General features: G+C 42.3%; 1 protein-coding gene across 4 annotated transcripts; it reads left to right on the top strand.

The window, feature by feature from the left end:
* Positions 1-49654: 49654 nt before the first annotated feature.
* Positions 49655-286892, top strand: sugct (succinyl-CoA:glutarate-CoA transferase). Of its 4 annotated transcripts, none has more exons than XM_084147019.1 (14): positions 49655-49823; positions 56106-56154; positions 56333-56406; positions 58236-58321; positions 66199-66249; positions 74510-74630; positions 80178-80269; positions 85365-85508; positions 102501-102596; positions 118366-118437; positions 118636-118733; positions 120084-120186; positions 213831-213894; positions 286062-286892. In XM_084147019.1, the coding sequence occupies exons 1-14, from the start codon at positions 49688-49690 to the stop codon at positions 286187-286189; spliced, it is 1314 nt and encodes a 437-aa protein (XP_084003145.1). In that variant the 5' UTR covers positions 49655-49687; the 3' UTR covers positions 286190-286892. The 4 variants fall into 4 exon arrangements, with proteins under 4 accessions (XP_084003145.1, XP_084003144.1, XP_084003146.1 ...); XM_084147018.1 differs by lacking the exon at positions 286062-286892 and adding an exon at positions 251811-252958; XM_084147020.1 differs by lacking the exons at positions 213831-213894; positions 286062-286892 and adding an exon at positions 184208-184443.
* Positions 286893-288358: the final 1466 nt, after the last annotated feature.

The following is a 288358-nucleotide window of genomic DNA, read 5'->3' as shown; positions in this document are numbered from 1 at the left end:
AAAAAAAAAAAAAAAGGTGTAAAGTGGTTTTCCCACTGGCTATAGGGTGAATGCACCAATTTGTAAGTCGCTCTGGATAAGAGCGTCTGCTAAATGACGTAAATGTGCCCTTGAGCAAGGCACTTAACCCTAATTGCTCCTGTAAGTCGCTCTGGATAAGAGCGTCTGCTAAATGACTAAAATGTAAAATGTAAATGTAAATATCATAGTTCTGATGACTTCACTATTATTCTACAAAGTAGGAAATAGTAAAAATAAAGAAAAACCCTTGCATGAGTATGTGTGTCCAAAGTTTTGACTGGTACTGTATATATATTTAAAGTCATTCAAGTATAAATTACCAAAGTTACCATTACCATATATTGCCATAAATTACTGAAAATTCCAGTAACTTTAGTAAATTACCTGTAGCTTTGCAACCCTAATCCTCATGCTGATAGCTAGCTGCCTGAGCAAAATAGGTTTGATCCTGGCCCCCTGTTTACTTTTCTGGGGGGTGGACATGTTGGTACAGACTGGTATTAGGTCTGTTGTCATCTTTTTTCTTTATGTTGGTCATTGTTCATGTTGACTTTGAACATAATATCTGGACATTCAGTCAGGATTTTGATTTTATGTAAGCAACTAATGTGGATGAGAGATGAGGACATCTGATTGAGAAATGACAAATGCATGAGGACTTTACATCTTGACATACAGTGAGGGAAAAAAGTATTTGATCCCCTGCTGATTTTGTACGTTTGCCCACTGACAAAGAAATAATCTATAATTTTAATGGTAGGTTTATTTGAACAATGAGAGACAGAATAACAACAACAAATTCCAGAAAAACGCATTTAAAAAATGTTATGAATTGATTAGAATTTTAATGAGGGAAATAAGTATTTGACCCCTCTGCAAAACATGACTTAGTACTTGGTGGCAAAACCCTTGTTGGCAATCACAGAGGTCAGACGTTTCTTGTAGTTGGCCACCAGGTTTGCACACATCTCAGGAGGGATTTTGTCCCACTCCTCTTTGCAGATCTTCTCCAAGTCATTAAGGTTTAGAGGCTGACGTTTGGCAACTCGAATCTTCAGCTCCCTCCACAGAGTTTCTATGGGATTAAGGTCTGGAGACTGGGTAGGCTACTCCAGGACCTTAATGTGCTTCTTTTTGAGCCACTCCTTTGTTGCCTTGGCCATGTGTTTTGGGTCATTGTCATGCTGGAATACCCATCCACGACCCATTTTCAATGCCCTGGCTGAGGGAAGGAGGTTCTCACCCACGATTTGACGGTACATGGCCCCGTCCATCGTCCCTTTGATGCGGTGAAGTTTTTCTGTCCCCTTAGCAGAAAAACACCCCCAAAGCATAATGTTTCCACCTCCATGTTTGACGGTGGGGATGGTGTTCTTGGGGTCATAGGCAGCATTCCTCCTCCTCCAAACACGGCGAGTTGAGTTGATGCCGAAGAGCTCCATTTTGGTCTCATATGACCACAACACATTCACCCAGTTCTCCTCTGAATCATTCAGATGTTCATTGGCAAACTTCAGACAGACATGTATATGTGCTTTCTTGAGCAGGGGGACCATGCAGGCGCTGCAGGATTTCAGTCCTTCACGGCGTAGTGTGTTACCAATTGTTTTCTTGGTGACTATGGTCCCAGCTGCCTTGAGATCATTGACAAGATTCCTCACCGTTCTCATGATCATTGCAACTCCACGAGGTGAGATCTTGCATGGAGCCCCAGGCCGAGAGAGATTGACAGGTCTTTTGTGTTTCTTCCATTTGCGAATAATCGCACCAACAGTTGTCACCTTCTCACCAAGCTGCTTGGCGATGGTCTTGTAGCCCATTCCAGCCTTGTGTAGGTCTACAATCTTGTCCCTGACATCCTTGGAGAGCTCTTTGGTCTTGGCCATGGTGGAGAGTTTGGAATCTGATTGATTGATTGCTTCTGTGGACAGGTGTCTTTTATACAGGTAACAAGCTGAGATTAGGAGCACTCCCTTTAAGAGTGTGCTCCTAATCTCAACTCGTTACCTGTATAAAAGACACCTGGGAGCCAGAAATCCTTCTGATTGAGAGGGGGTCAAATACTTATTTCCCTCATTAAAATGCAAATCAATTTATAACATTTTTGACATGCGTTTTTCTGGATTTTTTTGTTGTTATTCTATCTCTCAAATACTTTTTTCCCTCACTGTATACTCTAACCAGAGAGAAAGATGATATGGAGAGAGCAAGATGGAAAGAGAGAGAGGAAAACAACTGTAGAATTGCTCAGTTCCCTGTGAAACCTCTGAAGTAGGCTACACATCAATTTGTGAGGATGCGGGTTGGTTGGTTGTCAGTACGCATCATCCAGACTGTACAGCTACAGAACAATAGGCAATTAGAAAGCTCCTGTGGAACCAGAAAGAGAGAGAGAGAAGCTGGTGGATTAACGTCTTTATGAGAGACTCAGAGCTCTGGATGACTATTTATAGGGTGGGGAAGTCGCAGAGTTAAGATTGAAACTGTATATGATTCAGTTAAAAATAATGCTTCAAATTGTTCTCCCTCCCTCATCCTTTTTCAATCCTTAGAACAGTGTTGTTGTTATTATGGTGGCTGCTATTGTACATTATGTGATTTAAAAAAAGAAAAACAATTAAACAAACAAAAAGGGATCAACTCCTCCAGTATCGCTACTGGTTTTTAGAAAATGTAATATTAATCTTTTAGTCTAATTTCCTCCAATTACGTCTTAGGGTTTGTCCCATTGGCAGCCTAATGGCCTAAGTCTGTGCTCTTCATTCATCCATGCCTAGATGACAGAGTCCTTTGTAACTCAGTTGTTAGAGAATGGGGAACACCCATATGTAAAATGTATGCACGCATGACTGTAAGTCGCTTTGGATAAAAGCGTCTGCTAAATGGCATATATTATTATATTATAAGAGGGAAAAAGCCATCGACCATATCTGTCACTTCCTAGTATCCCCTACTACAATGGATTGTCTGTAGATGACCTTGGCCCTGGCCTGAGTGACACAATGCAATCTGACAGACGTCTGCACCGGTCGGAGACGCAAGCTGCCGCTGGCTGATCTTTGTCAGTTCACACACAGAGAAAATATACAACACATCCATCATCACCACAACTGACCAGTCTTTTCAGCTGCATCCCAAATGGCACCATGATCCCTATATTGCGCTTATTTTAGCCAGGGCCAATAGTGCTCTTGTCAAAAGCAGTGCACTATAGGAGTAGGGAGCCATTTGGGACGCATATGTCTTCTCACCTGAATCACCCCTCCCCTCCCCTCTCTCCCCAGTTTGTCCCTTCCAGCATTCCTTTAATGAAAATAAAAAGTCAGCCCTCCACTCCTTTACCGCCCCACCCAAACTCCTCTCCCAATTGAATCCCAGTCCAATCTCCCCTAGATGAGGCAGAGATAAGATCCAAGGTGACCCTGCTCTGAATCATCCTGCTGGCACAGTTGTATAATTGGAGACACATTGTGACATGGGCTGCATCCAAAAAGCCACCTATTCCCTAGATAGGGTATTACTTTTGACCAGAGCCCTCAACTATGGAGATTGGGTTTATTCCAGGTAAAAAGCCCCAGCTCACCTCTGAGTGGTGGTCCGGCGGAGCTCTGCTCTCAAATGGATATTTGTGAATGAGAGGTGTTAAGGAGGGAGCCTTCCCTCAGTTAGAGAGCGTTATGGAGAGCCTCAAATCAGGTTACAGGCTATACTAGCCTCTGTGGATGGAAGTTGATGTACTTATCTACCATATCACCGGACGTTCTACCTTGTCTCAGACCTGCTGTTTTCAACTCTCTCTCTCTACCGCACCTGCTATTTCAACCTCTAAATGCCCGGCTATGAAAAGCCAAGTGACATTTACTCCTGATTTACTGACCTGTTGCAACCTCTACAACCACTGTGATTATTATTTGACCCTGCTGGTCTTTTGTGAACGTTTGAACATCTTGGAGAAAAATCTGTCCTTAATGGCCATGTACTGTTATAATCTCCACCCGGCACAGCCAGAAAGGGATGCCACCCCTCAGAGCCTGGTTCCTCTCTAGGTTTCTTCCTTTCTAGGGAGTTTTTCCTAGCCACCGTGCTTCTACATCTGCATTGCTTGCTGTTTGGGGTTTTAGGCTGGGTTTCTGTATAGCACTTTGTGACATCTGCTGATGTAAAAAGGGCTTTATGAATACATTTGATTGATTGATTCCCTATATACACTGAAACAAATAACGTTTCTTAAATGGTTCTTCCTCAGCTCTTGCAGGTTGATTTTTCTGTTTGTTTCAATATCTATGTTTTTGCATGTAAATTGTTTGATTAATTAATCTTATGCTACTCCAACATAAATAACATATATTTTTCTAAACTATTCCAATCTGTTACTTGGACTTATTGCACGCGTTACTGAAATGGTTGTTCCAGTTTAGATGTTTAAACACACTGGCTGGATTCGATTAGGAATTACACATCACTTTGCAAGCCAGCATAATGTGACTTGCAGGCCTGATGCGACCTGGAAACTATGAGTTTCAGGCAACTGTGTTAGAGTAAAACTAGGCCCTTAAAAGAAGGCCTTAAGGAAAATGTATTGTATTGTCTTAAAGAATTACATTTGAATGACAACATATTCACTTAGGATCTCACTTAGTGAAGGCCACAGGACTGAAAATGAAGGAATGCAACAACCATGTCTCAGTCATTAGCAAACACAGTCATGGGTGGTACTGGTAACTGTGCGGCAGGTAGCCTAGCAGTTAAGAGCATTGGGCCAGTAACCAAAAGGTCGCTGGTTTGAATCCTAGAGCCGGCAAGGTGGGAAAATATGCTGTTCTGCCCTTGAACAAAGCAGTTAAACTGAAACAACTGCTCTATGGATGTCGATTAATGCAGCCCCCTGCCCCTCTCTGATTCAGAACAGTTGGGTTAAATGTGGAAGACACATTTCAGTAGAATGCATTCAGTTGTGTATCCCCTAACTGTCACGATCGTTGGTTAGAGAGGACCAAGGCGCAGCGTGCGATACGAACATGACTTTATTTAATTAAAGTACTCAATACAAAAACAACAAACAATGACGAATCGTGAAGTCCTCAGTTACAATGACTGATACGGAACAAAAACCCACAAACACAAGGTGAAAACAGACAGTATAAATATGGCTCCCAATCAGAGACAACGAGCCAAACAGCTGACACTCGTTACCTCTGATTGGGAGTCACTCATCCAAACAAAGAAATACAACCACATAGAACAACCCAACCAAACAGAACACAACGAAACGAACACACCCTGGCTCAACATACAAAGTCCCGGAGCCAGAGCGTGACACTAACTCTAATATTCACTTGAAAGGCAGCCTGGGAAATGTGCAAATAAGACTTAAAACCCTACAGCAAGGCCACAATTCTGGTCCTATAGGGCTGAAACATTTCTGGATTTGGAAAAAAAACATCCCGTTTATGGTTAATCAGAGAGACTAAAATGGTTCCCCTACGGCATCGCTCTCAAGAACCTTATTTTTAAGAGTGTAGGGAATTGACTGACCAGGTGAATCCAGGTGAAAGCTATGATCCCTTATTGATGTCGCTTGTTAAATCCGCTTCAATCAGTGTAGATGAAGGGGAGGAGACAGGTTAAATAAGGATTTTTCAGCCTTTAGACAATTGAGACATGGATTGTGTATGTGTGCCATTCTTAAAAAGATTTAAGTGCCTTTGAACAGGGTATGGTAGCAGGTGCCAGTCACAGCGGTTTGTGTCAAGAACTGCAAAGCTGCTGGGTTTTTCACGCTCATCAGTTTCCCATGTGTATCAAGAATGGTCCACCACCCAAAGGACATCCAGCCAACTTAACACAACTGTGGGAATCATTGGACCATCCCTGTGGAACACTTGACACTTTGTAGAGTCCATGACCCGATGAATTTAGGCTTTTTTGAGGGCATCTCAATATTAGGAAGGTGTTTATGTTTTGTACACTCAGTGTAGATATACTGTAGTTATAGAAGTAACTTGTACTCACAGGTCCTTTGTCCTCTAGCTACCCCACCCATTGGTCTTTCAATGTTACATAACTGTGATTACATCATTATCCCAGCAGCATAACACACACACACACACACCCCACCAGCTCCATACATTAGCCTATCTAATAACATTTTGGGCAATCCACAACAACGATGTTATGTTTCTGCATAAATCACATTCTGATACAGTACACCTGGTTCAAGTTTCTAGCAATTTACAGGGGAACAAGTCAGTTTTTATACCTTTTGAAGCCCCTCTGTTACATACGTTTGTAATCTCTCCCTTCCTGGATTTGGTAATAATTGACATTCCTCCCGGCTGTGTTTGTTTTGGGTACAAAGCCCTGTGCGCTGCATCCCAAATGACACCCTACAAAGCAGAGCCCCATGGGTCCTGGTCAAAAGTAGTGCACTATATAGGGAATAAAGGTGCCATTTGGGATCACCCCTAACCATCGGCTTAGCTCAAACTGGAAAACCTCAGTTAGGCTGATTACCTCTGGGTGGTGTGTGTGTATGTGTGTGACTGTGTGCATGACTCTGTGTGTGGGTATATAACCTGGTCTCAGGGGTAGACGTAACATAGTAAACTAAAATCCGGCATACTCAAATTAGTATGATACTTTTGGTATGGTATGTATTAATTTGTGGATGTCCATCAACCATTTTGTATGATATGTTACAAAATAAAATTCATATATGTTACGAATTGCAATTCGTACAATATGTTACAGAGGGGTTAAGGTTAGGAGTTAGGTTAAAGGGTTAAGGTTAGGGTTAGGGTTAGGGTTAGTTAACATGCTAAGTAGTTGCAAAGTAGCTAAACGATAGTAAGTAGTTGCAAAGTTGCTAATTAGCGCAAACGCTAAAGTTGTCCGTGAGTAACCTTCTGTCTTATGTAACTATATCAAACATAACAAATCATATTAAATTTGAGTGTCCCAGATTTTTGTTTACATTGTTCCTTCTAGACTAATCAAATTGTATTTGTCACATGCTTTGTAAACAACAGGTGTAGACTAACAGTGAAATGCTTACTTACAGGCCCTTCCCAACAATGCAGAGAGAAAAACATTCAGGCCATAACTCAAACTGTGGAAAAAAGTCAAGGTTGTGTTATTATAGAAAAAATTATAACACGAGGAATAAATACACAATGACTAACAATAACGTGGCTATATACACGGAGTACCAGTACTGAGTTGATGTGCAGGGGAACAAGGTAATTGAGATAGATATATACAGTGCCTTCAGAAAGTATTCATACTCCTTGATTTTTCCCACATTTTGTTGTGTTACAGCCTGAATTCAAAATGAGTGAAATATGTTTTTTTTCTCACCCATCTACACACAATACCCCATGACAAAGTGAAAATGTGTTGAAAATGAAATACAGAAATATCAAATTTACATACAGTACCAGTCAAAAGTTTGGACACACCTACTCATTCAAGGGTTTTTCTTAATTTGTACTATTTTCTACATTGTAGAATAATAGTGAAGACATCAATAAATATAGTAACCAAAAAAGTGTTAAACAAATCCAAATATATTTTATATTTGAAATTCTTCAAATAGCCACCCTTTGCCTTGATGACAGCTTTGCAAACTCTTGATATTCTCTCAACCAGCTTAATCTGGAATGCTTTTCCAACAGTCTTGAAAGAGTTCCCACATATGCTGAGCACTTGATGGCTGCTTTTCCTTCATTCTACCGTCCGACTCATCCCAAACCATCTCAATTGGGTTGAGGTCGGGGGATGTGAAGGTCAGGTCATCTGATGCAGCACTCCATCACTCTCCTTCTTGGTAAAATAGCCCTTACACAATCTGGAGATGTGTTGGGTCATTGTCCTGTTGGAACCAAAAATCTCAAATTTGGACTCCAGACCAAAGGACACATTTCCACCGGTCTCTAATGTCCATTGATCGTGTTTCTTGGCCCAAGCAGGTCTCTTCTTATTATTGGTGTCCTTTAGTAGTGGTTTATTTGCAACACTTCAACCATGAAGGCCTGATTCACACAGTCCCCTCTGAACAGTTGATGTTGAGATATGTCTGTGACTTGAACTCTATGAAGCATTTTATTGGGCTACAATTTCTGAGGCTGGTAACTCTAATGAACTTATCATCTGCAGCAGAGGTAACTCTGGGTCTTCCATTCCTGTGCCAGTCCTCATGAGAGCCAGTTTCATCATAGTGCTTGATGGTTTTTGCGACTGCACTTGAAGAAACTTTTGACTGTAAGTGTAAGTATTCACACCCCTGAGTCAATACTTTGTAGAAGCACCTTTGGCAGTGATTACAGCTGTGAGTCTTTCTGGGCAAGTCTCTAAGAGCTTTTCACCCCTGGATTGTGCGACATTTGCCCATTACCCTTTTAAGAAATCTTCAAGTTCTGTCAAATTGGTTGTTGACAATTGCTAGACAACCATTTTCAGGTCTTGCCATAGATTTTGAAGTAGATTGATGTCAAATCTGTAACTCGGCCAACATTCACTGTCTTCTTGGTAAGCAACTCCAGCGTAGATTTGGCCTTGTGTTTTAGGTTATAGTGCTGCTGAAAGGTGAATTCATCTCCTAGTGTCTGGTGCAAAGCAGACTGAACCAGATTGTCCTGTGCTTAGCTTGATTCCGTAAATTTTTTATCCTGAAAAACTACCCAGTCCTTAACGATTACAAGCATACACATAACACAATGCAGCCACCACTATGCTTGAAAATATGGAGAGTGGTACTCAGTAATGTGTTGTATTGGATTTTGCCCAACACTTTTTAAATCAGGACATAAAGTTAATTGCTTTGCCACATCTTTTGCAGTATTACTTTAGTGCCTTGTTGCAAACAGGATGCATGTTTTTGAATATTTGTATTCTGTACAGGCTTCCTTATTTTCCCTCTGTCAATTAGGTTAGTATTATGAAGTAACTACAATGTTGTTGATCCATCCTCAGTGTTCTCCTATCACAGCCATTAAACTCTGTAACCGTTATAAAGTCACCATTGGCCTCATGGTGAAATCCCTGAGTGGTTTCCTTACTCTACGCTACGGCAACTGAGTTAGGAAGGATGCCTGTATCTTTGCAGTGACTAGGTGTATTGATACACCATCCAAAGTTTTATTATTAACTTCACCATATTTTTAACCATATACCAATCGGTGCCCTTCTTTGAGTGGCATTGGAAAACCTCCCAGTTTTTTTTGGTTTAATCAGTGTTTGAAATCCACTGCTCGACTTAGGGACCTAGCTGTAATTGTATGTGTGGGGTACAGAGATGAGGTAGTCATTCAAAAATCATGTTAAAACATTATTATTACACACAGTGAGTCCATGCAACTTGTGACCTGTTAAGCAAAGTTTTACTCCTGAAAATATTTAGGCTTGCCATAACAAAAGTGTTGAATACTTATTGACCAAAGACATTTCAGCTTTTAATTAATAAAAATAAATAAATTATATATATATATATATATATATATATATATATATATATATATATATATATATATATATATATATATATATACAGTGAGCACCATAATTCATTGGACAGTGTATTTTTTGTTTCTGTACTCTAGCACTTTGAGTTTGAAAGGATACAATGACAATGAGGGCGAAGTGCAGACAGTCAGCTTTAATTTGAGGGTATTTTCATACATATCGGATGAACCATTTAGAAATGACAGCACCTTTTGTACATGGTCCCCCTTTTTAAGGTACTACAAGTATTTGTTAAATTGGCTTCACAGATGTGTGTCGTTAGGCAGGTGTATTCACTTGTGTCGTTAGTGAATGCAGGAGAGCTGTTGATGAATAGTATTGATTCTAGACTTTGCTATTGCCTTTGGAGGTTGTTGTTGGGGTGTGACAACATGAGGAAGACAGCAGTGTCGATGCAAATGAACCTGGCCGTCATAAGGCTCAGAAATGAAAATCAATCAATCAGGAACATTGCAAAAACCCTGGCCATGCCCAAGTCAACAGTTTGGTTCATCATTAACAAGAAGAAAACAACCGGTGAACTCAATTATGTCAAAAGACCCGGTAGACCGAGGAAGACCACTGTAGTGGATGACCGGAGAATACTCTCTATGGTGAAGAAAACCCCCCTGACAACAGCCCAACAGATCAAAAACACTCTCCTGGATGCAGGTGTAGATGTGTCAAAGTCTACCATACGTAGAAGACTACACCAGCAGGACTACAGAGGGTACACTACAAGATGCAAACCACTGATAAGCCTGAAGAACAGAAAGGCGAGATTACAGTTTGCTAAAAAGCACCTAAAAGAGTCCCAAGAGTTCTGGAAAAAAGTACTGTGGACAGATGAGACAAAGACTAACATGTACCAGAGTGACGGAAAGAGGAAAGTGTGGAGAAAAAAAAGAAATGCCCATGATCCAAAGCATACCACCTCATCCGTGAAACATGGAGGAGGGGGTGTTATGGCTTGGGCCTGTATGGCTGCCAGTGGAACAGGCTCACTTGTCTTCATCGATGATGTGACTGCAGACAGAAGTAGAACAATGAATTCGGAAGTCTACAGAAATATTTTATCTTCTCAGATCAAACCAAATGCCTCCAAACTCATTGGACGGCACTTCATCATGCAACAAGACAATGACCCTAAACATACTGCTAGAGCAACGAAGGGGTTTTTGATGGCCAAAAAGTGGGAAATAAGTATTTGACCACCTCTCAATCAGAAAGATTTCTGGCTCCCAGGTGTCTTTTATACAGGTAAAGAGCTGAGATTAGGAGCACACTCTTAAATGGAGTGCTCCTGATCTCAGCTTGTTACCTGTATAAAAGACACCTGTCCACAGAAGCAATCAATCAATCAGATTCCAAACTCTCCACCATGGCCAAGACCAAAGAGCTCTCCAAGGATGTCAGGGACAAGATTGTAGCCCTGCACAAGGCTGGAATGGGCTACAAGACCATCGCCAAGCAGCTTGGTGAGAAGGTGACAACAGTTGGTGCGATTATTGCAAATGGAAGAAACACAAAATAACTGTCAATCTCCCTCGGCCTTGGCCTCCATGCAAGATCTCACCTCGTGGAGTTGCAATGATCATGAGAACGGTGAGGAATCAGCCCAGAACTACCCGGGAGGATCTTGTCAATGATCTCAAGGCAGTTGGGACCATAGTCACCAAGAAAATAATTGGTAACACACTACGCCGTGAAGAACTGAAATCCTGCAGCGCCCGCAAGGTCCCCCTGCTCAAGAAAGCACATATACAGGGCCGTCTGAAGTTTGCCAATGAACATCTGAATGATTCAGAGGAGAACTGGGTGAAAGTGTTGTGGTCAGATGAGACCAAAATCGAGCTCTTTGGCATCAACTCAACTCGCCGTGTTTGGTGTAGGAGGAATGCTGCCTATGACCCCAAGAACACCATCCCCACCGGCAAACATGGAGGTGGAAACATTATACTTTGGAGGTGTTTTTCTGCTAAGGGGACAGGACAACTTCACCGCATCAAAGGGACAATGGACGGGGCCATGTACTGTCAAATCTTGGGTGAGAACCTCCTTCCCTCAGCCAGGGCATTGAAAATGGGTCGTGGATGGGTATTCCAGCATGACAATGACCCAAAACACACGGCCAAGGCAACAAAGGAGTGGCTCAAGAAGAAGCATATTAAGGTCCTGGAGTGGCCTAGCCAGTCTCCAGACCTTAATTCCATAGAAAATCTGTGGAGGGAGCTGAAGGTTCGAGTTACCAAACGTCAGCCTCGCAACCTTAATGACTTGGAGAAGATCTGCAAAGAGGAGTGGAACAAAATCCCTCCTGAGATGTGTGCAAACCTGGTGGCCAACTACAAGAAATGTCTGACCTCTGTGATTGCCAACAAGGGTTTTGCCACCAAGTACTAAGTCATTGTCACGAATTCCGCCGAGACCGCTCCTCCTCCTTGTTCGGGCAGGCTTCGGCATTCGTCGTCCCCGGAGTACTAGCTGCTACCGCTTGATGTTCTCTATGTTTGTTTGGTTTTGTCTTATTGGTGCACCTGTTTCGTATTATGTATTGATTAGGTCACCTATACGTTTCCTTTGGTTTTGTTTGCAGTTGTGTGTTGTTGAACGCCTGTCCGTTGGTGTATGTTTATTGTTTTCTAGTGTTTAGTGTTTTACGCACCGTTTGCGTAATCGCTCGCCTCCTGTGTGTTGAGGCCTGTTATTTTGTATTTGTCTTTGTGACAATTAAAGTCGGTTCGACTAAGCTTCTGTGTCCTGCGCCTGACTCCAACACCGCATCCACATCAGCCCTTGACAGAACAACACACCACAATATGGAGTCAGCAGGAGCAGCGGCGGCGACCGAGTCGCTGGAGGATCGGGTCAGCTGCCAGGACGCCAGGATCCAGCAACTCGGCTCCGCCATGCAGGAGGTTATGAACACCCTGCTCCGATGGGAAAGGGGAGGCATACCCACACCTCCTCCTACATTACCACCACCATCGGCCAGCCCCACCAGACAAGATCCGGAATCCAGTGGGATTCGGCTCTTGCTCCCGAGGGCGTATGATGGCACCGCAGCCGGATGTCAGGGGTTCCTCCTTCAGGTGGAACTCTACCTGGCCACCATACACCCGGCGCCCTCGGGATACGAGAGCCTTTCCGCCCTCATCTCCTGTCTCTCCGGCAAGGCGTTGGAGTGGGCCAACGCCGAATGGAGGGGAATAGACGCCGCCACCATCAGCTACGCGGAGTTCTCCCGCCGCTTCAGGGCTGTTTTCGATCACCCTCCTGAGGGTAAAGCGGCGGGGGAGCGTCTGTTCCACCTCCGACAGGGGAAGAGGAGCGCACAGGAGTTCGCCCTGGATTTCCTGACTCTAGCGGCGGATGCGGGGTGGAATGAGAGGGCCCTCGTCGACCACTATCGGTGTAGCCTGCGTGAGGACGTTTGTCGAGAGCTGGCCTGCAGGGACACCAACCTATCCTTCGACCAACTAGTGGACATGTCCATTCGTCTGGATACCCTGCTGGCCACCCGCGGACGTCCCGAGTTGGGGCCGTCCATTCCATCCCCCAGCACCTCCGAGCCGAGCCCTATGGAGCTCGGGGGTGCTGGCGCTAGAGAGAGAAGGAGAGAGAACCCGAGGGGGGCCGTCCCCTGCACCAGCTGTGGCCGTGGAGGACACACTGCGGCTAGGTGCTGGGGAGGGTCTCCAGGGAATCGGGGCAACAGGTCGCGCACTGGGGAGTCATTTCAGGTGAGTAGGCGCCCCACTCACCCAGAGCTCTCTGTTGTTCACTTGTGTATACCTGTGGTATTTCCTCAGGTTGCATCTCATTCACAGCATAAGGCGCTAGTCGATTCAGGTGCAGCTGGGAATTTTATTGATCAGAAATTTTGTTCTAAGTTATGGATTCCCCTCCTGCCCGTTGATGCACCCTTTCCTGTCCATGCCCTAGATAGCCGCCCATTGGGATCTGGGTTGATTAGGGAGGTCACAGCGCCACTAAAGATGAAGACGCAGGGGGGTCATGAGGAGATTATTCAGTTGTACCTAATTGACTCCCCTGCGTATCCCGTGGTGCTGGGGCTTCCTTGGTTAATCACCCATGACCCCACCATTTCGTGGCAACAGAGGGCTCTCAAGGAATGGTCTGGCCAGTGTGTTGGGCGATGTTTAGGTGTTTCCGTTGGGGCGACCACGGTGGAGAGTCCGAACCAAGTGCCCGCAATGCACATTCCCCCTGAGTATGAGGATTTGGCACTCGTGTTCAGCAAGACGAGGGCGACGCGATTGCCACCTCATAGACAGGGAGATTGTGCGATAAACCTCCAGACAGGTGCGGCACTCCCGCGGAGCCATGTGTATCCTCTGTCTCAAGAGGAGACGGCGGCTATGGAGACATACATAGCTGAGTCCCTGAGACAGGGATACATACGGCCCTCCACTTCCCCTGCGTCCTCAAGTTTCTTTTTTGTGAAGAAGAAGGATGGAGGGTTGCGCCCGTGTATTGATTACCGTAGTCTCAATCAGATCACTGTGAAATACAGTTACCCTCTTCCTCTGATTGCGAGTATGACTGAATCATTACGCGGAGCGCGTTTCTTCACAAAACTGGATCTCAGGAGCGCTTATAACTTGGTGCGCATTAGGGAGGGAGATGAATGGAAGACGGCATTTAGTATCACCTCAGGTCATTATGAGTATCTTGTCATGCCATACGGGTTAATGAATGCTCCTTCAGTCTTCCAATCATTTGTGGACGAGATCTTCCGGGACCTGCATGGGCAGGGAGTGGTAGTGTACATTGACGACATCCTAGTGTACTCTGCTACACGAGCCGAGCATGTAGCCCTGGTGCGCCGAGTGTTGGGGAGGCTGTTGGAGCATGACTTGTATGTCAAGGCAGAGAAATGTCTGTTTTTCCAGGAGTCCATCTCCTAAGGCTGCAATTATTTGGTTGTAATTTTGGGTAGAGCAGACATTTCCATATGTTTTTGTTAGCTGCATGTGCGACATAACTCCACCAGTCCTACCGATGATATCATTTACGAAGATTATACCTTTTTTAAACATTCTGTCAAAAAATAAAGGTTTTTTGTCAATTAGTATATTTTAATTTAACCACAATATTTGTTGCATTATTTGTTCTGTCGTTTCTGGAGGACTAAATTGAAATTGCAACCAACTTTCTATGGCTTGTTTTAGAAATAGTGACATTTGGGAGATTATTTCCTTTTCAAATAACTGAAAGTGAGAGATTGTAATCTGAATAAAGGGAAAAAGGCCTTTCTTGAACAGTGGGTGAGACAATCTTACTAATTTGCTTGAGAACCAGTTCGGATTTAAGTATAACTTTTGGATGACTGAAGATTTTAGTGATAGGTCTAATGCTTTAATATTTAATCATTTCTGTCCTCCGAATTCATATTCATTATATAAATATGCTCTTTTAATTTTGTCTGGCTTGCCGTTCCAAATAAAATTGAATATTTTTTTCTCATATATTTTAAAAAACTGTTTGCTAGGCGTAGGCAAAACCATAAGCAAATAGGTAAACTGGGATAATACTAAAGAGTTAATCAGGGTGATTTTTCCACAAATTGACAGGTATTTTCCTTTCCATGGTAGTAAGATCTTATCTATTTTTGCTAACTTTCTATTAAAATTTATTGAAGTGAGATCATTTATTTCCTTTGGGATATGTATTCCGAGTATATCCACATCACCATCAGACTATTTTATTGGTAAACTACATGGTAATGTAAAAATTGTATTTTTTAGTGATCCAATACGTAATATAGTACATTTGTCATAATTTGGTTTTAATCCAGAGAGGTTAGAAAATGTATCTAGATCCTCTATGAGGCTGTGGAGGGATTCTAGTTGTGGATCTAAAAGAAAACATGAATCATCTGCGTACAATGACACCTTTGTTTTTAAGCCCTGTATTTCTAATCCCCTGATATTATTATTGGATCTGATTTTAATAGCTAACATCTCGATGGCCACAATAAATAGATATGCCGATAGTGGACAACCTTGTTTCACTCCTCTTGATAGTTTAAAACTTTCTGAGAAATAGCCATTATTTACTATTTTACACATAGGGTTACTATACATGATTTTGACCCATTTTATAAGAGATTCTCCAAAATTGAAATGCTCCAGGCATTTATATATAAATTCCAGTCGAACTTTATCAAATGCCTTTTCGAAGTCTGCTATGAATAGCAGGCCTGGTTTCCCATATTTTCCATAGTGTTCTATTGTTTCCAATACTTGCCTTATATTATCTCCAATGTATCTTCCATGTAAAAAACCTGTCTGATTAGAATGAATAATATCCGACAATACCTTTTTAATTCTATGCGCTATACATTTTGCTAGGATTTTTGCATCACAACACTGAAGTGTAAGGGGCCTCCAATTTTGTAAATGGACTGGATCTTTATATTTTCCACTTGTATCCTGTTTCAGTAATAATGAGATCAGACCTTCTTCTTGAGTGTCAGATAATCTACCATTTACATAGGAGTGGTTAAAACATGCTAATAACGGTCCTCTTAGTATATCAAAAAAGGTTTGGTATACCTCGATTGGTATGCCATCCAACCCTGGAGTTTTCCCCGACTTAAAGTCTTTAATTGCATCCAGAAGTTCCTCCTCTGTAATTTCACCTTCACATGAGTCTTTCTGTGTGGCTGTTAATTTGACATTATCAATAGAAAAAAAATCTCTACAATTAGCTTCAGTTAGAGGAGATGGAGGCGACTGAAAAGAAAACATATGCTTAAAATACTTTGTTTCTTCCTTCAAAATATCATTAGGTGAATTATGGGTGACTCCGTCAATTGTAACTAGTTTCATTAAGTTCTTTTTGGTAGCATTCCTATGTTGAAGATTAAAAAAGAATTTTGTGCATTTTTCCCCATATTCCATCCAGTTTGCTTTATTTTTATAATATATTACACTTGATCTTTCTTGAATAAGTTTTTCCATTTCTTTTTGTTTTTCCTCTAATTTATTCTGAGCCTCTATGTTACAGTTTTTATTGCCATCTATCTGTTCTGTTAGACTTTCTATTTCCTTTCTTAGTATAAACTCTTTTGACCTAAATTGCTTTTGTTTTCGAGATGAGTACTGAATTGCATGGCCTCTAAAGGCACATTTAAAGGTGTCCCATACAATAAGGGGATTCGCTGTACCTATGTTATGTTGGAAAAAGTCAGTTATAAATTCCTTTGTTCTAATTATAAATAAATTATCATCTAATAGGCTTTGATTAAATTTCCAATATCCTCGCCCACGTGGAAATTCAGTCAGAGTAATGTATATGCCTATATTATATGATGGTCCGACCGCATTCTGTCCCCTATCAACACTTTTTTTACTTTTGGTGCCAACGAGAATGAGATAAGAAAGAAGTCAAGACGACTAGCTTGATTCAGTCTCCGCCATGTATATCTCACTAGATCAGAATATTTAAGCCTCCATATATCTACTAGTTCTAATGTATCCATGACATTCACAATTTCCTTAAGAGCATGTGGGTGATTGTTTGTGGTGTGATTTCCTTTTCGGTCCATTGAGCTATTTAAAACAGTATTATAATCCCCCACCATAATAATATTGTCTTGAGTTGCTTGCAGGCTTGATAATTTATTATATATATTGTCAAAGAATTGTGGATCATCATTATTTGGTCCGTAAAGGTTAATGAGCCATATCTGTTTATGGTCCAATACCATATTTAAAATAATCCATCTACCTTGCGTATCTATTTGGACAATTTGCACATTTGGATCGAAATTACTATTAATTAATATCATCACCCCTTTTGAATTTCTTTGCCCATGGGAGAAGTATATTTCCCCCCCCCATTCTTTTTTCCACGCTACTTCATCTCGAATTGTTGAATGAGTTTCCTGTATACAATAGATATTATATTCCTTCTCTTTGAGCCATGTAAATATTGTTCTTCTTTTGTTATTATCAGCTAAGCCATTACAATTATAACTGGCTATACTTATTTCACCATACACCATAATGAGATACAAGTTTCAAGTCTATTTATCATTATATATGTTTGTAAATTTATCAATAAAAAATAGCGTAATGATTGAGTGTCCATATAGCTGTACCGTGATATTTGCATTGCTACGGAGTAACCCTTCAATTGTTCTCCACTAATTCCCCCGCTAAAGCCCCTCCCCATCCCAAGTTGAGCCGTCATCCCAGTGATCAGCATCCCACCCACGTCCCTCCGTATCCCTAAGGCCCCGAGAGGCCAGGACCCATCCATCGATAACAGCACACAGTGCCACCCACAAAACAGAAGCAGGTTAACCGCCAAAAGCATTTCCAATGCTTTTACCTCTATATATATATATATATCTATATAACTATTATTATTATTTTTATTATGCATATCCTATTTTCCATCATTATCAATTAATATGCGTAATAATGTCGGCAGTTCACGCATAGGATTCTAACATATAACCAGGATTGCCATTGTATTACATTTAATTCATTGACAAGCAATTATTATCCTAGCAAATAATTCCCGCGGTCCATCCCATACCCCCCCCCCCCAACATCCCCACCCCCCCCACAACAGATGCCAGACCAGCACACACGCACATACTCACATACTCCAACACACTCAACCCCCCTCCTCCACAATCCACCATAAAATCCGATACTCAACGGCTGTTATATCCCAGAGCCCAACTCGAGAAATAACTTGATCTACGAGTGCACATACAGTTAAAGCTGATTGAGAAAGCATGCAGATTGAGCAGAAATTGATAACAATGTGAGATTTGATTAATCTACTTAATCTATGTCAAGTCCTAGGTGATGGAGATCAGATCCACCCTCTTCACCTGAGACACAAACACTCTGATCCCCTGTTGTAACCATTTTCCCAAGCATCTCCATGCGGTCAGACCTTTGATTGTTTTGTGCCACCTGGGCCACAATGATAAACCCCCTCTCTGATTGTCCGAGTGTGACCCCCTCCCCATGGGTTACTGCAGCCAGTGTTGCCAGCACTGCCACTACCTGGGTGGGCGTACCCCACCGGAATCCCCACCGGCTAGGTAAAAGGTCGTCAAGGTTCTCATTAGCAGCTTTGAGAATTTCCTTGTATATTTTGCTCTCCCATCAGGGGGCTCTGGCTTTGTAGGACCAACCCTGCCAGGCAGGCTCAGAATCTTGAGGGGGCGGTGCTGCTCAAGTAGGTCTCTGACCGCATTTATTTCTCTGTTTAGGCTGCATATTCACAGCAGGTCCATAAAATAGATGGGAACTTCTCTTTGGTGTATGGGTCGCTCAGGTGGGTGTCCAGGTTATAGGGTTAGGGATCTTTCCATCATGATAGGACAATGAATAATTAGATTAGATGTATACTATATTTAAAAATGTATATCCCTCATCTACACAAAATTGAAAGCTCTCTCTCTCACTACCCCTGTTCATAGACCCCCGGTCGGCTCTGGGATATGCAACCATTTCCCCTCTCACTCACTTAACGCCGTACCTTTTCAAATACAAAAATGCACACCACATGGTTGACTGCGGAAGAAATGGGCCGAGCGTGCAAACGCACCCGCATCCACATCTGCTGCAAGGGGGAAAGGACGCCAGAGAGAACACAGGACCAACCACAACAACCATCCGCCAAAACAACAATCTCCCGCCAAAAAATCCATGTTCTAATTATTTGTATATAAAGATGTATTATTCTGCTTGTTATATCGTTTTATCCATTTATAAAATACTATACTTACTATAAATGTTATTTAATATTACAATCCCTATCATTGCTAGTATCAGGTGCTCCAATATTTGACTCCTCTATTACAACTTTTAGAATAGCCATGGAGTAGTCTTTGTGTCTCTGAACATTTGGTTGTCAATATATAATTTATCCACCACTAGTGCAACACGTTTCCCTTTTAATCTGTTTTCCTTGAAGATTGGATACAGAACTTTGCGCCTTTCTACAATCTCCTTCGGGAACTGATCATTCATGCCTATTTTCGTGCCAGCAAGTCTTTTTCCCAGGCTTTTCACCATAGCTTTGTCCTTAAAAAAAGCAAATTTGGCAATGATTGGGCGCTCATATTTCTGTCCTCTTTTTCCGAAACGATGTACACGTTCTAGTTGGATTTTATCGACAGCCTCGAGTGGGATTTGTAGCGCTGTATGCAGGAAGTCCTTCATAATATTCTCTGTTATTTCTCCCTCCTTTTCCTGAATACCCGTAAGTACTAGATTTTCCCTCATCGATCTAGTTTGGATGTCTAGTAAGGCTTCTCTCAGAAGATTGTTCTCCTTTTTTAATTCCCTAACGTCCGTTTCCATTTTAGAGACTGTCACTTTTATTTCTTTGGTTTCTTTCTCCATTACCAAAGCTTTTTCGTCACTCATTTGAAGACTCGCTTTCAACTCTTTTACGTCTTTACTGACCAATTCTAATATGCCCAATTTGTCATTTATCGACTTCAACAGGTCGCTTTCCACACTTACCATACCCAGTGGTGAAAAGCATATATCATCTGTATCTGTCGATGAGTCGCGTTTTCTTTTGGGGATCGGCTCTCCACGCTTGTCTTCAGTCATGTTTGGGTGTTGCTTGTTGTAGTAATATTTGTCGATATATTTCTCTAGCCTTATGATCTTATTTATGTTATTATCCAGATTGAATTATATTAACTGCGAATATATGAAATGCTAATATTTAGTCTAACTTACTGATTTTGAATATTATGTTTTTATCTTGAGGTGTTTTGTGCCGATTTCTATTCAATACGCCATCTTGTTTTCCACCGGAGTCATCCTACGCGCCCTGCTCCACGTCCTCCTGGCCGCTACCGCTTGATGTTCTCTATGTTTGTTTGGTTTTGTCTTGTTGGTGCACCTGTTTCGTATTATGTATTGATTAGGTCACCTATACGTTTCTTTGGTTTTGTTTGCAGTTGTGTGTTGTTGAACGCCTGTCCGTTGGTGTATGTTTATTGTTTTCTAGTGTTTAGTGTTTTACGCACCGTTTGCATAATCGCTCGCCTCCTGTGTGTTGAGGCCCGTTATTTTGTATTTGTCTTTGTGACAATTAAAGTCGGTTCGACTAAGCTTCTGTGTCCTGCGCCTGACTCCAACACCGCATCCACATCAGCCCTTGACAGTCATGTTTTGCAGAGGGGTCAAATACTTATTTCCCTCATTAAAATGCAAATCAATTTATAACATTTTTGACATGGTTTTTCTGGATTTTTGTTGTTGTTATTCTGTCTCTCACTGTTCAAATAAACCTACCATTAAAATTATAGACTGATCATTTCTTTGTCAGTGGGCAAACGTACAAAATCAGCAGGGGATCAAATACTTTTTTCCCTATTAAATTCAGGCCATAACATAACAAAATGTGGAAAAAGTCAAGGGGTGTGACTACTTTGAAGGCACGGTACATAAAAGGTAGGGATAAAGTGACTAGGCAACAGGATAATAATAAACAGTAGTAGCATCGTATGTGGTGAGTCAAAAGAGTTCAATCGGTCAAAAAGGGTCAATGCAGATAGTCAAATACAGTAGTTAACCAATAGCTACCCAGACTATTTAGCAGTCCTATGACTTGGGGGTAGAAGCTGTTCAGGGTCCTGTTGGTTCCATACTTGTTGCATCGGTACCGCTTGCTGTGCAGTAGCAGAGAGAACAGTCCATGACGTGGGTGGCTGGAGTCTTTGACCATTTTTAGGGCCGTCCTCTGTGACCGCCTGGTATAGAGGTCATGGATGGCAGGGAGCTCGGCCCCAGTGATGTACTGGCCTGCACGCACTACCCTCTGTAGGACCTTGCGGTCTGATGCTAAGCAGTTGCCATACCAAGCGGTGATGCAGCCAGTCAATATGATCTCAATGGTGCAGCTGTAGACACTGAGGATCTGAGGGCCCATGCCAAATCTTTTCAGCCTCCTGATGGGGAAGAGGTGTTGTCGTGCCTTCTTCACGGCTGTGTTGGTGTGTGTGGACCATGATAATTCCTTAGTGATGTGGACAGAGAGAAACTTAAATCTCTCGACCTGCTCCACTACAGCCCCGACGATGTGGATGGTGGCTTGCTCTGCCCGCTGTTTCCTGTAGTCCACGATCAGCTCCTTTGTCTTGTTGACGTTGAGGGAGAGGTTGTGGTCCTGACACCACACTGCCAGGTCTCTGACCTCCTACCTGTAGGCTGTCTCATCGTTGTCGGTGATTAGGCCTACCACCATCAGGTAGTCTGCAAACATATTGATGGTGTTGGAGTCTTGTGCAGACACGCGGTCATGTGTGAACAGGGAGTAAGCATGCAACCGAGGGGCCACCGTCTTAAGGGTCAGTGTGGCGAATGTGTTGTTGCCTACCCTCACCACCTGGGATCCGAAGCACTGCCGCAACACGTAATATTTTACTGTGAAAGAACCGGGTATGCAGCAAAACTTGGAGATAACCCCGTCAGTGAGGGTAATGCGCCCTTGGCATTTGAAAGCATATTTCGGTACACTTCCAGAAGGACTTATTTGCAGTCTGTCGTTCCTGTCTGTAGGTGTGGCATTCATGCGCCAATATATTTTTTTCTAAGGATAATGAATACTGAGTGAGGATAGCAGTGCAAGATCTTTTTAAGCAGAATATAAATATTATATAAACATTGGATTTCTGTGGTCAAAATGTCAAAATCATTATCAGACGTTTTCCGCTGGTAGGCCTACCCTTGTGTCTCTCCTCACTAGGGAAAGCATGCTCACTGATGTCAATACCAAAGCTGATAATTGTGACTTGATTGAATTGGAATGATGTGAATAATGATGGTGAGAGCCCAGTATAGCCTAACCCTTTAATCATAGGCTATTTGTTACTTTGTGTCTCTAAAATCACAACGTTTCCATTTCTATAGTCATGTGACAAAGTATTTTTTAATTGAAATGTTGGCTTTTTACTAGATCCATTTTTTCCCACATGAAATGTTCTATTTTCATAACTGATAAAAACTGGTTAGCCTATAGCTAATATTCTGCCCATATGAACACATTTATTTTAGGCCATATAAAGAACAGCTATGCATGACTTAATGAAAAGCAGCATACAGACATTGTTTCACATTCTTTAATAAAAGACTCAAACAGAAACAGGCAATAGGCTATAGAGCTGGCTTCACAGTTTCCCCGGCAAATAGGCCAACAAGGAAGCTCAACATATCTCGACGACGTTGAGTGCGCGAGGGGGTCTGTGTGCTGCGTAGTACCTTACACAAAAAGTATTGCTCGACAAAAACACAATTAAGCTTATAATCCCAGGGTCCTTAGTTTAGTGATGAGCTTTGAGGGCACTATGGTGTTGAAAGCTGAGCTGTAGTCAATGAACAGCATTATCAATTCATTTAGCGTCTGCTAAATGACTAAAATGTAAATGTATATACGTAAATGTATATACGGGGGTATCGGTACAGAGTCAATGTGCGGGGGCACAGGTTAGTCGAGGTAATTGAGGTAATATGTACATGTGGGTAGAGTTCCTTTTGTCCAGGTTGGAAAGGGCATTGTGGAGCGCAATAGAGATTGCATCACCTGTGGAAGCAGTATGCGAATTGGAGTGGGTCCAGGGTGTCTGGGATGATGATGATGATGTTGACGTGAGTCATTCAAAGCATTTCATGGCTACAGATGTGAGTGCTATGGGGCGATAGTCATTTAGACAGGGACTATGGGACTTGGGCAATGGGACTATGGTGGTCTGCTTGAAACATGTAGGCATTACATACTGTGTCAGGGAGAGGTTGAAAATGTCAGTCTATGAGATCAGGCTGGTGTGTGTGACTACTTCTGGGTGGGGGTAAGATGATCCAAGAGCAGCACTGAGCAGAGGCAGAACAGAAAAAACAACCAACCCACTCAACCAAAGTTTGCTTTTATTTTCACTAAAAGGAAATATATGTATCTAACCAACAGGACATTATTTGTTTGGCAGATTTTCCTGTGACAGAGAAACCTAGTATGCTCCTGTGCCGGTGTACATCCTACGGTAGTATACAGATGTGTACAGTATCATATATGTTTGTACAATATATGTACGTACTGATATATGTATCTCTGTATCCTGTACTGAAGGCAGGTTATACAGTATATTATGATGAGTGGTTCCTCCACATTAAATACTGTGCTCCTCTCCAAATAGCTTATTTTAAATCTCTCTAAAAACCCAGCAGAGCCTCTCTCTCCCCCTCTCTCTATTTCTTTCTCTTTGTCTGTCAGTCTCTCTCCCCCTTCCCCACTCTCCATTACTAACCAATCCTGACTGCTCTATAAGTTAAAAGTCTACAGGTCTGAGAGGGACACTTCATACAAACAAGGGTCATTTGTCAAACGAAAGACATTAAAGACCAAAAGACCCAGGTATTAAAGATAGAACAACCGCCAAGCGAGAGAAGGAACGAATAACTGAATTATCTGCTATGCGATCACCACAGCACTAGAGAAATGCACAGCCTGCAGCTATACAGAGTCTGCGTCCAAAATGTCACCCTTATTCCCTATATTGTGCACTACTTTGGATAGGGCTCTGGTCAAAAGTAGTACACTATGTAGTTAATAGGGTGCTATTTTGGGACAACCCAGAGCCCCTCCCCCACCCCCATTGAGGATTGTACAGCCCTGTCCTGGTTCCCTACCCAGTGAACATGGTGAAGTTCATGTCGTCTGGCTCCCTGAGGGTTGTTTTGCCATTACAGGGCATGATGGTCTAGGCCCTAGTACATGATCCTCTACTTCACAGCACATTGGTTCAGTCTCAGATTTTTCAGCTACAGCCATTTTTGTTTTATCCTATAGAGCTAGTCTAGTGGGAAGGGATGGTTTTACTTTTAACAATGAAGAAGCACTTTTATCAACTTCCAAGAGCTGCTGAGTTTCCTCTTCACTACTAGACTAGCAGGGAAACTATGTATGGACGATCTCCTATCCTTTCTGATAGTGTTGTTGTTGTTATTCTGAACATGGAACTCTCTCACCCTAGTCTAGGACATCTGAGGGGTGGTACACTGAACAGAAATATAAAATCAACATGTAAAGTGTTGGTCCCATGTTTCATGAGCTGAAATGAAAGATCCCAGAAATGTTCCATACGGACAAAAAACTTATTTCTCTCAGATTTTGACTACAAATTTGTTTACATCCCTGTTAGTGTGCATTTCTCCTTTGCCAATATAATGTATTATTTATTTATGTATATACATACATACAGTACCAGTCAAAAGTTTGGACACCTACTCATTCAAGGGTTTTTCTTTATTTTTACTATTTTCTACATTTTAGAATAATAGTGAAGACATCAAAACTATGAAATAACACATATGGAATCATGTAGTAACCAAAAAAGTGTTAAACAAATCAGAATATATTCTATATTTGAGATTCTTCAAATAGCCACCCTTTGCCTTGATGACAGCTTTGCACACTCTTGGCATTCTCTCAACCAGCTTCACCTGGAATGCTTTTCCAACAATCTTGAAGGAATTCCCACATATGCTGAGAACTTGTTGGCTGCTTTTTCTTCACTCTGCGGTCGAACTCATCCCAAACCATCTCAATTGGGTTGAGGTTGGGGGATTGTGGAGGCCAGGTCATCTGATGCAGCACTCCATCACTCTCCTTATTGGTCAAATAGCCCTTACACAGCCTGGAGGTGTTTTGGGTCATTGTCCTGTTGAAAAACAAACGATAGTCCCACTAAGCGCAAACCAGATGGGATGGCGTATCGCTAAGTGTGCTTTGAATTCTAAATAAATCAGTGTCACCAGCAAAGCACCCCCACACCTCCTCCTCCATGCTTCATGGTCGGAACCACACATGCAGAGATCATCCGTTCACCTACTCTGCGTCTCACAAAAACACGGCCGTTTGAACCAAAAATCACAAATCTGGACTCATCAGACCAAATGACAGATGTCCACTGGTCTAATGTCCATTGCTCGTGTTTCTTGGCCTAAGCAAGTCTCTTCTTATTATTCGTGTCCTTTAGTAGAGGTTTCTTTGCAGCAATTCGACCATGAAGGCCTGATTCACGCAGTCTCCTCTGAACAGTTAATGTTGAGATGTGTCTGTTACTTGAACTCTGTGAAGCATTTATTTGGGCTGCAATCTGAGGTGCAGTTAACTCTAATGAACTTATCCTCTGCAGCAGAGGTAACTCTGGGTCTTTCTTTCCTGTGGAGGTCCTCATGAGAGCCAGTTTCATCATAGCGTATGATGGTTTTTGCAACTGCACTTGAAGAAACTTTCAAAATTCTTGAAATGTTCTGGATGTCTTATAGTAATGATGGACTGTTGTTTCTCTTTGCTTATTTGAGCCATAACATGGACTTGGTCTTTTACCAAATATAATCATCTTCTGTATACCACCCCTACCTTGTCACAACACAACTGATTGTCTCAAACGCATTAAGAAGGAAATAAATTCCACAAATTAACTTTTAACAAGGCACACCTGTTCATTGAAATGCATTCCAGGTGACTACCTTATTAAGCTGGTTGAGAGAATGCCAAGAGTATGCAAAGCTGTCATCAAGGCAAAAGGTAGCTACTTTGAAAAATCTCAAATATATTTTTATTTGTTTAACACTTTTTAGGTTACTACTTGTTTCCATGTGTTATTTCATAGTTTTGATGTCTTCACTATTATTATACAATGTAGAAAATAGTAAAAAATCAAGAAAAACCCTTGAATGAGTAGGTGTGTTCTAACTTTTGACTGGTACTGTATATATATTTATTTTTTTACCAGAGGAAGCGTGTCTCCTACTGGCCCTGCAACACCACTTCCAGAAGCATCTGGTCTCCCATCCAGGGACAGAGCCTGCTTAGCTTCAGACGCAAGCCAGCAATGGGATGCAGGGTGGTATGCTGCTGGCTAAAATCATTCAGGTGTGGCATATCAAGAAGCTTATTAAACAGCATGATCATTACACAGGTGCACCTTGTGCTGGGGACAAAAAAAGGCCATCATAAAATATGCAGCTTTGTCACACAACACAATGTCATAGATGTCTCAAGTTGAGGGAGCGTGCAATTGGCATGCTGACTGCAGGAATGTCCACCAGAGTTGTTGCCAGATAAATTCATGTTAATTTCTTTACCATAAGCCCACGTTGTTTTAGAGAATTGGCAGTACGTCCAACCAGCCACACAACGTGTAAACATGCCAGCCCAGGACCTCCACATCCGGCTACCTGAATGTGTGTGCCCTCAGGCCTGGAGGGAAGCAAAAGTCATTCCACAACCTAAGAATAGTAAAGCCCCCTTTACTGGCTCAAATAGCTGACCAATCAGCCTGTTACCAACCCTTAGTAAACTTTTGTAAAAAATGGTGTTTGACCAGGTAAAAAGCTATTTTACAGTAAAAAAATGTACCACAGACTTTCAGCACGCTTATAGGGAAGGACATTCAACAAGCACAGCACTTACACAAATGACTGATGATTGGCTGAGAGAAATGTATGATAAAAAGATTGTGTGGGCTGTTTTGATAGACTTCAGTGAGGCTTTTGACATTATTGATCATAGTCTGCTGCTTGTGTTATGGCTTTACACCCCCTGCTATATTGTGGATAAAGAGCTACCTGTCTAACAGAACACAGAGGGTGTTCTTTAATGGAAGACTCTCCAACATAATCCAAGTAGAATCAGGAATTCCCCAGGGAAGCTGTCTAGGCCCCTTACTTTTTTCAATCTTTACTAATGAAATGACACTGGCCTTGAGTAAAGCCAGTGTATGTGAATGACTCAACACTATACACGTCAGCTACTACAGCGACTGAAATGACTGCAATACATAAAGAGCTGCAGTTAGTTTGAAATATTTAGGACTAACTTATTCCTTGCCACCCATTCTGAAACTAAAACCATTGTATTTGGGACAAATCATTCACTAAACCCTAAACCTCAACTAAATCTTGTAATGAATAATGTGGAAATTGAGCAAATTGAGGTGACTAAACTGCTTGGAGTAACCCTGGATTGTAAACTGTCATGGTCAAAACATATTGATACAACTGTAGCTAAAATGGGGAGAGGACTGTCCATAATAAAGCGCTGCTCTGCCTTCTTGACAGCACTAACAGGGTAGGTCCTACAGGCCCTAGTTTTGTCGCACCTGGACTACTGTTCAATCGTGTGGTCAGATGCCACAAAGAGGGTCTTAGGAAAATTGCAATTGGCTCAAAACAGGGCAGCACGGCTGGCCCTTGGATGAACACAGAGAGCTAACATTAATAATATGCATGTCAATCTCTCCTGGCTCAAAGTGGAGGAGAGATTGACTTCATCACAACTTGTATTGAGAGGTATTGACATGTTGCATGCACAGAGCTGTCTGTTTGAACTACTGGCACACAACTCGGAAACCCAAGCATACCCCACAAGAAATGCCACCAGAGGTCTCTTCACAGTCCCCAAGTCCAGAACAGACTATGGGAGGCGCACAGTACTACATAGAGCCATGACTACATGGAACTCTATTCCACATCAAGTAACTCATGCAAGCATTAAAATTTGATTTTTTTATTTATTATTAAAATACACCTTATGGAGCAGCGGGGACTGTGAAGAGACACAAACACAGGTACATGCATACACACACGTACACATGGATTTTGTGTTGTAGATATGTGGTAGTAGACTAGTGGCCTGAGGGCACATACTTAATGTTTTGTGAATGTATAGTAATGTTAAAAAACATTTAAAACTGCCTTAATTTTGCTGGACCCCAGGAAGAGTAGCTGCTGCCTTGCCAATACAAATATAAATCTGTGCACTCGTCGTCCTCACCAGGATCTTGACCTGGCTGCAGCCCGGCATCGTAAATGACTTCAGTGGGCAAATGCTCACCTTCGATGGCCACGGTCATGCTGGCGAAGTGTGCTCTTCACGGATGAATCCCGGTTTCAACTGTACCGAGCAGATGGCATTGTGTGGGCGAGCGGATTGCTGATGTAAACGTTGGGGCTGTGCATTATCATGCTGAAACATGAGGTGATGGTGGCGGATGAATGGCACGACAATGGGCCTCAGGATCTCGTCACGGTATCTCTGTGCATTCAAATTGACGTCGATAAAATGCAATTGTGTTCGTTGTCCGTAGCTTATGCCTGCCCATTCCATAACCCCAACGCCACCATGGGGCACTCTGACGAGATCCGGAGGCCCATTGTCGTGCCATTCATCCACAACCATCACCTCATGTTTCAGCATGATAATGCACAGTACCATGTCGCAAGGATCTGTACACAATTCCTGGAAGCTGAAAATGTCTCAGTTCTTCCATGGCCTGCATACTCACCAGACATGTCACCTATTGAGCATGTTTGAGTCCACAACCCTACCTTTTTTTTTAAGGTATCTGTGACCAACAGATGCATATCTGTAATCCCAGTCATGTGAAATCCATAGATTAGGGCCTGATTTCCTTATATGAACTGTAACTCAGTAAAATCTTTGAAACTGTTGTGTTTATATTTTTCTAGGGTGCCATTTGGGATGCAGACACCCTTGACATTTGGAGAAGGGCATCAGAAGAGGGCACTCATCCATGGCTTTCAAATTTGACCTTCTCAAATAACCCTACTGGCGTGAATGTTTTAAAAATAAAAACCTGTTGAAAATTGGGATTGTCTCTTTTTCCTTCTGTTAAACGTGTGAAGACCTTGTTGTCCTGAGGGTGGTAAATCATTGAAAGTTTGCAGCCTGAATCTACAGAATAAAAAGTCATTTTTTAATATAAAGTCAAAGTTAGATTCATGTCCACCTTGCTGATTTACAACCTCAGAATTTCCTGATGCCCTTTTGAGTGACTTAATACATGTAGTCATTTATCGCATGGAATGCATGGCTCAAGTTGTCACACACACACACACCTAGTCATTTATCAACATCATACTAAAAGTTGTCACAGTCACATTGCATATAGTACAAACTGGGTTTCTGAAAGTCACCCTGACCCATCAAACAAGTCCTAACTTGTGAACACATACAGCACCACACACACACACATACACCGTCCACACACACACACTTCCCGTTTGTGCTCTCTAGTGACGTTCGGTACGTGCACTCAAAAAAATGCTGGGTTGTTTGGATGACCCAAGTGTTGGGTTGCAGGTATTGGGTCACTTAGTTGTTGTCTTTTTCTTTAAAAAGAGCAAGGTTGGGTTGTTGAGGCTGGGTTATGGATACTGGGTTATTGATATGACCCAGCAGGTCAGCTCAGAAGACTGGAGGCGGGGCTTAGTAGGGGCGTGTTTTAAAAAAAAATCCACAGACGATACAATCGCCATCACACTGCACACTGCCCTATCCTATCTGGACAAGAGGAATACCTATGTAAGAATGCTGTTCATTGACTATAGCGCAGCATTCAACACCATAGTACCCTCCAAGCTCATCATTAAGCTTGAGGCCATGGGTCTGAACCCCGCCCTGTGCAACTGGGTCCTGGACTTCCTGACGGGCCACCCCCAGGTGGTGAAGGTAGGAAACAACATCTCCACTTCGCTGATCCTCAACACTGGGGCCCCACAAGGGTGGTGCTTAGCCCCCTCCTGTACTCCCTGTTCACCCATGACTGCGTGGCCAAGCACGCCTCCAACTCAATCATCAAGTTTGCAGACGACACAACAGCAGTAGGCTTGATTACCAACAATGACGAGACCGCCTACAGGGAGGAGGTGAGGGCTCTGGGAGTGTGGTGCCAGGAAAATAACCTCTCACTCAACGTCAACAAAACAAAGGAGATGATCGTGGACTTCAGGAAACAGCAGAGGGTGCACCCCCCCTATCCACATCGACGGGACCACAGTGGAGAAGATGGAAAGCTTCAAGTTCCTTGGCGTACACATCACTGACAAACTGAAATGGTCCACCCACGCAGACAGTGTGGTGAAGAAGGCGCAACAGAGCTTTTTCAACCTCAGGAGGCTGAAGAAATTTGGCTTGGCACCTACAACCCTCACAAACTTTTACAGATGCACAATTGAGAGCATCCTGTCGGGCTGTATCGCCGCCTGGTACGGCAGCTGCATCGCCCGCAACTGCAGGGCTCTCCAGAGGGTGGTGCGGTCTGCCGAACGCATTACCGGGGGCAAACTACCTGCCCTCCAAGACACCTACAGCACCCGATGTCACAGGAAGGCCAAAAAGATCATCAAGGACGTCAACCACCCGAGCCACCGCCTGTTCACCCCGCTATCATCCAGAAGGCCAGGTCAGTATAGGTGCATCAAAGCTGGGACAGAGAGAATGAAAAACAGCTTCTATCTCAAGGTCATCAGACTGTTAAATAGCCATCACTAGCACATTAGAGGCTGCTGCTGCCTATTGAAATCACTGGCCACTTTAAGAAATGGAACACAAGTCTCTTTAATAATGTTTACATATCTTGCACTACTCATCTCAAATGTATATACTGTATTCAATTCTATAATATTCCACTGTATCTTAGTCCATGCCGCTCTGTCATTGCTTGTCCATATATGTATATATTCTTAAATTCCATTCTTTACTAGATTTGTGTGTAATGGGTATATGTTGTGAAATTGTTAGATATTACTTGTTAGATATTACTGCACTGTCGGAGCTAGAAGCACAAGCATTACGCTACACCTGCAATAACATCTGCTAAACATGTGTATGTGACAAATAACATTTGATTTGCTTTGATTTGATATGCAAATAAATTCTTAATATTATATTAGAATATTTAATGTTCTAAAATATTCAAGGAAAATTGACATTTGCAGTGTACAAACTTAAAGGTCCTGAACAGTCAATCTGAAAAGTACTTTTTCTCGTGGCTAACTACCAGGAAGTTTGAAAAGACAGACTGAGTGGGCGGGGAGCTTATATTCATGAGCTCACCTTGACTGAGAGCGCTTTGAAACTCCTATGTCAAGCAACTTGGATGCAGCGTTGCAGTAAAATCATCAAGCAAATTTGGTGATAGACAAAGCAACACAAACAGTGAAATTGCATCAATGATATATATATATTTTTATATACATCTGCCGTTTGGATTGTAACTTGTGATGCAGTTCACAGTAGCACTGACGGATGTGTTGACCTGACAACTGCATCGTAGTTTTGAACAACCCTTCCTCCCCTTCTGTTCCATGCTGGCTGAAGATCAAGCTAGCTAGTAACTAGCTAACACAAGACACAGATGAAAGAGTAAACGTATTATATTTGCTGACACCCTACAGTCAAATTTTGGCACCAGTAGAGTAGCTACGTATCTAGCTATATAAACCATGCACCACTGCAAACACGCCTTCTCCGATGTTAGTTACAATGTGGTACTTATGTAAATTAGGTAAGAGAATATCATGTTACCATCGGTGTATTAAAATGAAAGTTAAGGTGATGTCACCTTAATAATGAATCCAAGTGTTTGACATGGGGGAGGGGACCAGGAACTATATGATCAAACTTTACCAGTGTAGAAGTAACAGTCATTCTTCATACTTTGGGCATCATACTTTACATTTTAGTCATTTAGCAGACGCTCTTATCCAAAGCGACTTACAGGAGCAATTAGGGTTAAGTGCCTTGCTCAAGGGCACATCGACAGATTTTTCACCTAGTCGGCTTGGGGATTAGAACCAGCGACCTTTCAGTTACTGGCACAACGCTCTTAACCACTAAGCTACCTGCCGCCCAGAAATATCATCAAATTTAATGAAAAACATGATTTTGACTGTTCATGACCTTTAACCTGATGTACAGGAATGACATTTACTCTCACAGATGGCCAAAAATAACTAGCCCCTAATAAGCCAGCCCTCCTGAAAATAACCTAAGGATTACATTTAAAAAATACCCAGCTGCTGGGTCAATCCAGCATGAAACCCAACTAATAGTTAAATTAACCCACGTTTGGGTAAGCCAAACCAACATGTTGGGTTATTCAAACAACCCAACTGCCTGGGTCAAAATAACCCAGTGTGTGTTCTCTCCAATATTTACCCAGCACTGGGTTACTAGATAACACAAATTGTTTTTTTATTAACGCATCATATTTTAGTCCGGCACCATAGCCAGTGTAATTGGGCATCAGGAGTACAGAGCGCAGCCGTCAATGATACATCCGTCGTGTCCTTCACGACCCTCAGAGCGGATAGCCATCACCACCCATACACACAGAGCGGAGAGCCAGCATCACACACACGGAGTGGAGAGCCAACCATGCGGATAGGGCTGTTGTGACATTCGCCGTTTGTCTCAGACACATTCATCCGACAGGACAGAGAGGATAACACACACACACACAGAGGAAGACAAACAAATACAAAAAGAGGAAGACACACACACAAATGTTTAATTCAGCCGCCTACTGTTTAAGCTCCCTATGTTGAGTATACATTTTTTGCCATTTTAAGAAATAGTAACTCACATAGGCTTATAACATTTGTGACATCCAAGGGACATTGAAATCAACATGAAAAATACTACCATATTACCTACAGTAGTCTTAATAGCTCTGCTGTGAATTGGACAGACAATGGAGCACTTAGGACTCAGGGGTGCAATTCTTAAAACCCTTTCCTGCAGTCAAATTACCTAGTGGCCTCATGGTTGGAATGTGAATCTTTTTCGTAATGAATAAAAATACAAACTCTGAAAATGTTGTGCTTCTATGTCAAACAGTTTTGTTATATTTCAGTCTTCTGTGATGTATATAAAGTGAAAAATTGGGATGCACTCAAAATTGAATACATTTCAACTATATCTGACATGGTACAGGTGTCTTTTTTCCCCAGCCCATAACCATGTGTGTGAGGTGTATACTTTTGTTTCAAAGTAGACTACCAAGAAACATTGTGACCCTGATTCAGCCCACTGCAGTAGGTTAAAGGGATAGTTCACTCAAATGGCAAAATAACATTGTTTCCTTACCCTGTAAGCAGTCTATGGACAAGGTATGACAGCAATCCACCAATGTGTCATTGTGTAATTTGGGTGAACTATCTCTTTAACGCTGCAATCCTCTATTCCGATCCCACTTCGTCATCTCTGAGCGCGCACACACACACACACACACACACACACACACACACACACACACACACACACACACACACACACACACTTCGTCATCTCTGAGCAGCAAGAGTTGATGATGAGCGTCTAGAAACACTTGAACCATGTGACACTCCACTCTTGTGAGAAACGTCCCCGACCGACAGCTTGACAGAATCACTCTAAATATTTAAGGATCAAGGATAGATGCTCTTAAACCTCCTGTGGGTTTACACGCACCACCGCCCACAACACACACGCCTGCATCAACTCCAACTGTGCCAAATGGCATCCTATTCCCTATTTAGTACACTAAATTTGACCAGGATGCATAGGGCTCTATGCTAGGGAATAGGGTGCCATTTGGGATGAAAGCACTGCACACAGACCGGCAGCACAATTTGAAGGGAAATTATGCAAAGCAAGACACTCACCCAAAGGTCCCCAATCAGGGATGGCTCTAACTGATTTTTGGTACCCTGCTATGTGAAATCGTGTGTGGCATGCATGCACACAGTGATGCGACCCAAATGGTACCTTATTCCTCATATAGTGTACGACTTTTGATCAGAACCCTCCACTACATAGGGGATAGGGAGCCATTTGGGACACAACCAGTACCTGTGTTATACCACCAGGAGCATCAGACAGAAATACCAATTATTTCTAGCCCCCCTTTCTTGAGAGCCAAAACCCCTTGAGAACCAATCATATTCAAATTCACCCATCATGTACGCTTCATAAAGATGGAAAGGTAGCCCGAGTGAGAATGCAAGAATGCAGTCCGTCGGTGTGTGAGATATGAGAATTGAGGATCTCGATCCATCTCTCTTCCCAACATCCCAACTCTTAGGGGAAATCCTACTGTTCCACTGAAGAAGCCCAAACTTCCTCCCTGCCTGCATTGGATTGTGTTGTCAGATTTGTCAAAATAAACTTTCCACTCACCAGTCCCCAGACATAATTTGAAAATTCTTTAAATAATATTTTTTTGCAAAAGCGTTTTGTCTAGGATTCGATTTCAAACAATGAACAAAAGTTGCTCTTTCTTCTGTCTGAAGATGGGACATTGTGTGGTGCTGTTCTGGGTACTGAGAGGAAGACTCCGTAGGGGGGCAATGAAGAGAAAAGAGGCATCTGTGAGACTTGAGAAAAGAAATTAGCAGTTGGTCTTTCGCAAATTGGATTCCCTCATTTTCGATTTCCAATATACACAAATGTACAAAACATTAGGAACAGGTGAATCCAGGTGAAAGCTATGATCCCTTATTGATCCGATTTCTTCAATCCACTTCAATCAGTGTAGATGAAGGGGAGGAGACAGGTTAAAGAAGTATTTTTAAACTTTGAGACAATTGAGACATGAATTGTGTGTGTGCCATTCAGAGGGTGAATGGGCAAAACCAAATACTTAAGTGCACTCTTAGAAAAAAAGGTGCTATCTAGAACCTTAAATGGTTTGTCGGCTGTCCCCATAGGAGAACCCTTTGAAGAACCCTTTTTGGTTCCAGGTTGAACCCTTTTGGTTCCAGGTAGAGGGTTCTACCTGGAACCAAAAAGGATTCTACTTGGAACAAAAAAGGGTTATCCTATGGGGACATCCGAAGAACCCTTTTGGAACCCTTTTTTCTAAGAGTGTGCCTTTGAACGGGGTATTGTAGTAGGTGCAGGCGCACCTTTTTGAGTATGTTAAGAACTGCAACGCTGCTGGGGTTTTCAAGCTCAATTTCACGTGTGTATCAATAATGGTCCACTACCCAAATGACATCCAGCCAACTTGACACAACTGTGGGAAGCAATGGAGTCAACATGGACCATCATCCCTGTGGAACGCTTTTGACACCTTGTAGAGTCCATGCCCCAACGAATTGAGGCTGTTCTGAGGGCAAAAGGGGTTGAAACTCAATATTAGGAAGGTTTTCCTAATGTTTTGTACGCTCAGTGTAAACATATGCATGCACACACATTCTACCCCCTAATCGTTTTTACACAGTGTGCACTAATCAAAAACATTAGGATTTTCTCGCATACATTTTTTAAAACACAAACATGCACACTACCCAAGTCTTTCCAGTCCCCTCCAGCCAAGAAACCTATTTGTGTAACCCATGCCATTACATTACTTGCAGGAGCAGAGCAATCAAAACCACTTTCATTGGCATTTCAAAAGGAATTTCTGAACATTGTTCAAACTGTGGTCTAACGTCAATACGTCACTCAATCCACTTACACCTTGTTCTGGTGAGAGATCATATTGGCTGTGTCCCTACATAGTGCACTACTTTTGACCAGGGCCAATGTGTTAGTCTACAGACGTTTTACAGTAAAACATTTGAATGTCGCTTTCTCAATTCTTCTTTCCTTGATTCCTCTAGTCCTCTTCTCCTTCACAAAATGGAGGAAAAAAGTCACAAGGGAGGGAGATTGTATCTTTTCGTCCAATACGATTTGAGGCGAGGGGAGAGGAAAGATTAATTGAGAAAGAGCCAATGACTCCTTCAGTTAATCATTCCATGTGGAAGTGGCTCCCCCTGCTGTGAGTGTTATGCATCTGGGCTAGGGCTGCAAAGCTACAGATAATTTATCAAAATCTTCTGTAATTTTGGTAGTATACAGGTAATCTATGGTAATTTATACTTCAATAACGTTTAAAAAATGTATTCATATATATAGTATACATTTTTTTTATATAGCTTTGCCCATGTGTTTCTAGTGGATAGACCATATGGTCCAAGAGAAAATAGACTGATGAAAAAAAGCATCTAAATCAACAATGTCCTTAATTTCAATTAACTGCAACTCTGTCAACTATGGACCTTTTTCACAACTGCCACCAGTTTGGCAACAAAACATTTACAACAAAGATATGACATAGTAAGATAAATAAAAGTGTAAAATATATATATATATATATATATATATATATATATATATATATATATATAAGGATATTTCATGCTGAAATCCTCATATTAAAACCAATGGTATTCACCAAGTTGATGGTTTGTATTTAGAATAATGTTTGACAGCTTTGTCATTCAATGTTTTTTTAGCTTAAATATTATTTGATATATTTTACATGTGATAAGGCCACAGAGGGCCAAAGATAATTACAGACACCTGTGACAATCTGAAGTACCCAAAAAGGCCACTTGAAGTATTTGTATTATTATTATTTTTTACTTGAAAGTTACCAAAATTCAGGTAGTTTACTGGTAAACTTAGAAAGTTACCAGTAATATACTCTCCCTTTGCAACCCTAATTTGGGCCCCTTGACTGTCCCAATCAACAGGCAAACAAACAAGCTCTGTACAAAGCATTATAGTCAAGGGTTTATTGTACACAAGTATATTTAATAAATAGTCCATATATAGTGAGCTTTATAAGTTAATTTATAAATGTGTAGGAGTTACTAAATATAAAGTGAATTCACTTCACTTGTTGAATGTGCTCTTGTGAAAATCACCATCTTGTCCTTCCTGTGAATTCCTAAAAGGAGGAAAACAGAAATGTTTCAATTTAACAAAAGTGTAGAACAGATTTTGATACAAACTCTGCTGACCACTGTTTGGTAAACACAGGAATGAGGCTGTTGAAAGGATTCTACATACCTAATTTGTTTGTCATGTTGAAAAGTAAAAAGAATGTAGAATTTGCCATTTATTAATGTGTTATTCAATGCATTTCTATAGGATATAGTAGTAAAGGACAGATTCAATATTTTATCAAATCATTTTTAACTAATTATTTTTTGATACCTACAAGGGTCCTAAAAATAAAAAAAATCTAATAGCTAAATGATCCATGGTATGACCATCTTAAAACAACTCCATGTGGTAGTTTAGTAGATCCCCCCCCAACAGCTTAGACTTTTAGTGGTTAATGTTACTATAAAAGGCATTCAGAGGAGAACAGTGCCTCTTTATTCATGTAATCTCATGTCTATTCCAAACCCCAGCTGTACCACACCACCACCCAGATGACAGCCATAGAGGTATGTACTTTCACTTAACAGACGAGACAATGCTTATTTGTTCTTATTTGTTCTTTCAAAATATGTACCTGAAAGTAACCCGTCATGTATCAAATCGTTTCATTGTTGGGGGTAAAAATGCATATGCAGCACCAATTAATACTGACTGAGGAAAATGAAGCACATAGGGCCCAGACTGCTAGTAGGCAACCAAGTAATAATTTAATCTCTTTTTGGATGGCCTTAAAGCCACAGTCTAATTGTTTTCAGTAGTTTAACAATGATCATCTACCCCCTTTTTCCTGTAGGTCCGGTAAGCACAGTTATGCTGCAGTATTTGAGAACACTGACTGAGGATACAACAGAGCTGAAGCCCCAGCTTGCTACTAGTTTAGCCAATCAGCAGTCGAATGGATCATGTCGAGATATGTCCTTGCCTAAGGGTATCCAGCTTCCACTGAAGGACCGGCAAGACCTGGAGCGCAGGCTGAGGCGGGACACTGACCTCCATGAGAAACGTGTAAGTGCACACAAGCTTTTAACATTATACTTATTGGAAGTATACTGTACATGTTATCCCAGAGTGTGGTTCAGAGGTTAGTGAGTGGGTTTGATGATCCCACTATCTATCGCTTTCCCTGCTGTGGTTCCCCCTCATGTCTCCTAATTTCTTTACAAAATGTTGCAATAAAGGTATAAAATATGGAGGGGGAAGGGAAATATGTTAACTTATGTTGTGATGTCATGTCTAATATTTCTCACTTTTGTAGGTAAGGTTTCTTGCCATAAAAGGTGCAGAGGACATAAGAAAACAGTGTGGCGCATGCTACCAGGCATCATCTCAAATGACCTCGCCATGGCCACAACCTGGACTGGGTTAGGGGAGAAGGTCTGTTTCAAGAACCTGCTTCTGAAGACCATTCTTCACAATACATTTTGATTTGCTTACCAGGCTACTAATTAAACAAGTCATTAATTAATCTGGTTTCCTCTACATTTGATTCATTCATAAATTGGTGTGTAAGACATTGTGCAATTCAAATGTAACTCTGTTCTTTCCTTAAGAGCAATTTGGAGGAACCCTTTAACCCGGGATGTCACGGATGAGGGTGTTCAGATTCACGTTACCCATTACCTGAAAGGGTAATGTCCATTCTGGAGTCATGTTTCCAGAATGTATGTTTTTCTCATAATTATTCTGGACTTAAAATACACTTCAGACATTCATAATTCTACAGTACTTAACAGAATTTAAAAATCATTGTGTTTATTAATTTCAATTGTTTTACTTATTTTAAGATGGTATTCTTTGAATTTGTAACATTAGTCTGAAGTCTTAAAATATTTTCTATTAATCCCTTTTACTCTACTCTTTTTTCGAGTTGTTTTGATCAAAATACATAGCAAATTGACTTCAAGTGAGATCCAAGTGAGACTAGACCAAGTGAATATGTTATCATTCAAAAAGAGTTGTGTGAAATTGGACATATGATGGGTGTGGTTTTGGTTCTAACTCATGTTTATGAGTTTCAGGCCCCTGTATTAGGGTAAAACTAGTCCCTCAAATATATATTTTATGATAACATATTACCTTAAGATGAATGAATCAACCACAGCCACGGTAGGTGGACAATCATGTTAATTTGCATTCTGAGTAAGCTATCCCTTTAAAGATGGTATAGTATGTTTGGGCAAATGCTTTGGGGGCCAATGTGGAGCCGATGAGCAAAGGCGTACTGGTCCAATGTTGGCAGCCTATAGGGCCAATATTTTAGCCTGCATTGGGCCCACATCATTCCAACGTGGACATGTTTGCTGGGATATTTTATGGAAAAGAGATGTATGTTTCTGAACGATGCCATCATGCTGCATTGTTAACACTGAGGGAGTTCATTTTGCATGGCCCTGTGCCCCGGGTGGGTGGAGATTTCAATTTAGGACTAATGGTCTAAAATGTGCAAACCCCACCCACCCGGTACACCAGGCAATACAAAATGAACTCGGCCAATATCACAGAGCAGTGAGGATTACTGTTCGATTTGAGCAGGGTGCGACTCTATCACCGGCATCGCCTGGTCACATGATGGGCCATAGCCTGGTGCAACCAGGGCTAGCTTAAAACCCTGTAGTCGATGCCAATGCCCCAATGGAATCTAATTAGCATAATAAAACAATCCCCATCAAAATCTGTCTGTTTAAGCTAGAGATATCTGTCCGCAGCCACCAATGGCGGCCTTCCGCATCTGCGGTGGAAGGTGGCCGAGCTACAGCGGTGTTAGTCAGACCATGAGACATCCCCAAAAATCGGTTTTCTCACGAAAACGTCTGTAGCATTTGAACGGTTCTCAGTTTGTAGCAGGAGTGTGGTTTATTGATAAGAAAGATGTACCTGGGGGATCCGTTTGATGTTTCAAAGATTGTGAAGAAAGCATTGGGTACTGTGGAGTCCGTAAGGGTGACCAGAAGTGGAATTATTTAGATTTTCTGTGTGTCAGAACTGTAAAAGAAGCATGCATGCAATTTTCGGAGCAGGGCACCAGTTAAGGGAGTGATTTCTGGGGTCTTCATCTCTTGGGAAGTTGAGTTTGAGACGATAGAGAGACATTCCTGGAGTAGTTGGTGTTTTGTCGGTTGTCTCGTATGGTCAATGGAAGAAAGGAGGATAGTCCGTCTGTGCTACTGTTTTTTGATGAGGAGTCTCTCTTTACACGTGTCAAGATGGGTTCTGTGAATTATCCTGTGAGAGCATTTGTTCCCAGGGTATTGCAATGTACCAAATGCAAAGGGTGTGTCGAGTGTTTGTAGGAAACTGGATTTGAGTGATCATTTTGCTAAAATAGAAAAGGACAATGAATGTTGGAATTGTGGTGGGGAACATGCACATGAGTGCTCTTTGGCATTTATTGCTATGTGATAAACTGCACTTCCGGAGTGGATAAGAATTCTAGAAAGATTGATATCATCATATCTGCAGCTGAACGCTTCTTGGGATTGAAGGATGTCACAGGCGAGGAGCTGCACGGAATACTGGCTGGAGCAGTTCCGTCCTCTCAGGTCCTGTGTAGGGCTCTGAGTGAATTTGAATGACTAAGGATTACTTTTTAGTTTTGTATGATGCTTTTCAGACATTTGAGGTGGTTAAACGTTTTAGGTTGTAGTCCACCCTAAAACCCCACCGAAGAAGAATAATTCAGGTGATGAAGGACTGGAGACAGCAGCAGACAGGTTGGGGACTAACATACTTTCAGTTTAAGATAAATGTTAGTTGCTGAAGTGAAACTTTACATTCCTTCATCTTAAGCTTTTCTGTTTGTAAAGTTATGTAATGAAACCTGAGTGAACCGTTTACCCTGCCTCACTGAGCCTCTGTACCCTGAGACTCCTCCTAGCTCTGGTCCATGGCAGTGGCCTCTCCCCAGGCTCTGCCAAACAGGCCCTAATGTAAACAAATGACGCCTGAGCTTAAAGCAGGAAGAACTGTGGAGGGGGATGTCAAGATCTTGGCCACTATGGTTGCTGCGGAACCAGGAGTCCTTCAGATGAGTGGCAGACCGGTTTTGTGTGTCCAATTGGTCCCTACACAACATCACCATCGAAGTTTGTAAAAAAAATGTAATGGCCCCAGCCTTATGAGTTCCCTGAGAGGTCAAGAGCATTTGCCTCGAACACATATTTCCCTGGAGTCATTGGAGCCATGCATGGCACACACATCCCCATAACGGTACCAACACTTAACAGAAATTCATACAGGAAGGGCCATGGTAGTCTTCACCTTCAGGCAGTTTGTGATGAAAACAATGTGCCTCTTGGACATATACACTAGCTGGCCAGGGTCAGTGCATGATGCAAGAATTTACAGAAACTGCAGTCTTTACATCCACCTCAAACAAAATCACATACACACACAGTTTCACATCCTGGGTGATTCTGCATACACTCTGAAAACATATCTCCTCACGCCATACCAAAATAATGGGCATCTAACCACACAACAGAAGAAATACAACACAATCCACAGTTCCACCCAGGTCATTATTGAGAAGGCTAAGATACCTGCCCATGAGGAGACTCTTGTTATTGGAGCTGCATGTGTTCTGCACAATTACATCCTGAAGGAGAAGACATGGATAAGGATGAATGGGGGTCAGAGCAAGCTCTCCCTGTTGCACCAGAGAGAAGCGCACAGGCAAATAGTTTTTACCTGGGCTTTGCCCCTTTCATATTTATTTTGGTCCTGACTAAACTCCCCAGTCCCTGCCAGTGACAAGCATACCCATAACATGATGCTGCCCCAAACCAAAAGTTGTTCAATTTGGCCAGAAAGTTACATTCTTTGCAACATTATTATTACTAGCAGTAATACTTAAGGGCCTTGTTGCAAACAGGATGGATGATTAGGATGTCTTTTTTATTTTCTTTTTTGCACAGACTTCCTTGTTTTCACTCTGTCCCACAGGCCACTAATGTGGAGTGAATGTGATGTTGTTGATCTATGCACCATTTTCTCACAGCTCAGCTAATTAACTTTGTGGCCATTTTAAAATAGTATTCGGCATCATAGTGATATCCCTGAGCAGATTTCATTCTCTCCTTCAGCTCAGTTAGGAAGGATGGCCAGATCCTCGCAGTGCCAGGGTGATATGATACACCATCCACAGATTAATTACCATACTTAACCATACACAAAGGGATATTCAGTGTCTTGGAATTATTTTGTAACCTCTGATCTGTGCCCATCTAAAAATGTATCCGTGACATGTTTTTAATTAAAGCTCATTGGTGGCTCTGAGGTTAAATTATTGTTTGAAATTCACAATCCAACTGAGGGACCTTACAGAGACAGGGGAGGTTATTCTTAAATCATGAGAAGCACTACTTTTACAAACAGATGGACCCCATTCAATAAATTGTGATTATAGGCTCAACATTATAAGGTTCCACTATTGAATGTACATCCTACCCAAGTCCATCCTAATATTCAGGGTCTTCCCCCTGTAATTTTGATACCAATTTGCTCCTTTTAAATCTCCAGGCTTTCTCTCTGCAATTCTAGCATTGTCATTTGGCCTCTAAATTCTTCCAAATACTTATTAAACCACTTCGGAGGCTGCTGGGATTGCCTTTTTCAGAGGGTGGAGTGCCTAGAAAGTTGTATTTGCATTTATTAAGGATCCCCATTAGCTGCTGCCACTCTTCCTGGGGTCCAGCAACATTAAGGCAGTTATATACAATTAAAAATATTGTATGACATTTCATAACACTTTACCCAATACATTTAGTGTGTTCCCTCAGGCCACTACACCACTATCACATATTTACAATACAACATCCATGTGTACGTGTGTGTAGAGTGCGTGTCTTATCATGTGTATGTGTGCTTGTGTGTGTGTCTCTTCACGTTCCATAAGGTGTATTTTTATCTGTTTTTTAAATCTGATTCCACTGCTTGCATCAGTTACATGATGTGGAATAGAGTTCCATGTAGCCATGGCTCTATGTAGTACTGTGCGCCTCCCATAGTCTGTTCTTGACTTGGGGATTGTGAAGAGACCTTTGGTGGCATGTCTTGTGGGGTATGCATGGGTGTTCAAGCTGTGTGCTAGTAGTTTAAACAGACACCTTGGTTCATTCAGCATGTCAACACTTCTTACAAAAACAAGTAGTGATGAAGTCAATCTCTCCTCCACTTTGAGCCATGAGAGATTTACATTCATAGTAAAAGCCCAGAAGGTAGTGGTTGTGACTGCCCAGGAGATGGCCTAGGTGGTAGTTGTGACATCCCAGGAGGTAGTTGTGATAGCCAAGGTGATGGCCTAGGTGGTAGTTATGAAGGAGGTAGTTGTGACCACCTGGTGAAGTTGTGACAGCCCAGGAGGTAGTTGTGACATTCAAGGTGACGGCCTAGGTGGTAGTTTTGAAGGAGGTAGTTGTGACACTCAAGGTGACGGCCCAGGTGGTAGTTGTGACGGCCCAGGTGATGGCCTAGGTCAGTGGTAGTCAGTAATATTTCAGAGGGAGCCACTTTTGTCAAACAAAATCACTGGGCAAGCCGTCATATCCATCGGAGATACATGATATTTAAGATACTATTAACACGGACCATCAAGCTATTTGATTATCTGATTCTCTATTTTAGGACACTTGGGGGTATCAGAAACAAACATGTAAAATAATTTGATGAATCTTTTAGAATCTGACCATTATCTCAATAAAAGTTATAGCACAAGATATGGCAAATCAGCTAATGGCAAATTTCAGTCTAAAGGAAGTATGCTTTGGAGTGATTGAAATGCATCAGAAAGGTATTGGAAAGTTCAAGACAACATCAGGGATGATCATCAAACAATCTTATGTATGATCGTTTGTGGAGAATCAATTCATTTCCCTCAGTTATTCAGTGCTGATTCATCACTGTCCCTTCTAACGAGTCCTGCACAGCTTGTGTCGGAGGTGGAAACAGACACATACGTGTTCCTGAGAGTCTTCGCTATTAGGGATGGGATCAAATAAGTGTTTTTGAAATGCGCCAGAAGCACTAGAAACCGTTGCGACGGCCAGGAGGTAGTTGTGATGGCCCAGATGGTAGTTGTGACGGCCCAGGCCCAGGAGGAAGTTGTGACAGCCAAGGTGATGGCCTATTATTTAGAATTGGGCTGCCAGTCTAAATGCAGCTAGGACATTCATCTTCTTGTTTGTAAACTACCAGTGTAGTTTTAGACGTACAGCAGTGGAGGCTGCTGAGGGGAGGATGGCTCATAAAAATGGAAATCCTGTGTTTGATACCATTCCACCTATTCCACTCCAGCCATTACCACAAGCCCGTTCTCCCCATTTAAGGTGCCAACAACCTCCTGTGACGTACAGTATGTTTAGGATCATTGTCCTGCTGAAAAGTGAACCTCTTGCCGACTGAAGCAGGTTTTCCTCTAGGATTTTCCTATAATTGGCACACCTATCTGGCCCTCAATCCTGACAAGTTTCTCAGTCCCTGCCGATGAAAAGCATCCCCATAAGATGATGCTGCCACCACCATGTTTCACCATAATGAGCCGTGTTGGCTTTGCGCCACCCCATAGTGTTTTGCATTAAGGCCAAAAAATTCAATTTTGGTCTCATCAGACCAGAGAACCTTTTGCCACATCTTTGCTGTGTCGCCCACATGCCTTTTGGCTAAATCCAAATGGTTCTTTCAGCACTGGCTTTCTCCTCACCACTCTTCCATAAAGCCCAGCTTTGTGGACCTCCCAGGCAATAGTTGTCCCTTGGACAGTTTCTCCCATCTAGGCTGTGGAACTCTGTAGCTCCTTCAGAGTTACCATTGGCCTCTTGGTGGCTTCTCTGACCAATGACCTCCTTGCCCGGCCACTTAGTTCTGGTGGTCAGCCTTCTCTAGGCAAAGTCTTCATGATGTTGTTTGTTTGGATATGCTCTCTAACAAACTCTGGTGCCTTCTTCTTCTTCTTCTGTGGGGTTTTAGGGCCGACAACGTCCTGAAAAGTTGTATTGCTGCCCACTGTACTCAGAAAACAAAAGGGGGAAATCCAAAAAGGAAATGTGGAAAACTAAAACTAACGCCTGCTAACATCCAAAAATAACATCCAAAACAAAAAATTATCATCAATCAATCAACTTTACTCAGAACCCTACACAGATCCGGGGACCTGAGAGGACGCCACTGCTCCTGCCGGTACTTAATGCAGCCCTTAACCCATTACATCCCTCACTCCCAAGAATCGTTTAGCAACAAAGACAGAAATCCTTCCCGAGCTCTAATCCACTCCTGTAGTGCAGTTTATCACTGTAGCAATAAATGCCAAAAAGTCGAACAGCACCCACAGCACTGGACTGCAATGTCTCCATGGCAGCCGAAACCACTAGTGATTTATTTTGTTGAAGTGTCTGTCCTATATCTAGGAGATATAAGAAAGGTCAGGAAATATATTTGTTTTTTGGACACATATTTAACCCCTTTTTTTGTTGGCACAAAACTACCTCCACACTTCCATTCATTTTTTCAACCAGTACCAAGTTACCTTCAGACGAGTCCAGTAACAATTGTGCAAAACTGAGAACACCATCGTGTTCGTGAGAGTCTCCTCTTTCCATAGAATGGTCATATTAGTTAGCAGGCCAAACTGTTCGGAAGCTACAGACGTTTTCGTGAGAAGACCGATTTTCGGTATGTCTCCTGGTCTGACAAACAGGCTGTAGCTCTGCCACTTTCCACCGCAGATGCAGATGCGGAAGGCTGACATACAGTAGGCGGATGTGGTGGATTGAGACGCAGCCCATGCAACAAAAAAAAACATATCTCTAGCTTAAACTGACTGATTTTTTTGGTTTAAAAAATATATATATGTTAATCATGTGACAATAACTGCACACTGATGGACTCCATTCAACTAACTATGAGACTTCTGAAGGCAATTGAGCCTTGTTCACATTGGCAGTTTGAAGTGACTCAAACTTTATTTTTTGGCATATCAGATTCGAATCTGTTCTTTTTCCTGCAGTCTGAACAGCCAAAAAGCACATGGAATCGGATATTTCAAGCCACAGTTGGAAGTAGATACAAACATGATTCCTTGCCCTCAAGTGGTTTTTAGACTGTTATTTGGCATATCTTGTTGCTTGCTAGCTACTCTGTTGACAGTTTGACAAAAACATGTGGTAGCTAACTATCTTGTTAATTGTTTACAAACAAATTAATGAATGTGCTAGAAAGCTAAACAGCTACCTAGCTAGCTAGTTGACTGCTGTGGCTAGCCAAAAATGACATGTTTTGATAGTTGGATCATCCTTTGAGGCTTTAAAAGTGTTTTTATACTATGATTTTGAACATTCAAAGCAACTGGGAAATGTCTATGGCAAGCATTGTTGTCACCTTAGCTTGCAACATAACTTCTGAGTGATAGGAAGCAAGAGCACCACAACCATTCAGCCTACACCACTGCGCACACATCCGTCATTACTAGGACAACTAGCGCAGTCTCTGTCGTAGCTGGCCGCGACCGGGAGACCCATGGGGCGGCGCACAATTGGCCCAGCATCATCCAGGGTAGGGGAGGGAATGGCCGGCAGGGATGTAGCTCAGTTGGTAGAGCATGGCTTTCGCAACGCCAGGGTTGTGGGTTCGTTTCCCACGGGGGGCCAGTATGAAAAAATAAAAATAGTGTATGCACTCACTAACTGTAAGTCGCTCTGGATAAGAGCGTCTGCTAAATGACAAAAAAAAATGAGTCAACATTATTGAATATTTTGTGTAGATCAGTGACTAAAAAATTATATCCATTTTAATTCCAGTTTGTAAGTCAACAAAATGTGGAAAAGTCCAAGGGGGGTGGGGGGAATAGTGAATAACATCACCATTATATACTAAGTGGAGCTATTTCCTTTTTGGAAGAATTCAATTCATTAAACTGTCAATAATTGAAGCAGTGCAGAGCCTCTTACCTGCAAGTAATCATCACCACATGAACATGCAAATGTACAATTCTTACTTGGAAAAGAAGCCACAGTATTTAGTGTGTCAACAGCTGGATCACAGTTAGGATACTAGGGGGTAACTAGTCCCCTGGGGTAGCCCACATGATGTCACCAAATTATCTTCCCAACACTTTCCCTGGCTGCCATTGCTCTTGCTAAAAAGAAATGTCCTCTGTGTCATCACAACTTTTGGAGATATTTCAACAAAATAATTTTGTGGTAATTTTGTGCTAATTTTTTGAAATTTTGAAAAAGTTGTAGATACATTCCAATGAAGATAGATCTATAAATGTTTGTTTTGTTTTAATATACAAGTAGGAAAGACTTAAGATAAATAATCCACTTGTTTAGAGAGAAACTTTTAGATAATTTTTGAGTAAAGTAGTAATATGTTGGAAGAGTGTTGGGGGGATAGTTACCCCTTTATGGTTATGAATGGGGGTTAGTTACCCCTTTATGGTTATGAATGTGTTTCTACCTGTCGTTTAGACAATGACTGGCCCAGTAAGCGCTAGTTTATGCTAACTTGCTAGCTAGCAACTTCACTAGCAGTAAATGCTAGCCACCTAGCTAGTTAGCATAAGCTGCTTGGAGTGCTAGCTAGCAACCTTACTACCAGATCATCTGAGGTAAAATACATTTAAAAAATAATGTAACTTAATTGCAGTTGTAAACGTTTCCACTAGTGACTGATAGCTTTACAGTTAATGTTACTTTATAGCCTTTTAGCTATTTTACACAGCATTTTATGTCATATAGGTAGGTAGCTAGCTACATTTTTAAGAGAGAGCTTTTCAATTGGCATCTCTCCCCCTGTTTTCAGTCACAGGTGGGGACAGGATTAGGTGTGAGCAGTGCAGAAGGTGGGCTCATGAGTTGTCCTCCAATTTTACTGGGGATAGCTTATCTTATTGGTGACCTATGTACAAATTAGAATCGTGCAATAGCAGAGCAAAAGAGAGTTGCCACATCAATGTTACCCTGAATTAATTAGTTAAGTTATTGTTATAAAATGTTATATTTCAATGTTATTTAATGTTATTAGTTATATACCATTCCAATATTATATTCCAATGAATATGTTTTTAAATGAATTATAAACAACTATTGAAAACCTTTTGCTCCTGAATGTCATTTTAAAGACTGCTCGGATTTAAAATCTTGCATTATTCAAATAGTATTTAGAGCAATTGTACATAATGGCTGGTATAGAAAAATAACAACAAAGAAAGAACAAAGAAAATGAATGTGCATGTGAATTAAAAAGAGGGACTTTACATTGTTAGAAATAGCGTAATTCAAATCTGGTATGGGAATAAGAGAAAACATAATCAAGAGATATTCAATCCAAGCTAAATTTATTATATGCTAAATGTATGTATGATAAGTATGATGGTTCGTATACGGGCTCACTGAAATACCACGCAGGGCAGACAGAGAACTGATCCATTGTTCTAAGTTCTTCTTCAAATACTCTGACAGAGATAGTTCCCGCTCCCTGCTGGCCAATCAGAGTAGAGACTGAGCGTGGTTTAGACTTACTCAGCCTATCGTTGGCGCACAGGCTGGTCCCAGTCCCTTGGCGCTTCACTGTTGCACACTGTTGCCAGGCATAAGTTGTTATCATCACAACCTGTCCAGAGAGTTGGCACTTTTGCAGTACACATGTCCTTGAGCGCGGTTTAACAAAGAGGCAGTGTTCGTGTATGTGAGACATGTGAGACACAAGTTCTTATCTCCCCCTACTCCCTAACAGCTCCTCACATGAATCACAGCTTGTTATGTGAAACAATTTATATCAGTACAGTACAAACCTATTATGTTTAATAATTAATGCATTCTTTCTAAGCTAGGCATCACATCTAATTATAAGAAAATAGATCCCCACAACATCAAATCTCCTCATAGTGCGGATATTAATGGTGACATGTGCAACACCATTTCCCTCACATATTTTATTTAAATAATTAAAATAAGACAACTAGACTTAGCTCTTAAATTACTTACTAAATAATTTCTAAATAAAACAGATTAAATGGATTTTAACACACTTGTGTGAAACCCTATGCCATAATCTTGATTTGATTTGATTTGGCACGTCCGGTACTTTTAAAAAAACGCCCCTTTTCTAAAAACAACATTTCATGAAAGAACTAAAAAAGTGTAAACTGTAGCCATTTATTTCCCTTTATAGTTTATTCCCCTAAGCATGACCTTCATCCACATACCAATTTTTTTTCAAACGTTGCTTTTTTGTGTCAGCAATTAGACATTTTGTTCTTAGGGCGGGCTGGTTACCCCCTAGTACCCTATCCATGTGGGGGAAGTAGAACCAAGGCGTGGACCCTGTCACAGTCCTTTTCTTGCTGTCTGTGATTGTCTTATACCTACAGCACTAGACATCATCAAACATTACTGAATTAAGAAATTAGACAATAATTTAAAAAACGGTCTTTCCACCCCACCTCTTCAATATGAAATGGTATTGTGCTGGTACGAGTAGTGTATCCTGAACGCACCCAAGAGGAGGCAGGGCTATTCAATGCCTTCTGATAGGCTAGTGTAGGCGTACCACCCCCGACACTGACATTGCTCTAAATAAAGACTCCAAAAACATGTTGAGGACACCAACATGCTTCAAGTGCGGTGCATTTGTTCGACTCTTGGCAAGCGGGATTCAACCCTGTCTTTTTCGACAACATCAAAGTAGTCGCGCTAATCTCAGACGGCTGCTTTCCAGCACACAGCCAGGTATTTGAGCTGAAGTCTCGTTTTCTTGTTAACTTGCCTATAAGTATGATAGCGAATTAATGTGTCACTAAACTTCTCGGCGATAGTATGCTGCTATTCAGCAATTATCAAATGGTTGGATATCCTTATCAAAGTAGGGTCTAAACACCATGAGAAAAGATTTGACATTGTGTAGTGTACAAAAACTGGTCGGCCTTTCATTCAATGTTGATGACCTAGGACTATGTTCCTAATGTAGGGGCGTAATCATTACTCCAACGTTTTGCAACAACCTAGCGTTTCTATTGGACAGGTTTAGCAAATAGGGCGGGACCTACCTGAATCTGTCCAATAGAAAACTTTTCGGAGTAACGATTACACCCCAGGCTAAGAGTTTAAATTACCAACAAAACCGACGCGTGCGCAACTATGGGGCAAAACCAATTATGTATATAAACCCTGGATTGCTGATGCTATGTATTGGCCATTGACAAAATTATATGTATTCAATTATTTTTGTTGTTGTAGTGGGCACAGTAACATTAGTACCAAAAAAATAAAATACTTTAAGGATTAAAAAATATATATATTTGTATGTTTAGCTCACATATTATAATTTAAAAGTATGCATTAAGGTGTCTGTAATATAATAAATGTGTCAAATGAATGTAGACATTAATAAATGCATTTCTATAGCTTCCCAAATAATTTTTACAATTGAGGAGTACCAAGATGGCTGTGTGGGGGCTTCAATACAGAGCCCCCTGTCAGTGATCCAGAGTTTATAGACATATGAGTAGAGTCTATCTGCAGACCACGTTTACTACATGCCGTGCCCACTACCATTGAGTCTGCTAGCTAGCTAGGACACGGCACACAGTGTCCTTCGCCCCAGCTCGCCGAGCACTGCTTTCTCGCAGTTATTTTAATGGTGCTACACAGGAGTTTTGGTTGTTGAATTTTTGCATTGTAATTTCTGAAAATGTCCATAATATGGCGCAAACAGTGGAATGATAGAGTTTCACAGTATTACTTACCCGCCAGTGTTGTGATTGGCTGTGATATTCGCCTATTGATTTCTCCCGCCGGAGCGGCATCTGTTGTCAAACTGGGAAAGCTGTTCTGACTATGTCTGTGTTATCTAGTGGCTGGGCTGATGAGACCGTGGATTGTGCAGTCAGATGGAACAGAGTAAATATGCATTTTAACGTCATAGATTTAGCCGGTGGTAACTTGTGGAATAGACACCGGCTGGAACCAATCAGCATTCAAGATTAGACCCAACCGTTGTATAAATTAAAACAAAAAGTGATGCATTCAGTTTCTCCTATATACACTAACGGTCAAAAGTTTTAGAACACCTACTCATTTAAGGGTTTTTCTTTATTTTTACTATTTTCTACATTGTAGAATAATAGTGAAGACATCAAAACTATGAAATAACACATATGGAATCATATGGTCCTCTGTAGCTCAATTGGTAGAGCATGGCGCTTGTAACGCCAGGGTAGTGGGTTCGATCCCTGGGACCACCCATACGTAAAAATGTATGCACACATGACTGTAAGTCGCTTTGGATAATAGTGTCTGCTAAATGGCTTATTATTATTATATTATTATGTAGTAACCCAAAAAGTGTTAAACAAATCAAAATATATTTATATTTGAGATTCTTCAAATAGCCACCCTTTGCCTTGATGACAGCTTTGCACACTCTTGGCATTCTCTCAACCAGCTTCACCTGGAATGCTTTTCCAACAGTCTTGAAGGAGTTCCCACATATGCTGAGCACTTGTTGGCTGCTTTTCCTTCACTCTGTGGTCCGACTCATCCCAAACCATCTCAATTTGGTTGAGGTCGGGGGATTGTGGAGGCCAGGTCATCTGCTGCAGCACTCCATCACTATCCTTCTTGGTAAAATAGCCCTTACACAGCCTGGAGGTGTGTTGGGTCATTGTCCTGTTGAAAAACAAATGATAGTCCCACTAAGCCCAAACCAGATGGGATGGCGTATCGCTGCAGAATGCTGTGGTAGCCATGCTGGTTAAGTGTGCCTTGAATTCAAAATAAATCACAGACAGTGTCACCAGCAAAGCACCCCCGTACCATAACTCCTCCTCCTCCATGCTTTACGGTGGGGAATACACATGCAGAGATCATCCGTTCACCCACACCACGTCTCACAAAGACACGGCGGTTGGAACCAAAAATCTCAAATTTGTACTCCAGACCAAAGGACAAATTTCCACCGGTCTAATGTCCATTGCTCGTGTTTCTTGGACCAATCAAGTCTCTTCTTCTTATTGGTGTCCTTTAGTAGTGGTTTCTTTGCATCAAATCGACCATGAAGGCCTGATTCACACAGTCTCCTCAAAAAGTTATACAGCTGCACCATCGAGAGCATCCTGACTGGTTGCATCACCGCCTGGTATGGCAACTGCTCGGCCTCCGACCGCAAGGCACTACAGAGGGTAGTGCGTACGGCCCAGTACATCACTGGGGCCAAGCTTCCTGCCATCCAGGACCTCTATACCAGGCGGTGTCAGAGGAAGGCCCTCAAAATTGTCAAAGACTCCAGCCACCCTAGTCATAGACTGTTTGTTCTCTCTGCTACCGCACGGCAAGCGGTACCGGAGCGCCAAGTCTATGTCCAAAAGGCTTCTCAACAGCTTCTACCCCCAAGCCATAAGACTCCTGAACAGCTAATCATGGCTACCTGGACTATTTGCACCCCCACCCCATCTTTTTATGCTGCTGCTACTGTGTTAATTATTTATGCATAGTCACTTTAACTCTACCCACATGTACATATTACCTCACCCCGCACATTGACTCTGCACCTGTACCCCCCCTATATATAGCCTCCCTACTATTATTTTATTTTACTTCTGCTCTTTTTCTCTCAACACTGTTGTTGTTGTTTTATTTTACTTTTTTATTAAGAAATAAATGCATTGTTGGTTAAGGGCTGTAAGTAAGCATTTCACTGTAATGTCTACACCTGTTGTATTCGGCGCATGTGGCAAATAAAATTTGATTTGATTTTGATTTGAACAGTTGATGTTGAGATGTGTCTGTTACTTGAACTCTGTGAAGCATTTATTTGAGCTGCAATTTCTGAGGCTGGTAACTCTAATGAACTTATCCTCTGCGGCAGAGGTAACTCTGGGTCTTCCATTCCTGTGGCGGTCCTCATTAGATCTAGTTTCATCATAGTGCTTGATGGTGTTTGCGACTGCACTTGAAGAAACTTTCAAAGTTCTTGAAATGTTCTGTATTGACTGACCTTCATGTCTTAAAGTAATGATGTACTGTCGTTTCTCTTTGCTTATTTGAGCTGTTCTTGCCATAATATGGACTTGGTCTTTTACCAAATAGGGCTATCTTCTGTATACCCCCCTACCTTTTCACACTGATTGGCTCAAACGCATTAAGGAGGAAAGAAATTCCACAAATTTAATTTTTAAGAAGGCCCACCTGTTAATTTAAATGCATTCCAGGTGACTACCTCATGAAGCTGGTTGAGAGAATGCCAAGAGTGTGCAAAGCTGTCATCAAGGCAAAGGGTGGCTATTTGAAGAATCTCAAATATAAAATATATTTTGATTTGTTTAACACTTTTTTGGTTACTACATGATTTCCATATGAGTTATTCAATAGGTTTGATGTCTTCACTATTATTCTACAATGTAGAAAATAGTAAAAATTAAGAAACCCTTGATTGAGTAGGTGTTCTAGAACTTTTGACCTGTAGTGTATATTTTTTTACTAAACCCTGCCCGAGTGAAATTGAAAAAGCATGACCCTCCCCCATTTTCCTTAGAGTAATAATTGTGTACATTTCGACCGGGCCCTTACACTTCATGAAGGCCTTATAAAACCTGTCATAGACATCAACGTCCATTCATGACCACTTATGACATAGGCCTATTTTAGACCGTAGTTAAAGTGTTAATTCATTTCTCTACTTAGGCCTATATAGTTATAGCACCTAATCATACCTTACATTTACATTTTAGTCATTTAGCAGACGCTCTTATCCAGAGCGACTTACAGTTAGTGAGTACATACATTATTATATATATAAAATAATGTATATACAGTGAGGGGAAAAAGTATTTGATCCCCTGCTGATTTTGTATGTTTGACCACTGACAAAGACATGATCAATCTATAATTTTAATGGTAGGTTTATTTGAACAGTGAGAGACAGAATAACAACAAAAAAATCCTGAGAAACGCATATCAAAAATGTTATAAATTGATTTGCATTTTAATGAGGGAAATAAGTATTTGATCCCTCTGCAAAACATGACTTAGTACTTGGTGGCAAAACCCTTGTTGGCAATCACAGAGGTCAGACGTTTTTTGTAGTTGGCCACCAGGTTTGCACATATCTCAGGAAGGATTTTGTTCCACTCCTCTTTGCAGATCTTCTCCAAGTCATTAAGGTTTTGAGGCTGACGTTTGGCAACTCGAACCTTCAGCTCCCTCCACAGATTTTCCACAGATCCACAGGCTAGGCCACTCCAGGACCTTAATGTGCTTCTTCTTGAGCCACTCCTTTGTTGCCTTGGCAGTGTGTTTTGGGTCATTGTCATGCTGGAATACCCATCCACGACCCATTTTCAATGCCCTGGCTGAGGGAAGGAGGTTCTCACCCAAGATTTGACGGTACAAGGCCCCGTCCATCGTCCCTTTAATGCGGTGAAGTTGTCCTGTCCCCTTAGCAGAAAAACACCCCCAAATCATAATGTTTCCATCTCCATGTGTGACGGTGGGGATGGTGTTCTTGGGGTCATAGGCAGCATTGCTCCTCCTCCAAACATGGCGAGTTGAGTTGATGCCAAAGAGCTCGATTTTGGTCTCATCTGACCACAACACTTTCACCCAGTTCTCCTCTGAATCATTCAGATGTTCATTGGCAAACTTCACGGCGTAGTGTGTTACCAATTGTTTTCTTGGTGACTATGGTCCCACCTGCCTTGAGATCATTGACACGATCCTCCCGTGTAGTTCTGGGCTGATTCCTCACCGTTCTCATGATCATTGTACCTCCACGAGGTGAGATCTTGCATGGAGCCCCAGGCCGAGGGAGATTGACAGTTATTAATAATCGCACCAACTGTTGTCACCTCCTCACCAAGCTGCTTGGTGATGGTTTTGTAGCCCATTCCAGCCTTGTGTAGGTCTACAATCTTGTCCCTGACATCCTTAGAGAGCTCTTTGGTCTTGGCCTTGGAGAGTTTGGAATCTGATTGATTGATTGCTTCTGTGTACAGGGCTCTTTTATACAGGCAACAAGCTGAGATTAGGAGCACTCCCTTTAAGAGTGTGCTCCTAATCTCAGCTCGTTACCTGTATAAAAGACACCAGGGAGCCAGAAATCTTTCTGATTGAGAGAGGGTCAAATACTTATTTCCCTCATTAAAATCCAAATCAATTTATAACATTTTTTAAATGCGTTTTTCTGGATTTTTGTTGTTGTTATTCTTTCTCTCACGGTTCAAATAAACCTACCATTAAAATTATAGACTGATCATTTCTTTGTCAGTGGGCAAACGTACAAAATCAGCAGGGGATCAAATACTTTTTTCCCTCACTGTATATATATATATTTTTTCATACTGGCCCCCCATGGGCAACGAACCCACAACCCTGGCGTTGCAAACGCCATGCTCTACCAACTGAGCTACATCCCTGCCGGCCATTCCTTCCCCTACACTGGACGACGCTGGGCCAATTGTGCGCCGCCCCATGGGTCTCCCGGTCGCGGCCAGCTATGACAGAGCCTGGATCTCTAGTGGCACAGCTAGCACTTAATTCCAATGTGTACTTCCTACCTCACCCCTGCAATATACAATGTTGAGGGTTCTTGCACAAAATGCAGCTGTGCATTATCCAGGTGGTTAGTCAGTTGGTGACTTTACTGATGCCGTTGTTTGATCTCCGAGTGGCTATAGGGGAAGATTGAGGGGTCGACCTGGAAAATGTGGCTTCACTTCCTAAGGCCGGGATTCATCCGATCATGCTTGTAAACAATGCAGATTTTAAAGGCAATGTTATCGTGTTCGCTGAGATCGCATTCAAGGTAAACTGCAAATGTTGGCTGAATTGAAAATTATCTTTAAATGTCAAGTGCGCTATAGCCTGGTTTCAGATTGAATCCCGGCCTAAGTCTTAGGCCTACCTTGAAGTGCTTTATTGTCGTCAAGGCAAATAGCCCACCAACAGGCTCTAATGTTGCAAGTTATTATGCACCCGGTGCTATACTAGTCTAACCACTCTATTTGTCTGACACAGGAGAGAATGTTCGACCACTGGATGGCGTTAAAGTCCTAGACCTCACAAGGTATATTCACATAGCTTACTCTTTCTTTCCTCTTTCTATTATCCAATATCATTTATTTTTCTTCCCTTGTTATCTGTCAGCCTTGAGGTTAGAGAGGTGGTTGTCTTTGTGTGTGTGTGTGTGTGTGTGTGTGTGTGTGTGTGTGTGTGCATGATCTATTCTCTTTTTTTTTTTGCAGGGTCCTGGCTGGCCCATTTGCAACAATGATACTGGGAGACCTGGGTGCTGAGATTATCAAAGTCGAGAGACCAGGCAAGTGATGAGACAAATTCAGTGTTACATTCTGTAAGGGTTTGGAAAAATATTGACTGTTGCCGTGGAAAATGTAAACGTGCAGTTACAAAAGGGGGTCACTTGCAACTTTGACACTATCCTAGACTAGAGTATTTGTTGAAGTTTTTCTGTTGTCTGTGGCTCTGACAATCAGCAGCCACATGGTGTCACTGCTGTGTAAGACTAATGGGAACCTACTTCATGAAGGTTTGTGAATATTTTAAAGGCCCTGTTGGAATGCTCTTACATGTACAATGCATCCTTCCTCAAAGTAATCACTGATGTAACATAATTTGATAGGTGAAAGCAAGGCTTCCACTGCGTTGTTTTCACCAATCATGAGTAGCCCTTTATAATAACTCCAAGTAATAAAGCATTTATAATGGATTAGTAAATTGTTTATTCATAATTTCTTTATTTCTCCCACATTTGTAAATGTTAGTAACCTAGTTATTCACACATTTCTAAAGAACTTTTAAAGTATTTAATAATGATTCATAAGATGTTTAATAACATTACACAGTTACAGTCACTCACCCATCTAGATAACTCGAAACAGACTAACCAGATTGTGTGTCTTGAAGTCGCCTAGGCTAGCTAGTGCTAGCCAACTTCTTTCACCAATTAGCTTCAGCCAGCTGGTGTGCAACCATGGCAAAGTTGGTTTGACATTGGATAGCATATCTCTGGGGCTAGTTGGGGACCGTCAATTACACTATGTAAATGGGACAATATTTTGATATTTAATTTTTTAGTTGTCGCATTAAATGCTTTCAATATTTGTATATGAACTTTTACAATTTATAGAGGTTATAGAGGTTTTTAAGTCATTGAAATGTGTAGCTATTGACATTTTAAAAATATTGTCCCATGTACATTGTATCATTTAATGATGGTCCCTAACTAGAACCATAGGGATATCGAATGTCCAACCAAATTGACTGTGGGCATTACGATGGTGTCGCATGCAGCTGCACTCCAAATTTATGATTACTTGGGTGCTTCCAGATGTGGGCAGAATTAAAATAAACCCAACCCAAGAAAAACCGTACCCTTCATTCCGTAACATCTCACAAATCTCAGTTTTGGACGAGACTGACTTTATTACCAAAATTATCCTATTTACACTTTGTAGTACATTTTGACACTAGAATAAATGTTTCTGACTCTGATTTTGAAAACTAGAAGTTGCTTTTTAGGGGCAGTCGCTCTTTAACATCTTGTGTTGTGTGCATATTATTTTACCATTGAGGCTATTTTGAGACATTAAAGAGCATCAGGTACTGCTGGAATGTCTACCAATGGCATGTCCATCTTTTTGTGAAAAATTACACACAAAACATTTATAGTATAAATGGCCCACACTTTAGATGAGGCCACGCAAAAAGTTTATAAGGACCTATATTAAACATCTTATGAATGGAGTAATGATTAATAAATGATTAATAAACGATTTACTAATAAATCCATTAAATGCTTTATTATATGGAGTTATTATAAAGTGCTACCCAATCATGTTATGTCAGATCAGCGACAACCTAAAAGAAGGGTGGAAGGAAGGATGCATTTTAAGTTGGAGAAGGATTTGGAACTTTCCTCAACACGGGTAATGGTGACCATTGTCCAATGTTTCACTGGCATCTTAATAATGTAATGAAATGTAATTATAGTGAAATCCATCAGACCTGGGTTCAATTCAGTTTTGAAGCAATTATGTTGGTTCCATTGCACCAGGAAACCTCAATCAAGCGAAAGTATTTGAAATGATTAGAAATAGTATTTTTCTGAATAGTGATCATTTCTGGCAGGTGCTGGGGATGACACCAGATCATGGGGACCTCCGTTTGTTGGTGATGAGAGTGCTTATTTTCTCAGTGTCAACAGAAACAAGAAGGTACATACAGTGGGTATCAATTCATTTTATCAATGATTTTTTATGGATTTACACGATACACAATACTCCATAATATCACAGTGAAAAGACAATTCTACATATGTTAATAAATTAAATAACATATTGTTGTTGCAAACGTATTTGCCCCTTTTTTTCTTTTAGGCAAGCCTAAATCAGTTCAGGAGTAAAATGGAGGTCCCCAATGATTTGGCTTAACAAATCATATAAGTTACATGTACTCACTCTGTGTGAAATAATAGGGGTTCACATGTTTTAATCACTATCCCTTTCTCTGTCCCCCATACATACAACAAATGTAAGGTCCCTCAGTCAAGTATTGAACTTCAAGCACAGATTCAACTACAAAGACCAGGGAGCTTTTTGAAAGCCTCATAAAGAAGGGCAGTGATTGGTAGATGGGTAACAATAACAAATCAGACATTGAATATCTCTTTAAGTATGGTCAAGTTAATAATGATGATGTATTAAACCACCCAGACACAACAAAGATACAGTTGTCCTTCTGAACTGAGCTGCAGGACAGGAGGAAAACTGCTCATGGATGTCACCATGAGGCCATTGGTGACTTTAAAACAGCTAAAGTTCAATGGCTGTGAAGGGAGAACTGAGGATGGATCAACAACATTGTAATGATAGATAATGACCTAAATAACAGAGGGAAAAGAAGAATACAAATATACAGAATATAAATATTTAAAGGCACTAAAGTAATACTGCAAAGGAATCAACTTTTTTGCCTAAATGCTAAGCCTTATGTTTGAGGCAAATCCAACACAATTTTTTATTTACTTAACCTTTTATTTAACTAGGCAAGTCAATTAAGAACAAATTCTTACTTACAATGACGGCCTACCAAGAGGCAAAAGGCCTCCTGCGGGGACGGGGGATTAAAAATAGAGACAGACAACATAAAGATAGACCTAAGACAGCAACACAGCATGGTAGCAACATGGCAGCAGCACAATATGGTAGCAGCACAAACCTGGTACAAACATTGTTAGGCACACACAACAGCACGAAGGGCAAAAAGGTAGAGCCAACAATACATCACGAGAAGCAGCCACAAGTGTCTTTAAGAGTGTCCATGATTGAGTCTTTGAATGTAGAGCTGGAGATAAAACTGTCCAGTTTAAGTATTTTCTTTTCAGCTCGTTCCAGTCGCTAGCTGCAGCGAACTGAAAAGAGGAGCGACCGGGGGATGTGTGTGCTTTGGGGACCTTTAACAGAATTTGACAGGCAGAATGGATTGTTGTATGTGGGGGATGAGGGTTGCAGTAGGTATCTCCAATAGGGGGGAGTGAGGCCTAAGAGGTTTTTATAAATAAGCATCAACCAGTGGGTCTTGTGCCGGGTATACGGAGATGGCCAGTTTACAGAGGAGTATAGAGTGCAGTGATGTGTCCTATAAGAAGTATTGGAAGCAAATCTGATGGCCGAATGGTAAAGAACATCTAGCAACTCTAGAGCAGCCTTACCTGCCGATCTATAAATCTCCGTAATCTAGCATGGGTAGAATGGTCATCTGAATCAGGGTTAGTTTGGCAGCTGGGGTGAAAGAGGAGCGATTATGATAGAGGTAACCATGTCTAGATGTAACCTTAGCCTGCAGCTTGGATATGTGCTGATAGAAGGACAGTGTACCTTCTAGCCATACTCCCAAGTACTTGTATGAGGTGACTACCTCAAGCTCTAAACCCTCAGAGGTAGTAATCACACTGGTGGGGGTGTGATTAATGACCTTTGTTTTGGAGGTGTTCAGAACAAGGTTAAGGGCAGATAAAGCTTTGTTGTAGAGTGTTTAACACAAAACCGGGGAGGGGCCAGCTGAGTATAAGACTGTATCATCTGCATATAAATGGATGAGTGCGCTTCCTACTGCTTGAGCTATGTTGATGTAAATTGAGAAGAGCGTGGGGTCTAGGATTGAGCCTTTGGGTACTCCCTTGGTGACAGGTAGTGGCTGAGACCGCATATGTTCTGACTTTACACATTGCACACTCTGAGAGAGGTAGTTGGCAAACCAGGCCAAAGACCCCTTAGAGACACCAATACTCCTTAGTCAACCCACAAGAATGGAATGGTCTACCGTATCAAAAGCTTTGGCCAAGTCAATAAAAATAGCAGCACAACATTGCTTAGAATCAAGGGCAGTGGTGACATCATTTAGGACCTTTACATCACTGAGTAACTGTCTCATTATTTTCAAGCATGGTGGTGGCTGCATCATGGTATGGGTATGCTGAGGGGTTTTTCAGGATGGCGCTAAGCACAGGCAAAATCCTAGAGGAAAACCTGTCCATTCAGCAGGACAATAACCTACAACACAAGGCCAAATCTACACTGGAGTTGCTTACCAAGAAGACAGTGAATGTTCCTGAGTGGCCAAGTTACAGTTTTGACTGAAACCTGCTTGAAAATATATGGCAAGACTTGAAAATTGCTGTCTAGCCATGATCTAACACCTTGACAGAGCTTGAATAATTTTGAAAATAATAATGGACAAATATTGCACAATCCAGGTGTGCAAGGCTCTTAGAGACTTACCAAGAAGACTCACAGCTGTAATCACTGCCAAAGGTGTTTCTAACATGTCCAGTGAGCTCTAAAAGTGTTGGGACAGTGACCATTTTGTTGTTTTGGCTCTGTACTCCAGCACTTTGGATTTGAAAATATACAATGACTATGTGGTTAATGTGCAGACTGTCAGCCTTAATTTGAGGGTATTTTTATCCATATCGGGTGAACCGTTTAGAAATTTCTGAATGAATCTTGAATAATGATCAGAGATAAAGTTAGACGCACAAATATCATACCTCCAAGACATGCATTACAATAATGGGAGGTTAGCATTTTTTTTAGGGGTATGATATTTGTGCATCTAACTTCGTCACTCAACATTATTCACAATTAATTCAGGATGATCCGTAATAGTCATTGTATCATTAGTCATTGTGTCATTTCAAATCCAAAGTGCTGGAGTACAGAGCCAAAAATCTTTTTTAAATGGTCACTATCCTAATACTTTTGACTTTCTTATCTAATCAAGGTATGGGATTTGTTTTGTTGAAATTTTCTTCCACATAAAAAAACACAATTAAATGAATTACAATCCCACTTTAATGTAACAAAATGTGAACAAATCCAAGGGGGGTCAATACTTATGTTACACACTGTATTCTATCGAAAGAGTGAGTTCTGCCATCAGGCTGTTTAAACAGTGGGACATAGGACAGATGCAGGCCCAATACACGATTGGACAGTAGGCCGCAGAGACTTTGAATATGTTAAAATGTAAACGTGTGACTTGTGTACGAACTTTCCAGTTTTCCGTACTGTGTCTGCATGTAATATATTGTGTTGTATTTGTTTGCTGACGCCACAAAATGAATCTCCATGTCAATGAACAATATAGTGTATCGTATCTTCTTGACCTACACTACCAGTCAAAAGTTTGGACACACTACTCATTCAAGGGTTTTTCTTAATTTTTACAATTTTTTACATTGTAGAATAATAGTGAAGACATCAAAACTATGACATAACACATATGGAATCATGTAGTAACCAAAAAAGTGTTAAACAAATCAAAATATATTTTATACACTGCTCATAAAAATAAAGGGAACACTTAAACAACACAATGTAACTCCAAGTCAATCACACTTCTGTGAAATCAAACTGTCCACTTAGGAAGCAACACTGATTGACAATAAATTTCACATGCTTTTGTGCAAATGGAATAGACAACAGGTGGAAATTATAGGCAATTAGCAAGACACCCCCAATAAAGGACTGGTTTTGCAGTTGGTGACCACAGACCACTTCTCAGTTCCTATGCTTCCTGGCTGATGTTTTGGTCACTTTTGAATGCTGGCGGTGCTTTCACTCTAGTGGTAGCATGAGACGGAGTCTACAACCCACACAAGTGGCTCAGGTAGTGCAGCTCATCCAGGATGGCACATCAATGCGAGCTGTGGCAAGAAGGTTTGCTGTGTCTGTCAGCGTAGTGTCCAGAGCATGGAGGCGCTACCAGGAGACAGGCCAGTACATCAGGAGACGTGGAGGAGGCCGTAGGAGGGCAACAACCCAGCAGCAGGACTGCTACCTCCGCCTTTGTGCAAGGAGGAGCAGGAGGAGCACTGCCAGAGCTCTGCAAAATGACCTCCAGCAGGCCACAAATGTGCATGTGTCTGCTCAAACGGTCAGAAACAGACTCCATGAGGGTGGTATGAGGGCCCGACGTCCACAGGTGGGGGTTGTGCTTACAGCCCAACACCGTGCAGGACGTTTGGCATTTGCCAGAGAACACCAAGATTGGCAAATTCGCCACTGGCGCCCTGTGCTCTTCACAGATGAAAGCAGGTTCACACTGAGCACGTGACAGACGTGACAGAGTCTGGAGACGCCGTGGAGAACATTCTGCTGACTGCAACATCCTCCAGCATGACCGGTTTGGTCATGGTGTGGGGTGGCATTTCTTTGGGGGGGCCGCACAGCCCTCCATGTGCTCACCAGAGGTAGCCTGACTGCCAGAGGTAACCTGACAGAGTGGCGCAGTGGTCTAAGGCACTGCATCGCAGTGCTAACTGTGCCACTAGAGATCCTGGTTCGAATCCAGGCTCTGTCGCAGCCGGCCGCGACCGGGAGACTCATGGGCGGCGCACAATTGGCCCAGCGTCGTCCAGGGTAGGGGAGGGAATGGCCGGCAGGGATGTAGCTCAGTTGATAGAGCATGGCGTTTGCAATGCCAGGGTTGTGGGTTTGATTCCCACGGGGGGCCAGTATAAAAAAAAAATATATGTATTCACTAACTGTAAGTCGCTCTGGATAAGAGCGTCTGCTAAATGACTAAAATGTAATGTAAATGTAAAATGTAAATTAGGTACCGAGATGAGATCCTCAGACCCCTTGTGAGACCATATGCTGGTGCGGTTGGCCCTGGGTTCCTCCTAATGCAAGACAATGCTAGACCTCATGTGGCTGGAGTGTGTCAGCTGTTCCTGCAAGAGGAAGGCATTGATGCTATAGACTGGCCCGCCCGTTCCCCAGACCTGAATCCAATTGAGCACATCTGGGACATCATGTCTCGCTCCATCCACCAACGCCACGTTGCACCACAGACTCTCCAGGAGTTGGCGGATGCTTTAGTCCAGGTCTGGGAGGAGATCCCTCAGGAGACCATCCGCCACCTCATCAGGAGCATGCCCAGGCGTTGTAGGGAGGTCATACAGGCACGTGGAGGCCACACACACTACTGAGCCTCATTTTGACTTGTTTTAAGGACATTACATCAAAGTTGGATCAGCCTGTAGTGTGGTTTTCCACTTTAATTTTGAAGGTGACTCCAAATCCAGACCTCCATGGGTTGATAAATTTGATTTCCATTGATAATTTTTGTGTGATTTTGTTGTCAGCACATTCAACTATGTAAAGAAAAAAGTATTTAATAAGAATATTTCATTCATTCAGATCTAGGATGTGTTCTTTTAGTGTTCCCTTTATTTTTTTGAGCAGTGTATTTGAGATTCTTCAAATAGCCACCCTTTGCCTTGATGACAGCTTTGCACACTCTCAACCAGCTTCATGAGGTAGTCACCTGGAATACATTTCAATTAACAGGTGTGCCTTCTTAAAAGTTCATTTGTGGAATTTCTTTCCTTCTTAATGCGTTTGAGCCAATCAGTTGTGTTGTGACAAGGTGGGGGGGAAACAACAGTCCATCATTACTTTAAGACATGAAGGTCAGTCAATACGGAACATTTCAATAACATTCCCAGTGGGTCAGAAGTTTACATACACTCAATTAGTATTTGGTAGCATTGCCTTTACATTGTTTAACTTGGGTCAAACGTTTCAGGTAGCCTTCCATAAGCTTCCCACAAAGTTGGGTGAATTTTGGCCCATTCCTCCTAACAGAGCTGGTGTAACTGAGTCAGGTTTGTAGGCCTCCTTGCTCGCACACGCTTTTTCAGTTCTGCCCACACATTTTCTATAGGATTGAGGTCAGGGCTTTGTGATGGCCACTCCAATACCTTGACTTTGTAGTCCTTTAGCCATTTTGCCACAACTTTGGAAGTATGATTGGGGTCATTGTCCATTTGGAAGACCCATTTGCGACCAAGCTTTAACTTCCTGACTGATGTCTTGAGATATTGCTTCAATATATCCACATAATTTTCCTTCCTCATGATGCCATCTGTTTTGTGAAGTGCACCAGTCCCTCCTGCAGCAAAGCACCCCCACAGCATGATGCTGCCACCCCCGTGCTTCACGGTTGGGATGGTGGTCTTCGGCTTGCAACCTTCCCCCTTTGTCCTCCAAACATAATGATAGTCAAACAGCCCAGAGGTCTAGGCTGATTTCTTTTGATTTTCCCATGATGTCAAGCAAAGAGGCACTGAGTTTGAAGGTAGGCCTTGACTCAAATTATGTCAATTAGCCTATCAGAAGCTTTAAAGCCATGACATCATTTTCTGGAATTTTCCAAGCTGTTTAAAGGCACAGTCAACTTAGTGTATGTAAACTTCTGACCCACTGGAATTACATGTACATTTTAGTCATTTAGCAGACGCTCTTATCCAGAGCGACTTACAGTTAGTGAATACATATATATATATATATATATTTTTTTATACTGGCCCCCCGTGGGAATCGAACCCACAACCCTGGCGTTGCAAACGCCATGCTCTATCAACTGAGCTACATCCCTGCCGGCCATTCCCTCCCCTACCCTGGACCAATTGTGCGCCGCCCATGAGTCTCCCGGTCGCGGCCGGCTGCGACAGAGCCTGGATTCGAACCAGGATCTCTAGTGGCACAGTTAGCACTGTGATGCAGTGCCTTAGACCACTGCGCCACTCAGGAGTTAGAATTGTGATACAGTGAATTATAAGTGAAATAATCTGTCTGTAAACAATTGTTGGAAAAATTACTTGTGTCATGCACAAAGTAGATGTCCTAACCGACTTGCCAAAACTATAGTTTGTTAACAAGAAATTGTGGAGTGGTTGAAAAACGAGTTTTAATGACTCCAACCTAAGTGTATGTAAACTTCCGACTTCAGCTGTACTTAATTGTTACCCAAAAATTATTTGATATTGAGATAAAAACGGCTGCATTGGACCTTTTCTTAAGCTACACAAAAAAAATAACATACCCTTTTCTAAACTAATCCAATCAGTTAGATTTATTGCACCTGTTACTGAAATGGTTGTTCCAGTTTAAATGGTTTAGGTAGTCTCCTTTCTCCATTGTTCTAACCATGACAATCATTCTGATTGCAGGTGAATACAATTCCAAATGTTGGATGTCCTAACTCTGTCTGGATTCCAATAGAAATTGCACATCACTTTGCAAGCCAGCATAATGTGACTTGCAGGCCTGATGTAGCCTGTAAACCAGTTTCCTAACACCACTGTGTTAGGGTAAAACTAGGCCATCAAAGTAAGGCCTTATGATATACTGTATGTAATGTATTGTCAAAGTTAAATTGTAATGACAGCTTTCGCCTAGGAACTCACTCGGTGAAGGCCACAGGACTTAAAAGGGATGAAATTCAACAACCATGTCTCTGTCACTAACAAATACAGTCATGGGTGGTAACTCTACTAACTCTACTATAACTAGCGTACACAGCTCACTAGATCACATCAGTTACATGTACAAGTAGTAGTGTCTATCCTGTATTATCACATTGAAAGTTGCTATTATTTGCTTTACTTCACCATTTGCTTTATCTGATGTATTTGAGTTTTGCCAGAATATATTTTGTGACAACTAAACAAATACACTTAAGTTGTGTATACCATCATCAATATTTGAGTTTATGTTTAACAATGTATTGATTTTGTTTGTAGAGCGTTGCTGTAAATCTCAAAGACCCAAGAGGAGCCAAGATAATCTTAGAGGTAGGATGATTGGGAATGTGCTATTTCTCAGAATGGTACATTCCATTTAAATTCCACACACATTGAATGGGCCGAAACAGGCTACTATTCTATAGGTCGTTATCAATAAAATGTCACTAAGGTGCTAAGGTGCAGCGCAGCTCCACTAAAACCAGTGGTGGAAAAAGTACTCAATTGTCATACTTGAGTAAAAGTAAAGATACCTTAATAGAAAATGACTAGAGTAAAAGTGAGTCACCCAGTAAAATACTACTTGAGTAAAAGTCTAAAAGTATTTGGTTTTAAATATACAGTGGGGAAAAAAAGTATTTAGTCAGCCACCAATTGTGCAAGTTCTCCCACTTAAAAAGATGAGAGAGGCCTGTAATTTTCATCATAGGTACACGTCAACTATGACAGACAATCCAGAAAATCACATTGTAGGATTTTTAATGAATTTATTTGCAAATTATGGTGGAAAATAAGTATTTGGTCAATAACAAAAGTTTCTCAATACTTTGTTATATACCCTTTGTTGGCAATGACACAGGTCAAATGTTTTCTGTAAGTCTTCACAAGGTTTTCACACACTGTTGCTGGTATTTTGGCCCATTCCTCCATGCAGATCTCCTCTAGAGCAGTGATGTTTTGGGGCTGTCGCTGGGCAACACGGACTTTCAACTCCCTCCAAAGATTTTCTATGGGGTTGAGATCTGGAGACTGGCTAGGCCACTCCAGGACCTTGAAATGCTTCTTACGAAGGCACTCCTTCGTTGCCCGGGCGGTGTGTTTGGGATCAATGTCATGCTGAAAGACCCAGCCACGTTTCATCTTCAATGCCCTTGCTGATGGAAGGAGGTTTTCACTCAAAATCTCACGATACATGGCCCCATTCATTCTTTCCTTTACACGGATCAGTCGTCCTGGTCCCTTTGCAGAAAAACAGCCCCAAAGCATGATGTTTCCACCCCCATGCTTCACAGTAGGTATGGTGTTCTTTGGATGCAACTCAGCATTCTTTGTCCTCCAAACACGATGAGTTGAGTTTTTACCAAAAAGTTCTTTTTTGGTTTCACCTGACCATATGACATTCTCCCAATCCTCTTCTGGATCATCCAAATGCACTCTAGCAAACTTCAGACGGGCCTGGACATGTACTGGCTTAAGCAGGGGGACACGTCTGGCACTGCAGGATTTGAGTCCCTGGCGGCGTAGTGTGTTACTGATGGTAGGCTTTGTTACTTTGGTCCCAGCTCTCTGCAGGTCATTCACTAGGTCCCTCCGTTTGGTTCTGGGATTTTTGCTCAACGTTCTTGTGATCATTTTGACCCCACGGGGTGAGATCTTGCGAGAGATTATCAGTGGTCTTGTATGTCTTCCATTTCCTAATAATTGCTCCCACAGTTGATTTCTTCAAACCAAGCTGCTTACCTATTGCAGATTTAGTCTTCCCAGCCTGGTGCAGGTCTACAATTTTGTTTCTGGTGTCCTTTGACAGCTCTTTGGTCTTGGCCATAGTGGAGTTTGGAGTGTGACTGTTTGAGGTTGTGGACAGGTGTCTGTTATACTGATAACAAGTTCAAACAGGTGCCATTAATACAGGTAACGAGTGGAGGACAGAGGAGCCTCTTAAAGATGAAGTTACAGGTCTGTGAGAGCCAGAAATCTTGCTTGTTTGTAGGTGACCAAATACTTATTTTCCACCATAATTTGCAAATAAATTCATTAAAAATCCTACAATGTGATTTTCTGGATTTTTTTCTTCTCAATTTGTCTGTCATAGTTGACGTGTACCTATGATGAAAATTACAGGCCTCTCTCATCTTTTTAAGTGGGAGAACTTGCACAATTGGTGGCTGACTAAATACTTTTCTTCCCCACTGTACTTAATTATCAAAAGTAAATGGAATTGCTAAAATGTACTTAAGTATCAAAAGTAAAAGTATAAACCATTTCAAATTCCTTATATTAAGCAAATATTGTTTTTTATTGACGGATAGCCAGGGGCACACTCCAACATAATTTACAAACAAAGCATTTGTGTTTAGTGAGTCCGCCAGATCAGAGGCAGTAGGGATGACCAGGGATGTTCTCTTTATAAGTGTGTGAATTGCACCATTTTCCTGTCAAAATGTAACGAGTACTTTTGGGTGTCAGGGAAAATGTATGGAGTAAAAAGTACATTATCTTCTTTAGGAATGTAGTGAAGTAAAAGTAAACGTTGGCAAAAATATAAATAGTAAAGTACAGATACCCCAAAAAACTACTTAAGTAGTACTTTACAGTATTTTTACTGAAGTACTTTACACCACTGACTAAAACCATTGACAACTGTCTGCCGTTTTCAAGGGATTGTTAAATAAATGGTGTAACAGTGTTGTGTTTGAGACCACCTAAAGCGAGACCGATCCAAGAACGGAGCAAATCGAGTCTGAGTCAAGACCAGAAAAATGTGAGTCCAATTCAAGACCATGATTGCAATTTTGTCAAATCACCACAATAATAAGAAATGTCCAGTATTTCTGTGTTCATAGTTCAGAACAACATATGGATTCTTTAGACATTCAAAATAGTGAAGAAATGCATGCTGAGGGAAAATAAAGCCAATCTACAAATATTAGTAACCCAAACACAGTGGGGAACAATGGGCCTTCTGCACCTTCAGAGAAGAGCTAAGGATTTTATAAAATAATGATTATTATAATAATAATGAGGATAATTATATTATTTTCAATGATGTTCTGATTTAATCTCTTTAGTTTTTGTTCGAAAGGAAAGGGTTAACACTGAAGAGAAAAAAAGATCCAATCAGGATTTTTCTTTGCTGGTCTCTTGGGAGATAAATCTAGCTAGCTAAGTCAGCCATTGGCTAGGCCATCAGAAGCTAGATAAAGGCATCTGCCATGCAACTGTATTAGGGCAACATTTTGGAGTGACACCTGCATCTCTAGCTGTGTATAGCCACTGAAAAACGACATGATCGGAAAAAGGCAGTCACTCACCCACTCCTCCAATGGCATGCCATTTGAGAGCTGCACACTTTTGCTGCCTGCCGATGATATTCCGATGAATCTAGGCTATGTGTGCTGCTCTCATGTGAATATATTTCACGTGCTTTGCGATTGTGTAGGCTACTTTGCGCATGATTTCGCTATTGTACTACATCATTGATAAGTTGTATAACTCCACTCCACTACTTTGATATGCATCAGTAGGGATTAAGAAGTGAGTAAAAAAACAAAACAAAAAAAAGTGAGTATACGCAATGCCCACTGAAAAAAAAGTGGGTGTACGGTTTATACCTGCGTATAGCCTCCACTACACCACTGGCCCTTTGTGTTTTACAAAAAGTGCACTCTCTTACATGAGTGCGCTGGTATTACGATTGCTGTCCTTTCAGAATCACGAACCTGTCACACACTGAAGGCCTATAGGTTTGCCACTGTGCAAACATGTCTATAATATATATAAAGGCTGTTATACTGTATTACTGTTTCAAGAAAGGAGTGTATATACACTACCAGTCAAAAGTTTGGACACACCTACTCATTCAAGGGTTTTTCTTTATTTTTACTATTTTCTGCATTATAGAATAATAGTGAAGACATCAAAACTATGAAATAACACATACGGAATCATGTAGTAACAAAAAAAGTCTTAAACATATCAAAATATATTTTATATTTGAGATTCTTCAAATAGCCACCCTTTGCCTTGATGACAGCTTTGCATAGTATTGGCATTCTCTCAACCAGCTTCATGAGGTAGTCACCTGGAATGCATTTCAATTAACAGGTGTGCCTTCTTAAAAGTGAATTTGTGGAAATGTTTTCCTTCTTAATGCGTTTGAGCCAATCAGTTGTGTTGTGACAAGGTAGGTGTGGTATACAGAATATTTGGTAAAAGACCAAGACCATATTATGGCAAGAACAGCTCAAATAAGCAAAGAGAAACGACAGTCCATCATTACTTTAAGACATGCAGGTCAGTCAATACGAAAAATGTCAAGAACTTTGAAAGTTTCTTCAAGTGCAGTCGCAAAAACCATCAAGCGTTATGATGAAACTGGCTCTCATGAGGACCACCACAGGAATGGAAGACCCAGAGTTACCTCTGCTGCAGAGGATAAGTTCATTAGAGTTACCAGCCTCAGAAATTGCAGCCCAAATAAATGCTTCACAGAGTTCAAGTCACAGACACAACTCAACATCAACTGTTCAGTGGGGACAGTGTGAATCAGGCCTTCTTGGTCAAATTGCTGCAAAGAAACCACTACTAAAGGACACCAATAAGAAGAAGAGACCTGCTTGGGCCAAGAAACATGAGCAATGGACATTAGACCGGTGGAAATTTGTGCTTTGGTCTGGAGTCCAAATTGGAGATTCTTGGTTCCAACCGCCGTGTCTTTGTGAGACACGGTGTGGGTGAACGGATGATCTCTGCATGTGTATTTCCCACCGTAAAGCATGGAGGAGGAGGTGTTATGGTGGGGGGTGCTTTGCTGGTGTCACTGTCTGGGATTTATTTAGAATTCAAGGCACACTTAACCAGCATGGCTACCACAGCATTCTGCAGCGAAATGCCATCCCATCTGGTTTGGGCTTAGTGGGACTATCATTTGTTTTTCAACAGGACAATGACCCAACACACCTCCAGGCTGTGTAAGGGCTATTTTACCAAGAAGGAGAGTGATGGAGTGCTGCATCAGATGATCTAACCTCCACAATCCCCCAACCTCAACCGAATTGAGATGGTTTGGGATGAATCGGACGGCAGAGTGAAGGAAAAGCAGCCAACAAGTGCTAAGCGTATGTGGGAACTCCTTCAAGACTGTATGAAAAGCATTCCAGGTGAAGCTGGTTGAGAGAATGCCAAGAGTGTGCAAAGCTGTCATCAAGGCAAAGGGTGGCTATTTGAGGAATCTCAAATATAAAATATATTTTGATTTGTTTAACACTTTTAAAATTACTACTTGATTCCATATGTGTTATTTCATAGTTTTGATGTCTTCACTATTATTCTACAATGTAGAAAATAGTCAAAATAAAGAAAAACCCTTGAATGAGTGGGTGTGTCCAAACTTTTGACTGGAATTGTATTTGGCCTGGCGAAGCGGTTTTATGTGCTGACTGAATTGAAGCTGATAATTATTAGTTTATTTTACTCCGCTGGTCTCGGCTGATCTCTGGAATAAATTACGAGTCCTCACTGTCCGAGACCGAGTCAAGACCTAGTACAAATGTATCCGACACCTAGACAATCAATATGTGGTCTCGAGTACTACAACACTGGGTTGTATATCTCACCTCTTGAAGACCATAGTCAGAAAACAAATTTCAGATTATTCCATGCAAAACAATTGTGCACATTTAGCTCTATCATGAGAGTTACAGTAACTGCATGCTTTTCATGACCAGTAAACATCAATTGTGTCATTTCAGATACGTGAGGGTAGCCACACAATATCTCTCAATATTGGCCACCATTAATTTAATATTTGAGTGATTGTAAAATAAAAGTGAACTATACCTGACAAGTAAGAGTGGTTTAGGTTGGGTTTCCCATCCTTTGTGGGTTCTGCCTGTTAAGCAGAAGGGTGCATTTGCCGATATATTGTTAGCTGATAATGTTTACTTTGCAAGCTACCAGTTTACACTTTGTACATTTGGCTAAACATATAGTGGTAAGTAGACCTAATGTACTTTTTTTCTCCAACCAATGTAGGTCTACCTAGCGAACATCCCCTTTTCATCATGTTTTTTTAAGTGTTTCACCATTGCTTCTGACAGATATGATAGGCTACATTGATTGATGGACCACGTCAAATTGGCTAGCTAGCTAACAACAGATCACGTCAATATTGCTAGTTATTAACAAGCTAACTTCCAGGGCATAAATTAGATGGCTATCTAAATATTGTTTGATTTGCTTGCCATCTATAGTGGTGATGACAGCGGTCCTACTGACAATTCTACCAGTACGAGGATTTGCCGATGTCAAGCTCTTTCCAAAAGCCTAATCTCTGATGAAGCAAGCTAATTGGCACATGTTGTTTGCTTAGCTAGCTAGCTACATGCCAAATGGATAGGCAACCCTCACATATCTGAAATTACATGATCAATAGATGTTTACTATCATGAAAATGCAGTTAGTTGCTGTATAACGCTGATAGTTCAGACAATGATCTTCAAGAGGTGATGATATTAAAACCACATACTTATAGCTAACATTTATTTAACAATCCCTTGAAAACGACACGTAGCTGTCAATGGTTTAGCACAGGTGGGAGTCTCCTTGCCCCCCAGCAGCCAAATCAAACACTCTGCACCATATTGTGACATTTTATTGATAACATCCTATTTTCCACATTACATTCTGATACATGGAATCATGCTAGAATGACCATCACATTCCATTCCAATCTCTCTCCCGATGATGATACAGTGGGGAGAACAAGTATTTGATACACTGCCGATTTTGCAGGTTTTCCTACTTATAAAGCATGTAGAGGTCTGTAATTTGTATCATAGGTACACTTCAACTGTGAGAGATGGAATCTAAAACAAAAATCCAGAAAATCACATTGTATGATTTTTAAGTAATTAATTTGCATTTTATTGCATGACATAAGTATTTGATCACCTACCAACCAATAAGAATTCCGGCTCTCACAGACCTGTTAGTTTTTTTCTTTAAGAAGCCCTCCTGTTCTCCACTCATTACCTGTATTAACTGCACCTGTTTGAACTCGTTACCTGTATAAAAGACACCTGTCCACACACTCAATCAAACAGACTCCAACCTCTCCACAATGGCCAAGATCAGAGAGCTGTGTAAGGACATCAGGGCTAAAATTGTAGACCTGCACAAGGCTGGGATGGGCTACAGGACAATAGGCAAGCAGCTTGGTGAGAAGGCAACAACTGTTGGCGCAATTATTAGAAAATGGAAGAAGTTCAAGATGACGGTCAATCACCCTCAGTCTGGGGCTCCATGCAAGATCTCACCTCGTGGGGCATCAATGATCATGAGGAAGGTGAGGGATCAGCCCAGAACTACACGGCAGGACCTGGTCAATGACCTGAAGAGAGCTGGGACCACAGTCTCAAAGAAAACCATTAGTAACACACTACGCCGTCATGGATTAAAATCCTGCAGCGCACGCAAGGTCCCCCTGCTCAAGCCAGCGCATGTCCAGGCCCGTCTGAAGTTTGCCAATGACCATCTGGATGATCCAGAGGAGGAATGGGAGAAGGTCATGTGGTCTGATGAGACAAAAAAATTGCTTTTTGGTCTAAACTCCACTCGCCGTGTTTGGAGGAATAATAATAATAATATGCCATTTAGCAGACGCTTTTATCCAAAGCGACTTACAGTCATGTGTGCATACATTTTTTGTGTATGGGTGGTCCCGGGGATCGAACCCACTACCTTGGCGTTACAAGCGCCGTGCTCTACCAGCTGAGCTACAGAGGATGAGTACAACCCCAAGAACACCATCCCAACCGTGAAGCATGGAGGTGGAAACATCATTCTTTGGGGATGCTTTTCTGCAAAGGGGACAGGACGACTGCACCGTATTGAGGGGAGGATGGATGGGGCCATGTATCGCGAGATCTTGGCCAACAACCTCCTTCCCTCAGTAAGAGCATTGAAGATGGGTCGTGGCTGGGTCTTCCAGCATGACAACGACCCGAAACACACAGCCAGGGCAACTAAGGAGTGGCTCAGTAAGAAGCATCTCAAGGTCCTGGAGTGGCCTAGCCAGTCTCCAGACCTGAACCCAATAGAAAATCTTTGGAGGGAGCTGAAAGTCCGTATTGCCCAGCGACAGCCCCGAAACCTGAAGGATCTGGAGAAGGTCTGTATGGAGGAGTGGGCCAAAATCCCTGCTGCAGTGTGTGCAAACCTGGTCAAGACCTACAGGAAACGTATGATCTCTGTAATTGCAAACAAAGGTTTCTGTACCAAATATTAAGTTCTGCTTTTCTGATGTATCAAATACTTATGTCATGCAATAAAATGCAAATTAATTACTTAATAATCATACAATGTGATTTTCTGGAATTTTGTTTTAGATTCCGTCTCTCACAGTGGAAGTGTACCTATGATAAAAATTACAGACCTCTACATGCTTTGTAAGTAGGAAAACCTGCAAAATCGGCAGTGTATCAAATACTTGTTCTCCCCACTGTATGTGTGTGCATTGACATTTCAAATGAAGATTTGGGTGACAATATACAGCACAGTAGAAACAGACGTAATGGGCTGCATTCCTCAGCTTGCAGGGATGTGTGATGTCCTTGTGGAAAACTATCTACCTGGAAAGCTTGATCAGATGGGCCTTGGCTATGACGATGTACACAAAGCAGCCCCGAAACTGGTGTATTGCTCTATTTCAGGTACCTACCTCTGGCGCTGTCCTCATTCCTCTACACACAGCTTTCAAATACTTAGATTGAACACAACATACACCTTTATGTAACTCAATTTCTGTGATCAACATGTATGAAATACTTAGCATCTGAAAACCTAATCAAATCTCTGAATTGTTTTGATTGGAATTCCATTTCCACTTCCTGAATGTAATGTATGGAAAGGGAATTGACCCAAACCCTGGGTTTTAGCTAGTCAAAGTGAGTGTGTATGGTGTGGGAGAGCTGTAGTTTATCGTTTGCAAATTCTTAATTAAGGAAATGTAATGACTGGGTAACAATTTCTCATCCGTTATGTTGATGCATCTAAAGAGTACTCTTTTTGGTTTTGCATGCTGTCAATCTTTACTATCCATGTTTTCAATTCATTTTGGGCCTTGTGAAAAGGCCCATTTCAGTTTACTGTCTGCATTATTCACTCGTAAAGCAAGTGGAGCTTTATGCGAAAATTGCTCTGTTGCCACACTAATCTGTAACTGATGGCGTATGTCCCATGCTAGCTCTCTGAGATTGGTTTTGCGTGTGTGCACGCTGTAAATCCTGGAATCTTGTCACGCTCTATCCAAAAGCCCACGTCACTGTCTCCTGTGCAGTGATGTCGTGTCACCTTGGCATACCCGTCTGTGTTGAAGTGATATTGCTATATGTTATCATGGGCCTTTTGCATCAAATCAGATCAAAGCATAGTTCTCATAAATGGTCACTAGAGGGAGCCTAACACCCTAGTGAACCTGCATTCCCCTGAATTTCTAGTTTCTTCAAACACCACAGTGTCAAGATAAAGTGTTTAAATAAAGTGTCAACCATGAGTTCATACCTCCTGTCTTAGTACCCAGATACATCAGATGTGGTGAGTTGGTTTAAGATTTGCCATTGAATTCCCTGTGGTAAGGAAAGCAATGAATGGCAGATAGTTTTAATATCCCCAAGTCTTGTTGGAAGATTACTTCTGTTGCCAAATTCCCAAGCCCCCTTTCTTGTTAAATGCTGGAGACTTTACCCACGAGCCCTTAGTAAATTGTGGATGGTAAATACTACATTGAAATTGGAAAGATTTACAATGCTCATGTTGAGATGTTTAATTTAGCTGGATTTAGTCAGCTTCCTTTTGTGAATCTGTAACTAATGTGTTTTGATTAGCTTCATGTGGCCTTTGCCTCATAAACTGTTTGAGTTTTTTGATGCCTCCAGATATTTATAGAATTGCTTTTTCAACCTTATTTATATCCATATACAGTTTCAATTCCAATGTTTTTTTAAAGTTTTCTTATCTTTAGTCTCAGCAGACCACCTAGCTCTTTTTTTCAGAATTAAGAAATTTAACCTCCAGGATAAGACACACATTTAGGAAAATATACCTTTTTTATCCACCCCTATTTTTGATTTACCTTCATAGCTTTATGCTGCAATCAAGTGAAAAGGAAACCATTGATATGCCTGTGACAGTTTAAAATACATTTTAGTTCACTTAATGAGCCTGCTTGCAGTGGGCCTCTTGCAATCACTCCATCATTTTCATGGGTTAAAGTAAAAAACAAAGTCGTTGTCATTCTCTGCAGCTTGACCAACACAGAGTTCCACTAGCATTAGCTCTGTTTCAGTTAGCCGCAGTCCATTGTTCCATCTTGCTGAGTTTAAGCCCATTTCAGTACAAGGTGAGAAGGGATAAAGTGAGCCTGTCATGGTTCTGCAGTCGACAGCATTTTCTTCTCCTTGAGCTCTATATCGAGTGAGTAGGTTTGGTTGTCGTGAGCCTCTCCCCACACCCTGAGGTCATTAAGAGCACTTATTGTGGTGTGAAGCTGTTAAAATCTAAGGCCATCCACTCATTACACAGTTACATTGCATATTGCATACTGAAGCACCCCACTGTTTTAGTAGTTAGAGCATTTACCTGGGGAGTGAGGAGAGTCACACGTTTTTATTTAGCACTTATTTTTCGGTAAGTTTTTGAATTTCATCTGCTGTGACACATTTGGACCTAGTGCTTTTTCTATACAGCAGCCTGGGAAGATGGTTTTGATTTTACACTGCTTTACATATAAACTCATCTGGTATTGCCTATTTTAGATTTAGAAGTAAACCATATTTGAAAGAGACATACCACCAAGACTTATTCCTGCTTCAGGCCCCAAGGGACACTTTTTGAATATTTGAGGTACAGAGGGACTAGGGTCCTCGCTCCACAGAAGCAATGAAACTTTTCTAATTTTATCATCAGGGCTTAATTTCTTTGCAGCAAATTCAAGTGGATATTAACTGCCGTCTGAGAACGCAAGTTATTGTCAACATGTGTCCTTCATTAATAGGGCCCTCATTACTGAAAGTGTTGAGGTTTTCTAGGAAAATTCCATTCTTGTTGTGTCAGTTACCCAAGCAAACCCTGATCTTTCTTTAATAATTATTGTATTGTGATCAACATGAGAGATCAGTGAAGAAATAATGACACTAATGATCATCAAATAACAAAAGTGGTTAATGGCTTTTAGTGGCTTTAATCATAGTTGGTAATGGAATAATGATTGATTAGTGATTGTAGAAGTAAAACAATTACCCATAGCTGCAGTGGCGGATGAAACCGTAAAAGCAAGCGGCAGTTTTAGTGTCAGAAGTGGTTGAATTCTTCCAATATATTTAGCCTGCTGTTTCTTAAAATGACAAACTAGCCTTGCATGATATGTCCTTGCCAGTAACTTACATCGCATTGTCACCCAAAAATATACTGCCTAATAGAATATTGTGCATTTCTTTCTCTTTTCCTTAAAAGGTTTATACAGACACACATAGTCAAGCTATGTTGTGACCTCTGTACAGGACGCTATGCTCCTGACAAAACATGGCTTAAACACTTTGTGGCCACACATGTCTGCCCAGTTTGTTTCCAAGAATCGAATTCGAAGACCGTGAAATATGGTTAGATTTTTTTCCTGGAGTGCTTATTTTGATTGGGTTGCAGTGGCTATAGCTTAGTACACGTAAACACTCCTGATTATCTTCTGCAATGTCCTCAATGTATTCCTTAAAAACATCTCTTGTCTGTATAAGGTGGGACCTTGTAAGCTAAAAGTTACTTGTTATTATTGAATTAATTACCTCTTGAGCTGACAAAAATCCTAGTCGCCGAAATCAGGTAGTAGGCTGTTTTAAAGAAAAAAAAAGGTTTTGTTTTTATTGGATAAAACTGTCCGAAATATAAGTATGACATATGGCTGGTTTCAGCTCGCCACTGTGCTTCCAATGGTGTGCATTATACTGCAATACAGTGGATGTCAGCGGTACTACACAACCTAGTTTAAGAATCTCTGCTAAATGTTCATTGTCTCAGAGGCTCATGTGATGTCCACATCTATAGATGGAGTTCCGTGTGAGGTAGAGAGAACTGCAAGATAATGTTTTACTCGTCTGGTCTGGGAGAAACCCAAAAAATGCAATTAGTCTCTGTAGGAATTTACATTTGCCCACCAGACTTCTTAAAGGTAGACTCAGCTATATGACATATGTGCAAAAAGTAAACCGCATAGTGGGTAATAATAATAATAATATGCCATTTAGCAGACGCTTTTATCCAAAGCGACTTACAGTCATGCGTGCATACATTTTTTTTTGTGTATGGGTGGTCCCGGGGATCGAACCCACTACCTTGGCGTTATAAGCGCCGTGCTCTACCAGCTGAGCTACAGAGGGTACATTTCCACAGCAACTAAGAGCGTTGAAGTGCAAGGCTAAACTTCTCAGCTGTTTTGGTCCCTTACCTACAGTACCACGCTCTAACAGCGTGAAGCGAATCCATGCCCATATGCTGTGTGAGAGTGAAGTCTTGCATCTCGCTCTTCACAATATCTGCGGTGCTGCTTTTGGCAAACGTCATTTTGCAGAGTCTACCTTTAAAAGGTAATTAAATATGCGTGTATTTGTCTGATATGGACAGAAGTTGGACCAAACTATCTATCTCTCTATCTATCTCTTTTTACAATGACTTAAAGCTTCATAATACATTTTAACGGTATAAGACAATCCTTCATGTCATGAACCCTCTGTTTGAAGGAATATGTGTAAAGGATTCACATTAATAATTCATGTAATCTTTTATTTGATACTCAAGATTTTTATAGAAAAAAACTACAGATTTGTATCATGTATTTGAGCCTGTGCTGTGCCAATTCATTAAGTCTTACACAAATATGACCTGTCCACTGTATTCTACAGCTCCCAAGCTCTCTGTGGATATAAGGGTTTACTAGTCTATTCTTTATGGCCCCTCTCTATACTTGATTTTATCCCGGAATAGCAAATATTGGTGAGAATCGCTTCAAGGCTGTCAGCTCAAGATTACATTTGCCCAGTGTTGACACGAGACAACAGAGTTGCAATTGTGTTTACTTTGTGTAAAGGGGTTCATTATTTAGTGTTGACTTTTCGAAGGGGTTAATACCATGCTGCTGTTGTACAGTACAGAGGGGTTAGATGGTTTGTGTGTGTTTCACATTGGGGTAAAACATTTCTGCCATGGTATAGAGAGGGAAAGGTTTTGTGCTGAGGCTACAGAGTAAAGCTACAACGTGACTTTTTGGGCAACCCGGCCAAATTCACGTAGAAATGTGAGTTATAGATCTGTCATCATTGAAAGCAAGTCTAAGAAGTCAACATGGGCCAGCATCCCAGCATAGTCCCCTGTAGCTCAGTTGGTAGAGCATGGCGCTTGCAATGCCAGGGTTGTGGGTTCGTTTCCCACGGGGGGCCAGTATGAAAAATGTATGCACTCACTAAGTGTAAGTCGCTCTGGATAAGAGCGTCTGCTAAATGACTAAAATGTAAATGTAAGAAGCTTTAGATCTGTTCTATGTGTGCTATTTCTTTGCTTCTAGTTCTTAAAGTGGGAATATGTAACTTTGGGCGACGCTGACCAAATACACATAGAAATGTGAGTTATAGATCTATCACTCTACTTGAAAGCAAGACTAAGTAACGGTAGATATGTTCTATGTGTACTATTTCTATGCTTCCCATTCTTAAGTTTTGTTTTCTCATCTTTTACTTTCGGTTTTGTACACCAGCTTCAAACAGCTGAAACAACAATATTTTTGGTTATGGAAAATATATTTCACGGTGGGTTAGATGGTAAAATGATTATCTACACTATACTTGCTTATTTTGTCACATAAACTGAAATTAGGTGAAATATTATGAGTTTTAGCAACCAGGAAATGGCATAGCGATTTCTGCATAGTGCACTTTAATTACCCATCACATGTTAGTGTGCTTCTGGCTTAATCTATGAACACGATCAGTCGGCTCGGGGATTCAAACCAGCGACCTTTCGGTTACTGGACCAACACTCTTAACCGCTAGGCTACCTGCTGCCCTAATTTCTGTAAAATAAAGCAATAAGGCCAGAGGGGGCATGGTTTATTGTAAATATAACATGGCCTAGGGATGTTCTTAGGCCTGACTCCAAAGTCCTGCTATGGGAGAGCCATAAAGTGTGTGTGTGTGTGTATGTGTGTTGGTTCTAAGGCTATGGACAAACTGGGCCGCTGTCCCAGCGACCAGGGTATGACTCAATCGCCTCTGCTGTCTCTGGCATGATGCACATCACTGGCCCTGAGGTGAGTATGTTTCTCTCCCCAAGATATACACTGAGTGTACAAAACATTAGGAATACCTTCCTAATATTGAGTTGCACCCCCTTTTGCCCTCAGAACAGCCTCAATTAGTTGGGGCATGGACTCTACAAGGTGTTGAAAGCATTCCACAGGGATGCTGGCCCATGTTGACTCCAATGCTTCCCACAGTTGTGTCAAGTTGGCTGGATGTCCTTTGGGTGGTGGACCAATCTTAAGACACACGGGAAACTGTTGAGCATTAAAAACCCAGCAGCGTTGCAGTTCTTGACACAAACCGGTGTGCCTGGCATTTTTTGTCTTGCCCATTCACTCTCTGAATGGCACACATACACAATCCAGGCTTCAAAATCATTCTTTAACCTGTCTCCTCCCCTTCATCTACACTGATTTGAAGTTGATTTAACAAGTGACATCAATAAGGGATCATAGCTTTCACCTGGTCAGTCTATGTCATGGAAAGAGCAGGTTTCCTTAATGTTTTGCATACTCAACTTACATATTTTACTTTTTACTTTGACATACATGACGTATGTTTATTTATACAGTAATTATAATTCAGCGTTTCCTCACCAGGGATTTGAACTCACAACCTCTTGGTTCACGGCGTTCCAATCTTTCTGCTATGCCACCACATCTGTGTCAATGACGGATTTTACCTGTATTCTTACACTTTGGACTTCAATATTAAATCTCAGCTTTGTTAAAAATACACCCAAGAACAACTATTATTTATCATGGTGATTCAGGAGCAACATTGAAACAGAATAATATGCCCCACCAAGAATAATATGCCCCACTTTTTACTTTGACATACATGATGTATGTTTATTTATACAGTAATTATAATTCAGCGTTTCCTCACCTGGGATTTGAACTCACAACCTCTTGGTTCACGGCGTTCCGATCTTTCTGCTATGCCACCACATCTGTGTCAATGACGGATTTGACCTGTATTCTTACACTTTGGACTTCAATATTAAATCTCAGCTTTGTTAAAAATACACCCAAGAACAACTATTATTTATCATGGTGATTCAGGAGCAACATTGAAACAGAATAATATGCCCCACCAACATAAGACAACTATACTGAACAAAAATATAAATGCAACATGTAAAGTGTTGGTCCCATGTTTCATGAGCTGAAATAAAAGAACCCAGAAATGTCCTAAATGCACAAAAAGCTTATTTCTCTCAAATGTTGTGCACAAATGTGTTTACATCCGTGTTAGTGAGCATTTCTCCTTTGCCAAGGTAATCCATCCACCTGTCAGGTGTGGCATATTAAGAAGCTGATTTAAACAGCATGATCATTACACAGGTGCACACTGTACTGGGGACAATAAAAGGTCACTCTAAAATGTGCAGTTTTGTCACACAACACAATGCGATATCTCAAGTTTTGAGGGAGCGTGCAATTGACATGCTGACTGCAGGAATGTCCAACAGAGATGTGGCCAGAAAATGTAATGTTCATTTCTCTACCATAAGCCGCCTCCAACGTCATTTTAGAGACTTTGGGAATACGTCCAACTGGCCTCACAAGTGCAGACCATGTGTAACCATGCCAGCCGAAGATCTCCACATCAGGCTTCTTCATCTGCGTGATCGTCTGAGACCTGCCACCCGGACAGCTGATGAAACTGTGGGTTTGCAGAACCGAAGAATTTCTGTACAAACTGTCAGAAATGTCTCAAGGAAGCTCATCTGCCTGCTCATCATCCTCACCAGGGTCTTGACCTGACTGTAGTTCGTCGTCGTGACCGACTTCAGTGGGCAAATGCTCACCTTCGATGGCCACTGGCACGCTGGAGAAGTGTGCTCTTCACGATTTCAACTGTACCGGGCAGATGTTGACGCCAATGCTTCCCACAATTGTCTCAAGTTGGCTGGATGTCCTTTGGGTGGTAGCCCATTATTGATACACATTGGAAACTGTTGAGCGTGAAAAACCCAGCAGCGTTGCAGTTCTTGACACAAACCGGTGCGCCTGGCGCATACTACCATACCCCATTCAAAGGTACTTACATTTCTTATCTTTCCAAGAGGTGTTGAGTGGTCTAGTCTCAGTCCTGACTTAAATCTGCGTACAATTTTTAGAGACTAGGTTTAAATATCGCTGTCCATCAATGTTCCCCATCCAAATTTACTGAGCCTGAGCAATTCTGACAAAATGATGGATAAGAGTTGTGCAAAGTTGTTAAAGTCTTAATGAAAAATGATTCACAGCTGTAATGGCTGCCAATGGTGCTTCCATCAAGTATTAACTCGTACATGTGAGATCACAACTCATTTTGACCAAGATGGCGTAGCAGTGCGGTCGTGCACTCTGTCCGTGTAAATAGCCTGTTTTTTGTCTCTTTCGTATAAATATTTCTCAATCACACTTTTCATATTTTCAACTAAATATACTTTCCTGCAACCCGCCTCACCCAATGTGGAACGGATTCTATTATTTATTTTACATTTTTATCCAGAACCTCCGGTAGAAACTAGCCAGCTAACTAGCTAACTAGCTAACTAGCTACTTGCTATTAGCCACCGTTAGCGGTTTGTCACCATTGTCCGTGGCCTGCACTACCTACCAGCCAGCTCTAGCCTGGACTATTATCGGCCAGTCTGCACTGTCTGCACAGCGCGCTATCGACCAAGAACATATCGGATTTTCTGCCGGAATCACTGAATCACTGGACCTTAACACCGGATCATCGCAACTAGCTAGCTGCAACCGAATGGATGTTGTTGGCTAATCACCACCGCCCCGAAGCAAGTACCAGTTAGCCTTGAGCTAGCCTCGAGCCAGGCCCATCTCCCGGCTATCTACCTCTCTGTCAACCGGACGGGACCTCCTAGTGTCGACACGGAGCCCCGCCGATCCATCACGACTGGTCTGCCAACGTAATCGTCTGATGTGGTTTCAACAGGCTATCTGCTAGCCCCGGCCCGCTAGTACACGCAATCAACAGCCGTGCTTCCTGCTCACCTGTGCTGTAGCAGCCATTCGATCTGCTCCCGGACTCACCTATTACTGTTCACTGGAGCTTATGATCACTCAGCTGCACAGCTGATGCCTGCTGGACTGTTCCTTTACACGGTACCCCCATCCTGTTTATCTGTCCTGTTTATCTGTTTAGCCTCAGCCCAAACTTTCGTCGCAATTACCAGTTGTTGTCTTAGCTCTCTCGAATAACACCTGTGATTGCTTTATGCCTCTCTCCCATGTCAATATGCCTTGCCTATTGCTGTTCCGGTTAGTTCTTATTATACCATTTCACTGTAGAGCCCCCAGTCCCGCTCAACCAGCCTCAGAGAGCTCCTTTGTCCCACCCCCCATACACGCGGAGACTGGCTCAATCGGTGCCTCCAGTGATGCTATCTCTTTCATCGTTACCCAACGCTTAGGTTTACCTCCACTGTACTCATATCCTTCCATATCCTTGTCTGTACATAATGCCCTGAATCTATTCCACAACGCCCGGAAATCTGCCCCTTTTATTCTCTGTACCCAACGCACTAGAAGACCAGTTCTTAAAGCCTTTAGCCGTATCCTTATTCTACTCCTCCTCTGTTCCTCTGGTGATGTAGAGGTTAACCCAGGCCCTGTAGCCCCCAGTATCACTCCTTCTCCCCAGGCGCTATCATTTGTTAACTTCTGTAACCGTGGTCCTCTGTAGCTCAGCTGGTAGAGCACGGCGCTTGTAACGCCAAGGTAGTGGGTTCGATCCCCGGGACCACCCATACACAAAAATGCATGACTGTAAGTCGCTTTGGATAAAAGCGTCTGCTAAATGGCTTATTATTATTATTATTATTATTATTATTATTATTATTATTATTAACCGTAAAAGCCTTGGTTTTTTGCATGTTAACATCAGAAGCGTCCTCCCTAAGTTTGAGTTACTCACTGCATTAGCCTACTCCGCCAACCCTGATGTTCTAGCAGTGTCTGAATCCTGGCTTAGGAAGACCACCAAAAATTCTGAAATTTCCATCCCCAACTACAACATTTTCCGTCTAGATAAAACTGCCAAAGGGGCCGAGTTGCAATCTACTGTAGAGAGAGCCTGCAGAGCTCTATCATACTATCCAGGTCTGTGCCCAAACAGTTTGAGCTTCTACTTCTAAAATTCCACCTCTCCAGAAATATGTATATCACTGTTGCCGCTTGCTACCGACCCCCCTCAGTCCCCAGCTGTGTCCTGGACACCATATGTGAATTGATTGCTCCCCATCTATCCTCAGAGTTTGTACTGCTTGGTGACCTAAACTGGGATATGCTTAACACCCCGGCCGTCCTACAATCTAAACTAGATGCCCTCAATCTCACACAAATTATCAAGGAACCTACCAGGTACAACCCTAAATTATCCTGACTAATTTACCCTCTAAATACACAGCTGTCTTCAACCAGGACCTCAGCGATCACTGCCTCATTGCCTGCGTCCGTAATGGGTCCGCGGTCAAACGACCACCCCTCATCACTGTCAAACGCTCCCTAAAACACTTCAACGAGCAGGCCTTTCTAATTGACCTGGCCCGGGTATCCTGGATGGATATTGACCTCATTCCGTCAGTAGAGGATGCCTGGTTGTTCTTTAAAAGTGCTTTCCTCTCCATCTTAAATAAGCATGCCCCATTCAAACAATTCCGAACTAAGAGCAGATATAGCCCCTGGTTCACCCCAGACTTAACTGCGCTTCACCAGCACAAAAACATCCTGTGGCGTACTGCATTAGCGTCGAACAGCATTAGCATCGAACAGCGCCCGCGATATGCAATTTTTCAGGGAAGTCAGGAACCATTATACACAATCAGTTAGGAAAGCAAAGGCTAGCTTTTTCAAACAGAAATTTGCATCCTGTAGCACTAACTCCAAAAATGTATACATTCACTACTGTAAGTTGCTTTGGATAGAAGTGTCTGCTTAATGGCATATATTATCATTTATATGACTTCTGATTTGATTCTAATGATTTCTGGGCTTGTATTACAAGTTAATGATGTAGGTTAATGACATAGGTAAGGTTAAGAATTTCTCAAGATTGTTCTTTTTTTTTTATTCCTGCTCTGTTGCCCAGGATGGGGACCCAGTCAGGCCGGGCGTAGCAATGACCGACCTGGCCACGGGACTCTACACCCACGGAGCCATCATGGCTGCCCTGCTGCAGAGACACAAGACAGGAAGGGGTGTTCACATTGACTGCAACCTGCTTTCCACCCAGGTAACTCACGTTTACCACCAGCCCGGTTGAATCCAGTCCCTTAATAATACTCTTGAATGATATGGCAAAATGTAGATTTCTGCCTAAATAGACATACCCAAAAGTAATAACTGATAATGCTGCATAGTTTTAGAAAGATCTGGAACTCACCTTTTTGGTAAAAATAGTTATAAATTGCTGAGGTCTACTCGCTTTTGAAGACAAGCTCAAGTACATAGTACAAATATTATATAAATATGAAAAATCATACGATTTTTTCCCTGTTCAGTTAGTGGGGCAATAGAGCTTGAAATGACTGAAATGCTTTCTAAATATAGTAACAATCAAATTATAAACGACTTACTATAATATTTCACCTTTCGTATAACTGTAAAATAAATATGATCATACCTAGTGATACATTTAAAAAAAATAACGTACTCTTGGAATGATCTTTTTTTAACTACTTAGCATCTCGTTTGAATGGCTTAGTATCTGGTTCGAATTACTTAGTATCTCGTTCAAACAAGATACTAAGTCATTTGAACAACTTAATTGTTATTTTGTCTAATTAGACCTAATTTGTTATATAGCTTTTTTTTGTCTGCTCGAATTTTGCTCTGCTCCTCGCTCCACTTTCCCACTTACAAGCTCTGGCATTCAAAAGCCATTACATTTACATTTACGTCATTTAGCAGACGCTCTTATCCAGAACGACTTACAAATTGGTGCATTCAACTTATGATAGCCAGTGGGACAACCACTTTTTTTTATGGGGGGATGGAGGAGGGGGGGGGGGGGGGGGTAGAAGGATTACTTTTATACTATTCCAGGTATTCCTTAAAGAGGTAGGGTTTCAAGTTTCTCCGGAAGGTGGTCAGTGATTCCGCTGTCCTGGCATCGTGGGGGAGCTTGTTCCACCATTGGGGTGCCAGAGCAGCAAATAGCTTTGACTGGGCTGAGCGGGAACTGTGCTTCCGTAGAGGTAGTGGGGCTAGCAGGCCAGAGGTGGATGAACGTAGTGCCCTCGTTTGGGTGTAGGGTCTGATCAGAGCCTGAAGGTAAGGAGGTGCCGTTCCCCTCACAGCTCCGTAGGCAAGCACCATGGTCTTGTAGTAGATGCGAGCCTCAACTGGAAGCCAGGGGAGTGTGCGGAGGAGCAGGGTGACATGAGAGAACTTGGGAAGGTTGAACACCAGACGGGCTGCAGCGTTCTGGATAAGTTGTAGAATAATCATATCAATGGATGGAATCATTGAATTAATGGCTGCAGCAACCATTACACGGTCTGACAAGCTGCATAACACAATTATTATTAGACAAAATAACAACTAAGTCATTCAAATGAGATGATAAGTAGTTCAAACGACTTAGCATCTTGTGTGAGCGACTTAGTAAAACTTTATTTTTTTATTTTTTTTACACTTTTTTAAAAACTAATTCGTTCGAACGAGATACTAAGTCATTCAAACGAGAATTCCAAGAGTACTTTTTTTATTTATTTTTTGGCTTTTGGTTTCAGGTCTTCCGTAAAAGTGGTCATGTTTCAATTCTACAAAATTATTTTGTATGTTTTCTTGTTGAGAGCTATAAATCCGCCGGAGAACATTCCAGCGACATTAAACTACTATTGTTACATCCGCTACACTCTCCCGTTTCATATGTACTATTGCAAGCGTGAGTTTCACAGGCACAATTGCACTTGCAATAGCACATATGAATCGGGACAACCAGCGCTTTTAGGGATTGAAAGGCAATTGATTTGTGCTGTTCACAGATCACGCTGTATACTGAAATATCAGTCGGAACTGGTCAAGAACGGCTCAAAGTCCCCTATGTAGGGGACTTAACATCTGAGGTTTTTAATTGTAATTTATCCTCTTCCTCTGGAAATGTGAAGGTGCTCAATAATAACAATGAAAGGAGTTCAGTCAAAAATAACACGTAATAGTAAAGGTAATATGCATAGAAATAATTAACTGTATTTACAGTGCCTTCAGAAAATATTCACACCCATAATGTCAAACTGGAACTACAATATGTTTTTCAACATATTTACAAATTAATTAAAAATGAAAAGCTGAAATGTCTTTAGTCGATAAGTATTCAACCCCTTTGTTATGGCAAGCCTCAATAAGTTCAGGAGTAAAAATGTGCTAAACAAGTCGCATAATAAGTTGCATGGACTCACTCTGTGTGCAATAAGTGTTTAACATGATTTTCGAATGACTACCTCATCTCTGTACCCCACACATACAATTATCTGTAAGATTCTCAGTCGAGCAGTGCATTTCAAACACAGATTCAACCACCAAGACCAGGGAGGTTTTCCAATTCCTTACACATAAAATAATAATAATAAAAAAATAACATTCAAAAAAGACATTGAATATCCCTTTGAGCATGGTGACGTTATCAATTACACTTTGGTTGGTGTATCAATACACCCAGTTACTACAAATATACAGGTGTCCTGAGAGGAAGGAAACCGCTCAGGGATTTCACCATGAGGCCAATGCTGACCTTAAAACAGTTAGAATTTAATGGCTGTGATAGGAGAAAACTGAGGATGGATAAACAACATTGTAGCTACTACACAATACTAACCTGATTGACTGAGTGAAAACAAAGAAACCTGTAGAGAATAAAAATATTTCAACATGCATCCTGTTTGCAACAAGGCACTAAAGTAATACTGCAAACAATTTGGCAAAGCAATTTAACTTAAATCTGCTTGAAGATCTATGACAAGACCTGAAAAATGGTTGTCTAGCAATGATCAACAACCAATTTGACAGAGCTTGAAGAATTTTGAAAAGAATAATGGGCAAATGTTACACTATCCAGTTGTGGAAAGCTCTTAGACTTAACCAGAAAGACTCACAGCTGTAATCACTGCCAAAGGTGATTCTAACATGTATTGACTCAGGGGGTTGAATACTTATCTAATGAAGATATATTCATTTGTTACTTTTTTTTACTTTGACAAAGTATTTTGTGTAGATAGTTGAAATAAATGACAATTAAATCCATTTTAATCCCATTGTGTAACACAACAAAATGTGGAAAAAGTCGAGGGGTGTGAATGCATTCTGATGGCACTGTACACTTTATTTACAAATAGAAAGTGGGTAGTGACTTGCTCACGCAGTAAAATTAATTGTATTTAATAGAACACCAGCGTTGAGTGTGTGTGTGAGAGAATTCTGAGTGTGTGTTTTGTGTGTTCATAGGTGTTTTGTGTGTAAGGGTTGGATGTGTGGGTAGTCAGTGCAAATTGTCTCTAAGGTGCAGATAGTCTCTAAGGTGCAGGTCTCTGCAGGGACACATCTAGGATTAGCTGTTCAGCATTCTGAGGGCCTGGTGGTAGAAGCTGTCTTGGAGCCTGTTGGTCCGAGACCCAATGCGCCGATACCGCTTGCCAGATGGTAACCGAGTGAACAGTCCGTTGCTCGGGTGACTGGAGTCCTTGACGATCTTTCAGGCCTTCCTCGCCTGGTGTAGATTTACTGGAGGGAAGGCAGCTCGCCCCCAGTGATGTATTGTGCAGCTGTAGAATTTCTTGAGGATCCGAGGGCCCATGCTGAATTTCTTCAGTCGCTGTTGCACCTTCTTCACCACAGTGGTGGTGTGATTGGACCATGTCAGGTCCTCTGTGATGTGCACGCCGAGGAACTTCAAGCTTTTGACCCTCTCCACTGCAACCCCCCCTTTCCTGTATACTACGATCAGCTCCCTGGTTTTGCTGACGTTAAGGGAGAGGCTGTTTTCCTGGCACCACTCTGCCAGGGCTCTAACCTCCTTCCTGTAGGCTGTTATTTTCAGGTCTCCAGAGATGTTCGATCAGGTTCAAGTCAGGGCTCTGGCTGGGCCACTCAAGGACATTCAGAGACTTGTCCCAAAGCCATAGTCTTGGCTGTGTGCTTAGGGTCGTTGTCCTGTTGGAAGCTGAACCTTCACCCCAGTCTGTGGTCCTGAGTGCTCTGGAGCAGGTTTTCATCAATGATCTCTCTGTACTTTGCTCTGTTCATCTTTCCCTCGATCCTGACTAGTCTCCCAGTCCCTGCCGCTGAAAAACATCCCCACAGCATGATGCTGCCACCGCCATGCTTCACCGTAGGGTTGGTGCCAGGTTTCCTCCAGACGTAATGCTTGGCATTCAGGCCAAATAGTAAAATCTTGGTTTCATCAGACCAGAGAATCTTGTTTCTCATGGTCTGAATCCTTTAGGTGTCTTTTGGCAAACTCCAAGCGGGCTGTCATGTGCCTTTTACTGAGGAATGGCTTCCGTCTGGCCACTCTACCATAAAGGCCTGATTGGTGGAGGGCTGCAGATGGTTGTCCTTCTGGAAGGTTCTCCCATTTCCACAGATTAACTCTGGAGCTCTGTCAGAGTGACCATTGGGTTCTTGGTCACCTCCCTGACCAAGGCCCTTCTCCCCCAATTGCTCAATTTGGACAAGCGGCCAGCTCAAGGAAGAGTCTTGGTGGTTCTAAACTTATTCCATTTAAGAATGATGGAGGCCACTGTGTTCCTGGGCACCTTCAATGCTGCAGGAAGTGTTGGTACCCTTCCCCAGATCTTTGCCTTGACACAATCCTGTCTCAGAGCTCTACAGACAATTCCTTCGACCTCATGGCTTGGTTTTTGCTCTGACATGCACTGTCAACTGTGGGACCTTATATGGACAGGTGTGTGCCTTTCCAAATCATGTCCAATCAATTGAATTGACCACAGGTGGACTCCAATCAAGTTGTAAAAACATCTCAAGGATGATCAATGGAAACAAGATGCGACTGAGCTCAATTTCAAGTCTCATAGGAAAGGGTCTGAAAACGTACGTAAATAACGTTTTTCTGTTTTTTACTTTTAATACATTTGCTACAATTTCTAAAAACCAGTTTTCGCTTTGTCATTATGGGCTATTGTGTGTAGATTAATGAGGATTTGTATTTATTTATTATATTATTATTTATTATATTATTATTTAATCCATTTCAGAATAAGGCTTTAACGTAACAAAATGTGGAAAAAGGGAAGGGGTCTGAATACTTTCCGAATGCACTTTGCACAGTATGTAGCTAGATATATGGTCTCTTGGGTAAATACATGAAATAAGCTCCAGTAGGCTAATCTTTTTAAGTGTGAACTGTATTACTGTACTGTATTGTATTATACTGTATTATATGGACTGGAATTATGCACCTCGTTCAAACCATGACAAAGCAGGGAGAGAATGTGATTCTGGTGCAGCACAAATTTACAAGTATAGGCTAGCTAATTTAATTTTAATATTGAAATATAATAGGGCCTACTTGTATAATAAGTAGGCTGACGCATATATACCTTTCATAATATTTCCTCTAATTTTATTAGCCTTCCTCCTCTTTCTCTCTCTATTCTTGCTTCATTCCTTCCTCGCTTTCAACATTATCTTCATAATTCTCATGACATGCTTGAATAATATAGGACTTGAATTAGATGCAGAAGGCTTTCACTTCCCTTCATGAAGATTGATTGGTATTGGGTCTGAATAAATAGCTGCTATAGCCTACCACAATCGTGCGTTTGCTCTTTCAAACTAATCGTGAGTTCTATTGGCTGCTGTATTTAACATTCAGCAAACAATGGCTTGCGTCCCTCTTCGAATAGTCTATTGGTATAAGAAATGCGAGAAAAAAAAAGATGTCCAGCTAGCTTTTCCTGCATGCATTTTTTAAGGAGAGAGGCCAGCAGAGCACAGGTGCGTGCGTATTGCGTAAAAGACAGGCTATACGTTAGATTTGTATTATGCATAACCCATCATTCATTAGCTAAATATAAGGCTAGTACTGCATTGAATTTATTACCTGAAAGAGAGAGGCTAGGACATCTATGTATAGGCCTAACAATCTTGAACAGGATGATCTATTTTGGATGCAATTTGAATGGCATTGATGGAGAGAAAGACTGCGAGAGAGTGCTCAAGCGTGCACTGATTTAAAGCAACGATATTCGAGTGATAGGCTGTTTTAAAACTCTGCAGTTGCAAAAAATTTTATAATAATCTTTACAATTAAAAGATAAGGTGACCCCCGAAAGCCAGATGGAGATGTGTAAAGAGACAAATTCGGTCTTTATAATACTGTAGCATAGGCTATGCTGCAGCAAATGTAGGCCGACCTGTCACAAGAATAAAAGTTACCATGATGAGATGATGGGTCTACATGCATTGTGAACTGCACTCCATACTGAGATGTGCTGTCTGTCCCCACCCTGAGCGTTGATTCATCACGCCGAAGAGAAGCCAGATTTAGTCATCACATATCATTCAACAGTTCCATTCCATTTCACGTCATGCTGTTCATATAAATAATTTATTAGAATTGACCGGTTTCTTACAGTTATTTATCCCGGAAAAAGGGAGTGGTTTTGGGTGGTAAATCTCGGTAACCAGGTTCCCGCCATTCAACCCTAACAGGGAGTACAGGAGGGGGCTGAGCCCGCACCCCTGGGGGTCCCACGTGTTGAGGGTCATCGTGGCGGAGGTGTTGTTGCCTACCCTCACCACCTGGGGTCTGCCTGGCAGGAAGTCCGGGATCCAGTTGCAGAGGGAGGTATTCATATCCAGGACCTTGAGCTTAGTGTTGTTGAACGCTGAGCTGTAGACGATGAACAGCATTCTCACATACTGTAGGTGTTCTTCTTGTCCAGGTGGGATAGGGCAGTGTGTAGAGCAAAAGTGATTGTGTCATGGATCTGTTGGGGCGGTATAAAAATTGGAGTGGGTGCAGGGTGTCAAATCACATCAAATGTTATTTGTCACATGCTTCGTAAACAACAGGTGTAGACTAACACTGCAATGCTTACTTACAGGTAAGGTGGAGCTGATGGGGTCCTTGACCAGCCTCTCAAAACACTTAATGATGACAAAAGTGAGTGCGGTAGTTATTCAGGCAGGTTACCTTAGTTTGCTTAGGTACAGGGACAATGGTAGACATATTGAACCATGTGGGGATCACAGACAGGGAGAGGTTGAATATGTCCCTGAACACTCCAGCCAGCTGGTCTGCGCATGCTCTGAGGGCGAGGCCAGGAATACCGTCCGGGCCAGCTGCTTTGCGAGTATTCACACACTTGAAGATCTTACTCACGTCTGCCACAGAGATCGAGAGATCGAGAGGGGCCCTGTAGGAGAATCGATGTTGACTACCTCAAAGCGAGCATTGAAAGTGTTTAGCTCGTCTGGGAGAGAGGCATCATTGTTCGCCGCTCAGCTGGTTTTCCCTTTATAGTCCCTGATGGTTTGTAGTCCTTGCCATATGCGTCTCGCGTCGTAGCCGTTGAAATGCAATTCCACTTTTTCCCTGTTCTGTCTTTTTGCATCTTTGATTGATTGCCGGAGGTCGTAACATATTTTTTTTATTCATCCATATCCCCAGAAATCCGACCAGAGTTAAATGCGTTGGTCTTCGCTCTGTTTTGCACGGATGTTGCTATTTACCCATGGTTTCTGGTTGGGATATGTGCACATAGTCATTGTTGGGACAACATCCTCTAAGCACTTCCTGATTAAACCCTGTGATCAAAGCAGTCTTGTAACATAGATTCTGATTGGTCAGACCAGCGTTGAACAGATCTTCCCACGGGCAGGGCTTTTTATCTGTCTCGGAATGGAGAATGACAGTGGTCTAGCATTCTATTCCCACAAGTGAGAGAGGAGATGTGTTGATGGAATTTCGGTAGCAAATTTTTTTAATGTGCTTTATTAAAATCCCCAGCTACAACGAATTTGCGGTTTCCAGTTTGCATGAGTTGTTGATCATGAAACATACCCCTCCTTTGCTCTTGGTGGAAAGAATCCATTCCCACTAAGCATATCATTTGAGCCACAAGACCAAATAAGAAAGTGATACTTGGGAACATACAGAAATAATCTCTCAATGACTGTGCGCAAAGCTTTTCATACGTTTTTGCTGTCTGACCTCACACTGTTTTATTTCATTGGATGTTTTAGAGATCCATCTGACCTAACACTTTCTATTTGCTGAACTGTGTCAGATGTCCTTAAAAGTGCTCCACATAGCGATTTAGATGGTACCTACACTATTCAGTGCTTGTTTTCTCACATAAACTGAAATTGAGCGAACTGTGCAGAATTTTTACAAAAAGGAAATTAGCGATTTCCACTAGATAACACAGCCACAAAGTCAGAACCGCTTTCTCAGTTTGACAACCGATGCCGCTCCGGTGCGAGAAATTAATAGGCGAGTATCACAGCCAATCACAACACTGATGGATAAGTAATACTGTGAAACACTGCCATTCCACTGTTAGCGAAATATATATTATGTAAATTTTCTGAAATTACTATGCAAAAATTTATAAAAATGTGTTAGCGCCTTTAACTTTTAGTTTGATAACTGTTCAGTTAGGAAATGTGCTATGATGTATTTTTAGAAGAAACAAATATTTTGTAGTAAATAAATCCATAATATTTAATGTTTTATACAAAACAAATGGTATGTTTCTCCCCACAGCCAGCTCTTAAGCAGCTACACAGTAAGATTTGGCCATGCATAACCTTTGGTCAACTGTATTATTAGTGCCCACAAGCTTGCTGTTATGATCACTGTCCATTAGATCCAGTCGTCACAGTGCCTGAGATCTAAAAACACTCGGCATACACTAGACCTGATTCAGTGACTATCAATAGAGATTCTGTCTCCTGTTGAGAGCAGAGACCAGACAGTTCCGGCGCCAAGAACGTAATTCCATTTAAATCAATGGAGTGTGAAGAACGTCCGCGTTTACATGTCGGCCCGGCACTTGCGTCTCTCCTGACAGCATGTTGCCATGATCTCTCAGACAGGGCGAGTTCAAAGCTGGATCATGTTAGGCCCCTTGGCTGCATATTAATCGGAGGGATGACACTGTTGCTTTAGGAGAATGGTTTATGTAGTGCTCTCGTTTCTCTCACATCGTAACATGGGACCCATGTGACAATGAAGCTCCACTCGGGTACATTGATAAGGCATGCAGAGTAATCTGTCTAAGACGCAGGCCTTGTTTAAATAGAACTTGGTGCTTTTTAAAATGTCACAAGATGGATAGACTAAACGTATGCCTAACTGACAGGCAGTCAGTGAACTAATTATTCAACTGGCTTGACATTGCCGCAGGGTATCGGTAGATATTAGTTTTGTAGCAGTCTTTACACATTTTGATGACTATGGTTGCTGTACCCTGGAGGCCCCACTGAAGTTAAGGATCCCCATCCTTTGAATGCCAGTGGCCTCACTTGCACTACTAGGCAAAGAGGACATTTGAGATTTACTAAAGCCCTTACAAATAAATGTCCTCCTGAAACAGTACGAGAGCACATTGCGTCGTCTTTGTGAGAAAGATCTCTTTTCCTCCCACCAACGCCTGAAACATTCCAGTGCAACTTTTTCTATAGTCTTATCGTGGCAGGTCGAGGGAAAAGTAAAGCTCAACAAATATTTGCGAGGGTGTTTTCTACAGATTGCGGGTGGATTGAACCAAAATACACAAACTAAAGGGGTCCTTCCTCATCTCTTTTCTGGAACTAACCCTAATTCACCCCTTTCTCACAGCAGGTCCTTGTTCTGTGCCAAACATCACTTGGCCAGAGACTGTTATGTCATACAGTGCCTTCAAAGTATTCACACCCCTTTACCTTTTCTACATTTTGTTGTGTTTCAGACTGGAATGGATTAAAATTGACTCAATTGAGATTTTGTTACTGGCCTACACACAATACCCCATAATGTCAAAGTGGAATTGTGCTTTTAGACATTTTTACAAATTAATTAAAAATGAAAATCTGAAATGTTTTGAGTCAATAAGTATTCAACCTCTTTGTTATGGCAAGCCTAAATAAGTTCAAATTTAAAATTAAAAAGGGTAAAAATAAAAGACATTGAATATCCATTAGAGCATGGTGAAGTTATTAATTACACTTTGGATAGTGTATCAATACACCCAGTAACTACAAAGATACAGGCATCCTTCCTAACTCAGTTGCTAGAGAGGAAGGAAACAGCTCATGGATTTCACCATGAGGCCAGTTAGAGAGTTGAATGGCTGTGATAAAACTGAGGATGGATCAACAACATTGTAGTTACTCCACAATACTAACCTAAATGACAGAGTGAAAAGAAGGAAGCCTGTACAGAGTAAAAATATTCCAAAACATGCATCCTGTTTGAAATAAGGCACTAAAGTAAAACTGCAAAAAATGTGGCAAAGAAATGTACTTTAAGTCCTGAATACAAAGCGTTATGTTTGGGGAAAATCCAACACAACACAACACTTCACTGAGTACCACTCTTAATATTTTCAAGCATGGTGGTGGCTGCATCATGTTATGGGTATGCTTGTCATCGGCAAGCACTAGGGAGTTTTTTAGGGTGAAAAGAAACGGAATAGAGCTAAGCACAGGCAAAATCGTAGAGGAAAACCTTGTCTGCTTTCCAACAGACACTGGGAGACATTCACCTTTCAGCAAGACAATAACCTAAAACACAAGGCCAAATCTAGACTGGATTTGCTTACCAAGACGACATTGAATGTTCCTGAGTGGCCTAGTTACAGTTTTGACTTAAATTGGCTTGAAAATCTATGGCAATACTTTAAAATGGTTGTCTACCAATGATGCACAACCAACTTGACAAAGCTTGAAGAATTATTAAATAAGAATAATGTGAAAATATTGTACAATCCAGGTGTGAAAAGCTCTTAGCGAGTTACCCAGAAAGACTCACTACTGTAATCACTGCCAAAGGTGATTCTAACATGTATTGACTCAGGGGTGTGATTACTTATGTAAATGAGATTTCTGAATTTAATCTTCAATACAATTGCAAATAAATTATATAAAAATTCTTTCACTTTGTCATTATGGGGTATTATTTTATGTAGATGGGTGAGAAAAAAATATACAATTAATCAATTTTGAATTCAGGCTGTAACAACAATGTGGAATAAGTGAAGTATTCACCCCCCTTGGAATTTTTCCTATTTTGTTGTCTTACAACCTGGAATAAAAATTGATTTTTGGGGGTTTGTATGATATGATTTACACAACATGCCTACCACTTTGAAGATGCAAAATACATTTTTTTGTGAAACAAACAAGAAATAAGACAACCCCCCCCCCCCCCAATTACAGCTGCAAGTCTCTTGGGGTATGTCTCTATAAGCTTGGCACATCTAGCCACTGGGATTTTTGCCCATTCTTCAAGGCAAAACTGCTCCAGGTCCTTCAAGTTGGATGGGTTCCGCTGGTGTACAGCAATCTTTAAGTCATACCACAGATTCTCAATTTGATTGAGGTCTGGGCTTTGACTAGGCCATTCCAAGACATTTAAATGTTTCCCCTTAAACCACTCGAGTGTTGCTTTAGCAGTATGCTTAGGGTCATTGTCCTGCTGGAAGGTGAACCTCCATCCCTGTCTCAAATCTCTGGATGACTGAAACAGGTTTCCCTCAAGAATTTCCCTGTATTTAGTGCCATCCATCATTCCTTCAATTCTGACCAGTATCCCAGACCCTGCCGATAAAAAACATCCGCACAGCATGATGCTGCCACCACCATGCTTCACTGTGGGGATGGTGTTCTCGGGGTGATGAGAGGTGTTGGGTTTGCGCCAGACATAGTGTTTTCCTTGATGCCCAAAAAGCCGAATTTTAGTCTCATCTGACCAGAGTACCTTCTTCCATATGTTTGGGGAGTCTCCCACATGCCTTTTGGTGAACATGAAACGTGTTTGCTTATTTTTTTTTCTTTAAGCAATGGCTTTTTTCTGGCCACACTTCCGTAAAGCCCAGGTCTTTTGAGTGTTCGGCTTAAAGTGGTCCTATGGACAGATACTCCAATCTCCACTGTGGAGCTTTGCAGCTCCTTCAGGGTTATCTTTGGTCTCTTTGTTGCCTCTCTGATTAATGCCCTCCTTGCCTGGTCCGTGAGTTTTGGTGGGCGGCCCTCTCTTGGTGTCACACCCTGGCTATGGGGACTCTATATGTTGAGCCAGGGTGTGTAGATTCTATGTGTTGTTGCTCTATGTCGGGATTCTAGTTTTGTATTTCTGTGTTGGCCAGAGTGGTTCCCAATCAGAGGCAACGAGTGTCAGCTGTTGCTGGTTGTCTCTGATTGGGAGCCATATTTATACAGGCTGTTTTCCCACAATAGTTGTGGGATCTTGTTCCAGTTGGTTTTGTGTTTGTACCGTGGACTTCACGTATCGTTTGTTGTTTTGTTTATTGTGTGTGCACTTAATTAAATAATATGTACAAATCTCACGCTGCGCCTTGGTCTACTCACTCTAACGGACGTGACACTTGGCATGTTTGTTGTGCTGCCATATTATTTCCATTTTTTAATAATGGATTTAATGGTGCTCCGTGGGATGTTCATAGTTTCTGATATTTTTTTATAACCCAACCCTGATCTGTACTTCTCCACAACTTTGTCCCTGACCTGTTTGGAGAGCTCCTTGGTCTTCATGGTGCCGCTTGCTTGGTGGTGCCCCTTGCTTAGTGGTGTTGCAGACTCTGGGGCCTTTCAGAACAGGTGTGTGTATATATACTGAGATCATATGACACTTAGATTGCACACAGGTGGACTTTATTTAACTAATTTTGTGACTTCTGAATGTAATTGGTTGCACCAGATCTTATTTAGGGGCTTCATAGCAAAGACAGTGAATAAATATGCACACACCACTTTTCCGGTTGTAATGCAACAAAATAGGAAAAACGCCAAGAGGGATGAATACTTTTGCAAGGCACTGTACATCTCTACATCAATGGTAGGCTTTCCACATATACACTTCTCAGAGGTACGAGATAAGGAGGTACATATACATCGAAGGCAGGTATCAGATTAAGTTCATATATGTGCGCTAGGGAGAAAAGCTTTCACGCAAGCAGATGCCATAGCCAATTAATGATTCTATCCACCCACAGTATAAAAACATCAGTATGCCTCATCTACGTAACAGGTAACAAAAATGGAAGCTATTGTTTTATAAATCGTTTTCTGCTTTATAAATGAGTATTTTTAATTTGTCTATTATTTAAACATATTTTAGATTTGAACTATTACATTTCAACAGTGTACATTTCAACTTTCAAAGCTGCATTTAGATTTAAACAATTTCTTCCTTCTGATGGAAATTATGATTTTGACTGATCGTTGAATCCCGCAATTTCGATTTTATTCAATAGGGGCTTTGGATCTTTCCGGGAATTTATGTTAGAGAGTTCACTTGTATTGCCCATTTTCCCTGGTGAGCCTTCATATTGTATCAGACCATGTTGCAGAACTAACCAATCAGACTCTGTGTCCTTGGATCATACAAATTCACACAAAGGATGTGGTTTTGGGAGGTAGCTCCAATAATACATTTGTTTGTATCCCTATGTTATGGGTCAGGGAATTCTTCCTTGGAAGTTTTTTTCCAACCTTCATTCATTTCTAATTGCATCCAGGAATCAAACAAGGCAATGCTCGTTTCTCTCACTAGGTATTCTGACTTACTGCAGTTCTTCCAATAGACAGAAAGTTGTGGCATATTTGTTTCCATGTCCCCTGATATCTGGGCTGGTATTGTGTGTGGATTGTGGTCGATGCATAATGTCACATCTGAGGCTTTTAGGTCGTGGTTGCTGTGGTCGACCCCTGGGCTGCCAGAGATTAATATGTTCACCCCGAGTACCCCTCCCCTCCATATCCCAGTGTGCATTCCTCCCTGATCTCTTGTGGCCACAGTAATCTAACCTCTGAGCAATTTGATGGTGGCTGGATAAAGCTGGATAAAGCATAAAGCGATGGCCAATCCAGATTAGCCTTTCTTCCCAATCCTTTGGCTAAAAGGGTTGCCAGATGCATAATTGTCCGACTTTTTTAAAATGTTTATAAATCACATTTAAAGTTTGTCTTTTCTGTGGAGATGGGTTGCCTGATGTAGAACATCCAATATGGTCAATAGCTGACAGAAAGTTAAAGGTTATACATGTAACATTTCCACCTGCAACTAGCGCCAATAGTCAATTACATACCAGTAGTAGCAAAGGAATAGAAATCCATGAGAGAACGTTTTAGAACGCAGCGTGATACTGCAAATTATTATCATAATTTTTTTTGTGACTAGTCTGTCCAGCTGTTGTTTTGTGTACAACTTTGTGTATTATGATTGGTTCCCGTTCTTGATAGCACATTTTAGCAATACAATTTTGGATCATTATATGAAGGTAAGAAGCAGTACTAAGACATTTCAGGTTGTTCTAAGCAGTGTCTTTACAAATAAATTAAGACATTTTAATTATGGCTAAAATATTACATATTGCTCCTTTAATATTTATGCATTATAGAACTTTAGCATTATATACAGTATATTTCCAAATTGAAATATGAAATGAGAAACTTCTGCAATTGGCTATCAGAGTTCGGTGCATATTAACCGGTAGGCTAAATTTGGCATATGACATCTTAATGATGTAATTTTCTGGTTGTTAACTGGTTTTGTTTTTGAGAAGAAGACGTTTGCATAACAAAACAAAAAAATATTTCTACAACCAGTGTACAACATGAGCATGACGTCATTGCAACCAGTTTATCACTGTTTGTTTGTAACAATATCAAGTGGTTGCTTAATCTCAGAGAAACCAATCCTTTTGAAATAACATCTGTTATTACTCTGAGGTTAATGTAAGGATGAGCCTTTTACAATCAGGGTTTGGAATAAAGACACACACATTAAATGTATAACCATGATTGCAGGATTGGCTTTTGAGTGCAAACATTTCTCATGATATGGAGATGTCAATGCCAAGGCAGAGCAGCCTACAATCTGCTCACAATATGGGTATTTCATTCTAAGAAACATCTGAACACAAATCTGAACAGATTCTTAAGGTTACAGAATCAAGACCCATTTGGTATTGTTCTGCAACCATGTTTGATTTCTATAGATGGATGCATCAAATAATCAAACTCCATGAGTAAGTAGGAACATGTCAAATGCAGGATGCTGAGGTATGTGGAAGCAATGTGAGCAGAGGGACAGTTGGCTCTGAAAGAGCTCTTGTGTGATCTCCCTGACAGGCCTAAGTGGCAGGGAGAGTGACTGCTGTCCTGGGACCACATTTCTGTTTCAGGCAGTGAGGGTGAACTCTTTATGGCTTACACTTTGTGGGACAATTACAGATCTCGACTTGAACCACACCAGTGGACAGTGGAATCGGCCCCAAATTGGAACCAGTGGAGGACTAAGACTGACCTATCAGAATGGAGTGCAGGCACAAAGAGGGACACAACCTCAGCTTTTTAAAGGCTTGTTTCTAGTGTCCTCATTGCCAGTTTACCTACTTGACTTCAGCAATTCCTTTAGCCCATTTTCTTTGGTATCGTCATCATGGCCTGCGTGTGGTTTCTGTCAGGGAAATTCATACCCTACCAATCTAAATTAGGATAGCTCCTGGCAGGAAAGTAGCTAAAATAAATATGAGTTAGAATGAATGGCTTAGAGAAGTCGAAAATGAACAGAGCTGAAGTCATGGATGGCTGGAAAGCGTGCAGTAATTTATTCTTTACGTCTTGCTGCCAAAAAGCAACAGTGTGGAGCAAATGATAGGCATTGGAATTGCTACTTGGTTCTTGTCATGTGGAGTAGTCTTGCTGTACTTAAGTCTGTTCACTGCCTAACCCTTGGCATGAATGACCACCCCCATCCGAACAAAGTCCCTACATATCGCAATGTAAAAGACACGACACCGTATAAAGTACAATGAATTACACATTTAGTAAGACATTGACCCAATTGAGTCAGTCCTCCAAAAAATGGTAATTATGTTATTGATTAGTAGTCCCGTGAAGCTCAGTTGGTAGAGCATGGCGTTTGCAATGCCAAGGTTGTGGGTTCGATTCCCACGGGGGGCCAGTATGAAAATGTATGCACTCACTAAAAACTGTAAGTCGCTCTGGATAAGAGTGTCTGCTAAATTACTAAAATGTAAAAAATGTTTTTAAAAATTAACACTAATCTGCCATTATGTCGTTGCAACCAGGCAGACTGCCTTGAGACATTCTTAAATGGAAGTCGGAATTGAATTGTTGTCATGTAATGCTATCAATATGTCATCCACTATTGTCATAATCAATCTTGCTATTATAACCATTTTACACAGAGGTTTACACACTTTCAGGTGTGATTGTTTAACTTTGTTGAGAGTCCGTTAAAAAACGAACTATAGAAGTCAAGAAGTTGACCGGTGTTATTTAAACACAAAGAGAGACAGTATGTTCCAAAATTGTGCTAACATTGGACAATTACCTGAATGTAGGAGCTGTTGGGAGATGGATAGGCCCGATGCATGGCTGTGTGCCAGGCCAGGCTTGCTTTGGAAGTTGGAATGGGGCTTAGAGGAAGAATGCAGATGCTGTGTGGAGACCCTCCATCCCATTTCTGATATTAAATCATCACTACAGGGCTTTGATCTTGGCAAACTCGCTGAATGTTCCTTTAAACAATTGCGTCAACATCTTCTAAAAGCATCAGTGTTTACATAGCTAAATATTGTCTCAGCTGCAGAGCATCTTATATGAGCTTTCATCTGGGCATTGTCAACTCACCCCGGGAGTCTGCCATTGACACAACAGGAGAAACTGAAATGCTACTCTTAGTGCTTAAAACCTTCAAAACATATATATGTATCAGCTGACAATAGACAGTTGCTATTTAGTGAATGATAAACCGATAAGGAGAAATAGAGTGAAGCATGTTGCAAGACGAGGTGGAGCTGTTGCTTGTTTTCACATCGAAGTGCTGTGAAAGTTTTAAAATTAACTGGACTCACTAAGCAGCTGGGTGTAATGAGCTTCCTGACAGGTCATAGATTTAAAGCTCTGCTCTCACTGTCCCCTTCCCTCTCGCTCTCCCTCTCCCTCTCTCTCCTCTCTCTCTCTCTCTCTCTCTCTCTCTCTCTCTCTCTCTCTCTCTCTCTCTCAGGTGGCTTGTCTCACACACATTGCTGCAAATTACCTCAATGCTGGGAAGGAAGCCAGGAGATGGGGAACAGCCCATGAGAGCATCGTCCCATATCAGGTGCAGTGCAACTAGCATGCTTTCCACTTAACCAGGTTTCCTTCATTCATTCCCTCCAGTAGCTTTACCTGTGTCTTTAAGACGGGTGGTTTAATCGGTTGCAAATGTTTCCAATATGCATAGAAAATGGATATGCATGGCTGCGCGACAAAATGGTGAAATGTCAACACAACTGGAGACACCCGTCATTTTTTGACAGGTTATAATTGACATGGCAGTGCTACTGTACCTAGCAAAACTGTAGAAGAGATTGCTAACTAACTGTAAACTATTTTAGCTAGCTAGCTAAGCATCTTGGCTAATTGTGAGGCTAAACAATTCACTTATTTACCATTAATTAGCCACTGCAAATCTCTTTGCTAGCAAGCGTGACGGTGTCTCCAAAACGTCAATTTTTTACGTTCTATGATGTCTCCACTTTCTAAGCGTATTAGATACCGGTGGACCGGTCTTGGTCTCTGACCAAAACATGAACAATTCATGTGCAGAGGTAAAATCAGGTGTGCAGAATATTTTTTCACATTTCTACAATTTCAATTATTTGAAACCTACCATGGAAGGACATTTTAATTGCATAATTGTTGAATTGGATAAGCCCCCAGTGAAAATTGCTCAATTGTTTAGCTGGGAGAAAGTAATTATTAGGAGATTTGAAGAATGAGCTCACCAGCCTTCCAAACAGGACACAACAAACTATTTGGTGTGATTTAAAGTAGATTCTATTTTTGAAGTCCCTCCTATATCTCAGTTAGTAGAGCATGGCGCTTGCAACGCCAGGGTTGTGGGTTTGTTTCCCACGGGGGGCCAGTATACTCACTAACTGTAAGTCGCTCTGGATAAGAGTGTCTGCTAAATGACTAAAAGGTAAATGTAAGTAGATAATGTGGTTAGGAGCCCAACTGAAGTTTATGATATGTCATGCCACTAAGCCAGACTGCCACCAAGCTGGTTTCAACTGTCACTCCCAGTTGGATTCTAACCACCATTACTTTTCAGTAGAGCAGAGGGCCCTGCTCAAAACACATTTTCGTTATTGTGCACTGCAATAATATCCGTTTTGGATTTGTTTGAAAACAATGTTAACTGTGGCAATGTGGCTCAGGGAGTTCCCCAACATCACACTTTGAACATTGTACTAACTTATGTTTCTCCTTTCACTCAAGCCAATTCATTCTTCACCACTATTTAGTGCATTCATTAATCTGTTCCTGTTTGGACCCTGTTCATGCGACCATCATTCGTATAATTTACCTACAGTGAGCTCCAAAAGTATTGGGACAGTGACACATTTTTGTTGTTGTTTTGGCTCTGTACTCCATGAAGTGACGATACATTCAGACCAGCCTTACTGATTGAACTTTCGTAACTACATTAAATGGAGAAGTGTACACCTCTAATGCCGCGTTTTTTGTTGGTTTGTTTTCTTTCAAATACTTTGGGTCTGATTGAGCCTGTCTGGAGTGCCAGATGGGCAGGGTTTGCACTTTTGGGGCTATTCCATTGGTTCAAATTCAACTTTATTGCAGCACAATAACCTTCTTCCAATCTTACCTTCAAACAAATCAATCCATTGCTGACATGACTAACCCTACAAGTGGCCCCCATGGTGGTAAAATACCCATTTCTGTTAGTGGTGAGATATTATTCTCTCTCTCTTTCTATTTTGGACGGAGTAAATACCTCATACAAGGGTATATGAACCAAAGGGCCTTAATTTCCTTCATACAGGGAGGTGGAGGCCAGGCTGTAGTGTTATTGAGTGCTTCTATTGTGCAGGTGTGCACAGTGTGGCGCTTGTTTGATTCCCCTTCCTTTTATTGACTAAGGGGGATTAGGGAAGACTCTGGGAGAAGAGGTGCAGCGGAGAAAGGTGTCCTGAAGAGTTGCAGAACAGTGAGTGAGAGGGGAGTTGCCCCGTAGCCATCTGTAATCCTGGCTGTCGTCTGACTGTGGACTCTGTCCCGAAACCCGACTACTCTTTGGAACCATCGACATATGTGTCAGTGGCCGGGCATCCAGGACACAGCAGGGTCGTATTTTCCCAGCCCATCTCAAAAGCAGCACCAAAAGGTCTGAAAACTTGAGACGGTAGACAGCGGTTCCGCTCAGATTGTAGTGCTAGTTATCATGAGCAGACGTTGGGATGCAGGAAAGATTTACAGCAAACCAGGGCCTGGCTAGTTTTAATTACCCTCTTTGGTTTTGGGGGAAACTAGAAAGATGGGCCCCAATAGGTCCCATATTTCTGTTAAGTGCTGATCTTTGTTTTGTTGGCTCTGGCTCCAGCAGCTCTGGGTCCTGTAAAGCCTTTAACTGTGGGCCTGGAGGGCTCAAGTAGTGAACTTCTTTGTTAGAGGCCGAACCGTAGACATGGTGCATACAGCAGCTGTATCTAAGTGTATGCCATAAACACGTTGCAAATTTCACTTTCTTAAATAGTACACAATTACCATGATGCACTTATCATGCCAATTATACAGTTATAGAGAATTATCGTAATCATGTCGAAAAGAAATCGTCCCTCCATAGGCTACTAAAATAGCAACCTCGTATGGGAGTAATCAGATTTACCTCCCTGGTTGTTCTTAATAGTCCATTTTGTCTTATTTATACAATCCAATATTTATCACATGTATTGTGCTAAACATGCCATGCACTCACTTAAATGTTAAAATGAAGTTGCAAACGCTTGGCCTGGCAGGCTCAACAGTGGTTTTAAAGTCTGTTGGCAGCACGTGCTGGTTTGCTAACCCACTGAATGCAAAGTTAAGGACATACTTGTATGTGCATTGTGTGTTTAGAGCCATAAAGAGGCAACTAGCTATTACAATGTTTATTGTGACTCAATTACGGTACTACTTTCTATATTCCTGCTACAGTAAGTAGCCTTGCACTTGTTTTGATGTTTGATTATCATATAAATATATATCTGGGCTTGGACCATTCCACCCCAGATAAAGGTCCTCAACCCTTGTAGAGCTGACACAATTACCGTGGTACACGTCCGTAACTCTCCCAGTAAGAGCTGTTTGAGCTGGCAAGTGTCTGAGTTCAAATCAAGGGGAGAAAAGCGTTAGAATGAGTTCCAGAGGCCTTGGTTCAGGTTGGCCTTGGTTCAGGTTGCTTGCAGAGGAGGCTTGAGTGAGCACAAGTCTCTCATACTACTCTTTTTAATAAGCAAAGACACAGGGAGGAACAGAGCACTCCATTTTGATCTCAATTATTATTATTTTTACACTGCACCTCGTTATAGAGATTTATGCCAAAATCCTCATGATACGGTTGTAATGTTTATAAATGTTGTTCCATTTTGATTGTAGTGTTTTTTATGTTATAGAATGCTATTTAGACAATTATCATAAACATAATTAGTAAACCAATCAGAGCGACTACCATTGGATAGATAAATGAGGTAGATGTGTCATGTAAAGAATGGTTGAACTTACTTTTGTCCTTACATTATTCTTGTGGTACAAAATGGCTATTTTGCTTGAGGTTTAGTTTTCCCCCTGATTTCCTGTACTTAGCCGTTAGTGTATTTACAACTTGGATTACATTTAGAATAGGGGCAATAAATATGAGTTTTTTTCCTTGGTTCCTCATCCAAATCAATGTTGTAATTTCTATTTTACATTGAGCTGAGCGGCGTATTTATATTATTCTGTCCCATCTGCCTGTTGAGCACTCTGGGTTACACTGTGTATTGTTTAAGTGGTAGAGTGTCCCAGTCAAAATATGTTGTTATAATGACAGATATGTTGGAGATACATCAATGGATTTATTTAAATATCATTGCCAGAAATGCCAGCCAGCCAGGCCAGTTCAGCTTTGATTTCAGTTTTTTTTTGGTTTCCTTTTTACTGATGTGATTACTCTTGGGGAGATTAACTGCAGATAGATGGGCGGAGAGTTGGTCCAAACCTTGCCACTTGTCTGGATAATTCTTCTGGATTTAGAGCCTGTAGTGATAATACATGAATACCGGCACCAGAGGTCAGGTCTTGCCCAAACACAGCAAATAATTGATGCCTCTTTTTAAAATGTATCTCCTGTGTTTGACTGTGTCCATGTGAGAGCAATATTGTCAAGTACTGTAGGAAGGAATGATATTCTATCGATGTAGAAAAAACTAAATGTTTATGCATTTTTAGACTAAAATTAAGTTATTAATTTTGTGGTGTGTTTTATGAAGTTGTGGTCAGATGCTGGTTGTATAAGGACGTTTTCTTAACATGTCTTAAGCCTCTGTCTCTAACAACTGAAATATGTATTTCACCTGCGTGCTCAGTCCCCTCCTGTACTCCCTGTTCACCCATGACTACATGGCCAGGCACGACTCCAACACCATCATTAAGTTTGCCGACGACACAACAGGAAAAAAAAGAGGACTGAGCACGCCCCCATTCTCATTGACGGGGCTGTAGTGGAACAGGTTGAGAGCTTCAAGTTCCTTGGTGTCCACATCACCAACGAACTATCATTGTCCAAACACACCAAGACAGTCGTGAAGAGGGCACGACAAAGCCTATTCCCCCTCAGGAGACTGAAAAGATTTGGCATGGGTCCTCAGATCCTCAAAGAATTCTACAGCTGCACCATCGAGAGCATCCTGACTGGTTGCATCATCGCCTGATATGGCAACTGCTTGGCCTCCGACCATAAGGCACTACAGAGGGTAGTGCGTATGGCCCAGTACATCACTGGGGCCAAGCTTCCTGCCATCCAGGACCTCTATACCAGGCGGTGTCAGAGGAAGGCCCTCAAAATTGTCAAAGACTCCAGCCACCCTAGTCATAGACTGTTCTCTCTGCTACCACACGGCAAGCGGTACCGGAGTGCCAAGTCTAGGTCCAAAAGACTTCTCAACAGCTTCTACCCCCAAGCCATAAGACTCCTAAACAGCCAATCATGGCTACCGGACTATTTGCACTGCCCCCCCCATTTGATTTGATTTGATGTCTTCATCTCGTCATGAATAATACGTATTTACCTGCTTGTAACAGACTAGTTGGTAGTAATCTGGTTATATGATGTCTTCTCAACTAGAACACACATTTGCAAACAGAAAAGGACGATGTGCCAAATTTAGTCAGCTGTATATTTATTATGGCACAACAGGGATCATGCATTTTATTTTAATTCTGTTATTGGAGTTTGACCACAAAATAAGGCATATCTGTGGACAGAAAGATTTTAGGTTTATCAGAGAATTAATCATGGGGGTTTTCCATCGGACATTTACATGTAATTTGATAGCTGTGTTTTATTCGCCGCAAGTAGGCCTACTGTGGGAATGGCCATAATTTCTATCTTTCCCATAACCGTTTGGCCTCCGTATTGGGATAGAATAATAAAAGAAGGAACATATCTTTCAATGTGGTGTGTTAGTGTGTGGGAATAGGCATGATTGTTGTGATTCTGTATGTTTAAATAAGTAAATGCTATGAATCTGTTTCAGTGTGCGTGTTTTCAAATGCTTCTGTGCATCCCTTACATGCATATATTGCCAGTTTGAGAATTTAATTTAACTATATTATTCTCTCTGAATGTCAGTGTTGATATACATGTTCAGTTTATGTCCCTGCACATCTGTTTTTAGTAGGAGGGATAATGTAAATTCATTGGGTTGTGTCTTATTGTGTGAACATGATATATTAAGGCCAGAGGCAGTATCTTTGGTCCAATGAGTGGCCCTTGTAGCGGCAGTCCCTATGTGTACACTCTACCATAATACCATTCCCCCTGGGCCTGGGATTAAATAATAGCTTTGGTGTGGGTTATGGTTGGGCTGTGTGTTATGTGCAGTGCGGCCAGTTCCAGTCCACACATGAGAGGGGATGCGGCCTGCTTAACAGGGTATCCGGTTTTAGGATCAAGGAGACGGGTTCTCCTCTTGTTTTTAACTCTTTGCCTGTAGCTGTGTGTAGCATTGACTAGTGACTTTTATGGAGCAGGAGGAGAAGGAGGAGGAGGAGAGACATTAAACTGGTTCCACGGAAGTGGGCGACTTCAGAAGGACCCTCATAGGAAACCGTTTTTGCAGCCTTCTCTTTCATCTGTTGCTCTTTCTCTGCACACAGTTCACAATATGATGTAAAGTGATGACCTCTTCTGCTTTACTTCCGTATTTTTTATTTTTATTTTTTTATTTCACCTTTATTTAACCAGGTAAACCAGTTGAGAACAAGTTCTCATTTACAACTGCGACCTGGCCAAGATAAAGCAAAGCAGTGCGATAAAAACAACAACACAGAGTTACATATGGGGTAAAACAAAACAAAGTCAAAAATACAACAGAAATACATATAATATACAGTGTGCAAATTTAGCAAGTTATGGAGGTAAGGCAATAAAATAGGCTATAGTGCAACATAATTACAATTAGTATTAACACTGGAATGATAGATGTGCAAGAGATGATGTGCAAATAGAGATACTGGGGTACAAATGAGCAAAATAAATAACAATATAGGGATGAGGTAGTTGGGCGGGCTAATTTCAGATGGGCTGTGTACAGGTGCAGTGATCGGTAAGGTGCTCTGACAACTGATGCTTAAAGTTAGTGAGGGAGATAAGTGTCTCCAGCTTCAGAGATTTTTGCAATTTGTTCCAGTCATTGGCAGCAGAGAACTGGAAGGAATTGTGGCCAAAGGAGGTGTTGGCTTTGGGGATGACCAGTGAGATATACCCGCTGGAGCGCAGACTACGGGTGGGTGTTGCTATGGTGACCAATGAGCTAAGATAAGGCGGGGATTTGCCTAGCAGTGATTTATAGATGGCCTGGAGCCAGTGGGTTTGGCGACGAATATGTAGTGAGGACCAGCCAACAAGAGCGTACAGGTCACAGTGGTGGGTATTATATGGGGCTTTGGAGACAAAACGGATGGCACTGTGATAGACAACATCCAATTTGCTGAGTAGAGTGTTGGAGGCTATTTTGTAAATGACATCGCCGAAGTCAAGGATCGGTAGGATAGTCAGTTTTACGAGGGCATGTTTGGCAGCATGAGTGAAGGAGGCTTTGTTGCGAAATAGGAAACCGATTCTAGATTTAACTTTGGATTGGAGATTCTTAATGTGAGTCTGGAAGGAGAGTTTACAGTCTAACCAGACACCTAGATATTTGTAGTTGTCCACATACTCTAGGTCAGACCCGTCTAGAGTAGTGATTCTAGTCGGGTGGGCGGGTGCAAGCAGCGTTCGGTTGAAGAGCATGCATTTAGTTTTACTAGTGTTTAAGAGCAGTTGGAGGCTACTGAAGGAGTGTTGTATGGAATTGAAGCTCGTTTGGAGGTTTGTTAACACAGTGTCCAATGAAGGGCCAGATGTATACAAAATGGTGTCGTCTGCGTAGAGGTGGATCTGAGAGTCACCAGCAGCAAGAGCGACGTCATTGATATACACAGAGAAAAGAGTTGGCCCAAGAATTGAACCCTGTGGCACCCCCATAGAGACTGCCATAGGTCCAGACAACAGGCCCTCCGATTTGACACATTGAACTCTATCTGAGAAGTAGTTGGTGAACCAGGCGAGGCAGTCATTTGAGACACCAAGGCTATTTAGTCTGCCAATAAGAATGCGGTGGTTGACAGAGTCGAAAGCCTTGGCCAGGTCAATGAAAACGGCTGCACAGTACTGTCTATTATCGATCGCGGTTATAATATCGTTTAGGACCTTGAGCGTGGCTGAAGTGCACCCATGACCAGCTCGGAAACCGGATTGCATAGCGGAGAAGGTACGGTGGGATTCGAAATGGTCGGTGATCTGTTTGTTGACTTGGCTTTCAAAAACTTTTGAAAGGCAGGGCAGGATGGATATGGGTCTGTAACAGTTTGGATCTAGAGTGTCACCCCCTTTGAAGAGGGGGATGACCGCGGCAGCTTTCCAATCTCTGGGGATCTCAGACGTTACGAAAGAGAGGTTGAACAGGCTAGTAATAGGGGTTGCGACAATTTCGGTGGCTAGTTTTAGAAAGAAAGGGTCCAGATTGTCTAGCCCAGATGATTTGTAGGGGTCCAGATTTTGCAGCTCTTTTAGAACATCAGCTGTCTGGATTTGTGTGAAGGAGAAGCGGGGGGGGGGCATGGGCAAGTTGCAGCGGAGGGTGCAGAGCTGGTGGCCGGGGTAGTGGTAGCCAGGTGGAAAGCATGGCCAGCCGTAGCAAAATGCTTGTTGAAATTCTCGATTATTGTAGATTTATCGGAGGTGATAGTGTTTCCTAGCCTCAGTGCAGTGGGCAGCTGGGAGGAAGTGCTCTTATTTTCCATGGACTTTACAGTGTCCCAAAACTTTTTGGAGTTAGTGCTACAGGATGCAAATTTCTGTTTGAAAAAGTTAGCCTTTGCTTTCCTAACTGCTTGTGTATATTGGTTCCTAACTTCCCTGAAAAGTTGCATATCGCGGGGGCTATTTGATGCTAATGCAGTACGCCACAGTATGTTTTTGTGCTGGTCAAGGGCAGTCAAGTCTGAGGAGAACCAGGGGCTATATCTGTTCTTAGTTCTGTATTTTTTGAATGGGGCATGTCTATTTAAGATTGAGAGGAAATTACTTTTAAAGAACAACCAGGCATCCTCTACTGACGGAATGAGATCTATATCCATCAAGAATACCTGGGCCAGGTCAATTAGGAAGGCCTGTTCGCTGAAGTGTTTTTGGGAGCGTTTGACAGTGATGAGGGGTGGTCGTTTGACCGCGGACCCGTTACGGACGCAGGCAATAAGGCAGTGATCGCTGAGATCCTGGTTGAAGACAGCGGAGGTGTATTTAGAGGGTAAGTTAGTCAGGATGATATCTATGAGGGTACCCATGTTTACGGATTTAGGGTTGTACCTGGTAGGTTCGTTGATAATTTGTGTGAGATTGAGGGCATCTAGTTTAGATTGTAGGATGGCCGGGGTGTTAAGCATATCCCAATTTAGGTCACCAAGCAGTACGAACTCTGAGGATAGATGGGGGGCAATCAATTCACATATGGTGTCCAGGGCACAGCTGGGGGCTGAGGGGGGTCTGTAGCAAGCGGCAACAGTGAGAGATTTATTTCTGGAAAGGTCGATTTTTAGAAGTAGAAGCTCAAACTGTTTGGGCACAGACCTGGATAGTATGATGGAGCTCTGCAGGCTATCTCTACAGTAGATTGCAACTCCACCCCCTTTGGCAGTTCTATCTAGATGGAAAATGTTATAGTTGGGGATGGAAATTTCAGAATTTTTGGTGGCCTTCCTAAGCCAGGATTCAGACACTGCTAGAACATCAGGGTTGGCGGAGTGTGCTAACGCAGTGAATAACTCAAACTTAGGAAGGAGGCTTCTGATATTTATGTGCAGAAAACCAAGACTTTTACGGTTACAGAAGTCAACAAATGATAGCTCCTGGGGAGTAGGAGTGATACTGGGGGCTGCAGGGCCTGGGTTAGCCTCTACATCACCAGAGGAACAGAGGAGGACTAGAATAAGGATACGACTAAAGGCTTTAAGAACTGGTCTTCTAGTGCGTTGGGTACATAGAATAAAGGGGGCAGTTCTCCGGGCGTTGTAGAAAAGATTCAGGGCATTATGTACAGAAAAGGATATGGAAGGATATGAGTACAGTTCAGGTAACCCTAAGCGTTGGGTAACAATGAAAGAGATAGCGTCATTGGAGGCATCGATTGAGCCGGTCTCGGCGTGTATGGGGGGAGGAACAAAGGAACTATATGAGGCAGTTTGAGAGGGACTAGGGGTTCTACATTGAAATTGTATAATAAGAACTAACCCAAACAGCAATAGGCAAGGCATAATTGACATGGGAGAGAGGCATAAAGCAGTCACATGTGTTATTAGAGAGAGCTAAGACACAACTGGAAATAGCGATAACGTTTGGGCTAAGACTAAACAGAATAAACAGGACAGGGTACCGTGTAAAGGAACAGTCCAGCAGGCATCAGCTGTGCAGCTGAGTGATCATAAGGTCCAGTGAACAGCAATATGTGAGTCCGAGAGCAGTTCAAATTGGTGCTTCAGCACAGCTAGCAGGGAGCACAGTTGTAGTTTGCGTGTGCTAGCGGGCCGGGGCTGGCAGATGGATCTTCGTGGTCGTCGCAACGGGAAGCCTGTTGAAACCACATCAGACTATTTCGTCGGCAAACCAGTCGTGTTGGATCGGCGGGGCTCAGTGTCAACACTAGGAGGTCCCGTCCGGTTGACAGAGAGGTAGATAGCCGGGAGATGGGCCTGAGGCTAGCTCAAGGCTAACTGGTGCGTGCTATAGGGCAATGGTAATGGTAATCAGCCAACAACAGGTTGCAGCTAGCTAGCTGGTTGTGATGATCCGGCGCTAGGGTCCAGTGATTCCGGCAGAAAGTCCAATAAGCTCTGGGTCGATAGCACGCTGGGTCGATAGCACGCTGTGCAGACTGGCCGACGAATTGTCCAGGCTAGAGCTAGAGCTGGCTGGTTGATAGTGTAGGCCACGGACAGTGGTGAAGACGCTAACGGTGACTAATAACAGGTAGCCACTATTTTCAGCTTACGGTTCTTGATGAAAGTTATAAAGAAATAATAGAATCCTTTCCACGTTGGGTGAGGCGGGTTGCAGGAAAGTATATTTAGTTAAAGAATGAAAGTAAAAAATTGAGAAATATATACAAAATAGACAAAAAAAAAAAATATCCAGTCCCATACTGTTTTGAATTGGCTTCAGGATTATTTCATTAATATTATATCATCATTATAGTTTTGATTTGCATCTTAACATTTCCTCCTGAGTGGGCAGTGGTCTAAGGCACTGCATCGCAGTGCTAGCTGTGCCACTAGAGATCCTGGTTCGAATCCAGGCTCTGTCGTAGCCGGCCGCGACCAGGAGACCCAGCGTGGGCGGCGCACAATTGGCCCAGCGTCGTCCAGGGTAGGGGAGGGAATGGCCGGCAGGGATGTAGCTCAGTTGGTAGAGCATGGCGTTTGCAACGCCAGGGTTGTGGGTTCGATTCCCTTGGGGGCCAGTATGAAAAATAAAAAAAATAATGTATGCACTCACTAACTGTAAGTCGCTCTGGATAAGAGCGTCTGCTAAATGACAAAAATGTAAAAAAATAAAAAATAAATGTTAACCCAGTGGATGATTTGACAGCCCATTGCTGTACCAGTGAAAGCAGAATATTGCCAAATTCGGTTACATTGTAAGTGGCAAGCTGTGGCACATATTGTCCTGGAAAAACCTTGTATCAATTCATTACAATTTGTTTCATGACTCTAGTGCCAATCAAAGCATCCTGGAAAAAACCTTTTCAGGTGTTAAAAAGAAAACGGTAAAACAAATTTCTCCCAGCCTTTGCCAGAGACTGAGCTTGCCTTTATGGTTTCTTCTCAGACTGCTCATGAGTCATTTGAGAATACGACCTGGACCCAAAAAGCAAGCAGGGTGGTGTTCCCAAGCCATGTGGCTTTCTTGGCCCAGCTCAGCTCCAAACCTTATTGGTTAGATACTGTTACTACTACCAGAATCTCATACGTTTTTTTTTTTACTTACCTAGGGCTGTTGATGTTTCATCCAAACTGTTTTTAAGTTCGTTAGCTGGTTATTACAGAAGCCCTGAAGCCCAAGGCATTTTATTTTATTTTTTTAAAGACTTAGTATCTTGTTTGAATTACTTTTTACGTTGTTCAAAGGAGATACTAAGTCGTTCAAACAAGATACTAAGTCATTTGAACAACTTATTATCTTGTTTGAATGACATAATTAGTATTTTGTCTAATTAGGCCTAATTTGCAGCTTGTCAGACCGTGTAATGGTTGCTACAGCCATTTAATTTGTAGAGCACATTTCCCACACTCAATGCACATGTGAAGCTTGTTGATGCTTGCTTGTGTGCAAATCATTTGACCGCTGCAGTTTGAGATTATTTATTCCCTTTTATTTATGAAAAGAAGCTGATACTGGCCTTTTATTATTCACGATTTATTTGAGATATTTTAGCTTAATTGATTGATATTATGGTGTTTCTATTCAAAGAAAATATACATACATTTTACAGTAGCCTTTGTATTGCATACCTAAAACATCTGTTAATACATTTGAAGTCTTTCAAAATAGAAACGACAGATCCTAATGTTAGAAAGTAGAATATAAGCTAGATATAGCCTACTGTGCGTGGGGTAGGCTAAATAATTACAACCGAATAGGCTTAATTAAAAGAATAGTGATAAAGGAAAGAAACATGCTAGGCAAAGCATGCCCAGAGCTTGTTGCTGAGCAGTACCAGAGCGTAATTAGAGTGGGAGAGAAAGGCGGCACAATTTTTTTAATCTGCTCAAATTATGCTCAGTTACATGCTCTGGCATTCAAAAGAAGCCCTGCTTTAGGCTATCAAAGAACTGTCAATGAATATTCATATCAATGGATGGAATCAGTGAATGAATGGCTGCAGCAACCATTACACGGTCTGACAAGCTGCATAACAAATTAGACCTAATTAGACAAAATAACAATTAAGTCGTTCGAACAAGATACTAATTCCAAGAGTCTAATTTTTTTTTTTGGGGGGGGGGGGGGGGGGGGGGCTTGGGCTTCAGGGCTTGCGTAGGTTACTTAGCAAAATTGAGAACATCAAACACTCTAGTAATAAAATGTTTCACCTATTATAAATGATGTAGCATGGGAATTATGGGACTGGAGGATTATTTTGTGTTGTGGCCCATTCAGAGGGATAATACATTTTGCCAAGGAAACCAGTTGTTAGAATGTGAAAGGTTGTCCAGGTTTGTAATTGAGTTCATATTCAATATATTCTCAATGTTGTTTTTTGTTAAATATTTCATGTTTTTATAATTTTTTTTATAATTAACACACATGTATTATTACCATGAAAACCAAACATTATCATCAGGCTGTTCTGTGATTAAAGTGAGCTGAGCCTATTGTCCAATGAGCCACAGAAACGGGCAACTCCATTTTAACACTGTTGTTCCTTGCTGTCCATTCCCGTTCAGGATTCATGCCAGCATGTGAGGTGCCCTAGGGGGAGGACAATCAAGGGAACCTGCATTAGGTCAGAGAGGCATCAAACTGGGCCTGTCTATCTGCAGAGTTGTCTGAGTCTAAAGTGTTGCAGAGCAGTTTAAAGAGTGATTGTCTGGGCCCAGTGGGAAACTGGTTTGTCTCCCCTCTCTTTTCCACAACAGTCCTCCACCATTAGAAATAATTTAATCTGATGGCTAAAAGTTTGTCAAAACAAAATCTCATTAACCACTGTCTGTGCACTTTGTTCCCTAGTCCCCTTTGTCCCACTGGCTGGCAAGGAAGATGAGCTGCGAAAATGTGGGGGCTAAAAGGGGATAGCACCATGAATCAAAGCTTTGTTTTAAGGTTTATCACCCCAGACAAACAATGAAGAATGTCTTGATTTACTCCAGAGTGAGGGTGGGTGGGAAAAACGTGGAGGGGTAGCCGGTAGGTTGCAGGGTTATGCCTTTTAAATCACTCCCGTCGAGACAGCACTGTCAATAAATGCAAGACTGAAAGAGGGAAGTTCATGACTGTTTTGTCTCTTGAAGTAGTGTGTGGGAACTGGGAAAGAAACTACTGGATCTCTGTTGAAGTTTGGCCACCGAACTCTCAAGGAAGTTTCGGTTCAAGGGCCAGACGTTCCTTGTTGTTATCTGTTCTTGTTGTTTTGTCCTCTATACCTGTTACCATATCATTTAGGGTGTCTTGGCAAACCAAGTAATGTCCAGATCAGTAGCCTGATTGGTTCCCCTGAGAACATCTGGATGGTGAACTCAAGGTCTCTTGTTCTGAATCTGCATGGAACTTTTAGAGGGGTTACTAAACCTTAAAGGGATGTTCCACTCAAAATACAACATAACTATATACAGTGCCTTCCAAAAGTATTGATCCCCCTTGGCATTTTTCCTATTTTGCTGCATTACAACCTGTAATTTGAATTTATTTGGATTTCATGTAATGGACATACACAAAATAGTCCAAATTGGTGAAGTGTAATGAAAAAAATTACTTGTTTCAAAAAATTCTAAAAAATCAAAAACTGAAAAGTGGTGTGTGCATATTTATTCACCCCCTTTGCTAGGAAGCCCCTAAATAAGATCTGGTGCAACCAATTACCTTCAGAATTCACAAAATTAGTTAAATAAAGTCCACCTGTGTGCAATCTAAGTGTCATATGATCTCAGTATATATACACCTGTTTTGAAAGGCCCCAGAGTCTGCAACACCACTAAGCAAGGGGCACCACCAAGCAAGCGGCACCATGAAGACCAAGGAGCTCTCCAAACAGGTTAGGGGCAAAGTTGTGGAGAAGTACAGATAAGGGTTGGGTTATAAAAAAATATCTGAAACTTTGAACAGCCCACGGAGCTCACTTGAAGGAGCTGGAGCAGTTTTGCCTTGAAGAATGGGCAAAAATCCCAGTGGCTAGATGTGCCAAGCTTGTAGAGACATACTCTAAGAGACTTGCAGCTGTAATTGACTTTGGGGGGATGAATAGTTATGCACACTAAAGTTTTCTGTTTTTTTGTCTTCTTGTTTGTTTAACCCCAAAAAGTATTTTGCATCTTCAAAGTGGTAGGCATGTTGTTTAAATCAAATGATACAAACCCCCAAAAAATCAATTTTAATTCCAGGTTGTAAGGCAACAAAATAGGAAAAATGCCAAGCGGGGTGAATACTTTCGCAAGCCACTGTAACTACACTAAACAAAAATATAAACACAACATGTAAAGTGTTGGCCCCATGTTTCAGTAGGTGAAATAATAAATCCCAGAAATGTTCCATATACACAAAAGTCATATTTCTCTAAAATGTTGTGCACAACTTTGTGTACATCCCTGTTAGTGAGCATTTCTCCTTTGCCAAGATAATCCATCTACCTGGCAGGTGTGGCATATCAAGAAGCTGATTAAACAGCATGATCATTACTGGTGCACCTTGTGCTGGGGACAATAAAAGGGCACTCTAGAATGTGCAGTTTTGTCACACAACACAATGCCACAGATGTCTCAAGTTTTGAGGTAGCGTTCAATTGGCAGCTGACTGCAGGAATGTCCACCAGAGCTGTTTACAGAGAATTGAATGTTCATTTCTCTGCCATAAGCCGCCTCCGTCATTTTAGAGAATTTGTCAGTACGTCAAACCGGCCTCACAACAGCAGACCACGTGTATGGCATCGTGTGCACTAGCTGGAGGTGTTATGTATGTGGGGGTGTTTTGCTGGTGACACGGTCTGTGATTTATTTAGAATTCAAGGCACACTTAACCAGCATGGCTACCACAGCATTCTGCAGCGATACGCCATCCCATCTGGTTTGGGCTTAGTGGGAATATCATTTGTTTTTCAACAGGACAATAACCCAACTCACCTCCAGGCTGTGTAAGGGCTATTTTACCAAGACGGAGATTGATTGAGTGCTGTATCAGATGACCTGGCCTCCACAATCCTCCGACCTCAACCCAATTGAGATGGTTTGGGATGAGTCGGATTGCAGAGTTAAGGAAAAGCAGCCAACAAGTGCTCAGCATATGTGGTAACTCCTTCAAGACTGTTGGAAAAGCATTCCAGGTGAAGCTGGTTGAGAGAATGCCAAGAGTGTGCAAAGCTGTCATCAAGGCAAAGGGTGGCTATTTGAAGAATCTCAAATAGAGTTTGATTTGTTTAACACTTTTTTGGTTACTACAATATTCCATATGTGTTATTTCATAGTTTTGATGTCTTCACTATTATTCTACAATGTAGAAAATTGTAAAAATAACTGGTAGTGTATATGTATCTTGTTTTCAGGGTTTCAGAACCAAAGATGGATACCTGGTTGTGGCTGCGGGCAACGACAAGCAGTTTGTCAAAGTGTGCAAAGTAAGTAGCATTTCCCCGCACGCATTATCAAACAGCATAAAATACATAATTTTGCAATTGCACATAGGGCTTATATTTTATTTAGATAAATCTTTCCTGTCGAAGTATTTTGGTTAGCATTTCACAGTGCTACTCGTATCACTGAACTGTCACCCAGAATCCCTCCCAAGTGACTTAATATTGACTTTGTGTTTCCAGGTGCTGGGCCTGAATCATCTGTCTGAGGAGCCCAATTATAAAAGCAACACACTCAGAGTGCAGCACCGCCAAGAGCTGCTTCACATCCTCTCCCAGAGGTAAAGCGTCCTCCTTCACAGTAAACAAAGTCCCCCAAAAAATCTGAGTTATGGCAAACATTTATAAAATATAGCTGGTGGCTTGCCTCATCTATATTCATGTGTTCTTCGGTAAGTCTGCAAGTCCTCAGTTTGGCCATAGAGGCTGTAACGGACGTGGCGTAGAGAAAAGGCAACAGGACACGGAGATCACTCACACAGATGTTTTCATCTGCCCTCCCTTCCCAGTCGCTTCGTCATGAAAATCCCTAGTCGGGCCCCAGGCCCAGTCGGCTGTTTCCTCTCGAAGAGGTCAAGGGGCGTGATGGGATCAGAGGCATTCAGCAATGGGGACGTTATCTAACACCACCGGAGGAGGTTGGCTCGTTATGTGACACTGGCCGTGTCCGAAATCTGGCTTGCCTACTACTTACTTATACTGCATATTGTGTACTCATTTTACTAAATACTATGTAGAACGTACTGTTTAGTAAAAGCTAATGCAGTAAGCAACAAATAACAAACATTCTAGGCTCATCCTACTTAGAATGTGTAATCTAATGCACAATTGTGTTGATTCCCGCCATTTGTTCATTTTGGTAGAGCGCGTCCCCAGAGCTGATTGTCAGCTGTGGTCAGACACACATGGGTCTCGAAATACAATTCTCTTCCTCAATAGTGTGCAGCGAATTGTACTAGATGAAAAGCAGAAATTAGTATGACATCCTGGCATTTAAAGCATACATATTTTTTTCTATTTCACATACTAAAACAACAACTTTTTTCATACACAAAATGCCTAATATTTAGAACGCTAGTACGGGTATTCAGACACGGCCTCTGTGTCTGAACAGTATGTGAAATACCTGCTGCCTATCACCGCATCCCACATGGGACCTCCTCCCCGCCAGGTAGAATGAAAGCATGTCACGCGAAGAAGTTGTCAGCTGCGAGGCCTTATCGGACAGCAGTGTATTGTTTTTGGGTGCATACTTTTCTTTGTCTGCACAAAATGCAAATCGTGCAAGTGTTTCTTTATCCCGAAGTCCATGTGTGTAGGCGAGTGTGCGCACCTATGTGTATGTGTGTGGTGAGTGAAAAACTGCTGGGGGTTGTGGGTGAAGAGAGAGCGAGTGCGAGAGAGAGAGTGCCTCACTCTTGCCATCTTAGGATATTCTGCGATCGAGGGCAAGGCAGGAGGCTGAGCGCAGGGCCTACATATGACCACATACACCTGCTGCAGTTGTTGTGTCTCTGGATCAGATCCAGCTGTGGCCTCCTACTCCTCGTCCTCTGCTGTAATTTTGAAAGCTTCACTTTGCGGTCCCTTCAAACCACAACCCCCCTTTCTTCTACCTCCCCGGCTCCCAGGTTCTTGGAAGAGGTGACGGGCGAGTGGCTGAGGAGGTTTGAAGGGACAGGCGTGCCATGCGGCCCCATCAACAACATCCAGCAGGTGTTCTCCGAACCACAGGTCAGTCCCCACAGTGCTTTGGCTCACACGGCCTCCGAGTCAGTTTCATCTGAGACTCACCCCCCCCTCTTTGTTATTTTACATTTATTAAATGTTGATCAATACAGGTAAGTGAATTAAGAACAGATATTTTTTTTGCAATGATGACCTGTCAAGAGGCGAGCACAGCAGGTAGGGCAGGGTCTTACAGTTGGTCCCCGTAATGTCCATGGGTTGTGGGTTCCAAACTCTTGCATTGATATACACAAATAGCCACTGATTGGGAAAGCGAGGACATTCTATCTATTATTCTCTCAGATTTAGATTTGGTAGGTGCCAGAGGGTGTTGTAAAAATGAACAGCCACTAGGTTTCAGCTTGATATCTCATTATCACCACAGCTCCTCAACCTGTTTTTGTTATTATGAGAGATCTTCAAAATAGTTACCCCCTAGATCTTTAAATGGATCTCTATGCTAAATATGGGTGGAAAAAAATAAGTGATTGAAAGAGATGCAAATGCATGATCTATTACTACGGACAGTGTTTCTATGATGACAGAATAACATATATTTGATCTGTCACAGACATTAATTAAAAGCTTAAATTCTTAAAAGAGTGTAGAAAACAAATGGCAAATTTTATTGGCCACATGCGCCAAATACAACAGGTGCAGACATTACAGTGAAATGCTAACTTACAGCCCTTAACCAACAGTGCATTTATTTTTAACAAAAAAAGTAAAAAATAAAACAACAACAAAAAAAGTGTTGAGAAAAAAAGAGCAGAAGTAAAATAAAATAACAGTATATATATATATATACAGGGGGGTACCGGTACAGAGTCAATGTGCGGGGGCACCGGCTAGTTGAGGTAGTTGAAGTAATATGTACATGTGGGTAGAGTTAAAGTGACTATGCATAAATAATTAACAGAGCAGCAGCGTAAAAGGATGGGGTGGTGGGGCAGTGCAAATAGTCCGGGTAGCCATGATTAGCTGTTCAGGAGTCTTATGGCTTGGGGGTAGAAGCTGTTGAGAAGTCTTTTGGACCTAGACTTGGCACTCCGGTACCGCTTGCCGTGCGGTAGCAGAGAGAACAGTCTATGACTAGGGTGGCTGGAGTCTTTGACAATTTTGAGGGCCTTCCTCTGACACCGCCTGGTATAGAGGTCCTGGATGGCAGGAAGCTTGGCCCCAGTGATGTACTGGGCCGTACGCACTACCCTCTGTAGTGCCTTGCGGTCGGAGGCCAAGCAGTTGCCATACCAGGCGGTGATGCAACCAGTCAGGATGCTCTCGATGGTGCAGCTGTATAATTTTTTGAGCATCTAAGGACCCATGCCAAATCTTTTCAGTCTCCTGAGGGGGAATAGGCTTTGTCGTGCCCTCTTCACGACTGTCTTGGTGTGTTTGGACCATGATAGTTTGTTGGTGATGTGGACACCAAGGAACTTGAAGCTCTCAACCTGTTCCACTACAGCCCCATCGATGAGAATGGGGGCGTGCTCAGTCCTCTTTTTTTTCCTGTAGTCCACAATCATCTCCTTTGTCTTGGTCACGTTGAGGGAGAGGTTGTTATCCTGGCACCACACGGACAGGTCTCTGACCTCCTCCCTATACGCTGTCTCATCGTTGTCGGTGATCAGGCCTACCACTGTTGTGTCGTCGGTAATTAATGATGGTGTTGGAGTCGTGCCTGGCCATGCAGTCATGGGTGAACAGGGAGTACAGGAGGGGACTGAGCACGCACCCCTGAGGGGCCCCCATGTTGAGGATCAGTGTGGCAGATGTGTTGTTACCTACCCTTACCACCTGGGGGCGGCCCGTCAGGAAGTCCAGGATCCAGTTGCAGAGGGAGGTGTTTAGTCCCAGGATCCTTAGCTTAGTGATGAGCTTTGAGGGTACTATGGTGTTGAATGCTGAGCTGTAGTCAATGAATAGCATTCTCACGTAGGTGTTCCTCTTGTCCAGGTGGGAAAGGGCAGTGTGGAGTGCAATAGAGATTGCATCATCTGTGGATCTGTTGGGGCTGTATGCAAATTGGTGTGGGTCTAGGGTTTCTGGGATAATGCTGTTGATGTGAGCCATGACCAGCCTTTCAAAGCACTTCATGGCTACAGACGTCAGTGCTACGGGTCGGTAGTCATTTAGGCAGGTTATCTTAGAGTCCTTGGGCACGGGGACTATGGTGGTCTGCTTGAAACATGTTGGTATTACAGACTCAGTCAGGGACATGTTGAAAATGTCAGTGAAGACACTTGCCAGTTGGTCAGCACATGCTCGGAGTACACGTCCTGGTAATCCATCTGGCCCTGCGGCCTTGTGCATGTTGACCTGCTTAAAAGTCTTACTCACATCGGCTACGGAGAGCGTGATCACATAGTCATCCGGAACAGCTGGTGCTCTCATGCATGCTTCAGTGTTGCTTGCCTCGAAGCGAGCATAGAAGTGGTTTAGCTCGTCTGGAAGTCTTGTGTCACTGGGCAGCTCGTGGCTGTGCTTCCCTTTGTAGTCTGTAATAGTTTTCAAGCCCTGCCACATCCGACGCGCGTCAGAGCCAGTGTAGTACGATTCAATCTTAGTCCTGTATTGACTCTTTGCCTGTTTGATGGTTCGTTGGAGGGGATAGCGTGATTTCTTATAAGCGTCCGGGTTAGAGTCCTGCTTCTTGAAAACGGCAGCTCTACCCTTTAGCTCAGTGCGGATGTTTCCTGTAATTCATGGCTTCTGGTTGGGGTATGTACGTACGGTCACTGTGGGGACGACATCATCGATGCACTTATTGATGAAGCCAGTGACTGATGTGGTGTACTCCTCAATGCTATCTGAAGAATCCCGGAACATGTTCCAGTCTGTGCTAGCAAAAAAGTCCTGTAGCTTAGCATCTGCGTCATCTGACCACTTTTTTATTAACCGAGTATCTGGTGCTTCCTGCTTTAGTTTTTGCTTATAAGCAGGAATCAAGAGGATAGAGTTATGGTCAGATTTTCCAAAAGGAGGGCGAGGGAGAGCTTTGTATGCATCTCTGTGTGTGGAGTAAAGGTGGTCTAGAGTTTTTTTTCCTCTGGTTGCACATTTAATATGCTGGTAGAACGGTTTTCAGACCCTTTACTCAGTACTTTGTTGAAGCACCTTTGTCAGCGATTACAGCATCCAGTCTTCTTGGGTATGACGCTACAAGCTTGGCACACCTGTATTTGGGGAGTTTCTCCCATTCTTCTCTGTAGATCCTCTCAAGCTCTGTCAGGTTGGATGGGGAGTGTTGGTGCACAGCTATTTTCAGGTCTCTCCAGAGATGTTAGATCGGGTTCAAGTCCGGGCTCTGGCTGGGCCACTGAAGGACATTCAGAGACTTGGCCTGAAGCCACTCCTGCATTGTCTTGGCTGCGTGCTTAGGGTCTTTGTCCTGTTGGAAGGTGAACCTTCGCCCCAGCTTGAGGTCCTGAGCAGGTTTTCATCAAGGATCTCTCTGTACTTTGCTCCGTTCATCTTTCCCTCAATCCTGACTAGTCTCCCAGTCCCTGCCGCTGAAAAACATCCCCACAGCATGATGCTGCCACCACCATGCTTCACCGTAGGGATGGTGCCAGGTTTCTTCCAGATGTGTCGCTTGGCATTCAGGCGAAAGAGCTCAATCTTGGTTTCATCAGACCAGAGAATCTTGTTTCTCATGGTCCGAGAGTCTTTCAGGTGCCTTTTGGCAAACTCCAAGTGGGTTGTCATGTGCCTTTTACTGAGGAGTGGCTTCCGTCTAGCCACTCTACCGTAAAGGCCTGATTGGTGGTGCTGCGGAGATGGTGGTCCTTCTGGAAGGTTCTTCCATCTCCACAGAGGATCTCTAGAGCTCTGTCAGAGTGACAATCAGGTTCTCGGTCACCTCCCTGACCAAGGCCCTTCTCCCCCGATTGCTCAGTTTGGCCGGGCAGCCAGCTCTAGGAAGAGTCTTGGTTGTTCCAAACATCTTCCATTTAAGAATGATGGAGGCCACTGTGTTCTTGGGAACCTTCAATGCTGCAGAAATGTTTTGGTACCCTTTCCCAGATCTGAGCCTTGACACAATCCTGTCTCGGAGCTCTACGGACAATTCCTTCGACCTTGTGGCTTGGTTTTTGCTCTGACATGCACTGTCTTCTGTGAGACCTTATATAGACAGGTGTGTGCCTTTCCAAATCATGTCCAGTCAATTAAATTTACCACAGGTGGACTCCAATCAAGTTGTAGAAACAGCTCAAGGATGATCAATGGAAACTGGATGCACCTAAGCTCAATTTCGAGTCTCATAGCAAGGTGTCTGAATACTTATGTAAATAAGGTATTTCTGTTTTTTTATTTTAATAAATTCGCTTTGTCAGTATGTGGAAAAAGTCAAGGGGTCTGAATACTTTTGGAAGGCACTGTATATATATATATATATATATATATATATATATATATATATATATATATATATATATATATATATATATATATATATATATATATATATATATAATTAGAAACACACTTTACTCCAACAGGATTTTGGGGCAGAACATTTCCCTCCTTGTGGTTTGGCAGGGTTGATGTGGCACTACTTCTTGTAGTCATATGGAATGTGCAAACAACATGAGTCATTTTGTAATGGCATAAGCAAAGCCGGATCAATAACATTGTGTCTTCTTTCGAGGACTACATGCCCAATTATGACAAAGCACCAAGACGGAGAGCATTTGTGAGAGCCGGATTGAGTAAAACACACATGAAAACATTCACACTGGAACATTGCAATATCTCTCTGTCCTCCTACTTCTTCTTTTTCCCAAACAAAAGCAAACACGCCTGATTAACATGGTAACAAGCCAGCCTGGCGGAGATGGCAAACCTGCTTCTCATCCAGTCCAGTCATCTGATATGATAGATTGATCTCCTCACTTTTCCCAGGCTATAACACTTTGAAGTGGTATGTTTTGCCCCTGCCCTCCAAGTGTAGCGGTAGTGATGTTCCGCGATTCATCTGTTTTCATTCGCTTTCTGTGCCAACTGTTAGATAGATCCAGTTTGGATTGGATCAAAGCGTTACTTAGGGTTTGGGAGCAACAGCTTTGTCACCACCTGGCCCGCAATGAAATGTCATATTCAGAAGACATCCATTATATGACTCATTGACATGTTTCTCAGAGTGCTGTGCGTGCTGTGAACCATCTGAGCAAGTCATATTGCCTTGTGCCTCGAGTCCCAATGTTACCTAAGCTGCTCGTCGACCGGCCTGGGTCTCCATCTAGTTGTTCTTTGAAACGTCCATAGAGAGCAGATCGGGCTGTGGCTTTCCCAGGCTGCCGCAAGGCCTCTTTGTCGCGGCGCGGAGACCACATCCCCCAGACAATGCCCCAAAACATTCACCACCACAACAAAGATGCCTTTGAAATGCTGCTTCGCCGAATTGACTCTGTGGAACCTAGCCTCCGGGGAAAAGGCTGCATCGGTTTCACAGACTGTTGTGTAATACCACGCCTTGCCGGAGAGCACACGTGTGCCGGAAACCCAGGCTAGAGGCAAAGAGAGAAGAACACAGCATGTGTCTCTGTGGCTAATGTATAGACACGGAACCACAGCACCATAACAAAGGGGCACACCGCCGTGCTTACACTTGCTGATTGACCGTTGACACCAATTAGTGCATCTGGACCACATAACTGCCAGAGAGAGATACAGTGTATCTATATTACTGACTCCCCCCGCAGAAGAAACTCCAACATCCTAATTCACTTGTGAAATCAGTGGTAGCCGTCCGCTCAGAATAAGGAAAGACCCGGTCAGAGGGTGGAGGGTGAGGAAGAGTGATTAGCTGACAGGAGAGGGGATTTTTTAGGGGAGAATGCAATTGAATAAAATAGACTGCAAAACAATAAGAAAACAGATGGAGTGGAAGAGAGGGAATGCAAAGAGAAGACACAGAGAGAGTGGATGGAATGAGAGTGGGAGAGGTTAGTATGAGGAAAGCAGATGATTTGGGGCGGGGGCGGCCTGATGAAAGTGGGGTGAATCCCTTCAGGTTGATGAATGGACAGTCTTGGGCAGACACAAAACAATTCCTGATATGTCCACAGAAATGTAGGCCAACATAGTGCCCACATAAGCAATGCATAATCAAACAATCAATCAATCCCTCACAGAAAAAAACACATGAATTTCACGTGATCTCATGTGATCACATGATTTAATGTAAAGTTAATATGACAACATGTGAAGCAACATGTGATAACATAGAACTATACACGTGACAACATGTGAGAACATGATCTCATGAAATTAATGTGAAATAAATGTGTAAAAATTTCAAAATGATACCATGACATTACACGTGATAACAGTTGAGCACGTGAAAGCCCAGGTGTCAAATATAATTTAGAATATTTTACTTTAAAAGGCATAATTGACATGAATTCAATTTAAACAGTCATGGTCCCCTGCAGGTATTGTCTAGCTTCCGGTTTGTTCCAGGGATGTCCCCAAAGGTGTTTTTAGGACGTTCTCAGAATGTTGTATCATGGTCCTCTGGAGGTTTTTGTCTAGTTCCGGTGAAAATATGGTACATCTACAACAAGTTACTCTATTTTTACAGCTAAATGAAGGTGTTAATGTGAAAGGACAATATACTACCGTATGCTGATTACTTGGGACTCAACCTCACTTGGAGTTTATACTCACAACCTCTTGGTTGCTAGCTAACTAATGTTCCTGCTGGACCACCAGGTCTGTGGACATAATGGAGATTGGCTAAATATGTATTGACAAAAATACATTTCTGCACTTTGTCTAAAGTTGCAGTAAAAATAAAGTAAATATATACAACTTGAAGGTGTTATTTCTATAAAATGACAGTATGCTGCCTTATTCTGATTTCAATTACTGTAAATATTGTGTAATTTTGTACTATGACCACAATTGGGATTCAGCCTTAAATGGGATTTGAACTCATAACCTCTGGGTCGCTAGCAACCTGAAATGTCCTGCTACAGTGCAGCTACACCACCAGGTCTGTGAGCATAAAGGAGATCTGGCTACAGACTTATTGGCATTAACTTTGCAAAAAGCTGCCCAGAATCAAGTAAATAATTTTCAAATTATCGCCACCAACGTCACATCAATGTAAAACTAGCAGTGCTCAACGACACTTGACGTAGAGTATACATTACTGACTCTCTTGCACTGGCTCTATGCACACTCATTAGACTCTACCCACACCCTCACACATACTACACTGACTCTCCAACACACACACTACATAGGCTAACACACACATGCATATTGACGCAACACACACAGACACACTTACACATAGACACACTTTCACACTTCACATACGCTGCTGCTACTCTATTTATTATATATCCTGATTGCCTAGTCACTTTTATATCTTCCTACATGTACGGTGCATTCGGAAAGTATTCAGACCTCTTGACTTTTTCCACATTTTGTTACCTTACAGCCTTATTCTAAAATTGATTAAATTGTTTTTTTTTTTACTCATCAATCTATAAAAAAACATATCACATTTACATAAGTATTCAGACCCTTTACTCAGTACTTTGTTGAAGCACCTTTGGCAGCGATTACATCCTTCTAGTCTTCTTGGGGATGACGCTACAAGCTTGGCACACCTGTATTTGAGGAGTTTCTCCCATTCTTCTCTGCAGATCCTCTCAAGATCTGTCAGGTTGGATGGGGAGCGAGCTCTGTACAACTATTTTCAGGTCTCTCCAGGGATGTTCGATCGGGTTCAAGTCCGGGCTCTGCCTGGGCCACTCAAAGACATTCAGAGTCTTGGCCTGAAGCTACTCCTGCGTTGTCTTGGCTGTGTGCTTAGGGTCGTTTTCCTGTTGGAATGTGAACCTTCGCCCCAGCCTGAGGTCCTGAGCGCCTTGGAGCAGGTGTTCATCAAGGATCTCTCTGTACTGTGCTCCGTACATCTTTCCCTCGATCCTGACTAGTCTCCCAATTCCTGCTGCTGTAAAAAATATCCCCACAGCATGATGCTGCCACTACCATGCTTCACCGTAAGGATGATACTAGGTTTCCTCCAGATGTGGAGCTTGGCATTCAGGCCAAATAGTTCAATATTGGTTTCATCAGACCAGAGAATCTTGTTTCTCATGGTCTGAGTCATTTTGGTGCCTTTTGGTGAGGAGTGGCTTCCATCTGGCCACTTTACCATAAAGGCTTGATTGGTGGAGTGCTTCAGAGATGGTTGTTCTTTTGGAAGGTTCTCCCATCTCCACAGAGGAACTGTGTAGCTCTGTCAGAATGACCATCAGGTTCTTGGTCACCTCCCTGACCAAGGCCCTTCTCCCCCAATTGCTCAGTTTGTCCGGGCGGCCAGCTCTAGGAAGAGTCTTGGTGGTTCCAAACTTCTTCCATTTAAGAATTATGGAAGCCACTGTGTTCTTGCGGACCTTCAATGCTGCTGACATTTTTTGGTACCCTTCCCCAGATCTGTGCATCGACACAATCCCGTCTCGGAGCTCTATGGACAATTCCTTCGACCTCATGGCTTGGTTTTTGCTCTGACATGCACTGTCAACTGTGGGACCTTATATAGACAGGTGTGTGCCTTTCCAAATCATGTCCAATCAATTAAATTTACCACAGGTGGACTCCAATCAAGTTGTAGAAACATCTCAAGGATGATCAATGGAAACAGGATCCATTTGAGTTCAATTTCGAGTCTCATAGCAAGGTGTCTGAATACTTATGTAAATAAGGTATTTCTGTTTTTTTATTTTTAATACATTAGCAAACATTTCTAAAACCTTGCTTTTGCTTTGTCATTATGGGGTATTGTGTGTAGATTGATAAGGAAAAAACATAATTGTATCCATTTTAGAATAAGGCAGTAACGTAACAAATTGTGGAAAATGTCAAGGGGTCTGAATATTTTCAGAATGCACTGTAGTCCCATGGTACTTGTGGGGGTAGTAGATCATAATGGAGAACACCATCATGTTTCTTGAGAGTCTCATCTTTCCGTAGTTTGTAGGCCAAACCATTCGGACTCTACAGACGTTTTTGTGAGAAGACCGATTTTCGGGATGTCTCATGGTCTGATAAACACCGCTCTGCCACCTTTCACCACAGATGGGGGAGGGTGACATTGGCGGATGCAGTGGATGGAGACACAGCCCATGCAAACAATATATCTAGCTTAAACTGACGGATTTTGATGTTTTTATTTTATTACGCTAATTAGATTTCCACATGGAAATCGACTCTAGGGGGTTAACGGCTGAGATAAGTTAATGTGATACTAGAGCGCCATACAATATTTAATTTATAGCTAGTCACCATGTAATTGTAATATTCACTTTCCTCCCAGACCATCAGGTCAGTGAGTGTGACAGATTGGCTACAGTAAGTTACTGTGCATTTTACATTAACCCACTTGCAACTACTTCACAGTAAGCTATTGAAAATTAAACATTTTTTCTTCCTGTGAACCAGCTGCCATTAAGCTACTGGAAAATGCACAGTAACATCTTAACAGTGCAGCTCTTTATTGTCACAAGTTCTTACAAAGCGATTGCAGAGCTAAAAGTGTCAAAAGAGGTGCTCAACCTTCATCAACATAATGATAAAACCACTTAAACTGGTGCAACATTTCCACTGACGGTTGGCACAAATACAACAAATTTTAGACCATACAACAAATACACCATATTCTAGCACATTTCCCCCGACAGCTGTAGAAATACATTCAAAGTTGTTTCCACTATTTTCACCACAGCTCAGTGGCCGGTAGTTTACTATAAAATTACATGATTTTGTTTTTGCTGCAGTTTGTTCCATAAGCGCATCTAAAATATCCAATACATTTTTGTTATGCAATTTCAAGTGAGGCATGCCAAGTTAATTTGCAGACATTACACATATGAAAACGTGTTTTTGAAACACTTCATGTGACATTTCACAAACGGGTGTTTTTTGAACGTGTAGTTTAATGTATATACTCACTACTGTAAGTCACTCTGGATAAGGGCATCTGCTAAATTACTCAAATGTAAAATGTTTAATGTTATCACATGTTGCTTTACATGTCACGTTATCACATTAACTTCACATAAAATCAAACCATTATAAGTAAAGTAATACAATGGTATGGGGATGTTAAAGTAAATGGACACTGTTCAGCTAAAATATGACCCCGCCTGGGATTTGAACTCTGAACCTCTGGATTTTTTGAACATTGCTCTTTCTGCTGTGCTACAAAGTCTGTAGCATTCCCCTGTACATTCATTACTCATATTTTGTCTCCGCACATAGCAAAAGAATGCTATCTGCACTGCTATTTTAGTTATCTATTGACTATTCTCTCATCATTGATTTCATTTACTTATTTCAGCAAGCTCGGTTATGGTGATGTATGTAAACTATGAACAAGTGTCTTAAGTTCTATGAGAACCAAACCGGTTTTCCCAGTTTCCATGTTTGGTCACCTTCACCTTTGGACAGAGAATATGATCTAGCTACTCATAAGTACTAGTGGAGACATACCAAAAGTTTGGAGTTTGGAGTTCTGTTTGCTCGTTCCAACCATATTTTTTTTTACGACGGTCAATCGTTTCACACGTACTTTTTCCTCCCGATGTAGCATGTGTGCGATATCACATTGCTCATGTTCCATCTCAATAAATCATACATATGACAGTATGTTTAGGAATAGAAAAATGCCTGGTTATTGCGAGCTCAGTGGAACGTGGGCTGCGCTTACCTCTTCCACCAAAGTCACAGTGTTTCAAAGTGAACCTGGTTAACTCCCTGCCAGGCCCCCCACCTGGATCCGGTCCTCTACAATATTAATTTTAATATTTGATATTTCCTATGCACTGGCTCCATCATATCAGGTGGCAGGCCCAGATGTTGGACATTCACAAAATGGCAACCAGATGTGCGAATGGATATATGATGGGGTATTCTTACGCATGCAAGCAGACAAAAAGGGAAGGCTTTTGTTTCACTAGGACTTTTTTTTTATGATGCTCAACTCATTTGGGCTGTAAGCCTTGTCTGATTTATCCTTTCAGCAGCTCTGTCTGGACTGTGTTATAACGAGCTATCCATCTCATATTGACATGTGTAGCCTCGCAGTAAAGGTCCAGACAACGCTGCATTGTACTGTAGTCATACATGTCTTATTTCCAGCTGTCTAGAGAGTGGGTTTTTCATATATTTGATTCTACACACGCAGGCCCTTTGCTAGTTCCCCCCCAGCATGTTTTCCACCACTTCCCACCCCGCCTAGCAACACAGGTTGGTTGTCAGTCGCCCCCCCCCCATAGCTCTATCTGGCCACCCGCCCCCCACACCCCCCCACCACTTATCCCCTAAGCCCCACCCCCGGTCGTGCTGCCTGCCAACAGTAATCGTCTCTGATTGATTGACAGATTCAAAGAGCTATCATTGTTAAGTAACATAGTAGATGCAACACATTTAATATTTACAGTGCTTTTGGAAAGTATTCAGACCCCTTCACTTTTTCCACATTTGGTACATTACAGCCTTATTCTAAAATTGATTAAATATTTTTGTATCCTCATCAACCTACACACAATACCCCATAAAAAACGGAAAAACCTTATTTACATAAGTATTCAGACACTTTGCTATGAGACTCAGAATTGAGCTCAGGTGCATCCTGTTTCCATTGATATATTTTTACAACTAGATTGGAGTTTAAATTGATCAGACATGATTTGGAAAGGCACACACCTGTCTATATAAGGTCCCACCGTTGACAGTGCATGTCATAGCAAAAACCAAGCCATGAGGTAGAAGGAATTGTCCGTAGAGCTCCGAGACAGGATTGTGTCGAGGCACAGATCTGGGGAAGGGTACCAAAAATATCTGCAGCATTGAAGGTCCCCAAGAAGACAGTGGCCTCCATCATTCTTAAATGGAGGTTTGGAACCAACAAGACTCTTCCTAGAGCTGGCCGCCTGGCCAAACTGAGCAATCGGGGGAGAAGGGCCTTGGTAAGGGAACCCGATGGTCACTCTGACAGAGCTCCAGAGTTCCTCTGTGGAGATGGGAGAACCTTCCAGAAGGACAACCATCTCTGCAGCACTGCAACAATCAGGCCTTTATGATAGAGGGGCCAGACGGAAGCCACTCTTCAGTTAATGGCACATGACAGCCCGCTTGGAGTTTGCCAAAAAGCACCTAAAGGACTCTCAGACCATGAAGAACAAGATTCTCTGGTCTGATGAAACCAAGATTGAACTCTTTGGCCTGAATGCCAAGAATCTCATCTGGAGGAAACCAGGGACCGCTCATCACCTGGCCAATACCATCCCTACGGTGAAGCATGGTGGTGGCAGCATCATGGCGTGGGAATTTTTCACCGGCAGGGACATGGAGACTAGTCAGGATCGAGGGAAAGATGAACGGTGCAAAGTACAGAGAGATTCTTTGATGATAACCTGTTCCAGAGCACTCAGGACCTCAGACTGGGGCGAACAGGATAATGACCCTAAGCACACAGCGCGCAGGAGTGACTTCAGGACAAGTCTCTGAATGTCTTTGAGTGGCCCAGCCAGAGCCCGGACTTGAACCCGATCGAACATCTCTGGAGAGACCTGAAAATAGCTGTGCAGCGACGCTCCCCATCTAACCTGACAGCTTGAGAGGATCTGCAGAGAAGAATGGGAGAAACTCCCCAAATACAGGTGTGCCAAGCTTGTAGAGTCATACCGAAGAAGACTCGAGGCTATACTCGCTGCCAAAGGTGCTTCAACAAAGTACTGAGTAAAGCATCTGAAAACGTATGTAAATATTATTATTTTTTATACATTTGCAAAATAAAATCTATAAACTTGTTTTTGCTTTGTCATTATGGGGTATTGTGTGTAGATTGATGAGGAAAAAACATAATTTTATCAATTTTAGAATAAGGCTGTAACCTAACAAAATTTGGAAAAAAGTGAAAGGGTCTGAATACTTTCCGAATGCACTGTACCTCGAAATTAAATTTGTCACTTTGTCCAAGAAGCATTTAACTGCAGGGCACTCCCACATCATATGAAGGAATGTGCCTACCTGATTTAAGGGACACAGTGAACAGTTGGAAGTTGGGGCCAATTTCATTGTTTTACTTTTCCTTGGTGTTAAGTACAGTCTCTGAGCAAACTTAAAATGTATAAATTGATGGTTCGGATTACAGGATGCCAAGGCCATATTTTTTTCCATATGTTGTTCCAGTTAAAGGTTTGTTCCAATTCGCTTAGATCTGTGGACTAAACTTTTTTTAAATAGCTAGCTCAGAATATGAGCTTTCCAAAAGTTGTTTATATATTAGAGATCAGTCCTTTCGGGAGCCCAGATCATTTATTTATAAATCCCATCATTGGCTGGTTCAGTAGTTGGGTTTCCCAAGGGACTCCATAGGCCAGCATAGCTGGAAATATAGAAAAAAAAGGAGTTGCCTGGTATTGTGTATGTCTTTCAAATCTTGGAATGTTCTCAAACCATTACTGTCCATGATATCGGCAAGGGTACGGATTCCAAATTCAGACCATTAGGGGGATGTAAAAGGTCGCACTCTAGATCACAAGGCATTATTGTGAAGTATTGGAGTATGGGCATTCCATTTTGATTCCCAGTTATGTTGTTTTTAAATTGTGCGAGGAATAGAAATTGTGTGATCAATAATAGGATCAGAGTGTAGTTTATATTGTTTAAGGGACACAGTATATCAGTGAAGAACACCTCTTCCAGGGTGATAGGAGTCACCATATTAATCTCTATACTCAATGACAAGGACTATGAGGTCTTGTTCTCTGTGACCAACTTAAGACATTTAAGTGTGTTAAATCTCGCAAGGCTGACAGCCCAGACAGTATCCCTAGCCGCATCCTCAGAGCATGTGCAGACCAGTTGGCTGGAATGTTTACGGACATATTCAATCTCTCCCTATCCCAGTCTGTTGTCCCCACTTGCTTCAAGATGTCCACCTTTGTTCCTGTATCCAAGAAAGCGAAGGTAACTGAACTAAATGACTGTGGCCACGTAGCACTCAATTGTGTCAGGATCATATCACCTCCACCTTACCCGACACCCTAGACCACTACAATTTGCATACCGCCCCAACAGATCCACTGATGACGCAATTGCCATCGCACTGCACACTGCCCTATCCCATTTGGACAAGAGGAATACCAATGTAAGAATGATGTTCATCGACTACAGCTCAGCCTTCAACACCATAGTGCCCTCCTAGCTCATCACTAAGCTTGGGGTCCTGGGTCTGAACCCCACCCTGTGCAACTGGGTCCTGGACTTTCTGACGGGCCGACCCCAGGTGGTGAAGGTAGGCAACACGGTGGCCCCACAAGGGTACGTGCTCAGCCCCCTCCTGTACTCCCTGTTCACCCATGACTGCGTGGCCACGCACACCTCCAACTCAATCATCTAGTTTGCAGACAACACAACAGTGGTAGGCCTGATTACAAACAATGACGAGTGCCTACAAGGAGGAGGTGAAGAACCCTGGCGGAGTGGTGCCAGGAAAATAACCTCTCCTTCAATGTCAACAAAATGAAGGAACTGATCGTGGACTTCAGGAGACAGTGGAGGGACCACAACCCCATTCACATTGAGTGGAGAGGGTGAAAAGCTTCAAGTTACTTGGCGTGCACATCACAGACAACCTGAAATGGTCCATCCACCCAGACAGTGTGGTGAAGTAACAGCGCCTCTTCAACCTCAGGAGCCTGAAGAAATTCGTTTTGACCCCTAAGACCCTCATGAGCTTCTACAGATGCACCATTGAGAGCATCCTATCAGGCTTTATCACCGCTGGTACTGCAATTGCACCGTCCGCAACCGCAGGCCTCTCCAGAGGGTGCGTCACCGGGGGCACACTGCCTGCCCTCCAGGACATATACAGCATCCAGTGTCACAGGAAGGCCAAGAAGATCATCAAGGACGTCAGCCATTCGAGTCACGGCCTGTTCACCCCGCTACAATCTACAGTAAACAAAAATATAAACGCAACATGTAAAGGGTTGGTCCAATGTTTCATGAGCTGAAATAAAAGATCCCAGAAATGTTCCATATGCACAAACATTTTATTTCTCTCAAATTTTGTGCACAAATTTGTTTACATCCCTGTTAGTGATCATTTCTCCTTTGCCAGGATAATCCACCTGACAGGTGTGGCATATCAAAAAGTTGATTAAACAACATGATCATTACACAGGTGCACCTTGTGCTGGGGACAATAAAAGGTCACTCTAAAATGTGCAGTTTTGTCACACAACACTATGCCACAGATGTCTCAAATTTTGAGGGAGCGTGCAATTGGCTGCTGACTGCAGGAATGTCCACCAGAGCGGATGCCAGATAATTTAATGTTCAATTCTCTACCATAAGCCGCCTACAATGTCATTTTTGAGAATTTGGCAGTACGTCCAACCGGCCTCACAACCGCAGACCAGTCATGTAGGCGAGCGGTTTGCTGGTGTGAACATTGTGAACAGAGTGCCTTATGGTGGCGGTGGGGTTATGGTATGGGCAGGCATAAGCTACAGACAACAAACACAATTGCATTTGATCTATGGCAATTTTAATGCACAGAGATACCGTGACGAGATCCTGAGGCCCATTGTCGTGCCATTCATCCGCCGCCATCACCTTTTGTTTCAGCATGATAATGCATGGCCCCATGTCGCAAGGATCTGTACACAATTCCTGGAAGCTGAAATTGGTGCAGTTCTTCTATGGCCTGCATACTCACCAGACATGTCACCCATTGAGCATGTTTGGGATACTCTGGATCGACGTGTACGACAGCGTGTTCCAGTTCCCGCCAATATCCAACAACTTCGCGTAGCCATTGAAGAGGAGTAGAACAACATTCCGCAGGCCACACTCAACTGCCTGATCAACTTTATGCGAAGGAGATGTGTGGTCACACCAGATGCTGACTGGTTTTCTGATCCACACCTCTACCTTTTTATTTTAAGGTATCTGTGACCAACATATTGATATCTGTATTCCCAGTCATGTGAAATCCACTGTCTCATCAGCCCAGCCAATCAATTTATAAACTTAATCTCCGCTATAAAAAGCATGTAGGCATTATCTCACATTTCTTTTAGACCAACATTTAGTTTTCAACAGCAAAGATTTGTATAAACCTTGATGTCTGTCTCTCCGAAATGTCCCCCCAAAAAGTAATATTCAAATTTGATCTCCAGCTGTCCCATAGTAATGAACGTGTCTGGACGAGACAGACAGGCAGGCAGCATTTCTCAGCCAGTTGAAATCATGAATCAGCTGGCATCATTTTTATGTATGTCAATTGAAAAAGGTAAAACAAGTACAGCTAGTTTGCAGTCTTTCCAGCTTTAGTTGAAGTGATTGTGTTAGCTGTGTTGTTGGCTAGCTCCTCTGAACAACTGTGTCCTGACGAGTGAGCACATTTTCTGTGCCAGACGAAATCGCTCCTCAGTAGCTCATTGTGTATCCAAATAAATGTCACTAGAAAACAGCTTCAGCAAATGTGGCTACTTCTCTGGCATTGTCACTTAATTAATGATATCTGAGTGAGATTGTCTATTCTAGTAAGTTGAGTACACGACTGATACAAAAATAAAAAGGCCGCTAGGGGGTTGGGGGCCCCCTAGCGGCGTGGGGCCCTAAGCGACCGCTTATGTCGCTTATGCCTGGAGCCGGCCCTGACGGTTAGTTCTAAGAGTCACCTGTTTTGCTGGGCAATGCAGTAATATACAGTGCCTTCAAAAAGTACAGTGGGGGAAAAAAGTATTTAGTCAGCCACCAATTGTGCAAGTTCTCCCACTTAAAAAGATGAGAGAGGCCTGCAATTTTCATCATAGGTACACGTCAACTATGAAAGACAAAATGAGGAAAAAAAATCCTGAAAATCACATTGTAGGATTTTTAATGAATTTATTTGCAAATTATGGTGGAAAATAAGTATTTGGTCAATAACAAAAGTTTCTCAATACTTTGTTATACACCCTTTGTTGGCAATGACACAGGTCAAATGTTTTCTGTAAGTCTTCACAAGGTTTTCACACACTGTTGCAGGTATTTTGGCCCATTCCTCCATGCAGATCTCCTCTAGAGCAGTGATGTTTTTGGGCTGTCGCTGGGCAACACGGACTTTCAACTCCCTCCAAAGATTTTCTATGGGGTTGAGATCTGGAGACTGGCTAGGCCACTACAGGACCTTGAAATGATTCTTACGAAGCCACTCCTTCGTTGCCCGGGCGGTGTGTTTGGGATCATTGTCATGCTGAAAGACCCAGCCACGTTTCATCTTCAATGCCCTTGTGATGGAAGGAGGTTTTCACTCAAAATCTCACGATACATGGCCCCATTCATTCTTTCCTTTACATGGATCAGTCGTCCTGGTCCCTTTGCAGAAACACAGCCACAAAGCATGATGTTTCCACCCCCATGCTTCACAGTAGGTATGGTGTTCTTTGGATGCAACTCAGCATTCTTTGTCCTCCAAACACGACGAGTTGAGTTTTTACCAAAAAGTTCTATTTTGGTTTCATCTGACCATATGACATTCTTCCAATCCTCTTCTGGATCATCCAAATGCACTCTAGCAAACTTCAGATGGGCCTGGACATGTACTGGCTTAAGCAGGGGGACACGTCTGGCACTGCAGGATTTGAGTCCCTGGCGGCGTAGTGTGTTACTGATGGTAGGCTTTTTTTTCCTTTGGTCCCAGCTCTCTGCAGGTCATTCACTAGGTCCCCCCGTGTGGTTCTGGGATTTTTGCTCACCGTTCTTGTGATCATTTTGACCCCACGGGGTGAGATCTTGCGTGGAGCCCCAGATCGAGGGAGATTATCAGTGGTCTTGTATGTCTTCCATTTCCTAATAATTGCTCCCACAGTTGATTTCTTCAAACCAAGCTGCTTACCTATTGCAGATTCAGTCTTCCCAGCCTGGTGCAGGTCTACAATTTTGTTTCTGGTGTCCTTTGACAGCTCTTATGTCTTGGCCATAGTGGAATTTGGAGTGTGACTGTTTGAAGTTGTGGACAGGTGTCTTTTATTTTGAAGTTCAAACAGGTGCCATTAATACAGGCAACGAGTGGAGGACAGAGGAGCCTCTTAAAGAAGAAGTTACAGGTCTGTGAGAGCCAGAAATCTTGCTTGTTTGTAGGTGACCAAATACCTATTTTCCACCATAATTTGCAAATAAATTCATTAAAAATCCTACAATGTGATTTTCTGGATTTTTTTCTTCTCAATTTGTCTGTCATAGTTGACGTGTACCTATGATGAAAATTACAGGCCTCTGTCATCTTTTTAAGTGGGAGAACTTGCACAATTGGTGGCTGACTAAATACTTTTCTTCCCCACTCTACTTAATTATCAAAAGTAAATGGAATTGCTAAAATGTACTTAAGTATCAAAAGTAAAAGTATAAACCATTTCAAATTCCTTGATTAAGCAAATACTGTTTTTTATTGACGGATAGCCAGGGGCACACTCCAACATAATTTACAAACAAAGCATTTTTTTCTTCTCAATTTGTCTGTCTAGTTGACGTGTACCTATGATGAAAATTACAGGCCTCTCTCATCTTTTTAAGTGGGAGAACTTGCACAATTGGTGGCTGACTAAATACTTTTTTCCCCCACTGTATTCATTTTTTTTTCTCACCCATCTTTAGACAATACTCCATAGTGGAAACATGTTTTTTTGAAATGTGTGAAAATGTATTGAAAAATAAATACAGAAATATCTAATTTACCAGTCAAAAGTTTGGACACACCTACTCATTCCAGGGTTGTTATTTATTTTTACTATGTTCTACATTGTAGAATAATAGTGAAGACATAAACTATGGAATCATGTAGTAACCAAAAAGTGTTAAACAAATAAAAAAATATTTTATATTTGAAATTCTTCAAGGTAGCCACCCTTTGCCTTGATGACAGCTTTGCACACTCTTGGCATTCTCTCAACCAGCTTCATGAGGTAATCACCTGGAATGCATTTCAATTAACAGGTGTGCCTTGTTAAAAGTTAATTTGTGGAATTTATTTCCGTCTTAATGCGTTTGAGCCAATCAGTTGTGTTGTGACAAGGTAGGGGTGGTATACAGAAGATAGCCCTATTTGGTAAAAGACCGTATTATGGCATGAACAGCTCAAGTAAGCAAAGAGAAAGGACAGTCCATCATTACTTTAAGGTACTGTAAGTACTCACACCCAAATCAAATAAAAAATCAAATCAAATGTATTGGTCACATACACATGGTTAGCAGATGTTATTGCGAGTGTAGCGAAATGCTTGTGCTTCTAGTTCCAACAGTGCAGCAATATCTAGCAGGTAATATCTAACAGTTCCATAACAAAAACCTAATACACACAAATCTAAAGGAATGGAATAAGAATAAATAAATATATGAGCAATGCCATTGTCAGTGCGGCATAGGCTAAGATACAATAGATAGTATTGAAGACAGTATATATACACTACCGTTCAAAAGTTTGGGGTCACTTAGACATGTCCTTGTTTTCGAAAGAAAAGCAATTATTTTGTCCATTAAAATAACATTGAATTCATCCGAAATACAATGTAGACATTGTTAATGTTGTAAATGGCTATTGTAGCTGGAAACGGCTGATTTTTAATGGAATATCTACATAGGCGTACAGAGGCCCATTATCAGCAACCATCTGTCCTGTGTTCCAATGGCACGTTGTGTTTGCTAATCCAAGTTTATCATTTTAAAAGGTTATTTGACCATTAGAAAACACTTTTGAAATTATGTTAGCACAGCTGAAAACTGTTGTGCTGATTTAAAGAAGCAATAAAACTGGCCTTATTGAGACTAGTTGAGTATCTGCAGCATCAGCAATTGTGGGTTCGATTACAGGCTCAAAATGGCCAGAAACAAAGAACTTTCTTCTGAAACTCGTCTGTCTATTCTTGTTCTGAGAAATGAAGGTTATTCCATGCGAGAAATTGCCAAGAAACTGAAAATCTCATACAATGCTGCGTACTGCTCCCTTCACAGAACAGCGCAAACTGGCTCTAACCAGAATAGAATGAGGAGTGGGAGGCCCCGGTGCACAACTGAGCAAGGGGACAAATACATTAGAGTGTCTAGTTTGAGAAACAGACGCCTCACAGGTCCTCAACTGGCAGCTTCATTAAATAGAACCCGCAAAACACCAGTCTCAACGTCAACAGTGAAGAGGCGACTCCGGGATGCTGACCTTCTAGGCAGAGTTGCAAAGAAAAAGCCATATCTCTGACTGGCCAATAAAAATAAAAGATTCAGATGGGCAGTCTGAGATATGGCTTTTTCTTTGCAACTCTGCCTAGAAGGTCAGCATCCCGGAGTCGCTGCTTCACTGTTGATGTTGAGACTGGTGTTTTGCGGGTACTATTTAATGAAGCTGCCAGTTGAGGACCTGTGAGGCGCCTGTTTATCATTAAAGTGGCATTATTAAAGTGACTAGTGTTCCATTTATTAAAGTGGCCAGTGATTTTCAAGTCTGTATGTAGGCAGCAGTGCCTCTGTGCTAGTGATGGCTGTTTAACAGTCTGATGGCCTTGAGATAGAAGCTGTTTTTCAGTCTCAGTCCCAGCTTTGATGGACCTGTACTGACCTCACCTTCTGGAAGATAGCGGGGTGAACAGGCAGTAGCTCGCGTGGTAGTTGTCCTTGAATATGTTTTTGGCCTTCCTGTGACATTGGGTGCTGTAGGTGTCCTGGAGGGCAGGTAGTTTGCCCCCGGTGCTACGTTATGCAGACCGCACCACCCTCTGGAGAGCCCTGCGGTTGTGGACGGTGAAGTTGCCATACCAGGCGGTGATACAGCCCAAGAGGATGCTCTCAATTGTGCGTCTGTAAAGGTTGTTGAGGGTTTTATGTTCAGACTCCTGAAGTTGACGAGACGCTGTTGCGCCTTCTTCACTACACTGTCTGTGTGGGTGGACCATTTCAGTTTGTCAGTGATATGTACGCCGAGGAACTTAAAACTTTCCACCTTCTACTCCCTCTTCTGTTTCCTGAAGTCCACGATCATCAGAAAAATGTCATTTAAATAAGTATTCACACCCCTGAGTCAATACTTTGTAGAAGCACCTTTGGCAGCGATTACAGCTGTGAGTCTTTCTGGGTATGTCTCTAAGAGCTTTGCACACCTGGATTGTACAATATTTGCACGTTATTCTTTAAAAAAAATTCTGTACACAATTCCTGGAAATTATTCAAGCTCTGTCAAGTCGGTTGTTGATCATTGCTTGACATCCATTTTCAGGTCTTTTAACCTTTTCACACGTTCCAACAAACGGGTGTGATCATTCTACAGTGGTCCCTGCAGCGTACGCTCAAACTGGTGTGATTAGAACGCTTATTTAGAATGTCCAGTTTCGATTGACGCAAGTGTCAGAATTGGAGCTAACCACACTGTTTTTTCACAGAAACATTTTGCACAAACACAGTCCTTACAAAATTATGTCCTGAATGTGACCAGTTTATTTTTGGATGCAATGTTCAGACATTCACAGAAGTAGCGAGAGCATACACAATCATTCAAACCGGAAAATGTAGGGTACATTAGTCCTAGCACTAACTGAGGAAAGATTGACGTAACACAAGCGGACATATTTAGATAACTCTTGGCTGTCAGAAACCTCAATATGAATTAGCTAATATCAATTACTATTTATAATTCATCACATCACGGGTGAGCTCACCATTGATCAAAATAATTGAGTAAAACATTTTCTAGAAATCGAAAGTAATCCGATGATGGGTAGTTTGTGCGCACCGCCATGTTTGTTTTTTCACGTCAACCAAAGATGATAAGAGGAGACAAGATGAGTTTGGTCTGTTTGCAGTATGAATGTTGAAGGGGGTGTGTTGTCTACGATCATTCACTTCCCTTCATTCACTTCCGGAAGGTTACCCTTCAACTCAATTTAACCTCTTTGGTCTGACAGACGTTTACGTGACACCCAGAATGCATTCTATAATGTCAACAAACATGGCACCACACATATTAGCTGGCAAATAGCTTAGCATTAGTGCATTATAATCAGTAGAACCTTCAAAAAAAGTATTTTACACACATAATAGGTGTCCATTTACAATCTATGCAATAATCAGAATGCATTATTTGTCACCAGTACTTGAAAACGTGAATAAAGCTGTAAATGCATTATGCTCCATACATACATACAGTGGGGAGAACAAGTATTTGATACACTGCAGTTTTTGCAGGTTTTCCTACTTACAAAGCATGTAGAGGTCTGTAATTTGTATAATAGGTACACTTCAACTGCGAGAGACGGAATATAAAACAAAAATCCAGAAAATCACATTGTATGATTTTTAAGTGATTAATTTGCATTTTATTGCATGACATAAGTATTTGATCACCTACCAACCAGTAAGAATTCCGGCTCTCACAGACCTGTTAGTTTTTCTTCAAGAAGCCCTCCTGTTCTCCACTCATTACCTGTATTAACTGCACCTGTTTGAACTCGTTACCTGTATAAAAGACACCTGTCCACACACTCAATCAAACAGACTCCAACCTCTCCACAATGGCCAAGACCAGAGAGCTGTGTAAGGACATCAGGGATACAATTGTAGACCTGCACAAGGCTGGGATGGGCTACAGGACAATAGGCAAGCAGCTTGGTGAGAAGGCAACAACTGTTGGCGCAATTATTAGAAAATGGAAGAAGTTCAAGATGACGGTCAATCACACTCGGTCTGGGGCTCCATGCAAGATCTCACCTCGTGGGGCATCAATGATCATGAGGAAGGTGAGGGATCAGCCCAGAACTACACGGCAGGACCTGGTCAATGACCTGAAGAGAGCTGGGACCACAGCCTCAAAGAAAACCATTAGTAACACACTACGCCGTCATGGATTAAAATCCTGCAGCGCACGCAAGGTCCCCCTGCTCAAGCCAGCGCATGTCCAGGTCCGTCTGAAGTTTGCCAATGACCATCTGGATGATCCAGAGGAGGAAGGGGAGAAGGTCATGTGGTCTGATGAGACAAAAATATAGCTTTTTGGTCTAAACTCCACTCGCCGTGTTTGGAGGAAGAAGAGGGATGAGTACAACACCAAGAACACCATCCCAACCGTGAAGCATGGAGGTGGAAACATCATTCTTTGGGGATGCTTTTCTGCAAAGGGGACAGGACGACTGCACCGTATTGAGGGGAGGATGGATGGGGCCATGTATCGCGAGATCTTGGCCAACAACCTCCTTCCCTCAGTAAGAGCATTGAAGATGGGTCGTGGCTGGGTCTTCCAGCATGACAACGACCCGAAACACACAGCCAGGGCAACTAAGGAGTGGCTCCGTAAGAAGCATCTCAAGGTCCTGGAGTGGCCTAGCCAGTCTCCAGACCTGAACCCAATAGAAAATCTTTGGAGGGAGCTGAAAGTCCGTATTGCCCAGCGACAGCCCCGGAACCTGAAGGATCTGGAGAAGGTCTGTATGGAGGAGTGGGCCAAAATCCCTGCTGCAGTGTGTGCAAACCTGGTCAAGACCTACAGGAAACGTATGATCTCTGTAATTGCAAACAAAGGTTTCTGTACCAAATATTAAGTTCTGCTTTTCTGATGTATCAAATACTTATGTCATGCAATAAAATGCAAATTAATTACTTAAAAATCATACAATGTTATTTTCTGGATTTTTGTTTTAGATTCCGTCTCTCACAGTTGAAGTGTACCTATATTTAAAAAAAATTACAGACCTCTACATGCTTTGTAAGTAGGAAAACCTGCAAAATCGGCAGTGTATCAAACACTTGTTCTCCCCACTGTACATACAGTACATACTGTATGCTTCAGTAGAAACAACAACACAATATACAGAAAATAAGGCACTTACTTGGATAGGAACGCACACATGTCCAAAGTTATTATTTGTAAGGAAAACCACAAGGAAGGCAATGCGAGTGCCAGCCAGAATATGTGCCAATTCGTTCAAGACTGCGCAAATATCTGCATACTTGATCTGCGGAAACATTGGTGAAGTGCTTGGGCTCTCCTCGAAGAGAGAAGTTTGTCCGGCTCAGTAAAGCCTCAAACATAAATTGTCCGCAACACTGAAATGGGCTACTTCTTTGTGAATTAATGAGGAGGCGGAACACACCTCAATTCAAACTGTTGTTAGAAAATAAAACTTGACAAGTTGAAACATAGCCTATAGATAATTAGCAGACAGCGTGTGTTAACTGTCCTGTTGCTTAACAATCACATTTTGGAACAGTGAGTGCATTCATCAACTCATGCTGGGGGCGACCGTTAGATATTTGGAACTCACATGTGAAAAGGTTAAGTCAAAACTGTAACTAGGCCACTCAGGAACATTCATTGTTGTCTTGATAAGCAACTTAAGTGTATATTTGGCCTTGTATTTTACGTTGTCCTGCTGAAGGGTGAGTTTGTGTCTGTTGGAAAGTAGACTGAACCAGGTTTCCTTTAGAATTTTGCCTGTACTTAGCTCAATTTCGTTTATTTTTATCCTTGCCGATGACAAGCATACCCATAATAATATGATGCAGCCATATGTGAAATCCCTGAGCGCTTTCCTTCCTCCCCGGCAACTGAGTTAGGAAGGACGCCTGTATCTTTGTAGTGACTGAGTGTATTGATACACCATCCAAAGTGTAATTAATAACTTTGCCATGCTTAAATGTTTATTTTATTTTTTTACCTATTGTATCTACCAATAGGTGCCCTTCGTTGCGAGGCATTAGAAAACGTCCCTGTTCTTTGTGGTTGAATCTGTGCTTGAAATTCACTGCTCAACTGAGGGACTTTACAGATAATTGTATGTGTGTGGTACATATATGAGGAATTCATAAAAAAATGTTAAACCCTATTATTGTACACAGTGAGTCCATGCAACTTATTATGTGCCTTGTTAGGCACATTTTTACTCCTGAATTTATTTAGGCAAGCTATAACAAAGGGGTTGAATAGTTTAATTGACTCGATATTTCAGCTTTTCATTTATAATTCATTTCTAAACATATCTAAAAACATAATTCCACTTTGACATTATGGGGTATTGCATGTAGGCCAGTGACACAAAATCTCAATGTAATTTTAAATTCATGCTGTAACACAATAAAATGTGGAAAAAGTCAAGGGGTGTGAATACTTTCTGAAAACACTTTATGATTTGAAAGCCAGGTGACACACAATGTTCAATATATTATGTTACACATATGCAGGGAGAGAGAGTTCCATGACTTGTTGAAAAAAGCACATGATACTAGGACAAAGAGTTCTTGACATACAGAATGATTGCCAAAGGTTTGCACAAGGTTAATTTTCCCCTTACCCTCGTTTTTTCTCTAGCGAACGCGGGTCTAAATTATCCAGACAGCTGCACACAATAACAGATAATTACAGACCTTGGTGTTGTTTCAAAGCAGACTTTTCCACCAACCATTTACAAGCAAGGGGATAATCTGGGCCCGGCGGAGCTTCAAATCCACCCCAACAAGCAGACGTCCAAGCGGTGTAGCTAAACCGATGTCGCCAGGAGCAGTGACTTCTGCAGGTTGCAGCAGACCAAGGCAAGGCCTTCTCTGACACCTGCCTAGTCATTTTACGTAGGTCCCACAGGGAGATGGCTCAGGTTCAACCATTACCATACAGTAGCATGGCTGTATGTTGCATGTAGGCGGCAAGGCTAACGTTAAGAGATATCGTTGGGCTGCTAGGACTTTATAACTGATTAATGGAGCCTGTGTAGTGCCAACGCAATGTCACCATGAACATTATTTTCAAAGTCTCATTCCTCCTCTCATATCTACAGAGAAAACTGTGAGTGAGTGCAATTGTTCTTGGCAGTAGGTCAGATTCAACCATGGGTTGCCAGTACCTTTTCGGCCACAATTGATGTTTTTTATTTCTACAGTTGCAGTATGAGTATCCAAATAAATGTAATTAGAAAACAGCTTAAACAAATGCAAATGCAGATACAGTGGCTTGCGAAAGTATTCACCCCTCTCGGCATTGGGCTGGGAACTTTTGTGTCACCTGTCAACCCTGGTTAGCTATCTCTGAGAGGCAATTTTACTTTTATAAAAGTTATTTATTTAAGGGACATGGTTTACATTGTTTATCTTTCCGTGATGGTGTGTTAGAATACAATAATGAAATGCCTCCAGTACATCCAAGTGCCTTGCAAAAGTATTCATCCCCCTTGGCGTTTTTTCGTATTTTGTTGCATCACAACCTGTAATTTAAATGGATTTTTATTTGGATTTCATGTGGACATACACAACAAAGTCCAAAATTCTAAAAAATAAATAACGGAAAAGTGGTGCGTGCATATATATTTCACCCCCTTTGCTATGAAGCCCCTAAATAAGAGCTGGTGCAACCAATTTGTCAAAAGGGTGATGTGTACGCGGCAAGTGAAGTCAGACGCAGGACACAGAGAATCAGGATGACTACTTAACTGAATGCAAACGCACAAACAAAAGTCTCCAAAACACTGGAGGGGAAAAACACCCTGTGCGTAATGAGGCGACATAGCTATGCCGAACATCAACGAGACAATACACAACAACACACAAAGGCCAAACGTAAAACAAGGGAACTTATATGCTACACAATCAACACTAATAAGCAACAGGTGTATAAACTAGACAACACAAGACAAACACCGAAAACATCGATCGGCAGTAGCTAGTACTCCGGGGACGACGAACGCCGAAGCCTGCCCGAGCAAGGAGGAGGAGCAGCCTCGGCAGAATCCGTGACACAATTACCGTCAGAAGTCACGTAATTAGTTAGATTGCACACAGGTGGACTTTATTTAAGTGTCACATGATCTGTCACATGATCTCAGTATATATACACCTGTTCTGGCCCCAAATTCTGCAACACCACTATGCAAGGGGCACCACCAAGCAAGCGGCACCATGAAGACCAAGGAGCTCTCCAAACAGGTCAGGGACAAAGTTGTGGAGAAGTACAGATCAGGGTTGGGTTATACAAAAAAATCAGAAACTTTGAACATCCCATGGAGCACCATTAAATTAATTATTTAAAAAATTTGAAGAATATGGCACCACAACAAACCTGCCAAGAACGGGGCGCCCACCAAAACTCACGGACCAGGCAAGGAGTGCATTAATTAGAGAGGCAACAAAGAGACCAAAGATAACCCTGAAGGAGCTACAAAGCTCTACAGCCGAGATTGGAGCATCTGTCCATTTTCTTGAGGGAAACCTGTTTCAGTCTTCCAATGATTTGAGACTGGGACTGAGGTTCACCTTCCAGCAGGACAATGACTCTAAGCATACTGCTACAGCAACACTTGAGTGGTTTAAGGGGAAATATTTAAATGTCTTGGAATGGCCAAGTCAAAACCCAAACCTCAATCCAATTGAGAATCTGTGGTATGACTTAACGATTGCTGTACACCAGCGGAACCCATCCATCTTGAAGGAGCTAGAGCAGTTTTGCCTTGGAAGAATGGGCAAAAATCCCAGTGGCTAGATGTGCCAAGCTTTTTGTCTTATTTCTTGTTCCTTTCACAAAAAAAAATATGTTGCATCTTCAAAGTGGTAGGCATATTGTGTAAATCAAATGATACAAACCCCCCAAAAAATCAATTTTAATTCCAGGTTGTAAGGCAACAAAATAGGACAAATGCGAAGGGGGTGAGTACTTTCGCAAGCCACTGTACATATTTTCCCCTGGGGTAGGAGGTGGCATCAACTGTATCACTAGTGTATACCATGAGAATGCCAAGGAATTGACAGTCTTAAAGGAGATCTTGAGAAACAGCATAGATCCTTAATTGAATGGGTTACATAATGGATGGTATCCATAATAGATACAAATACAAAGGGATAATCAATGTCTGCTTTTTTCATCTGCAATAAGTGCCCTTCTTTGTGAGACATTGGAAGACCTCCCTGGTCTTTGTGGTTGAATCTGTGTTTGAAATGCACTGCTCCACTTTAGGCTTGCCATAGCAAAGGGGTTAAAAACTTATTGACTCAAGACATTTCAGCTTTTCAGTTTTAATTAATTATTTTTAAAAATTATAAACATAATTCCACTTTGACATTATGGGGTTTGTGTGTAAGCCAGTGACAAAACAATCTCAGTTTAATCCATTTTAAATTCAGGCTGTAACCCAACAAATTGTGGAGAAATTCAAGGGGTGTGAATATGTTCTGAAGTCTCGGTTGATAAGCATTAAGAACAACACAGGGAGTCATTAGTGTATTTTCCAAACAGCTGAAACTGACCCGCTTAATGACACTAATGATGGACATCAATGCGTTGAGTAACAAGCCGCAACCAGAAATTCTTGCTGCCAAGATCAGTGTTGGACCTCACAGGATTTGTCTTCAAGCTTTGAAAATCAGCCATTCTCTGTTTGTACAAACGGATAACTAAGCTTTGTTTTTTCTCACTAGCCTTGCAGCAAATGAGGCCAAAATAATGAAACCCAAACGCTAAGATAAAAAGAGAAACACTCCAATTACTTTGAATGTGTTACAGTCAATACATCTCAGGCATATAACCTGAATGGCACGGCTCCCAGTGTGTTAGCTTTCCACATTCTGTGTTGTTTTTGGACGTGATTGTCCACTTGAAGGAATGAAGCACAGACAGGGAGTGATGGGAGTTTTTGGGGAAAGCAGTGAGAGCGTCAGGGAAGAGTCTGGTGTGAATTAAACAGGAATTCCCAATAACTGGATTTTCTAAAAACCAAATCCAAGTCCTGACACTGATATTGTTGTATCGGGTTCTCGTCATGTTTTGTTGAACTCTGTAAAAGTAAGCCCAGGAACTGACACAATGAATTGGATTTTAAAGGTGTAGTTTTTCTTATTGTGTTTGACAAGATGGAGTGCTTTAACTCCTATTTCATTGTTTCACACTCTGTTATTGCTTGAGTCTCTGAGAGTATGTGAATGAGTGCCTCGTCGGTTCCAAACATTTTCAGTGATGGCTTTAAGCTTTAATACTGCTGGCTCCAGTGGCTGAAACCTGGAGTGAATTAGATTGCAGTCAAGGGACCGTCCACTCGGCCAGCCTTCCATTCTCTTCCTCTCTCTGTGAGTCACCGTGCGGAAGACTCTTACCGGCCCTGAGAAGATAATTTGCCTGACGTCTCGCCGGAATATACAGTGAGGGGAAAAAAGTATTTGATCCCCTGCTGATGTTGTACGTTTGCCCACTGACAAAGAAATGATCAGTCTATAATTTTTATGGTAGGTTTATTTGAACAGTGAGAGACAGAATAACAACAACATAAATCCAGAAAAACCATGTAAAAAATGTTATAAATTGATTTGCATTTTAATGAGGGAAATAAGTATTTGACCCCCTCTCAATCAGAAAGATTTCTGGCTCCCTGGTGTCTTTTATACAGGTAACGAGCTGAGATTAGGAGCACACTCTTAAAGGGAGTGCTCCTAATCTTAGCTTGTTACCTGTATAAAAGACACCTGTCCACAGAAGCAATCAATCAATAAGATTCCAAACTCTCCACCATGGCCAAGACCAAAGAGCTCTCCAAGGATGTCAGGGACAAGATTGTAGATCTACACAAGGCTGGAATGGGCTACAAGACCATCGCCAAGCAGCTTGGTGAGAAGGTGACAACAGTTGGTGCGATTATTCGCAAATGGAAGAAACACAAAATAACTGTCAATCTCCTTCGGCCTGGGGCTCCATTTAAGATCTCACCTCGTGGAGTTGCAATGATCATGAGAACGGTGAGGAATCAGCCCAGAACTACACGGGAGGATCTTGTCAATGATCTCAAGGCAGCTAGGACCATAGTCACCAAGAAAACAATTGGTAACACACTACGCCGTGAAGGACTGAAATCCTGCAGCGCCCGCAAGGTCCCCCTGCTCAAGAAAGCACATATACAGGGCCGTCTGAAGTTTGCCAATGAACATCTGAATGATTCAGAGGAGAACTGGGTGAAAGTGTTGTGGTGAGATGAGACCAAAATGGAGGAGGAGGAATGCTGCCTATGACCCCAAGAACACCATCCCCACCGTCAAACATGGAGGTGGAAACATTATGCTTTGGGGGTGTTTTTCTGCTAAGGGGACAGGACAACTTCACCGCATCAAAGGGACGATGGACGGGGCCATGTACCGTCAAATCTTGGGTGAGAACCTCCTTCCCTCAGCCAGGGCATTGAAAATGGGTCGTGGATGGATATTCCAGCATGACAATGACCCAAAACACACGGCCAAGGCAACAAAGGAGTGGCTCAAGAAGAAGCACATTAAGGTCATTGAGTGGCCTAGCCAGTCTCCAGACCTTAATCCCATAGAAAATCTGTGGAGGGAGCTGAAGGTTCGAGTTGCCAAACGTCAGGCTCGAAACCTTAATGACTTAGAGAAGATCAGCAAAGAGGAGTGGGACAAAATCCCTCCTGAGATGTGTGCAAACCTGGTGGCCAAATACAAGAAATGTCTGACCTCTGTGATTGCCAACAAGGGTTTTGCCACCAAGTGCTAAGTCATGTTTTGCAGAGGGGTCAAATACTTATTTCCCTCATTAAAATGCAAACCAATTTCTAACATTTTTTACATGTGTTTTTCTGGATTTTTGTTGTTGTTATTCTGTCTCTCACTGTTCAAATAAACCTACCATTAAAATTATAGACTGATCATGTCTTTGTCAGTGGGCAAACGTACAAAATCAGCAGGGGATCAAATACTTTTTTTCCCTCACTGTGTATCCTCAGGATTTCCAGGAGAGGAAGAGACGAGGATGAGCAAATGAATGAAGGCATTAGAGAGGGAAAGGGGAAGATTTGACTTGTGTGCAACACAATAGAATCCACCCTGTGGTCATCCTTAATTAGCCCGAGCAGCTGCCTCCAGTAAAAAGAGTGAAATGTCATGAAGAACAGTTGTCTAATGGTGATGTACTGGATAAAAAAAAAAAAGATGAAACTTCAATGCTCACTGCCGCCTTCTAGTAGTTTACAGGAACTGCAATGCGAAAGAGCCTTTGCTTTTCATTCAATGCACAGAGCAGGCCATTGTTTACAATTTTGGCTGGCCAGACATGGGTGCAACAAACTCGACTGAGACAGGATTACAAAAGAAAAAGCATCTGCAAACAATAGAAATGCCATATTAAGGATATTGGGAATTCCGATACGGAAATAATTTATAACCACTTTCTTGTGGTGTGACATTTTATATGTCCAAACAGTCCTGAAACGTCCCAGAATCCCACTGGGGGAAAGGGAGGAAACTGTAAACCGTGCCCTGGAAGTAGACTTTGTGTGTCTTAGCGGTGCTGTAAATGTCAAACCTCGGGGTGGAAGTCACACACATGCAAGCCCTATGAGTGCTTTCACTCCTGCATTGAAAGACACAGAGATGCCCCTTTTCTCTCTAATGGTTTTGCCCGCCCATGCCTCCCCCCACAAACACAAACACACACTTGTCTCTCCCCCGTAGTGGAAGAAGGCTTTGCTTTAATGATCAAGGGTCGCTGGCTGGGGCAGGGGCCTGTACAGCTGTGTGGGGTGGCCTTGCCGTGAGCTACAGGTGGAGGCCCTTCAGCTGGGTTTCTCCCATCTTGGCAGCTTCCCTCCCATCCCCTCCTGTTCTCTCCTTACCTAACCATGGGTTCTCCTCCAGGTCAGCCACAGAGGCACTTCCTGATCAACACTCTGTGTGTGTGGGAAGCGTCTTCTTGAGAGATTACAACAGGGAGAGGTCCAAAGGAGGGAAGGCTGTTGCCTTTAGAAGGACATGAGCGAGATCAATTGATTGTGTGTGAGTGTGTCCCTGTCCCTTCCCTCTCACAGCTGGGTCCCAGGACAGGACAGACGGAAGCCGGGGGGCCCTAAGGGAAGGAATAGAGAACAAACACTCATACACGGACGCGCGCAACAGGATGGTCGGCGGGGGCTTAATGAAGCCCTGTGTGAATGCTAAGGGTCAGTTGGCTAATCTCCCTGGCATGGTCAGTGGTGGGAGGGAAACCAATGATGAGGTCTTTAAGGTCTCAAGATCATTAGCGTTGTAGTGCTCATCAGAACTGATTTCAGACTGAAAGTCATGATCATGAAGCTGTAGTAATTCCAAAATGGGAAATGCGTCTGTCTGTCTGCCTCACTCACTCACTAACTCACAAAAGGTTATTCGGCTGTCCCCATAGGATAACCCTTTTTGGTTCCAGATAGAACCCTTTTGGGTTCTACACTATATATACAAAGGTTTGTGGACACCCCATTCAAATTAGTGTATTTGGCTATTTCAGCCACACCCATTACTGACAGGTGTATAAAATCGAGCACACAGCCATGCAATCTCCATAGACAAACATTGGCAGTAGAATGGCCTTATAGAATTGCTCAGTGACTTTCAACGTGGCACCGACATAGAATGCCACCTTTCCAACAAGTTAGTTAGTCAAATGTATTCCCTTCTGTAGCTGCACTGGTCAAATGTAAGTGCTATTATTGTAGTGGAAATGTCTAGGAGCAGTGGAAATGTCTAGGAGCAACAACGGCTCAGCCGCGAAGTGGTAGGCCACACAAGCTCAAAGAACGGGACTGCCGAGTGCTGAAGCGCGTAGCGTGTAAAAATCGTCTGTCCTCGGTTGCAACACTCACTACTGAGTTCCAAACTACCTCTGGAAGCATTGTCAGCACAATAACTGTTCTTTGGGAGCTTCATGAAATGCGTTTCCATGGCCGAGCAGCCGCACACAAGTCTAAAATCACCATGCGCAATGCCAAGCGTCGGCTGGATTGTTGTAAATCTCGCCGCCATTGGACACTGGAGCAGTGGAAATGCATTCTCTGGAGTGCTTCACCATCTGGCAGTCCGACGGACTAATCTGGATTTGGCAGATGCCAGGAGAACACTACCTGCCCGAATGCATAGTGCCAACTGTAAAGTTTGGTGGTGGAGGAATAATGGTCTAGGGCTGTTTTTCATGGTTGGGCTAGGCCCCTTAGTTTCAGTGAATGGAAGTCGTAATGCTACAGCATACAATTACATTCTAGATGATTCTGTGCTTCCAACTTTTTGGCAACAGTTTGGGGAAGGCCCTTTTCTGTTTTCGCATGACAATGCCCCCGTGCACAAAGCGAGGTCCATACAGAAATGGTTTGTCGAGATTGGTGTGGAAGAACTTGACTGGCCCTGACCTCAACGTCATTGAATACCTTTGGGATGAATTGGAACGCTGACTGCAAGCCAGGCCTAATCGCCCAAAATCAATGCCCGACCTCACTAATGCTCTTGTGGCTGAACGGAAGCAAGTCCCCGCAGAAATTTTCCAACATCTAATGGAAATCCTTCCCAGAAGAGTGGAGGCTGTTATAGCAGCAAAGTGGGGACCTACTCCATATTAATGTCCATAATTTTGGAATTAGATATTCAACAAGCAGGTGTCCACATACTTTTGGTCATCAACTGTTCATGGAACCAAAAAGGGTTAATCAAAAGGTTCTAGATTACTTTTTTTCTAAGAGTGCAGGCAAGTTCAATGTACAAGTCGTTTTTTATGCACTCAAAGATGTTTAGACCGTGCATGTGTAAGCAATGGTTAAGTGTATTCTGGAGTGTTGCAGAGGGCACTTGTTTATAAATGGGATTCTCAGCTCTGGTGTTCATGAGAGCTGTCCTTGAACGACCTTCAGATGGCATTTCCTCGCCATTGCTTGTTATTTTTCATGACTTGTTCAGGGCACCTGGGAAACATTTGGCAGCTCCAACAAACAGCTGTTGGATGTTTTTCCCCCAAAAAATGCACTCTTTTGGAAGTAATCCTCAGCTTCAGACATCAAAACAGCTAGGGAGTGACGTGGAATTTTATTGACTCGTATCACAGTTTTCTCCTTCCATTGTGAAAGTCTGATGCTAGGCTGTTCTTTTTTCCACCTCGCTGACTTTGATATGGTTTTCAGGAAAGTGTGGTGGCTACATTTTAGGGAGAATCTTCCGAAAGTGTTGCTCTCATCAAAATATGCTCAATAGTTCACATGACATTTCACATGACATTTACTGCATTTTGAGACTAGTTTGGAATGCAACAGTGTAGTGGGTTGCTTCAAGTGCATTACATTTCTACAGTACAGATGCAGATGCAATAGTTATTGATGTCTTTGCATGGACGTTGAAATATACAGTTCCTTCAGAAAGTATTCACACCCTTTTGACTTTTTCCCCATTTTGTGGTGTTATAGCCTGAATTTAAAATGGATTCAGTTGAGATGTTATGGCACTGGCCTACACACACTACCCCATCATGTCAAAGTGGAACTACAAAATGTTTTTCAACATTATTGAGGATTTTTTATTTTATTTTAATCAAAAGCTGAAATGTCTTGTGTCATTAAGTATTCAACCCCTTTGTTATGGCAAGCCCAAACAATTCAGGAGTAAAAATGTGATTAACAAGTCACATAATAAGTTGTGTTTAACATGATTTTTGAATGACTACCTCATCTGTAAGGTCTCTCAGTCGAGCAGTGAATTTCAAACACAGATTCAACCACAAAGACCAGGGAGGTTTTCCAATGCCTCTCAAAGAAGGGCATCTATTGGTAGATATTTTAAAAGCAGACATTTAATACAGAGCATTCGGAAAGTATTCAGACCCCTTCCCTTTTTCGACATTTTATTACGTTACAGCCTTATTCTACATTTACATTACATTTTAGTCATTTAGCAGACACTCTTATCCAGAGCGACTTACAGTTAGTGAGTGCATACATTATTTTTTTAATATTTCATACTGGCCCCCCGTGGGAGTCAAACCCACAACCCTGGCGTGCTCTACCAACTGAGCTACATCCCTGCCGGCCATTCCCTCCCCTACCCTGGAAGACGCTGGGCCAATTGGAAGAAGTTTTGAACCACCAAGACTCTTCCTAGAGCTGGCTGCCCATTCAAACTGAGCAATCGGGGGAGAAGGGCCTTGGTCAGGGAGGTGACCAAGAACCTGATGGTCACGCTGACAGTGTTCCTGAGTTCCTCTGTGGAGATGGGAGAACCTTCCAGAAGGACAACCATCTCTGCATCACTCCACCAATCAGGCCTTTATGCCACTCCTCATTAAAAGGCACATGACAGCCCGCTTGGAGTTTGCCAAAAGGCACTTAAAGACTCTCAGACCATGAGAAACAAGATTCTCTGGTCTGATGAAACCAAGATTTAACTCTTTGGCCTGAATGCCAAGCGTCACGTCTGGACAAAACCTGGCACCATCCCTACGGTGAAGCAAGGTGGTGGCAGCATCATGCTGTGGGGATGTTTTTCAGCGGCAGGGACTGGGAGACTAGTCAGGATCGAGGGAAAGATGAATGGCGCAAAGTACAGAGAGATCCTTGATGAAATCCTGCTCCAGAGCGCTCAGGACATCAGACTGGGGTGAAGGTTCACCTTCCAGCAGGACAATGATCCTAAGCACACAGCCAAGACAACGTAGTAGTGGCTTCCGGACAAGTCTCTGAATGTCCTTGAGTGGCCCAGCTAGAGCCTGGTCTTGAACCCAGTCGTTGTCTCGTTAGAAGGTGAATCCACACACACGACGTCGTCTGAGCGTGACGTATGTTGTTGAACGCTGAACATGAGACCTTGGTTTATTGTTTTTGTAAAGTTGTGACAGTGCTTCCTTCTAAAGTTTTAATTGGATACTACAGCCAGTTCGGGTCCATCGGGCACCACCACCCTCCGGTCCTCAAGGGGTTTACGAAACCACTCGAGGCGAAAGAACGGCCGGACGTCCTCAGCCATTGCACCAGCTGTCGTCATTGGCAGTTCTATTGTAAGAAACATCTTCGTTCCCGGGGCAAAAACCATGTGCTACCCAGGAGCACGAGTACAGGACATTACAAGGCTGCTTCCGACCGTTCTACGACAGAAGCCGGGAGCTGACGCTGTCGTAGTCCATGTGGGGTCAAACGACTCGTAACTTCTGGAAATGGATTTTAAAGAACTGATTATAGAACTGAAAGATTCCAAAAAGCGGCCAATCATTTCAGGTCCGGTACCATCGTTGGGCCGCAGTTGTTAAAGATTCTGCAGGCTACTGGCATTACACACCTGGCTAAAATATTACTGTAGCTCTGTTGGAATCACTTTTATAGAAAACTTTGACACCTTGAAGATATTCTACAAGAATGACGGAGTCCATCCAAATCATCTTGGCTCCTGGACTCTGTCCACGCATTTCAAGGCTGTGTGAGACAATGACTTATCAATGACCCAAGACCAGCTCAGTTAATCCCTACCATTGTGACGCTGAGTTGTCATAATGCTGCATCAAATGTACATTATCCCAGGGGCGTTGGCAGACACAATGTAAGTAACTTAATTTATGTCCCCCTAACTGCCCTGAATACCTCTGTTGATCCTACAGCTATTGTATGCTGTAACCATGTGCCTATGAACCAGAGTTACACTGTTAGCACTGAGGCAGTGTGCGTGCAGATGCACTCACACCTGCCTGCTGCCATTCCTGAGCAAGCTCTGCACTGGTGGTGCCCCGATCCCGCAGCTGAATCAACTTTAGGAGACGGTCCTGGCGCTTGCTGGACTTTCTTAGGCGCCCTGAAGCCATCTTCACAACAATTGAACCTCTCTCTTTGAAGTTCTTGGTGATCCGATAAATGGTTGATTTAGGTGCAATCTTACTAGCAGCAATATCCTTGCCTGTGAAGCCTTTTTTGTGCAAAGCAATTATGATGGCACGTGTTGCCTTGCAGGTAACCATAGTTAACAGAGGAAGAACAATGATTTCAAGCACCACCCTCCTTTTAAAGCTTCCAGTCTGTTACTCTAACTCAATCAGCATGACAGAGTGATCTCCAGCCTTGTCCTCGTCAACACTCTCACCTGTGTTAACGAGAGAATCACTGACATGATGTCAGCTGGTCCTTTTTGTGGCAGGGCTGAAATGCAGTGGAAATGTTTTTTGGGGATTAAGTTCATTTTCATGGCAAAGAGGGACTTTGCAATTAATTGCAATTCATCTGATCACTCTTCATAACATTCTGGAGTATATGCAAATTGCCATCATAAAAACTGAGGCAGCAGACTATAACATCTACCGAAAAGACAGAAATGCCAATGGGGACGGTGTTGCGGTCTGTATTCAGAAACACATTCCTGTAAAGCTTAAACAGGATCTCATGTTAAATACTGTTCACGTAATATGGCTACAGGTTCATCTGCCTCACCTAAAGCCCATTCTTGTGGGAAGCTGCTATAGACCACCAAGTACTAACAGTCAGTATCTGGATAGTATGTGTGAAATGCTTAATAATGTATGTGATATCAACAGAGAGGTATATTTTCTGGGTAATTTAAATATTGACTGGCTTTCAGCAAGCTGCCCACTGAAGAAAAAGCTTCAAACTGTAACCAGTGCCTGCAACCTGGTTCAGGTTATCAGTCAACCTACCAGGGTAGTTACAAACAGCATATGAATGAAATCATCAACATGTATTGATCACAACTTTACTAATGCTGCAGAAATTTGCTTTAAAACAGTATCCAAATCCATAGGATGTAGTGATCACAATATAGTAGCCATATCTAGGAAAACCAAAGTTCCAAAGGCTGACCCTAATATATGTTTTGTAGTGATTCTTATGTTGATGATGTAAATAATATTTGCTGGTCTGTTGTGTGTAATGAGGAGCAACCAGATGCTGCACTTGACACATTAATTAAATTGCTTATTCTAGTTACTAGTAAGCATGCACCCATTTAAGAAAATGACTGCAAAAACTGTTGAATCCCCTTTGATTAATGAGGAATTGAAAAATTGTATGGTTGAGAGGGATGAGGCAAAACGTATGGCAAATAAGTCTAGCAGCACAACTGATTGGCAAACGTACTGCAAATTGAGATATCATGTGACTAAGCTAAATAAAAATAAACTATACTATGAAACGAAAATAAATGATATAAAGAATGATAGTAAAAAGCTTTGGAGGACCTTAAATGAAATGTTGGGCAAAAAGGCAAACTCTGCTCCATCATTTATTGAATCAGATGGCTCATTCATCACAAAACCCACTGATATTGCCAACTATTTTAATGATTTTTAAAATAAAGTTAGTCATGACATGCCAGCAACAAACGCTGACACTACACATCCAAGTATATCTGACCAAATTATTAAAGACAAGCATTGTACTTTTAAATTCTGTAAAGTGAGTGTGGGAGAGTTGAAAAAAGTATTATTGTCTATCAACAATGACAAGCCACTGTGGTCTGACAACCTGGATGGAAAATTACTGAGGATTATAGCAGAAGATATTGCCACTGCTATTTGCCATATCTTAAATTTAAGCCTACTATAAAGTGCGTGCCCTCAGGCCTGGAGGGAAGCAAAAGTCATTCCTCTACCCAAGAATAGTAAAGCCCCCTTTACTGGCTCAAATGCTTCAAATGCTTAACAACCCGTAGTAAACTTTTAGAGGTGTTGCACAATTGGCCCTGCGTCATCTGGGTTAGGGGAGGGTTTGGCCGGCCGGGATGTCCCTGTCCCATCGCGCTCTAGCGACTCCTTGTGACGGGCCGGGTGCATGCACGCTGACTTCGGTCGCCAGTTGTATGGTGTTTCCTCCGACACATTGGTGCGGCTGGCTTCAGGGTTAAGCGAGCAGTGTCAAAAAGCAGAGCGGCTTGGCAGGGTTGTGTTTTGGAGGATGCATGGCTCTCGACCTTTGCCTCTCCCGAGTCTGTACGGGAGTTGCAGCGGTGGGACAAGACTGTAACTACCAATTGGATATCACAAAATTGTGGAGAAAAAATGGGTAAAAAGTTAACAGTCTAACAGAACACAGAGGGTGTTCTTTAATGGAAGCCTCTCCAACATAATCCAGGTTGAATCAGGAATTCCTCAGGGCAGCTGTTTAGGCCCCTTAATTTTTTTTCAATCTTTACTAACGACATGCCAGCTGTTTAGGCCAAACCCTCCCCTAACCCGTACGCCGATGACTCAACACTATACACAGCAGCTACTACAGCGACTGAATTGACTGCAAAACTTAACAAAGAGCTGCAGTTAGTTTCAGAATGGGTGGCAAGGAATAAGTTAGTCCTAAATATTTCAAAAACTAAAAGCATTGTATTTGGAACAAATCATTCACTAAACCCTAAACCTCAACTAAATCTTGTAATGAGTTATGTGGAAATTGAGCAAGTTGAGGTAACTAAACTGCTTGGAGTAACCCTGGATTATAAACTGTCATGGTCAAAACATATTGAAACAAGAGTAGCTGAGATAGGGAGAAGTCTGTCCATAATAAAGCGCTACTCTGCCTTCTTAACAACACTATCAACTAGGAACGTCCTACAGACCCTAGTTTTGTCGCACCTGGACTACTATTCATTAGTGTGGTCAGGTGCCACAAAGAGGGACTTTGCAGCACGGCTGGCCCTTAAAAGTACACAGGGAGCTAACATGAATGATATGCATGTCAGTCTCTCATGGCTCAAAGTAGGAGAGGGATTGATTTCATCACTACTTGTTTTTGTAAGAAGTGTTGACAGGATGAATGTACCGAGCTTTCTGTTGAAACTACTAGTACACAGCTCGGACACCCATGCATACCCCACAAGACATGCCACAAGAGGTCTCTTCACAATCCCCAAGTCCAGAACAGATTATGGGAGGCGCACAGTACTACATAGAGCCATGACTACATGTAACTCTATTCCACATCAGGTAACTGATGTTTAGCAGTAGAACCTGATTTAAAAAAATAAAAATAAAAATACACCTCATGGAACAGCGGGGACTGTGAAGAGACACACGCAAAGGTGCAGACACACACATACAGTGGGGAGAACAAGTATTTGATACACTGCAGTTTTTGCAGGTTTTCCTACTTACAAAGCATGTAGAGGTCTGTAATTTGTATAATAGGTACACTTCAACTGCGAGAGACGGAATATAAAACAAAAATCCAGAAAATCACATTGTATGATTTTTAAGTAATTAATTTGCATTTTATTGCATGACATAAGTATTTGATCACCTACCAACCAGTAAGAATTCCGGCTCTCACAGACGTGTTAGTTTTTCTTCAAGAAGCCCTCCTGTTCTCCACTCATTACCTGTATTAACTGCACCTGTTTGAACTCGTTACCTGTATAAAAGACACCTGTCCACACACTCAATCAAACAGACTCCAACCTCTCCACAATGGCCAAGACCAGAGAGCTGTGTAAGGACATCAGGGATACAATTGTAGACCTGCACAAGGCTGGGATGGGCTACAGGACAATAGGCAAGCAGCTTGGTGAGAAGGCAACAACTGTTGGCCAATTATTAGAAAATGGAAGAAGTTCAAGATGACGGTCAATCACACTCGGTCTGGGGCTGCATGCAAGATCTCACCTCGTGGGGCATCAATGATCATGAGGAAGGTGAGGGATCAGCCCAGAACTACACGGCAGGACCTGGTCAATGACCTGAAGAGAGCTGGGACCACAGCCTCAAAGAAAACCATTAGTAACACACTACGCCGTCATGGATTAAAATCCTGCAGCACACGCAAGGTCCCCCTGCTCAAGCCAGCGCATGTCCAGGCCCGTCTGAAGTTTGCCAATGACCATCTGGATGATCCAAAGGAGGAATGGGAGAAGGTCATGTGGTCTGATGAGACAAAAATATAGCTTTTTGGTCTAAACTCCACTCGCCGTGTTTGGAGGAAGAAGAGGGATGAGTACAACCCCAAGAACACCATCCCAACCGTGAAGCATGGAGGTGGAAACATCATTCTTTGGGGATGCTTTTCTGCAAAGGGGACAGGACGACTGCACCGTATTGAGGGGAGGATGGATGGGGCCATGTATCGCGAGATCTTGGCCAACAACCTCCTTCCCTCAGTAAGAGCATTGAAGATGGGTCGTGGCTGGGTCTTCCAGCATGACAACGACCCGAAACACACAGCCAGGGCAACTAAGGAGTGGCTCCGTAAGAAGCATCTCAAGGTCCTGGAGTGGCCTAGCCAGTCTCCAGACCTGAACCCAATAGAAAATCTTTGGAGGGAGCTGAAAGTCCGTATTGCCCAGCGACAGCCCCGGAACCTGAAGGATCTGGAGAAGGTCTGTATGGAGGAGTGGGCCAAAATCCCTGCTGCAGTGTGTGCAAACCTGGTCAAGACCTACAGGAAACGTATGATCTCTGTAATTGCAAACAAAGGTTTCTGTACCAAATATTAAGTTCTGCTTTTCTGATGTATCAAATACTTATGTCATGCAATAAAATGCAAATTAATTACTTAAAAATCATACAATGTGATTTTCTGGATTTTTGTTTTAGATTCCGTCTCTCACAGTTGAAGTGTACCTATGATAAAAAATTACAGACCTCTACATGCTTTGTAAGTAGGAAAACCTGCAAAATCGGCAGTGTATCAAATACTTGTTCTCCCCACTGTACATACACAAGCGCTAGCACACACACTGTTGTATGGTGGTATTATACATTTTGTGGTGTAGATATGTAATGGTGTAATAATGTTATTGGATGTACTGTTTTATGTTTTTTTTTTATATTTGTAATGTAAGTGTAATGTGTTTGGACCCCAGGAAGAGTAGCTGCTGCCTTTGCAGCAGCTATTGGGGATCCCTAATAAATACAAATACAAAACCCGATCGAACATCTTTGGAGAGACCTGAAAATAGCTGTGCAGCGACACTCCCCATCCAACCTAACAGAGCTTGAGAGGATCTGCAGAGAAGAATGGGAGAAACTCCCCAAATACAGGTGTGCCAAGCTTGTAGCGTCATACCCAAGAAGACTCGAGGCTGTAATCACTGCCAAAGGTGCTTCAACAAAGTACTGGGTAAAGGGTCTGAATAATTATGTAAATGTTTAATTTCTTGTTCCTTTTTTTTTGTGCAAAAATGACTAAAACCTGTTTTTGCTTTGTCATTATGGGGTATTGTGTGTAGATTGATTGGGGGGGGGGGGGGGTGGACTATTTAATCAATTTTAGAATAAGGCTGTAACATAACAAAATGTGGTAAAGGTCAAGGGGTCTGAATACTTTCTGAATGCAGTGTATCCCTTTGAGCATGGTGAAGTTATTAATTACACTTTGGATGATATATCAATACACCCAGTCACTACAAAGATACAGGCATCCTTTTGAACTCAGTTGCCGGAGAGGAAGGAAACCGCCCTGGGATTTTACCATGAGGCCAATGGTGACTTTAAAACAGTTACAGAGTTGAATGGCTGTGATAGTAGAAAACTGAGGATGGATCAACAAAATTGTAGTTACTCCACAATACAAACCTAAATGACAGAGTGAAAAGAAGAAAGCCTGTACAGAATTCACACTTGTTTTCAATAAGACACTGAAGTAAAAATGTGGAAAATAAATTAACTTCATGTCCTTAAATCAAAGCGTTATGTTTGGGGCAAATCCAACACAACACATCACTGAGTACAACTCTTCATATTTTCTAGCATGGTGGTGGCTGCATCATGTTATGGGAATGCTTGTCATCGGCAAGGACTAGGAATTCTTTAGGATAAAAATAAACTGAATAGAGCTAAGCACAGGGAAAATCCTAGAGGAAAACCTTTTTCAGTCTGCTTTCCAACAGACACGGGGAAATTAATTCACCTTTCAGCCGGACAATAACCTAAAACACAAGGGCAAGACCTGAAAATTGTTGTCTAGTAATGATCAACAACAATTTTCACAGAACTTGAAGAATTTTGAAAAGAATAATGAACAAATGTTGCACAATCCAGGTGTGGAAAGCTCTTAGAGACTTAACCAGAAAGACTCACAGCTGTAATCACTGCCAAAGGTGCTTCTATAAAGTATTGACTCAGAGGTGTGAATACTGATGTAAATTAGATAATTCTGTATTTCATTTTTAATAAATGTGCAATATTATCTAAAACCATGTTTTCACTTTGTCATTACGGGATATTGTGTGTAGATGGTGAGAAAAAAATAAAACATATATTTAATCAATTTTGAATTGAAATGTGGAATAAGTTAAAGGGTATGAATACTTTCTGAAGGCACTGCAAATGTCAAGATTAAACAGTTGTGCTCTGGAATGATAGTATTTGATATTTATATAAACATTTTTTTTTTATCTTGATGTATTTGGTGAATGTAGAATTTCCGCTGGGTCAGTTTGAAGTAATATAATAATAATAATACTAATAATAATAATATGCCATTTAGCAGACGCTTTTATCCAAAGCGACGTACAGTCATGTGCGCATAAATGTTTACGTATGGGTGGTCCCGGGGATCGAACCCACTACCCTGGCGTTACAAGCGCCATGCTCTACCAATTGAGCTACAGAGGACCAATTATTAATTATGAATTGATATATAATATTAAGTGATTATAGCTCAGGGAAGTATGCCAGAAATGTTTTTTTGCCTCGGAAAATCCTCCCCAAGAGCAATATCGAACACACATGGATGAAATAGTCCAAGTGTGAACATACTCTACACTCTTAGAAGAAAAGGTGCCATCTAGAACCTAATAGGATTCTTTGGCTGTCCACATAGGAGAACCCTTTGCAGAACCCCTTTCCACAGAGGGTTTTACCTGGAACCATAAAGGGTTCTCCTATGGGGACAGCCAAAGAACCCTTTTGGAACCCTTTTCCTAAGAGTGTAGGCTACAGTACGACTGGATAAATGGCTAATCTTCTTGGTAGTGAATACATTATTCAACTTGTTTATCATCCCTCAGGATCAAATACATTCTACATATAATTATGCAATTTAAACCACTGCTGGTCCGTGTCCCATATTCTAATTCACTCTGCTGGTAATTGGGAAGTGACTGAACTGGTTGTTTTCTTTGAAACATAGTCAATATTTAAATGTAATCTGTCTTTCTGTCCGTAGAGGTCCCCTGTGCTCTTGCGGTTGTAGATTTTTCTCAATGGAGCCGCAATCAGAATGGTTGGAAGTGCTCAGTGAAGTGTTTTTTTTGTTTTCTCCAGAGCCCCTTTCAATATTTCAATCAAGTAAGTAATTGTAAAAGCAAAAGGTTGCAATGCAGACTATTGCATTGGCTGTAACAAGGATGTTTATGCTGCTGACTATTATAAGGCCATGCGTAGGCAGATGCATCGACAGGTATATATTTTGTGTGACACTTATGCAGGGGTGAAAGTAGATTTAATTTCTTACCGGTACAGGGCTTCTATGTTTTGTAAATGTTTCTATGGGTCTAATCATAGAATTACGTAGAATCCCTATTAATTTAGTATGATCTCCGTAGGCCTAGTAAAGATTTGTCATATAACTTTAATCATGTATTACCTTTTTAATGTGACATAAACACAACCAGTCATTATGTTTTCATCTGATTTACAAACAATTGCTTCAAAAGGCGCTCCTGTTGGCTACCGGCACACGTTTGCCCACTTACTAAATAATTCCGGCATCCAAACAGCACAATTTGATGAATGGAAAGAGACATATGTTACAAAAAAACTAGAAAAGTGTATTGACAATTGGTGATTGTCATTAGGCCCACTACACTTGTAGCCACAATTGATGCATCCTTCGCACGTCTCGGTCTCGGCCATCTAGTTTTGATTTACATTTGGTTGAGTTATCAACTAACATGAAATCAACCAACAATTTCATCCTGTCATTGGATTTAGGTTAAAAGTTTGTTGAAAAAAATACGAAATTCCCTAACGTTCATGACTTTTTGCAAATCCAATCAGTTTTCCACGTTGATTCAACATCATCAAATTTAATTTTGGGGTTGAAATGATGTGGAAACAATGTTGATTCAACCAGTTTTTACCCAGTGGGATGTTAGTGTTCTCGTCGAACCACAATGGAATTTGGAGGGTATACCACCCATTTTCAAGTCAATTTGCTCATTTTCATGCAGCTGACATGCAGCAATTTTAAATAATGGTGTAACTGCCTTTAGTTTTCTTGGCATTTGTATTCATTATTGTGATAGGCACACGTTTTACAAGTACGCCGTACCCCCACTATTTATTTTGCCGGGATGCCGTACCGGACCGGACCGTTCCGGCTTACTTTCACCCTTGCACTTATGCAAACTTTCCCAGGGTCATAATTTGGCATGAGTAGCAGGAAAGAATGCAGAGTCCAATTAAGGCTGACACTGTGGTGGTGCCAGAGACGGTCACAACTTCCAGAGAGCTCTGGACAACATATCTTTGGCTTGTCTCGGCCCTCTTTGATCGGTTGCCCATCCATGCCCTCGCTTAATCGAATGGTAACCGTGACCTCCGCCAATCACGTTCGGTCCATCTGTCCCGATGAACCTCTGAACAGCCCCTAAAGGGGGCGACTCCCTACTGTGGCTTACCGACATGATGACTAGGGACCACCAAGTCCCTTGCTTTAAGACTACTCCTCAATTATTACGTTGTTTCTGTACACCAAATTATAAAATTGTTAATGATGAGGATCTCAACTGTCATGCACCGATAAAGGAGTCTGAGGAGAAGGGTTTTCTCTGTTTATGACTGATAGAACACACCAAACAACACAAGTCTACTCATGACAAAAACAAAGTGTGTATGAAAGGGAACTTCCCAGGGGACATTGACTTTTCTGCAGAAATGTAAATGTCAACTGTTGGTTGAGGGTTGTCAAAGAATAATGGTGTTTTGTTGTGTTGTTTGTGCATAACAATGCACCAGAGAGAAATGAGAGAAGACTTGAGATGAGGTAATTGTAGTAACCTCACAACACTAATAGAATCAGTCAAATAGCAAAAAAGTGTCAGACGTATAGTGTTGGTACAAACTACATTTTAGATTTTTATAATTTTCCTGTGCCCCTACAAAAGAAAAAAACACCTTTCTGTTGTCAAAACTAAGAATTGACCCAAGAGGAATTGCAGACACACCAGTGAGTCCAGAGCCACCATTTGGGAAACTGAAACAAAATAAAGGACATGAATGAATATGAGAAGTCAGAGTCATAATATTGTCCTATGAAGTGTGTCCATCCAGTGGCAGTGAGAAGACTGGGAGGTGTGGTGGCATGTTCCCACTCCGAATGACCTGTCTGGCATCCCTCCCTTAATCTGATTGGTTGGTTCATCTGACTGGTTGGGGAAGAGCTGGATGTACGTCACTCTGAGGGAATCCCTCTTCGAGCTGCCTGTGGCGCCCGGTGGACCATCCTCAACACTGATTATTTTTTAAAATCTTTATTTATTCATATATCATCCAGACTACAGGAATCAAAATACAATAAAATCCCACATTTTAACCAAAATAAAAAAGTTAATTAAGAGCAACATTAATTAGTAACAACATTATGATGATTCAAGTTAAGGACACGACAGAGATTCCCCATATTACGGTGGCGACTGGAAATTGTATTGTTTTGTCAAATTATGTTGATCATGTGCAGTTGTTAGTTTGGCTGTTGCAACATTGCATCCAGCTTTTTGCAGTGCTGTGTTCTGCAGGTGTAAATCACAAGAGGTATAACCTGCAAAGATAATCTGAAAGGAGGGGGCTTTTGACTGAAGGAAAACATCTTGAGATATCATTGAGGCTAGTGTGTTTGTGAAGCTTGGTGGCACTTCAATTCTCTCCTCTAAATATTGATGTGTAAAGGCATGTTGTGGCTTTATAGGATTGATGTTGTGGCTTTAAAGGGTTGATGGAAAACTCAAGATCAAACCATGTAGAGACCGGGTTGAAATCTGGCCCCCAGTTATCAATAAGTCTTGGGGACTTATGACGTGCTGTTGCATTAGAATAGCAATGTAACTGTATTCGGTATCTGTAAAACAGAAAATAACAATAATGCAGTGTTTATTTTGCCTCGTGACAATTTCATATTTTATTTTTTATTTTTTTGCCTCCGATCCACTGAGCTATATTTCAACAACAAGAAAGATAATGCCACAGTGCACCACAGTACATTGTCTTAATGAAATGTTAACAATGTGTAATGGAAGAAAGAGCACAGTTCTGTTAAGATGAATAAATAATGTTCAATAAATTATTGAACGACGACAGTGAAGTATTCATGACTAAGTTACAAATCCTAAAAATTAAGTGTTAAATGTGTCTGGGTTTCTTGGCACATTCCAAACCTATGTACTGCAGTTCCCCATCTCTCCTTGTCCTCATCTTCAGACTTCACCACACTCTCTCTGTCCTTAATGTTTGCGGTCTGGGGGATGAATGTTACACGAGCCCCGAGCACTTAGAAGCCTGTCACATGTGCCTGCCACCTCTCATGGGACCTGATCAGTCTGCTCTGAGAGACTGAGGCCAACTCGCCTACTCACAGGTCACGTCAAGTCAATGTCTTTTCACTCAGACAACATTCTGTGACCAGACAATGCACAACTTCCCCTCTCATACCTCTGAGTTCAAGCGGACACAACTGTATATTTTGACTGTACAGACGTATGATTAATTTTAGCCGGTTTGCTGCAGTAGGAAAATAATCCTGCAGCAACAGGAAATGTGAATTATTATGTGGATTATAATTCATGGTAATTTCTGTAGGGGTAGATACATTTTTCGTAAGGGAAAATCAAGACTGAAATTTCAATGTGGATATTACAAACTTTAGAAGCCTTTTAAACCTCAAATATACTACACATTTTAAATGTCCTGCATTGCAGGAGGGTTCTCCTGCAACAGGGTGATCAAATTAAGATCCTACATCTGTATGTCATTGTGGTGGCTGGTGGCATTGGAGGAGGCAAATTGAGGGAATAATTTTTACTACATTGGACCAACATTTTGTAAGAGTTCATTTACACTTGACGGCAATGCTTTAGAATAAGTTACCCCATATTGTGTAACTTACTTGGTAGGAGTGGAGGAGTAGCTAGCTAGCTACCTACTATGGAGTCCAGTGGCAACGGAGCTCAAACTTCATCTCTTGAGTCCTACTACAGAGAAGCCACAGACGACGGAGACGGTGAATCCACAAGACACTATGCTACCTGCCTGCCCCAAGACTGTAACTGCATTTTATTTGATCATAATCATCTCTCTCTGCACTGGTTGGTGGAGAGCTTTTAAAAATGTATTTATTTATTTAAATAGGCAAGTCAGTTATGAAATAAAAATATTATTTACAATGACGGCCTATCCCGGCCAAACCCAGATGATGCTGGGCCAATTGTGCGCCACCCTATGGGACTCCCAATCACGGCCGGATTGTGATACAGCCTGGAATTGAACCATGGTCTGTAGTGACGCCTCTAGCACAGAGATGCAGTGCCTTAGACCGTTGCGTCACTCGGGAGCTTTGCCATGGTGCGGGCACTGAGGCGGACACCCATTGAGAGGGGAACAATCAGAGGCCCCCGGAACGACGGGACAGGACAAGAAAAGAAGTGGAGGGTCTGGATCTATTTTCAGAACAAGAACAGTGGCTCCCCTGTCACAAGCTCCTCCATGTGGACAACAATATTGAAACAGGGCCCTGAGCAAACAGTGACAGAAGTGTGGTCAGTCTCCCCGCCAGAGCTCTCTCTCTCTCTCTCTCTCTCTCTCTCTCTCTCTCTCTCTCTCTCTCTCTCTCTCTCTCTCTCTCTCTCTCTCTCTCTCTCTCTCTCTCTCTCTCTCTCTCTCTCTCTCTCTCTCTCTCTCTCTCTCTCTCTCTCTCATCAGCCATGGTACTGTTCATAGGACGTAGCTTGGGGAAGGCATGGAGGGCTTATATAAATACCAGAAAGAGGAGTTGGGGAATGAGCCCTGTAACTGTAATAACTTTTCTAAATATAATAACTTTTAGATTTTTTTTTATGTATTAAAATGTTGAACGGTTAATGCAATATGTTATTACATTAAGCAACATGACCACACATGCACGTATTACGTTAACCGGTGGTTATTACGTTAACTGTTGTTACAAACCCCGCCTTGGCCTGAGAGCCCGGCTGAGGACTTGGGCAAGTTCATGCTCTAATTATCAAATTGAGTTATCTGGCTTCATGCTTTGCTGGCCACATGCTATTTTGTTTCCTGGGCCCTGGGTAGCCTGGGTAGCTTGATTGTGCCTCCTTCAGCCGTGCCAGTTTGCTCTCTTGTTGGTGACCCCTGTGGACTCATCAGAATGGCATTGGCATGGCAGCCCTTTGTTCGATATCAGTCACTCCCAAGAATTATGTCACCTTATCCTACTTCTGACCCTACCCCTATCCTCTTTGTTTGGGTAGAGAAACACCGAGATGAAAAGCCACAATTGCATAGACCACACAGTGAGTCACCAGATATGCTGCCACTGAGGCACGATTTTCACTGGACAACCAGTTTGATAACAGTGGGTATTCTAGTGTTGCCGTTCTGTTATTCCAAGGTATTTCCTCACTCTAAATGGAAGTGGCAGCAGAGCAGTCTTGGCAATATACCAGTAAGCTCGTAAAATTCTAAAAGTATTCATGACGTTGAACACTTCGCACATTGTAACTTTTGAGTTCAACTCAATATGACACCATAACAGAATGCTGTTGGGACAGCCTTATCCTTCACCACAAGCACACACTCAATTTCAAAGAGAGAGCCCGGGGAAGCACGTTGGGCAACGCTACAGTTCCCCACTCTGGGTTTTCTTGGGGCATTGCTGAAACCGATGGAGGGCTGTGCGATAAAGGTAAACATTTTGGGAATTGATCCACGGCCTTAAATGTTAGGCACTCCTGATATAGCATTTAGCCTTCACACTGTAGCTGCGGTTATTTTCCATCAAACTGTGTGCTGTGCAACAGATGTGGGTCTCGACTCGACTGCCAACAACCGATCTCCCCCCAGGCCCTCTGGTTGCGCTCCTACTGATCCTGGAGATTTCTGAAGTCGTTATTCAATCATTGTTAATGGCACTTCAAAAGATACAACAGAAACGTATCTCCACAACATCTGAATCACAATCAGATCTTACATCTGGTACAATATCCAGCAATTAGTTATTTCTGATTGATCTGTGCACCGGACTTGTAGTATTTTGTAACATATTGTGTATGCCAGCAGGATCAGCTAATGCAGATGTGAAACGAAGCGTGAGTGTCACCCAGTGCCAACTGAGCGAAGCAGGTCTCGACATGTGGGGCATCAAGGGGACAGCTCTTGCCCGAGGGGCCCTTGATTCACAGGGAGTCGGTGACTGACAGTGTGGCCACCTGTGACGCAATACTCCCACAGTCGAACGTCATACCAGGCCCAGGCTGTCCGCAAACACCTTTTGTCCAAAAAAGCATGGTTTATATGAGGATAAACCTCTCAGCATACATTCATTCACAAAGGGAATCCATTCAGGGTACATCAAAGCTCTCTCCTGGTGATAGACTTTACTAAACTTTCAACTCTGGGAGCCTCTCTATACAGGGAATGGCAGTGGTGTCCACTTTTTTTACAGGCATGTAAAAAATGAAAGAATTTCAAAACATGGTTATCCTCCGGTGAGGTCAGACAAGGAGGAGAAAACTCCAGGGGAGCTACATTGAGCTATAGCTTCAAACAGAGCTCTGAATCTGGGTCATTTTCATCTCTTGTCCTCACCTCACCTCCACAAACCGCCTCACCCTCCCTTGCTCGATCAATCTTTTAAATGGGCTACTGACTTGAGCCAGGATGTGACAAAAATAATAATGTCTGTGCGTGTGTTTCTGTGTGTGTTTACGGGGCTGGTCAATACTGGTTGTGTGTGTGCGTGCGTGCAATTGTGTGAATGTGAGTGAATGAGTGTGAAACCCGTTCTCTCTGAAAGATTGATGCTTTGCTGTGAGTTTGCCAGATATGAAGAGCAGACTTTCAGGAGGCCGTCTATGTTTATGTGCAGTGACAAAAGAAGACATACCACTTGGACAGCATTCTGTGCTCACTTAATCTGAGTTGACCAATATAGTTTTGCTCTGTCCACAGTCAGGCTGCAGGAATTTGAGAAATTATTGTAGATTACGAGCATAACATGATACATGGGAATTATTTTAGTGACAGAAGTTTAAAGGGTTCTCATGGATATACACTTCCCTCCATATGTATTTGGACAGTGAAGCAAAAAAAAAATATTTGGCTCATATACTCCCAGTGGCGTGTATTCATGTTTGCCCAGGGAAGCCAGGCTTCGCCAAAAAAAGAAAAGGGAAATACATATAAAATCATTTTTATTTAGTCTCCCTGTGTTTCATAAATGTCCTTAAAATCGCAAGAGGCTGAATGTATCTCACCGGAGAAAGCATCTGAGGGAACGAAACAGCGCCCATCTATCTTAGAATATGTAGTGTATATATCTGATGCTGGCTGGTCAGAAAGAGTATGAGATTATTGCCGCCCTTAGCATTGAATGCAAGGGAAACCAGTGAGCATTTGTCCTCCCTTGATAAAATGTTTTACAAATAATAGCCAATCAGCATTGAGCTAAACTGAGTGAGGTCAGCTGTGAATGGTCCTGGAGCACCAAAACAATTTGTCAAGGGAAGCCAGTTTGGATTTGGCTTCAGACCAATCACATCATAAGACAAACGTCATTATTGACAGAAAATAACTTTGAGTTGTTGCATTTGGTTGTGTTGTTGTCCTCCAGTGGCTAGCTAGCTAGCTAAAATCGGACCTTTGCTAAATTTGCCATGGATGGAGATAGGGATTTGGACTTGTGGTTTTACTTAATTCTCCTTACTGGCCAGTGATTATAAAGGCGATTCTGATCCAACCATCAATTCATACATTGTGCCCCTGGCCTGAGAGGATGGAAGTTTAACATGTAGCTAGATGTAGTATGCTAATGTTAACTAGCTGCCCTGGCATATCGTTGCCCATGAAAGGAAGTTAGGCTAGCGAGCAAGTATTTTAGCCAGGTATCATAGGACAACAAAAACTAAAAGTGAGTCATAAACCGTTTAGGCAACATGAAAGAGGAGGATGGCATTGGCGTAGGGTGAGTCATCAGGTTTTTTCTACTTGCAGACAGACACACACCACACACACATAAATCAGTACCATGGACTGCCACATGATATTTAGCTTACGTTGATTGGACTAAATATATTTTTGGGTATCTTTTAGTTGTCACTTTATTAGATTAAGCATAGATGATTAGATGATGTTGAAGTTGAAATGGTGCTGGAATAGTGGAGGCAGCTCCTGTTGTCTTCGCGACTTGCGGTAACTCTCCATGATTCTAAATCAAAAGTTTAGTAGTCTGAAAATGTCGGAAGCAATACCTTGCTTGACCATGCTGTCGGTCGTGTAACTGTTTTAGGGCTGACCCCAATTAGTCGACTGGTCGATTGATTGGTCGTTAGACTGTTGGTCGACCAAGATTGTTTTAGTCGAGCAGTAACAAATATATTTGCGCCCATCTCATTAAACTAATCCATTGCGGAGGCCTAGACTAAAAGCCAATTTATGCTTGATCCGAGAATGTGGTAGGAGGCTACGTATGGAGGGTGTGACGCAATTGCGGAGCCTCCAGAGGCATGCAGAGGCCAAATCGAGCTCCGTATTTTCCCTCAACAATTTCCCTGTTTTTAGCACCATCCATCATCCCTTCAATTCTGACCAGTTTCCCAGTCCCTGCCAGTGAAAAACATAATAATATAATATGCCATTTAGCAGACGCTTTTATCCAAAGCGACTTACAGTCATGCGTGCATACATTTTTTTTATGTATGGGTGGTCCCGGGGATCGAACCCACTACCTTGGCGTTACAAGCGCCGTGCTCTACCAGCTGAGCTACAGAGAACCACAACATCCCCACAGCATGATGCTACCACCACCATGCTTCACTGTGGGGATGATGTTCTCGGGGTAATGAGAGGTGTTGGGTTTATGCCAGACATAGCGTTTTCCTTGATGGCCAAAATGCTCAATTTTTGTCTCATCTGAACAGAGTACCTTCGTCCATATGTTTGGGGAGTCTCCCACATGCCTTTTGGCGAACACCAAACGTGTTCGCTTATTTTTTTCTTCAAGCAATGTCTTTTTTCTGGCCACTCTTCCGTAAAGGCCAGCTCTGTGGAGTGTATGGCTTAAAGTGGTCCTATGGACATATACTCCAATCTCCGCTGTGGAGCTTTGCACCTCCTTCAGGGTTGTCTTTGGTCTCTTTGTTGCCTCCCTGATTAATGGCCTCCTTGCCTGGTCTGTGAGTTTTGGTGGGCAGCCCTCTCTTGGCAGGTTTGTTGTGGTGCCATATTCTTTCCATTTTGTAATAATGGATTTAATGGTGCTCCGTGGGATGTGCAAAGTTTCGGATATTTTTTTTATAACCCAACCCTGATCTGTACTTCTCCACAACTTTGTCCCTGACCTGTTTGGAGAGCCCCTTGGTCTCCATGGTGCCGCTTGCTTGGTGGTGCCCCTTGCTTAGTGGTGTTGCAGACACTGGGGCCTTTCAGAACAGGTGTATATATACTGACATCATGTGACAGATCATGTGACACTTAGATTGCACACAGGTGGACTTTATTTAACTAATTATGTGACTTCTGAAGGAAATTTGTTGCACCAGATCTTATTTAGGGGCTTCATAGCAAAGGGGGTGAATACATATGCACACACCACTTTTCCGTTATTAATTTTTTTGAAACAAGGACTATTTTGTGTATGTCCATTACATGAAATCCAAATAAAAATCAATTTAAATTACAGGTTGTAATGCAACAAAATAGGAAAAACGCCAAGGGGGATGAATACTTTTGCAAGGCACTGTAGCCCTACCTGATTACTTCTTATCAGTGCTTGACTTACATTTACATTTACGTCATTTAGCAGACGCTCTTATCCAGAGCGACTTACAAATTGTTGCATTCACCTTATGATAGCCAGTGGGACAACCACTTTACAATTTTTATTAAAATTTATTATTTTTTTATAAAATAAATGTTTTATGTTTTTTAAATGTTTTTTTTTATATATATATATATATTTTTTTTTTGTGGGGGTGGGGTAGAAGGATTACTTTTATCCCAGGTATTCCTTAAAGAGGTAGGGTTTCAAGTGTCTCCGGAAGGTGGTCAGTGACTCTGCTGTCCTGGCGTCGTGAGGGAGCTTGTTCCACCATTGGGGTGCCAGAGCAGCGAACAGTTTTGACTGGGCTGAGCGGGAACTGTGCTTCCGCAGAGGTAGGGGGACCAGCAGGCCAGAAGTGGAAGAACGCAATGCCCTTGTTTGGGTGTAGGGACTGATCAGAGCCTGAAGGTAAGGAGGTGCCGTTCCTCTCACAGCTCCGTAGGCAAGCACCATGGTCTTGTAGCAGATGCGAGCTTCAACTGGAAGCCAGTGGAGTGTGCGGAGGAGTGGGGTGACGTGAGAGAACTTGGGAAGGTTGAACACCAGACGGGCTGCAGCGTTCTGGATGAGTTGTAGGGGTTTAATGGCACAGGCAGGGAGCCTAGCGAGTTGCAGTAATCCAGACGGGAGATGACAAGTGCCTGGATTAGGACCTGTGCCGCTTCCTGTGTAAGGTAGGGTCGTGCTCTACGAATGTTGTAGAGCATGAACCTACAGGATCTGGTCATCGCTTTAATGTTAGCGGAGAACGACAGGGTGTTGTCCAGGGTCATGCCAAGGTTCTTTGCACTCTGGGAGGAGGACACAACAGAGTTGTCAACCGTGATGGCGAGATCATGGAGCGGGCAGTCCTTCCCCAAGAAGAAGAGCAGCTCCGTCTTGCCGAGGTTCAGCTTGAGGTGGTGATCCGACATCCACACTGATATCTCTGCCAGACATGCAGAGATGCAATTCGCCACCTGGTTATCAGAAGGGGGAAAGGAGAAGATTAATTGTGTGTCGTCTGCGTAGCAATGATAGGAGAGACCATGTGAGGATATGACAGAGCCAAGTGACTTGGTGTATAGAGAGAATAGGAGAGGGCCTAAAACTGAACCCTGGGGGACACCAGTGGTGAGAGCATGTGGTGCGGAGACAGATTCTTGCCACACCACCTGGTAGGAGCGACCTGTCAGGTAGGACGCAATCCAAGAGTGAGCCGTGTCAGAGATGCCCAACTCGGAGAGGGTGGGTCTTGGGTGACTTGGACTGAAATAGGTTCCGGTACTCATTTTGGGTGTTGGTACTGTTTATATTTAGATGCAGGAACTCCACAATACTTTTGAGGTAATATTCTATAAGAGGAACAGGAGCTCAAGCAGAAGACAATTTGAGGTGCTGGTACTCAGCTCTGGTGAGCTCCTGTCCAAGTCAAGCACTGCTTCTTATCCCTTGCGCAAATAGCCTACAGCTCTGTCTATCCCGAGCTCACTGGTGCAGGAAACTCTGATGGCCCAGAATATTTTATACAATGTTGCAAGTTCGCTAGTGCAAGCTTCAGGCCAGACCCAAGTTAATAGTTGATACAATGTTTAAAGTTTGTTGCAGACAGGCCATGTGTAGTCAATGTGATTTATAGGATATATATTTTTATCAGGATCTTTTCTACATGCAGGCTGCAATGTTTTTATTTGTTAGCTCTATTTAGGCCATTTTTACATAGTTGGCAACGGCAATAGAAGTTACTTTTTAGGTTTGCATAATTTCCATTTAGATTTGGATATAATTTGGATTAATTACATGACAATGATTTTGAGATATGAAGACGCTATTATAAATTGATTGAAACTGTTTCACGAAAATGTGTATATGAAAACCATAACTGGCACACAGATCGGTAGAAATGGTAAGATAAATTGGCATTCCACATGAGAAAGGTTGCAGACTCCTCCTGTAGCCTATTATCGGCAACTTTAGGAGAGTAATGGCAGAATCTGTGAAAGCCAGCAGGAGCGGGAATAGTTGGGTCAGGTTAAGGTTTTTTCTTCTGGTTATGTAGATTTCTGGCCCCCTCTTGAGGCATTTGTCTTATTTCATCAACCCGTAAGCTTAAAGCATCAGACAAGCTCAATGCATATAGTTGATTTTATTAAAACACATGGGGTGTCTATATATGGAAAAATACACATTTAAAAATGTTGACCAATCGATTGGTTTAAAGAACAGACGACTTTTGGTCTACAACATAATTTTTTGTCGGGGACAGCCCTAAACTGTTTGATACATACAATATGTTTTTGGGACTTCACTGGACAGATGATGCTCTCCGGTTTTTTAATGAAACAAATGTGTAGATGAATTTATTCTGCCACTGTGTCTTCTTATTGTCTCGGCCTTAGGCCGATACAGTGCATTCGGAAAGTATTCAGACCCCTTGCCTTTTTCCACATTTTGTTATGTTACAGCCTTATTCTAAAAGGGATAAAGAATAAAATAATTAGCATCAATATAAACACAATACCCATAATGACAAAGCAAAAACAGGTTTTTAGAAATGTATGCAAATTTGTAAAAAAAAAAAAAATGGAAATATCACATTTACATAAGTATTCAGACCCTTTACTCAGTACTTTGTTGAAGCACCTTTGGCAGCGATTATAGCCTTGAGTCTTCTTGAGTATGATGCTACAAGCTTGGCACACCTGTATTTGGGGAGTTTCTCCCATTCTTCTCTGCAGATCCTCTCAAGCTCTGCCAGGTTGGATGGGGAGCGTCGCTGCACAGCTATTTTCAGGTCTCTCCAGGAATGTTCGATCAGGTTCAAGTCCAGGCTCAGGCTGGGCCACTCAAGGACATTCAGAGACTTGTCCCAAAGCCTCTCCTCCGTTGTCTTGGCTGTGTGCTTAGGGTCGTTATCCTTTTGGAAGGTGAACCTTCACCCCAGTCTGAGGTTCTGAGCGCTCTGGAGCTGGTTTTCATCAAGGATCTCTCTGTACTTTGCTCCATTCATCTTTCCCTCGATCCTGACTAGTCTCCCAGTCCCTGCTGCTGAAAGACATCCCCACAGCATGATGCTGCCACCACCATGCTTAACCCTAGGGATGGTTCCAGGTTTTCTCCAGATATGACGCTTGGCATTCAGGCCAAAGAGTTCAATCTTAGTTTCATCAGACCAGATAATCTGGTTTCTCATGGTCTGAGAGTCTTTAGGTGCCTTTTGGCAAACTCCAAGCGGGCTGTCATGTGCCTTTTACTGAGTCGTTGCTTCTATCTGACACTCTACCATAAAGACCTGATTGTTGGGGTGCTGCAGAGATGGTTGTCCTTCTGGAAGATTCTCCCATTTCCACAGAGGAACTCTAGAGCTCTGTCAGAGTGACCATCGGGTTCTTGGTCACCTCCCTGACCAAGGCCCTTCTCCCCCAATTGCTCAGTTTGGCCGTGCGGCCAGCTCAAGGAAGAGTCTTGGTGGTTCCAAACTTCTTCCATTTAAGAATGATGGAGGCCGCTGTGTTCATGGGTACCTTCAATGCAGCAGACCTTTTTGGGTATCCTTCCCCAGATCTGTGCCTCGACACCATCCTGTCTTGGAGCTCAACGGACAATTCCTTTGGCCTCATGGCTTGGTTTTTGCTCTGACATGCACTGTCAACTGTGGGACCTTATATAGACAGGTGTGTGCCTTTCCAAATCATGTCCAATCAATTGAAATTATCACAGGTGGACTTCAATCAAGTTGTAGAAATGGAAACAGGATGCACCTGAGCTCAATTTCGAGTCTCATAGCAAAAAATCTGAATACTTATGTAAATAATAATACTGTGAAATTATGCAAACAATGATAATGCCCTTTTAGTGTAAGAGCTATTTGAAAAGTGCCTGAATTTTCTGCCTGTTTTGGTGGAATGGAGTTTTGGCCTGCCTGGTGACATCACCAGGTGGTAAATTAGTTAACAGACCAATAAGAAAGAGAGTTCCAAACCTCTCTACCAATAACAGCTAGTTTTCCCCTTCCCACTCAGACCACCCCAGACAGTACTAGGAAAATTATTGCATGAGAAATTGCTCTTTGCTATTACTTGTCATTTTGAAGACATTTTGATCCATTTTGTTTGAATTATGACTAATAGGTGACTTTTTAAATGTGATGTTGCTATGGACTTAGCCCCATGACATAAAAAGTACCATTCCAGACTCGATCATAAGCCCATAGGATCGTTTGATTGTACTGCCACAAAACCAACACTGACACTAAAATCAAAGCACATCAGCCATGTAAGTGTTATCTGTATGTTAGCTTATGATCAGACAGAAGGTTATAAATATCACAGACTCCTCTGAGCAAAGTCAATACTTTCTAGAGACACGTTTTGCAGCAATTACAGCTGCAAGTCTCTTGGGGTATGTCTCTATAAGCTTGGCACATCTACCCACTGGGATTTTTGCCCATTCTTCAAGGCAAAACTGCTCCAGCTCCTTCAAGTTGGATGGGTTCCGCTGGTGTACTGCAATCATTAAGTCATACCATAGATTCTCAATTTGATTTAGGTCTGGGCTTTGACTAGGCCATTCCAAGACATGTAAATGTTTCCCCTTAAACCACTCGAGTGTTGCTTTAGCAGTATGCTTAGGGTCATTGTCCTACTGGAAGGTGAACCTCTGTCCCAGTCTCAAATCTCTGGAAGACTGAAACAGGTTTTCCTCAAGAATTTCCCTGTATTTAGCGCCATCCATCATTCCTTCAATTCTGACCAGTTTCCCAGTCCCTGCCGATAAAAAACATCCCCACAGCATGATGCTGCCACCACCATGCTTCACTCTGGGGATGGTGTTCTCGGGGTGATGAGAGGTGTTGGGTTTGCACCAGACATAGCGTTTTCCTTGATGGCCAAAAAGCTCAATTTTAGTCTCATCTGACCAGAGTACCTTCTTTTTTAAGCAATGGCTTTTTTCTGGCCACTCTTCCGTAAAGCCCAGCTCTGTGGAGTGTACGGCTTAAAGTGGTCCTATGGACAGATACTCCAATCTCCGCTGTGGCGCTTTGCAGCTCTTTCAGGGTTATCTTTGGTCTCTTTGTTGCCTCTCTGATTAATGCCCTCCTTGCCTGGTCCGTGAGTTTTGGTGGGCGGCCCTCTCATGGCAGGTTTGTTGTGGTGCCATATTCTTTCAATTTTTTAAAGAATTAATTTAATGGTGCTCCGTGGGATGTTCAAAGTTTCAGATACTTTTTGTATAACCCAACCTTGATCTGTACTTCTCCACAACTTTGTCCCTGACCTGTTTGGAGAGCTCCTTGGTCTTCATGGTGCCGCTTGCTTGGTGGTGCCCCTTGCTTAGTGGTGTTGCAGACTCTGGGGCCTTTCAGAACAGGTGTATATTTCCTGAGATCATGTGACACTTAGCTCCTCCTCCTCCTCTGTAGCTCAATTGGTAGAGCATGGCACTTGTAATGCCAGGGTAGAGGGTTCGATCCCCGGGACCACCCATACGTAAAAATGTATGCACACATGACTGTAAGTCGCTTTGGATAAAAGTGTCTGCTAAATGGCATATTATTATTATTATATTACTTAGATTGCACACTTCTAAAGGTAATTTGTTGCACCTGATCATATTTAGGGGCTACATAGTAAAGAATACATATGCACACACCACTTTTCCGTTATTTATTTTTTTGAATTCTTTGAAACAAGTCCTTTTTTTTCATTTCACTTCACCAATTATGACTATTTTGTGTACGTCCTTTACATGAAATCCAAATAAAAATTAATTTAAATTACAGGTTGTAATGCAGCAAAATAGGAAAAATGCCAAGGGGGATGAATACTTTTGCAAGGCACTGTATGTGGCAAAAAGATTCAAGATCCTCACCTGTTTGACATATGTAGTATTGGGGAAAAGCTTAATGGGGAAAAGCTTAAAGCATAACACTGACTTCATACCATTTGAACATTGGGGATAATCAGTTTGCTTGAATCCAGCCCTGAATCCCATATGCTTTAATGTCTGAAGTCACTTAGCCACCTCAGTATTCTTTCCGACACAGAGCTTGATCAAAAGATAACCCGGTGATGAGAACAATATGTTCCTGTGGCTTTCTCTGCCACGAGCCATGGGCCTCTCCAACTCAGTCTCTTTGACCGTTTCCAATCTCTCTTTCCCCTTCCTTGCTTTGGTTTTTCATCTCCACATAAGTGCCAAAAGGGAATTCATTTTTCTTTATTTTGAGTCAGCTTATATAAAATGATTAATGTTTGTGTTCCTGAGAGCATTAAAGATTAATCCAAAGTACCTTAAGGCTGGTTCCTATACCGTATATGTTCAAATTAAGCATGGATTCTGACAAGCGGTAGGAGAACATCAAACGCTTCACCGAAACAGGTTGGGGAGGGAGAAGACGGAGAGTGTGTACTAACATTTGGATTTGATCTGCTTAAACAGCGAAACAAAGGCTCACAACAATCTCCTACCCCCCCCCCCCCCCCCTTATTATTTCAATCTGACAGGAGCAAATTCAGTGCTTTAATTCAAGCAAGTTCTCCTAAACCTCTCAGCTAGTTTGCTTTGATGCCCATTGCAGGCGATCTCGCACTTGTCTTTCCGGAAGGAGCTGGTGACATCTACGGCTACGCTGTGGTCACAGGAAGTCCTCCGTGCCGTAGATGAAACTGAAGGGGAGATGAGCGTTTTTGCAGCTGCCTCACAGACTTCACTGGGGCAACACCAGCATCCTGCTGTGGGGCCATTTGATACCCTGTCTCTCTTCCTATCTCGTTGCGAAGAAGTCTGAGGCCTGGTATTAGCCTAATCAACCAGCTCACAGGGAAGGCACTGCCCTTCCCGCCACTAGCAGCAGAATGCACAAGCCCAATCACTTCCCACCCATAACGCAACAGCACTGCACATCAAGAGGCCCTGCACATGACTACACTAGGGAAAGCAGGGTTGGGTGGGGTCCTGATGGAATTTTTCTACGTCAGCTCTGTTTGATGTATGGATGTCTCTGATATAACAAGTAAATTACAAACAAGTAAAAATGTATTTTTCATAAATACATCAACGAGGCTGAGAAAGATTAGTTAAATGTTCTCATAAAAATTTAAACGCCTTTTTTCACCGCAACATGGTCAGTCTGACTGATGTATTTTCAAATGTTGCCCACTGCGTATTGACGGCCAAATTCAATGGTTTGCAAAATGACGATGAAAAAATATTTACCCTTTCATAAGCACTGGCTAAAGAAGCTGAACCCGTTTCCTCGTTGCAAGAGGATATGCACTGTCAGGTTGCTGTGCCTGGTTTCTTCAGTACACTTACACCGTAACCAATACTTCCAATTACAGTGCCTTGCAAAAGTATTCATCCCCCTTGGCGTTTTTCCGATTTTGTAGCATTACAACCTGTAATTTAAATGGATTTTTATTTGGGTTTCATGTAATGGACATACACAAAATAGTGAAATGTGAAAAAATAACTTGTTTCAAAAAATTCTACAAAATAAATTATGGAGAAGTGGTGCGTGCATATGTATTCACCCCCTTCGCTATGAAGCCCCTAAATAAGATCTGGTACAACCAATTTCCTTCAGAAGTCACATAATTAGTTAAATAAAGTCCACCTGTATGCAATCTAAGTGTCACATGATCTCAGTATATATACACCTGTTCTGAAAGGCCCCAGAGTCTGCAACACCACTAAGCCAGGGGCACCACCAAGCAAGCGGCACCATGAAGACCAAGGAGCTCTCCAAACAGGTCAGGGACAAAGTTGTGGAGAAGTACAGATCAGGGTTGGGTTATAAAAAAATATCTGAAACTTTGAACATCCATTAAATACATTATTAAAAAATTGAAAGAATATGGCACCACAACAAACCTGCCAAGAGAGGGCCGCCCACCAAAACTTACGGACCAGGCAAGGAGGGGATTAATTAGAGAGGCAACAAAGAGACCAAAGATAACCCTGAAGGAGCTGCAAAGCTCCATAACGGAGATGGGAGTCAACCCAACACCTCTCATCACCCCGAGAACACCATCCTCAGAGTGAAACATGGTGGTGGCAGCATCATGCTGTGGGGATGTTTTTCATCGGCAGGGACAGGGAAAATGGTCAGAATTGTCTTATTTCTTGTTTGATTCACAAGAAAAAATATTTTGCATCTTCAAAGTGGTAGGCATGTTGTGTAAATCAAATGATACAAACTCCCAAAAAATCAATTTTAATTCCAGGTTGTAAGGCAACAAAATAGGAAAAATGCCAAGGGGGGTGAATACTTTCGCAAGCCACTATAGGTCACGCTCAAATATCACCCCTGTGGTTCAATATCCTAAACACTAGACACATTCTGGAGTTTTTCATTTCAGAACGACAACAGCGCTAACTGCTCTGAGACCTCAGTCGTGACCCTTTCCGTTGACTCACGCCTTTCCCGGTCCACGGAGGACGGGATCGAGTGCCTCACAGCTTTCCTCCCTTGACACCAGGAGCTGGCTACTGAATGTGTGTTTTGTAGCAATACTCTGACCATATGGACAGCTGGGAGACGAAGTGGGGTAACGGCCTAACCGCTGTTGCAGATCTAGCTGGGAAAGAGTGGACAGTGATGAAGTGGTTTAAGGGACAGTTTGACATTTACTGGGGGTGTGGGGATGGTCCACATTAAACATATTTTCACATGACCCTCCCGTTATACTGTTAAAAAAATTGCACACTCTCCCCCCACATTGAATTAACTCAAGAATCATGATTACGACCACAAATAACAATAACTGTAGCGACCCTGTGTTTATAAATGTGGATATAGACTTCAACATGCTTTTGTGGCACAGTCCATGCCACGCAGGGCTACGGGCCAGAAAGTTGAGGGGGGGTCGCTAATTACCACGGAGGAGATTGCCTTCGTATCTCATTACTTTACGATCAGAGCCAGTTGCAGACAATGATCAGCTAGGGGGAAATCAAATTTTCAAAATGTTGATGCTATATTTAAGCAATAAGGCCCGAGGGGGTGTGGTATATGGCCAATATACCACGGTTATAGGCTGTTCTTAAACATGACACAACGCGGCATGCCTGGATACAGCCCTTAGCCGTGGTATATTGGCCATATACCACAAGCCCCTGAGGTGCCTTACTGCTATTATAAACTGGTTACCAACGTAATTAGAGCAGGAAAAATAAAAACCTACCTGATATACCACGGCTGTCAGCCAATCAGCATTCAGGGCTCGAACCACCCAGTTAATAATTATATAAAATACTGTATACGCAACACATTTTCCACCAACAGGTTTCTGTGTCAACTTACCGACTTCGGGCGCTTCAATATCATGGTTTGCGTTTTCAACACCACAATCAGATTGAGTATGTCAAACTCGACAAACAGAAAATACATCCCTACCTTAATATATAAAATATACTTAAATATACTATAGATTCAAATAATATACTTCAAATATGAGATGTACCTTTCTAGAATATCTTGACCTGCACTGTTGGAGCTCAGAGCTTAAGTATTTCACTGCATCCTGCAATTACACTGAACAAAAATATAAACACAACATGTAAAGTGTTGGTCCGATGTTTCATGAGCTGAAATAAAAGGTACAAGAAATTATCCATTTACACAAAAAGCTCATTTCTCTAAAATGTTGTGAAATGTTTGGTTACATCCCTGTTAGTGAGCATTTCTCATTTGCCAAGATATTCCATCCAGCTGACAGGTGTGCAATATAAAGGAGCAGATTAAACAACATGAACATTACACATGTGCTCCTTGTGCTGGGGACAATAAGCTCTAAAATGTGCAGTTTTGTCACACAACACAATGCCACAGATGTAGCAAGTTTTGAGGGAGCGTGCAATTGGCATGCCGACTGCAGAAATGTCCACCAGAGCTGTTGCCAAATAATTGAATGTTCATTTCTCTACCAAATGCCGGCTCCAAAGTCGTTATAGTACGTCCAACCGACCTCACAATCGCTGACCACGTGTGTGGGCGAGCGTTTTGCTGATGTCGCCGTTGTGAAAAGAGTGCCCCATGGTGGCGGTGGGGTTACGGTATGGGCAGGCATATGCATTGCAAGAATCTGTACACAATTCCTGGAAGCTGAAAATGTCCCAGTTCTTCCATTGCCTGCATATTCACCAGACATTCTATTATTATTATTATTATTATTATTATTATTATTATTATTATTATTATTATTATTATTATTATTATTATTATTATTAGTCATTTAGCAGACCCATTGAGTTATTATTAGTCATTTAACATGTCAACCATTGAGCATGTTTGGGATGCTCTGGATCGACAACGTGTTCCAGTTCCCACCAATATCCAGCAACTTCACACAGCCATTGAAGAAGAGTAGGACAACATTCTACAGGCCACAATCAACAGCCTGATCAAGTCTATATAAAGGAGATGTGTCGCGCTGCATGAGGCAAATGGTGGTCACACCAGGTACTGACTGGTTTGTTGTTCCATCTGAATTAAAAATGGATTAAATATGTTTTTCTCTCTCACCCATCCACAAACAATACTCCATCATTACAAAGTGAAAACATGCTTTCAGAAATGTTTGAAAATGTATTGATCATTTAATACCGAAATACTGTATCTCATTTACATAAGTATTCACACCCATGAGTCAATACATGTTAGAATTACCTTTGGCAGCGATTACAGCTGTGAGTCTTTCTGGGTAAGTCTGTAAGAGCTTTCCACACCTGAATTGTGCAACATTTGCCCATTATCCTTTTTCAGAATTCTTCAAGCTCTGTCAAATTGGATGTTGATCATTGCTTGAAAACCATTTTCAGGTCTTGCCATAGCTTTTCAAGTAAATTGATGTCAAAACCGTAACTCGGCCACTCAGGAACATTCACTGTCTTCTTGATAAGCAACGCCAGTGCAGATTTGGCCTTGTGTTTTAAGTTATTGTCCTGATGAAAGGTGAATTCATTTCCCAGTGTCTGGTTGAAAGCAGACTGAACAAGGTTTTCCTCTAGGATTTTGCCTCTGCCGAGCTCCATTCCGTTTCTTTTTATTCTGAAAAACTCCCCAGTCCTTAACGATTACAAGCGTACTCATAAAATGATGCAGCCACCAACATGCTTGAAAATATGGAGAGTGGTACTCAGTAATGTGTTCTATTGGATATGTCCCAACCATAAAACTTTGTATTCAGGACAAAAAGTGCACTGCTTTGCCACATTTTTGTTCTGTGCAGGCTTCCTTCTTTTCACTCTTTCAATTAGGTTAGTATTGTGGAGTAACTCCAATGTTGTTGATCCATCCTCGGTTTTCTCCTATTACAGCCATTAAACTCTGTAACTGTTTTAAAGTCACCATTGGATTCATGGTGAAATCAATGAGTGTTTTCCTTCCTCTCCGGAAACTGATTTAGGAAGGACGCCTGCATCTTTGTAGTGACTGGGTGTATTGATACACCATCCAAAGTGTAATTAATAACTTTACCATGCTCAAACGAATATTCAATGTCTGCTTTTTTTTTGCCATCTACCAATTGGTGCCCTTCTTTGAGAGGCATTGGAAAACCTTCCTGGTCTTTGTGGTTGAATCTGTGCTTGAAATGCATTGCTCGACTGAGGGATCTTACAGGTAATTGTATGTGTGGGGTACAGAGATGAGGTAGTCATTCAACAATCATTTTAAACACTGTTATTGCACACGGAGTGAGTTCATGCAACTTATTATGTGACTTATTAAGCACATACTCCTGAACCTTTTAGTCTTGCTATAACAAAGGCATTGAATACTTATTGACAAAATACTTTTCATTTTTAGTTTATTTGTAAAAAATATATACAGTGGGGAGAACAAGTATTTGATACACTGCCGATTTTGCAGGTTTTCCTACGTACAAAGCATGTAGAGGTCTGTAATTTATATCATAGGTACACTTAAACTGTGAGAGACGGAATCTAAAACAAAAATCCAGAAAATCACATTGTATGATTTCTAAGTAATTAATTTGCATTTTATTGCATGACATAAGTATTTGATCACCTACCAACCAGTAAATATTCCGGCTCTCACAGACCTTAGTTTTTCTTTAAGAAGTCCTCCTGTTCTCCACTCATTACCTGTATTAACTGCACCTGTTTGAACTCGTTACCTGTATAAAAGACACCTGTCCACACACTCAATCAAACAGACTCCAACCTCTCCACAATGGCCAAGACCAGAGAGCTGTGTAAGGACATCAGGGATAAAATTGTAGACCTGCACAAGGCTGGGATGGGCTACAGGACAATAGGCAAGCAGCTTGGTGAGAAGGCAACAACTGTTGGCGCAATTATTAGAAAATGGAAGAAGTTCAAGATGACGGTCAATCACCCTCGGTCTGGGGTTCCATGCAAGATCTCACCTCGTGGGGCATCAATGATCATGAGGAAGGTGAGGGATCAGCCCAGAACTACACGGCAGGACCTGGTCAACGACCTGAAGAGAGCTGGGACCACAGTCTCAAAGAAAACCATTAGTAACACACTATGCCGTCATGGATTAAAATCCTGCAGCGCACGCAAGGTCCACCTGCTCAAGCCAGCGCATGTCCAGGCCCGTCTGAAGTTTGCCAATGACCATCTGGATGATCCAGAGGAGGAATGGGAGAAGGTCATGTGGTCTGATGAGACAAAAATATAGATTTTTGGTCTAAACTCCACTCGCCGTGTTTGGAGGAAGAAGAGGGATGAGTACAACCCCAAGAACACCATCCCAACCGTGAAGCATGGAGGTGGAAACATAATTCTTTGGGGATGCTTTTCTGCAAAGGGGACAGGACGACTGCACCGTATTGAGGGGAGGATGGATGGGGCCATGTATCGCAAGATCTTGGCCAACAACCTCCTTCCCTAAGTAAGAGCATTGAAGATGGGTCGTGGCTGGGTCTTCCAGCATGACAACGACCCGAAACACACAGCCAGGGCAACTAAGGAGTGGCTCCGTAAGAAGCATCTCAAGGTCCTGGAGTGGCCTAGCCAGTCTCCAGACCTGAACCCAATAGAACATCTTTGGAGGGAGCTGAAAGTCCGTATTGCCCAGTGACAGCCCCGAAACCTGAAGAATCTGGAGAAGGTCTGTATGGAGGAGTGGGCCAAAATCCCTGCTGCAGTGTGTGCAAACCTGGTCAAGACCTACAGGAAATGTATGATCTCTGTAATTGCAAACAAAGGTTTCTGTACCAAATATTAAGTTCTGCTTTTCTGATGTATCAAATACTTATGTCATGCAATAAAATGCAAATTAATTACTTAAAAATCATACAATGTGATTTTCTGGATTTTTGTTTTAGATTCCGTCTCTCACAGTTGAAGTGTACCTATGATAAAAATTACAGACCTCTACATGCTTTGTAAGTAGGAAAACCTGCAAAATCGGCAGTGTATCAAATACTTGTTCTCCCCACTGTATATATATATATATATATATATATATATATATATATATATATATATATATATATATATATATATATATAATTGAAAAAAAACGATTTCCACTTTGGCATTATGGGGTATTGTGTGTAGGCTAGTGACAAACATCTAAATTTCATCAAGTTTAAATTCAGGGTGTAACACACAAAAAAAATGTAAATAGTTAAGGTGTGTGAATACTTTCTGAAGGCACTGTATACTATAATTACACGTCAATAAACAAATAATAATTTACTTTAAATTCAGTGTTTTTCAGTCTTTAAGTATACTACATGTTCATTGTCATTACACTTAAACACACTTTCATACACTTTAATTGTCATTTAGTATATTTATTAAAAATGCACAGAGTTGTTTTTAAGTTGAAGCATTGATCTTTAAATTCACAGCTTAGGAACATGCTTCCTGAGTGTATACTTTTTCATATCTCAAGAAAGTGTATGTTAAAAACGTATATATAATTACATGTCCACAAAATATATGTGTATATTTTTTAAAGCATGTGCAAAAGTTTTTGCATATTAACTAGCATCCTTTTCTGCAGCTGAAGATTAGATTTATAATATGATGTTGTTCCTCATATTTAGCTTATTCAAATGATTTGATGTTTGTTTTCCAACTGAATAATGTTGTACTTTTAATTACACATTACACATTTTTGGAAATGTTAATTTATCACTGTAATGCGAACAACTTAAGTGTGAAATGCCACTGGTGCACAGTTATCAAACATGTTACTTGTAAATTGCTGCTCCAGCCACAACTACTTTGTAAATGGCGTGTTGTAACATTGGCTGGGAGGATGCCTTGGTCAATCAAGGTAACATTTACATTGTCCATTAAAATAGCTAATGTGGTTAATGAGTAGAGGTCTATTTGTAAATGTATATTTAAAACACATTAGAAATACACTTTATTTGTAAAGAAAATACAGGCATTCTAATTTAAAAAAAAGTTGTATACTTCATATTTTAGAGAAATATACATAAAATGTACTTTTAGTGTATATTTAAAGTATTTTTGTTTTGCTCTTTATCTAATATACTAAGAATATACTTGCAGTGCATTCAGAAAGTATTCAGACCCCTTGACCTTTTCCACATTTTGTTACATTACCGCCTTATTCTAAAATTGATTAAATTAACCTCAACGGGATCGGTGTCCCGTATATGGGACGGTTGAGTTAATGTGCGCTAATGTGATTAGCATGACTGTTGTAAGTAACAGCAAACTTTCCAGGACATAGACATGTCTTATATGGGCAGAAAGCTTAAATTCTTGTTAATCTAACTGCACTGTCCAATTTACACTAGCTATTACAGTGAGAAAATGCCATGCTATTGTTTGAGGAGAGTGCACAACAACAAAAAAACGTATCATGGCAACTGGTTTGATACATTCACCTCTGAAGGTAAATAATGTACTTACATTCAGTAATCTTGCTCTGATTTGTCATCCTAAGGTTCCCAGAGATAAAATGTAGCATAGCTTTGTTTGATAAAATGTATTTTTATATTCAAATGTAGGAACTGGGTTCTACAGTTTGAACCCCTGCTGTCTCTGGCTCCACACCCACCCCGCCCGGCCATCTAGATGTGGGAAAGTTAGTGTAAAAGCTAATGATCTACAGTGGGGAAAAAAAGTATTTAGTCAGCCACCAATTGTGCAAGTTCTCCCACTTAAAAAGATGAGAGAGGCCTGTAATTTTCATCATAGGTACACGTCAACTATGACAGACAAATTGAGAAAAAGAATTCCAGAAAATCACATTGTAGGATTTTTAATGAATTTATTTATGGTGGAAAATAAGTATTTGGTCACCTACAAACAAGCAAGATTTCTGGCTCTCACAGACCTGTAACTTCTTCTTTAAGAGGCTCCTCTGTCCTCCATTCGTTACCTGTATTAATGGCACCTGTTTGAACTTGTTATCAGTATAAAAGACACCTGTCCACAACCTCAAACAGTCACATTCCAAACTCCACTATGGCCAAGACCAAAGAGCTGTCAAAGGACACCAGAAACAAAATTGCAGACCTGCACCAGGCTGGGAAGACTAAATCTGCAATAGGTAAGCAGCTTGGTTTGAAGAAATCAACTGTGGGAGCAATTATTAGGAAATGGAAGACATACAAGACCACTGATAATCTCCCTCGATCTGGGGCTCCACGCAAGATCTCACCCCGTGGGGTCAAAATGATCACAAGAACGGTGAGCAAAAATCCCAGAACCACACGGGGGGACCTAGTGAATGACCTGCAGAGAGCTGGGACCAAAGTAACAAAGCCTACCATCAGTAACACACTACGCCGCCAGGGACTCAAATCCTGCAGTGCCAGACGTGTCCCCCTGCTTAAGCCAGTACATGTCCAGGCCCGTCTGAAGTTTGCTAGAGTGCATTTGGATGATCCAGAAGAGGATTGGGAGAATGTTATATGGTCAGATGAAACCAAAATAGAACTTTTTGGTAAAAACTCAACTCGTCATGTTTGGAGGACAAAGAATGCTGAGTTGCATCCAAAGAACACCATACCTACTGTGAAGCATGGGGGTGGAAACATCATGCTTTGGTGCTGTTTTTCTGCAAAGGGACCAGGACGACTGATCCATGTAAAGGAAACAATGAATGGGGCCATGTATCGTGAGATTTTGAGTGAAAACCTCCTTCCATCAGCAAGGGCATTGAAGATGAAATGTGGCTGGGTCTTTCAGCATGACAATGATCCCAAACACACCGCCCGGGCAACGAAGGAGTGGCTCCGTAAGAAGCATTTCAAGGTCCTGGAGTGGCCTAGCCAGTCTCCAGATCTCAACCCCATAGAAAATCTTTGGAGGGAGTTGAATGTCCGTGTTGCCCAGTGACAGCCCCAAAACATCACTGCTCTAGAGGAGATCTGCATGGAGGAATGGGCCAAAATACCAGCAACAGTGTGTGAAAACCTTGTGAAGACTTACAGAAAACATTTGACCTGTGTCATTGCCAACAAAGGGTATTGAGAAACTTTTGTTATTGTCCAAATACTTATTTTCCACCATAATTTGCAAATAAATTCATTAAAAATCCTACAATGTGATTTTCTGGAGAAAAAAAATTCTCATTTTGTCTGTCATAGTTGACGTGTACCTATGATGAAAATTACAGGCCTCTCTCATCTTTTTAAGTGGTAGAACTTGCACAATTGGTGGCTGACTAAATACTTTTTTTCCCCACTGTATCATGTATGACATTTCTCGGAGTGTGTAAACTTACATTTTGTATTACCATATAATTTTTGTATGTTCTCTATAGTTATGTACTTGAAAATGTATCAATTGACCAATTCAGCACATTTGGCCAGACTTGATACAAAATAGTCCAGTATTGCAATGCTTCACTGGATCAATCTGAAACTTTGCACACACACTGCTGTCATCTAGTAGACAAAATATAAATTGTGCCTAAACGGCAATATTATATTAATGTGTTCTAATGTGTTATATTCTCCTACATTAATTGCACAGTGCATATCAGAGCAAAAACCAAGCCATGAGGTCGAAGGAATTGTCCTTAGAGCTCCGAGACAGGATTGTGTGGAGGCACAGATCTGGTGAAGGGTATCAAAAAAATTCTGCAGCATCTAAGGTCCCCACGAACACAGTGGCCTCCATCATTCTTAAATGGAAGAAGTTTAGAACCACCAAGTCTCTTCCTAGAGCTGGCTGCCCAGCCAAAATGAGCAATCGGGTGAGAAGGGCCTTGGTCAGGGAGGTGATTGTCGCTCTGACAGAGCTCTAGAGTTCCTCTGTGGAAGTGGGGGAACCTTTCAGTAGGACAACCATCTCTGCAGCACTCCACCAATCAGGCCTTTATGGTAGAGTAGCCAGACGGAAGCCACTCCTCAGTAAACGGCACATGAAAGCCCGCAGTTAATTACCATTAAGTGCTTAGCTATAAATGCTTTGTGAATGGGAAAATAGATTTGACTTTTCATACATAGACCATTTATGTGTGTGTTATAGACCAGTATGACCAACTTAGGCCTAATTGTGATGTGGAGGAGGGCTGTTAATGAGTTACAAAAGAGTTATGATATCACCCTCAACGACACGATCTGATACGTAAAATTTACCCTGAGGATTCAATCCTGTGGAGATATGCATGCACCATTGACCTCAGTGAAAAGAAGACGGTAAGTCACGGGTCTATACCGACCGGTAGGGGAAATGGGGCTAGTACAGGCTATATATCAGCATAATTTTCCTAACATGGTTTGGCCTTTTGGCATATTCACTAACACTGGTATGACAGAAGCACACTTTTGAGAACAGCCATAATGATGACACTACACTGTCATTGTAATGATGCATCTATTAAGATTCCTAAATATGAGCATGACATGAATGTGCTATAGATATGCTATGGATATATTTCATTAACCTTTAATAATGCAGTTGGGACCTGTTATAACGCATTCATTAAATGCTTATAGATGTCTAATAAATGTACTATGGATATACAGCTAAAGGAAATTGTTACCGGATAATTGTATTGTCCCTCAACGAGATCAATAGGGGAGCTTTCGAGCTGTGTGTCTCATGTCTTTACTGTTCTTTTATGCGCAATGATGCACCTGGCCTCTACACTGCCTATCAGCTATTCCTCTATGTTCTTGTGGATTTATATAGAAAATTGGTGCAGCTTTGAATGATTTTATGTGTGGTATGATTGCTAGTTAGCCTATTGCAGATCTTTACAAACAATCCATCTACCACTATTGTCACTATGAATGGTGGATAGCGGGAAGGATAGACAGTTAGACTGGTAGATTATGTTGACCTGTGGTAAAATAAGCGCTGGGAAAAGCGTAGTGCATAAGGGAAGTACTAAAACACCTTGATAGGGGGCGTAAGAAAGCAGATTATGAAATGTGTCTAAGATGGAAGAAATTATATAGTAAAACCTGCAAAATGGCGAATGTAAACCATGGAAAATACACACTACCCTCCCCTGTGCCCAATAAAAAACCAGACAACCCTCCCCAATGCAAAAACTAAGTTAGACAACCCTCTCCTATTATGGACCCCTAAGTCCTTTGGAGAAAAGAGACTCTCGAAGCATTCTGTGTAACTACAACACATACAGTATCTAACTCTGATAACCCCTGATTCCTCACACAGTGTGCCGAGTAGTGACATTCGTAGTCCCCCCCCAAAAAAAAGCTACAAAACCTCCCAAACTCATTTACCTCCCTGGTGATAAAATAAGTTTAGGTTGTGGATCACAGCTGATGAAAACATGAAATCTAATGTGAAAGTAAAATGCAAAACGGAAGTGACTGCTTTGACACCATCCACATATAGAAGCTCTTTATCAGTATATTTTAGGGATAAAAATGCATAATCGTGGATCCCAACCTTTATCCCCAGAAACTCATGTGGATGTAGATTGTATTTTGTGTAAATATTTGAACTCGCAGCAGCACATTGCACTGATTAGAGTGCAAAAGCCTGCCGTCTGATTTTCAGGGGCAAATCATTCATTGCTGGGGTTCTCTACAAGGGCGCCACATGCTCAAATCAGCCTCGGTCTATCTGGCAGTAATATAACATGGATTTCCTATGGTGCAGAGAGAGGAAATCGGCCCAGATTCTCACAGACAGAGAACTGCTTGGGAAATAAAGAGCTTAAGCGGTCATTCAATGTTTCCGTTGGGTTCAAAGACACCAAATGTACTGTATTTTCTGTAGCCGGCAGTGTTGAAAATATGGGCGATTCCCTGACTTGTTGGCCCTTGGGTAAGAGGAACAAAACAAAAGGTGGCTCAGGGGAAGGGGAGGGAAACCCTTCCGTCAGGCGGCACCTCTGGATTCAACTTGCCCAAGAAAAGAAAACGGCTCTGTATGGCCAAGAGGCCGAGCACAGACAGACAGGGTCTACCTTATGTGTATACAGGTGGGCTTGTACTCAATAGCCATACAGCTGGCAGAGGGAAGCCCAGTCTGGAAAGAGAATGATACGAGAGTAAAAGTAAGAGGGAATGAGAGAAAGGGATGGAGGAGAGGTGATAAAAGCAATGAACAGGATCCCCAGTCCTCCCATGTTCTGTTGGGACAGGCATAGGCTAAAAAACTAAGGGAGAAGCTGCCGGCTCTCGGAGGTTCAGGGTAAATTGTGAAAACACTGATGGATCAGGGTTGAGGTTGATAAGCTAAACTTTCCTTCCTGAACTATCTATGATAGAATCAGAATGTCTTTCCCATTTGGAATTTTTTTTGCCCATCCCCGAGAGGGACAGGCACTCTAGTCAACAAGCGATGATTCGCTTGACAGCAGAGCTCAGGGCAAACAGGTGCATGAAATTGCATAACTTGTTTAAGCCGGACCAGATATCTTCCTCACTTATCATTCACAAAAGCCCTGCCTCCTTAGTCTCTAGTGATTGTTCCTTTTCAATCCTTCCCTTTCCTAATAAACAGTTTTCTGACAACTGAGCACGTGACTGCCTGAACCTAAGCTTGTGAGGAATTCTAATGTTTAATTCTGTGACAATGTAAATCTACATTAGTGGTGGAGACCAAATTCTGACAGACTAAACACACTGGCTTTAAAAATATATATATTTTGGGCTGTCAAAACCTCAGTCACATCCTTGTGTGTGAGAGTAAGTGCATTGGCTAAGAGCAAAAGGCCATGTGACACTAAGACCCCGGCATGTGTTGGAGTGTGTGAAAGAGAGAGACTGCAAGGAAAGGAACCACGGAGGAGGACCGTCCTGTAATTCAGCCTGTCAAGCTGCTATTGTGGTCTCCAATTATATGAAGGAGAGATCCGTTCACACGGATTCTCCTCTCGGTCACTTTCCACTGTCATCCTCCAACAGAGCTGACATACTGTAAGACGATAAGAACAAATGAATTACGAGAACAGTATATTCTGTCCACCTGGGTTTTCCATTTACTGTACTTTCCCATGTAAGGAGTCATGTTGTTGTATAGTTAACTCTGCGGAAAGGGTCCCCCAAAATGATGAAGATTTACAGGGCATAATAAAATCAGTCATTACTGTAGTCAAAACAAACATTTTCTGAGACACTCAGGGCGGCGCATAAATGGCCCAGCGTCGTCCGGGTTTGGCCGGGGTTGGTCGTCACTGTAAATAAGAATTTGTTCTTAACTGACTTGCCTAGTTAAATAAAGGTTAAATAAAAACACATGAACGTCATTTGGAGATTGAGTACTCATAATCAGAAACGTCTTTTAACAGACCTCCAAACACCACAAGGAAGCCATTTATTTTATTTGTAATGTCAGCGTCTTCCTGCATGAGGAAGTACATATACAGTGCCTTGCAAAAGTATTCTTCCTGCTTGGCATTTTTCCTATTTTGTTGCATTACAACCTGTAATTTCAATGGATTTTTATTTGGATTTTCACGTAATGGACATACACAAAATAGCCCAAATTGGTGAAGTGAAATGAAAAAAATAAGGTTTAAAAAAATGCTAAAAAATAAATAATGGAAAAGTGGTGCATGCATATGTACTCACCCCCTTTGCTATGAAGCCCCTAAATAAGATCTGGTGCAACCAATTACCTTCAGAAGTCACATAATTAGTTAAATAAAGTCCACCTGTGTGCAATCTCAGTGTCACATGATCTGTCACATGATCTCAGTATATATACACCTGTTCTGAAAAGCCCCAGAGTCTGCAACACCACTAAGCAAGGGGCACCACCAAGCAAGCGGCACCATGAAGACCAAGGAGCTCTCCAAACAAGTCAGGGACAAAGTTGTAGAGAAGTACAGATCAGGGTTGGGTTATAAAAAAAATATCAGAAACTTTGAACATCCAACGGAGCACCATTAAATACATTCTTAAAAAATTGAAAGAATATGGCACCACAACAAACCTGCCATGAGAGGGCCGCCCACCAAAACTCACGGACCAGGCAAGGAGGGCATTAATCAGAGAGGCAACAAAGACACCAAAGATAACCCTGAAGGAGCTGCAAAGCTCCACAGCGGAGATTGGAATATCTGTCCATAGGACCACTTTAAGCCGTACACTCCACAGAGCTGGGCTTTACAGAAGAGTGGCCAGAAAAGAAGCCATTGCTTTAAGAAAAGAATAAGCAAACACGTTTGGTGTTTGCCAAAAGTCATGTGGGAGACTCCCCAAACATATGGAAGAAGGTACTCTGGTCAGATGAGACTAAAATTGAGCTTTTTGGCCATCAAGGAAAACGCTATGTCTGGCGCAAACCCAACACCTCTGATCACCCCTAGAACACCATCCCCACAGTGAAGCATGGTGGTGGCAGCATCATGCTGTGGGGATGTTTTTTATCGGCAGGGACTGGGAAACTGGTCAGAATTGAAGGAATGATGGATGGCGCTAAATACAGGGAAATTATTGAGGGAAACCTGTTTCAGTCTTCCAGAGATATGAGACTGGGACGGAGGTTCACCTTCCAGCAGGACAATGACCCTAAGCACACTGCTAAAGCAACACTTGAGTGGTTTAAGGGGAAACATTGAAATGTCTTGGAATGGCCTAGTCAAAGCCCAGACATCATTCCAATTGAGAATCTGTGGTATGACTTAAAGATTGCTGTACACCAGCGGAACCCATTCAACTTGAAGGAGCTGGAGCAGTTTTGCCTTGAAGAATGGGCAAAAATCCCAGTGACTAGATGTGCTAAGCTTATAGAGACATACCCCAAGAGACTTGCAGCTGTAATTGCTGCAAAAGGTGGCACTACAAAGTATTTACTTTGGGAGGGTGAATAGTTATGCACGCTCAGGTTTTCTGTTTTTTTGTCTTATTTGTTGTTTGTTTCACCCCAAAAAATATTTTGCATCTTCAAAGTGGTAGGCATGTTGTGTAAATCAAATCATACAAACCAAAAAACTATTTTAATTCCAGGTTGTAAGGCAACAAAATAGGAAAAATGCCAAGGGGGTTGAATACTTTCGCAAGCCACTGTATGCATAACATTTTGATTGGCCAGGATAAGAGGAAATTATATGGCCCATATGAAATCAATGTAAAATATTATGACCAAAAGTAATGGCATATTAGGGTGGTTAGAATACATATCCGGAGGCAATCACAATTGCAAACATTATTGCTTATATTCATTAGAGTAATTAACATTCTGAAGGTATACAAAAACATATCACTAATCAAATCCATGCATTGTGGTGAGCATTTAAAGGAAACATTATCCTAGAGTTGGTTTGTACAGTAGGTCTCATGTCAATCTTCAGATGAGGGATGCTGTTGTAAGGTTAGTTGGTTGTAAGGTTAGTTGGCAACAGGCTGCCAACTCCTAACCATGATTTGTAAAGAAAATGCTATACAACCGCTTTGTTCCATCCCATCCCTCTGTAGTTGTATCGGTTCACTGACAGGGATAATTTATCAACATTGCCCTCATTACCTGGGCATTTACAACTCCTGCTGTTCTGTGATTGCCTTGGGCGAAAGGAGAAACCAGAAATGTGGCTGTTTAGGTTAATGCTGGCTAAGCGCTTCCATGTTGGCTTTTATTGCGTTTCTAGACTTCTAGGTCATCAGTAAAACTGGAATCTGGGTATTCAAAACAATGTTTTTGCTCAATTCTGACATTCAGAATGGGGCATAGAAGGATGTATAGGTGAATCAATTTGATAGGTAAACGGAATGAGATGCGGTAATGGCAAAGTAGGCTCTCTGAATGCAACGTGGGCACATCTGGGTTTTTATTTATATGATGTATGGTCTAGAAACTGCTGTCAGATCAGCTTCACTGGACTTATCATTCCAGCTGTTGGAGATGCTCTGTGACGTTTTAGATGTAACCTGCTCTTTTGCATTGCAGTGTCATCTCATTTCACCCTTATGGTAACTATTTATTTAAAGTTATACAACGGGTGGGTCTAATCCTGAATGCTGATTGGTTAAAACCACATACCACCGGCTAAATCTACGACGTTGAAATGCCTGTTCACTCTGTTCCATCTGACTGCGCAATCCACTGTCTCATCAGCCCAGTCAGGCAATTTATAAACTTGATCTCCACTATTAAAAGCATCTAGACATTATCTCACATTTCTTTTAGACTAACATTTCGTTTTCAACAGTGGAGATTTGTATAAACCTTGCTGTCTGTCTCGCTGACATTTGCAACATTGTTTCAAAATTCAAATTCGATCTCCAGCTGTCCCATAGTAATGAACGTGTCAGGAGTCGGCATGAGACAGACAGGCAGGCAGTGTTTCTCATCCAGTCGAAATCATGAATCAGCATAATTTTTATGGATATATACAAAGAATTATCAATAGAAAACAGGTAAAACGAAACGAAGTGCAGCTAGTTTGCTGGCTTTCCAGCTTCAGTTTGAACTGATTGTGTTAGCTGTGTTGTTGGCTAGCTCCTCTGAACAACAGTGTCCTGACGAGAGAACACATTTTCTACGCCAGGCGAAATTGCACATCTTTAGCTCATTGTTATGGATGTATCCAAATAAATATAATTAGAAAACAGCTTAAACAAACGCAAATGCAGCTACTTTGTTGTTATTCTGGCTGCAATGTTTAACGTGACTGTAAGTTAGCTGTAGTTGGCTAGCAAGCAAGGGATAAGAACATTTTCAGCCAGTATGGCAATGGAACATTTAGAACAAACAACTGGGTCGTGTCCATAGATACAGAACAAAAAGACTGAACGACTGGGTCGCGTCTCTGGCAACCGAACCGATAGAATGAACGACCAGCCGGCTTGGGTAGCAACCCTAGATTTGTGTTGGGACTATATCTTGTGGATGGTTTAAATACTATGAATAAATTAATCAAAATAACATTTTTTATGAAAATATGTAAATATTATTTGAATATGTTGGTAACCCGTTGTATAAAAGTGATAATGCCCTTGAAGCCGGTGTTTGGAGGATATATTGGCACGGTTTGCCTGCCCTCGACTTCGTCTCAGGCCTATCAACACCCGTCAATATATCCTCCAAACACCGGCTTCTCGGGCATTATCACTTAAGTACATAATGACTTAATAACACACAATCTACTTAATTGCAAACTCCACTTAAAGCCTGTTTGGTGAACTATTTAATTACCGCTATAGTATGTAGTAAATGTGTTGTCAATATTTAATAACTCAACAACCATGGTGACACAAATGTACCACTATTTGTCTGGAAACAATGCCTGCTGTCCAAGTGGATAATATTACAGTACATGGATTTAATTATTTAAAAATAATAATTAATATACTGAACAAAAATATTAACGCAACATACAACAATTTCAGTTACAGGTCATATAAGGAAATCAGTCAATTGAAATAAATGCATTAGGCCCGAGTCTATGGATTTCACATGACTGTGCAGGGGCTTAGCCATGGGTGGGCCTTGGAGGGCATAGGCCCACCCACTGGGGAGCCAGGCCAGCCAATCAAAGTGAGTTTTCTCCACAAAAGGGCTTTATTACAGACATAAATACTCCTCAGTTTCATCAGCTGTCCGGGTGGCTGGTCTCAGATGACGTGGGCTGGCGTGGTTACATGTGGTCTCCGGTTGTTAGGCCGGTTGGACGTACTGCCAAATTCTCTAAAATGACATTGGAGGCGGCTTGTGGTAGAGAAATGAACAATAAATTCTCTGGCAACAGCTCTAGTGGACATTCCTGCAGTCAGCATGACAATTGCAGGCTCCCTCAAAACTTGAAACATCTGTGACATTGTGTTGTGTGACAAAACTGCACATTTTGGTGTGGCATGTTATTGTCCCCAGGAAAAGGTGCACCTGTTTAATTATCATGCTGTTTAATCAGCTTCTTGATATGCCACACCTGTCAGGTGGATTTTAGAGAATTTGAGAGAAATACGTTTTTTGTGTGTGTGGAACATTTCTGGGATCTTTTATTTCAGCTCATGAAACATGGGACCAACACTTTACATGTTGTGTTTATATTTTTGTTCAGTAAAGATAGAACACTAGTAACACAAAGCACTAGAGCAGAATTTCCCCCCCAAACGACAGACTTTTACGGGCCTCTAACATTAAGATAAACGGGCGTACTGCTTGCAAGCCTACCAACTGAGGGAAGCAGGCCATTGTAAATTCATAAATTTGATCTCCCATTGTAAGGCCAATATCATGAGCAGAGGCCTCCATGGTGACTCTTGTTGCAATGTGATAGGAATGCGCTTAGCAGTGTGGATTTGTGCCACCCCATATTCATTCCCTTCTTTGCCTTTGCGCTTTTGAGATTGGCATGTTTGCTTTGACATAAATCCTCTCTTATTGCACCCAGAAATTCCAGCCCCACTCTGACTTGATACTTCACACATCTCTCAAAGGGATGCCCATGCTTGCCGGATTCCATCCCTTTTGTTCCCTTTAATTGTTATAAATAGATGGACTCCCTTACGGAAAAACCACATGATTTCACGTGGCAAATCTCATGATTTCAGATGTGAAATTTCAGATGTGAAATCATGTGAAAACTTGTTTTTGGAACACTTCACATGACATTTTCATACATGAAAACGTGGTTTTGGAACACTTCATATGTGACATTTCACATGTGAAATCATGTGTTTTTTAGCACTTCACATGTGACATTTCAATGTGAAAACATGTTTTTGGAACACATCACGTGTGACATTTTACATGTGAAAACGTGTTTTTGGAACATTTCATGTGACATTTCACATGTGAAAACGTGTTTTTGGATCACTTCACATGTGAAATGTCACATGTGAATTCATGTGCAAGTTAAATTGCACATGTGAAATCATGTGCAGACACATGTTTTTGGAACACTTCACATGAGATAATGTTGTCACGTGCAGTTTCATGTTATCACATGATGAAATGTACATCCCCATGTGTCACATTTATTTCACATTTATTTCATGAGAACATCAATTCACATGTTTAGTTTCATGCTCTTCAGCTTAAATATGACTCAACCTGGGATTTGAACTCACAACCTCTGGATTTGAGGTGCGCTGACCTTTCTGCTGCACCACAGTCTATAATATTCCCCTACACATTCATTACCTATAATACAGTTTGCTTGTGAAAGTAATCACCCACCTTGGGATTTGTCCTATTTTGTTGCCTTACAACCTGGAATAAATAAAAAAATTGAGGGGTTTGTATCATTTGATTTACACAACATGCCTACCACTTTGAAGATGCAAAATATTGAAAACATGTGTGTGCATAACTATTCACCCAACCTAAGTCAATACTTTGTAGAGCCACCTTTTGCAGCAATTACAGCTGCAAGTCTCTTGGGGTATGTCTCTATAAGCTTGGCACATCTAGCCACTGGGATTTTTGCCCATTCTTCAAGGCAAAACTGCTCCAGCTCCTTCAAGTTGGATGGGTTCCGCTGGTGTACAGTAATCTTTAAGTCATACCACATATTCTGAATTGGATTGAGGTCTGGGCTTTGACTAGGCCATTCCAATACATTTAAAGGTTTCCCATTAAACCACTTGAGTGTTGCTTTAGCAGTATGCTTAGGGTCATTGTCCTGCTGGAAGGTGAACCTCCGTCCCAGTCTCAAATCTCTGGAAGACTGAAACAGGTTTCCCTCAAGAATTTCCCTGTATTTAGCGCCATCCATCATTCCTTCAATTCTGACCAGTTTCCCAGTCCCTGCCGATGAAAAACATCCCCACAGCATGATGCTGCCACCACCATGCTTCACTGGTGTTCTTGTGGTGATGAGAGGTGTTGGGTTTGTGCCAGACGTAGCGTTTTCCTTGATGGCCAAAAAGCAACATCTGTTCAACGTCTCTTCTGACCAGAGTACTTTCTTCCATATGTTTGGGGAGTCTCCCACATGCCTTTTGGCGAACACCAAACGTGTTTGCTTATTTCTTCTCTTTAAGAAATGGCTTTTTTCTTGCCACTCTTCCGTAAATCCCAGCTCTGTGGCATGTACGGCTTAAAGTGGTCCTATGGACAGATACTCCAATCTCCGCTGTGGAGCTTTGCAGCTCCTTCAGGGTTATCTTTGGTCTCTTTGTTGCCTCTCTGATTAATGCCGTCCTTGCCTGGTCCGTGAGTTTTGGTGGGCGGCCCTCTCTTGGCAGGTTTGTTGTGGTGCCATATTCTTTCAATTCTTTAATAATGGATTTAATGGTGCTCCGTGGGATGTTCAAAGTTTCTTTTCTTTTTTTATAACCCAACCCTGATCTGTACTTCTCCACAACATTGTCCCTGACCTGTTTGGAGAGCTCCTTGGTCTTCATGGTGCCGCTTGCTTGGTGGTGCCCCTTGCTTAGTGGTGTTGCAGACTCTGGGGCCTTTCAGAACAGGTGTATATATACTGAGATCATGTGTCAGATCATGTCACACATGGATTGCACACAGGTGGACTTTATTTAACTAATTATGTGACTTCTGAAGGTAAGTGGTTGCACCAGATCTTATTTAGGGGCTTCATAGCAAAGCAGGTGAATCCATATGCACGCACCACTTTTCCGTAATTTATTTTGTTGAATCTTTTGAAACAAGTTATTTTTTTCATTTCACTTCACCAATTTGAACTATTTTGTGTATGTCCATTACATGGAATCCAAATAAAAATCCATTTAAATTACAGGTTGTAATGCAACAAAATAGGAAAAATGCCAACGGGGTTGAATACTTTTGCAAGGCACTGTACATCTGTGCACTTACCAAAATGCCATCTGCATTCCTATTTTACTAATCAGTTAATCTGCCTATTCTCTCATCATTGATTTAATTTACTTATTTCAGAAATGTGAGGATTTTCTGTATACATAGTTGTCTAATGTTGGTGGGGCATATTATTATGTTTCAATGTTACTCCTGAGTCACCATGATAAATATAATTGATTTTCTTGAGTGTATTTTAAACAGAGCTGAGATTTACTTTGAAGTCCAAAGTGTGGGAATACAGGTGAAATCAGTCATTGACACAGACGTGGTGGCATAGCAGAAAGATCGGAATGCTTGAACCAAGAGGTATTGTGAAAATTCCAGGTTGAATAATAATTTCTATATAAATAAACATACAGAATGTATTCATGTATGTCATGTAGTCATGTAGTATGTAAAATATGTACGTTAAAAACAATGTACACTGAGTATACAAAACATTAAGAACACCTGCTCATTCCATGACATAGACTGACCATCCCTTTTTGATGTCACTTGTTAAATCCACTTCTATCAGTTTAGATGAAGGGGAGTAGACAGGTAAAAAAAAGATTTTTAAGCCATGAGACAATTGAGACATGGATTATGTATGTGTGCCATTCAGAGGGTGAATGGGCAAGACAAGAAATGTAAGTGCCTTTGAACGGGATATGGTAGTAGGTGCCAGGCACACCAGTTTCTGTCAAGAACTGCAACGCTGCTGGGTTTTTCATGCTCAACAGTTTCCTGTGAAACTCAATATTAGGTAAGTATATTCACTGTATGTTAAAAGCACTGTGTGTATCATAATGACTCATTTTTGTTTTCACATGTGAAATTTCACATGTGAAGTGTTCCAAAAACACATGATTTGTCATGTGAAATGTCACATCTGAAATCATGTGGTTTTCCACATGTGAAATCATGTGTTTTTTCCGTAAGGGCATAACCAAGTCTCAGGCATACAGTGAGGGAAAAAAGTATTTGATCCCCTGCTGATTTTGTACGTTTGCCCACTTACAAAGACATGATCAGTCTATAATTTTATGGCTAGGTTTATTTGAACAGTGAGAGACAGAATAACAAAACAAAAATCCTGAAAAACGCATGTCAAAAATGTTATAAATTGATTTGTATTTTAATGAGGGAAATAAGTATTTGACCCCTCTGCAAAACATGATTTAGTACTTGGTGGCAAAACCCTTGTTGGCAATCAAAGAGGTCAGACATTTCTTGTAGTTGGCCACCAGGTTTGCACACATCTCAGGAGGGATTTTGTCCCACTGCTCTTTGCAGATCTTCTCCAAGTCATTAAGGTTCGAGGCTGACGTTTGGCAACTCGAACCTTCAGCTCCTTCCACTGATTTTCTATGGGATTAAGGTCTGGAGACTGGCTAGGCCACTCCAGGACCTTAATGTGCTTCGTCTTGAGCCACTCCTTTGTTGCCTTGGCCGTGTGTTTTGGGTCATTGTCATGCTGGAATACCCATCCACGACCCATTTTCAATGCCCTGGCTGAGGGAAGGAGGTTCTCACCCAAGATTTGACGGTACATGGCCCCGTCCATCGTCTCTTTGATGCGGTGAAGTTGTCCTGTCCCCTTAACAGAAAAACACCCCCAAAGCATAATGTTTCCACCTCCATGTTTGACGGTGGAGATGGTGTTATTGGGGTCATAGGCAGCATTCCTCCTCCTCCAAACACGGCGAGTTGAGTTGATGCCAAAGAGCTCCATTTTGGTCTCATCTGACCACAACACTTTCACCCAGTTCTCCTCTGATTCATTCAGATGTTCATTGGCAAACTTCAGACGGGTGTGTATATGTGCTTTCTTGAGCAGGGGGACCTTGCGGGCGCTGCAGGATTTCAGTCCTTCACGGCGTAGTGTGTTACCAATTGTTTTCTTGGTGACTATGGTCCCAGCTGCCTTGAGATCATTGACAAGATCCTCCCATATAGTTCTGGGCTGATTCCTCACCGTTCTCATGATCATTGCAACTCCACGAGGTGAGATCTTGCATGGAGCCCCAGGCCGAGGGAGATTTACAGTTATTTTGTGTTTCTTCCATTTGCGAATAATCGCACCAACTGTTGTCACCTTCTCACCAAGCTGCTTGGCGATGGTCTTGTAGCCCATTCCAGCCTTGTGTAGGTCTACAATCTTGTCCCTGACATCCTTGGAGAGCTCTTTGGTCTTGGCCATGATGTAGAGTTTGGAATCGGATTGATTGATTGCTTCTGTGGACAGGTGTCTTTTATACAGGTAACAAGCTGAGATTAGGAGCACTCCCTTTAAGAGTGTGCACCTAATCTCAGCTCGTTACCTGTATAAAAGACACCTGGGAGCCAGAAATCTTTTTGATTGAGAGGGGGCAAATACTTTTTTACCTCATTAAAATGCAAATCAATTTATAACGTTTTTGACATGCGTTTTTCATGATTTTTTGTTGTAATTCTGTCTCTCACTGTTCAAATAAACCTACCATTAAAATTATAGACTGATCATTTCTTTGTCAGTGGGCAAACGTACAAAATCAGCAGGGGATCAAATAATTTTTTCCCTCACTGTAGCCATGTCCTTTTTCATTAACCAATGAATTTTAAGCCAGATTTGAAGAATGTCACAGCATTTGTATTTCTCTGCGATACCAGAATGGCTTCCAATATGCAGACAGGCATTTCTGCTTTTACACTTCCAGACATACAGTACATACAAGTGTTTCTACACAGAGACACAACGTGTCACTGATTCATTGGCGTACAGAGAGCACAATCAATTTTACTCTAGATGTCCCGTTGACAGTTAGACCTAATGACTCCATGTAATAGCTCCTGCCCCTGAAATAGGTATTTTATCATTCATTTCCCATCCATATCCTGTCACATATTTACAGTTTTTTCCAATGTATATGTCGGGGAAAAAACATATTTGAATGCACAAAACAAACGTATATATGATGTTTAAATTAAAGCCATCGATCAATGTTGATCCATATAAATGTTTTCCCCTCGCCTCCCACGCAACCAGAGAGGTTCCCAAGCAGATCCTTGTGAAGAGCGCGGCAGTAGAGGAGGCAGCGAGGCGTCGTTGGATGAAAGGAGGCATTGGAGGCAGGCCCCGCAGCTGTTAAAAATGAGAGACACACTAATAAACAGGGCTTTTACTGTGTGCAGACACAGAGGCGTAAAGTGAACCCTGTTTCAAGTGTGCGTCGGGGGCAATGTGAGACACGTGGCGCTCATGTGCCACCTTTTTCATTTCCACTGACATTGCGGTTTCCATGATATTGTTTGATTATCTGTCAAATCCTTGTAACGAGGTGGCAGCTGTCGAGTTCAATATCAGCATATGGATAAGCTGTGAATTTAAATGTTTATTTTCCTATCGCTCCCTCACTTAATCATGTATCTAGGAGATCGACTTTCTTGGATTACTGTTTGGAGGATGGGATAAGGTTTTTTAAGCTACCGTTTTATCTTACGTTCTCTGAACAGTTTTCCCATCTATTATTACAACACGCCTAGATGGCGCTGTGTCAAGTGTTTATCCTTTACAATATTATAGCACATTTCTCAAGAGGTTCAGATCTCTTGGCATAAAGACTAACATGTAGGGTTGACACAGTTGCTGGACCTGGGTTTTGGTCCCAGACCAGGCTAACCCAAATTCGCTGCAATATTTCTGTTGACCATGTGGCCACCTGGTCATTCATGTGCAGTTTTCATTTCAGACTGCAAATCTTATTTCCACACTTTTATGAAGTTGCTGGATAAGTTTGTAAGGTAGAAGTCAAACTCTGGGTTCAATTCAATCGAACAATCTGTGTTTAACACACCTTATATCCTGGGGTCGAATGGAAAGGTTCTGGGCACTGTCAAAATACCAGATGGTCTCCTCTTAAATTTGGATGCTTCATTTCTTTTAGTTTCCATTTGAGACAGAATCTGTTAACAAAGATGGCAGGTTTTATTGAATCAGTCCCAAAGTCAACTCCAGTCTTCTCCAGGTAGTGCTACTGTCATGGCTCCCCCCGTTAAAGGAAGTACACACCATTCCACCATTCGTCTTCAGGGAGAGACTCATCGTTCTGTCTTTTGAATAAGGAATTCCTGTCTTTAATCATTGTCCAACATATTGGGGTTAATGGGTTTATGGGCCTAGACCGGAAATTCAGAGCCAGAAGAGCTTTTTGGTATTACAGCAGTTGGAAGAGTAAACCATCTTAAAATTTGATATACATTTCTAGATACCAACTGATTCAGCTGTCTAAACAGGCAGCAGCACTTTATATCTCTCTGTGCAATCTGTTTCATATTCATAAGACATACACACAAGCAGGAGAAATTGGAACCAAATGTGGGAAAGTGATCTCCTCTGCGGCGCCTCCGAAAGTGCAACAACACATGTACAGTATGGTGTGATGACTTTGCTGTACATTATCCTAAAGTTAGCCTGTCATGACCCCTGTGAGTGCGGACCAGGCTGCTGTTTTTAAGACTGCCTCACACATTGGCCTCACTCGTTTATAAGGGACTTATTCTCACCTGAAAAGATAGACAGAGTGATCCATTGATATACCTGAAAATAAGGCCAGAGATAACTACCAGTTAGTACTCCATAAAAACCTCCTTCCCTCTGTCTCTCGGTCTCACTCATTCATTAAATGTGCGTTATATAGCAAACCAAGTGGTGAGGCTGCTTTAAGTCAAATGTATGTGCATTCTCTGTGCACAGGCTGAGAGTAATTTTGTCTTGGACTGTTTTGAGTGCAATATGCTGGCATTCTGTTAATTCCATGCCCCTGGCATTCAAAGCATCAGCAAACTTGCGCTGAACTATGGCTGGTGGTGAACACACAAAGCGGCTGCAGTGTCAGTTGTGTGTGTGACTCTAATGTTGCGGTTAGACGAGGGACGCAAAAAACGTCCCGTCATACCAGTCGGCATAAAGGGACAAGAAAGCAAGAAAGATGGTGACGGCAAAAGCAAGCCAGCACGACGGTATGCGTTGCTATGGTGATTTCAGTAAACAAACAGTGCAAATCAACATCCGGTAGAAAACAATGCTACAGCTGATGGCAAAAGTTTCAATATTTTTACTTTGGCGGGAAGTCCCGTCTACCGTGGCGGCTGACGGCATTCAACGGCAGCCTCAACAGCATTTATGCTCTCATTGAAAACAATGACATCAAGTTTGCCGTCTATCTCGTACCATGTAAACGCGCCATAAGTGGGCTCTGGTGTGCATGACCTACCCCGACATGGAGGATGCAGATACCAATGGGAAAGGAGGAGACAGAGACTCATGTCCCGGCAGACTGACGCAAACCCACCTCTAGCTCATTACCAATGAGTGCACCACCACATATCGGCTGTCCCGTAGAGCGAGAGAGGAGAGAGAGGTGCCACGTGAATCAGCACCATGCAGCCTCTAAATATAACATGGAGGAGAGGCGCACTCCCTTGACGCTATCGCCGTGGTGATCTGCTCCGAGGGTCAACGAGTCCATTACGATGAGAGAGCGAGAGTGTCACACATGTCTGGTGTTCTGACTCTTCGTCCTTATGTAACTGTCTGACTTCAGCTTGCCCACACTGTGATGTATAGCGCTAATTATCCTAAGTTAGTTTGACATTATATGCACGGTGCATAGAACGGACTACATATCCTCCTTGTGAAGAGGGTTCTAGTCTTGAGCACTATCCTACCCTTGAGCACTTTCTATCATGGCCCTCTACATTGAGTGTCCCACTGTCATGTCATAAAAATGAATAAAGTATGGAAGGTCAGAATTCCGATCTGTTCAAAAATAGGAAACCCATAGACGTAGGAAACCCATGATAGACGTGGAATAGAGTAAAACTGGTTTGAACCGCTGACAATTGATGGTGTCATTGTGAACCGTGACTCTCATGCCCTATGAACACTCATAAACGAAGATGTGCATCTCGTCCAGACCGAGGAGTACAATAACCTTATGGTTATATATTAAATACTTTCCAATACTTGAGCTGCACACCTCAAATATTTTCAACTTGTAATTTTCAACTGACCCAGGTCTGATCTTGTCCTTGCACTTCTTATGGATAGAAGTGTTAATTAGCCACAGCATGCCAGGAAGTGTTGTGATAAGAAAGCTACCTTGCCCTGTTCAGACCAACCCTGATGCCATCTCATTTAGCCAAATCTGGCTAAATAAAAAACTGTAAAACGGCACAGTGTGGTAACAGTTGTGTCATCCTATGTTCGACCAACTGACATAACGCTTACCACTGCGAGCGTCTATGGATTTCACATGACTGGGCAGGGGCGTAGCCATGTGTGGGCCTGGAAAGGCATAGGCCCACCCACTTGGGAGCCAGGCCCACCCACTGGGGAGCCAGGCCCAGCCATCAGAATGAGTTTTTCCTCACAAAAGGGATTTATTACAGACAGAAATACTCCTCAGTTTCATCAGCCGTCCAGGTGGCTGGTGTCAGACCATCAAACAGATGAAGAAGCCGGATGTGGAGGACCTGGGCTGTCGTGGTTACACGTGGTCTGCAGTTGTGAGGCCGGTTGGACATACTGTGAAATTCGACGTTGGAGGCGGCTTATGGTAGAGAAAATTACATTAAATTCTCTGGCAATGCAGACATCTGTGGCACTGTGTTGTCTGAAAAAACTCCACATTTTAGAGTGGCCTTTTATTGTCCCCAAGCACAAGGTACACCTCTGTAATGATCATGCTCTTTAATTAGCTAATTGATATGCCACACCTGTCAGGTGGATGGATTATGCTCACTAACAGGGATGAAAACAAATTTGTGCCCAAAATTTGAGAGAAATAAGCTTTTTGTGCCAAATTTCTGGGATCTTTTATTTACAACACTTTACATGTTGCATTTATAATTTGCCATAAATGGTTGGTCTGACCAGAGCAACGTAGCTTTCTCATCACAACTCTTCTATCCAACTGTTGACATCACATTCCTAATGACATCTCTTACATTACATGACCAAAAGTACAGTGAGGTAAAAAAGTATTTGATCCCCTGCTGATTTTGTAGGTTTGCCCAATGACAAAGAAATGATCAGTCTATAATTTTAATGGTAGGTTTATTTGAACAGTGACAGACAGAATAACAACAAAAAAATCCAGAAAAACGCATGTCAAAAATGTTATAAATTGATTTTCATTTTAATGAGGGAAATAAGTATTTGACCCCTCTGCAAAACATGACTTAGTACTTGGTGGTAAAACCCTTGTTGGCAATCACAGAGGTCAGATGTTTCTTGTAGTTGGCCACCAGGTTTGCACACATCTCAGGAGGGATTTTGTCCCACTCCTCTTTGCAGATCTTCTCCAAGTCATTAAGGTTTTGAGTCTGACGTTTGGCAACTCGAACCTTCAGCTCCCTCCACAGATTTTCTATGGGATTAAGGTCTGGAGACTGGCTAGGCCACTCCAGGACCTTAATGTGCTTCTTCTTGAGCCACTCCTTTGTTGCCTTGGCGGTGTGTTTTGGGTCATGGTCATGTTGGAATACCCATCCACGACCCATTTTCAATGCCCTGGCTGAGGGAAGGAGGTTCTCATCCAAGATTTGACGGTACATGGCCCCATCCATCGTCCCTTTGATGCAGTGAAGTTGTCCTGTCCCCTTAGCAAAAAAACACCCCCAAAGCATAATGTTTCCACCTCCATGTTTGACGGTGGGGATGGTGTTCTTGGGGTCATATGCAGTATTCCTCCTCCTCCAAACACGGCGAGTTGAGTTGATGCCAAAGAGCTCCATTTTGTTCTCATCTGACCACAACACTTTCACTCAGTTCTCCTCTGAATCCTTCAGATGTTCATTGGCAAACTTCAGACGGGCATGTACAGTGGGGAAAAAAAGTATTTAGTCAGCCACCAATTGTGCAAGTTCTCCCACTTAAAAAGATGAGAGAGGCCTGTAATTTTCATCATAGGTACACGTCAACTATGACAGACAAAATGAGGGAAAAAAATCCAGAAAATCACATTGTAGGATTTTTTATGAATTTATTTGCAAATTATGGTGGAAAATAAGTATTTGGTCACCTACAAAAAAGCAAGATTTCTGGCTCTCACAGACCTGTAACTTCTTCTTTAAGAGGCTCCTCTGTCCTCCACTTGTTACCTGTATTAATGGCACCTGTTTGAACTTGTTATCAGTATAAAAGACACCTGTCCACAACCTCAAACAGTCACACTCCAAACTCCACTATGGCCAAGACCAAAGAGCTGTCAAAGGACACCAGAAACAAAATTGTAGACCTGCACCAGGCTGGGAAGACTGAATCTGCAATAGGTAAGCAGCTTGGTTTGAAGAAATCAACTGTGGGAGCAATTATTAGGAAATAGAAGACATACAAGACCACTGATAATCTCCCTCGATCTGGGGCTCCACGCAAGATCTCACCCCGTGGGGTCAAAATGATCACAAGAAGGGTGAGCAAAAATCCCAGAACCACACGGGGGGACCTAGTGAATGACCTGCAGAGAGCTGGGACCAAAGTAACAAAGCCTACCATCAGTAACACACTACGCCGCCAGGGACTCAAATCCTGCAGTGCGAGACGTGTCCCCCTGCTTAAGCCAGTACATGTCCAGGCCCGTCTGAAGTTTGCTAGAGTGCATTTGGATGATCCAGAAGAGGATTGGGAGAATGTCATATGGTCAGATGAAACCAAAATAGAACATTTTGGTAAAAACTCAACTCGTCGTGTTTGGAGGACAAAGAATGCTGAGTTGCATCCAAAGAACACCATACCTACTGTGAAGCATGGGGGTGGAAACATCATGCTTTGGGGCTGTTTTTCTGCAAAGGGACCAGGACGACTGATCCGTGTAAAGGAAAGAATGAATGGGGCCATGTATCTTGAGATTTTGAGTGAAAACCTCCTTCCATCAGCAAGGGCATTGAAGATGAAACGTGGCTGGGTCTTTCAGCATGACAATGATCCCAAACACACCGCCCGGGCAACGAAGGAGTGGCTTCGTAAGAAGCATTTCAAGGTCCTGGAGTGGCCTAGCCAGTCTCTAGATCTCAACCCCATAGAAAATCTTTGGAGGGAGTTGAAAGTCCTTGTTGCCCAGCGACAGCCCCAAAACATCACTGCTCTAGAGGAGATCTGCATGGAGGAATGGGCCAAAATACCAGCAACAGTGTGTGAAAACCTTGTGAAGACTTACAGAAAATGTTTGACCTGTGTCATTGCCAACAAAGTATTGAGAAACTTTTGTTATTGACCAAATACTTATTTTCCACCATCATTTGCAAATAAATTCATTAAAAATCCTACAATGTGATTTTCTGGAATTTTTTTTCTCATTTTGTCTGTCATAGTTGACGTGTACCTATGATGAAAATTACAGGCCTCTCTCATCTTTTTAAGTGGGAGAACTTGCACAATTGGTGGCTGACTAAATACTTTTTTTCCCCACTGTATATGTGCTTTCGTGAGCAGGGGGACCTTGCGGGCGCTGCAGGATTTCAGTCTTTCACGGCGTAGTGTGTTGCCAATTGTTTTCTTGGTGACTATGGTCCCAGCTGCCTTGAGATCATTGACAAGATCATCCTGTGTAGTTCTGGTCTGATTCCTCACCGTTCTCATGATCATTGCAACTCCACGAGGTGAGATCTTGCATGGAGCCCCAGGCAGAGGGAGATTGACAGTTCTTTTGTGTTTCTTCCATTTGCGAATAATCTCACCAAGCTGCTTGGCGATGGTCTTGTAGCCCATTCCAGCCTTGTGTAGGTCTACAATCTTGTCCCTGACATCCTTGGAGAGCTCTTTGGTCTTGGCCATGGTGGAGAGTTTGGAATCTGATTGATTGATTGCTTCTGTGGACAGGTGTCTTTTATACAGGTAACAAACTGAGATTAGGAGCACTCCCTTTAAGAGTGTGCTCCTAATCTCAGCTCGTTACCTGTATAAAAGGCACCTGGGAGCCAGAAATCTTTCTGATTGAGAGAGGGTCAAATACTTATTTCCCTCATTAAAATGCAAATCAATTTATACATTTTTTACATGTGTTGTTCTGGATTTTCTTGTTGTTATTCTGTCTCTTACTCTTCAAATAAACCTACCATTAAAAGTATAGACTGATCATTTCTTTGTCAGTGGGCAAACGTACAAAATCAGCAGGAGATCAAATACTTTTTTCCCTCACTGTATGTGGACACCTGCTCGTCGAACATCTCATTCCAAAATCATGGCCATTAATATGGAGTTGCCCCCCCCCTGCTATAACTCTTCTGGGAAGGCTTTTCACCAGATGTTGAAACATTGCTGCAGGGACTTGCTTCCATTCAGCCACAAGAGCATTATTGAGGTCAGGCACTGATGTTGGGCGATTAGGCCTGGCTCGCAGTTGGCGTTCCAATTCATCCCAAAGGTGTTCGTTGGGGTTGAGGTCAGGGCTCTGTGCAGGCCAGTCAAGTTCTTCCACACCGATCTCGACAAACCATTTCTGTATGGACCTCGCTTTGTGCTTGGGGGCATTGTCATGCTGAAACAGGAACAGGCCTTCCCCAAACTGTTGACACAAAGTTGGAAAAACATGATTGTCTAGAAAGTTATTGTATGGTGTAGCGTTAAGTTTTCACTTCAGTGGAACTAAGGGGCCGAGACCGAACCATGAAAAACAGCCCCAGACCATTGTTCCTCCTCCACTAAACTTTACAGTTGGCACTATGCATTGGGGCAGGTAGTGTATTTCTGACATCCGCCAAACCCAGATTTGTCCGTCGGACTGCCAGCTCTAGCGTGATTCATCACTCCAGAGAATGCGTTTCCACTGCTCCGGAGTCCAATGGCGGCGAGCTTTACACCACTCCAGCCGACGCTTGGCATTGTGCATGGTGATCTTAGGCTTGTGTGCGGCTGCTCGGCCATATAAATGCATTTCATGAAGCGCAGTTCTTGTGCTGACGTTGCTTCCAGAGGCAGTTTGGAACTCGGAAGTGAGTGTTGCAACCAAGTACAGACGATTTTTACGCGCTTCAGCACTCGCCGGTCCCGTTCTGTGAGCTTGTGTGGCCTACCACTTCACAGCTGAGCCTTTGTTGCTCCAGTTGACCGGGGCAGCTCTAGCAGGGCAGACATTTTATGAACTGATGTCACGCCCTGGCTCTGGGGACTCTTTAATGTTGAGCCAGGGTGTGTAGTGTCTATGTTGTATTTTTCTATGTTTCGTTCTAGTTCGTGTTTTCTATGTTGGCCAGGGTGGTTCCCAATCAGAGGCAGCTGATTCTCGTTGTCTCTGATTGGGAACCATACTTAGGCAGCCGGTTGGCACTAGTTTATTGTGGGATCTTGTTCTGTATAGGTTTGTGTTGGTGAACCTGTAGACTTCACGTATCGTTTGTTGTTTTGTTATTTGTATAAAGTACTCATTAAAAGATGTACGCATATCACGCTGCGCCTTGGTCCGCTTCTTATGACGATCGTGACAACTGACTTGTTGGAAAGGTGGCATCCTATGACGGTGCCATGTTGAAAGTCACTGAGCTCTTCAGTAAGGCCATTCTACTGCCAATATTTGTCTATGGAGATTGCATGGCTGTGTGCTCGTTATTATACACCTGTCAGCAATGGGTGTGGCTGAAATAACCGAATCCACTAATTTGAAGGGGTTTCCACGTACTTTTGTATATACTGTATAGAGTATGTCTGTTTTATGACAGTGTTCTTTAGCCCTTATGGCCGAGTGTTAATGAAATAAGTTGATAAAGAAGAGTGAATAGTTCTTAATCTTCAACTTTGTATATTCTTTTCAGGTTGCAAACAATGGCCTTATACTGGAGATGAACCACCCTATGGCTGGAAGGATTGCAGTACCAGGTAAGAGCCTGAGCCCTATGGGGATACTTGTGACAATAGATTGTTTGTCCCATTTTAAACAAATTACAACGTATAAAGTCTTACCAAAGACTGTAAAAGACTGTAAAAGTGGGACCCAATGCTTCTCTGCTTGACACTCAGCATTAAGGACTGGGGGTAAGGGGGTAAGGCCCTGCAATAGACTAGCCTCCTGTCCAGAAGGTGTACTTCAAGCTGCCTCACGCTACAGAAACAGGAGATAGGCTCCTGCTCCCATGAGCCCTTGTGGCTCGCACAGAAAAACAAATCATATTTGAATATATAAAAGTTATTTGAAAACAAAACAAAATATTTATTTAATGGCTGCCAAATATTCAATCAAGAACCAAAAATTACAACAGTTAGTTTAATTAGTGTAAATATATTACCATTAGCACATGGTTTGGAAGGTTGTCCGATATGAATGTTTATATACAGCCTAGAATTCAATACTTAATGAATGAAGAAAACATATAAACATGCTAAACATTAACATTTATCGATCTAAATAATGGAAAGTAATACAAATGTACAGTAATAAAACGTTTTTAAACCAATAACCAAACAGATGTTGCTTTATTTTTGTACATTTATTTGCATTGAGGTTTATAGCTGGAGACACAACTAATGGCCTGGGACATGGACATTTTTGGGCCTGAAAACATCTGATAAATGTAATTTAGCTAGATCTAGGCAACAGTGAGGGACATGGGCTAATCTTAACATTCGAGTAGAACACTTTTGTATTTGTATTTGTATTTATTATGGATCCCCATTAGCTGCTGCCAAGGCATCAGCTACTCTTCCTGGGGTCCAGCAAAATTAAGGCAGTTATACATTTTATACAACATTACAATACATTCATAACAGATTTCACAACATTTTAAGTGTGTGCCCTCAGGCCTCTACTCTACTACCAAATATATATAACACAAAATCCATGTGTACATGTGTGTATAATGCGTATGTTATCATGTGTTTGTATGCATGTGTCTATGTTTGTGTTGCTTCACAGTCCCCGCTGTTCCATAAGGTGTATTTTAATCTGTCTTTTAAATCTAATTTTACTGCTGGCATGAGTTACTTGATGTGGAATAGAGTTCCATGTAATCATGGCTCTATGTAGTACTGTGCGCCTCCCATAGTCTGTTCTTGACTTGGGGACTGTGAAGAGAACTCTGGTGGCATGTCTTGTGGGTTATGCATGGGTGTCCGTGCTGTGTGCCAGTAGTTCAAACAGATAGCTTGGTGCATTCAACATGTCAATACCTCTCACAAATACAAGTAGTGATGAAGTCAATCTCTCCTCCACTTTGAGCCAGGAGAGATTGACATGCATATTATTAATGTTAGCTCTCTGTGTACATCCAAGGGCCAGCCGTGCTGCCCTGTTCTGAGCAAATTGCAATTTTCCTAAGTCCCTCTTTGTGGCACCTGACCACACGTCTGAACAGTAGTCCAGGTGTGACAAAACTAGGGCCTGTATGAAGAATGCAGAGCAGCGCTTTATTATAGTCAGACTTCTCCCCATCCTAACTACTGTTGTATCAATATGTTTTTACCATGACAGTTTACAATCCAGGGTTACTCCAAGCAATTTAGTCTCCTCAACTTGCTCAATTTCCACATTATTCATTACAAGATTTAGTTGAGGTTTAGGGTTTAGTGAATTATTTGTTCCAAATACAATGCTTTTTTGAAATATTTTGTACTAACTTTTTCCTTGCCACCCAATCTGAAACTAACTGCAGCTCTTTGTTAAGTGTTGCTGTCATTTCAGTCGCTGTGGTAGCTGACGTGTATAGTGTTGAGTCATCCGCATACATAGACGCACATGCCAGTGGCATGTCGTTAGTAAAGATTGAAAAAAGTAATGGGCCTAGACAGCTGCCCTGGGGTATTCCTGATTCTACCTGGATTTTGTTGGAGAGGCTTCCATTAAAGAACACCCTCTGTGTTCTGTTAGACAGGTAACTCTTTATCCACAATATAGCAGGGGGTGTAAAGCCATAACACATACGTTTTTCAAGCAACAGACTATGATCGATAATGTCAAAAGCTGCGCTGAAGTCTAACAAAACAAACCCCACAATCATTTTATCATCAATTTCTCTCAACCAATCATCAGTCATTTGTGTAAGTGCTTGCTGAATGTCCTTCCCTATAAGTGTGCTGAAAGTATGTTGTACATTTGTTTACTGTAAAAAAGCCTTGTATCTGGTCAAACACAATTTTTTCCAAAAGTTTACTAAGGGTTGGTAACAGGCTGATTGGTCGGCTATTTGAGCCAGTTAAGGGGGCTTTACTATTCTTAGGTAGGGGAATAACTTTTGCTTCCCTCCAGGCCTGAGGGCACACACTTTCTAGTAGGCTTGAAGATATGGCAAATAGGAGTGGCAATATCGTCCGCTATTATCTTCAGTAATTTTCCTTCCAAGTTGTCAGACCCCGGTGGCTTGTCATTGTTGATAGGCAATAATACTTTTTTCACCTCTTCCACAATTACTTTACAGAATTCAAAATTGCAATGCTTATCTTTCATAATTTCGTCAGATATACTTGGATGTGTAGTGTCAGCATTTGTTGCTGGCATGTCATGCCTAAGTTTGCTAATCTTGCCCATGAAAAAAAGCATTAAAGTAGTCGGCAATATCAGTGGGTTTTGTGATGAATGAGCCATCTGATTCAATGAATGATGGAGCGGAGTTTGCCTTTTTGCCCAAAATTTCATTTAATGTGCTCCAAAGCTTTTTACTATCATTATTTATGTCATTTATCTTTGTTTCATAGTGTAGTTTCTTCTTATTTTTATTCAGTTTAGTCACATGATTTCTCAATTTGCAGTATGTTTGCCAATCGGTTGTACTGCCAGACCTATTTGCCATCTTTTTTGACCATACAATTTGTCAATTCCTCATCAATCCATGGGGATTTACAGTGAGGGAAAAAAGTATTTGATCCCCTGCTGATTTTGTACGTTTGCCCACTGACAAAGAAATGATCAGTCTATAATTTTAATGGTAGGTTTATTTGAACAGTGAGAGACATAATAACAACAAAGAAATCCAGAAAACGCATGTCAAAAATGTTAGAAATTGATTTGCATTTTAATGAGGGAAATAAGTATTTGACCCCTCTGCAAAACATGACTTAGTACTTGTTGGCAATCACAGAGGTCAGACGTTTCTTGTAGTTGACCACCAGGTTTGCACACATCTCAGGAGGGATTTTGTCCCACTCCTCTTTGCAGATCTTCTCCAAGTCATTAAGGTTTCGAACCTGACGTTTGGCAACTCAAACCTTCAGCTCCCTCCACATATTTTCTATGGGAATAAGGTCTGGAGACTGGCTAGACCAATCCAGGACCTTAATGTGCTTATTCTTGAGCCACTCCTTTGTTGCCTTGGCCGTGTGTTTTGGGTCATTGTCATGCTGGAATACCCATCCACGACCCATTTTCAATGCCCTGGCTGAGGGAAGGAGGTTCTCACCCAAGATTTTACGGTACATGGCCCCGTCCATCGTCCCTTTGATACGGTGAAGTTGTCCCTTAGCAGAAAAACACCCACAAAGCATGTTTCCACCTCCATGTTTGATGGTGGGGATGGTGTTCTTGGGGTCATAGGCAGCATTATTTCTCCTCCAAACACAGCGAGTTGAGCTGATGCCAAAGAGCTTCATTTTGGTCTCATCTGACCACAACACTTTCACCCAGTTCTCCTCTGAATCATTCAGATGTTCATTGGCAAACTTCAGACGGGCATGTATATATGCTTTCTTGAGCAGAGGGACCTTGCGGGCGCTGCAGGATTTCAGTCCTTCACGGCGTAGTGTGTTACCAATTGTTTTCTTGGTGACTATGATCCCAGCTGCCTTGAGATCATTGACAAGATCCTCCCGTGTAGTTCTGGGCTGATTCCTCACCGTTCTCATGATCATTGCAACTCCACGAGGTGAGATCTTGCATGGAGCCCCAGGCCGAGGGAGATTGACAGTTATTTTGTGTTTCTTCCATTTGCGAATAATAGCACCAACTGTTGTCACCTTCTCACCAAGCTGCTTGGCGATGGTCTTGTAGCCCATTCCAGCCTTGTGTAGGTCTACAATCTTGTCCCTGACATCCTTGGAGAGCTCTTTGGTCTTGGCCATGGTGGAGAGTTTGGAATCTGATTGATTGATTGCTTCTGTGGACAGGTGTCTTTTATACAGGTAACAAGCTGAGATTAGGAGCACTGCCTTTAAGAGTGTGCTCCTAATCTCAGCTCGTTACCTGTATAAAAGACATCTGGGAGCCAGACATCTTTCTGATTGAGAGGGGGTCAAATACTTATTTCCCTCATTAAAATGCAAATCAATTTATAACATTTTTGACATGTGTTTTTCTGGATTTTTTTGTTGTTATTCTGTCTCTCACTGTTCAAATAAACCTACCATTAAAAATATAGACTGATAATTTCTTTGTCAGTGGGCAAACGTACAAAATCAGCAGGGGATCAAATACTTTTTTTCCCTCACTGTAACTGTTTTTACAGTCATTTTCTTAATGGGTGCATGCTTATTAGTAACTGGGATAAGCAATTTCATAAATGTGTCAAGTGCAGTGTCTGGTTCCTCGTCATTACACACCACGGACCAACAAATATTATTCACATCAACAACATACAAATCACTACAAAACCTATTGTATGACCTCTTATACACAATATTAGGCCCATCCTTTTGAACTTTGGTTTTCCTCGATATGGTTACTAACCTCAGCAAAAAAAGAAATGTCCTCTCACTGTCTACCGCGTTTATTTTCAGCAAACTTAACACGTGTAAATATTTGTATGAACATAACAAGATTCATCAACTGAGACATAAACTGAACAAGTTCCACAGACATGTGACTAACAGAAATTGAATAATGTGTCCCTGAACAAAGGGGCGGATCAAAATCAAAAGTAACAGTCAGTATCTGGTGTGGCCACCAGTTGCATTAAGTACTGCAGTGCATCTCCTCCTCATGGACTGCACCAGATTTGCCAGTTCTTGCTGTGAGATGTTACATTTACATTTACGTCATTTAGCAGACGCTCATATCCAGAGCGACTTACAGTTAGTGAGTGCATACATCGTTTAAAAAAATAAATAAAATTCATACTTGCCCCCCGTGGGAATCGAACCCACACAACCCACACAACCCTGCCGTTGCAAGCGCCATGCTCTACCAACTGAGCTACACGGGGCCCACTCTTCCACCAAGGCACCTGCAAGTTCCCGGACATTTCTGGGGGGAATGGCCCTAGCGCTCACCCTCCGATCCAACAGGTCCCAGGCGTGCTCAATGGGATTGAGATCCGGGCACTCCACTGGCCATGGCAGAACACTGACATTCCTGTCTTGAAGGAAATCACGCACAGAACGAGCAGTATGGCTGGTGGCATTGTCATGCTGGAGGGTCATGTCAGGATGAGCCTGCAGGAAGGGTACCACATGAGGGAGGAGGATATCTTCCCTGTAACAGTGTTGAGATTGCCTGCAATGACAACAAGCTCAGTCCGATGATGCTGTGACACACCGCCCCAGACCATGACGGACCCTCCACCTCCAAATCGATCCCGTTCCACAGTACAGGCCTCGGTGTAACGCTCATTCCTTCAACCATAAACGTGAATCTGACCATCACCCCTGGTGAGACAAAACCGCGACTCGTCAGTGAAGAGCACTTTTTGCCAGTCTGGTCCAGCAACGGTGGTTTTGTGCCCATAGGCGACATGGTTGCCGGTAATGTCTGGTGAGGACCTGCCTTACAACAGGCCTACAAGCCCTCAGTCCAGCCTCTCTCAGCCTATTGCAGACAGTCTGAGCACTGATGGAGGGATTGTGCGTTCCTGATGCAACTCGGGCAGTTGTTGTTGCCATCCTGTACCTGTCCCACAGGTGTGATGTTCGGATGTACCGATCCTGTGCAGGTATTGTTACACGTGGTCTGCCATTGCGAGGATGATCAGCTGTCCATCCTGTCTCCCTGTAGCGATGTCTTAGGCGTCTCACAGTACGGACATTGCAATTTATTGCCCTGCCAGAACTTCAGTCCTCAGGCCTCCTTGCAGCATGCCTAAGGCACGCTCACACAGATGAGCAGGGACCCTGGGCATCTTTCTTTTTGTATTTTTCAGAGTCAGTAGAAAGGCCTCTTTAGTGTCCTAAGTTTTCATAACTGTGACATAAGTTGTTAGTGTCTTAACGACCCTTCCACAGGTGCATGTTCATTAATTGTTTTTGGTTCATTGAACAAGCATGGGAAACAGTGTTTAAACCCTTTACAATGAAGATCTGTGAAGTTATTTGGAATTTTACGAATTATCTTTGAAAGACTGGGTCCTGAAGAAGGGATGTTTCTTTTTTTGCTGAGTTTATATTGTGATCACTACATCCGATGGATTTGGATACTGCAAATTTATGCAGCATTAGTAAAGATATGATCAATACATGTTGATGATTTCATTCCTGTACTGTTTGTAACTACCCTGGTAGGTTGATTGATAACCTGAACCAGGTTACAGGCACTAGTTACAGTTTGAAGCTTTCTCTTGAGTGGGCAGCCTGATGAAAGCCAGTGAATATTTAAATCACCCAGAAAGTATACCTCTCTATTGATATCACATATATTATCAAGCATTTTACACATGTTATCCAGATACTGACTGTTAGCACTTACTGGCCTATAGCAGCTTCCCCCCAGAATGGGCTTTAGGTGAGCAGGTGAACCTGTAGCCATATTACTTCAACAGTATTTAACATGAGATCCTCTCTAAGCTTTACAGGAGGGTGGTTCTGAATATAGACCACAACACTGCCCCCGTTGGCATTTCTGTCTTTTCTGTAAATGTTATAACCTTGTATTGCTACCACTGTATCATCAAAGGTATTATCTAAGTGAGTTTCAGAGATTGTTAGAATATGAATGTCATCTGTTTCTAGCAAATTATTGATTTCATGAGCCTTGTTTCTTAAGCTATGTTAACATGGGCTATTTTTAACACTTTTCTGGGATGCTTGATTATTTTTCTTGCTTTACTGGGAAGCTTAGCAGAGGTAGACATACTTGGGTTATTTTTATTAGTGCAGGGTGAGCTGCACACAGTGGACTTCCTACTAGGGCAAACCATCTCAGTGCTAACAGTATTACTCTGGTTCATAGGCATATTATTACTGCATACAATAGCTGTAGAATCAGCAGAGTCATTCCGGGCAGTAAGAGGAACATACATTCGGTTATTTACATTGTGTGTTCCAACGCCCCCGGGATAATGTACATTTGCTGAAGCATTATTACAACTCAGCGACACAATGGTAGGGATTAAATGAGCTGGACTTGGGTCATTGATAAATAATTGTCTCAACACAGCCTTATAATGCTGTGAAAGGATCCAGGAACCCAAATGATTTGGGTGGATCCCATCCTCCTTATAATACAAGCTTTGTTTCCAGAAGGTATCAAAATTGTCAATAAATGTTACACCCACAGAGCTGCAATTGTCTCGTAGCCAGTTATGGAGGGCTAAAAGTGTGCTGAACTGTTCAATGCCACGATTTAGGGAGGGCAGAGGGACAGATTATATTATGTGGTGTTTGTTGGTGTCAAGTAGAGACCCAATCAGTTCTTTAAAATCCAAATTCTGCTGTTCTAAGCTGCCCTTCATAATGTAATTTACCCCACATGAACCATGACAGTATCAGCCCCCAGTGACTGACTCACAGCCTCGGGAAGCAACCTGGTGATATCCTGAACTTTTGCCCCAGGAAAACACAAAGTCTTTGCCCCAGTTACAGATATATGCCTCACCATCGAACTCCCTATCACAATCGCCGGAATGATCCTGTAAAGTGTCTCGAAGCAGATTGCGAGGTTGCGAGGCCAGAGCCACAGAACTCAACTGAGAAGAGGGCTGCTGAGATGCCGGCTGCGTGCAGGCCACAAACGTCAAAGGGACAGAGCTCTAATTCAGAGAGCACAGCCCAGCGGAGGGGGGCCGCGGTGGTCCAGGCTGCCCAGCATTTTTATGCACTAAGTATGATGGGATGTTAATTGGTTAATTAACTCAGGAACCACCTGCTTTCAATGTACTTTGTATCCCTCGTTTACTCAAGTGTTTCCATTATTTTGGCAGTTACCTGTACATTTTCATAATCAGTGAGACATAAGGTAAATACAGTATCACTTCACATCAAGTTCTCATACATGTTTCCTAACTGTGATTGCTACAATAGCAAAATTATTGTTACATAAGACTTTAGAAATTGCTTTATGTTAAGTGTTACTGAGAGTGAGTAATGTAACTAAATATCCCAGGGTTAGCTGTTCAGCAGTCCGATGGCCTAGTGGTAGTAGCTGTAACTTGATTATCTACACCTGGGGCCTGTTCAGGACAATGGAAATGTACAGTATGTTCAGATAGAAAGGTATTGTGTAGATCAAATATGATCTACTGTCAGATGGATTGGAATAGTATAGGGAATTGTGTGCTCTATTCATTATATTTCTATCTGCAACATGAAGTTCGAAATACAGCCTTGCGTTAGTCGATGGCAGCCAATCCAATAGTTTCTGAAAAATAGTCACTTCCTGAGATATGTATTTAATTATTTGTAAAAAAAAAGTAGTTGCTTTCTCTGATCTACATTCAAATAGTTTACAAAGTAGTTGCTTTCTGAGATCTGTATTCAAATAGTTGTAGTCACCTCCAAAGTAACTATTTGACCCCCCCTACTCTGAGCTCTCTGCTGGAACAGTTATGTTTAGAAGTCGATTTTGTCAATTAATTCTAAATGGGTGATATGTCCTCCCCCCGACAATCAGTGGTGGGCTTTTGATGTTTTCAATGTGGTGTTTACCATTGTGTATCCTGAACATTGATGTGCCCATCCAAGCCAAATCAAGGATAATTGTGAAGAATGATCCACAAAGACAGGAAAACCACAACAGACACCTAGTACCATGTCACGGCCCCCCGACCAAGCATCTTTCCAACATATACATTACATCTCTGAGTACTTCCATTCTCTGGAAGACGGCCTGCTTTTCTGTCCGGGCTCGATTGTTTATTAAACGTGGGAAGAAAAGAGAAAATCTATTCTGTGCACTTGCAAATTCGGCACAGTAATTGTTATTTTTTTGTTCTCACCTTGTTTCATGAGTGAGAAAGTCAGAATAGGGCACAATAATTGTGCCTATCTGGCCTCACCCGTCTTGGGTGAATGTCGATGAAAACCTTCAGGGCTGAACACAATGAAGAGCAATTAATGGAATTCCGGCAAACAAAAGCGCAAAATTAGCTGAGTTGGAAGGGGGTGTGGCTTTTGGGTCTAAGAGCAGTCCCTTAAAATGATTAACCTCCGACTGTTGCATTTCATTGATCTGTTAATTGTGCTTAAATGAAATAAAAGTATTGTTATGTAGAGGGGAAGTAAGTCAGTTAAAGGAACCACTCTGACGAGTCCTGACAAATTCTACATTCCACCATGCTTCAATGATGGTCTTCGTCTGTCTCGCACATATCAGTGATGGAGAATAGGCTTCGGATTATGTTTTTGTGCCGTTGATTGCTAGAAGCTGCCTCATTAGAGATTGTGCAAAACTGTTTATTGTGTGGCATTTCCCAAAGTAAACCTCTGGACCTTGTGGATGGGGATCCTTATTAGCTGGACCAGTGGCATGCCTTTGAAGTTCACAGCTAAAATGGACACAGCTGATCCTGGACTGATGGGATGTCTCTTCATATATTATTCAACCAAATTTCTATTGTCAAAGATTAACAAACGATTCAGTCAGGTAATTCCGTTTTTCTTTGCTGAAATATGCATGTCATCATACTACAGTGGGTATCATAAATATTCAACCCCTTGGATTTTTCCACATTTTGTTGCGTTAAAAAGTGGGATTTAAATAGATTGAATTGTTTTGTTTTTATGTCATTGATTTACATATATTTATTTTGAATACATCCCTTGATGCTCCTGGACACATCCTCAGTGATGTAACCTGGGGTCATAGGGTGTTTCGGGTCTTACAAGATCAGACACCCTCGCCAAGGCCACCCAGCCGAGGTTGATCAGACCCCGACTTGTGTCTAGGTGGCATTACGCTGCTCTCCATGGATTTCCTCTCTTGATCCAGAGCCATCTTGAGGCTTTTTCGACTGCCTCGATGGTGTTTCTGATGGCTCTCCTCCTCTTCGCTCCATTGATACAGAGTGTGCTTTAGGCTCTGTAGAGGGATTGCCCAGCAAAACCCCTGCAGCCTAACTTGATAGGCATGCAAGAGACTCCACTTTGCTCAAGCAGAACAGGTTCAATGGGCTGGGTAGGACATCATACACCGCCTGGATCAGGAACTTGATGCAGTGTGGTTCCGCCTGCCAGAGGTCAGTCCATGATAATTTGTTATTATTTTAAAAATGTGACTCCCTTTTTGTCCCCAATACTGTGACTTCCAATTGCGATCCAATTACAATCTTGTCTCATCGCTGTAACTCCCCAACGGGCTCGGGAGAGGCGAAGGTCGAGTCATGCATCCTCCGAAACATGACCCGCCTAACCGCGCTTCTTAACACCCACACGCTTAACACGGAAGGCAGCTGCATCAATGTGTCGGAGGAAACAATGTTCAACTGACGACCGAAGTCAGCCTGCAGGAGCCCGGCCCGCCACAAGGAGTCGCTACAGTGCGATGAGCCAAGTAAAGCACCCCTGGCCAAACCCTCCCCTAACCCGGACGATGCTGGGCCAATTGTGCGCTGCCCCTATGGGACTCCCGGGCACGGCCGGTTGTGACAGCCTGGAATTGAACCCGGGTCTGTAGTGCCACAATACTTTTCTGTCCACCGCTTGCTCCCACCTCATACAGGCTCCTTGCTGTCTCATTCCCACTTCTCTGCTGGACCTCTCCTCTTCCACAGCTGCTCTCGCTTCCCCCTGAACTAGCCTGTGTTTCTCCTTCCCCTTGGCAGTGTCGTACCAGGTGGTTGAGAAGATTCCCAGACCAGCTCTTCCCTGGGTCACTGCTCCCACTAGGGTACTGTGGCGCAGCCGAGACTCAGCCTGCAGCACGGCTTCATCTGCTCTCCATTTCCTCCCGGTCTTGACCACTGTCCCCCCATGGGCCACTTTTGGGTCGCTTGACTCCCTGTATTGCATCACTTCCCTTGCTCGAGTCATCTTGAACTTCTAAGGACTTCAGGGGCAACCTCAGCTTGTTGCTGTTCCCATAGAGGGAAATACTGCTCAGGCTCCTGGGCAACCCCAGCCACCTTCGGAGATAGCTACTGACCTTCCTCTCCAAGTTCTCGACAGTGGAGATGGGGACGTCGTGGAGTATCCTCGGGAGGATGCCATGCTGATACATCCACGCCTTGAACTTGCCAGGCAGTCCTTACCAGTCAACCGCACTCAGCCAGCTCTCCAGCTCCTGACAGGTGGCATAGATTGATGTTGTGTTTTTCAGGCTGCTGTTAAAAACCTTGACGAAGCTCTTCACTGGGTTTTCCGAGATGGTTGGGATCAGTGTTCCTGCGATGATGAAGCGGAATCTGTCCACGACCTTGCCCTTCTTCAACACCATCGACCTTGATTTTGATTGCTAGAAGCTCATTCTCGCCCATCCAATCAGCTTTTCCAGCCCTTGCAGAATCCATCTGCTTCCTGGCACTGACTCTGTGGTGACTGTCAGGTCGTCCATAAAGGCCCTGATTTGTGGTTGTCGCACACCAGATTTGGTTCGAGGGCCCCGGCACTCAGCTTCAGCAGTCTTCACGATCATGTTCATTGCCAGGGCAAACAGGATCACGGAGATGGTGCAGCCTGTGATGATTCCCACCTCCAGTCTGTGCCACTCTTATGTTACTGACCCTGATGAGACTCTCATGCTGAACCTATCGTAGTAGTCCAGGATTAGGTCTGCCACTTTGTCTGTGACATGGTGTTTTGTCAATGTAGTCTGCATCATTGTGAGGGATCGATCCATAGGCGTTGGCAAGGTCAAACCAGAGCATTGTCAGGTCACCATTGTTCTGTCACGCTTCTCTGATGAGCTGGGTCACCACACCTGTGTGCTCCAGACACCCAGGTACTTTTGGGATGCCTCCCTTTTGGACCGATGTGTTGATGTAGCCGTTCTTAGAGAGGAAGTCTGCCAGCCGCCTCGCTACAATGCTGAAGAAAATATTCCCTTCGACACTTAGCAAGGAGATGATCCTGAACCGGTCGATTCTCTTGGAATCTTCTTCCTTCGAGATCCAAACTCCTTCGGCGAATCTCCATTGCTGTGCAACCTTTCCTCTCCTCCAGATGACCTTCAGGATCTTCCAGAGCCACTTGAGTAACAGAGAGCAGTACTTGTAGACCTTGTACGGGACTTCGATTGGTCTAGGAGCTGAGCTAGACATTGCCTTCTTCACAATGTCCTATACTTCTTTCAGGAGTGGCTCCCTGTTGTAGAACTCTGTGACTAGTGCTGGTAGGTCTATCAAGATGTTGCACTGACCCAACTCCTACTCATTGTCGGGGTCACTGAATGTGCTCTGGAAGTGCTGGTCAATCTCCTCTTTGGAACAAGCCAAGTTCCCACTGTGCTTCTGCCTTAGTAGCTGTTTTGTGAAGCCAAAGTGATTGGCTATAAAGGCAGTTCGCTTCCTGGCACTTTCTTTCCGCCGTCTTATGTGCCATTCAACCCTACACAGAGTCAAGAGCTTCTTTCTCAGGATGCTCCGTAGCTCTGCCAAGGGTGGTTGTTGCTCCTGATTGTGGATTTTTGCAGCTCTCTGGTTCATGGTGTACATTGTTCTGGCATTCCTCTGCTCCACTGCCCCAAACCTTTCCACTGCTAAGCTAACTAAGATTGTTATAATAGTTTGTAGCCTCCTGTCAGTGTCTCCCTTTGCTTCCATCACCTTGTCTGCATTCTCGTCAAACTGTTGCCACAGTGTCATCTTGCAGGCTTGCGGCCACTTGATTCGAACATTCTCTGAATGCTGCCAGGAGGGACTTGTTGCGACATGTGGAGGCTCCGGGCTCTGTGGGGTGACACTGGGCCTGGCTCCTCTTGCGTCTCACCAGGTTTGTTACCTCTGCATTGTGTCGCTACTTCCCCCTCCAAACAGTTCATCTGGAATTCTTGCAGACCTTTCCACGTACACATTCCATGCTCATAGTCGGTTGTCTGTTTCCATGTGTCGTTAATCTTTGGTCCGTCAGATTGGGCTCCCCTGGGGGTATGTTTCCATTTGTCAATCTATAGCTTAGTTTTGGGTCTCCTTCTCACGGAGTAAGCGGTTTGGGTTGCCGACCCTCTCCGCCCGGTTACCTTCTTTCCGAGCTGTCCACTGTCTCTCCAGCCGTCACCCTCTATTCTTGGTTGCCAACCAGTCTGTTCCTGGTCGTCACTGGTTTCACCAGCACTTTGACATTACTCCATAATGTCAAAGTGAAAAGAAAAATATTTTTTTTAAAACTAATTAATAAAAAATAAAATAACTAAAATGTAGTCATTGCATAAGTATATACCCTCTTTGTTTAGTTAAGCCTCAATTAGTTCAGGAGTAGAATTTGGCTTAACAAATCACATAATAAGTTACATGGAGTCATTCTGTGTGAAATAATAGGGGTTGACATGACTACCCCTTCCTCTGTCTCCCATACATACAACATCTGTATGGTCCCTCAGTCAAGTATTGAATTTCAAGCACAGATTCAACTACAAAGACCAGGGAGTTTTTCGAAAGCCTCATAAAGAAGCGCATTGACTGGTAGATGGGTACAACAACAAATCAGACACTGAATATATGTTTAAGCATGGTAAAGTTAATCATTATGATCTGGATGATGTATTAATGTCACGATCGTCGGTAAGAGATGAGGACCAAGGCGCAGCGTTGCAGACGAACATACTCTTTATTTAGCGAACACGACCAAAACAACAAAACGATAACGTGACAGTCTACGGTCAAACACAAACCAACTTGAACAAGATCCCACAAACACGAATGGAAAACAGACTGTTTAAATATGGCTCCCAATCAGAGACAACCAGCAACAACTGACACTCGTTGCCTCTGATTGGGAGCCACTCTGGCCAACATAGAAATAGCACCCATAGAATGTACACCATAGAAACAAAACACATAGATCTACACACCCTGGCTCAACATAACAGTGTCCCCAGAGCCAGGGCGTGACCGTACCCCCCCCCTAAAGGCGCGGACTCCGACCGCGTCAACCAAATACCACAGGGGAGGGACCGGGTGGGCACTCCGCCTAGGCGGCGGATCCGGCTCCGGGCCTGATCCCCGCTCCCTCTCCAACCCCCCAAAGTACCCCTGGTCCGGTCTGGCCCCGCTGGCCGGAGCTGGACTGCACACTGATGGAGCGGATTGCTCTAGCTCCGGCGTAAAGCATCTGACCGGTGCCGAACCAGGCACCAGTGGAATAGGCACGGGCCGTGCCGGACTGACGAAGCCCACCACTGGCTTGGTGTGGAGAACAGGCACGGGCCGTGCTGGACTGACGACGCACACCACTGGCTTGGTGTGAGGAGCGGGCCGGACCGGGCTGGCGATGCGCACCATAGGCTTGGTGCGGGAAGCAGGAGCGGGCCGGACCGGGCTGACGATGCACACCCCTGGCTTGGTGCGTGGAGCAGGAACGGACCGGACCGGGCTGACGATACGCACCCCTAGCTTAGTGCGTGGAGCAGGAACGGGCTGGACCGGGCTGACGACTCGCACCCCTGGCTTGGTGCGAGTGGCAGGAACAGGCCGGACCGGGCTGGCGACGCGCACCATAAGCTTGGTGCGGGGAGCAGGAACAGGCTGGGCCGGGCTGGCGAAGCGCACCATAGGCTTGGTGCGGGGAGCAGGAACAGGCCGGGCCGAGCTGGCGACGCGCACCGTAGGCTTGGTGCGAGGGGCAGGAGCAGGCCGGGCCGGGCTGGCGACGCGCACCGTAGGCTTGGTGCGAGGGGCAGGAACAGGCCGGGCTGGGCTGGCGACGCGCACCGTACACTTGGTGCGGGGAACAGGAACAGACCGGACCGTACTGGGGACACACACCACTGGCCCTACACCGGGATCTGGAACGGGCCGGACCGGACTGGTAACACACCCCAGTACCTCTCGCCGTGCCTCTACACCTTCCTTCCCTTCTTTGACCAGTGGCCCCCGTAACCTGGCGGCCTCCTCTGCCAACCCGCTGGACCGCTCTATCGCGGCCTCCTGCTGCCCCGACGTCGTGAGCCCCCCCCTAAAACATTTCTGGGGGTCTCTCTTCCCCGTGGGCCAGGCCTCTATAGTTCTCGCCCAACTCTCGCTCTTCTGCTTCCAGCTCCAGCCATTCTGCTCCTCATTTGGCTTGACCCAGTCGAGACTCTTCCTCCACTGTTCCCAAGTCCACCCTCTCTGCTCCTCACTAGGCTTGACCCAGTCGAGGTTGCCACGGAGATCTGCTAGCGATTCCCCTGGCGATGGCTCCTGGACACGCTGCTTGGTCCAGTTTTGGTGGGATCTTCTGTCACGATCGTCGGTAAGAGATGAGGACCAAGGCGCAGCGTTACAGACGAACATACTCTTTATTTAGCGAACACGACCAAAACAACAAAACGATAACGTGACAGTCTACGGTCAAACACAAACCAACTTGAACAAGATCCCACAAACACGAATGGAAAACAGACTGTTTAAATATGGCTCCCAATCAGAGACAACCAGCAACAACTGACACTCGTTGCCTCTGATTGGGAGCCACTCTGGCCAACATAGAAATAGCACCCATAGAATTTACACCATAGAAACAAAACACATAGATCTACACACCCTGGCTCAACATAACAGTGTCCCCAGAGCCAGGGCGTGACAATTAAACCACCCAGACACATCAAATATACAGTTTAACCTTCTGAACTGAGCTTCAGGAAAGAAGTAAACTGCTCAGGGTCACCATGAGGCCATTGGTGATTTTAAAACAGCTACAGAGTTCAATGGCAGTGATAGAAGAAAACTGAGGATGGATCAACAACATTGTAGTGACTCCACAATAAGGACCTAAATGACAGAGTGAAAATAAGAATAAAAACATACAGAATAAAAATATTCCAAAACATGCAACAAGGCACTAAAGTAATACTGTAAAAAAATAAACATGGCAAAGGAATACATGTTTGGGCCTAAATGCAAAGCCTTATGTTTGGAGCAAATCCAACACAACACATCACTGAGTAACTGCCTCCTTATTTTCAAGCATGGTGGTGGCTGCATCATGGTATGGGTATGCTTGTCATTGGCAAAAACGTGGGAGTTTTTCAGGATGAAAAAAGAAACGGATGGAGCTAAGCACAGCCACAATCCTAGAGGAAAACCTGCTTCAGTCTGCTTTACACCAGACACTGGGAGAGGAATTCACCTTTCAGCAGGACAATAACCTACAACACAAGGCCAAATCTACAATGGAGTTGCTAACCAAGAAGACAGTGGCCAAGTTACAGTTTTGACTGAAATCTGCTTGATAATCTATGGCAAGACTTGAAAATTGCTGTTTAGACATGATCCGAAACACCTTGACAGAGCTTGAAGAATTTTTTAAAGAATAATGGGCAAATATTGCACAATCCAGGTGTGCAAAGCTCTTTGAGACTTACCTAAGAAGACTCCGTAATCGCTGCAAAAGGTGTTTCTAACATGTATTGACTCAGGGGGGTGAATACATATCTAATCAAGGTACTGTATACTAGTGTTTTATTTTTCATTAGTAAAAAATAAAATAATATCCTTCCACTTTGACATTAGAGAGAATTTGTGTAGATCGTTGACAAAATGACAATTAACTCAATTTTAACCCACTTTGTAACACAATAAAATTTGAAGAAATTCAAGGGGGGTGAATACTTATGATAAGCATTAGGTATACATTTGAGTACCAATACTTTATCTGTAATGGTTTGGGACTGTACACTCTTAGAAAAAAGGTACTATCTAGAACCTTAAAGGGTACTTTGGCTGTCCCCATAAGATAACCCTTTGAAGAACCATTTTTGGTTGCAGGTAGAACACTTTTGGTTCCAGATATAACCCTTTTGGGTTCCATGTAGAACCCTTTATAAAGAGTGTTCTACATGGAACCCAAAAGGGTTCTGCTATGGGGACAGCCGAAAAACCCTTTTCGAACCCTTTTTGTAGCGAATGTCTGCACTAAACCGGAACATGCAGTTTTCTGGAGTAAGTAAACAATACATTTGAAGTGGGAATAGTAAACTGCAATGCATGTAAAAAGCGTTGCTTTATTATGATTAACACATCTTATTGTGTTGATCTCTCGTGGACAGATGTGCATAACATAAATGGTAGTAGCATCTGTCGACAGACTGTGGGATGTGATGACTAACGAGGAACTTTGTTCCAGTACGCAGATTTTTTCGTCACTGATCATTTGGACAAATCACGATTTCGCAGGTGCTTGCATCTTTCAAATTTCAGGAGGGGAGGGGACATTTGACCCATAGACTTGCCCAAAGCTGGCTGAGAGTTTCCATTTAGAGGGGTGGAGACTTCACTAGTTTCGTTAGTCCATTTTCTAACATGTCTCCCCCCAGAACTTCATCGAGCATCAGACATAATTACGCAAGATTACATTGAGTGGTCATTTACAGTATGCAGAAAATTATTACAGGTTCCCCACTGCACGTTCAGAGTTCATGTAGAACTACAGACAACTACAGTTTCTTTCTGATACGGTCAAACTTGATTTGATTAACATTGCGATATAATGCCTTTCTGGTTAAATAAAAATTGAATTGGAAACATAGTTTACTAGACCTTGATTATCAGGAACATATGATTTCAACTTTTGTCATAAATGCCGCTACGCTGTGTTAGCCTGCTCTATCATAGTTGACCCTTGTCTCTGTCCGCAAAGTCCATTCAAATGTTCCTGGCTTTGGGCTAGTTTAGGAAATTTCAACAGAACTTCAGAGAGGGATATCATCTTACTGTGATACTTTATCATCTCACCTTTACCCTCCCTCTGTTGCACATAGCTGTCACCTGACAATATGGTCCCCATTGTCAAGAACACTCAGATCTCAGCGATTTAACATGGAATGACATGGATAGGGGCAGTTTAATTCTTTGCAGTATAGGTCTATTTATTCCAGTTCCTCACATTACTATGCTCTCCAGACTGCTGCAGTGAGTTGACAATGCTACATTTTCAGTAGGTTAAAATAAATTGGAGATCCTAGATTGTTGTAAATGTACTGTACTTTTCACCAATGGACCTTTCTTTTTTTACCCTGAGTAGAAGGAAGGTGTATCTGTTAAGGTTCTAAACCAGGCTGTGAACTAATAGAGACAAGATCACATTGTTCGATAATGAAGACATTTTATTGTCTATTTGGGACGTTTTCTGTAATGTCAGTCAAATACAGAAATAACACCAAAGCTCTTAACTTCCAATGTGAGGCTTGCTGTGTTCACATCACCTGTCAAAATGCTCTCTTACCCAGGAGGACTTCTCGACCTTACACTTTTCCGGGGTGGGAAACTGATGAATCTTTCACGATATTGGACCAGGTCGGAGATTAAACTCCTAGAGTCAATCTAAGTAACATAATAAAAAAATCTCCATGAAAATCTGTCAGTTTACGGTAGAGATATCAGGTTTTTTTGCATTTGATGCGTCTCAATCCACCGCATAAGCCGATGTCTCTCTTCAGCAGCTGCGGTGAAAGGTAGCAGAGCTAGAGCGGTGTTTGTCCGACCATGAGACATCCCGAAAATCGGTCTTCTCACGAAAACGTCTATACCGTGTCAGGAGACTCGTCTGAAGTCAGTATCGTCGATGTGCCAACTTCTGTTTGTAGCGTCCGAACCGTTTGGGCTACAAACTAATGTGACCCCACTGTGGAAAAGTGAGATTATTCGCACGAACACAATGGTGTTTTCCATTTTGCTCTACGACCCCCACAAGTGTCACGGGACTCGTCTGAAGGTAACCGGTACCGGTTTTAAAAAATGAATGGAAGTATGAAGGTAGTTTTGTGCATACCCAAAAAAGGGGTTACATTTCCTGAGCTTTCTTATATCTCCTAGATATAGGACAAACACTTCAAAACCTTGTTTCTTATTATGTATTTTTTGACTGTATTTTTTACCATTTATGAATGAATTACTCTGGGCTATAATAGTAAAGGCCAAAATCAATATTGTATCTTTTTTTTTTTTAATCTTTTTTTATATATATATACAGTACCAGTCAAAAGTAAAAAAAACTATTTTGTACATTGTAGAATAAACTATGAAAAACACATATGGAATCATGTACAGTTGAAGTCGGAAGTTTACATACACCTTAGCCAAATACATTTTAACTCAGTTTTTCACAATTTTTGACATTTAATCCTAGTAAAAATTCCATGTTGTAGGTCAGTTAGGATCACCACTTTATTTTAAGAATGTGAAATGTCAGAATAATAGTAGAGAGAATTATTTATTTCAGCTTTTATTTATTTAATCACATTCCCAGTGGGTCAGAAGTTTACATACACTCAATTAGTTTTTGGTAGCATTGCCTTTAAATTGTTTAACTTGGGTCAAAGGTTTTGGGTAGCCTTCCACAAGCATCCCACAATAAGTTGGGTGAATTTTGGCCCATTCCTCCTGACAGAGCTGGTGTAGCTGAGTCAGGTTTGTAGGCCTCCTTGCTCGCACACTCTTTTTCAGTTCTGCCCACACATTTTCTATAGGATTGAGGTCAGGGCTTTGTGATGGCCACTCCAATACCTTGACTTTGCTGTCCTTAAGCCATTTTGCCACAACTTTGGAAGTATGCTTGCGGTCATTGTCCATTTGGAAGACCCATTTGCGACCAAGCCTTAACTTCCTGACTGATGTTTTGAGATGTTGCTTCAAAATATCCACATAATTTTCCTTCCTCATGATGCCATCTATTTTGTGAAGTGCACCAGTCCCGTCTGCAGCAAAGCACCTACACAGCATGATGCTGCCACCCTCGTGCTTCACGGTTGGGATGGTATTCTTCGGCTTGCAAGCATCACCCTTTTTCCTCCAAACATAACGATGGTCATTATGGCCAAACAGTTCTATTTCAGTTTCATCAGACCAGAGGACATTTCTCCAAAAAGTACGATCTTTGTCCCCATGTACAGTTGCAAACCGTAGTCTGGGTTTTTTATGGTGGATTTGGAGCAGTGACTTCTTCCTTGCTGAGCGGCCTTTCAGGTTATGTCAATTTAGGACTTGTTTTACTGTGGATATAGATACTTTTGTACCTGTTTCCTCTAGCATCTTCACAAGGTCCTTTGCTGTTGTTCTGGGATTGATTTGCAGTTTTCGCACCAAAGTACGTTCATCTCTAGGAGACAGAACGCGTCTCCTTCCTGAGCGGTATGACGGCTGCGTGGTCCCATGGTGTTTATACTTGCGTACTATTGTTTGTACAGATGAACGTGGTACCTTCAGGTGTTTGGAAATTGCTCCCAAGGATGAACCAGACTTGTGGAGGTCTACAATTGTTTTGCTGAGGTCTTGGCTGATTTCTTTTGATTTTCCTATGATGTCAAGCAAAGAGGCACTGAGTTTGAAGGTAGACCTTTAAATACATCGACAGGTACACCTCCAATTGACTCAAATGATGTCAATTAGCCTATCAGAAGCTTCTAAAGCCATGACATAATTTTCTTGAATTTTCCAAGCTGTTTAAAGGCACAGTCAACTTAGTTTATGTAAACTTCTGACCCACTGGAATTGTGATACAGTGAATTATAAGTGAAATAATCTGTCTGTAAACAATTGTTGGTCAAATGTCTTGTGTCATTGCACAAAGTAGATGTCCTAACCAACTTGCCAAAACTATAGTTTGTTAACAAGAAACTTGTGGAGTGGTTGAAAAACAAGTTTTAATGACTCCAACCTAAGTGTATGTAAACTTCCGACTTCAACTGTAGTAACCAAAAAATTGTTAAACAAATCAAAATATATTTTATATTTGAGATTCTTCAAAGTAGCCACCCTTTGCCTTGATGACAACTTTGCACACTCTTGGCATTCTCTCAACCATCTTCACCTGGAATGCTTTTCCAACAGTCTTGAAGGAGTTCCCACATATGCTGAGCACTTGTTGGCTGCTTTTCCTTCACTCTGCGGTCCAACTCATCCCAAACCATCTCAATTGGGTTAAGGTCAGGTGATTGTGGAGGCCAGGTCATCTGATGTAGCACTCCATCACTCTCCTTCTTGGTAAAATAGCCCTTACACAGCCTGGATGTGTGTTGGGTCATTGTCATGTTGAAAAACAAATGATAGTCCCACTAAGCGCAAACCAGATGGGATGGCGTATCGCTGCAGAATGCTGTGGTAGCCATGCTCGTTAAGTGTACCTTGAATTCTAAATAAATCACCAACAGTGTCAACAGCAAAGCACCCCCACAACTTCACACCTCCTCCTCCATGCTTCACGGTGGGAACCACACATGCGGAGATCATCCGTTCACCTACTCTGCGTCTCACAAAGACACTGCGGTTGTAACGAAAAATCTCAAATTTGGACTTATCAGACCAAAAGACAGATTTCCACCGGTCTAATGTCCATTGCTCTTGTTTCTTGGCCCAAGCATTTCTCTTCTTATAATTGGTGTCCTTTAGTAGTGGTTTCTTTGCAGCAATTCGACCATGAAGGCCTGATTCGCACAGTCGCCTCTGAACAGTTGATGTTGAGATGTGTCTGTTACTTGAACTCTGTGAAGAATTTATTTGGGCTGCAATCTGAGGTGCAGTTAATTGCCGATTTCTGAGGCTGGTAACTCTAATGAACTTATCCTCTGCAGCAGAGGTAACTCTGGGTCTTCCTTTCCTGTGGTGGTCCTCATGAGAGCCAGTTTCATCATAGCGCTTGATGGTTTTTGCGACTGCACTTGAAGAAACTTCAAAGTTCTTGACATTTTCCGTATTGACTGACCTCCATGTCTTAAAGTAATGATGGACTGTCGTTTCTCTTTGCTTATTTGAGCTGTTCTTGTCATAACAAGGACTTGGTCTTTTACCAAATATGGCTATCTTCTGTATACCAACCCTACCTTGTCACAACACAACTGATTGGCTCAAATGCATTAAGAAGGAAATAAATTCCACAAATTAACTTTTAACAAGGCACACCTATTAATTGAAATGCATTCCAGGTGACTTCCTCATGAAGCTGGTTGAGAGAATGTCAAGTGTTCAAAGCTGTCATCAAGGCAAAGGGTGGCTACTTTGAAGAATCTCAAATATAAAATATATCTTGATTTATTTAACACTTTTTTTGTTACTACATGATTCCATATGTGTTATTTCATAGTTTTAACTTAAAACTCATCTAAGCAAAATTAGAAAGTCTCAATATGAGATTGTCATTAGAAACAGTCATTAATGGATCATCCCTGCAACTGAAGGAGATTGATGGAGATGATGGCATACAGTGCATTCGGAAAGTATTCAGACCCCTTGACTTTTTCCACGTTTTGTTACGTTACAGCCTTATTCTAAAATTGATTAAATAGTTTTTTTTTCCCCTCATCAATCTACACACAATACCTCATAATGACAAAGCAACATTTTTTTGTGCAAATGTATTAAAAATAAAAATCACATTTACAGAAGTATTCAGACCCTTTACTCAGTACTTTGTTGAAGCCCCTTTTGCAGCAATTACAGCCTCGAGTCTTCTTGGGTATGATGCTACATGCTTGGCACACCTGTATTTGGGGAGTTTCTCCCGTTCTTCTCTTCAGATCCTCTCAAACTCTGTCAGGTTGGATGGGGAGCGTCGCTGCACAGCTTTTTTCAGGTCTCTCCAGAGATGTTCGATCGGGTTCAAATCCGGGCTCTGGCTGGGCCACTCAAGGACATTCAGAGACTTGTCCCGAAGCCACTCCTGCGTTGTGTTGGCTGTGTGCTTAGGGTCGTTGTCCTGATGGAAGGTGAACCTTCGCCCCAGTCAGTGGTCTTGAGCACTCTGGAGCAGGTTTTCATCAAGGATCTCTCTGTACTTTGCTCCGTTCATCTTTACCTCGATCCTGACTAGTCTCCCTGCCGCTGAAAAATATCCCCACAGCATGATGCTGCCAACACCATGCTTCACCGTAGGGATGGTGCCAGGTTTCCTCCAGACGTGACACTTGGCATTCAGGCCAAAGAGTTCAATGTTGGTTTCATCAGACCAGAAAATCTTGTTTATCATGGTCTGAGAGTCCTTTAGGTGCCTTTGAGAGTCCTGTAGGTGCCTTTTGGCAAACTCCAAGCGGGCTGTCATGTGCCTTTTACTGAGGAGTGGCTTCCGTCTGGCCACTCTACCATAAATGCCTCAGGCACCTCAGGGGTTTGTGGTATATGGCCAATATACACTACATGGCCAAAAGTATGTGGGCACCTGTTCGTCGAACATTTCATTCCAAAATCATGGGCATTAATATGGAGTTGGTCCCTCCTTCGCTGCTATAACAGCCTCCACTCTTCTGGGAAGGCTTTCCACTAGATGTTGGAACATTGCTGCAGGGTCTTGCTTCCGTTCAGCCACAAGAGCATTATTGAGGTCGGGCACTGATGTTGGGTGATTAGGCCTGGCTTGCAGTCAGCGTTCCAATTCATCCCAAAGGAGTTTGATGGGGTTGAGGTCAGGGCTCTGTGCAGGCTAGTCAAGGTGTTACGCTCCGATCTCGACAAACCAGTTCTGTTTTGACCTCACTTTGTGTGCGGGGGCATTGTCATGCTGAAACAGGAAAGGGCCTTCCCCAAACTTGTGCCACAAAGTTGGAAGCACAGAATCGTCTAGAATGTCATTGTATGATGTAGCGTTAAGATTTCTCTTCACTGGAACTAAGGGGCCTAGCCCTACCATGAAAAACAGCCCCAGACTATTATTCCTCCTCTACCAAACTTTACAGTTGACCCTATGCATTCCGGCAGGTAGCGTTCTCCTGGCATCCGCCAAACCTAGATTTGTCCGTCGGACTGCCAGATGGTGAAGTGTGATTCATCACTCCAGAGAACCTGTTTCTACTGCTCGAAAGTCCAATGGCGGCGAGCTTTACACCACTCCAGCCGGCACTTGGCATTGCGCATGGTGATCTTAGGCTTATGTGTAGCTGCACGGCCATAGAAACCCATTTCATGAAGTCCTGACGAACAGTTATTGTGCTGACGTTGCTTCCAGAGGCAGTTTGGAACTCAGTAGTGATTGTTGCAACCAAGGACAGACGCTAAGCGCTTCAGCACTTGGCGGTCCGTTCTGTGAGCTTGTGTGGCCTACCACTTTGCAGCTGAGCCACTTCACAATAACAGCACTTACAGTTGACAGGGGCACCTCAAGCAGGGCAGAACTTTGACGAACTGACTTGTTAGAAAGGTGGCATCCTATGACAGTGCCACGTTGAAAGTCACTGAGCTCTTCAGTACCGGCCATTCTACTGCCGATGTTTGTCAATGGAGATTGCATGGCTGTGTGCTCGATTTTATACACCTGTCAGCAACGGGTGTGGCTGAAATAGCCGAATCCACTCATTTGAAGGGGTGTCCACATAGTGTACCATGGCTAAGGGCTGTATCCAGGCATTCAGCGTTTAGTCGTGTATAAGAATATGCCACACCCCCTCGGGCCTTAATTAGAATATGCCACAATGGAAAACTGAATGGAAAACTCCCTTACTCGCTTATTACATTTACATTTTACATTTACGTCATTTAGCAGACGCTCTTATACAGAGCGACTTACAAATTGGTGCATTCACCTTATAGCCAGTGGGATAACCACTTTACAATTATTATTATTATTATTATTATTATTATTATTATTATTATTATTATTATTATTATTATTATTATTTATTTTTTGGGGGGGGTGGGGTGGGGTAAGGGGGGGAGGGTTAGAAGGATTACTTTATCCTATCCCAGGTGTTCCTTAAAGAGGTGGGGTTTCAAATGTCTCCGGAAGGTGGTGAGTGACTCCGCTGTCCTGGCGTCGTGAGGGAGCTTGTTCCACCATTGGCGTGCCAGAGCAGCGAACAGTTTTGACTGGGCTGAGCGGGAACTGTGCTTCAGCAGAGGTAGGGGAGCCAGCAGGCCAGAGGTGGATGAACGCAATGCCCTCGTTTGGGTGTAGGGACTGATCAGAGCCTGACGTTACGGAGGTGCCGTTCCCCTCACAGCTCCGTAGGCAAGCACCATGGTCTTGTAGCAGATGCGAGCTTCAACTAAAAGCCAGTGTAGTGTGCGGAGGAGCGGGGTGACGTGAGAGAACTTGGGAAGGTTGAACACCAGACGGGCTGCGGCATTCTGGATGAGTTGTAGGGGTTTGATGGCACAGGCAGGGAGCCCAGCCAACAGCGAGTTGCAGTAATCCAGACGGGAGATGACAAGTGCCTGGATTAGGACCTGTGCCGCTTCCTGTGTAAGGCAGGGTCGTACTCTCCGAATGTTGTAGAGCATGAACCTACAGGATCGGGTCACCGCCTTGATGTTAGCGGAGAACGACAGGGTGTTGTCCAGGGTCACGCCAAGGCTCTTCGCACTCTGGGAGGAGGACACAACGGAGTTGTCAACCGTGATGGCGAGGTCATGGAACGGGCAGTCCTTCCCCGGGAGGAAGAGCAGCTCCGTCTTGCCAAGGTTCAGCTTGAGGTGGTGATCCGTCATCCATACTGATATGTCTGCCAGACATGCAGAGATGCGATTCGCCACCTGGTTATCAGAAGGGGGAAAGGAGAAGATTAGTTGTGTGTCGTCTGCGTAGCAATGATAGGAGAGGCCATGTGAGGATATGACAGAGCCAAGTGACTTGGTGTATAGCGAGAATAGGAGAGGGCCCAGAACTGAGCCCTGGGGGACACCAGTGGTGAGAGCACGTGGTGCGGAGACAGCTTCTCGCCATGCCACTTGGTAGGAGCGACCGGTCAGGTAGGACGCAATCCAAGAGTGAGCCGCGCCGGAGATGCCCAGCTCGGAGAGGGTGGAGAGGAGGATCTGATGGTTCACAGTATCAAAGGCAGCAGACAGGTCTAGAAGGACAAGAGCAGAGGAGAGAGAGTTAGCTTTAGCAGTGCAGAGAGCCTCCGTGACACAGAGAAGAGCAGTCTCAGTTGAATGACCAGTCTTGAAACCTGACTGGTTTGGATCAAGAAGGTCATTCTGAGAGAGATAGCAAGAGAGTTGGCTAAAGACGGCACGCTCAATAGTTTTGGAGAGAAAAGAAAGAAGGGATACTGGTCTGTAGTTGTTGACATCAGAGGGATCGAGTGTTGGTTTTTTGAGAAGGGGTGCAACTCTCGCTCACTTGAAGACGGAAGGGACATAGCCAGCGGTCAAGGATGAGTTGATCAGCGAGGTGAGGTAAGGGAGAAGGTCACCGGAGATGGTCTGGAGAAGAGAGGAGGGGATAGGGTCAAGCGGCCAGGTTGTTGGGCGGCCGGCCGTCACAAGTCACAAGATTTTATCTGGAGAGAGAGGGGAGAAAGAAGTCAAAGCATAGGGTAGGGCAGTGTGAGCAGGACCAGCAGTGTCATTTGACTTAACAAACGAGGATCGGATGTCGTCAACTTTCTTTTCAAAATGGTTGACGAAGTCATCCACAGAGAGGAAGGAGGGGGGGGGGGGGGGTATTCAGCAGGGAGGAGAAGGTGGCAAAGAGCTTCCTAGGGTTAGAGGCAGATGCTTGGAATTTAGAGTGGTAGAAAGTGGCCTTAGCAGCAGAAACAGATGAAGAAAATATAGAGAGGAGGGAGTGAAAAGATGCCAGGTCCGCAGGGAGTCTAGTTTTCCTCCATTTCCGCTCGGCTGCCCGGAGCCCTGTTCTGTGAGCTCGCAATGAGTCATCAAGCCATGGAGCTGGAGGGGAGGACCGAGCCGGCCGGGAGGATAGGGGACATAGAGAGTCAAAGGATGCAGAAAGGGAGGAGAGGAGGGTTGAGGAGGCATAATCAGGAGATTGGAGGGAGAAGGATTGAGCAGAGGGAAGAGATGATAGGATGGAAGAGGAGAGAGTAGCGGGAGAGAGAGAGCGAAGGTTGCGACGGCGCATTACCATCTGAGTAGGGGCAGAGTGAGTAGTGTTGGAGGAGAGCGAGAGAGAAAGGGATACAAAGTAGTGGTCGGAGACATGGAGGGGAGTTGCAGTGAGATTAGTAGAAGAACAGCATCTAGTAAAGATGAGGTCAAGCGTATTGCCTGCCTTGTGAGTAGGGGGGGGATGGTGAGAGGGTGAGGTCAAAAGAGGAGAGGAGTGGAAAGAAGGAGGCAGAGAGAAATGAGTCAAAGGTAGACGTAGGGAGGTTGAAGTCCCCCAGAACTGTGAGTGGTGAGCCATCCTCAGGAAAGGAACTTATCAAGGCGTCAAACTCTCCAAGGGAACCTGGAGGGCGATAGATGACAAGGATATTAAGCTTAAATGGGCTAGTGACTGTGACAGCATGGAATTCAAATGAGGAGATAGACAGATGGGTCAGGGGAAAAATAGAGAATGTCCATTTGGGAGAGATGAGGATTCCTGTGCCACCACCCCGCTGACCAGATGCTCTCGGGGTATGCGAGAACACAGCCACGCGGTGTGAGGCGTTTGTATAGCCTGTGCGGAGAGGAGAGAACAGGGATAGACAGAGGCATAGTTGACAGGCTGCAGAAAATGTTTACAATAATGCAAAGGAGATCAGAATGAAATGAACTAAACATCTGGGAAAGGAGAGAGCGGGGCCTCCTTCACCACAACACCCAAATATAACTCTCCCAATTTCCACCTCAGAAACTATAATTGTTGTAAACTACAGCGGTTCAATGTTTTCTAGGAATAGACTAACTTAGTTTATTCAGCTAGCTAACTAGGTACAGTATTATTCTGTGAAAATCGTCCAGGGCACCTAGTCATAAGACGCCACAGCCAGCTAGCATGCCGGACTCCAACAACACGGTTTAGCACCAATACTCGGCCACAACAAACCACCAGTGTGTCAACACGCCAAGCAGATCGTTCGTGTCCGTGTCTAACGTTGTGGGTTAGTCCCGACAGCTTGAGCGAGTCCGTCGTCAACTTATTCAGCCAGTTAGTTAGCTAGAATAGTTAGCATACTAGCTAGCCATTGCTTTCAGACAAAGAAGAAACCCCTCCTTTCACGGCACGAACACACAGAGAGAGCCAAACTAACGTTAACTAGTCACCCATGTCCCGAATTCCTTGAATGACTCTAGCTACCAATATGTAAAAATAAAACACAAATGTAGGTTATGACTTACCCCTAGCAGCTACTGTTAGCTAGCCAAGTGCAAAGCCAGCTCTGTACACAAACCTGTATTTTCTGTTGTTTTCTACAACGTTATTACTCATGAATAGAAATGGAATCTCTTATTCATTCCCAGAGGCAGGGATTTATCACAGACAGGAAAAGCAGGGTTGCGGTAAGGGTTCAACCGATTCAACAATATAGATCAAAACTCCAATGTCTCAAACACAAGCATGTTTTCAGATGACATTGGCACCTCACAGGTCCTAGGGGTACAGGAACGACAGTACAAGGTTCTTGTTATCTACAAACAGTCTGCCACTCGGTACACTAGGGCAGCTATTGACGTTAACGGGAGGGTCCCAGCGTGGGTTGCCCGGGCTGAAACATCTCCTAACATCTCTATCTCCTCCCCACTGCAAACCCACCTAAGCACTCACTATCAAAGAGCTGCTTGGGGGCTGAGGGAACCACCAGGTCTCTTAACTCTGACATCAAGGTTCTTTAAGCTGCGTTTCCTCCTCAGGCTATTTTCTCTTACAGAGCATTTAGGTCACTGTCTGGTGGATGTAGATCCCTCAATGAAACATTCATTGTGATGTTGTGAAGTATACACATTTTTGTTTTCTTAAACTCTATTATGGTGGATGGTGGAATCGTGATGCAACAAAGTTATGAAATGGCAAGTATTTCATTAAGTGCACCTATAAGTTGTGTGTGTGTGCGCACGTGTTTGTGTTAAAAAAATTGTATGGCAATAATCAGGTAGGAAAAAAGTTTTCTGTGAGATCACAAACGTGACTTTTTCACCCAGACCACTCTGTGTCCATTTCTCAGGAGAGAAAGGCTCATGAAACATGTATTACACCATTCAAGGGAAGCCAGGGAGGCTGATTAAAGAGATTGAAAAGGGGTGACTTGTTGCGTGGGTTGAAAGCGCAGAGGATGAAGATGTACTTCAACTGACAGCTTTGCTGTGGAGCTTCATGCTGTGAATGAGTGTCCCCCCCCCATCTCCACTCCTCCCCTTCTCCTCTCTCCATCGTTTTCTTTGAAACTGGAATAAGAGCCAAAGAGAGTAGCTATTGCAAGAGAGAGGAGAGAGGGACACAGTGTCATGTTTCTCTTCTCATAGCCCTACTTCATCTGACTGCTTTAGTTATTGCGTTAAAGAAGATCGAAAGTCTGATCCTCCCACCCACATATTTTATTTTCTTTGATCAAACAGATGCAGAAGAAAAGTGTGAGATACATGGTAGCCAGGGGCACAGATAGGAGAGTGGCTGAGATGTGGCTCAAACCCCTGTCGCCAGGGGTTATGTGTGGTCCGGAGTTGGCAGCGCTACCACTAGACCAGATTCTGACACACTGTTTCAGAGTTTGAACCCCTCTCACTTCATCTCTGTCCCGGATATACCACCTCGAGGGCATAGGCCTGCACACGAGCACCACTCTTTTGTCCCATTCTTGGCCCTTTTGTGCCAACCCACTGGGCAGAAAGTATTTTTTTAATTCTTTATGTCAATCCCCTGTCATGTCGCAGGATACCGACAGGAATGGGCCATACAGAGCACTACAGTATGTGTTGACTCGCCGCTTATTTAGGTATTTATCGAATTCTCTGGACTTTTCCACAAATTTCTGTGGGTCTGTTGGCTGTCTTATGGGCCACTGAGCACTGAAACCTCAGGCTCAGCGGCATGCTCTTTTCTCAGGAGGGCAGGAAGCCCCGTTGCCCTCTGTCTCACTGGCTTTGTCTCCCTGTCTCGCTCCATCTCTCTCCATCCGTGTCCCCCAAAAGGGGGCTTCCTGAATGGGACTGTCTGCATCAGACCGATCCATCCCATTTACAACACTCTGGTGCTGAGCCAAGGGAAGTAATGAGTTGGCACCGTCTATGGAACTGCTGGGCACAGAATGTGGGTGGTTGTGTGTGTACATGCATATTTCAATAGAGGGAGAAATTCCTTTGCTTAGCGATGAGCACTTGAGAGCGTTTCAACTGATGAATTGATCTCCAATTGAAATGAAAACAGAGAGGTTGGGATAGACTCTAGATAGAGGGAGTGAGAATCAGTCTGTTGTAAGACCCAACGGAGGACCAGAAAAGGAAGGATGGAAAGACCCGAACAGAAGAGAGGGCTTTTTGTGGTGAGACTACGAGGAGCATCTTCCTCCGATAACGGGACAGTGATGGAAAGCAGATGTGGCCCTGCGGCCGCCCATCTGATCGAAGGAGAGGGGGAGGAGATAGAGGATGTGGTGAGGGCATCGTTCATAACTGCTGAGGCATCGAAAGGCGAAAACCGCACGCATCCTCACACACGCACACAACCATGTTCAGGGTCCTGTTCTCCCCTCCTTTCTTTCCCCCCATCTTTGCTTTTCATTCTGATCTCGCGTTTCTCGGCCTGGCCTTTCATTGAAAACAGTCTCAGTCCTTTCAGTGCGTTCTCTCAGTTTTGTAGTTTTTAACCTTCCGTCTGAAAAGTTGGTACAGAGATCGGGGTGTCATATGGGGCATTGGTTTCAGTCCTGCCCTTGTGGTTTATTTGGAAAAGCATTGTATGTATGGTGCTTATTTTTCAATATTGTCTACATCCAAACCGTCTCTCATAGCGCAGTATGTCACAGTTCCAGCATACAGTCATTATTAGATCAACTGATTTATTTACTCACAGTGCCGGACAGAGAAAAGCACAAACTGGAATCAAAGCAGTGAGGCAACGACAACTTTTATGGCAGCGCCCACCAATTGATAAATCACTATTTAAAGTCTGCCGAAAACGTATGTTCTTTACAGAAATGCAATCAATCAAAGAAAGCATCAGGAAATGGTTATAAATAGAGCGTTCAGGCCTTGATCGGTTCCTCTGAGGACGTGGAGATGTGGCCCTTTATCCTCAAATGGCGTATTTTCTTCTGACATCCCCTGCGGTACTTGGCCCGCGAGTCCCCAAAGCCTATTGAAAAGTGCAGCCATTGATATGTGTTTTAAATACCAGATGACAGACTTTACTTTGATCTGCATACCAAAACTCTGCTTTCGGTTTGCTTTACCGCAATGTTGGTGTCCTTGTGTTGCATTACCCACAATTGTTTAACTTCTGGGGTTGGATATCGTTTGTCAAACAGCAAGGGACCTTTATTTGAAATACACTGTTTGATAGTCAATGAAAAGCTTTTGTAAACATGGCAGTGATTTTGACCAAGAGGGGCATTTTAAAGGATACTTATCATTTTAGTCAGACTGCCTCTTTGGAGCAAGGAAATGTATCCATCTCATGCTTTTCCCTTGTGATCTGCATTTACAGTACCTTCAGAAATTATTCACACCCATTGACTTTTTCCACATTTTGTTGTGTTACAGCCTTACAGCTTTTTTGTCACTGGCCTACACACAATACCCCATAATGTCAAAGTGGAATTATGTAAAACAATATACAGTGAGGGAAAAAGGTATTTGATCCCCTGCTGATTTTGTACGTTTGCCCACTGACAAAGACATGATCAGTCTATCATTTTAATGGTAGGTTTATTTGAACAGTGAGAGACAGAATAACAACAAAAAAATCCAGAAAAACGCATGTCAAAAATGTTATAAATTGATTTGCATTTTAATGAGGGAAATAAGTATTTGACCCCTCTGCAAAACATGATTTAGTACTTGGTGGCAAAACCCTTGTTGGCAATGAAGTATTCAACCCCTTTGTTATGGCAAGCCTAAATAGAATAATAATAATAATAATAATAATAATATGCCATTTAGCAGAAGCTTTTATCCAAAGCGACTTACAGTCATGCGTGCATACATTATTTTTATTTTTTTGTGTATGGGTGGTCCCGGGGATCAAACCCACTACCCTGGCGTTACAAGCGCCGTGCTCTACCAGCTGAGCTACAGAGTTAAGGAGTAAAAATGTGCTTAAAAACTCACATAGTAAGTTGAATGGACTCACTCTGTGTGCAATAATAGTGTTTAACTTGATTTTCGAATGACTACCTCATCTATGTACCCCACACATACAATTATCTGTAAGGTACCTCAGTCAAGCAGTGAATTTCAAACACAGATTTAACCACAAAGACCAGGGAGGTTTTCCAATGCCTCGCAAAGAAGGGACCCCATCGATAGATGGGTAAAAAAAAAAAATGAACAGACATTGAATATCCCTTTGAGCATGGTGAAGTTATTAATTACACTTTGGATGGTGTATCAATACACCCAGTCACAAAACATGCATCCTGTTTGCAGCAAGGCACTAAAGTAATACCGTGAAAAATGTGGCAAAGCAATTAACTTTTTGTCCTGAAAACAAAGTGTTATGTTTGGGGCAAACACATTACTGATTACCACTCTCCATATTTTCAAGCATAGTGGTGGCTACATCAGGTTATGAGTATTCATTTAATTTTCGTCATTTAGCAGACGCTCTTATCCAGAGCGACTTACAGTTAGTGAGTGCATACATTTTCATACTGGCCCCCCGTGGGAAACGAACCCACAACCCTGGCGTTGCAAGCGCCATGCTCTACCAACTGAGCTACAGGGGACCCTATGCTTGTAATCATTAAGGACTGGGGAGTTTTTCAGGATAAAAAAGAAATGTAATGGAGCTAAGCACAGGCACAATCCTGCAGGAAAACCTGGTTCAGTCTGCCTTCAACCAGACACTGGAAGATGAATTCACCTTTCAGCAGGACAATAACCTAAAACACAAGGCCAAATCTACACTGGAGTTGCTTACCAAGAAGACAGTGAATGTTCCTGAGTGGCCGAGTTATAGTTTTGAATTAAATCTACATGAAAATCTATGGCAAGACCTGAAAATGGTTGTCTAGCAATGATCAACAACCATTTTGCGAGAACTTGAAGAATTTTGTAAAGAATAATGGGCAAATGTTGCACAATCCAGGTGTGGAAAGCTCTTAGAGACTTACCCAGAAAGACTCACAGCTGTAATCGCTGCCAAAGGTGCTTCTACAAAGTATTGACTCAGGGGTGTGAATACTTATTTAAATGAGATATTTCTGTATTTAATTTTCAATACATTTCTAAAAACATGTTTTCACTTTGTCATTATGGGGCATTGTGTGTAGATTGGTGAGAAAATGTTTTATATTTAATCCATTTTGAAATCAGGCTGTAACACAACAAAATGTGTAATAAGTCAAGGGTTATGAATACTTACAGTAGGGCTCACCTACTTACAGTAGGGATGTGGGTGAGCAAAGGCAGTTGGATGAGGAAATTAATGGTATCTTTAGCTTTATCTACGCTGGCTTGTTGAAATGTAGGAAGTGACTTATGTGTCTTGACTTCTCTTTCCCTCTTCCAACACTGCATGAATTACAGTCTCTACTGTAGGTGAAACTACCAGAACAGTCTCATCTATGTGTTATCTATGTGTCTCTGTCTGTCATGAAGAAAAGCCTTATCACTGAAACCCCAGAATAATGAATCTAGGTCAATTCTCAACTCATTGTACTCTTCTCAGGTTTGTTAACCCCAACTTGGGTCCCATTTTTTATTAACTACAACTGGACTTTATAGAGCCTTCATAAACCCTTTATTAGGCCTATACAGTGCATTCAGAAAGTATTCAGACCCCTTCACTTTTTCCACGTGACAACCTTATTCTAAAATGGATTAAAAACAGGTTTTTAGAAAATTTAGAAAATGTATTAAAAATAAAAAACAGAAATACCTTTTTAAAGTATTCAGACCCCTTGAAATTTCCACATTTTGTTAGGTTACAGCCTTATTCTAAAATTGATTACATTGTTTTTTTCTCTCATCAATCTACACACAATACCCCATAATGACAAAGCAAAAACACGTTTTAAAAAATGTTTGCTAATTTATAAAATAAAAAATAAAAAAATGAACTATTACATTTACATAAGTATTCAGACCCTATACCTAGTACTTTCTTGAAGCACCAATCGCTGCGATTACAACCTTGAGTCTTCTTGGGTATGACGCTACAAGCTTGGCACACCTGTATTTGAGGACTTTCTCCCATTCTTCTCTGCAGATCCTCTCAAGTTCTGTCAGGTTGGATGGGGAGCGTTGCTGCGCAGCTATTTTCAGGTCTCTCCAAAGATGTTCGATTGGGTTCAAGTCTGGGCTCTAGCTGGGCCACTCAAGGACATTCAGAGACTTGTCCCGAAGCCACTCCTGCGTTGTCTTGGCTGTGTGCTTAGGGTCGTTGTCCTGTTGGAAGGTGAAGCTTCACCCAAGTCTGAGGTCCTGAGCGCTCGGAGCAGGTTTTCATCAAGGATCTCGCTGTACTTTGCTCCGTTCATCTTTGCCTTGATCGTGACTAGTCTCCCAGTCCCTGCTGCTGAAAAATCATCCCCACAGCATGATGCTGCCTCCACCATGCTTCACTGTAGGGATGGTGCCAGGTTTCCTCCAGATGTGACGCTTGGCATTCAGGCCAAAGTGTTCAATCTTGGTTTCATCAGACCATAGAATCTTGTTTCTCATGGTCTTAGAGTCTTTAGGTGCCTTTTGGCAAACTCCAAGCGGGCTGTCATGTGCCTTTTACTGAGGAGTGGCTTCTGTCTGATCACTCTACCATAAAGGCCTGATTGGTGGAGTGCTGCAGAGATGGTTGTCCTTCTGGAAAGTTCTACTATCTCCACAGAGGAACTCTAGAGCTCTGTCAGAGTGACCATCGGGTTCTTGGTCACCTCCCTGATCAAGGCCCTTCTCCCCCGATTGCTCAGTTTGGCCTGGCGGCCAGCTCTAGGAAGAGTCTTGGTGGTGCCAAACTTCTTCCATTTAAGAATGATAGAGGCCAATGTGTTCTTGGGGACCTTCAATGCTGCAGAAATTTTTTGGTACACTTCCCCAGATCTGTGCCTCGACACAATCCTGTCTCAGAGCTCTATGTACAATTCCTTCGACCTCATGGCTTGGTTTTTGCTCTGACATGCACTAAGATTAACTAAAGTCCAGCAATACAATTATATTCAACATTAAACAGGGCTGTGAATAGTGTAGCTTGACCCTGAGCTGGCGGACAAACGGTTCTTGCCTCTGCCTGTTGGTTCCAACTTTAAAAGTAACAACAAAGAAAGTTAGCAGGTCTATTAAGAAATGCTTATGTCACACCATCTGTATAAGGCATTTCTGTGCTGTGCCAGGAACTCTAAATGGGGAGATGGGAAACTCAATTTGATTAGTATTATTATATTCCCCTTTAATCTACAAATCTCATGATGTGACCATGAGACGTGGCTGTATCTAGGGGGATGTTTATATAGCTGAGCCTGCTAGCTAGCTAAATTTTTGGCTAGCTAGCAATTGCTGTGAAGTCACCGAAATTATTTGAAATAACAATTGAGGTAGCTACAATGTAATCTAACTCAACACTCAACTACTACAAATTACACTGAACAGAAATATAAACACAACATGTAAAGTGTTGGTCCCATGTTTCATGAGCTGAAATAAAAAATCCCAGAAATGTTCCATATGCACAAAAAGCCTATTTCTCTCAAATGTTGTGCACAAATGTGTTTACATTCATATTAGTGAGCATTTCTCCTTTGCCAATATAATCCATCCACCTGACAGGTGTGGCATATCAAGAAGCTGATTAAACAGCATGATCATTACACATGTGCACCTTGTGCTGGGGAAAATAAAAGGCCACTTTAAAATATGCAGTTTTGTCACACAACACAATGCCACAAGTTTTGAGGGAGCGTGCAATTGGCATGCTGACTGCATGAATGTCCACCAGAGCTGTTGCCAGAGAATTGAATGTTCATTTCTGTACCATAAGCTGCCTCCAACTTAGTTTTAGAGAATTTGGCAGTACGTCCAACCGGTCTCACAACCGCAGACCATGTGTAACCCCGCCATCCCAAAACCTCCACATCCGGCTTCTTCACCTGCAGGATCGTCTGAGGGGGGGTGCGGGGGTGCTAAGGAGTATTTCTGTCTGTAATAAAGCTGTTTTGTGGGGAAAAACTCATTCTGATTGGCTGGGCCTGTCTCCCCAGTGAGTGGATTAGGGCCTAATTTATTGATTTCAATTGACTGATTTCCTTATATAAACTGTAACTCAGTAAAATCTTTGAAATTGTTGCATGTTGCGTTTATATTTTTGTTCAGTATAATTTAAATTACAATAAATAAAGGTTAAGTTACTTGTTTTTCGCTGTCCATTGGCACCACAAGTGGGCATTTGATTTGCGAACTCACCACATGATCAGCGTCTTGTCAACATCACTAAAAAAGTACTTCAGAATTTAGGAAATTATCAAAATAAAAGTCCCCCACGGAACAGTAGAAAAGTGTCAATAACCTGTATTTATTCATGATATTAATATATTTTTAATTTATTTGTTCATATTTAAGTGACATTTGCATTACATTTGGGTTTTAAGACATGTTCCATGGTCAAATAAATGCCCCCAATGCGAATCACTGTATATGGAATACATATTAGCTTAGAACGAGTACTATTCTGGGTGCCGCAGTAAAAGTATTGTAGGGAATACTCAGTAGGGTCTGTAGAATGTAAATATGGTGTCATTTCATGGGGCTCTGAATAATACGTAGTGTTGCTGGCCTTTTGCTCCACCATTCCATAGGCGGCCACAATGCGAATCACTGTATATGGAATAAATAATAATCACGTGCACTTACTGCGTTACAGAAAACCTGCTAACCAAACAACATTGCAGGGCATGCTCACTGAATTCAAGGGTTACTACACAAAAAAATGCAAGTTTCTTAGATTTTTCTCAAACCTCAAAAGTCATCCCCTGATGTGGTTTAGGCATTGTTGTGAACACAAAAAATGAAATGTTGTTGTTTTTCTATTAAAAAAGTGTGAAGAAAATGGGAAAACCTGAACAAATGGGGGATATCCGAAACTTGGAAAAACAGAACCGAGAAAGTGGAATTTCGGAGATAAAAACAGAAGTAGGCTAAATTAAATAAATACGGATTTTAAAAGGCCCTACCAACGTTTCTTGGTGTGCATGACTGCACTTTAGAGTATGTGTCATCCTGCAGCACAGCATTTTGGGGAAGGTTAAGGTCAGGTCCAGTATTGACTATACACCCAAGAGGGAAAGAGGTTGGGCCATCCTATAAATGTTTTAGAGTAATATAAAAATACAATTTAGCAGATGCTTTTATCCAAAGTGACTTACAGTCATGTCTGAATACATTTTTGTGCATGGATGGTCCCGGGAATCAAACCCACTATCCTGGCGTTGCAATGCTCTACCAAGATGCATGGCATGGTTATAAATGCTTTGTGAAACCTCAATCTAATATGATTTATAAGGCCTTTATTAAGCGGTGCTTATGCCACCCTTTATAAAGCACAGGTTTATGTCATATTTGACATAGTGAGTTATGTCACATTTGACATTGGTGGTTATGTCACACAGTTATGCCACATTTATGAACCCTTTGTAAAGCATGACATATGGTTATAGATGATGTGTAACACATTTATGTAGTGTTTATGAAGGCTTTATGAAGCCTTTATAAGCTGCACTTCATTTAAAGCGGGACCAAAAGTCTGAAGTTGTAGTTTGTTTGCAGTGTAACCAATTTGTATCTACCCTTTTTCAACAGGGCCAGCGGTCCGATTCAGCACCTTTGAGAGCAGGGAGCCGATGCCCCCTCCCATGATTGGTCAACACACTGTGCAGGTTCTCAGAGACAGCCTGTCCTATAGTGATGATGTCATCAATCAGCTGCTGGCATCAGGGACAGTTGCCCAGAATGAAGTGCATTGAGAACTGTGCTCTATCTCAATTATTCTTTCCTGATAACTACATAAGCACTACATAAAGGAGGTGAAGACAGCGGATGCAAACAATCGAGAAAATAATAATTGAGAAAGAGCACTTGTGAAATTGGGACATGAGCAATTTACACACTCTAGATGGAGCCCAACTGTTAACCAATGAAAACCTTCACGTTCCACCTAGGGTTGCAAAATGCCGGTAACTTTCCCAAAATTCCTAGGTTTTCCAGAAATCCCTGGGATTTCCACCTAAGCCCTGGTTGGGCCACTCTGCAGGATTTATTGTGTTACTTCCTTGATACAAAGGTTGTGCTTTTGTAAACCATGAATAACCATCAGCGAGCAAAATTAAACCACAAATGTAGCAATAATGACATGATGACGTATGTACACAACCTTTCCTTAGCCAACTAGCATTGGTCTCAATGGCGTCACTTTGTGATTCACACATCATGATTGATCAATATGACACACTCTACCGTAGGTCTGACATTTCACTCAGGCCAGTGAAATAAGGAAAACATATCAGCCTTTGGAAGGATATCTCTTAATGCTATCTTGGTGGTCAGTCATCACTCATTACTGCTCTTAAATCCTTTATATCACATCCAGAGTTGATCCATGTTCAGCCTAGTGCACGTTTGTGCTGGAGATGCATACAACATTTTTTTTAATTAACTTTGAAATTATTATTGTAATGAAAAGCGCTTTACAAATGTAACAAATTATTATTATCAACCAGTGAGATCCAACTAGGTGATTTGTAAATGTTAACCTGACATTCATTAGAAACAAATAAAATTGTTCTAAACATAGTTGTTGTTATTTCACAGGACCATTTGTCTTGTGACCATTAGCTATGTTTTGCCTCTTAACTATTGCAAGTAAACATTTCTTATGGTTCAAACCACTCAAATTAAAAGATTAAGCAGCCCAAGTTTGGTAACAGAATTACAGTAAAATCTCCCTCAGCTTTTTTTATGCGACCAGGTTTTCCAAAAAACTCTGTTAAATATCTGCTCTGAATTAAGATTCCAAGAATGGGGTGTCAGCTATGACATAACACCTTGAGTTTGAACAAATATGTTTTGGTTATTGAACTACACTAGGTGAAGAGGATTTACATCCGGTAACGGGTCCCTGATCTGTACTATACAGAAATGCATATGAATATCATTCTCTTCATGCTGATGTATCTTGAATAGTTGAATAGGTACACAAATGTAGAACTATCTAATATCCTTCTTTGGCATATTTGGGTATTATTCTACACACTGGCAATTATGGGAATGAGCTCCGACCCCAAACAAGATCACATTTGGTTGGTGCGGACCAGACCAAATCTGAAACAATCACAGACGTCTATGTTTCACAAGTTTGGATATCACAGCACAGAAAAGTAGAGCACAGTACAGTACAGTAAAGTAGATATGTTCAAAACAGTACAGTACAGTAAATACAGTGGGGGAAAAAGGTATTTAGTCAGCCACCAATTGTGCAAGTTCTCCCACTTAAAAAGATGAGAGAGGCCTGTCATTTTCATCATAGGTACACGTCAACTATGACAGACAAATTGAGATTTTTTTTCTCCAGAAAATCACATTGTAGGATTTTTAATGAATTTATTTGCAAATGATGGTGGAAAATAAGTATTTGGTCACCTACAAACAAGCATGATTTCTGGCTCTCACAGACCTGTAACTTCTTCTTTAAGAGGCTCCTCTGTCCTCCACTCGTTACCTGTATTAATGGCACCTGTTTTAACTTGTTATCAGTATAAAAGACACCTGTCCACAACCTCAGACAGTCACACTCCAAACTCCACTATGGCCAACACCAAAGAGCTGTCAAAGGACACCAGAAACAAAATTGTAGACCTGCACCAGGCTGGGAAGACTGAATCTGCAATAGGTAAGCAGCTTGGTTTGAAGAAATCAACTGTGGGAGCAATTATTAGGAAATGGAAGACATACAAGACCACTGATAATCTCTCACAAGATCTCACCCCGTGGGGTCAAAATGATCACAAGAACGGTGAGCAAAAATCCCAGAACCACACGGGGGGACCTAGTGAATGACCTGCAGAGAGCTGGGACCAAAGTAACAAAGCCTACCATCAGTAACACACTACGCCGCCAGGGACTCAAATCCTGCAGTGCAAGACGTGTCCCCCTGCTTAAGCCAGTACATGTCCAGGCCCGTCTGAAGTTTGCTAGAGTGCATTTGGATGATCCAGAAGAGGATTGGGAGAATGTCATATGGTCAGATGAAACCAAAATATAACTTTTTGGTAAAAACTCAACTCGTCGTGTTTGGAGGACAAAGAATGCTGAGTTGCATCCAAAGAACACCATACCTACTGTGAAGCATGGGCGGGAAACATCATGCTTTGGGGCTGTTTTTCTGCAAAGGGACCAGGACGACTGATCCGTGTAAAGGAAAGAATGAATGGGGCCATGTATCGTGAGATTTTGAGTGAAAACCTCCTTCCATCAGCAAGGGCATTGAAGATGAAACGTGGCTGGGTCTTTCAGCATGACAATGATCCCAAACACACCGCCCGGGCAATGAAGGAGTGGCTTCGTAAGAAGCATTTCAAGGTCCTGGAGTGGCCTAGCCAGTCTCCAGATCTCAACCCCATAGAAAATCTTTGGAGGGAGTTGAAAGTCCGTGTTGCCCAGCGACAGCCCCAAAACATCACTGCTCTAGAGGAGATCTGCATGGAGGAATGGGCCAAAATACCAGCAACAGTGTGTGAAAACCTTGTGAAGACTTACAGAAAACGTTTGACCTGTGTCATTGCCAACAAAGGGTATATAACAAAGTATTGAGAAACTTTTGTTATTGACCAAATACTTATTTTCCACCATCATTTGCAAATAAATTCATTAAATATCCTACAATGTGATTTTCTGGATTTCTTTTTCTCATTTTGTCTGTCATAGTTGACGTGTACCTATGATGAAAATTACAGGCCTCTCTCATCTTTTTAAGTGGGAGAACTTGCACAATTGGTGGCTGACTAAATACTTTTTTTCCCCCACTGTAGATATGTTTAGTACAGTACATTATACTGTACCCTACTCTAGTGTGCTCTACTGTACTGTATTGAACTTTACTTTGCTGTACATTACTGTACATTACTCTACTGTACTATTCTTTAATGTACTGTTCTCTACTGTGCTGTCCAAACTTGTGAAACATAGACTTCTGAGATTGGTTCAGATTTGTCCCAGCCAGGGGCAGGGAGAGGAAGATTGAGAGGAATGTTTGGTCCTGACTGTTTTCACAGTCTTGCTTTGACCACCAAAAAAAAAAGTTATGAGCTGAACATAACAGTATGCTAGTGGAAGGGTGGACAGTAACAAGTGACCCAACTGTGGTTTGTTACTACTATGATTTCCCATTGTAGCCAATTCAATTGCAGTAATTCCATTACCGATTTGGTAACAGAATTACGGGATTTATCACTAAATAATTCATAAACAAACTTGATATCAGTAAAAACACTATGACTAATTGGTAGTTCTGCCTTTACTTGCTAGTTCTGTGAACTGTCATTATCCTTCCTCCTCATGAGGGAGAAATTAGAAAATATCTTAAAGATTTGTTGATTTTCGGTAACAGAGGCACAAGGAAATGTTTCTTAAACTTACAGAAGGCTAATCATTTCTGATATTAGTTGGCAGGGGTCTATATTTCAATATTAATGTGTTTTTCTATATTTCTAATACCTTTTAAGACTTTTTCTGGTATATGTTGTCTGAGACCCCTTTTCCATCTGCTTGACCAGAAATGAAAGCTTTTGCTTATTCCTAATTTTTAGGATGGAAGATTGTTGAAAAATGTACAGTTGAAGCTGGAAGTTTACACACACCTTAGCCAAATACATTTAAACTCAGTTTTTCACAATTCCTGACATTTAATCCTAGTAAAAAGTCCCTGTCTTAGGTCAGTTAGGATCACCACTTTATTTTAAGAATGTGAAATGTCAGAATAATAGTAGAGAGAATGATTTATTTCAGCTTTTATTTCTTTCATCACATTCCCAGTGGGTAAGAAGTTTACATACACTCAATTAGTATTTGGTAGCATTGCCTTTAAATTGTTTAACGGGTCAAATGTTTCGGGTAGCCTTCCACAAGCATCCCACAATAAGTTGGGTGAATCTTTGCCCATTCCTCCTGACAGAGCTGGTGTAACTGAGTCAGGTTTGTAGGCCTCCTTGCTCGCACAAACTTTTTCAGTTATGCCCACATATTTTCTATAGGATTGAGGTCAGGGCTTTGTGATGGCCACTCCAATACCTTGACTTTGTTGTCCTTAAGCCATTTTGCAACAACATTGGAAGTATGCTTGGGGTCATTGTTAATTTGGAAGTCCCATTTGCGACCAAGCTTTAACTTCCTGACTGATGTCTTGAGATGTTGCTTCAATTAATCCACATAATTTTCCTTCCTCATAATGCCATCTATTTTGTGAAGTGCACCAGTCCCTCCTGCAGCAAAGTACCCTCACAGCATGATGCTGCCACCCCGTGCTTCAAGGTTGGGATGGTGTTCTTCGGCTTGCAAGTTATCCCCCTTTTCCACCAAACATAACGATGGTCATTCTGGCCAAACAGTTCTATTTTAGTTTTATCAGACCAGAGGACATTTCTCCAAATAGTACGATCTTTGTCTCCATGTAAAGTTGCAAACCGTAGTCTGGCTTTTTTATGGCGGTTTTGGAGCAGTGGCTTCTTCCTTGCTGAGCAGCCTTTCAGGTTATGTCGATATAGGACTCATTTTACTGTGGATATAGATAATTTTGTACCTGTTTCCTCCAGCATCTTCACAAGGTCCTTTACTGTTGTTCTGGGATTGATTTGCACTTTTCGCACCAAAGTACATTCATCTCCAGGAGACAGAACGTGTCTCCTTCCTGAGCTATATGACGGCTGCGTGGTCCCATGGTGTTAATACTTGCGTACTATTGTTTGTACAGATGAACGTGGTACCTTCAGGCGTTTGGAAATTGCTCCCAAGGATGAACCAGACTTGTGGAGGTCTACACATTTTTTTCTGAGGTCTTGGCTGATTTCTTTAGAGGCACTGAGTTTGAAGGTAGGCCATGAAATACATCCACAGGTACACCTCCAATTGACTCAAATGATGTCAATTAGCCTATCAGAAGCTTCTAAAGCCATGACATCATTTTCTGGAATTTTCCAAGCTGTTTAAAGGCACAGTCAACTTAGTGTATGTAAACTTCTGACCTACTGGAATTGTGATACAGTGAATTATAAGTGAAATAATATGTCTGTAAACAATTGTTGGACAAATTACTTGTGTTATGCACAAAGTAGATGTCCTAACCGACTTGCCAAAACTATAGTTTGTTAACAAGACATTTGTGGAGTGGTTGAAAAATGAGTTTTAATGACTCCAACCTAAGTGTATGTAAACTTCCGACTTCAACTGTATATATACAGTGGGGAGAACAAGTATTTGATACACTGCCGATTTTGCAGGTTTTCCTACTTACAAAGCATGTAGAGGTCTGTAATTTTTATCATAGGTACACTTCAACTGTGAGAGACGGAATGTAAAACAAAAATCCAGAAAATCACATTGTATGATTTTTAAGTAATTAATTTGCATTTTATTGCATGACATAAGTATTTGATACATCAGAAAAGCAGAACTTAATATTTGGTACAGAAACCTTTGTTTGCAATTACAGAGATCATACGTTTCCTGTAGGTCTTGACCAGGTTTGCACACACTGCAGCAGGGATTTTGGCCCGCTCCTCCATACAGACCTTCTCCAGATCCTTCAGGTTTCGGGGCTGTCGCTGGGAAATACGGACTTTCAGCTCCCTCCAAAGATTTTCTATTGGGTTCAGGTCTGGAGACTGGCTAGGCCACTCCAGAACCTTGAGGTGCTTCTTACGGAGCCACTCCTTAGTTGCCCTGGCTGTGTGTTTCGGGTCGTTGTCATGCTGGAAGACCCAGCCACAACACATCTTCAATGCTCTTACTGAGGGAAGGAGGTTGTTGGCCAAGATCTCGCAATACATGGCCCCATCCATCCTCCCCTCAATACGGTGCAGTCGTCCTGTCCCATTTGCAGAAAAACATCCCCAAAGAATGATGTTACCACCTCCATGCTTCACGGTTGGGATGGTGTTCTTGGGGTTGTACTCATCCTTCTTCTTCCTCCAAACACGGCGAGTGGAGTTTAGACCAAAAAGCTATATTTTTGTCTCATCAGACCACATGACCTTCTCCCATTCCTCCTCTGGATCATCCAGATGGTCATTGGCAAACTTCAGACGGGCCTGGACATGCGCTGGCTTGAGCAGGGGGACCTTGCGTGCGCTGCAGGATTTTAATCCATGACGGCGTAGTGTGTTACTAATGGTTTTCTTTGAGACTGTGGTCCCAGATCTCTTCAGGTCATTGACCAGGTCCTGCCGTGTAGTGCTGGGCTGATCCCTCACCTTCCTCACGATCATTGATGCCCCACGAGGTGAGATCTTGCATGGAGCCCCAGACCGAGGGTGATTGACCGTCATCTTGAACTTCTTCCATTTTCTAATAATTGCGCCAACAGTTGTTGCCTTCTCACCAAGCTGCTTGCCTATTTTCCTGTAGCCCATCCCAGCCTTGTGCAGGTCTACAATTTTATCCCTGATGTCCTTACACAGCTGTCTGGTCTTGGCCATTGTGGAGAGGTTGGAGTCTGTTTGATTGAGTGTGTGGACAGGTGTCTTTTATACAGGTAATGAGTTCAAACAGGTGCAGTTAATAAAGGTAATGAGTGGAGAACAGGAGGGCTTCTTAAAGAAAAACTAACAGGTCTGTGAGAGCCTGAATTCTTACTGGTTGGTAGGTGATCAAATACTTATGTCATGCAATAAAATGCAAATCAATGACTTAAAAATCATACAATGTGATTTTCTGGATTTTTGTTTTAGATTCTGTCTCTCACAGTTGAAGTGTACTTACAAATTACAGACCTCTACATGCTTTGTAAGTAGGAAAACCTGCAAAATCGTCAGTGTATCAAATACTTGTTCTCCCCACTGTATATAGACTCTGAGCTTTCATTTGACACCCAATGTGACATGCTCCCAATTTGACATGCTCATGGGGCCTTTTAGATGGATATGCCCAATGGCTATAGAGTACCACAGTATAAGTCAAAATACCCATAAAACCTAGCGGTCAAACAGGGAAATGGTTCCAATCGTTTTTTTCCATAGGGGATTTTTAAAAACACTTAAAATAAGGGCTGTGTTTCGAGTAGGCTTACCCTGCTATAACGTTTTGGTAACCGTGTAAATCTCTTTAGGACAAGGTGACTTTTATCAATATATTTACTTGTACAGTCCATTCGGAAAGTTTTTATTTCTAAAATTGATTAAATTGTTTTTTTTCTCCTCATCAATCTACACACAATACCCCATAATGACGAATGAAAAACAGGTATTTCTAATTTTTTGCACATTTATTACAAATAAAAAACTTAAATATCACGTTTACATAAGTATTAAGACCCTTTACTCAGTACTTTGTTGAAGCACCTTTGGCAGCGATTACAGCCTCAAGTCTTCTTGGGTATGACGCTACAAGCTTGGCACGCTTGGCACACCTGTATTTGGGGAGTTTCTCCCGTTCTTCTCTACAGATCCTCTCAAGCTCTGTCAGGTTGGATGGGGAGTGTCGCTGCACAGCTATTTTCAGGTCTCTCCAGAGATGTTTGATCGGGTTCAAGTCCGGGCTCTGGCTGGGCCACTCAAGGACATTCAGAGACTTGTCCCGAAGCCACTCCTGCGTTGTCTTAGCTGTGTGCTTAGGGTCGTTGTCCTGTTGGAAGGTGAACCATTAAGGCCTGATTGGTGAAGTGTTGCAGATATGGTTGTCCTTCTGGAAGGTTCTCCCATCTGGAGTTCTGTCAGAGTGACCATCGGGTTCTTGGTCATCTCCCTGACCAAGGCCCTTCTCCCCCGATTGCTCAGTTTGGCCGGGCGGCCAGCTCTAGGAAGAGTCTTGGTGGTTCCAAATTTCTTCCATTTAAGAATGATGGAGGCCACTGTGTTCTTGGGGACCTTAAATGCGAAATAATTTTTAGGGTATCGTTCCCCAGATCTGTGCCTTAGACCCCTTGGTTTTTGCTCTGACATGCACTGTCAACTGTGGGACCTTATATAGACATATGTGTGCCTTTCCAAATCATGTCCAATCAATTGAATTTACCACAGGTGGACTCCAAGTTGTTGAAACATCTCAAGGATGATCAATGGAAACAGGATTCACCTGAGCTCAATTTCGAGTCTCATAGCAAAGGGTCTGAATACCTATGTAAATAAGCTATTTCTGTTTTTAATTTTTTATACATTTGATAAAATTTCTAAAAACCTGTTTTTGCTTTGTCATTATAGGTTATGGTGTGCATATTGATTACAAAAAAAAAAAAATATATATATATATATATATATATATATATATATATATATATATATATATATATATATATATATATATATATATATATATTAATCCATTTTAGAATAAGGCTGTAATGTAACAAAATGTGGAAAAAGTCAAGGGGTCTGAATGCTTTCCGAATGCACTGTATTTACCCAGTAAACACACAGTAATTAATGGGCTGTAAAATGAAGAGTTACCCTATGTGGAAACAGACACCACTTCATCCTACCTACCCTGTAAGCGTGAAGGTGACCATGTAATAACAGTTTAAGATCACGTACAGACTTGCTGTTGTCTTTACGGGATGGAGTCGTCCAATGCAGTGGTACCTCACAATTAACTACATTGTATCGACATGGAAACAGACACCACTTCATTTTACAGCCCTGTTACTAGATATATGTTTTATTTAGTCACATACCAATGTAGTTGCAGTGTACAGTGAAATTATTAAGCATTGAGCTCCAACAGTGCAGGTGTGAATGAAATAAATAATAATAATAAAAATAATAATATACTGTACATGTTTACAACTGTGACAATGATAAATATAAATGTCCATTGGGGTGTGGGTAATTGTCCGTTGATGGGAAGGGGAATAAAAATGTCCATAGCGGGAGCAGCAGGGGAGGGTAGGAAGTAGTGGTGGCTATTCAGCATGATTAATGTCCAAAGGGGGAGCAGCGGTGTTTAATCCATGATGCTCCTATACTGCCCGTGTCTAAGTGATGGAAGCATGGAGAATAGGCCGTGGCTCGGGTGGCTGAGGTCCCTGATTATCTTCTTGGCCTTCCTGTGACACCTGGTGTTGTAGGTGTCCTGGAGGGCAGGCAGTGTGCACCCAATTGTGCATTCGGCTGAGCGTACCAACCTCTGTAGTGCCTTGCGGTCAGCGGCAGTGGAGTTGCCATACCAGACTGTGATGCAGCCTGACAGTATGCTCTCGATGGTGCTCCTGTAGAACACTGAGAGGGCCCTCAGGGACAGGCTGAATTTCTTGGAACTGTGTGAGGCCATGCAGTCGTGGGTATACCGGAAGTACAGAGGGGACTGAGGACGCACCCTTGTGGGGCCCCCGTGTTGAGGATCAGGGTGGGGGAGGTAATGTTGCCTACCTTCACCACCTGGGGGCGGCCCATCAGGAAGTCCAGGATCCAGTTGCATAAGGAGGATTTCAGCCCCAGGGGCGTGAACTTAGAGGGCGCTATGGTATTGAAGACTGAGCTGTAGTCGATGAACAGCATCCTCACATATGCATTCCTCTTTTCCAGGTAGGTGAGGCCAGTGTGCAGTGCAATGGCGTTGTCCGTTGATCTGTCGGGGTGGTAGGCGAATTGGAGAGGGTCAAGTGTTTCAGAGAGGGAGGAGATGATGTGGTCTTTTTCTCCCCAATTGGTAGTTACAGTCTTATCCCATCGCTGCAACTCCCCTACGGACTCGGGAGAGGCAAAGGTCGAGAGCCACGCGTCCTCCAAAACACAACCCTGCCAAGCCGCACTGCTTCTTGACACACTGCTCACTTAACCCAGAAGCCAGCCGCACCAATGTGTCGGAGGAAACACCATCCAGCGACCGAAGTCAGCTTGACAGGCGCCCGGCCCGCCACAAGGAGTCGCTAGAGCGCGATGGGACAAGGAAATCCCGGCCGGCCAAACCCTCCCCTAACCCGGACGTCGCTGGGCCAATTGTGCACCGCCTCGAAGCACTTCAGGATGATGGAAGTGAGTGCTATGGGTCGGTAGTCATTCAGTTCAGTTACATCCCCTTCCCAAAAGTACATTTTGAATGCTTAGCAGGACAGGAAAAGTGTCCAATTCACGCACTTAAGAGAGAGAACATCTCTGGTCATCCCTACTGACTCTGATCTGGCGGACTCAATAAACACAAATGCTTCATTTATAAATTATTTCTGAGTGTTGGAGTGTGCCTCTGGCTATCAGTAAATAAAATAATAAAATATTATTGTGCCGTCTGGTTTGCTTAATATAAGGAATTATAAATCATTTATATTTTTACTTTAACTTTTGATACTTAAGTATATTTAAAACCAAATACTTTTAGACTTTTACTCAAGTAGTATTTTACTGGGTGACTTTCACTTTTACTTGAGTCATTTTCTAGTAAGGTATTTTTACTTTTACTCAAGTATGACAATTTGGTACTTTTTCCACCACTGGCCCCTGCCACATACGCCTCATATCCGACCTGCTGAATTGCTCCTCCATTTTGTCCCTATACTTGTGTCTCGCCATCTTGATCGATCTGCGTAGATCGTATTTGTACTGTTTAACCATACAATTGTCCCCTGTCACCTTGCCATGTTTATAAGCAGCATCTGTCTCGTTCAGTTTCCTGACAAGGCTGCCATCAATCCACGGTTTTTGATTTGGGTAAGTTTTGAAAGACATCATCTATGTATTTTTTTTATGAATCCGGTGACTGAGTCGGCGTATTCATTGATGTTATCCCCAGAGGAGACCTGGAACATATTCCAGTCCACGTGATCAAAACAGTCTTGGAGCATGGATTTTGATTGGTCAGACCAGCGTTTTACAGACCTGACCACCAGAAATTCTCTCTTGAGTCTTTGTTTGTAGGCGGGGAGGAGCAAAATTGAGTCATGGTCAGATTTGCCGAAAGGAGGACGGGAGATAGGCTTATACCCATGTCGAAAAGGCGTGTACTAGTGGTCCAGCGTAGAATCTCCGCTAGTTGGACAGTCAATGTGTTGATAGTAATTTGGGAGCACGGTTCTCAAATTACTTTAGTTGAACATTGAACATTGCCTCCGGGTACATTTTACATTTACATTTACATTTTAGTCATTTAGCAGACGCTCTTATCCAGAGCGACTTACAGTCAGTGAATACATATATATATATATATATATATATATATATATATATATATATATATATATATATATATATATATATATTTTATACTGGCCCCCCGTGGGAATCGATCCCACAACCCTGGCGTTGCAAACGCCATGCTCTATCAACTGAGCTACATCCCTGCCGGCCATTCCCTCCCCTACCCTGGACGACGCTGGGCCAATTGTGCGCCGCCCATGAGTCTCCCGGTCGCGGCCGGCTGCGACAGAGCCTGGATTCTAACCAGGATCTCTAGTGGCACAGTTAGCACTGCGATGCGGCGCCTTAGACCACTGCGCGGTCTCCAGTTTGTTCAGGGTCCAATGAAGATCTTTGAGAGCATTTTTGGTTTCGGCATGGGGCGGGATGTATACAGCCATGACGATAATCCCTGAGAACTCTCTTGGAAGGTAAAAAGGACAACATTTGATGACCAACTATTCCAAGTTGTGAGAGCAGAAGCTCGCAAGTTCCTGTACATGTCCATCGTCGCACCCCTTTATTGGTCATAAAGCAGAGACCTCCGCCTTTGTTCTTGCCAGAGAGAGCCCTCTTCCTATCTGCTCGATGAACTGTAAAACCCGCTGGTTGTATATAATCCATTTGGATGTCGGAGGAAAATCTCAGAAAAACAGAGTATGTTGCAGAATCTGGAAGGAGATCCTTGCTCTGAGTTCGTCAAGTTTATTCACTAATGATTGAACATTGGTGAGTAGTATGCTCAGTAATGGAAGACGGGTGGCCCTCAATCTCAATCTCACTAAGACCCCCTGACGTCTGCCTCTCTGTCGGCGTCTTCGTTTCCTACTCTCCAGTAGGACTCCCAGGCAACCCAGTGCCTCACTGAAGAAGCTAGACCATTGTTCCGCCATCTCCGTGAATTCGGGAAGGTCGGGTGGACGGTGAGTACCCAGCGATCCATATTCCAATAGTTCTACCCGGGTGTATGAAGTAATGCACGAAAACAAACTGAGTAAGAAAATTAGATAAAAACACTAGAAAAAGTAGAAACCTCCAATGTTTTGTAGGAACTCAAGGTGCCATCTCCAGCCACACCAAGCTACGAACATACATGGTAGGTAAAGGTAAAGTACATAGAAATAACGGGAGATATCAACACAAGGATGACTTGGAAGGTATTTTTTTGGTATTTACGTGGTAATAAATTATAAATGATGTATGTTTATTGGTGTTTCTTAGGTATTCATTTGAAAGAGACTGGCATGACTATGTATTTCCATAGTATTAAGATTGTTCTTACTTGTACTTACCTTTAGGAATAGAATGTGTTAGTATATAATTACATTTTGTGACTGTGTTCCTTGGTGTTTCTTATATATTACATTGAAATAGTGGCATGACTAGGTATTTACATGCTGTAGATGTTAGCTGTTACTTAGTTATACCTACCTTCTTACTTACTTGTACTTACCTATAAAAAAAAAACTGACTTTGTATTTACTAATTAAGCAAATAAGTGCTTACTTGCTTGATTACTAGTAAGTTTGTTTAAGACTAAATGGTTACTGCATATTTTGTTTATTTACTATGTATTTACCTAGTAATTAACGGGCTGTAAAATGAAGGGTTACCAGTGTTTCAAAAAAATAATTCCCAGCATAATTCTTCATTCAAATAGCTCTTAATGTATGTGTGCAATGAAATGATCAATAAAGTGCTGTATGCTGCTGTTTTAAACATAATCACTCTGATCATAACCCCAAATGTGGTGGTCTTGAGCAACTTCAGTCAATCCTGTACTATTACAGGCTCTAATTCTCATGAGTTACAGTTATGCTTCTGGATGCTTCTGCAACGGAAACAAGTGTTTCTTATTGGACAAGCACAGGTTAGTCCGTCCCATTTTCGGCATGTTTGCTTCCATTTAGTTCATGGTGAATACACCTCAGGAATAGACAGCCATTGGTCATTTTGATCCACATAGGAAAATGAACCATCCTGAACTAGGCCCTGTTCGAATACTCTTCAAGTGCATCCTTCCTTCGTCACTTCCTTAAAGTCACTGATCTGACAAGACATAATTGGTGAAAGCCATGCAATGGAAAGCTATTTTACCCCAATCTAGTCATGTCAAAACAGTTATTATTCAAGGGAGGGAGGGAGGAAAGGCTCGATTCAATCCGTATCGTGGAAGATCCGTGGTGTAGCGCGATTGAAATGTAAAGGTAATTTCCGAATGAGCTGACATATGCAGTGTTCACCGTGAATGCAGTCTGCGAACGCGGGAACATTGCCTTTAAATTTCAGTCGCACTATACCATGGATCTTCCACGATAAGGATTGAGTCGAGCCCTAAACATTATTAAACATGGAGTAACCAAACAGGGAACTTGAATTGTTATGGGTGTCATGCAAATAGACATGGCATAGAGAACCATGGATATTATTGTGTTTCTACAGCCACCATAGTGGACAGATAGTGTGATGCACATTAGAATGTTTTTCTGCTTCTATCTTCAGACTGTCTCCCTCGGGAGCAAATATTGGGACGCCGGTGATTTGGGAAATATATCTGATAAACATTCAGGGTTCGGAATTCGGTTGCAAATAGGTGAATAAAAGAGGACTAATGCACGAAATACCAAAGATAAACAAGAAATGGTCCAAAGTTCAAGCGATGTTGTTTTTATGTAATATTTTATATAAGACCTCATCATCTCATTTCGAGCACGCTGATATGAAGTCTGAGGAGAGCTGTGGAAAATACTTCCTGTTTTCCGTATGTGGTCTGCTGACGCTTTAAGGGGACGGGCCGGTTATCCAGCTGGGGCAGCTGTTCATGACATTACCTTTCCCCCCACGGCCCACGCTGCACTGCTCTGGCATCAGCCAATGGGAACTGAACCGCACCACCATCACTTCCAGTTTCGTGTGTCTACCCCGTTTCCATAGCAGCAGTTGATTCCCACCCCTACCCCCTATTTTCTAAAGAAATAACATGCAATGAGATTAAATAACCAGACCAAAGACGAATCTATGGTTTTAACCGAAGTGCCGGGGAAGAGTGGAAGGAGAGGTTGAATGCATAACACATCTGTGTGGCTGCTTGAGGAATATGGAAGTATTTTAGCTTTCTTTATTTCATATGGCAAGCAGTTAAATTCACTGGGACTATGGAAAGAAAACACTTATTATCAAGTAATATCAATAACCCTCCTTTATTAGCATTGACTGAGCAAGCTAAATGGAAATGAAAATAAAAACAAGCGTTTTTTATTGGACAGATGATACCTCCCAGTTTTACTAATTTCCGGAGTGTTTTCTACTGTTAACTGCCTACCAAACATGACCCTGGTGTCAACCTTTTTAGGTAACTATAGAAAGGTGGGTTGTTTAGCAACAAAACCGATGTGTGTGCAACCGTGGAGCACAACAGGCGGGTTTGGCTTAGAATCAAAGGATTGTTGACAACATGTCAACTATATTTCCTCTCCAAATCTTTATTGAAAATAGAAATACATTTGACAAAGAGAACTTGTTGTCTCTCAAATACATTGTTACAGTTGTTGGTTAGCTAGCTTTTGAATTCTAGCTATATTAGCATAAACGTGACGAGTCAAAACACCTCAAAACAAGACATGGTATCAATAACAAGATACAAATGAGCCACCAATGATTCCCCACATGGCAGCTTCTTGTCATTGTTGCTAGCTATCTTCAACATCAATTTTCGTGACGTTGTCAGCTAACCCGTCTATGCCATTTGGGACATTATCTTGACAGGCAGGATAGAGTCGATCGATCAGCAAGAACGTGAAGCAAGTTGACTAATTTAAGTATTAAAAAACCTTGTCTTCTGTTGACAGACAATCCACATTAGAGGTTGAATCAGTAGTGAATATTCAAACCGACTCTGGGTAAGTACAATGGCTGCCTTCATTGCCAAAATCTCATAACATGGTTGTTATCAGCTCTGTTCAGGCAACTGTCTCGTGAGCGCTGAGCAGCAGCAAACGGAGCAGTTGCTATGGCTATTCACAAGCAGAGCGACTGTATTGCATTAGTGGAAACCAAGACTGTTCTTAGGGCATATCTGTCAGATTTATCTAGCGGAAGTGGCTTTTCGTAGCAGGTAGGAGAATTACGAGAATTGGGAAAATTAGCGTGGCAGGTTAAGATAATTAGGTTAAGGTTAGGAAAAGGGTTAGGGTTAGCTAAAATGCTAAAATTGTCCCTGACGCGACTCGAACATATCTGGCTACAACAAGGCTTGCCCTGAGAACAGTCTTGGTTTCCACTAATGCAATGGTGCCGCAGAGCGAGGACAGAAACATTAGCAACTAGGAGGAAGTTATTTCGGCTCATAAAAATGAGCACGGAAGGGACAGGAGTGATTTTTATCGGAATGGGACAGGAAAGTTCCGGGTTATAGAACTGTTGCGGGATCAGGCCAGTACAGGAAACAATTTGAGGAGACGGGACAGGAACGAATATTTACTCCCATGTCAACCTCTACTGTCCTGTCCTGTCCCAAACTTGACTCTAGAACTAGAACTTGACCCACAAGACCCGCAGGAGTCCTGTTCCCATGTCAACCTCTAATCCACGTACCACAGCCTTGAGCAGTCTCTCTCATTTGTTCATGTCTTCCATTATCCATCTCTTCATCCATTCATCTTTTTTTTTTGTGATAACATGCATTGTGTCCTTGTTGTGGCTTCCCCTTCATACGGTAATGATTTAAGCATGCATTTTTTGGGGAGGACACTCTGTGCCCTGCCTGTTGCAGCTTGTCCTGGCTTTCCTCTTTCCCCTTCCTCTCCTGTGCTGGTCAAATGGAAATAAAATAAATACCACAGTTTCCACCCGAATATAAAAAATGTCATCCCCATGCTGAATCCTTGCCTATCCTGGGTGTATTGTACTCTGTTCCCCCAAGGGGTCACAAAGGGTTCGTGGTTTGAGGTAGCAGGAAGCGGAACTTAACCTCTGACCATGGCATGCTCTCTGTACGTACTTATTGGGTTCACATGCCTGCCCAGCCTATGTTTGACTTATACTTTGGCGAAAACATAACAAAGAGATGGGGTAAAAGGCCGTCTGAGAATTCAATTCAGATGGTAGATTTTGCCATTGGCTGGTAGAATGTCTTGTTACCAGCCACCAGGGGTGGAAAGAGTACTGAAATATCCTACTCAAGTAAAAGTACTGTTATTTCAATGGCATTTTAATCAAGTAGAAGTAAAACTAATGGTGTAAAAAACTACTCAAATAAAAGTAAAAAAGTATCATAAAAAAAGTACTAAAAGTAGTTTAGTAAATAAAAACATTGACCTTATAGCTAATTTCGCTAAGGTTACTTGAAAGTTGTTACATATTTTCAATGCAATTATTTGAAAAAGTAAGAGAGGAAATGAATGTACAGTATGAACTAAGTTAATTTATTGTTTCAGTTGCAGCATCTGTGTATAAAAAACTAAGGATTTGTCAATACTATTAATATTTGAAAATATATTAATCACTTAAAGCAATTAAAGTGTATTCATGAATTATAAGCAATACAAAATAAAGTACATAAACAAAATATCACTCATTCACTCCCTCTTTCGCTCACTCACAAACTCCCTCTTTCCCTCATCTTTCTCTCACTCACTCACTCTCTCACCCATACAAGGCTAAAAAGGAGTGCCAGGGCACACTGGATATACCTAAAGGATTTTATGTCAAATTAGCTCTGGCGGCAACAACTGACAGAACATCTGTCAGAGTGCATTAGGTTATGTAGTGTTCCTTGAACAAAAACAGAGGAGTTCTGTTCTAAAGCCTTCACTTCTCTCTGAACCTGCTGTTCAGTTTCAGCAGGCGCTGATTTTCAAATTAATCGAGTCTACCCTGGCTCGCTTTGCAGTGAAGAGTAGTCCAACACAGCTAAAAAGACACTCACAGGTGGCAGAAGCAGGCAGGCCTGTGTTCAGTTTGAGGGACAACATTTTGTCTGACACGCAGGCAAGGTATCATCCAGCTCCTCTGTTTTCTTGTGACCTTTTAGGCAGATTGTCATAGCTAGCCACCATGCATGAAATGCTATAGTATGAATCTGCAGGTAGCTAAAGCTAACCAACTAGGTTCAATGTTAGCTAGCTAGCTAATGTTAGGCTATAACTATCAATGCAAATGGCTTTCTGAGATACAAATAATATTACTACACAGATCATACACGTAGCGTTAGCTAGTGAGCCAGCACGCTAACGTTCGCTAACTAGCTAACAGTACGCTTTAACTTGCAATGAAAACATATTTCTGACAAAATGAGAAACGTATAATATCTGAAAATATACTGTAGCTAGACTCTTACCGGTATACAGTGCATTCTGAAAGTTTGTTTCCCTCATGAATCTACACACAATACCTCATAATGACGAAGCAAAAACAGGTTTGTAGAAATTTCTGCTAATTTATAATAAATAAAAAACTGAAATATGACATTTACATAAGTATTCAGACCCTTTACTCAGTACTTTGTTGAAGCACCTTTCGCAGAGACTACAGCCTCAAGTCTTCTTGGGTATGACGCTACAAACTTGGCACACCACTATTTGGGGAGTTTCTCCAATTATTTTCTGCAGATCCTCTCAAGCTCTATCAGGTTGGATGGGGAGCGTTGCTGCACAGCTATTTTCAGGTCTCTCCAGAGATGTTCAATCGGGTTCAAGTTCGGGCTCTGGCTTGGCCACTCAAGGACATTCAGAGACTTGTCCCAAAGCCACACCTGCATTGTCTTGGCTGTGTGCTTAGGGTCATTGTCCTTTTGGAAGGTGAACCTTCGCCACAGTCTGAGGTCCTGAGTGCTCTGGAGCAGGTTTTCATCAAGGACCTCTCTGTACTTTGCTCCGTTCATCTTTGTCTCAATCCTGACCAATGTCCCAGTCCCTGCTGCTGAAAAACATCCCCACAACATGATGCTGCCACCACCATGCTTCACCGTAGGGATGGTGGCAGGTTTCCTGCAGACGTGACGCTTGGCATTCAGGCCAAAGAGTTCAATCTTGGTTTCATCAGACCAGATAATCTTGTTTCTCATGGTCTGAGAGTCTTTAGGTGCCTTTTGGCAAACTCCAAGTGGGCTGTCATGTGCAATTTACTGAGGAGTGGCTCCCGTCTGGCCACTCTACCATAAAGGCCTGATTGGTGGAGTGCTGCTGAGATGGTTGTCCTTCTGGAAGGTTCTCCCATCTCCAGATTTCCTCTGTGGAGCTCTTTCTGAGTGACCATTGGGTTCTTGGTCACCTCCCTGACCAAGGCCCTTCTCCCCCGATTGCTCAGTTTGGCTGGGCGGCCAGCTCTAGGAAGAGTCTTGGTGGTTCCAAACTTCTTCCAGAGTACCCTGCTATTCCCGAAGGATCGAAAAATCTCTTCAAGGAAATTACAGTAAGTGAGTCCTTTCAGCCAACAAGGCTGGCCACGCGCATGCATCAGGCTGATGTCTGGGTGGTTGGTCCTTATACCATTGGGAAGCAGTACGAATCAGTGTCTGATCGCGAGACGTATGTACAGGTACTTGAGAAGTGTTCTCTCTGTTTCATTGTCATTTCAGTCGTAGTTAGTATTTCGTATTTTTGCTGTCAGCCTGTTTTTGGAGACCAATTTGCTCCTCCTTTATTTTATCGTGACAAGTCCGTTATTTTGTATCCTGGCTTTGGGACCACCAGTAAAGATCCTTGTTTAACCACCTCTGCCTACTGCCTACTGTCTATCCTGCACCGCACCTGGGTCACACCTCACACTAACCCTTACAGTAGATACATCTCTTTTATATGTTGATATTTGGTTGCGTGGTCAACCAATCACAATTTAAATAGTACTTTTGTAATAAAGTAAATAGCCTAAAGTTAAAGCTATTTTCCAAACTAATATAACATTCAACTTTAAAATGAGAAATATCCATGGCCACATTTTGCGGTAACTGTAACTATATATGTCTTCTTCTTCTAATAATAATAATAATAATATTATACACTACATGACCAAAAGTATGTGGACACCTGCTTGTCGAACATTCCAAAATAATGGGCATTAACCCTTTGACGTGTATGATCACGTATTTGTGATCATTGTTTAGTGGTCCCTGCAGCATACGATCTCAAATATGTGATTGGAACAGTAGCAACAGAATGTATGATGCAACAAACGAGTCTAAACAGCATTGTTGTCTGAACAGCATCTAAATATTTTTTTGTACTGATGGAAAATAAAGGTCTTAAACTTTATTCCTCAATTTTACATTTTATTGGAAAAGATAAATGCGAACTTCATCATCCAAGCATCACACGGAACACATCCACTGTCACACCCTGGCTCTGGGGACTCTTAAATGTTGAGCCAGGGTGTGGACTTGTTATGTTTAGTTTTCTATGGGTTTTGTTCTAGATCGTTTATTTCTATGTTGGCCAGGGTGGTTCCCAATCAGAGACAGCTGTAGCTCGTTGTCTCTGATTGGGGACCATATTTAGGCAGCCTTTTGGCATTTTAGTTTTGTGGGATCTTGTTCCGTATGGTTTGTTGTTATTACCTAGAACTTCACGTATCGTTTTGTTGTTTTTGTTCGTGTTGTGTACACTTAATAAAGTATGTACGCCTATCACGCTGCGCCTTGGTCCGCTTCTCATAACGATCGTGACAGAAGATCCCACCAAGAGAGGACCAAGCAGCGTGCCAAACAGGAGAAGTTGGCGATGTCCCAGGTGGGCGAATGGTGGTCATGGGAGGACATATTCGCGGGCAGAGGGCCATGGGCAAAAATAAATGCCCAGGCAAGAGAGGAGAAATGGCGCCAACCGTGCCGACGACGGACACGCGAGAGGCAACCCCAAGTAATTTTTTTGGGGGGGCACACGGCGTGGACGACGGGGCTGCTGGAGGCAGCTACAGGGCGCATCGGCGATCTAGGAGAGGAGGCCACCAGGTTTGGGGGGCTGGAAGGGTGGTTGGCGGAGCCTAGAGGTAGAGCAGAGCCAACTCCCCGTACTCAGGCTAGGCAGCGTGAGACTGGGCAGGTTCCGTGGTATGCGGAGCCACGTACTGTGCCGCGAGTGTTCCGGCACAGTCCTGTACGTCCTGTGCGAGCACCACGCACGTGTCGTGCTAAGGTGGGCATGCAGCCAGGACGGAGTGTGCCGGCTCAACGCTCATGGCCTCCAGTACCCCTCCTCGGTCCCGGATATCCTGCGCCAGTGCCACGTGCTGTAGTGCCAGTACGAGTGCACAGCCCTGTACGTCCTGTGCTGATGCCTCACACAGAGTGTGTGGAAATAGGCATTCAGCCAGGACGGGTTGTGTCAGCTCTCCGCTCCAGACCGTCTCCACAGTCCAGTCCGGCCTGTTCCTGCTCCCCGCACCAAGCCTGTGGTGCGCGTCGCCAGCCCGGTCCGGCCTGTTCCTGCTCCCCGCACCAAGCCTGTGGTGCGCGTCGCCAGCCCGGTCCGGCCTGTTCCTGTCCCTCGCACCAAGCCTGTGGTGCGCGTCGCCAACCCGGTCCGGCCTGTTCCTGTCCCCCGCACCAAGCCTGTGGTGCGCGTCGCCAGCCCGGTCCGGCCTGTTCCTGTCCCTCGCACCAAGCTTGTGGTGCGCGTCGCCAGCCCGGTCCGGCCTGTTCCTGTCCCTCGCACCAAGCTTGTGGTGTGCGTCGCCAGCCCGGTCCGGCCCGTTCCTGCTCCCCGCACCAAGCCAGTGGTGCGCGTCGTCAGCCCGGTCCGGCCCGTTCCTGCTCCCCGCACCAAGCCAGTGGTGCGCGTCGTCAGTCCGGCACGGTCCATGCCTGTTCCACCGGTGCCTGGTCCGGCACCGGTCAGCTGCTCCACTCCGGAGCCAGAGCAATCCGCTCCACCGGTGTCCAGTCCAGCTCCGGCCAGCGGGGCCAGACCAGACCAGGGGCGCTACGGGGGGGTAGAAGGAGAGTGGTGGTCCCGCCCGGATCCGGATCCGCCTCCGAGGCGGAATGCCCACCCGGCCCCTCCCCTGTTGTGTTTGGTTGGCGTGGTCGCAGTCCGCGCCTTTGGGGGGGGGGGGGTACTGTCACGCCCTGGCTCTGGGGACTCTTAAATGTTGAGCCAGGGTGTGGACTTGTTATGTTTAGTTTTCTATGGGTTTTGTTCTAGATCGTTTATTTCTATGTTGGCCAGGGTGGTTCCCAATCAGAGACAGCTGTAGCTCGTTGTCTCTGATTGGGGACCATACTTAGGCAGCCTTTTGGCATTTTAGTTTTGTGGGATATTGTTCCGTATGGTTTGTTGTTATTACCTAGGACTTCACGTATCGTTTTGTTGTTTTTGTTCGTGTTGTGTACACTTAATAAAGTATGTACGCCTATCACGCTGCGCCTTGGTCCGCTTCTCATAACGATCGTGACATCCACAGCCAAACCCATTCCATAATGTCTACCTCTGCTAAGCTTCCCAGTAAAGCAAGAAAGATAATCACGCATCCCAGAAAAGTGTTAATAATAGCCCACGTTAACATATGTAGCTTAAGAAACAAGGTTCATGAAATCAATAATTTGCTAGTAACAGATGACATTCATATTCTGACAATCTCTGAAACTCACTTAGATAATACATTTGATGATACAGTGGTAGCAATACAAGGTTATAACATTTACAGAAAACACAGAAATGCCAATGGGAGTGGTGTTGTGCTCTATATTCAGAACCACATTCCTGTAAAGCTCAGAGAGGATCTCATGTTAAATACTGTTGAAGTAATATGGCTACAGGTTCACCTGCCTCACCTAAAGCCCATTCTGGTGGGAAGCTGCTATAGACCACCAAGTGCTAACAGTCAATATCTGAATAACAATTGTGAAATGCTTGATAATATATGTGATATCAATAGAGAGGAATACTTTCTGGGTGATTTAATTATTGACTGGCTTTCATCAGCCTGCCCACTCAAGAGAAAGCTTCAAACTGTAACTAGTGCCTGCAACCTGGTTTAGGTTATTAATCAACCTGCCAGGGTAGTTACAAACAGTACAGCAATGAAATCATCAACATGTATTGATCATATCTTTACTAATGCTGAAGAAATTAGTTTGAAAGCAGTCTCCAAATCAATTGGATGTAGTTATCACAATATAGTAGCCATATCTAGGAAAACCAGAGTTCCAAAGGCTGGGCCTAATATTGTGTATAAGAGGGCATACAAGAAGTTCTGTAGTTATTCCTATGTTGTTAATGTGAATAATATTTGTTGGTCTGTGATATGTAATAACGAGCAACCAGACACTGCACTTGACACATTTATGGAATAGCTTATCCCAGTTACTAATAATCATGCACCCATTAAGAAAATTACTGTAAAAACTGTTAAATCCCCGTGGATTGATGAGGAATTGAAAAATTGTATGGTTGAGAGGGATGAGGCAAAAGAGATGGCAAATAGGTCTGACTGTGCAACCGATTGGCAAACATACTGCAAATTGAGAAATCATGTGACTAAACGGAATAAAAAGAAGAAGAAACTACACTATGAAACAAAGATAAATGACATAAGAATGATAGTAAAAAGCTTTGGAGCACCTTAAATGAAATTTTGGGCAAAAAGGCAAACTCCGCTCCATCATTCATTGAATCAGATGGCTCATTCATCACAAAACCCACTGATATTGCCAACTACTTTTTTTCATTGGCAAGATTAGCAAACTTAGGCATGACATGCCAGCAACAAACGCTGACACTACACATCCAAGTATATCTGACCAAATTATGAAAGACAAGCATTGTAATTTTGAATTCTATGAAGTAAGTGTGGAAGAGGTGAAAAAAGTATTATTATCGATCAATGACAAGCCACCGGGGTCTGACAACTTGAATGGAAAATGACTGAGTATAAAAGCGGACGATATTGCCACTCCTATTTGCCATATCTTCAATTTAAGCCTACTAGAAAGTGTGTGCCCTCAGGCCTGGAGGGAAGCAAAAGTTATTCCCCTACCTAAGGATAGTAAAGCCCCCTTAACTGGCTCAAATAGCTGACCAATCAGCCTTTTACCAACCCGTATGTAAACTTTTGGAATGAATTGTGACCAGATAAAATTCTATTTCACAGTAAACAAATTGACAACAGACTTTCAGCACGCTTATAGGGAAGGACATTCAACAAGCACAGCACTTACACAAATGACTGATGATTGGCTGAGAGAAATTGATGATAAAAAGATTGTGGGGGCTGTTTTGTTAGACTTCAGTGCGGCTTTTGACATTATCGGTCATAGTCTGTTGCTGGAAAAACGTGTGTGCTATGGCTTTACTCCACCTGCTATATTGTGGATAAAGAGTTACCTGTCTAACAGAACACAGAGGGTGTTCTTTAATGGAAGCCTCTCCAACAAAATACAGATAGAATCAGGAATTCCCCAGGGCTGCTGTCTAGGCCCCTTACTTTTTTTCAATCTTTACTAATGACATGCAACTGGCTTTGAGTAAACTAGTGTGTCTATGTATGCGGATGACTCAGCACTATACAAGTCAGCTACCACAGCGACTGAAATGACAGCAACACTTAACAAAGAGCTGCAGTTAGTTTCAGAATGGGTGGCAAGGAATAAGTTAGTCCTGAATATTTTAAAAACAAAAAGCATTGTATTTGGGACAAATCATATACTAAACCCTAAACCTCAACTAAAGCTTGTAATGAATAATGTGGAAATAGAGCAAGTTGAGGAGACTAACTTGCTTGGAGTAACCCTGGACTGTAAACTGTCATGGTCAAAACATATTGATACAACAGTATCTAGGATGGGGAGGTCTATAATAAAGCGCTGCTCGGCATTCTTAACAGCACAATCAACAAGGCAGGTCCTACAGGCCCTAGTTTTGTCGCACCTGGACTACTGTTCAGTCGTGTGGTCAGGTGCCACAAAGAGGGACTTAGGAAAATTGCAATTGGTTCAGAACAGGGCAGCACGGCTGGCCCTTGGATGTACACAGAGAGCTAACATTAATAATATGCACGTCAATCTCTCCTGGCTCAAAGTGGAGGAGAGTTTGACTTCATCACTACTTTTATTTGTGAGAGGTATTGACATGTTGAATGAACCTATGCATACCCCACAATACATGCCACCAGAGGTCTCTTCACAGTCCCCAAGTCAAGAACAGACTATGGGAGGTGCACAGTACTACATAGAGCCATGACTACATGGAACTCTATTCCACATCAAGTAACTCATGCCAGCAGTAAAATCTGATTTAAAAAACAGATACAAATAAACCTTATGGAACAGCGGGGACTGTGAAGCAACACAAACATAGACACATGCATACAAACACACGATATCATACGCACTATACACACGTACACATGGATTTTGTGTTATAGATATGTGGTAGTAGAGTAGAGGCCTGAGGGCACACACTTAATATGTTGTGAAATCTGTTATGAATGTATTGTAATGTTTTTAAAATGTATAACTGCCTTAATTTTGCTGGACCCCAGGAAGAGTAGCTTCTGCCTTGGCAGCAGCTAATGGGGATCCATAATAAATACAATTACAAATAGGATAGAAGAGGAGAGAGTAGTGGGAGAGAGAGAGAGAAAGATTGTGACAGCGCATCACCATCTGGGTCGGGGCTGAGTGGTTAGGTTTGGAGGAAAGAGAGAAAGAAAAGGAAACAAAGTAGTGATCATAGACCTGGAGGGGGGTTGCAGTGAGATTAGTAGGCCAGCATCCTCTAGTAAAGATGAGGTCAAGCGTATTGCTTGACCTCTACTGACCACAACTACTGACCACAAGTACTGACCACGTCCATACTGTAGGGCCCAAAGAACCTGCAACGTAACGACACAACTACTGACCAGAAATACTGCTCTTGTCTGCATTAGCTCGGGTCCAGCACTGGTCAGCACTATACATTATAACTACTTAAATAAGCATAAAGTAGCATATAATATCCACCAACAATAATTGTAACTCTTGAACCATTCAAGCCAAACCAATTTTCACATGTTCAGGCTATCCTATCAACCAACCAATCAATATTTTCATCTACCTACATGTTCAACTATAACCAGTCACCACCATTACTACTGCAGACACTACCACCAACTTTCACATAAATGTTCAGGATATCCTAACTTCTAATTCTTTAAGACTTTTATTAGATAGAACTACAGCTAGCTATCAGTAGGTCTACATACAAACCTATTATACATAGTTCTTCAACTACTGTAGTTTAGACATGTTTGTGATCTAACTGCCCCACAATCCAAATTAATATGGTTGATATAGTAGTCTATAAAAGTAATCAGAGCATTTTTACATTTAACTTTGACGATATATATATCTGTTTTGCTGTAAATAGTAAAGTAAAACTTTTTACCATCTACCACTACCACAAAAATGCTTTTAAAGAGTGAATTACCATCTAGTTTATATAGCGCTTTTCATTACATGCTGCTGTGGAAGCTGTGGAAGACCATCGCCCAAGACCATCGCCCAAGACCTGCCAGAGCTCTACACTTCTCAAAGATTCTGTTAAAACAAACAAAATAAATGTAGAGCTCTGGCAGGTCTTGGGCGATGGTCTTCCACAGCTTCAGATGATAAGGTGTTGTTCAGACAGGCAGTTCAGAAAGGCAGTATCTTAAGCGTAGAGCGCTTCGATGGCACAGAGCGGGAGCAGCATCAGTCAGTTACTTAAACAAGCCCAGAGCTCTTCCATCAGGCACCTCGTTCATTGTCTTCTCCTCCTCTGTAGGTAGGCTGGATAGTTTTATGTAATCAAATAAAGCGTGCATGTTCAAGATGTATAGATGTATAGATGTATGTATGTATAGGTCGTCGCAGGTCTGTAGGGAACTTCACAATTGCTGTAATAATCGGTACACAATCGTGAACTGCATTGATCACTTTTAATGTAATCTCAACTGCAATCCAGATTGGTTCTGCTATTATTTGGTTCTACTATTAGATGAAGCACAGTAATAACACATTAATCTGTTGTATAAATAAACAAAATATCTCTGCTGTGCTTTTAAATGGTAATGATAACACATGGGAAATTCAACTAACTTTTGGTTGTCTTTTTGAGTGGGTGAATATAGGTTGTAATCTCATTGATCAATATCTCATCCGAATATTACCCAATTATCCATGTTGAAATGAAGTGGTGTACCCAGTGGGAGGTGTTTGTCTGGCCATGGTTTCACTTCTGTGGCCAAGGAGAGCAGAGGTTGGCTGGGATGGGTATCCTAAGAGAAAATGCCATAAATAGGCAACTACAATATTACTCACATTTGGTGCGTGTTGAATAGAACATAATGTTACACTGCTAAACACAGAAGTTCACATAACCTTACCTGAACTGAACTTGCATTGTTTGCACATTTGGATATTACTTTGCAGCATTTTGTATCATATTGGCCAGCAATTCACATTCCATTTGACAGCTAGGTTTATTACTTGAGAGACACCTTGCAGTTTTGGAAAACACTGTCTCGTTTGCTATCAAAGTGTGGTGCAGTGCTGGTAAAACAGTGAATAACTTCACTGCACAGTTAGCTATGCTTAGCTAGCTAGCTAGCCAGCCAAACTTGCATAGTTAGCTAGTTAGCTAGTAAGCAACCGTTTTTGCTCGTGGGCCTTTAATTAACTTCTTACTCGCAGGGTGGTATGTTTTGAACTACATCTAAACTGCTTGTGAATGGGCATTTCATAACAATCAGGATGGGAATATTTATTTAGAATGTAGTTGTTTATATGGGCATGCACACATTAATCTTCTTTAATCACAAAAGCCCATTACCACCTTAAGCTCTTTAAAACAAGCACCTCAACATTTATGAAGATAGTTATGTTTATGGGTGTTCCACAAACTGTGTGTATATTATGATATCCTGCTATTCCCGAAGGATCGAAAAATCTCTTCAAGGAAATTACAGTAAGAGAGTCCTTTCAGCCAACAAGGCTCATTATGTGGGAAAGCAGCACAAACCCCTGACTGGCCGCGCGCATGCATCAGGCTGATGTCTGGGTGGTTGGTCCTTATACCATTGGGAATTTGAGACAAAATGTATTATTAAACAGACTTTGTTGTAGACCCACTTCCTCTCTGCTTTCCTCATGTCAAATTAAAAGTCCCCCACAAGTTATACTTTTTTTGTGCACATATAGCGCATGTGCAGGACTTTTATTTTTAACTTCTGGATTTCCACAGACAACAGTGAAGAGGTGACTCTGGGATGCTGACCTTCTAGGCAGAGTTGCAAAGAAAAAGCCATATCTCAGACTGGCCAATAAAAATAAAAGATTAAGATGGGCAGTCTGAGATATGGCTTTTTCTTTGCAATTCTGCGTAGAAGGTCAGCATCCCGGATTCGCCTCTTCACTGTTGAAGTTGAGACTGGTGTTTTGCGGGTACTATTTAATGAAGTTGCAGTTGAGGACCTGTGAGGTGTCTGTTTCTCAAACTAGACACTCTAATGTATTTGTCCTCTTGCTCAGTTGTGCACCGGTGCCTCCCACTCCTCTTTCTATTCTGGTTAGAGCCAGTTTGCGCTGTTCTGTGAAGGGAGTAGTACACAGCGTGTACGAGATCTTCAGTTCCTTGGCAATTTCTCGCATGGAATAGCCTTCATTTCTCAGAACAAGAATAGACTGACGAGTTTCAGAAGAAAGTTATTTGTTTCTGGCCATTTTGAGCCTGTAATCGAACCCACAATTGCTGATGCTCCAGATCCTCAACTAGTCTCAAGAAGGCCAGTTTTATTGCTTCTTTAATCAGCGCAACAGTTTTCAGCTATGCTAACATAATTGCAAAAGGGTTTTCTAATGATCAATTAGCCTTTTAAAATGATAAACTTGGATTAGCAAACACAACGTGCCATTTGAACACAGTACTGATGGTTGCTGATAATGGGCCTCTGTACGCCTATGTAGATATTCCATTACAAATCAGACGTTTCCAGCTACAATAGCCATTTACAACATTAACAATATTTACACTGTATTTCTGATCAATTTGATGTTATTTTAATGGACAAACAAATTGCTTTTCTTTTGAAAACAATGACATTTCTAAGTGACCCCAAACTTTTGAACGGTATTGTATTTCAATACTTGTATACACAAAAACATTAAGGTACTAGGAGAGCATTATCATTGGAACTTCTAGTCTCTGTCCCAGCTCTCTTGGAAGAATGAACTGAAACTGTCATCCAAGCTATGTGTTGGAGGTCCTGGTGAGCATTTATCCCTGGTCTGGTCGTACATGACTGGCTGCAGTCCACTTCTTCCATGCGGAGTACTAATAAGCCATTGTGGCGGTGATGGCAGTGGTGTTGCCTGCTGATCATCCCAGTTTACAATCACTGATAGAAGTTGCACTTTCAGTCCCTTGTTTCTTCATTTGATCTTCAACTTTGGCACAAGCCTGAGCGTAAATTCCTCAACCTCATCCTCCGAAGTAGCAGCAGAAAGGATTGGTTTCCTGACAAACGCAAGTAGCTCGTCATCCACATTTTGATGGTTGACCTTCTTTTTCTCAGGTGCCAGTCTTGAGCATTGTCTGTAGCGGTTGGTCTTGAGTGTTGTTCAGGTGTGTATGAGCAGAGGGTCATGGCTCGGGGACCACATTTCGAAATTGCACCTTTTGTATTCTACTATTCTAACTCTCAACAGTAAGTTGAGACTGAGTTCCTAAAATAAAAATATATAAATATCTGTGGGCCACCAGTTGCCCATCCCTGCTGCAGACCTTGCGGTTCGGAGTTGAGTTCCCAATAAAATGTCAGTGTATAATTCAAATGTATTATCATCAATTATTCTTGGCTGAAAATAAGGTATCCTATTTTCTGAACAGCATATTGTTAGATTTAACTAAATTCCGTCTGCTTATTGGGACAGACATTAATGCCATTTTGCGGGACACATCTAATAAGACCATCTACAACCCACACGCAACCAAGGTTCTCCAGCATATACTCTCTACAACCTCATTGATGCCTGGCAAGCACACAATCGTAAAGCAAAAGAGTACACTTTCCACTCAAACGGGCATAAATCATTCTCACAAATCGATTTCATATGATTATCTACACCTCTATGTTCTTTAATCAAGAAAATATAAATTTCACATACTGTATGAGCTCTGCCAACTTCAAATTTCAGAATCTCCTAAAAGAGCCACAACATGGTGTTTCAATGTACTACAAAATCAAACAATATGTGATCAATTTGAAATGGAACTAAATTAATTCATAATAATTAATAAAAATTCAGTCGATGACAAGGACATACTGGCCGGCCAAACCCTCCCCTAACCCAGACGACACTGGGCCAATTGTACGCCGCCTCATGGGTCTCACGGTCGTGGCCGGCTGCAACACAGTCCGGAATCAAACCCAGATCTGTAGTGACACCTCAAGCACTGCGATGCAGTGCCTTAGACTGCTGCGCCACTCGGGAGGCCCCGACTAAGTCCTTTCTAAAATAATTAAGAACTCTTCTCTCAACAGAGGAAGCCACCTCGCTGGGAGCCCAAATCTCTCTCAATTAACATTGGATAGCATTAATAAAAGCAAATCACCTGGATGGGACAGTATTCCTCCTGAGGTCTATTTAAAGTGATGTGAATACAGTACTAATTTCCCTTTTTATAAAAACATTTATGGATGCCACCCAGTATTCCCCTATCTTTGATAAATACAGATATTAAACTGTTTCCCAAAATGTTGTCGTCCCATCTCGAGACTTACCAAAACAGACCAAAGCAGGTTTGTTTTAAAAGCGTTTATCCTCGGATAACCTCCATCGACTATTACATATCTTAGATCAGGGAGGGGCAACTTTGATTGAGGTGGGGGCCACAAAAAAACGAAACTCATCATGAGGGGCCGCAGTGGCTCGTGGGTCTGCATATATGATAACTGATGGTCAATGGGCCCCACACCAGTCAGTAATTCTTACTACAAGTTTAGATAGCTGGCCGCTAGACTAATTTACTAATCTAAAAATGTTTTGCTGACATGGGCTAATTGAGTGACTGCTGATGCACAACCACATTTCGAAATTGCACCTTGTGTATTCTATTATTACAGTAAGTTGAGACCCCAACTCAAAACAAAAAAAAATTTGCCACCAGTTGCCCATCCGTGTCTTAGATGCTTCATCAGAAACAATTTTTCTGTATTATCTCTCGATTCAGAAAAGCTTTTGATAGACTAGTATGGTCATGGGTTGGGGTTATCTTTGTATGCATTTCTTTAATTGTTTTTGTACCTATAACCCCCTTCTGAAAAAAATTACAAAACTCAGTAAAAAGTTGGGGAAAAAATAAAAATATTTATAATATTCACTTAAATATATTCACTTAAAACCGCTGAGTTCCCACTGGGCACAAACTGGTTGAATAAACATTGTTTCAACGTAATTTGCCAATGTATTGTGACGTGGAATGTACGTGGAAAATACATGGAAAAAAATATATAACATCAATGTAGACTTTTGTTTTGAGGTTGAGTTTGTCATCATGGTAACCAAATTTCAACATCGACAAACCTTGTATAAAATATGTTGATTTTGTAACTTTAAAACAACATCAGATCTTCAACATTATATCCACTATCAGAAAAATATGTGCCTGGAGAATTGATCTATCTACAGCTACCCTTTGATCTCCCATCCAGGGTTTTAATCAAGCCCTGCTTAGCTATGATATTTGTCACAGACTATTACCAAGGTGCTATCATGAGAATGATTGTTGAGAGCTCTTCTCAGATGTTAAGTCCCCTATTTAGGTTCTGACTGACATTTTGGTGTTCAAAGCCCTCTGTGAACGTTGCAGGGTCCAATGCTTTATAATAACAGAAAGCCCAATCTGTGTGCTTTCCGCTACCACTGTCAGTGGAGCTGACTTGAAGTGTCAGGTTTCACACCCCACATTTGCATAGGTAGTGACGTGTCACATTTTCTGGCCTATCCAGACAATGAATCAATTTCATCTGCCCTGCCTGGGAGACGGAACATTAAAGGAGACAGTCTAGCCTAGCGATTTCAGCAATCGTGGTTTCATCTCTCTGTGATATTCTCAGCTGGATTTAGAGCTCTCAACATGAAAAAATACTAATGGCCCGATTCAATCAGATCTGCTTTAGCCAAAATCCGCATAGCTGATGTTTTGACAGTGTCTGAGGTGGAACTGCGTTAGATCTGTGAAATCCACAATGGTTCCCAGCATTATACCTAAAGAGGACATTGCCATTGCTTGCACTGAGTTGTATTGAGAGAAATCCCATACAGCCTTGTTTACAAGTTCAAACACTGGAATGTTGAGATGTAATCTACACCTTGATTAGGCTGATAGAAATCCTCATTATTTTGTTTAATGATCACTGGGCGAAAAGGGTCCATATAAGGGGATATCTTTACATGGCATGTTTTTGATATTCTAGAGAATACAGACCATTTCCAATGGATATTTTGAGTTTTGGGGATATGCACCATAGCCTGACAAATTCTGAATACAGATGTGTCTTTTAGACATACATTGAGTGTACAAAACATTAGGAACACCATCTTAATATTCAGTTACACCCCCATTTGCCCTCAGAACAGCCTCAATTCATCGGGACATGGACTCTACAAGGTGTCGAAAGCGTTTCACAGGGATGCTGGCCCATATTGACTCCAATGCTTCCCACAGTTGTGTCAAGTTGGGTGGATGTCCTTTGGGTGGTGGCAGTGGTGTAAAGTACTTAAGTAAAAATACTTTAAAGTACTACTTAAGTCGTTTTTTGGGGTAGTTGTACTTCACTTTACAATTTCTATTTTTGACAACTTTTACTTTTACTTCACTACATTCCTAAAGAAAATTATGTACTTTTTCCTCCATACATTTTCCCTGACACCCAAAAGTACTCGTTACATTTTGAATGCTTAGCAGGACAGGAAAGTGGTCCAATTCACACACATATCAAGAGAACATCCCTGGACATCTCTACTGCCTCTGATCTGGCGGACTCACTAAACACAAATGCTTAATTTGTAAATTATGCCTGAGTGTTGGAGTGTGTCCCTGGCTATCCATACATTAAGAAAACACAAATTGTGCATCTGGTTTGCTTAATATAAGGAATTTGAAATGATTTATACTTTTACTTTTAGCAATGACATTTACTTTATATACTTAAGTATATTTAAAACAAAATACTTTAAGACTTTTACTCAAGTAGTATTTTACTGGGTGACTTTCACTTTTACTTGAGTCATTTTCTATAAAGGTATCTTTACTTTTACTCAAGTATGATAATTGGGTACTTTTTCCACCACTGGGTGGTGGACCATTCTTGATACACATGGGAATATGTTGAGCGTGAAAAACCCAGCAGCGTTGCAGTTCTTGACACAGACACACCGGGTTTGGCCGGTGTAGGCCGTCATTGTAAATAAGAATTTGTTCTTATTGCCTAGTTAAATAAAGGTAAAAATTAAAAATTAAAACATTGGTGTGCCTGGCACCTACTACCATGCCCCGTTCAAAGGCACTTAAATATTTTGTCTTGCCTATTCAACATCTGAATGGCACACATACACAATCCATGTCTCAATCCTTCTTTAACCTGTCTCCTCCCCTTCATCTACACTGATTGAAGTGGATTTAACAAGTGACATCAATAGGGGATCGTAGCTTTCACCTGGATTCACCTGGTCAGTCTATCTCCTAATGTTTTGTACACTCAACGTATATGATATTGGGATTACTGCGAATATCACACATGGACATTTCCTATGGCCGGATATCGACTCATTCAATATCCTGAGATATGTGACATCCTATTTTCTCTCTTCATGTTGACAAATACTGACTGTATACATCGCATATCTGTGTTTTCTCAGCACATTCAAGATATGAAGCTATATTGATTGTAGATATACTGCTCTTGGCTGAGGTCCATATCCGGATCTTGATATGCTTTTCGATATGCTGAAAATAAGGACGATTTCTGATGCATTTCTGAATTTTCAGCACATGCTCAATAATTTGACAAATATGAAATCCATGTTTTTTTTCATGCACAAATCATTTTTGACAAATATTAACTCCATATCATTCTTTCAGACACTAGCTATACTTTTGTATTCCCTCAAAATAAAGGTGTGCGCAAACCGCAAGCTAAAAGCACTGTAACTGGTATCACATATTTTCTGCTGTGGAGTTCCAACTGTCATATTTTTTATTTGGGTGCCACAAATGAGTGTGTAAATGGTGTGTGGTCAAACTGACAACTGGAGAAACAAGGAAGTGAGAAGATGTTCAAAAAATACCTCAAAAAAGTAAAAGCTAAAGTGAGTAGCTACTGTATGTAATTTGAGATGTTTTATTTATCTTAGTAACTAGAATCAAGAACGTTAGCTAATTTGGCCAGCACCCAGTAGGTATAGCTAGCTAGCTAGGTTTGATAGGGGGGTAACGTTAAAAGCTAACTGGTAGCCTATCTAACTAACAAATAACGAAATTGCCTTCCCTTCAGGGAAAAACATTTTTACCCACTATCAAGCCTCAAGGTGACAGCTAATGTTTAAAACGTTTAGGCATATTTTGTATTACTGGTTAGCTAACTAGCAACTTGGCTTGTTCCAGTTAGTTTTCTTGTCATGAATGAAGCAGGTAGAGTAGCTACCAGGTGGTATGGTTATGTGGTTATGGGAAATTACAATATTTTCTTGCAATATCGACACAATTTTGATTCATGATTTATGCATTGACAGTTTGGAGTGGATCACAGACCAACACTACCACCACGTTGGGTCTGGACTGCGAGGGACTGCTGCTGATGACCCAATATGCACCCATCGCATCCATCGTCCATAACAAACAGGGCAGGCAGGGGTATTGAGGGTGTGCAACATTTATTTTCTGTTAAATCAATAAAATAAATGTTTAGCAAAGATTGGCATCTTTAGAGAAAACGTGTTGCAATTGGAGCTCTGGATTTGCTATGCTGCATTTTTTAAACAAAAATAGCAGAGATGTGCCTTCTACAGTACACACAGTACCCCATAATGACAAAGTGAAAATATTTTTTAGACATTTTTGCAAATGTATTGAAAATGAAATACAGAAATATCTCTTTTACATAAATATTCAAACCCGAGTCATTACATTAGAATTACCATTGGCAGCAATTACAGCTGTGAGTCTTTCTGGGTAACTCTCTAAGAGTATTGCATACCTAGATTGTACAATATTTTCCCATTATTCTTAAAACAATTATTCAAGCTCTGTCAAGTTGGATGTTGATCATTGCTAGACAGCCATTTTCAAGTCTTGTCATAGATTTTCAAGCTGATTTAAGTCAAAACTTTAACTAGGCCAATCAGGAACATTCAATGTCGTCTTGATAAGCAACTCCAGCGTGTATTTGGCCTTGTGTTTTAGGTTATTGTCATACTGGAAAGTGAATTAATCTCCCAGTGTCTGGTAAAAAGCAGCTCAAAAGTATTGTGGAGCTCCTACACCTACATATAAACAGTACCGACACCCAAAATGAGTACCGGCACCTGCAGTGTGTGCCAAGCTTGTAGCGTCATACCCAAGAAGACTCAATGCTGTAATCGCTGCCAAAGGTGCTTCAATAAAGTACTGAGTGTCTGAAAACGTATGTAAATGTAATATTTCCGTTTTTTATTTATAATAAATTAGCAAACATTTTTAAAAAAAACTGTTTTTGCTTTGTCATTATGGGGTATTTTGTGTAGATTGATGAGGGGGGAAAAAACTATTTAATCAATTTTAGAATAAGGCTGTAACGTAACAAAATGTGGAAAAGTCAAGGGGTCTGAATACTTTCCGAGCACTGAATATTACCCAATTATCCACATTGAAATGATGTGGTGTGCCCAGTGTGTTGGGTCTTCCTAGTGTCAGGGACTTCCATCTGGTTTTGCACAATTCAACATCTGTGAAGAGTAAAATAGACATGATTGTTACTTGGCATCTACCAGGGTTCTGTGGTTGCCATGGCGCTGTGAGGTAGCCTAAGCAGAGAGCTCTGTAAATATTGTACATTTTATTTTTTACATTTTACATTTACATTTTAGTCATTTAGCAGACGCTCTTATCCAGAGCGACTTACAGGAGCAATTAGGGTTAAGTGCCTTGCTCAAGGGCACATTAACGTCATTTAGCAGACGCTCTTAGCCAGAGCGACTCACAAATTGGTGCGTTCACCCTATAGCCAGTGGGATAACCACTTTACAATTTGGGGGGGGGGGGGGGGTTTAGAAGGATTACTTTATCCTATCCCAGGTATTCCTTAAAGAGGTGGGGTTTCAAATGTCTCCGGAAGGTGGTGAGTGACTCCGCTGTCCTGGCGTCGTGAGGGAGCTTGTTTAAAGTGTTTTTTGTTTTTTTTAGCATTTTAAAAACTTTTTGGGTGGGGTTTGGCTGCTCTAGGGTTTGATCACTATATCCTGTGGTCTTGACTCAGAGTTGCAGGATCGTGATGAAAAGTATATCTTTTGACTTGATAGCTAGCTAGCTGGCTGTTTATATTCAAATAATATGGCTTTCATGTTTGGAAGTATTACACAAAGGACTGCATGCTGTGTCCAGAGGTAGCAGAGGAAGTTCAGGGACTGTTCAGGGAATGCGCGTAACCACTGCCAGGTGTGCTGGCTTTTCGTGCGCTTTTCAGCAGCCGTGGCATCACGCAGGTGGGTGCTACATTCCTGGCAATGGAGGACCAGTACCAGAGAAGCGGCTCCAATGTGGTGACTGACCATTCAGAGAAGCAGGTGTGTTTTTTTCAGACTGTCTTTGTTTCTCCTTGGCTGTCCCATCAATGCCCCCTACACTGAACCTATGCTGCCTTTCCAGCCCAAACTGCCTCAACTTCATCCCAAGCCAACTGAGACTTCCAATCTCCATCATTTAAATGTTTTGTTTCTTGTTTTACTGTAATGTTTTACTGTAATGCCTACGTGTTTCAAGCAGACAACAATAGTCCCTGTGCCCAAGAACGACAAGGTAACTTGCCCTGTAGCACTCACATCTGTAGCCATGA

The sequence above is a fragment of the Coregonus lavaretus genome (assembly GCF_964263955.1).
Source record: "Coregonus lavaretus genome assembly, chromosome: 2".
Taxonomy (NCBI): Eukaryota; Metazoa; Chordata; class Actinopteri; order Salmoniformes; family Salmonidae; genus Coregonus; species Coregonus lavaretus.
The sequence above is the reverse complement of the archived record's forward strand: the minus strand, read 5'-3'. Positions and strand labels throughout refer to the sequence as shown.

Excerpts from the sequence above, each read along its gene's own strand:
- sugct (XM_084147018.1), top strand. The coding sequence starts at position 49,688 with ATGTTGAGGACACCAACATGCTTCAAGTGCGGTGCATTTGTTCGACTC. Across the intron at positions 49,824-56,105 it reads GCTTTCCAGCACACAGCCAG|GAGAGAATGTTCGACCACTG; the intron begins GTATTTGAGCTG and ends TGTCTGACACAG. Across the intron at positions 80,270-85,364 it reads TGCACATCACTGGCCCTGAG|GATGGGGACCCAGTCAGGCC; the intron begins GTGAGTATGTTT and ends TCTGTTGCCCAG.